The sequence below is a fragment of the Capra hircus genome, chromosome 12 (genome assembly GCF_001704415.2).
Source record: "Capra hircus breed San Clemente chromosome 12, ASM170441v1, whole genome shotgun sequence".
In the NCBI taxonomy this organism is placed as follows: Eukaryota; Metazoa; Chordata; class Mammalia; order Artiodactyla; family Bovidae; genus Capra; species Capra hircus.
This window is the reverse complement of record NC_030819.1, coordinates 65683087-65886717: the sequence shown is the minus strand read 5'-3', so window position 1 is coordinate 65886717 and position 203631 is coordinate 65683087. Positions and strand designations below refer to the sequence as shown.

Sequence of the window (203631 nt, the reverse complement as noted above, 5' to 3'; positions counted from 1 at the left end):
CTGTAAAATATGGATGATAATACCTACCCTGGAGGATCACTATGAGAATTAAGTTACATAATTTGTGTGGAGGGCTTCCCTGGTAGCTCAGCTGATAAAGAATCTGCCTGCAATGCAGGAGACCCCGGTTTGATTCCTGGGTGGGGAAGATCCCCTGGAGAAGGGAGAGGCTACCCACTCCAGTATTCTTGGGCTTCCTTGGTGGGTTGGATGGTAAAGAATCCACCTGCAATGCTGGAGACCTGGGTTTAATCCCTGGGTTGGGAAGATCCCCTGGAGGAGGAAATGGCAACCCACTCCAGTATTCTTGCCTAGAAAATCTCATGGACAGAAGAGCCTGGTGAGCTACAGTCCATGGGGTTGCAAACAGTCGGACACAACTGAGTGACTAAGCACAGCACAGTTTGTGAGGAAATCGCTGTACTGCCTGCAATACAATGGGCATTTCGTAAAGGAAGATGCTCTTTCCCTTCCCTCGGGCTTCACAGCGGCCCTGTGCTCTGCTCAGCTGACATCCGCCTCCTTCACAGACTGCCCCGTGCCAGGAGGACAGACAGGGTTTGGTTTCAACATACTCTTCACAATCCGCGATTCCACCATCACCTCTCCACCGTCTCTCTGGACAGATTCCACCAGATCGTCATCTTTCAGATCCCATCGGAAAGTCATCTTTCCATCGTCACACCCTCCATCCACCTCCCTGGCTTGCCTCTCTTCTGCATCTCAAGCCATTGCCAGCAAAACCAAACCCTGGTGCTTGTTACCACTCAGCAAGAAAGCTGTTCTTTCTCCTGGCTCCCCAGTTCTCAGCTGCCCTTCCCTAAACACCCTCTCTCCCCACAGCTCCCCACCCGATCCCCCAAGCCTACAAAACCTGTGCTCCCTTCTCTTGGCCAGTTCCCCGTCTCTACACGCCCCTCCTCCCTCGTGGGTCCCAGGCCCACCGACCCCACTCGGAGACCAGGGCTGACTGGCTCACTGTGGCCCCCGCGGCATCTGCACCTCCAGCCCCCACCCTCTTGCCTCACCTGCCGGGCCCCCAAGTCGAGCTGTCCCGCGCCTTTGCTGTTTCCACTCCGAAACTGCCAGACCACAGGCAGTCCACCCACCCACGGCTACTCGGCCAACTTTCACTGCACGCTTACAGGCCTCAATTGTTCCAACCTGTTCCAACCTCCTGAATGCTCTCTAAACCTGCCTACATGACTCCCAGACTAACCTTGGCCCAGAACCATCCATCACCCCCCCAGGCCCCCACCTGACCCCGTAAGACGAGAGTGATTCCAACGAGGTCAGCAGCAACAAGAGACTGATGCGTAGAAGAGACCTACAGCCTGCTCCTCTGCCCTGGGAAGTGGTCTGAAGACTGAAACGCAGCCGGGGGCAATGGAGGAAAAACGGGTGTGTGGAGCAAGGAGACTACTCGTCCTCTTGCCACACCAAGAGTCAGTCCCACTTCCTGCAAAACGAGCCTCCGGTGCCCAGTGCAAGTCAACCAGCCCAGGCCAGCGGCTCTGCCACTCTCCTTGGCCAGAAAGCTCGAGGCGGTCTGGGCCTGTGCTTACCCCAAGCTGGTTCTGCAGACCCACAGTGGCCTCTTGCTCCTTTGGTGGGTGTCAGAGCTCACAGCTGTGCCCAGGCTTCCAGAAGTGTCCCCAGGCATGGCTGTGCCCCACTGGGATGCCCTGAACTGCTGCTGCTGTGTAGGGGGGCACTTTCAGGTGTCTGTAACCCAACCACGTGTAACTGTGGCCCTCCCCAGGGACTCTGCCTGGTCACAGCTCCGTTCTGGGTCTAACCCAGCCTTTGCACTCAGATTAGGTAAGCACTAGACCCTACACACTCAGGCACACCCAGTCCTGTGCGTCAGGCCTGAGCTTTCAACTACCTGCTGTATAAGCCCCTCATGGGCGTGTCTGGTTTCTCCATGTTCCCAAATCAACAAGACCCATGTTAAACTACTGCCACACCTTCACACGCCTGAAAGGACCAGCTCCTTCTTCTCCAGGATTCCTCAGTTCTGTGTAATGGTTTCGTCTCTCTCCTCATCATTAATTCACATTCGAAAACCCAGAGCAAAGCGCCCAAACAGGTTAGTAGGAAGAAACGGGATTTTGGAGTCAACCTACCCAAATTTGAATGTCATCACTTACTGCCTGAGGACCCCAGGTGGCGCAAGTGGTAAAGAACTTACCTGCCAATGCAGGAGACAGAGGAGACACAGGTTCCAGCCCTGGGTCGGGGAGATCCCCTGGACGAGAGCCTGGCAACAACCCACTCCAGTATTCTTGCCTGAGAATCCCGTGGACAGAGGAGCTTGGCAGGCTACAGTCCATGGGGTCGCAAAGAGCAGAGATGACTGAAGCGACTTAGCACATTCGTTTACTGCCTGTGTGACCCAAATCAAAGGAACTTCACTTCTCGCCCTTGGTTTCCTCCTTTGCAAAGTGGCATGAATCAGAGCTGGTCCAGGGTAGGCAAGGGAGCCACTCACCTCAGAGGCAAAATTTAAGAGGGTGCCAAAAAACTCACCCAGCAAGACTAAGAATATTTTAATGAAAAATCCTTTGTCTAGGGTCATTCTGAGCAATCAGTGAAAAGAGGCAAAGCCTGGCACAACAAGAGGTCATTTTTCAAATCAGCCAAAGTTTTAAAATTAATACACAATTTGTGTTTATACATGGCTGTTAGCAGTAACTGGTACAATATTTTTAGAAAGAAGTATGGCAATGGATACGTCAGTAGCTGCAAAAATGCTCAAGAATTGTAATTTACTTTCCAGGACTCAATCTTAAGAAAATTATCTAAAACAGAGGTAAAAACATGCATCTGTTTATCATGTAGAATTTATAATAGTAAATCATTGGGGAACAACCTGAATGTGTATATGTGTACATATATATACACACACACACATATATAATACATAAATATAAGTACATATATAGATATATATACATATTTCTTGATCATGTAAAACAACGCAGAGAAAAACAGATTGTAAAGAAGCATGTCAAACATTTTTCCAAAGAGGAAATGCAGGTGGCCAGCAGGCACATGAAGTGGCTGATTCAAGTTGATGTATAGCAAAAACCATCACAATACTGTAAGGTAATTACCCTCCAATTAAAATTAATTAAAAAGAAAAGATGCTCAACATTGCTAATCATCAGAGAAATGCAAATCAAAACCACAAGAAGAAATCACCTCACACACATCAGAATAGCTACCACCACAAAGGCCACAAATAACAAATGTTGGCGAGGATGTAGAGAAAGGGCGTTGGCGGAAAAGTGGAAAATATACTGTTGGTGGAAAAGTAAATTGGTTCAGCCACTGTGGAAAACGGTATGGAGGTTTCTCAAAAACCTGAAACTAGAACTACCACATGACTCAGCAATTTCACTCCTGGGTCTCTGTTTGAGGAAAACAAAAATGCTAACTTGATGAGATATACGCACTCCAATGTTCATCGCAGCATTATTTACAACTGCCAAGGTACGGCCGCAACCTAAGTGCCCATCAACAGGTGGATGGATAAAGACGATGTGGTCCTTACATACCATGGAGTATTACTCATCCTTAAAAAGAGTGAAAGAATGCCGTGGCAGTGACGTGGATGGACCTGGCGAGTGTCATACTGAGTGAAGCAAGACAGAAGGAGAAAGAGCATGACCCCCGCATACGTGGAATCTAAAAAGAAATGACACGGATGAACTTATTTACAGAACAGAGACTCACAGACAGAAAATGAACTTATGTTTGCTGAAGGGGAAGGGATAGTTAGGGACTCTGGGAAGATCATATACAAGCTGCTATATTTAAAATGTATAACCAACAAAGACCTATTATATAGCACATGGAACTCCACTCAATGTTATGTGCCACCCTGGATGGGAGGAGGGTTGGGGAGAACATATACATGTACACGTATGGCTGAGGTCCTCTGCTGTTCACCTGAAATGACCACAACATTATTAATGGGCTATACCCCAATACACAGTTAAAAGTTTATTAAAGTTACAAAAAGAAAAAAGATGTGGTATACACACACAACAGAATACTGCTGCTGCTGCTAAGTCGCTTCAGTCGTGTCCGACTCTGTGCGACCCCATAGACAGCAGCCCACCAGGCTCCCCCGTCCCTGGGATTCTCCAGGCAAGAACACTGGAGTGGGTTGCCATTTCCTTCTCCAATGCATGAAAGTGAAAAGTGAAAGTGAAGTTGCTCAGTTGTGTCTGACTCTTCGCGACCCCATGGACTGCAGCCTACCAGGCTCCTCCATCCATGGAATTTTCCAGGCAAGAGTACTGGAGTGGGGTGCCATTGCCTTCTCCGAATGGAATACTACTCAACCATAAAAAAGAGAGTGAAATTTTGCCATTTGCAACAATGTGGATAGCCGTAGAGGGTATTATGCTGAGCAAGATAAGTTAGACAAAGAACGACAAATACTGTATGATATCACTCATGTGTGGGGTCTAAAAAATCCAATCCCAAAGAAAGGCAATGCCAAAGAATGCTCAAACTACCGCACAATTTCACTCATCTCACATGCTAGCAAAGTAATTCTCAAAATTCTCCAAGCCAGGCTTCAGCAATACGTGAACCGTGAACTCCCTGATGTTCAAGCTGGTTTTAGAAAAGGCAGAGGAACCAGAGATCAAGTTACCAACATCCACTGGATTATGGAAAAAGCAAGAGAGTTCCAGAAAAACATCTATTTCTGCTTTATTGACTATGCCAAAGCCTTTGACTGTGTGGATCACAATAAACTGTGGAAAATTCTGAAAGAGATGGGAATACCAGACCACCTGACCTGCCTCTTGAGAAACCTGTATGCAGGTCAGGAAGCAACAGTTAGAACTGGACATGGAACAACAGACTGGTTCCAAATAGGAAAAGGAGCACGTCAAGGCTGTATATTGTCACCCTGCTTATTTAACTTACATGTAGAGTACATCATGAGAAAAGCTGGACTGGAAGAAACACAAGCTGGAATCAAGATTGCCAGGAGAAATATCAATCACCTCAGATATGCAGATGACACCACCCTTATGGCAGAAAGTGAAGAGGAACTAAAAAGCCTCCCGATGAAAGTGAAAGAGGAGAGTGAAAAAGTTGGCTTAAAGCTCAACATTCAGAAAACTAAGATCATGGCATCTGGTCCCATCACTTCATGGTAAATAGATGGGGAAACAGGGGAAACAGTGTCAGACTTTATTTTTGGGGGCTCCAAAATCAGATGGTGATTGCAGCCATGAAATTTAAGACACTTACTCCTTGGAAGAAAAGTTATGACCTACCTAGATAGGATATTGAAAAGCAGAGACATTACTTTGCCGACTAAGGTCCGTCTAGTCAAGGCTATGGTTTTTCCAGTGGTCATGTATGGATGTGAGAGTTGGACTGTGAAGAAGGCTGAGCACCGAAGAATTGATGCTTTTGAACTGTGGTGTTGGAGAAAACTCTTGAGGGTCCCTTGGACTGCAAGGAAATCCAACCAGTCCATTCTGAAGGAGATCAACCCTGGGATTTCTTTGGAAGGAATGATGCTAAAGCTGAAACTCCAGTACTTTGGCCCCCTCATGTGAAGAGTTGACTCATTGGAAAAGACTCTGATGCTGGGAGGGATTGGGGGCAGGAGGAGAAGGGGACGACAGAGGATGAGATGGCTGGATGGCATCACTGACTCAATGGACGTGAGTCTGAGTGAACTCCGGGAGTTGGTGAGGGACAGGGAGGCCTGGCGTGCTGCGATTCATGGGGTCGCAAAGAGTCAGACATGACTGAGCAACTGAACTGAACTGAACTGAGTGAATATAACAAAAATAAAGTGTGCCAAAGCACAATAGCTTTTGTTTCTGAGTGGGAAAATCACGGGTGATTTCTTATTTCATTTTCCTTTTTGTACATGGTATGTTTTCTATGGTGTTTATTAATTTTATAATTAAAAAATAAAGATACTAAAACTATGAAAACACAGCCACCTTTGATTATTCTTAACCTGCACATCTAATCTGTCCCCTTCCAGCTCACTCATTCTGTCAGGTTTTATGTGCTTCTGCTCTTTCCTTTCCCTCCAGCCCTAACTACATAAGTACTGTAGACTAGTGATGGGGGAGACCAGTCCCGGCCCCTGCCTTACTAGCTGTGAAACTCTGAACAAGCTCCGTAACCTTCTGTGACTCAGGTTCCTCATCTGCAAAGCATGTGCGCGCAATCACTCAGTCATGTGCAACTCTTTGTGACCCCATGGACTGTAGCACACCAGGCTCCTGTGTCCATGGGATTCTCCAAGCAAGATACTGGAGGGGGTTGCCATGGCCTCCTGCAGGGGATCTTCCCAACACAGGGACCAAACCTGGGTCTCCTGCATCTCCTGCATTGCCAGGCAGAGTCTTTACCATTGTGCCACCTGGGAAGCCCCATCTGTAAAGTGAGCGCACACACTCTCAAGGGCTTCTGCACGGTCCCATCACCTCTTCCATCTTCGCCCTTACCATTCTTCACTCCAGACGAAGAGGCTCTTAACTCCCCACTAAACACACCTAGTTCCCACCCACGTGCCAACATCCATTTATTCCTCTGCAACTCCCCGCCCTTCAGAATCCCACCATCCACCAAAGCCCAGTGCAAACACCACCTCCGGAAGCCAGGGCGCCCTCCCCACTGCTGTCATGTGGGGGTCCTAGGTTGTTCCTGACTCGGGACAGATCACAGGATACTCAGCCCTGCAGTTGTTTAGATACAAGTTTTATCCACCCAGGCAAAGTATAAACTAGTCCTTAGTCCAAGCGGTACCGCAATAAATACGATTGGAAGGAGTGAACGTATGAGTGATGTATCTGTGTGTGGCTGACCTGGCCAGAGCTCCTCTCATGATAAATCCCCATCTTCACATTCTTGAGTCAAGGCCCCTGACCCTGATCAGGCTGCTTACTTCATAATTAATTCAATCCAAATGTCCTGGAAGGCTGAGAGGGGGAAATTGTGCACAATGAGGAAAATTCACGAGGCCACGGCTGAGCAAGGCTGTATTTACTGGAACCTCAGCCTTTACCGTATTTACCGAAACCTCAGCCACTTACTGCACTTTTCAGTTTTAATTCCATCTGCCTTCATGCTTCCAGACTGAAAAACCCTAACTTCTCTAGCCTACCTATATGGAGGTTTTTCTCCCTGTTTCCCCCCTGCACCTCTTTTTAAATTTTAATTCTTTATTCTGGGCCTTTAATTTCGCTCCCCCACCCCCATTACATATTTCTGAGTCACTCTATTCACTCCCACATTTGGATCCAGGGGCATTGTGGTTTGGACTAAGGGTAAAACACGATTGTTACTCTGATCTCCAAAATATTTGTCTTTGCAAACATTTAGGGCTAAACATTGAGGGCACTTGCTCACAGAACCTTTTTCCAACCTAAAATTTCCCCACATTTCCCCACAGACATCCTATGTGTACGTAGCTATTTTTAAACTTTACACCCACGAAACTCCTGGCAAAATCACAAACTGAATGGATTCCAAACCCAACTGGCTTTAATCCACATGTTTGGAAAAGAACGCTGAAGTGACGTGAGTGGACTTACTTGCTCTTTTTACTGTTTGTCAGGATAGAATTAGAGCCTTTGACGGTAAGGGCTGGGAGTTTAGGTACCTGACCAGCTTCTTTCCCTTGGAATGAAAATCATTTCCATCACCACTTTCCAAAATGTCCCTCGGGGTTGGCCTCCTGAACCTCCAAAGCCACACATACAACATAAAACAGCCACGCATGCCTTCAGACACGGATGGGCTCTGAAAATCCCTCAGAGTCGCGGCCGCTCCCTGGAGCTGCAATGCCCAAAGTCTGTCGCTTCCTTTGCATTTTTGCTACGTCTGTGTGTTGCCTGCAATTATTTACTCATTTTTAAAATCAAATGGAAAACCAGCAGACTCTCCAATGTCAGGTGGCAAATCAACGTGGTGCCATAACCCACAGGTCAGAGGTCAGAGGATGATGGGAGTGGGGGAAGGGCAGCTCACCCGTTTCGAGGATGCTGCTGCCACCAATCTGTGCTGAAAGCTCTGGTGTTTCTTCTCAACGCACCCGCGGCTTTGAGGCCATTCAAGAAAGCATGCAGTGAGCACGCTCCTTGCAACAAGGCAACTCTGCAGGACCCAGCAGTGCATTCACAGTCCAGCAGGGAAAAAAGGAAGAGGTGCAGGAGATGGAGCCTGTGCACTGGGCCATCCCTCTTAAAGCTCAAAGCGGCTTCCCTCTGCCTTTGGACTGAAAATCCAATCGCCGGTGCACCGGTCGAAAGCCCTACATGATCCAGCCCTCCATCTCTACCCAGCCTCATCTTCCCCACCCCCGCTCACTGTGTTTCGATCCCGCCACACTTCTCGGGGCTGCTCCATGATGGGGACCACTGTGACCAGAGGACCTGCACTCTGGTCCCGAGGGTGACAGGCACTGTGTCCCAGGCAGGCTCACCAAAGGCCTCGTAGCTGCCCACCCTGCCGCCCCCAAACCTTCCTGTTACAATCTCATGACATAAAAATGATCAAGAATAGATCAAACTTTCAGTGGTTCATAACCAACCAACAGAAACAAGCCTTTACACATACACTTGCCCTACAATTACGGTCACGATAGTGATACAAATAAGAACCATCCTGAGGGGTGGACTGGGGGCAGGAGGAGAAGGGGACGACAGAGGATGAGATGGCTGGATGGCATCACCGACTCAATGGACATGAGTCTGAGTGAACTCCGGGAGTTGGTGATGGACAGGGAGGCCTGGCGTGCTGCGATTCATGGGGTCGCAGAGTCAGACATGACTGAGCGACTGAACTAAACTGCATTACCCAGAGGCAGGGAGGTCTGGAGAGAAACAGTGCACTCTTCCTGGGGAGTCAGAAAAAGCACCGTGGAGGAGGTAAATGCTTCTGCAGGTCTAGGAAGATGAGCGATGCCAGAGAAAAGGGACATAGAATAGCTCTGGTGAAACTGGAGACGTTGGAGAACACAAAGGGAAGAAACACTAGATCTAGCTCTCACCTTGAAGAAAAGAATCTCTAGGACTTCCCTTGTGGTCCAGGGGTTAAGAATCTGCCTGTCAATGCAGGGGAGGCAGGTTTCGATCCCTGGTTCAGGAAGATTCCACATGCCGCAGAGCAACTAAACCCACACGCCACAACTACTGAGCCCTGGCTCTGGAGCTGCTGCTCTGCCCTGCATCGCAACTACCGAACCCACACGCTCTAGAGCCCAAGCTTCACAAGAGAAGCCGCTGGATGAGAAGCCCCCACGCCGCACCTAGAGAGTAGCCCCAGCTCACCGCAACCAGAGAAGGCCCACATAGCCATGAAGACACAGCACAGACAAAAATCAATATTGCTTTACAAAACAAAAAGGAAGAAAAAAGAATCTCTGGTGAAAACAACTGCCTCAACATCACCGTCAATAGATACTGGCCAGACCTACCAAAGCTGTTGACCTTTGGCCTCTGTAACTCTAGGAAAATAAATGCAGAGAGAAATAAGGCATGAATTTAACCTTCCTTGGGGAGTCCTTTTAAAAGAGCAGGCTACCCAAAGTACCACCTGCATTGGAGGGAGACCAGCACAATATGCATTCACTTGATAATGGACATAATTCCTTGGCTGTAGATCAAATTTATGATGAGGATTGTAGTTTTATGTGCTGAATGCACGCTTGAGAGTACATCGAGTCCTTCTGGAAACCTGCCCATTATTGCATATGGAGCTGAGCATCATTTTCCCAGTTGAAACCACTCTTCTTTATTGCTGTTACTTTGCTTTTATGAAATACCATCGCTCCTATTACCCCTTCATTTACCACTATGCCCTTGGTCAGCAAAGAAACCACCCTGCTTCAAAGGACCTACTGAAAACGACATCACATGTTAATAATGATGAAATAAAGATCTGACATTTATTGAGAATTCAGTGTGCCAGGTCTTACGTTAAGTATTTTATATACGTGATCTCATTTCATCTTAAATGTATGAGGTTGTCGTTATCACCATTATACACAGGAGGAAACAAAGAGATGATAAGAAATGGCCATGATCACACAACTAGCAAAGAGTAGACACTCATCATGCGTTTGTTCTTTCTTTAAATAAATATACTGAGTACTGATAAGTTGTGTCAGAACATGTAAAGTTGTATCTGCAGTAACATTTCCCTAAGGAGTTTCTGATGCAGCAGGCATGGTAAAACAGCACACAAATACCTAAAAGGAAGAGTGAGGTGTGTGACTAGTGTTGTGAGCACTCTTTTCTTACAGAGAAGTGAGGAATCAGCCCTGTGAAAGCAAGTGACAACTGTGCTGGGCTCTGAAGATGAGTAAAGTCTTAAGAATAAAATGTGAGAATGTCCTTCTAAGCAGAAACATTTAAGTTGAGCTCCCCCAAAACAGGAATAATTAAACCAGCAACATCCAGTACAATCCATTTCATTATTATTTTATCATTCATAGTTTTGTTAATGCTGATGTATTATATTTACTTATTTGCATATGTAATAGTCAGCACAATTCACAAGACTGTTGTTCTCAGACACAACACCTTAGTAAATCTGATAGTCAAAATCTGGTAGGCGTAGCACATAGCTGTTTGAGATTAAATCCAGAAGTTATCAGCAGATTCTATTAAAATTCTATCCCTATGACTTAATTATGGTCTTTATTAAGACCAGCGATAGTGAAAACTGTCTTCTTTTAAATAGGAAGGTCCCAGGACTTCCCTGGTGGTCCAGTGGCTAAGACTCCACACTCCTGATGCAAGGAGCCTAGATTCAATTCCTGGTCAGGGAGCTAGATTCCACATGCTGCCAATATTGACAGTTCACTTGCCACAACTAAAGATCCAAGATCCCACATGCTGCCACTAAGACCTGGTGCAGTCAAATAAACAAATATTATTTTTTAAAAAATAGGAGGGTCCTGCTTACATCAGATGGAAGCAGGAGGTTGCCTGGCTGAGAGTCTGACTCGGTCTTTGGAAGGCAGTTGGGAGTATCCATAGATGACATGGGAAAGACCTGGTTCTGTGAAAGTCAAACATACAAAACCACAGGCGCATCCACGGCCAGTCTGCACGCCGAGGGCCATGAGGCCCACTTGAAGTGTCCTTGTTGCACCTGTAATTTGACAGGGGGAGCAACTTCTTCCCTCTGCAACCAGAGGGAGCTGGGCAAGGGGATGAGCCTCTGCCTTCCCTCCACCTCCAATCAAGAGCCGGATTCTTCCCACCACTTTGATGTTTGGAGCAAAAGAAAAGAAACGAAAATATCTAGAGGCAAAAAGAGGAGCAAGAAAGATGGAAAAAATCATATGTGCTCCCCCCCAGGAGCTCCTGACTGCTGGGGTCCCCAGAGAGTTGGGGGAAAGCCTTGGTGGGGAAGCCAGTGCTCCTGGGAGACCCTGACTCAATCCTGCGGCTTCAGCACCATTAAAGCACTTGGCACCCTCTTTGGTTTAAGAAGAAGGATTTACTTGTCCACAGTTCCCCATGGAGGACATCAAGGAGTTTTAAAATTCTAATAAAAATAAGGACAACCAGGCACAGACAGGAATAATAAGGTATGAACATCAGACAGCTGACCAAAAAGTCCGATTTGTGACATTTTCAATGAGATCAAAGAATGTCATGAGATGTCCAAAGTTAATTTGCTCTCTTCAGGAAAAAATAATGTTACCTCTGGAAAAGAGGGAGTGGGATAGAGCCTGGGAGGATGTAGTTGAGCCCAGGGGTCATCAGAACAAATGAAGCAACAAGGATGAAGCGTCTGGAGCATGCAGGCAAATGGGTCCCTGGGCCCCACGCGTGGATTTCACACTCAGATGAGGGCCATTTGCATAGTCAGTGCTTGTCACAGGGGTCCCTCAAGTCATCAGAGTTTGTCCAGCTTTTCTTTCCAGCTAAGTACAATCAATCTGGGAATGTGTTTGATTTTTATACAGCAAATATGGGTTCTTAAGCAAGCACCCCGCCTGTCTGGATTTTTGTCTGTTCACTTAATTACACTGTCTGAGATTCCTTCCTGCGTCATATCAACTCTAGACAGCACAGAGATGGCACCATAGTTAAGACCATTCTGCTGAACTGCAAACATCTTCCACTGCGTTTGGCAGCTCACTCCCCCACAGATCGCCAGCAGAGCACCATAAATCAGCATGTTCTAAACAGTTGAACCAGAAATAACCGAAGAGGATATTTAGACCAAATGGAGTGGGAGGCCAGGGTGAAAGATTTAAACATAAGAAAAAAAGTATGATAAAAGAACAAAGAGAGATGAATTAGGCAGAGCCCATTTTTATATTGCGTGGGGAAAAGGTGATATCGCTGCAGAAAGCCTTGCTAAAATCACACTTGATATTAATTTTTTTATTCTTCCACCCCTGTCCCATCAAATTACTATCTTCAGGGTCACTGTAGCATTAACCCAATTAGAGGCAGTGACAGAGCCAGTGTCCAGTGACAACCAACAGAATGGGAAAAAATATTTGCAAATCGTTATCAACCCAGGTTTCCTGCCTTGCAGGTGGATGCTTTACTGTCTGAGCCACCAGGGAAGACCCAATATATCTGATAAGCAATTAATATACAAAATATCTAAAGAATTCATACAACTCAATTAAAATAAATAATTCAATTAAAAATGCCCCAAGGAGCTGAACAGACATTTTGCCAAAAAGGATATACAAATGGCTAACAGGTATACGAAAAGATATTCAATATCACTAATCATTAGGGAAACACACAACAAAACAATGGGATATCACAGCATGACTGTCAGAATGGCCATTAGCAAAAAGACAAGCACTAATAAATGCTGGTGAGGATATAGAGAAAAGGGAACCCTATGCACTATTGGTATGAGTGTAACTTGGTACAGCCACTATATAAAACAGTAGAGAGGTTCCTCAAAAAATTAAAAATAGAACTACCACATGATTCCACAATTCCACTTCTAGGTATATATCCAAAGTGAAGTGTTAGTTGCTCAGCCGCACTGGACTCTTTGCAGCCCCACAGACTGTAGCCCGCCAGGCTCCTCTGTCCGTGGGATTTCCTGGGCAAGAATACTGGAGCGGGTAGGCATTCCTTTCCCCAGGGGATCTTCCCAACCCAGGTCTCTTGCATTGCAGGCAGATTCTTTACCATCTGAGCCACCATGGAAGCCCCATATATCCAAAGGAAATGAAATCACTATATCACAGAGATACCTACCTGAACCCCCAAGTTCACAGCAGCATAGTTACAACAGCTAAGACATGGAAATAACCTAAATGTCCATCAACAGATGTATGGATTAGAAAAAAAAAAAATGATATGGAAAATTCCAGCAATTCAGTGGTTAGGGCTCCATTCCACCGCAGGGGGCATGGGTTTGATCCCTGGTTAGGGAACTAAGATCCTGCATGCTATGTACTGTGGCCAAACAAAAAGAAAGAAAATGTGGTGTCTGTATATATACAAAGGAAAACTATTCAGCCATTTATAACAATATGAATGGAATTTGAGCACATTGTGCTAAGTGAAGGAAGTCAAACAGAGAAAGACAAATACTGTATGATCTCACTCATATGTGAAACATTAAAAAAAATTTTAACCACTAAGGAAGAGATCAGATTTGTGGTTACTAGAAGTGTGAAGTGAAGGATGGGGAAATTGGATGAAGCTGGTCCAAAGGTACAAACTCCCAGTTATGAGACAAATCTCTACAGAGTGTATAATGTACAACATGATGCATATAGTTAACAATCTAAAACAGTACATTTAAAAGTTACCAAGAGTAATTCTTAAAGTTCTTACCACAAGGGGAAAAAAATTGATTTTTTTGGGTAACTATTTGAGAGATGGATGTTAACTAAACCTACCAATGTAATCATGTCACAATATATATGTGCCAAGTCATTATGCTGTAGACCTTGAACTCATACATATATCAATTATATCTCAACAAAACTGAGGGAAAAGTACCTCCAAAAAAATAAATAAATAATAGTCACTCCTGCGCAGCCTGGGGACTAAGTAGTCATGTGACCCCCTTTTGGCCAATGAGGTATAAGCAGAATCTACTGTGTGGAACTTCTATGGAAGCTATTATTTTGTTGATGAAAACGGATAGATTCAGTTGGCCCATCACTTTTTAAAATATTTTTTGAGAGAAAGAGAAATTTGAGGTTCACAGCAAAGTTGAGCAGAAAGTACAGAGTTGTCAGAAGCCTCCTGCCCCTAGACATGGACATCCTCCCACTTTGAACACTCCACCCTAGAGGGGTGCATTTGTTACAGCTGATGAATGCATACTGACGCATCCTTATCACCCGAAGTCTACAGCTTAGAGTTCATTCTTGCTATTGTACATCCTATGGGTTTTGACAAATATACAAGGACATGGATCCACCGTTAGAGATTCATACATAGTAGTTTCACAGCCATGGACGTCCCCTGTGTTCCATCTATCCTTCCCTCCCTTACCTCTGTCTCCTGCAACCACTGACATTTCTACTGTCTTCACAGCTTTGTCTTTTCCAGGATGTCTGATACTTGGAATCATACACCGTGTAGCCTTTTCAGATTGGCTTTGTTCACTTAGTAATAAGTTTCCTCCATGCCATTTCATGGCATGGTAGTTCATTTCCTTTTAGAGCCAAGCAGCATTCTGTTGACTGGATATATTTCAGTTTATTTACCCATTCACTTATGGAGGGACATCTTGGTTGCACCTGATTGGTGATTATGAATAAAGCTCCCATAAAATTCTGTGTGCAGGTTTTTGTGTGGATAAAAGTTTTCAACTCATCTGGGTAAAAAGCAAGGAGTGGAAACCCTATCTCATGGCCCATCACCTCTGCATTTTTGCCTAGTGCCCTCCCTCCTGCCTGCAACTGAGGGGTGATGCCGGGAGGAAGGGCAGCCATCCTGCCTGCCGGAGCAGAGGTGCTCCAGGCGAAGGAAGGATCTGGAAGCTGGAGGGGACCAGGGTCCACAGTAGCTCAATCGAGTAGCTACACCAGCCCTGGATAATCCACATGACTCTTTCGTTACATGAGAGAAAAATAAAATTTAAAAAAAGATCCTATTTTACTGAAACTACTGTTCAGCCAAACACAGTCTGAACTGGTACAGAAGGCTTCTCCATGTTCCTGAAACCACCTGGAATGGGAAGTTGATGGACAACAGGCTTGGTCCACAAAGTATTATCAGCCTGGAAATAACTGTACAGGTCCCTTTTTCCCCCTTGATTTAAATTCCACCTAAATTTCAAATCTAATCCCTTGAATCTATTTCTCACTTCCACTATTTAATCATAAGGGATTTGATTTAGGTCATACCTGAAGGACTGTTGCTGAAGCTGAAACTCCAATAATTTGGTCCCCTAATGTGAAGAACTGACTCATTTGAGAAGACCCTGATGCTGGGAAAGATTGAAGGCAGGAGGAGAAGGGGATGACAGAGGATGGGATGATTGGATGGCGTCACTGACTCAATGGACATAAGTTTGAGTAAACCCAGGGTTGAAGGACAGGGAAGCCTGGCATGCTGCGGTCCATGGGGTTGCAAAGAGTCAGACACGACTGAGCGTCTGAACTGAACTGAAACCTCAAATCTCTTACCTTTGTTTAAAATAGATTTCCCTCCACTCAGAGTGAATCTCAGTGAACAGAGGAAAGGGCATCATCAGTGTTGGGGGTGGGAAGAGGCGAGGGGAGTGGGCCCCTTTTCCTTCTTCATTAAACACACAGTTGGGAGCGGAACAACACCATCTGCAATTCAGTACCTGCTGGGCAGAGGGTGTGCATTTAGAGGAGAGAATCCTTTTGCTTTTATGCGAGAGGGTTTTTTCTTTGCCTGTGAAAGTCCTATTACAAAACAATTAGTCTCGTTAGAGGATTCTGTTTTGCAAAAGAACCCACTCTCTGCACAGCTGCTCATCCTTAGAAACGGCCTAGAGTTCTGGAGGGCGGGTAACTGACATTTCTGTAAAATCTGCTTCTGGAGCCAGAACCAGCCTGGCTGAGGCAGGGGTCCACTCCCGCAGGAGGCAAAACCAGACCTCCAACCCTATCAGCACTGCTCTGTGGCCCAGGGGTCCCAGGGGCGAAACCCAAGGGGACGAAAAGACTTGAGACCAGCTGGCTCATGTCGGGGAACAACTCTTAAAAACCCCAACACTTTCATTGTGTTCAGCAACTCTGGATTAATATGGGCCCCTTTCCAATATCTTCAGCTGTGTGAAGGTGGGCAGTTTGACTGGAGAGATTTCATTTATAAAATATAGACATGAGACAGATTATTTTTCTCCCATACCATCATGCTCTGCCAAATTTAACTCTTCTGCTGGGTCACAGGCCGCCTTAAAGGACGTTTTGGGACTTCCCTGGTGGGTCCACTGGTTAAGAATCGGCCTGCCAATGCAGGGAACGTGGGTACGATCCCTGGGCTGGGCAGATCCCACATACTGCAAGGCAGCTAAGTCCAAGCGCCACAGCTACTGACACCCACATGCCTAGAGCCTGAGCTCCTCAACAAGAGCAGCCACCGCGACGAGAAGCCTGCGCACCACAATGAGGAGTAGCCTCTGCTCGCCGCAGCTAGAGAAAAGCCCACAGAGCAACCAAGACCAGCACAGCCAAAAACACATCAATAAAATCTCAAAAATAAAAAAGATGCTTTAATCCCATTTAACAGCTCTTCAATCAGTTAATCACATCGTGGCCTGTAAGACTTGTCCAGTTTGAAATCTCAGTCTCACACTTGACTCACATCCTTCCCCAGCACCACGTGCTCAGCTCCCGGTTCCGGGGACCAGGAGTCAGGGGCGTGCTGAGAAAGGTGAGGCACCCTGACCCTTCTCAACTCGGAAAGGAGGGGGACACAGGGATTTGTAGAGTCTGCTGCCTCGTGCTGTCAATACTCCCACCAGGTGGACTTCAAGCGACTAAGGCGGTGTCAGTGAATGTCAGATGATTAGGCCCCCAGCAGCACTGCATGGAGTGGACGGAGGGGTGAGCCTGGCCCACTTTCCCATCCCCTCTCCTGGGCCTGCTCTTGTGGCATCAGAGCAAGAGAAACAAGAAAGCCAAGAGACCTCTCCAACTTCAGCAACTACACAGTGCGGGAGGCATTGTAGTTCTATCCCTGGGCTGGCAAGATGCCCTGGAGCGGGGCACAGCCACCCACTCCAGTATTCCTGCCTGGAGAATCTCCATGGACAGAGGAGCTTGGTGGGCTGCAGTTCATGGGGTCACAAAGAGTCGGACACAATTAAAGCCACTTAGCGCACACAACTACACAGAAGGTGCTCCCCCCTTTTATTGGTCACTATCACCAACCTAACCTGCGGTCCCCAAGCCCTGCTGGCACAGAACACGTCCCCAGGCAGCTTCCCCAACCACTGAGGGTGACCCTGTGGCCTCGCTGCCCCTAGCTGGTGACTTCATACCATCAGGCCTGTCCTTACAGACCCCAGAACTGTCTGGCCTTCTGGGCCTGAGCACCTGGATGGATTACACCTTCTGTTTGTCTTAAAGTGGGGACCTCAAAAGTGTCCTTCCAGGGTTCCTCCCTTTCACAGAGACCAGACCTGCTCAGCACACACTGTGAAAGGGCAGACATCCATCCAGGGGACAGGAGGACACCCTCTCCTACACACCCGCTCCAACCATCCCCGCCTTCTCCAGCCCCAGTCAACACTCCCCAGAAAAAGGGTCCCTTCTCACTCTCTCCCTTCAGTCTTCTTCCTTCATCCTGGGGGAACGTTCTCAGCAAGCCTAGCAGGACCTGCCTTGCCTGTTAGTGGACAGCTTTCAGGACTCATAACATGAAATCCTTAGAGCCCCTGTGGGCTGTCGTCACAATTTTGGAAAAACAAAACATATTATTAACATCACCTGTAACATTCTTCACATCACACAAAAGGCTTTCACGTACATTATGTCACTTGATCCTCACAACCAGGGTCTTTAAACTGGGGTACAGGTATCACTGCAGGTCTCCAAGAGGAAACTGTGCATGAAAGGGTTTAAGGGAATCAATTTTCAGCTCTCAGCTTTCCTCTCCCCTCTCCCTACATCTGATCTGCTGAATACACCCTTTGACATAGCTATTATGAGGGTCCCCTTTCCCATGTCTCCTCCTCCTCCTTTACCAGAGAAAGAAATGCCTCTTACTCATCCCAAACCTTATATTTAGTTTTTATTACAGATCACTATCTATGAAATTAAAAGATGCTTGCTCCTTGGAAGAAAAGCTTCAACAAACATAGCGTAATAATAAGCAGAGACATCACTTTGCCAACAAAGGTCTGTATAGTCAAAGCTATGGTTTTACCAGTAGTCATGTACCGATGTGAGAGTTGGACCATAAAAGAAGGCAGAACACTGGACTATTAAAGCTTTTTAACTGTGGCACTGGAGAAGACTCTTCAGAATCTCTTGGACTGCAAGGAGACCAAACCAGTCAATCCTAAAGAAAATCAATCTTGACTATTCATTGAAAGGACTGAAGCTGAGGCTCCAATACTTTGGCCACCTGATGTGAAGAACTGACTCATTTGAAAAGACCCTGATACTGGGAAAGATTGAAGGCAGGAGGAGAAGGGGACGACAGAGGATGAGATGGTTGGATGGCAGCACCAACTCAATGGACATGAATTTGAGTAAACTCCAGGAGTTGGTGATGGACAGGAAAGCCTGGTGTGCTGCAGTCCATGGGGTCACAAAGAGTTGGACATGACTGAGCGACTGAACTGAGTGACTGAACAATGATAGACCACAACGTGCGTTTCAGTATATAACTCACAGAGTCCAAAGACACGATTAATTTTGCAGTTTATAAAATGCCTTCCATTTCCATCAGCTTATTTTTGTGAGTAAGGTTACTCAACACCTCAATCCACACACATGAAATTAGAATGCAGTTGAAGCGAGACCCTACAGCATTCAGCAATAATATTCTTCCACTTTACACACGCTTTAGTAGCATTAAGAAATATATTTCCAGTAAAACCTGATTTGTTTCATTATTCACCAAAATGTGCACCTCATGTTGTTTTGGTCAGTTGTATTCTGACCAATAAATCATAACAATAACAACTCAAAAGAAATGTTTGCGATGGGCCTTATGGTTACAGGAAATACATTTTTTATATCTCAACTTACAGTCATAGTTTTTGCTTCAGGGAAGTACATGAGGCTCTTGGGGTACATGCTCAACTGCCTGCCCTACAGCCATGCCTGCTTCCCTGTGTATCATACGCAGAGTTTCCCTTCCACAAGAGACTCTCACTTTCCCAGCCAACTTGCAGCTAAGGCATAGGCATATGAATCAGTCTGGCCAAAGACAGATGAGGAAAAGTTTGCCAGGGGGTTCTGGAAAATAGCTTCCACCCTGATAAAGACAGGGCCTTTTCCCTTCCTGCATTTGAATACATAAGAAGACGTGAAGCCTGGAGCTGCTGCAGCCACCATATAACTGTGAGGTAAAATCTATAAGAACTGAAGCAAATTCAAGCAGAGACCTGATGTTACTGAGCTTCTAAACCAATTCTGGTAACACTTTCCTCCAGATTCTCTATTAAAAGACCAAAGCTTTGATGTTTACATTATTTTTGCTCAGGAATGTTTTTCAGCCCAAATTCTGTCATCTCTACTCTATGCTAAGGCTTTGGGGTTTTAGGTACCTTGGGAGCCAGCAGAAGATTTTAGGATTTTTAGGACTGTCTTTGACAGTCATTTGGAGAACGACCTAGAGAAAGGAGAGAACGAAAGCAGGGGGCCAGTCGCAATCTCTAGGCCCTACTACTCCTACCTTCACATAGAGAGCTTTCGCTGAAATGTATTCTCTAACTTAAGTGCTCGATTTTTAACATTTGTATTAAAGAACAGAAAGTCCCTCTGCCAAACACTTCAGTCTGCAGTTGAGTGGAGACGTGAAGAGAGGACACAGGACAACCCCATAGCCCATATGTGGTTTGCAAGGTTGCTGCATTTTCTGCCTTTTCCCAGGTGCAGAAAAGGGAGAAGCCAAAACAAGAATCATACAGTAGAAACCATGAAGTTGCATACATCACTCCCACTCATGTCCTATTGGGCAAACTCGGTCACGTGGCCATACACAGCTGCAAAGGAGGCTGGGAATTGTAGTTTAGAGCTGGAGGCCATGTGTCTGACTAAAACAGAGCTCTGTTACTAAAAGGAAGAAAGAAAAATGGGTATCAGGACATTTTGCTTCAAAATCATCCACAAAGATAAAGTGTTTGAGCATCAGACTTCCTCAAAATTAGTCATTTATTTTAAGAGTAGAACAGATGATGTAAGACTCTGAGAGAAATATACTTGAAATAATTCTCATTTCATTAAATAAATATTATCACAGATTCAGTAACATGCAGTTGAACTGGCCTCTGAATGTAGAGCAGATGTTAGAAAGAGAAAAAAAAAAAAACACCCCAATCAGCACCCCTAGAAAGCTACAGAAGGGGGCAAGGAATGTGAGTAGATTCACATATAAGGATATTCCTGATTTCTATCAAAGCTAGAAACACAAACAAGAAACGCCTGGAAAAGATGTTCCCAAAACATGACAATTTAAAACTGGTGCCCGTAGGTATGAAGTGAAGTGAAGTGAAGTCGCTCAATCGTGTCCGACTCTTTGCGACCCCATGGACTGTACCCTACCAGGCTCCTCCGTCTGTAGGAATAAGAGTGCCTAAAAGACAGGCATGTTCCTCCACCAGACTCTCTGACATCTGAAGTGGACAGTCATCTGCCTGTAGCTTAAAAATGGAAAAAAAAAAAAAAAAAATTAAGCAGGAAACCCAGGCACAGGAATGACAGCTTGCTCAAGAGCTTTTGCTCTACTTTCTGTTCTCCCAGCTGCAAGACAGCGTCAAGGGAAAGCTTTGCAAGAGCTAAGGAGTTGTCTTGTAATAGCAGAAAAATGCCGTCCTTCCTGGCACGAATCAGTGGTCCTCAGCGAAGCTGCAAGTCTGCTGGTGTCCAAGTTTTAAGTAAAGGATCTAATTTAACAGAGGAAGCAATCCTGGTGCTATTAAGCCCACTTTAATATTTATTTATACCCCAGGAAGCAGAGGCGTTCAGAAGTTTCCCCTCCCTGAGAGGATATACTTCTAAGTGTTTTGTAAATTATAAATCACCATGCAAATACTATAGCGATGTATGCATACAGCCTACATACATATTAATATGTATTAATACTCCCCAGGAGCATGGAGGAGTTTCCTCCACTTGAAGGGTCTCTGAGATATTATATATAACGATGTTCTGTAAATGCTGAAGCACAGCACACATGAAACAAGCTGGTAGTATTTGATGTTTTTTCAATCGAGGCAGGCAGCAAGACCTACACAGCACCACTGAACCCAGACCTGCCCATTAGAGGCATCAGCCGAGAAAGCGGCAGACACACCAACGAAGCAACGCCCACCCAGCAAGGACCCTAAAAGCCTAATGGAAGCAACAGTCTCTTGCCATTTGGATAAATAAGACTCTTAAAACCAGCCTGAGCAGCTATGATTTGCTCCTTTTTGTGCTCTAACAGGCTGAAGCAAAGGATAATAAGGCTCTCCTTGCTCCTCTGTTTAATGAGGTATTACATTTACCCCCAAATTTAAATGGACAATTAATAAAACATCAAGCGTCTTGCAGACTCCTGGAGATCAAAGGCAAATTGAACCATCCATGATAATCAAGTTTAGCAACATCCTGACTATTACCATTCATTTTCACATAGAGCCCAGAGGCCCCCCTCCCCTACCACCAAAGCTGTGAAATAAAAGAGAAGTCAGTCCAGAAGACAGGTAATAAAGCACTTAAAGCACTCTATCACCAGAAGTGACAGAGATATCGAGATGAAAAAAGGAGTGCAGGTTCGAAGCATTGCCATAAACAGTCTTTTCCACAAAAACAATTACAATAAAAATCTTCAAGTAGCAAAAGCAAAAAAAAAAAAAAAAAAAAAACAAGATCCACCCCAGCCAGCAGTCCATTCATCTCAGGCAATATTAAAGGCAATCAAATTCAGGTGCAACCAAGACTACAAAGCATTCATTGGAGCTGCCCCAACAGCACTTGACCCTGAACTCTGTCACGCTTTACTATTGCACACTCCATTCTCAAGGACTCCACAAAGGCAGCTGCCGTGGGAGGCTCACTGAAGCCAGCTGGCCCCTCACGTTGCCTGCCTACACGCAGCCAAACTGCCGGAGAGTCTGGCCTCCACGGCCTTCCATTTGCGATCATCAAGACCTGGCCAAGCCTTCAACATCTACATGTTTGATTTTCCTCCAATCCAAACTCTTACACTCTACCCTGGGGCTCCTAAACCCTTTCCAGGCCTGACTTGGCCTTCGAGTTATACTTGGAGCTTGTACCAGCAGTGCTAAGCCACAAGCGTTCAGTTCAGCCCAGAATGTCATCTCGGCTCATGAATAACCATGCAGTTATCTGACATGTTGTTGCATTCGCCCTTTCTCTTCTGCAAACTGCTGGTAAGTAGGAACTTAAATGTGGGTAATAGTGTCATAGGAATGAGCTTCACCAGCATCAATGTTGGGACTTTTCCTTTCCTTCAATTACGAAGGAAGGATCCATCCTTCTCTTTAAGGGCCCTGACAAGTGTCCTGGGCCACCAGAAAACAGGTGGCCACATATAGACCAATAGGATTGGCATCTCAGGGTCAGAGCCCTGTGCACCCCACCCCAAACACTGATAGAAAGAACTATTACTCCTCCCCCAGCAGAAGGCACAGGTGGGGACCCCTCAAAGTCAGGGTACGCTGCACGGGGAGGAACGGGGCATGTGCAAATTCTCTGCAATATCTGCTCAATTTTGCTGTGAAAGATGCTGTAAAGAAATGAAGTTGATTCATCTTTTAGAAGTCAGTGGAAGGTCTACAGACATCAGCTTGGATCCCCCATGGCTTCCTGGTGTCCCTAGAGCAGCAGGGCTGGGTCACCCCTCCACTGCTGGCCCCTTCCTCTCCTCTTGCCTGTTCCCTAGGTTTGCTCCCCTTTACTAAGATGCCACGGACCCTCCTAAATTTATGCCAGTTGTGGTAGGCAGGCAGTGACAACCCACTCCAGAATTCTTGCATGGAAAATCCCATGGGCAGAGGAACCTGGCAGGCTAGAGTCCATAGGGTCTCAAAGAATCAGACACGGCTGAGGGACTAACACTTTTGGTAGGCAGAAAAATGGTTCCCAAGATGTCCTCACCCCTGGACTCTGTGAAGACATCAGGTCACAATCACAGGGGAACTCGGGCTCCAAATCAACTGATCTTCACATTGGGGTGAGCCCAGTGTAATCATAAAAGTTCTTACTAGTGGAAGAAGAAGGCAGAAGAGAGTCAGAGAAAGAGATTTGACAATGAAAGCTGCATTAGAGAGACGCCACCTTGCTGGCTTTGAAGATGGAGGAAGTGGCTGTAAGTGAAAAAATAAAAAACAGGGACAGTATCCAGAAGCTGGAAAGAAAACAGATTCTCCCTGAGAGTCTTCAGAAAAGGATGTAGCCTGGCCTGCCAACATCTTAATTCCAGCCCAGTGAGAGCCATTTCAGGCTTCTGAATGACAGAACTGTAAGATAATAGATTTGCATTGTTTCAAGCCACTAAACTGGTGGTTATCTGTTACAGCAGCAACAGGAAACTGGGATATCATCTTCCAGCTATTTCATCCCCCTTTGCTCTCCAATGACAAGAATCCTTTCACCTGGGCATCCTCCTCACAGACTGGGTGGGGGAGGCAGGCGGGGCACAGTGAGTCACACTTCAGGGCATTTTCTTGGCTCTCTAGAGACACCAAGTACAAGCATCATCATCCATTGTACATGCTTGGAAGCTTTGGCATGCCACAACCAGCCAGTAAAGATTCATTTCAAACCAGGTGTCTCAGTGAAATGCTTGTACAATCAAATACCCAGCCAGGCTATGTATTTCATCAATGCTTATTACTGACATAAACTCTTAAAGAATAGATACCTACTTTTTTAAGATAATAAAATAGTTCGCTCTCTCTCAATCTAAAAGCTGACTTAAAGAGAACATGCTAGAAGCATTCTCATGAAGGTCAGAAACAAGATGACAAGGTCATCCATTATCACCTCAATTATTTATCTAACATTGTTCTGGGGGTACTAGCCAGGGCAATCAACCAGTAGGGGAAAAAAAATTGGAGGTATAAAAATTGGAATGGGAAAGACAAAATTATTATTATTTGCAGATTATAAGACTGTTCACAAGAAAAAAAAAGAGATAACTATTATAAACAAACAAAACGAATCCAAGGGTTTTGGTGAAAGATGGCAACACAGGAAACTCCCGACCTCTCTTCTGACAAACACACCAAATCTACACCTACACATTGACTAATTCTCTCTGAAAGAAATCCAGATACTAGCTGAGTGACTCCCACACACTGGGCAAATGAGAAAAAAACAAAACAAAACAAAAACCCACATCAAAGAGTAAGAAAGGCTGAGATACTCTGTCACCATAAGCCCCACCCTGACAGAGAAACATACACTTGGGAAGAAACTCAGAATCTCAGATTTTCCCTGGGGAGTGAAGGGTTTGAATCCAACATCCAGTGCCCCAACTTCTACCTGATTCTCACCTGAGTGGACGGGCCCCCAAAACATCTCACTCTGAAAGCCCATGAAGAATGTATCCATGACAACCGTGAGACATGCAGACGAAGATGCAGTTCTTAAAAGGCTCATTGGAATCACCATGGCTCTCCCCCCAGGGATCAGTCCAGACGCAGCAGACAGATTTGCCCGTCTTTAAGTCGTTCCCTGAAAGAGGTCTATTTGCAGACTTTAGAAGCTGCTGTCTAAGAGTCAGGTCTCTAATTTAGCACATGTCTAGGAAGAGACTGCAGTTCTTCCTGAAGATCAGAGAGGACAGCAGGTGATATCTCTGCACCTTCCCTCTGCCCTGCTCCAGGTCTTTGGTGCCTCCTTGAAAGGGACCTGTACGCGTCTGGAGCCCTGGCTTTCGGAGATCCTGCCCTGAGGACACAAATCTTTATAATCTGAGTCTTGTGATCAGAAGGGCTTGAGTTCCAGGTCCCACAGAATTATAACAAGCAATAACACTTACTGTTAACCTCAATACACAGCAGAGAGGAAGCAGAGAGAAAAGCTCAGCTTCAGGCTTTCCATGAGAGGGGCTCACCTGCAGACTTCAGAAGCTGCTGCCTGAGGGCCCAGCATCCAAGGAGCCTTTATCAAGGTGCTGACTAAGATCCTTCCCTCTGGGATACTGGCAGGTCTTGGCACACTCTCAACTACTGGGGCCACTAAGAACAAAGAGATGGCTTGAACAAACACAGAGATTTGAGAAACAACCAAGAGTTAGGGCCAGGCTAAACAATAAGGTTCAACTTCCCCACAAAACTCCATCAAGACTGGGAAAGGTGGCTGCTCATCAAAGGCACAGAAACCAACACTGAGAGTCAAAATCAAAGAAACAGGACTGCGTACAGATGGCACAGTGGTGAAAAAAAGTCTGCGTGCCAGTGCAAGAGACACAAGAGGCGTGGGTTTGACCCCTGCGTCGGGAAGACCCCCTGGAGGAGGAAATGGCAACCTACTCCAGTAGCCTTGTGTGGAAAATTCCACGGACAGAGGAGCCTGGTGGGCTACAGTCCATGGGGTCGCAAAGAGCTGGACACGACTGAGCACAGACACACACATGTAACAAACAAAAAAAACAGATAAAATCTCAGAAAAAGACCTTAATGAAATGAGGGTATGTGATTTATCTGATAAAGAGTTCCAAATAATGGTCATAAAGATATTCACCAAGGTCAAGAGAACAATCAATGAATGAAGTGAGAATTTCAACAGAGAGACGGAAAATATAAAAGTATTGAACAGAGATCACAGAACCAAAGGATATATCAATAATAGCTGAACTAAAAAATTCAACAATAGAGGGGCTCAGCATCAGAGTAGATCAAGAAAAGAACCAAGAAAACTTTAAGACAGGGCAATGAAATCCATTTAATCAGAGAAACAAACAGAAAAAAGAATGAAAAAGAGTACAGTTGCTTGAGACTTATGGGGCACCTTCAAATGGATCAATATTTGCATTATAGGGGTTCCAGAAGGAGAAGAGAAAGGGGGGCAGAAAGCTTATTCAGAGGAATAATGGCTCAAAACATTCATAACATGGACAAAGAAACAGACATCCAGATTCAGGAAAACCTACAGAGACTTCTAAATAAGATGAATCTAAACACTCAAAGGCACAGTGTAATTAAAGTATCAAGAGTTACAGACAAAGAGAGAATCTTAAAAGTACCAAGAGAAAACAACGTGTTATGTAAAAGGGAACCCCAGTAAGATTGTGAGATTTCTTCAGCAGAAACTTTATAGGCCAGGAGAGAATAGCAATATACTCAAAGTTATGAAAGAAAAAACTGAACCAAGAATACTCTATCCAATAAATCTGTCCTTGAGCAGTTGAAAGAGAAATCAAATTTTCTAAAAAAAAAAAAAAAAAAAAAAGAAAAGCTGAAGGAATTCATCACCACTAGACCAGCCTTACAAGAAATATTAAAGGGGCTTCTTCATGTTGAAACAAAGGATACTGATTAGTCATAGGAAAACATGTATGAGTATAATTTCAGCGGTAAAGAAAAATATATAAATTCAGAATACTCTAATGCTGTAATGATGGTAGGCAAATCGCTTTTAAATCTAGTATGAAGGTTAAAAGACAAAAGAAGCAAAACTAACTATAACTTCAGTAATTTGTTAAAGGATACCCAAAGTGTGAAGATGCAAACTGTTACACCAAGAACATAAATGTAAGTGTTGGGGCAAGAGTAAAAATATAGAGCTCAGTACACATTTGAACTTAATTTGTTACAACTTAAAATAGTCATAATAAGACATTTTATAAAAGCCTCATAGCAACCAGAAAGCAAGAACCTACAATAGTTACACAAAAGAGAAAAAGAAAGGAATCTAAGCGCACCACCACAGAAAACCAGCAAATCACAAGTAAGTGTTAGTCGCTCAATCATGTCTGCCTTTTTGCGACCCCATGGACTGTAGCCCGCCAGGCGCCTCTGTCCATGGCATTTTCCAGGCAAGAATACTGGAGTAGATTTCCATTCCCTTCTCCAGGGGATGTTCCTGACCCAGGGATTGAACCTGGGTCTCATGCATTGCAGGCGGCTTCTTTACCATCTGAGCCACCATCAAATCATAAAGGAAGAAATAAAGAAGGAAAGAACAAAGAAGTCACAAATTCCCAGAAAAAAAAATTTTTTTGATAGCAATAGTAAGTCCATTCCTACCAATTATTAAATGTAAATGAACGAAATACTCCCGTCAAAAGATACAGTGGCTAATGGATTTAAAAGAAAGCAAGATCCAACTACCTGCCATTGACCAAGTGATTCATCTCAGCTTTAACGACACACAGACTGAAAGTGAAGGAACGGAAAAGAAGATTCCAAGCAAATGGGAACTAAAAGGAAGCTGGGGATGTTATACATATGTCAGACAAAACAGACATTTAAGAAAGACTGTAAAAAGAGATAATAAAAGGTGATTCTGTAACGATAAACAGGTCAATCCAACAAGAGGCTACAACATTTATATTTATGTACCCAACATGCTGCTCCTGCTGCTGCTAAGTCGCTTCAGTCGTGTCCAACTCTGTGCGACTTCATAGACGGCAGCCCACCAGGCTCCCCCGTCCCTGGGATTCTCCAGGCAAGAACACTGGAGTGGGTTGCCATTTCCTTCTCCAATAGAAGTGCCTAAATACATACAGCAAACACTAACAGAACTAAGGGAAGAAACAGTTACACATAGTAGGAGGGGAATTCAATACCCCGCTTTCAAAAACAGATAGATCACCCAGGCAGACATTAAGCAAACACTGGTCTTAAACTACATGTGTCAGACCGGATGCATTTAACACATTTACGAGCATTTCATCCAAAGTAGCAGAATACACATTCTTCTTAAGCACACATGGAACACTCTCCGGGATAGATCACATGTTTCAGGATACCCAAAAAAAAAAAAAAATCAATATACAGTTGCATTCCTATACACTAATATCAGAAGAACTGAGAAAACAGTTCTGTTTACAATTGCATCAGAAAGAATAAAATACTTAAAAATAAATTTCACCAAGGAGATGAAGAGTTTGCACACTGAAAAACTGTAAGTCACTGCTAAAGGAAATTGAGGAATACACAAATCAATGGAAAGATACTCTGAACTCATGGACTGGAAGAATTAATTTGTTAAAGTGTCCATATTAACCAAAGCAATCTATATATTCAATACAATCTCTGTCAAAATTCTAATAGTGTTTTTCACAGAAATAGAAAAAACCATTCTAAAAATTTATATGGAACAACAAAGGCACCCAAACAGCTGAGAAATCTTTAGAAAAGATGACAAAGCCAACAGCTCTCACTTCCTGACTTGAAACTATATTACACAGCTATAGTGATCAAACTACCATGGTACTGGCATAAAAATAAAGGATCAAAGAAACAGTCCAAAGAAAACCCCACACGTATGTGATCAATTAATTTGCAACAAAGGAGATAAGAATATATGATGAAGAAAGGATAATCTCTTCAGTAAATGGTACACGGAGAACTGGACACCCACAGGCAAAAGAATGAAACTGGACCTCCTATCTTACACTATACACCAAAGTCAACTCAAAATGGATTTAGAGACATGAATATCAGACCTGAAATCATAAAACTCTGGGGTATGCGCCTTGACAGTCATGATTTCTTTTAGACTAAATACCATAACTACAAGCAACAAGAGCAAAAATAAGCAAATGGGACTACACCAAACTAAAAAGCTTCTGCATAGCTAAGGAAATCAACAAGATGAAAAAGCAGTCTACTGAATGGGAGAAAATATTTACAAATTATATATCTGATAAAAGGTTAATATCCAAAATAAAGAACTCAATAGCAAAAAAAAATCTGATTTTAAAATGAGCAGGGAAACAAGAGATATTTTTTTCAAAGAAGACATACAAATGGCCAACAAATGCATGAAAAGGTGCTTAACACCACTAATCACCTGGAAAATGCAAATCAAAACAATCAAAATGCAAATCACCTCACACCTGTTAGAATGGCTGTTATTAAAAAGACACGAACAAGTGCTGGTTACTATAGAGATCAAAGGGAACCTTGATACACTGTAAGAATGTACGTTATATAGCCACAGAGGAAAACAATATGCTGGTTCCTCAAAAAGGTAAAAATAGAGCTACCATATGATTCAGCAATTCCATCTCTGGGTATTTACCCAGAGGAAACAAAATTGCTCTCTCAAAAAGATATCTGCACCCCCATGTTCACTGCATCAGTTCAGCTCAGTCGGTCAGTCGTGTCCAACTCTTTGCGACCCCATGAACCGCAGCACGCCAGGTCTCCCTGTCCACCACCCACTCCTGGAGTTCACTCAGACTCACGTCCATCGAGTCAGTGATGCCATCCAGCCATCTCATCCTCTGTCGTCCCCTTCTCCTCCTGCCCCCAATCCCTCCCAGCATCACAGTCTTTTCAAATGAGTCAGCTCTTTGCATGAAGTGGCCAAAGTACTGGAGTTTCAGCTTCAGCATCAGTCCTTCCAATGAACACCCAGGACTGATCTCCTTTAGGGTGGACTGGTTGGTTCACTGCATCATTATATATAATAGCCAAGACATGAAACAGTCTAATTGTCCATGAGGAGATGAATGGGTATAGAAAATCTGGTATATACAAATATATGTGGATATGTTTGGAAATATATATGGAATATATACAATGGAATATTAATGCTGTTCAGCTATAAAATGAATAAATCTTGCCATGTGCAATAACATGGGTAGAACTTGAGGGCATTATGTTCAGTGAAATAAGTCAGAGAAAGACAAATACTGTCTGATGTCACTTCTTTGTGGAATCTAAAAAAAAAAAAAAAACAAACCAAAGCAAATGCAGAAACAGAACAGATTGGTGGTTGCCAGAGTGAGGAATGGGGGGGTAGGGGAAATGGGTAAAGGGGGTTAAGAGGTACAAACTTCCGGTTATAAGGTTAATAAATTCTGTAGTAGTAATATTTAGCATGGTGACTGAAATAAACAAAAACATATATTTGAAAGTTGCCAAGAAAATAGATCTTAAAATTTCATCACAGGGGAAAAAATTGTAACTGTGATATTGTGAATTATAAGAAATATGCATTTGGTCATTCAAATGACCAAAGTATATTTCTCATATACATTTGGTCTTTTTCCTTGGCTCACAGCTCCTAAAACCCTTAAAATTTCCTGAAATAAGAGCATTATTAATGGGGCATCTTTTATTACAGTGTTTGGTCTCTTTTCCTCAGTTCCTGAAATCACTTCAGACCCACAAGGGTGAAATGGGTGTCATGCTATTCATAACAATCCCCTTTCCACAATGGGGTTTATGGTAATGAGGTGACTTTTGGAAAGCACCTAAGGATGGGGCTTGTTGCCAGGGAAACCCACCTTTGAATACAGAGATAGAACTTTCAGTCCCCCCTCCTTGATTTTCAGGAATGCAAGAAAGACTAAAGATTGAATGAATCACCAAACATGAGCAGTGATTTTATCAATCATGTTGTGCTTAGTCGCCCAGTCATGTCCGACTCTTTCCTACCCCATGGACTGTAGCCCACCAGGCTCCTCTGTCCATGGGGATTCTATAGGCAAGAATACTGGAGTGGGTTGCCATGCCCTCCTCCAGGGGATCTTCCCAACCCAGGGATTGAACCCAGGTCCCCTGTATTGCAGGTGGATTCTTTACCATCTGAGACATCAGGGAAGTCTTTATCAATCATACCTATGTCATAATTCCTCCAGGAAAAAAAAAAAGGGGGGGGGGGGTTCCAAGAGCTTCCAGTACCGGCACCAAAACTTCATCAAGACAGAACCTCCTTTGTTCAGGACTTCACTCATACATATTTCTTCATTTGACTGTTGATCATTCCTTAACAGCCTTTGTAATAAATCAGTAATCTAGTGAGTAAACAGGTTTCCTGCGTTCTATAAGCTGCTCTAGCAAATTAATTGAACCCGGGGCAGTGGGGGCAATGGCAACCTCCAATCTGTAGCTGGTCGATCAGAAGCACAGGTGACAACCTAGTGTTGGAAGTGGCATCTGAAGAGGGGGGCAGTCCTGAGAGACTGGGCCCTCAACCTGTAGAATCTCATTCTATCTCCAGGTAGTGTCAGAATTGTGTTAAACTGGAGGACACCCAGCTGATGTCAGAGAACGGCTTGCTTGGTGGCGGTGTGGAAATACCTGCCCTGCTCAACACACACGTGTTGGAAATTAGGTGCAAAACCTTTCACTAACTATGTGAGGTAATAGATGTTAACTAAACTATGGTGATCATTTCACAATATATGTATATATCTAATCATTATGTTGTCCATCTTAAAGTATATAATGTTCTATGTCTGCTATATCTCAATAAAACTGGAAAAAAGAATTCAGTATGGTAGCTGGCTACAATATTAAAATATAGAAATCAATAGCCCTCATGTATACAAACCACCAATAATTAAAGAGAAAAAAAATGGAAGAAAACATCCTATTTCCCATGCCAACAATTTTTAAATCCCTAAGAATAAACTTAAGGGGCAAACTATAAGATACATATAAAGCAAACTTTAAATCACTGCTTAGGGACAGAAAAGACTTGGGCAAATAGAAATACTACTCTTGGATAGGAAGTCTCTATAACATAAAGATATCATCCGTTCTTCTCATATGTGTGTGTACATGTGTACACACATGTGTGTTTAGTCATGTCTGACTTTGTCACCCTGTGAACTGTAGCCTGCCAGGCTCCTCTGTCAATGGAATTTTCTAGGCAAGAATACTGGATTGGGTTGCCATTTCCTCCTTCAGGGAATCTTTCCAATCCAGGGATTGAATCTCATCTCTTGCGACTCCTATATTGGCAGGCAGGTTCTTCACCACTGGGAAGCCCTGTGTTAATGCATAAACTTAATGTGCTTTCATTTAAATAAAAATAGGATTTTTTAATGGGCCAGTTGGTTCTAAGTTTATATAGAAAAACAAAGGAAAAGAGAAACCAGGAAAATAATGAGAAGGAACCATTCCTATCAGATATTTAAATACAAACCAAGTAATGAAAATAAAAACAAAAATAAACAGATGGGACTTAATTAAATTTAAAAGCTTTTGCACAGCAAAGGAAACCATAAACAAAATGAAAAGGCAACACACAAAATAGGAGAAAATTTTTACAAATGGCGTGACCAACAAAGGATTAATCTCCAAAATATACAAACAGCTCATACAGCTCTGGGCTTCCCTTGTGGCTCAGCTGGTAAAGAATCCGCCTGCAATGGGGGAGACCTGGATTCGACCCCTGGGTTGGGAAGATCCCCTGGAGAAGAGAAAGGCTACCCGCTCCAGTATTCTGGCCTGGAGAATTCTATGGACTATATAGTCCATGGGGTCGCAAAGAGTCGGACAAGACTGAGCGACTTTCATTATCATCATACAGCTCTCTATCAAAAAAATAAACAATCCAATAAAAAAAAGTTGGCAGAATACCTAAATAGACCTTTCTCCAAAGAAGACATACAAATGGCCAACAAGCACATGAAAAGATGCTCAACATCACTAATTGTTAGAGAAATGCAAATCAAAACCACAATGTGGTATCGCCTCACACAGGTCAGAATGGCCATCATCAAAAAGTCTATAAACAGCAATGCTGGAGAGGGTGTGGAGAAAAGGGAATTTCTCCACAGTGTTGGTGGGAATGTAAATTGGTACAGCCACTATGAAGAATAGTGTATCTTCCTTAAAACACTAAAAATAAAAGTAACATATGATCCAGCAATCCCACTTCTGGGCATATATCCAGAGAAAGCCGTAATTTGAAAAGATACATGCACCCCAGTGTTCACTGCAGCACTCCTTACAATAGCCAAGACCTGGAAGGCGCCAAAGTGTCCACTGACAGATGAATGGATAAAGACAATGCGGTACATTTGTGCAATGGAACGGTACTCAGTCATAACAAAGAATGAAATCATGCCATTTGCATGGATAGACCTAGAGTAGAGAAAGACAAATATGATATCACTTAGAGTTGGAATCTAAAAAAAAAAAAATGATAGCAATTAAACTATTTACAAAACAAACACTCAGAGACTTTGAAAACAAACTTATGGTTACTAAAGGGGAAAGGTGATGGGGAGAGATAAATTAGGAGGTTGAGATTAACATATACACACTCCTACATACAAAATAGATAACCAGCAAGGACTTGTGTATAGCACAGAGAACTCTACTCAATATTCCATAGTAAGCCTATATGGAAAAAGAATCTGAAAAAGAATGGATATGTGTATAACTGAATCATGTAGCTATACATCTGAAACTAACACAACATCGTAAATCATAATATGAAATAAAAATTAAATTAAAAAATAAGAATAGGGAATTCCCTGGTGGTCCAGTGGCTAGGTCTCTGCACTTGCACTACAAGGCGCATAGGTTCTATCTCTGGTCAAGGAATTAAGATCCCACATGCCATGCTGTGCAATCAAAAAAGAAAAATAAACATAAACTTACTTAACAGTGTGCATCTAGTACATAAATAACCAGACAGATCAAAGACAGAGCTGATATGAACTTAGATACCAAGAGGAACTTGCTGTGTCATGTCCAACTCTTTTGCAATCCCATGGACTGTAGTCCATCAGCCCTCTCTGTCCATGGAATTTCTCAGGCAAGAATACTGGAGTGTGTTTCCATTTCTATATTTGTTTGAAATTATTTGATATAATTATGTTTTATATATACTTTATAAAAATTATATTTTATATAAATTACTTTATATAATTATATTTTATATATTTATATATAAGATAATGATATTATTATAAAAGTTATTTGAATTATTTTATATAAGAATTTCAAATCAGTGTGGGAAAGATAATAATAAATTAACCAGGTAACCACCCATATGTTTTACCTTACGCCAAAAAAAGATTCCAAGTGGTTAAAATATTGAAATGTAAAAAATAAAATTATAAAGCAGAAGAAATCACAAGAGAATCATTTTACAGGTGCAGAGCAAAGAAGGCCCAACTATAGCACCAAAAAGGAAAAGCAGACAAATTTTGTTACATAAAACCTAAGATTTTTCAAGATAAGAATCATCATAAGCGATGTCAAACTGTGGGGAGGGTTAGAAAACGTGTAATTTATGTCTCAAACAAAGAGCTGATTTTCCTCATACACAAAGAACTCCTGCATATCAATAAGAAAAATCAACAGAGCAAAAGAATGCAATGAGACATGTGAAAAGGTGCCAGTTGCATGGGTAATTAATGTTGCCCATCAACTGGCATTAGAATTGGAGTGGACCCAGTTCATTTAAGGGTCTTTAAATGGAGAAGGAGGTGGCAGAGAGGGTCAGAGAAAAAGATGTAGTAACACAAACAAGGCCGGAAAGGTGCATTGATAAGAAAAGAGATGCATTCATAAGAAAAGAAATCCATATTTAAAACCACACTTAGATCCTGTGTTTTTTTTTTTTTTAATCTATTATATGGGAAAAGATCAAAAAGCTTTAGGACAAACTATCAGTAAGAGTGTGAGGAGAGAGGCATTGTCACGCACAGCAGGTGAGAGGGCGCTAGCACAACCTCTATAGGATGCCAGTTTGGCAGTATCTAATAAAACTCACTTGTATTTGATGCTATCAAATAGCCATTCCAATCAAATAATTTATCCTATAGACACACTTGCACACATGAGAAATAATGTATGCACTGAAGCACTGTTTACAGTAATAGGAAAAAATCACAAATGAGCCAAATGTCCATTAACAGAGTCCTAGCTAAATGAGCTCTGACAATGGAATATTATGCAGCTGTAAAAAGGGAAGGTCTTTACTGGTATGGAACGATTTCTGAGATGTATCATTAAATGAGAAAATCAAGGAGCAGAATGTTGCCTATTGTAAGCTTTTTTTTTTTAAGAGAAAAGGATATACATATATAGTAAAAATTTCTAAATGCAAATATGAATATGATTTTATATCCATATACACACATGTATACTTGCACATATACATATAACTGTTGGCAGGAAGAGAAATGAAACAAGAGACCAGTACTACTGGCTGCCTCAGAAGAGCAGTCTTGTGAGTTAAGGACACAGACTGAGAGAATATTTTCAATATATGCTGTCTTGTGCCTCTTTAATTTTGCAACCTTCTAATTATAATACCTTTTCTAAAAAATAAAATATAAATGAAAGATTGTGCCTTAAAAGAGAAGGTATAACTTTGGGACTTCCCTGGAGGTCATAAGAAGCTGCCTGCCAATGCAGGGGATACAGGTTTGCTCCCTGGTCAGGAGATCCCACATATGCCGCAGGACAACTAAGTCTGTGCACCGCAGCTCCTGGCCCGCCGCCCTAGAGCCTCCACAACCAAGGAAGCCGTCACAGTCAGAAGCCCGTGCACAGCCGGGAGTGGTCCCGGCTCGCGGCCATCAAGGCCCAGCACAGTCACAAAGAAATAAATGAGTAAACAAAATTTAAAGGAGAATGTATAACTTGGGATTTTATTATTTTTGAGCCCTCTGACACTGGAATGCCTCCTCGACCGATAGGTCTCATGTAGTACTTTTACTGCCCAGTTCAGTCGCTCAGTCATGTCCAAGCCTTTGTGACCCCATGGACGGCAGCACACCAGGCCTCCCTGTCCATCACCAACTCCCGGAGTGTATTCAGACTCATCTCCACTGAGTCAGTGATGCCATCCAACCATCTCATCCTCTGTCATCCCCTTCAATCTTTCCCAGCATCAGGGTCTTTTCAAATGAGTCAGTTCTTCACATCAGGTGGCCAAAGTATTGGAGTTTCAGCTTCAGCATCAGTCCTTCCAATGAATACTCAGGATTGATTTCCTTTAGGCTGGACTGGTTGGATCTCCTTTCAGTCCAAGGGACTCTCAAGAGTCTTCTCCAAAAAAAAAAAAAAAAAGAGAGAGAGAGAGTCTTCTCCAATACCACAGTTCAAAAGCATCAATTCTTCAGCACTCAGCTTTCTTTACAGTCCAATAAAGAAATATAGTCTCACATCCATACATGACTACTGGAAAAACCATAGCCTTCAGTAGACGGACCTTTGTTGACAAAGTAATGTCTCTGCTTTTTAATTTGCTATCTAGGTTGGTCATAACTTTCCTGCCAAGGAGTAAGCGTCTTTTAATTTCACGCCTGCAGTCACCATCTGCAGTGATTTTGGAGCCCCAAAATATAAAGTCTTTCACTGTTTCCATTGTTTCCCCATCTATTTGCCATGAAGTGATGAGACCAGATGCCATGATCTTAGTTTTCTGAATGCTGAGTTTTAAGCCAACTTTTTCACTCTCCTCTTTCACTTTCATTGAGAGGCTCTTTAGTTCTTCTTCATTTATTGCTCAGTAGATATCAACTAAGTGGGAGTGAAGCTGAGGATACACTGCGTTTGAGTCTAGTGGGATATACTTATGTGTTGTTTTACAGTCTCTTGACTGTAAGCCCTGGTTGGTATTATAGGCTGAGCAGTTTCCAGAAAGGTCCCCATCAGCCCACAGGGCCAGGGGTCATACTGGCATCAGAACATGCCCTTTTGGGTACCTGACGTTACAAACACTTGTGTAGTCAGAGAAAAAAAGGATGGAAATGTCCTAGGCTCAAAGCTTGTCTCAGAAAATCCTTCCCATCCCCAGACATGTAAAAATGTGAGCAGAGAAGTCCGTTCTCACAGGTGCCTAGTCAAAACAGAAGTCCTCTTGTCAAGAATATGCTCAATAATACAATTACAAACATGCCACGCATTATTTATTTCCCTGGGAACTGCACGGAAGTTATTAGTATGGTTGCGTCCATAAAACACAAACCTATGGTAATTTAACACAAATATCTTATACTTCAGGAAACGAAGTCACATGTTTTATGTATTAACTCACTTAAACTTAAAATCAATTTAAAATATTTTGATTTCTTATGAAACTCTGAAAACCATTGTGATCAATCATGCTACAGAGAGTCTGAATTATCTTTCTAGTCTCTCTATACAAAGATAATATGATCTTGGTATAATATTACAAAAATCACTGTCCTAAGAAGGGGTGGACAAAAAAAGTATGGAAGCATAAAGGTGGGACAAGTATTTGAGTTCATTAACATATCAGACTATTTTTCTGGGTTTTGTGATTTGTGTGATACTTGTTGGGTATTTCCAATTTGTAATTTGTTGGGCTTTCTTTCTTCATTCTTCTAATTCTTCATTCACCTAACTTTGTTTCAAATATGTCCTTTTTCTAAAACAGGTCCCCACAAATTCTGTAAACTTCAGCCCCCAGACTCACACGTGGTATTCAGGATCAATTTAAAATCTGCATTTGCCAGTTTCCCACGAGAAGATTAGAACCGGCAGCATAGGGCAACTCCCATTTTATACTAAAGACTGACACCCAGATCAGCTAAGCAATGTGAACCAGTGAAAAAGGGAGAAACAAAGTCCCTGGGTCTCTAAACCGCCTGTTAACTCTCCTCTGAACCTTTGTCTCCTCGGGGCACAGAAAACAAGAAGATGTTTCCCCAAACCTGCTTCCACCCCAGTCTGCAAGCCCTCAAGTGCTACCTCTCCTGACTTGCGGAAGGCCTAGGGGCACGTCTCATTTTATACCTTACAAGTGGAGGATTAATCATAAGACGTGATTCTCTGTGATGGAACCTCCGTGGAATGACACACCGCAGGCTCATCTGTAGGACCTGATGTGAGCCCAGCTTGTGACAGGCTGCCAGACCGCTTTGAATTTTGTTACATGGGAGCCTCTTTCTGCCTATGAGCTATTCCACCACAATCTAAGCTTTCTTAGTGGGACTTTGCACTAGTTTGTTCTTCTCAGCTACTGAAGGTTTGTTGTTGTTTAGTCACTCAGTTGTGTCTGCCTCTTTGCAACCCCATGGACTGTAGCCCATCGAGCTCCTCTGTCCATGGGATTCTCTAGGCAAGAATACTGGAGTGGGTTTGCCATTTCCTTCTCCAGGGGATCTTCCCAACCCAGGGACTGAACCCACGTCTCCCTCATTGACAGGCTGATTTTCTACTGCTGAGCCACCAGGGAAGCCCTGTTGAAGGTTTAGTTACACTCTAACCTGAAATCTAAGAGAAACCCTCAATTGAGATTTTTTGGTTGTCGGGGTTTTTTCTGTGCATTTGTTGAGGGGATTCCCCGTTATACCTAGTAATTACAAGACTACGCCATTCAATTCTTTCCCCCAAAGAGAAGCTGCTGCAGGGGATATAGTGGGCTGTCAGGATCGTGCCTGGGCCCAGCGGGGACACCAGGGACAGGCCACTCCTCCCAAAGCACCATCCTCCAACAGGCAATCTTTGCTTGGACTCCCTGTTGTCTGGCCAAGAGCATCTCAAACCTGCACCAAACTCTCAAGCTCTTCCTCCCCAACCCTTTCTCCTCTCCCAGATGGCAGGCCAGCATCTCAGTCTGAAGGCTGTTTTCTCTCCTGTTCTCCCCTTCTAGTTTTCTAGTGAATCACCTGCACATCTAATTTCATCTGCTTCTCAAGGACTCAGATGGATTCACTACCCTAGAACATTTGAATGTCAGTAATAGGAGAGGAAAATGTCATTTTTGGTTTTGTAAGGGGAAAAGGAGGGAAGGAAAGGTTTACAAGGCATCTACTAAGCGTCAGGAATTGCTAGGCGTTTTACTTTGTCTTTTTTTAACTTTTTATTTTGTATTGCGGTAAATCCAATTAACAATGTTTGGATAGTTTCAGGTGAACAGCAAAGGGATTCAGCCATACATACAGATGTATCTCACGGAATTTTCAGGCAAAAATACTGGAGTGGGGTGCCATTCCCTCCTCCAGGGAATCTTCCCCACCCAGGGATCAAACCCATGTCTCTTGCGTCTCCTGCATTGGCAGACAAATTCTTTACCACTAGCACCACTCTGGAAGCCCACACATGAATCCATTCTCCCCCAAGCTCCCCTCCCCATCCAGGCTGCCACATAACACTGCACAGAGTTTCCTGTTCTACACAGTAGGTCCTTGTTGGTTATCCATTTGAATCTTGCTAGGTATTTTAAAATACATTGTTTCATTTAATTCATAAAGGTAAGCACTATTATTCCCAGATTAAAAAAAAAAAAATCTAAGGGGAATTCTGGTTGGCAAAGTGGTTGCCGATACCCTGAGTATTTACAGAGCTGCCAGCCCTTCTAAGCTTTCTTAGAGAAGCTATATTTGGAGTCAAGATGCAGTTTTCATGAGCCTCAGATAAGAGATAATGAATGTATTAGGTTGTAGGTTGAATGGAACGAAGACTATTATCTGCAGTAATCTCATATCCTTCCTTCACCCCAGGCCCTCTGAAATGAGCAATCTGCCAGTAGGCCTTTCCTCGCTGATACACCTGCCACTCTTGTTCTGAGAATCCTCCAGTTTTGGCCAAAGCCCAAACTGAGTCTGAGAACACACTGGGGAAGTTTCAGCCTTTAAACCTGTCAGCGAAAGTCATATCAAATGGTGACTGTACAACATCGTGCTTAGTCACTCAGTCATGTCCGACTCTTTGGGACCCCATGGATGTAAGGTTGCTCTGTGCAATTTCCTGGCAAGAATACTGGAGTGGGTTGCCATTTCCTTCTCCAGGAGATCTCTCTGACCCAGGGATCAAACCCATGTCTCCTGAAGTGGTAGGTGAATTCTTTACCACTGGGAAGCCCCACAGAATATCATGAACTGTTAAAAAAAAAAAAAAACAAAAACAAAACAAAAAAAAAACATTTGTATGGTAAAACTCCCTAGTCTTTTAAAAATTTTAAAAAGAATATACAATCAAATGGTCAAAAAATAGCTTAAAAGGTTGGACAGCTACATTAATTATAATAGCATTGCCTGCTGGAACACTGACTCCTCACTTCTGACACCCAATAGAAGCTTGTATCCTGTTTGCCCCACAGCAGTGGAGACACGGTGAGTGGTGGGGCCCCTTGGCCACATGCAGTTGTTATGCCCAAGTCGCAAAATCTCCCAATGACCACCAGGGAGCCGTATCCGATGCAAAAGCAAGAGAGTTTTTATGACCAAGCTCGAGCTGGGGCTCCCACCGTTACCCACGCAGCAGCTAAGGAGAGGAGCCTCGAACTCTGGGTTACATTGCTTATATAGGGTATTCTCCCGCGAAAAATTGAAAAAACGGGAGTTTCCAGGTTGGGAGACATCTAATTAGGTACCTTCTGTGGAAGGGTTAGGTGTTGGTTTCTGATTGGTTTTCATTTCCCGGGCTGGCCACGGGTTCTGATTGGTTCCCATTTCCCGGGCTCAATTCGAAAGTCCTGAACGTTAAGTCAGGAGATCCTGATCTGGGGTCTGATTGGCTCGCAGGTGGTGGGGTGAGGTCAGGGAATTTGCAGAGACTCTTTCCTCAGAACTCTAAAATGGAGTCCTTTTTTTTTTTTTTTTTTGGCAAACTGGAGTGGCTTAGGCTCTTCACAGTCAGCACTAACCCAGGTCCACCGTGGCTCCTCCATTTGCAGTGCATGGCATTCCCATGGCTGCTTAGGTGTCAACACCCAGGTGATATAAGAGAAGCCAGCAGAGAAGCACCTGCCTCTGAATCACTTTTGCTAGCATGACAGCCTTTGATGAGAACCAGTCATGTGGCCACACCTGGCCACAAAGGAGGCTGGGAAATGCATCCCTGGCTGGACAAAAATGTGACACCATAAAAGAAAAATATGAGTGTTTGGGGTAGAGCTGGCAATCTCTGCCCAGCAGGCATGGCCACCTGGGATGGCTACCATCTCCTTTTGCCCTGGACACTTGCGGTTTCAGCACTCAAAGTTCCACTGGAAACCCCTCAGTCCCAAGCACACTGGGACAGCTGCCACCCCATAACCGAAAGAGAATTAACAATTTAAAATAATAACTTTGAAAACGGACTCAACTGCTTTCACATGCATTCAGGGTGGCAGGAAAAAACCTGAGCTGATGATTACGAAGATTCTTTTTTTAACCATTTTTTTCCAGATGGTGAATTTGCTAACAGCCAAAGGCAAAATTTTAAGAATTCATGAACACATTGATTAGCAACTAAAGGAGTCACAAATGCCTGAAAGTAAATTGGGAATTAAAATACAAAAGCAGTAAAAATCCAAAACCATGAATACCATTTGATATGCTAGAAAATGAGCAGAAATGCTTACTCAGATATAAAGTGCTGCTGAACTGCCTCTCTGGCAAAACAAAATGATCAATATCTGAAAAAACTGGGGTGATACTCATATTTACCAGTTCACCATTTCAGCCAATGCATTATTTTAAACGACGAGTTTCAACCTGCATTTCCGTTCATTTGACTTTTATCACGTCCTGACTCTATGCTGAGAAGCCCTCTCAAATGCAGGTGATCCCTGCCTTATCTCATCCCCAGCTCCTTTTGTTTTAGTGTCTTCCTGCAGGTCTGTCTTGGAGAAGGCGATGGCACTCCACTCCAGTACTCTTGCCTGGAAAATCCCATGGGCGGAGGAGCCTGGTGGGCTGCAGTCCATGGGGTCGCGAAGAGTCAGACATGACTGAGCGACTTCCCTTTCACTTTTCACTTTCATGCGTTGGAAAAGGAAATGGCAACCCACTCCAGTGTTCTTGCCTGGAGAATCCCGGGACGGCGGAGCATGGTGGGCTGCCGTCTATGGGGTCACACAGAGCTGGACACGACTGAAGTGACTTAGCAGCAGCAGCAGCTCTGTCTCACTTGTGTTCTCCTTGCTTGTACTGCCATTCCTCTCAAATTCACAGGCCAAGTGTTTCCTTTCTGTGCACTCTTCCCTACCCACCTCCACAACCTCTTGGTCCAAAGAGTAATTCAAATCAATGGGGGAAAGAAAGCCTATTCTCTCCAGAAGGAAATGATGCTCCATTTTTCACCCACCCTACACATGCACACACACATCAGAAGTGTCACCCTCTCTCCACAAGCTCACATCATATTTATTAGATCCAGCCGTGTCTGTGAGCGCCTTTCATGGGCTGCTGAGAACATGCGACCTTTGCCACTCTGTGACTTCCCTAAGGAATTCCTGGAATTTCACATTGCACCTTACTCTCCTTCAAAAAATGCAAAGTGCTGAACTAAATTTTGATTCAAAAACATTAGATGAGGAAGAGATCCACAAACTTAGTCTCATGACAAAGGGAAAGTCCCTAGGGAGACTGGAACACTATCGCATTTGCATTTAAACCCTCCTGAACAGCAATTACTGTGAGAAACCTGAGCTCTAGAGGGCTACTCGGACAAATCAATAAATCCTGGCTTTTCACTAGAGTTTGGAGAACCATAAACTTTTCATTGTTCTCCGGTGCCTTTTGAGTTGTCCGTGAACTGACTCCAGCTAGATTTCCTGGGCCTTGGAGTTACTTTGTTTAGATAATTAAAGAAAGGGAGTCAGGCTGAACCGACTTGTCACAGCTGTGAGTCCCAGCTGTGTATCCCCAGGGTGCTGAGATAACAGTCCCCTGCACTAATCCAATCTGGGCTTTTCCTGGGGGCTGTCATTACTGCAAAATGAGGTGAACTTGGTGGATGAAAAGCAGCAAGGCTGGGGAGTTAGTAGTGATGCAGAATCGTGCCTAGGACATGAGGGGTTGTGATCAGAGAAGAAGGTAATCACAGAGATCCAGTGGCCAAACTACCTTAGCCACTGTACATGCTGCATTATATACTATATACTGCACATTCGATACATGTGTATACAATACATACACACATATTACATATATGTAAATACCATAGTCATTATGCACATTGCTATATATATCAATAGATCTACTATAAATAGGGGCTATATGTATATAATATATATACATACATATTATATAGTATATAGAATATATAGAAATACATTAAATATATGATATATATTATAATGTGTATATATTACCTAATATTTTGGCCATCTGATGCGAAGAGCTGCCTCATTGGAAAAGACCCTGATGCTGGAAAGATTGAAGGCAAAAGGAGAAGGGGATGACAGAGGATGAGATGGTTGGATGGTATCACTGACTCAATGGACATGAATTTGAATGAACTCCAGGAGATAGTGAAGGACTGGGGAGCCTGGTGTGCTGCAGTCATGACCCACGGGGTCACAAAGAGTTGGACACAACTTAGCAACTGAACAACAGCAAATATATGCAATATGTATATGTGTATGTGCATGTACACACACACAGTGACCACGACATTCACTACCATGTGGCTCCCTGCTCCGCGGCCCATCTGTCCAGCGCCCCTCCTCCCACCACACTGGCCTCGCAGCACCTTGAGAGTCGTGCCGTCGCCCACTGCACAGCCTGCATGCCTGCCCTCCCCACATCTGAATCTCTCTCTTCTTCCACAAATGCCCCTCACCTACTAACTCGTACTAATCTTAAGGTCCCAGCTCCAAGGTCACTTCCTTGGAGCAGGCTGTGCTCTCAAATGAAGTCAGCTTCCCCATCATAAGCTAATTTTTCCCACACAGCAGGTTTCACCATTTATCATGTAATTAGGCTATTGTTTTGAAATAATATCTGTCCTCCCCAATGGACTTATGAGCAAGGACCTTGTCTAACTAGCCCACTTTTGCATCTCCAGAGCCTAGAATAGTCCCAGCTGTTGTAGAGGTTTGGTTAATACCGGTTGCATGGGTGGATTTGGGTCTGATATGAACAGTCAAGACAGTATAGGTGGACGGGAGCAGACGCCCACAGGGCAGACTTCCTCCAGGTTCCATGGATGTACCCTAACGCAGCAGTTCTCAAATTTGAGTCTGCAGTAGAATCACCTGGAGGGCTTGTTAAACTGCAGATTACTAAACTTTATTCCCAGAGTCTTTGCTTCAGTGGGTCTGGACTGGGACAAGAAACTTGCATTTCCTACAGGTTTCCAGGTTATACTGAAGTTCCATTCCCTGGGACCCCATTTTAAGAAGCACTGTTCTAAGACATCAGGCAGTTTCCAAACGGCCTGCTAGAAGCAACCCGACCACTCCCAGGCTTTTCTATAAGATGAAAATCTGGTGTTTCCGAGACACCAGATTTGGTCTATCTCACACTTATATATATATAGCTCTCAGTGGGCCGCAGAATCACCTGCAAAGATCCCCAAGGCTCAAACCCCGGGCATTATGTTTCCATTAATCTGCACAGGAACCCAACATCTACAGTTAAAAACCCTCCTCAGGTGATTTTAAAGTACAACCAGGATGAAGAATGACTGAGATCACAGCTCATAAATTCAACCAAAATTTATCATTGTTGCAGATGTCTAACCTGGAATTACTGAGGTTTATCCCAGAACCCTGCTGTGCCCTTTATTGGACCAAAGTCTAGTACCACACAGCATCATTACAGGTAAAACAGAAGCCTGTCTCTTACCCCCAAATAACCACGTTAAAGGAAACTGTGCTTGGAGTCAGAACTAGAGAACAAAGGGTAGAAGACCACTCATTCCTTCAATTCTTCAGCGCCAGGTACAGTATTTAAGTGCAAGGGACGCAGTGATGGCTTGGACACAGTTTCTACACAGATGGAACCAGCAGTCTCAGGCTATGTTGCTGGAAAATTTCAGGTAAGGATCCAGAAGGCAGAGGACTGGGAGCATCAGAAGGACATGGAGATGAGGGGCAACGAGACCCCGCTTGGTCCAGAGACTCAGTCAGAACTGAGAGGACCTACCTGGCGTCCTCCAGGGGTTGGGGCATTCACTGTGGTCCCAGCAAAGCCAAGCTGCTGAATGCAGGAGCGAGGCATCCAAGACCTGCTTGCAAAGCCAGGAAAACAACTTGATTTCCAGCACCTGAGCAGGCTGGCTTTGGCAGTCTGAGATCCTGCATGTTGGAGGGGGAGCGGGGTTTGATATATTACCATTGGATTATATCTTGGCAGGGAACCAGTTATGCCCAGGGATCCCACCCTGCTTCACCCCTTCAACTGGGGGATTGGGGGATTCTGGCCATCAGAGAAAACGCATGCACACATGCAAACATCACACTAGCAAAATGGGAACCATAACCACTTATGTCTGAGTAAGTTCCATACCTTTGAAATGCACGGCCCTCCAGAAGTAGCTGGCTAGGGACTAAAACCAACCCGAAGGCTCCTGCTTCGCTGCCATATTATACTTTGGAGCAGATGTAGATCCCAGCCATATCCCCTGGAAGCCAGTGGAACCCAGCCAAGCAGGATCCTGCAGGTCAACCAGTGCCCCACCTGGCATCTTGAGGGCCCTGGGTATCCCCTGTGGTCCCAGCAAAGCTGAGATGCTGAATGCAGGAGCAGAGGGGATTGCGAGCTGCAGAAATTGACGGCCTCCCCTCTGCCCACTTCTCCAGCTCAGCCCATCTGAGAAGCACCAGAGGAGCTGTTTTTACCACTAGGGATGCCCAGGCCCCACCCAGACCAGTTAACCCAGAACCGGAAGCTGGAGCCAGACAGAGCTTGCTTGTTTTTTCCCTGAACCCACCGGCCTGTGAGGAGGGCTTACTGTGCAGAAAAAGCCTCCTGATAGGGCCACTGCCAGGGACAGGGCACGGGAGGGCTGGCCCTTCCTCCTCACCTGGGGGCAGTCAGCCTTGTGCATCCTGGGGTCCTAGAATCAGCCAACTCATGCTCACTCCAACAGGGTAGAGAAGGGAGTGTTTGACCCCCCAGCCCTGCCTCGGGACACACAAACTCCCCTCCCCTGCTTCCTCTCTGCTGAATCTACCCCTTCCCTATTTGTCCAGCAAACATTTGTAGACAAAGAGGCCCAGCATTTACTGAGCACTGACCTGGGCCAGGCAGGGCCTGGGGCTGAGGAGAGAGCAGGGAACAGCAGGGGCGCTTAGAGAAAACAGTCGAGAGCCCAGACACAGACCCCAACATGCAAGCAAAAAAGTGGACAACGTTTCAGACAAGGGCGGCGATTACCCAGCATGCTATTATCATGACTGGAGTCATTCGGAGGGAACGGTTTCTGTGGATCGCGTGGTCAGAAAAGGCGTCTGTTCTGAGAACATGGCATTTATGTAAAAACCTGAATCAAAAGCAGGAACTGGCTCCCTTGGGGCAGAGGGCCCCAGGCAGAGGGCACAGCAGCCATGCAAAGGCACCAAGGGGGGAAGAGCTTGCGACTAAGGAACGCAGAAGGCAAGGGCAGGGAGAGGAGGGCCAGAAGAAGCCACCCAGTCTGCAGTCCACGCCTCATGGGAGGACCGGAGGAGAGAGGTGACGTGACTGGCAGTTTTCAAAGATCGCTTTGGCTGCCACACAGAGAATGGGATGGAATACAAGGAGCAAGGGAGGAAACTAAGCGACAGGCTCCACTGTCCAGACCAGAGGCCACGCCCAGCATCCAGGACACGTGGTATCAAAGCCCAGGCTGCTGTGTGCGCCCAGCGAGGCCTCACTGGACAGTTCTGTGCGTCATTCCTGACTCCGCCACGCAGTCTTGCTCCTCGGCCCTCCCAGAGATGTGAGCCACCAACATCATTTATAAAAATTCTACTTCTGCTCAAAGCGGAGTCGGGCTCTGTTCCTTGCCACTAAGAACTTTAACACGGTTAAGCATATCTTGAAATCAAGAACAAAAAAAATCAAAGGTTCTTGTATGTTCAATGCAAGTGATACACTGACCTAGCTCAGTGTAGGACTGGAGAGCAGAAATGTATGGTAACATGATTTATTAATTAAAAGACTAATGACTCCCATTTGCCAGACCTTCCTAAGTCTTTATCTGCTGACCCCATACATATTAACAGCTCTCTCTTTCACACTTCAAAGCTTCCTGATTTGGAGGATATGAATCATCTCTCCTTATTAATTCCTGGAGCATAGCTTTGATTCTGGGTCCCTAAGTTAAAGCTTCCTGACACACATCTTTTGGCCCAGCCAGCCACAACAGGAAACAATTCCTTTTACAGTATCAAATGGCATAGCAACTGCAGGGGTGTGGGGCATCCATCTACCATAAGCCTTTTTGGTGATCTCATTGTTAGAGGGGCTAAACTGTATCCCCTCTCCAAATGAATGTGCTGAAGCCCTAACTCGCAGGACTTAGAACGTCACTGCCTTTAAAGATAGAATCTTTAAAGGGTTAATGAAGTTAGGGTGGCTTCCCTCATAGCTTAGATGGTAAAGAATCTGCCTGCAGTGCAGGAGACCCGGGTTCAATCCCTGGGTCGGGAAGACCCCATGGAGAAGGAAATGGCAACCCACTCCAGTATTCTTGCCTGGAAAATCCCATGGACAGAGGAGCCTGGTGGGCTGCAGTCCATGAGGTTGCAAAGAGTCAGGCACGACTGAGTGACTAACACTTGTGACTTGTGAAGTTAGGGTGGCCACTAGTCTAACCTGATTGGTATCCTTATAAGAAGTGGAGATTAGGGGACGTCCCTGGTGGTCCGGGGGTTAAGAAACCACCTTGCAATGCAAGAGATGAAGGTTTGGTGGAGGAAACTAAGATCCCACCTGCCATGGAGCAACTAAGCCCGGGCACTGTGACTCCTGAGCCTGAGCGCCTTGACTAGAGAGTGTGCGCCCTGCGACAAAAGCTCCCACGTGCCACACTAAGACTTGATGCAGCCAAAGAAAAAATGTTTTTAAAGAGTTAATAAGTGTTAGTCGTTCAGTCGTGTCCAACTCTTTGCAACCCCACAGACTGTAGCCCGCCAGGCTCCTCCATCCATGGGATTTTCCAGGCAAGAATACTGGAGTGGGTTGCCATTCCCTTCTCCCGGGGATCTTCCCAATCTAGGGATTGAAGCTGGGTCTCCTGCACTGCAGGCAGATTCTTCACCATCTGAGCCATCAGAAAAGCCTGCAATTAATGAATACTATTATTTTTAAATTATTTTAATTGGAGGATGATTACTTGACAATATTTCAGTGGGTTTTGTCATACATCAACATGAATCGGCCACAGGGACACATGTGTCCCTCCTACATCCAGAGAGGAGATTAGGACGCAGACACATACAGAGGAAACATCATTTGAAGACACAGGGAGAAGACACCCATCAACAGGCCAAGGACAGAGGCCACAGGAGAAACCAACCCTGCCAGTACCTTGATCTGACTTCCAGCCTCAAGAATTCAAAAAAAAAAAAAAATCTCTGTTGTTGAAACCACCCAGTCTGTAGGACTTGCCATGGCAGCTCTAGCAACCAATACACTCACATAACACAACGCAGACCAGCATTCTCGCAAACCCTCCACCTTGCAAGAACTTTCCATTGCCCCGACCTGCATACAATTCATGCCGCTCAGCTGAGGGACCTTCAGCTGCTGCTACGTGGGCAAACTAATGTGCCCAGGCTGATAATCCAGACCAGTTAATCTTCAGTACCTGGCGGCCCACTTCTGTGCAGTGACCAGCTATGGTTAGGGGTTTACTGGGGCTCCTTTAATCCATGCTGACTGCCTGTCTCTGTGTCACAGGCCACAGAAGGTTATAAAATATTAAGAACCTTAACCATGAACTTGACTCATGCCCACTGCTCCTGGCAAGGCAGGTTCTCCTGTCCTCAAACATAATACTTTGCTTTCACCCCTGCGTCCCGGAGCCAGCTCGTGGGTCTGAAGGTTCTCAAAGAGAAAGGTTTGTCATGAGACTGGTCAGCTGTCTGCTATCAAGGCCTTTTATGGGGATCAATCAACAAGTCTTTATCAGGTACTCCTGACCCTGTGGGAGTTTCAAAGAAACATGACACTCGGTTCCTGCCCTCAAAACCACGTGACTGTACTGTTGCAATGGATATGGTTCAAGAGCTTCAAAAGTTAAATACAAATAAAAGAGCTGAGTAACTAAGCAAAGACCAAGCCTGACTCCTTGTTCTGTGTCTGTCCAGCTGCGTGAGCAAAGCTAACTCTCCCACCGCTGAGTCTCAGGGGCCTCCTTTGCCAAATGAGGCTAAGAATACCTTCCTCACAAGGTCCTTGTGTGAGAAGGGAGCCTAAACATTACAGGGAGGGACTTCTCCAGCAGTCCAGTGGTTAAGACTTTACCTGCCAATGTAGGGGGTGCAGTTTCAATCCCTGTCTGGGGAGCTAAGATTCCACATGCCTTGCAGCCAAAAAACCAAAACAGAAAACAGAAATATTGTAACAAATTCAGTGGAAGTGTAACAGTGAAAGTGCTAGTCACTCAGTCGTGTCCAACTCTTGCAACCCCATGGACCGTAGCCCACCAGGCTCCTCCATCCATGAGATTCTCCAGGTAAGAATACTGGAGTGGGTAGCCATTCCCTTCTCCAGGGGATCTTCCCGACCCAGGGATCGAACCTGGGTCTCCTGCGCTACAGGCAGATACTTTACCACCTGAGCCACCAGGGAAGCCCAACAAGTTCAATAAAGACTTTAAAAAATGGTCCACATTGAAAAAAAAAAAAAACAGTATATGGAAAAAGTGTTCAGTAAGTATCTAGCACCCAGGAGGCGCTTCTTTTTAAAGAGAAGAAATTGACATGCGTAGGCCACGCTTGAAATTGCCATGAGTGAGGATAGGCTCAGGAAGCTGACACTGTAGGACCTAGTTTTCACCTTTGTCCAGTGTTTACTGAGCACCTACTATGTGCCAGAAACCCAGCTCTGTCGAGAATATAAGACTAGATCCTGATATGCTCCCAGTTGGCTGGAAGCAGACAGATGAACCAGACAGGTGTTGGGCAGGAAGCAGGGAGCGCTTTCAACTGAGGGCTGAGTCTGTGCAAGGCTGACTCAGCTGGCCCTTCCCTGAAGAGATCTATCTGAACAAGTGTCATTCTCTCTCTTTCTCTCTCGTACACACACACACAGACCCATGTTTTACTGAGGTTCTCACTTTCCTTTGTAATGCAATGTTTTGCCTATAACAGCATCAAGAGACCCACACAGATCTGCATCCGTTTTCAGGTTTCTGTAATGAGATGGGGTTTTGCTTTCTATTTCCTTTTCTACAGAGAACGAAAAGACAGACAAATGTCTGTGACAATTCGAAATACAAATCCTCACAAATGTTTATCACATGCCAAGGTCCCGAGGCAGGCAGTTGGGTCCCATGGTCTGCTGACGCCTCAGTAGCTGACCTGTGAGATGATGATAGTGGGACAGAACAAGGCTGGGCTGGAGGCTGAGCTGACCCCTCCTGCACTAACCAAGAGGGATGAACAACTGTGTTCCATCCGCTCCTGTCATTCTTTCAGGGGTTCCGGTCTGGGTGGAGGTGATACCTAAAGTCCAGTGGGCGGGGAGGGGGGTGACATCATAGTTCTCTGTGGTCTACCTGAATTCAGGGAGGGCCCCAAGCAGATGCAAGGTAAGGGGTCATCAGTCAGACCAAAAACGACCCTGGGAGGAGCAGTGGTGTCAGAGGGAGCCTGGGCCGGAAGCCATAGGCACAGGGGTGCAGAACAGGAGGAACTGGGGTGTTACAGGAACAGGAGCTCCTGTTGGTGCAGGTGGACTTAACCTGAATCAAGTGTTTCTGTGAAACGTCTCCCGCGACCTCGCAACAACCTTAGCAAGGAGTTCTTCGTGAGCTTCATTTTACGGAAGAGGGAGCAGGAGCCTGGAGAGGTTACAGAGCAGCCCAAGATGGGAGGGCCAGTGAGCAGCAACCCACCCAGCTCCGACTCCCAGGTTCTCTTCTTTAACCGCTACATCCCCCTGCCCCTAGGTAGAGCCTCTGTGCTTTCAGTAAACACGGGCTCACGCTCACAGCACCACCAGGCTCTCGGGAGCAAGATGAACTTCAGGCCTCGCCCACTCAGGGAGAGAGAGTCTGCCTACATTTACTGACCTGAATCAGGCACCCAGCCTCAGTTGCTGCAGCTGAGGAGGGCTGGGGGGAGGTGGGAGTTAAGAGCTCAGGCAAAAACAAGTAAGAAGTGAAACACTCAGGGCCTCCATTTCTTCTATCCCAGACACATAAAATAAACGTTTGGATGGCAAACTGAGCTTTCTACTTTCTATCTGGATGTTTTGACAAACAAACTAGAGATCATCGCATCTGCCTCATGTTCAGGAATTTTCTGAAATGATATTCTGATGTTTCATGGTCACTGTGGTCATTTGGAATGAGTCTGGTAGGCCCAGAGTAGAAATGGCTGGTGTTTCACCCAGCATGTCATCTGTATGTTAACAGTCTTCATGAAGAGTTTTACTTGGCAGAAGCACACCGGGGATGCGCCTCGCAGTACCAGTCACTAGGAATATTTATTTCATAGGAAGAACATTGCTATGTTCAGATCCAAGTTGAAATGGACTTCCAGCCAGGGGACAGCAGGTGACACCAACATGGTGGATGTGAGGATGTCCCTGAAGTCTTTGGGGGCCACAGAGAGAGCCCCAGGCATCTGAGGAGTCTATCCAACTTCCAGCATATGGGAAAGGATGGCTCAACCCCTGCTGGGGCTTCGGAAAAAGGGAAAGAAAGTGGGTATAGGGAGGACTGGCCAAAGGGTTACTGGCGTCAGCAGCCAGAGCAGGGATCCTGGAAAGAAGCAAAGCATCACCTCCTCAGGAGTGTTTTGTCTGATCAGCAGAGAGTAGACAGAACTGACTGAGCCCGAGCAGACATGATGGGGATGGGCCTTTGAAGCCTGTCCTTGTGGCCCTCAGATGCGGCCCTGGGCTGGAGGAGGGGGTCTATGAGAGATGCTGCCTGGTTCAGACACATTTAAACATGAACTGGAAGTCCCAGAAGGCAAGGGCTACCTCCACCTGTAGGATCACAAGCCCCTGCACTGGATGCCTGGGGCTGCTGTCACAAAGTACCACTGGTGGCTGAGAACAACAGAAATTTAGTATCTCACAATTCCGGAGGCCAAAAGATGATCAGGGTGTAGGCAGGGTTGGTTTCTCCTGAGGACTGTGAGGCAAAGTCTGTTTCATGCCTCCCACCCCACTTCTGCAGGTTTGCCAGCTACCCTCGGCATTCCAAGGCTTATAGAAACATCAGCATAGTTTCCACCTTCATCACCTCTTGGCTCTCACCCTGTGTGCTGTCCCTAAGTTTCCCATTTTTAAAAGGGCAGGATTAGGGTCCATCTGAACAGCCTCATCTTTACTTGACCACTTCTGCAAAAACCCTATCTCCAGATAAAGTCACATTCTAAGGAATTAGGGCACTAGAACTTCAGTGTACCTTTTTCAGTCAGTTCAGTTCACTTGCTCAGTCATGTCCGACTCTTTGCGACCCCATGAATCGCAGCACGCCAGGCCTTCCTGTCCATCACCAACTCCCGGAGTTCACTCAGACTCACATCCATCGAGTCAGTGATGCTATCCAACCATCGCATCCTCTGTCGTCCCCTTCTCCTCCTGCCCCCAATCCCTCCCAGCATCAGAGTCTTTTCCAATGAGTCAACTCTTTGCATGAGGTGGCCAAAGTACTGGAGTTTCAGCTTTAGCATCATTCCTTCCAAAGAAATTCCAGGGTTAATATCCTTCAGAATGGACTGGTTGGATCTCCTTGCAGTCCAAGGGACTCTCAAGAGTCTTCTCCAACACCACAGTTCAAAAGCATCAATTCTTCGGTGCTCAGCCTTCTTCACAGTCCAACTCTCACATCCATACATGACCACAGGAAAAACCATAGCCTTGACTAGACGGAACTTTGTTGGCAAAGTAATGTCTCTGCTTTTCAATATGCTATCTAGGTTGGCCATAACTTTTCTTCAAGGAGTAAGTGTCTTTTAATTTCATGGCTGCAATCACCATCTGCAGTGATTTTGGAGCCCAGAAAAATAAAGTCTGACACTGTTTCTACTGTTTCCCCATCTATTTCCCATGAAGTGATGGGACCAGATGCCATGATCTTAGTTTTCTGAATGTTGAGCTTTAAGCCAACTTTTTCACTTTCCACTTTCACTTTCATCAAGAAGCTTTTTAGTTCCTCTTCACTTTCTGCCATAAGGGTGATGTCATCTGCATATCTGAGGTTACTGATATTTCTCCCAGCAATCTTGATTCCAGCCTGTGCTTCTTCCAGCCCAGCATTTCTCATGATGTACTCTGCATATAAGTTAAATAAGCAAGGTGACAATATACAGCCTTGACGTACTCCTTTTCCTATTTGGAACCAGTCTGTTGTTCCATGTCCAGTTTTAACTGTTGCTTCCTGACCTGCATATAGGTTTCTCAAGAGGCAGGTCAGGTGGTCTGGTATTCCCATCTCTTTCAGAATTTTCATAGCAAACACCCTTTCCAACAACACAAGAGAAGACTCTACACATGGACATCACCAGATGGCCAACATCGAAATCAGATTGATTATATTCTTTGCAGCCAATGATGGAGAAGCTCTATACAGTCAACAAAAACAAGACCAGGAGCTGACTGTGGCTCAGATCATGAACTCCTTATTGCCAAATTCAGACTTAAATTGAAGAAAGTAGGGAAAACCACTAGACCATTCAGGTATGACCTAAATCAAATCCCTTATGATTATACAGTGGAAGTGAGAAATAGATTTAAGGGACTAGATCTGATAGATAGAGTGCCTGATGAACTAATGACGGAGGTTCGTGACATTGTACAGGAGACAGGGATCAAGACCATCCCCATGGAAAAGAAATGCAAAAAAGCAAAATGGCTGTCTAAGGAGGCCTTACAAATTGCTGTGAAAAGAAGAAAAGCAAAAAGCAAAGAAGAAAAGGAAAGATATACCCATCTGAATGCAGAGTTCCAAAGAATAGCAGGAAGAGATAAGAAAGCCTTCCTCAGTGATCAATGCAAAGAAACAGAGGCAAACAACAGAATGGGAAAGACTAGAGATCTCTTCAAGAAAATTAGAGATACCAAGGGAACATTTCATGCAAAGATGGGCTTGATAAAGGACAGAAATGGTATGGTCCTAACAGAAGCAGAAGATATTAAGAAGAGGTGGCAAGAATACACAGAAGAACTGTACAAAAAAGATCTTCACGACCAAGATAATCATGATGGTGTGATCACTCAACCTAGAGCCAGACATCCTGGAATGTGAAGTCAAGTGGGCCTTAGAAAGCTTCGCTAGGAACAAAGCTAGTGGAGGTGATGAAATTCCAGTTGAGCTATTTCAAATCCTGAAAGATGATGCTGTGAAAGTGCTGCACTCAATATGCCAGCAAATTTGGAAAACTCAGCAGTGGCCACAGGACTGGATAAGGTCAGTTTTCATTCCAATCCCAAAGAAAGGCAATGCCAAAGAATGCTCCAAGTACCGCACATCTCACACGCTAGTAAAGTAATGCTCAAAATTCTGCAACCCAGGCTTCAGCAATACGTGAACCGTGAACTTCCAGATGTTCAGGCTGGTTTTAGAAAAGGCAGAGGAACCAGAGACCAAATTGCCAACATCTGCTGGATCATTGAAAAAGCAAGAGTTCCAGAAAAACATCTATTTCTGCTTTATTGACTATGCCAAAGCCTTTGACTGTGTGGATCACAATAAACTGTGGAAAATTCTGAATGTACCTTTTTGGGGTGGTGCAATTTGGTGCTCATCACCCCATTCTTACCAGGCCCTCAGTCAGTGCTCGTCAAACCTGGCTGTCCATTAGGTATCAGAAATACCAGGTTGGGACTACCCTGGTGATCTAGTGGCTAAGACTGCACTTCCAATGCGAGGGGTCTGGGTTCAATCCCTGGTCAGGGTAATGCACAGCTCCCCCACACCCCCACCACGCCACGAATAAAGATCCTGAAGATCCCACATGCCACAGCTAAGACCCAGTGCAGCCAAGTAAGTAATAAATAGACAACAACAACAAAAAATACCAGGCTCTAGGGTTTGTGGGAGAATGGACGTATGTATGTGTATATGTATATGAATGGATACATGTATGAGTCCCTTCACTGTTCACCTAAAACTATCACAACATCATTAATCTGCTATACTCCAATACAAAATAAAAGATTAAGAAGAGAAATATACCAGGCTTTACCCAAATTCTGATTCACTTGGGCTGGATGGGGCCCAGGCACCTGGATTTTCTACAGTTTTCCCCCAAGCAATCCAAAAGTATGGCCATGTCTGAGCACTGCTGTCCTGGGAGTAAAATAAGGTGAAGAACCAGAGACACAGGGCCACCACCTCTGCCCAAGTGAGTCAGGTACCCACTGCTGTCACCCAGGCTGTGGCCGAGCAGCCAGGAAGAAGGCACTTGGATTGAAAACATCAGCCTTTTGGAACAGCATCAAATGATGGCCCCCAGTGTCTTAGGATGAGGGAACCTGCAGTTTCCATGCTTTTCAACACTAAATTAAAAAGGCACAACTAATCTTCCTCTCCATGAAGCTATATTTACTGAGGCCTACCCTAAGGACAGTCTTGATGGTTTCCAGAGCAGGGGACAGCGTGGCAGGTCAAGAGCCATGGATTTTTAAGTGACACTAAATATTTAGAGAGAAAACTGGGACTGACTCACCTTGCTGCAAGGTAAGACAGGAGATTACAGTCACATCTCCAGCCCAGGAAAAGAGAAAAGCAATGAAAATCTGGATGCCTGTGACAAACCCCTTAAATACCTACAGGCCTGATTATATGCTACTCAAAATGATTTTTGCTCTATTTTTAAACACTGTGGAAATCAAAACTAAATTAATACGGGCTCAACTTTGAAGGGGGGGTAGGCAATATCCATAATAAACTGACAAGCTAATTAATGTATTTGAACAGAGCAAGAAAAACCATAGAAACTGATTAGAAATCATGGGGATTTCATTCATATGAGAGAGAAAGCAATTGAAGTATTCTCAGGCAAATTAATTAAATCTACAACGCACCCAGAATGCATGTTGTTCCAGCTTCCTGCTGAGTTCTGTGGGAGAGGCTCACCTTGCCTTCTCACCAGTAAGAATTTCTCAAATGCACTGTGAAACTGTGCTTTCGAAGCAGGGCTGGAAAGACAAGCATGCAGTCGGATGTGTGTTTTGGGGGCCTGTGTAATGGTCACCCTGTGAGGATCGAGCCCACCTCTGGCCTCTTTCTTCTCTTTGTCCGAGACCCACCCCCCAACAGGTTCATCTAAACTCAGAATAACCGTGCACCACTGATGCTAAAGACAGGACGCCCAGCTGCTGCTACTTCAGCCCCTTGGCTAGCGCCAGTGAGGAGCAGCCTACAATCTAGTATTAAAATCATGCCGCTGTTCAGCTGGGAATTTTTCCTAAGGCCATCGTCACAGGTCCAGGAAAGTGTGACCTCTGCAAGTACCTGATGGCGACTTAGCTTGGGGTGGGGGGTGGAGCGTTGTTTACTCTCTTCCTTACCCTATCACAGGCAGGATCGAAGGCTCAGGAGTCAGGACTTGCCTGCTGGTCCAGCAGTTAAGAATCCACCTGTCAATGCAGGGGACACAGGTTTGATCCTTCGTCCGGGAAGACCCCTCATGCTGTGGAGCAAGTAAGCCCACGCACTGCAACTGCCGAGCCCATGCGCTGCAGATCCTGAGCCCACATATCTAGAGCCTGTGCTCCACGACAAGGGAAGCCCAAACACCGCAGCTGGAGGGTAGCCCCCGCTCCCCCAGTGGAGAAAGCCCGCACGGCCACAAAGACTCAGCACAGCCAGAAATAATTAGTGAAAGGCAGGAGATGGAGGCCTGATTCCCACCAGCTGTGTGAATCCAGTCACCCTTCGACACAGCCCCAGCTCATGCTCTCGCTGTGCCCGTTACTTTCCATACCATAATAATAATTATTTTGCTTTTCAATCTATTCATATTCTGACTATCTTCCCACGAGATTGTGAATCCCTATGTGGATAGGACTGTGTGTAATTCACTGCTCACTCCCGTACCCCACACAGTGCTATCTCCAAAGGTCACATTCATTTTCAGCCCTAATCCCAGGTGGTTAGTTGCACAGAGTAGGACCTCAGAATGCACTTGTTGAATCAGTGACCGCATTCCTTCACAATGAAGTGAAGGCCATGGATAAGACGGTGCACCCCTTTCTACCTGGAATGTTTCTGTCTCAAGACCTGACAGTCCAGCCACAGAAATGAACGCACCTGGGCATCTGAAAGAATTACAAAGCTAACTCCTCTACAGAGGATAAGGGCTGAGAATAATGAACTAAAAATGAAAGACTCTCCAGCATAAAGAGGTGGGTCTTAAGGGATGAATTATGTGCCCTAAAAGGATTCTGCTGCTGCTGCTGCTACTGCTAAGTCGCTTCAGTCGTGTCCGACTCTGTGCGACCCCATAGACAGCAGCCCACCAGGCTCCCCTGTCCCTGGGATTCTCCAGGCAAGAACACTGGAGTGGGTTGCCATTTCCTTCTCCAATGCATGAAAGTGAAAAGTGACAGGGAAGTCGCTCAGTCGTGTCCGACTCTTAGCGACCCCATGGACTGCAGCCTACCAGGCTCCTCTGTCCGTGGGATTTTCCAGGCAAGAGTACTGGAGTGGGGTGCCATCGCCTTCTCTGAAAAGGATGCTGAAGTCATGCTAATCAAAGGTGACTGTGAAGGCAACCTTTGGAAATAGGGTCCTGGAGACGTAATGAAGTTCAGATGAAGCCCCACTCAATTAGGGGAAGCCCTGAATCCAGCATGACCGGTCTGTTTATGAGAAACCCATGTGGTGACAGAGATCACAGTGACGTGTCCACAGGCCAAGGACTGTTGCCAGCTCCCAGAGGCTGGGAGAGCAGCAGGAAGCCAGGTTCTTCTGCAGAGCCCCTCAGAGGAGCCAAAGCCACTGACTGCTTGATCTCCAGCTTCTGGCCTCCAGGACTGGGAGACAATATTTCTGTTGTTATAAACCACCCAATTTGTGGTACTTTGTCACATGAACCCTAGGAAGCTAGCTCAGTGTGGGTGGTCACATGCACGTGGGAGAAGAGTAGACTGATGATTTGTCCATATCTCAAAACTATTACTATTATTATATGCTGTTATATAATAAGATATAATACATATTTAATATAAATATTAAGCATAATTTCTGCTAAACATGTTATACATTGTATATGTATTACATATATTCTATAAAATAGTAATGTATATTATATATAATTATATGCATATCATATATAATACATATATGAGCATGGGTGTGTGTGCTTAGTCGCTCAGTCGTGTCCGACTCTCTGCAATCCCATGCTCTGTAGCCCACCCAGCTCCTCTGTCCATGGAGATTCTTCAGGTAAGAATACTGGAGTGGGTTGCCATGCCCTCCTCCAGAGAATCTTCCCAAACTCAGGGATCAAACCCAGGTCTCCTGCATTGCAGGCAGATTCTTTACCACCTGAGCCACCAGGGAAGCCCAAGAATACTGGAGTGGGTGGTCTATCCCTTCTCCAGGGGATCTTCTTGACCCAGGAATTGAACTGGGGTCTCCTGCATTGCAGGTGGATTCTTTACCCTCTGAGCTACCAGGGAAGCCCATATACAGTATAAATATATATAATTATTGTGATCATATATAATTATTATAATATATACTAATTATTGATCTTATTACATATTATGCAGTGTACACATATAATTTTTATAATTACAATAATAACTATTACTATGACTAGCCCTTTTTGAGCACGTTCTCTGTGCTAAGCACTAGATACACATACATGGCTTCATGTAGTCCTCCGTTCCTTCTCCCCATCCATCTGAGAGGCAGGTAATGTAATCATTCCTGCTGTACAGATAGAGGAAACTAAGGCTTTGCAAGCTGAGTGATTTGTCCACAATTGGAATTCAGGGCTTGCCTATTCCAGCACCTGTATTTCACACCCCCTCTCCAAATTTTCCGAAGTATCTGTGCAGTTGACTGCCTTCTCCAGCAGCCAGCCCTGGAAGACATCTTGCAGGACTGCCTGTCCTTTTTAACTTATGGGCTGGGATAAAATGAGAGAAAGAACGACCAAGGCCACTGGCCCCATAGCCCAGGGCCCTGCACCTGCCCCAGGGGATTCACTCAGTTCTCAAACCCCTTGTGGACAAAAGTACCCAAACTCAGACAACCCCACAAACAGCACTCCCTGGGCAGACACAGCAGGCAAGTGAGCAAATGTATTTTATTTCCCCCCTCCAGCTGCACCACATGGCCTGAGGGACTTTCAGTTCAGTTCAGTTCATTCGCTCAGTCGTGTCTGACTCTTTGCGACCCCATGGACTGCAGCATGCCAGGCTTCCTTGTCCATCACCAACTCCTGGAGCTTGCTCAAACTCATGTGCCTCATGTCAGTGATGCCATCCAACCATCTCATCCTCTATCGTCCACTTCTCCCGCCTTCAATCTTTCCCAGGATCAGTGTCTTTTCGAATGAGTCGGTTCTTCCATCAGGTAGCCAAAGTATTGGAGTTTCAGCTCCAGTATCAGTCCTTCCAGTGAATATTCAGGACTGATCTCCTTTAGAATGGACTGGTTGGATCTCCTTGCAGTCCAAGGGACTCTCAACAGTCATCTCCAACACCACAGTTCAAAAGCTTCAATTCTTCGGTGCTCAGCTTTCTTTATAGTCCGACTCTTACACCCACATGACCACTGGAAAAACCAGCTTTGACTACTTTTGTTGGCAAAGTAATATCTCTGCTTTTTAATATGCTCTCTAGATTGGTCATAGCTTTCTTCCAAGGAGTGAGCGTCTTTTAATTTCATGGCTGCAATCACCATCTGCAGTAATTTTGGAGCCCAGAAAAATAGTCAGCCACTATTTCCATTGTTTCCCCATCTATTTGCCATGAATTGATGGGACCAGATGCCATGATCTTAGTTTTCTGAATGTTGAGCTTTAAGCCAACTTTTTCACTCTCCACTTTTACTTTCATCAAGAGGCTCTTTAGTTCTTCTTCACTTTCTGCCGCAAGGGTGGTATCATCTGCATATCTGAGGTTATTGATATTTCTCCTGGCAATCTTGATTCCAGCTTGTGCTTCCTCCAGCCCAGCGTTTCTCATGATATACTCTGCATATAAGTTAAATAAGCAGGGTGACAATATACAGCCTTAATGTACTCATTTTCCTGTTTGGAACCAGTCACAATTGCATCTAATTGGCTGCTGAGAGAATAGCAATCCACCAGCAGTGTTAAAGACAAGCTCTTTCCTTTTACCTGGGGACAAATCCCTTTAGGCTGGACCTCCCTCAAAAAGAGAGAGATTTCAGCAGACAAGTGGCAAAACAGGTCAACGGGCTCCACTCTTCTTGGAAGACCGAGGGGCTTCCAGGGCCTGGAGTTAGTCCACCCAGTGTCGCATCTGGGCCTGATGCTTCCTTGAAGTATTTTAGGGCAAATCACCTCTCTGTGCCTCCATCTCTGATCTATACAATAGGATCCATAGCTGACACCCAGGCGCCATGAGGATTAATGAGAACTGGATGAGACTCTTAGCTGAGTGCCTGGGCTCAAAACGGGAACCACTGTTTTCTCTTTTTATACCCCCAGCTGGCCTCTAGCCCCTGTGCCCCAACCCCAACTGCCCTGAGAGTCAGTGGCCAGAATGCAGACCTGGGCACTGCCCTGGCGCACGCACACCTTTCCCAAACCCTTCTCCCACACCTCACCGTCCCTGGCATCCCAAAGGATAGAAAGAAAACCGAAATAACCACACACTCTTCTACTTATCAGACTAGAAGAGTGGAATCACAGATATTTGGGGTTTTCTTTATATTTTTATCCTATTAAAATGACCATGAGGAACATTTACCCAACAGACAGGTTATGAAGAGTGAATGAGATCATGTTTATAAAAGGCTTAGCATGCCACTTAGCCAATAAAAGTCAGCTCTCATTTTTAAAAAAACAATCTAACTGAAAACAAGAATGTATTTTCTAGAGCTTCATGATTTGCAAACTATTTTCATATGATTTATTTCATTTATATACTCACAATCGTCAGATGAGTTTATTATTGCCACCTTACAGATCAGGAAACTAAGGCGTAAGGATGTTGAAGACTGGCCCTGGGTGACTTAGTGGGCAGCTTCATGGCAGAATCAAGAGGTCCACGGCCATGATCCTGTTTATAGACTCACCATGAAGGGCTACAGGGTACAACGTCCACCCACAGGGCCTCAGCTCCTGCCCCACCCCTGTGGCCCACAGGCAGCTCCCTGCGTCTGTCTGACAAAGAAGCCCAGTACTACTTGGTCCTTACTTCTGAGTCCAGGCTCCACTGACTCTCTATTAAGAGGCTTTTTTTTTTTTTTTAATGTGGACCATTTTTAAAGCCTTTATTGAATTATTTACAATATTGCTTCTGTTTTATGGTTTGGATTTTTTGGCCCTAAGACATGCTCCCCAAACCAGGGATCAAATCCGCAACCTCCTGCACTACAAGGTAAACTCTTAACCACTAGGCTTATATCAGCAAAGTCCCTCCCTGTTAACTCTTGAGTCTAGAAATCAGACATCCAACCGTGGTCATCACAAGCCCCTCCCCCTCGACAGAATCAGTTAAGCTACAGGCCAGGTGGGTGCACGAGGGAGGTTGACTTCCACTAAAGTGACAGGCAGGACGCAGAGACCCAGGGCTGGGACAGAAAGCTGTTTCTGGCAGGCAGGCAGCAGTTCACGGCTTCTCCACCTGCCACGTGGTCCAGTCCCCTGGTGCCCAGGATGAAAAGAGACCCCACTTTACTCAGGATCCACCTGGGAAACCAAGGGCAAAGCTGTTGAAGTATTTCTCTCTTCCTATTTATATAATGGCTCAAATACTACTCTTTCTCATCTCATCTGGAAGAAGTTCTGAGTGAAAAATAAGATCTGTATAGTGTTTTGAATTCTTTGGGTTTTTTTTGAGGGGGTAGGTGTTAAAAGAGTCATTTTCCCTTTCATTCATTCATTCACTCATCCAACAAGTGTGTATTAAGCACCTTTTTTATGCTAGACTCTAAGATTGAGAATACAGCTGTGAGCAAGAAAGAACATCTCCTAACCTCATGGAGCACAATGTCCAGAAAATCTACACCCAAAGCGCCAGTACCCAATACATCATCTCACCACTATTCTCCTAGGTATTTTGGGTAGCACTTTTTTTTTCAATGAACTGCTCCCAATGAACACAGCATTACCCTGCTTCCAGGATGAGAAACCAGGTGTACTAGAAAATGCAAACAAATCTAAACATATATTGAGGCAAACAATAGGTGGTAAAGATAACCCACTGTCCAGTCTGAGGTATGCAAAATGAATTTTTGTAAATGATGCCTCATCCTATATTTTAACCAGCATGAATGAACACCCGTATGCTGTGTTTAAAACTGATAAGCTTTTCCACCAAAACCATTCCTTTGCTTGTAAACATGTTTTCCTCAAAAATCACTTGGAATTATAAACGTGCTTACCCCATTACCAATAAATATATGCCTACCTCCTCTAAAGGAGATAAACACCTGCTGTATGCCAAAGTCACCAACATGTTTTGGACAGCACAGAAAAAGTAAGGAACACATTGGTAAGTTGTGGCAACTTGCAAAGAACGTATATGGACAATCATGTAATGTCTCACATGGAATCAATGTGGCGGATACACCTGTAAACCAATGGACTGTGAGGGGAGGCCAGGGTGCCCAGGCTCCCCAGCTGGCATCCAGTACCAACTGCCAGACCACATGAGTGCTGACAACATCTCCCCGATGTGGCCTCAGCAGGATACAGTCTGCCGTGTCTGACCATAAGGGGCTCCTGCCTTTGAGGAAGGTGGAGAATGAGGTCTCTGCCAGTGGATGCCACTGGGCTCACTGGCTGACACTGAGTGGCGGCCAAAGCAGTGAGGGAGAGCTGGTCCCAGACAGGTGGGCGTGCTTTCCACCCTTACCCCCATGCCAGCCCCAAGGGACCCTGAAGTTCAGTGAAGGAAATAAAGGCCTGAACCTCGTTTAGGGTGAGTGGTGTTTGTGCCTGATGGTTCCGACTCCTTGACATCCTGCACCCGAGTCTCTGTTTTGACTTGAGGTGTAATTCCTCAGGACAAATCACCATCACATCATTACACGCAGTGCCAAGCCCAACAAAGCAATTGCAAGGAACCACCACATGTGAGAGTCCCCATTTCTTCTTCAACAATCAGACTGGGATGCTACTGGCGTGAGGATGCTCCTGGGGATGAGGCAGGAGGCCTTTAAAGTACAGCACTGGACTTCCCTGATGGTCCAGTGGATAAGAATCCACCTGCCAAAGCAGGGGCCATGGGTTCGATCCCTGGTCTGGGAAGATACCACCTGCCATGGGGCAACGAAGCCCATATGTCATAACCACTGAAGCTGATGGCCCTAGAGCCCATGCTCTGCAACAGAGAGGCCACCGCCGTGAGAGGCCCACACACTGCAGCTAGAGAGGAGCCCCATGCTCACTGCAACTAGAGGAAGCCTGCGCCCAGCAATGAAGACCTAGTGCAGCCAAAAATAAACATGTTTAAAAAAACAGTAATTTTAAGGTGCAGCATTACTCTCAAGGGGCACAACCTTGTGATAGACCCTGATTTGTCCATGGAGACCTCCACCCCTCACAGCCTCGGCTAAAGAGCTGGCAGTACTGATGGGCCTTCATCACCCAAAATATCAGCCCACCTGGCTCCATCAGGGGCCTCCCTGGGCTCTGCCTTGTGTCTGTCACCCAGCACCCACACTCTCTTTTCCGCTTGGCTGGTTGGGCTCAGAGCATTGAGGGGCCGGATCTGTGCTTGTCACTGCTATTCCTACGGGACATTATGTCTCCAGCTTATGCATCCAGGAGCATTCCAGAACTGTCCCGCATCTGACGTTTCTTTGCTCGGCCTCCCTTTCCCAGCATCACAGACCCCACCGCCAATCAAACCACATCACTCTTCACTGTGTGCTGAAAATAGAAATAATGTTTTTAAATCTCGCTCCCACATCCCCCACCTCCTCATCTCCAGCACGGGCACTATAACTAATGGGTGCTGGGAAGGCTGCTTCAGCTGGTTTTTTCTTTTTGGCCGCTTTTCAGGGCATGCGGGATCTTAGTTCCCAGACCAGGGATTGAACCCGTGCTCTGCTACAATGGAAGTGTGGATTCTTAAGCACTGGTCCCTCAGGGAAGTTCCTGCCAAGGTTTTTAAGATCACTTCCTCACGCAGTCACTTCACTCACTGCAACGTCTCCGCAGCAGATCAGATGGTGGGGGCATAGCTTTCCGGGACCCACGGTCCAGGGCTGCTCTGACAGCTCGGGCCCCCAGGGGCAGCACATGAACCCCACGAGGCACTGTGCCAAGGAACACTTGCAAACGTAGAGCTGTCCCAAAATTTGGCCTTTAAAGGTTCACTTGCTGCTCTCTCCACCCCTGCCTCCAAAAAACAAGGAGATCATTTGCTTTAATGTGCAGTGTGAACACAGAAGAAGAATTGATCGTGTGGATGTATTCCTGCTTAGAATACATGTCTTCCTGCTGCCAGGCTCTTCCCTGGAGTCTTCAGGGTCTGCACAGGGACCACACGGCCCTTCCTTCCATCCCAACCCCTCCCTCAGGCAGAATGTGTTTAAAGCAACAACTTAACCACTCACTGGATTCCCCAGCCTTGCTGACTGTGCTCCCATTCATAACCCCCTGCACAGGTGCCTAGTGGCTCATGATTTTTTTCCCAGACTGTGGTTTCCGTGTGGCCAGCAGCAGACGTTTCTGAAGTGGCTGGCTCGGGCCACAAGGACAGTGTGTCGGAAATGAAGAGGACAGCCGTGCGGCCCCCACGGCGAGAGCGGGAGCCAGCCCAGCCCACGGGGAGCTCCCTCTCCTGGCCTCGGGTTTCAGGGTCTCCTAAGTGGGCTTGTGATCTGTCGGAGCCTCTTCCTTGTGTATTCGCTGTATTTCGGCAGCTTTGCCCACATGCCTATGCAGCCATGTTGTCCTGCAAAAGCGGGGTCCTGACTTGTTGGTTTCACAGGAGGTCACTGGAATTTTCAGAGCTGAGTCAAGCCAGAGGTGCCTTTTGAGGCAGTTCAGGGATGACAAATACATTTCTTTGCACAGTTGATGGGGGAGTGGATGTTTATCCCTCCCTGCCACAAATTCGTATTTTGAATTCCAAATCCTCACTGTGATGGTAAAAGGAGGTGGGGCCTTTGGGAGGTACAAGGGTGGGGCCCTCATGAATGGAATGGTGCCCTTATAAGAAGAGACATTAGACAGCTGACCTCTCTCTGTGTCTGCCTTGTGAGAACACAAGGAGAAGGCAGCTGGCTGTCTACCGATCAGGGAGCAGGCCTCCATCAGACACAGAATCTGCTTGATCTTGGACTTTCGAGCCTTCAGAATTGTGAAAATCTCTATTGTTTAAGCCACCCAGTCTGGATTATTCTGTCATACCAGGCTGAGTTAGCCAGGACATGAACCAACTATGATAAATCAGAAGTGGTTCCCTTGAGAATTCCCTGGTGGTCCGGTGGTTGGACTGTATTCTCACTCCCAAGGGTCTAGGTTCAATCCCTGGTTGGGAAACTTAAGATCCCACAAGCCACACAGCATGGTTCCTCTCCAAAAAAATGTGGCTCCCACAAACCCCACTCAGAGAAGCCTTGGAGGTCAAGGCCAGGCTCTCAGGAAATACTGTTGTAATAGATCACTGATGCCCACAGTTCTGTAGTGAGAGAGAAGAGACCCATGTCCTGGGCTGCAGCCCTTGGGTAGATTTTTCACACTGATTTTTCCTGCCAGTCCCTGACCCTGGCTTAGTGAGGATCAGCCTTTCCTGTCTAGTTACCCCCGACTGAAGGCTAGAGAGGATGACACGGCATGGTCTCAAGTCTTCTTGGTTTTTTTTTTTTATCACTTTTAAAATCCAACGGATAAAAACGGCCAAAATGCTAATCACACTGAAATGTATGAGAAAGTAACACCAAAAGCAAGCTCTTCAGAACCAGAATATCCAAACACAGTTCGATGCCTTTTTTCTATTTCCAACCTTAGTCCCTCTCTGCCTAATTTTCCCTGTTTCCAGGTTATCTGGAGCCCGCTCTGAGTTGCTCTTCACGGTGGTTCTGGACTGCTGAGCAGCGGGGCTGAGCACCAGAGCTCATCAGCGTGGCTAAGCCCACAATCCACCCTGCACCCAGCTTGACCTCTACCTGCAGGAACCTGGGCAAGTACCTTGAGCTCTTCACGCCTGTTTCATCAGCTCCAAAACAGGGAGAATAATACATTCCTCATACGACTGTTGGGAGGATTCACTGCAATAGTGAATGGAAAGGGTGTAGCACAGTACCTGGAACATAGTCAGTGCGTAAACCAATATGCCAGCCAGGTCAAAAAAGGCGTGGCAACCTCTGCTTAAATGGTTGGAGAACACAGAGGCTTATACCGGTTCACCCCTGAGCACACAAAAGAAAAACTGCTGCCCATCTTTCATTCATTCACACTTTGAAATATTTAACCTACACAGGAAATTTTTTTTTGTATGTTCAGCTCCCCAGTATTTTCTTTTAGTTTATTTTTAATTGGAGGATAACTGCTTTACAGTGCTGTGTTGGTTTCTGCTGTACAACTTTGAGAATCATATCGCCTCCCTCTTGAGGCTCCCTACCACCTGACTCCCAATCCTGTCCCTCTAGGTCATCACAGAGCACCAGGCTGGGCTCACTGTGTTATACAGCAAATTCCCACTAGCTACTTTACACATGGTAGTCTATACATAGGGCTTCCACTCAGTATTTTTTTCTAGAGAATATAAAAGCAATCTAAAATGAAACATTCTTAGAGTCAGGTAGGAGGAAATGCTTACAGAAGTCACACAGCCAACCTTCTCAAATTTGGGAAACCTTTTTGTAAGCATCTTCCCAGTTCTACCATGGGAAGAGAGTGAATGAGCTTCTGCTCAAGTAATTGCAACCCCGGGGAACTCAGCATTGGGAGACAGCCCTTGCAAGTTACCACGGTCCTCCTCATGGAAGGCTTTTTTTCTTAAACCCATCAGCATCAACATCAAAAGTCTGCACTCAGGGAACAAGACTCTAGGTCCCCTGAGAGCTAGCTGAGCCCAGGCAGCTGGTTCATTGCCAGATCTGGCACAGAGCCTCAGAACCAAGCAGGCAAGCAAGAGCTACTGCATGGATGGATAGGTGGATGCATGGATGGATGGATGGGTGGGTAGGTGGGTGGGTGGGTGAATGGATGGATGGATGAATGGGATGCCCACTCTGGATGCTATAGAATAAGTTATACATATTTATTCCCCCATCATACTATAATTTAGAGTTCAAGGCAAGCAAAAAATGCACAGTCTCTACATTGAAGATCTGGGGAAATTTCATGCAAAATAATTCTAGAGTTGGAACTCCCCTAAGAGCTATAAACTATCCCAGGCTTGAGTGTCAGCAATTGACTCCACTTGAAAAGTGAAACACCCGCTGATTACAGGGGTGTGAGTGGTGGTCAGATGAAAAACAGTCTCATTCTTTTTCAAATATTAACTCTAACAGATGCCTGAGAGAAAATTACTGAGAACTGCATTCATTTCCAAGTGTCTTCTTCTTTTCTTTAATCTCTAACGACATGTAACCTACCATGTATTTTGTACTTAACACAACACCTAAGAAACTCATAGAAATGTCTGCAACTCTGATTGGGTCACAAGGACAGACTTTGAACAGAATCTGCTTATTCTTCCCCAAAATATGCCTTCACTTAGCTGACAACACAGTCTCTTTCTCATATTGAGTCACCAGATTTATTAACTGCTGTATCTTGAGAATAAGATTGCTTAGAGTACTTATAATATTTATTGTATTACATATAAATAAAGAAATGCATTCACTTTTATTAATAATAAATAGGGCAAGGCACCTTGTTCCAAAATGATTGTGCTATATTTTGCTTTTTCTTCCCCCCTTTTTTGCAGAATGTCATTTGCTAAAAGTTTCAAGTCATGCCCAATGACTAATGTATTGTTCTCTTCCCAGGAGGAGGGGAGAAGCATGAGGTACCTGGTACCCAGCAAAAGCCCTAACGGCAGAGTTATCAGTGAAATTCCTCCAAGTGACAAAGGGCTACAAGAGGGGTTCCTTGCTGGTACAACCAGGTCACAAGCCTAAGCAGGCTTGACGGGTGTGGCTGGCTCCCTCCCCAGGGCCCGCTCTGTTTCCGATCTGGGCTTGGCTGGCCAGGCTAGGCTCCTGCCCCTGGCTCTCTGTGGGACCTCAGGCTCCAGGAATTTGGACCGAGTGGTAGAGACATCGCCGACAGAGACGGCAACTGCCAGCTTCCTCCCTATGCTGTCTTGTGATTCAAAGCAGATTCTGCTCCACTTTTTTAAAAGGGGGAGCACGTTAACACGGGAGACCCACAAGGACAGGAGTCAGCAAGGAAACTCGGACAGTCCCATCCAAGAGAAGGTGAGTGAACAGCTCGTCCACAGTGAATCACGGCAGGTACGTGGTCACGGGGAGCCTAAGGGCATGAAGGGTTGATTGCTGCCTCCCTGGGGGACATGATAGGAGCATCAAGAGCACTGGGAGTTGGTCATTTTGAAAAGACTGGGGTTTCCAAACACACAGAGAAAGACCCCCACACCTGTGCACACGCCCACCCCTATGATGCCTTTGTGCTTGGCCGCAGAAGGAAAGGGCTGAGGAAAAAGAGGATGCTTTTCCACGTGTTTATCTGAAATAAACACCTTTGAGCCCAGTGGCTTTACATGCAAACTTCTCATCCTCAGATGACTTCTTTGGGCTGGGACCCTCTCTCACCAATCCTGCCTGATATCATAGTCAGACAACTGAACAGAAATTGCCACAGGTTGTCCGTGTGGCATAGTCACTGAGAATACTTTGTGCCTCGCCTTTCTCTTCTTTGCATTAATTTCCAGCAAAGGCACTCTCTTCCTTGAAGGGGTACATCTCTGTAGCAGGAGTTCTATCCGCAGCATTCTGCTCTCTGTGAAAGTGTCCTTTTTATGAAAATAATTCACATCACAAGAATTCTGATATCCTAGGTACAATTAGCTCATGGATCAATATTTTAATGTGCATTTATGTGCTCAATCTTGCATGGACCACCCAGAGAGGAGACCAGGACTGGAGTCCCAGGCCTGTTTCCACCTCATGTTTTCTTAAATGACCCACTGAAGTCTCTAAACCTCATCATCTCTATATTTGCAATATAATAACAGCTACCATGTAAGATTGTTGTAATGATTAATTGTGAAAATACAAAGTCCTTTTTGACAGAGTATATTATTTGTTATTACTATTATTATTACTGATAGACATGGCCCAGCTCTGAGCTAACTAAGTACTGAGAAAAATGAGTAAGACATACTTTTCATGTTTCTGAGCCAACATAATGCTTCTGGTCTGACCAGAGCTTCACCCAAGGTCATGCATGTAGTAAGTGACAGTTGTTCAGTCACCCAGTCATGTCCGACTCTTTGCGACCCATGGACCGCAACACACCAGGCTTCCCTGTCCTTCACCATCTCCCGGACTTTGCTCAAACTCATGTCCATTGAGTCGGTGATGCCATCCAACCATCTCATCCTCTGTCATCCCCTTCTCCTCCTGCCTTCAATCTTTCCCAGCATCAGGGTCTTTTCCAAGGACAGAGCAGGCCTAAAATCCAGGCCTTCCAGCTCACAGTTTGATTTCCAGCGAGTGTTTCTAAGGCAGATGCAGAGACGCATTCTGCTGCAGGTAGAAGGGTGCCGGGTAACAGCCTGCTAAGTGACCCTCAGCCGCAGCCGGGCACCAGCCCCAGGCCCACTTCTCTGCAGGATGGAGCAGCTCCTGCCTCAGCTGCATCTCTTCCCTCCCCTGCAGGAGCCATGTGGTCTCTCCTACTGGCCCTCCTCCTCTTTCACGTCTGCCCCACCAGGGGAGCCAGCAACCTCCATGAGGACCTGACCCTGCTGAGGACGGACCTGGCGCTTCGCCTGTACCGGAGCGTGGCCGCGGCCGGAAACCAAACCAACCTGGTCCTCTCCCCCGCTGGCGCCTTCATCCCCCTGGAGCTCCTGCAGTTCGGAGCCCGGGGGAACACCGGCCGGCAGCTGGCCCAGGCCCTGGGCTACACCGTCCACGGTAAGCGGACCGCTGCTCCTCCCATTCTGCTGCTCACGCCCACTGCCCTGCTCACACTCACACCTGACCTCATGCTCAGGCTGCCTCGGGTGGCAGGCAGAGAAGGCTGCCCACTGGCAACAGAAGGCATGGACACTCTACATCACGGTGGTGGTTTAGTCACTCAGTCTTGTCCATGGACAGTAGCCCACCAGACTCCTCTGTCCATGGGATTCTCCAGGCTGGAATACTAGAGTGGGTTGCCATTTCCTTCTCCAGAGGATTTCTCCACCCAGGGATCGAACCCACATCCCCTACATTGCAAGGCGAGCTCCCAACCACTGAGCCACCAGGGAAGCCCATATCGTGGTTACTCTTGATAAAATTTCCAAGGTTCCCTTCTGCCCTTGGGTTTGGCGGCAATTTCTCAGTTGCATTTTACAAGCCCTTTCAGAATGCTTACTAGATGCCAGAAACCGCTAGAAGCACCTTACCAATACAATCTAATTCACTGCAGCAACAACCCTATCGAGGTAGGTAATTATCTCATCATTCCTATTCTAGAGATGAGCCAATTTAGGCAGAGTGGGTAAGCAAGTTGCCCAAGGTCACACAGCTAGCAAGTGGTCAAGCTGGGACTCAAGCCAGGCTGTCTGGTTCATCCTGCTTTAACAAATGTGTGACTTCTAGGCAGAGTCATATTTACCAACATAATTCAATATTTATGAGTTTAAGCTGGAACTCAAGCCCAGGCTGTCTGGTTCCAGAGACCATCCCGCTTTCATAAATGTGTGACTTCTAGGCAGTCATATTTACCAAGATAATTCAGAACACCTCTGCCAGTGGGGACAAGAGTCTTGTGATGCCAGGTCAGCCACACCCGGCCCCACTTGGGGCCTCCAGCCCTGGTCCCAACCTCCCAACTCCATCTGAACACAAACACTTTACACACAACCTTTTTTCTCTATCTAAGAATAAGATGCCAGTGAAAAAGGATGAGAATTAAAATGACATAAATTAATCCCTTTTTAGAGCACCCAGGAACTAATACCGAGACAGTCATAGCAAGAGCTCCCTTGGAGCTGGCATCTTGCGTTGGCAAGGTGAATGCTCCAGAAGCAGGCCTCAGGCACTACCTGTGCGTCCTGTGCCCACCCTACCCCATCCACACCCTGTCCTCTGCCAAAACAATTCTCGTGAGCCTGCTGGCCGACCTGCAAGTACGTTTTCTCTCTTAGGGTAAGTGAAGACAAACAGAAGTTATCACGTTGAATTTTGCTCGGCAAGTATATTATGGAAATGTATCCATGGAGTTGCTCTCCAGCCACGTTAGATTCAGCGGAAAGCCATCCATCAAGTATTTCTGAGCTCCTGCTGTGTGGGCTGGTGCTACGCCAGGAATTTAGCAGCCAGGTATATAAGGAACACTTTGAACATAAGACTCTCAGTCTCGTAGGAACAATGCACACAGAAACACATTTTTAATAAGGGGCAGTTAGTGTACTTATGTGAAATACGCTCGTACCGGGGAGGGAATGATTTATTTCACTAGCAGATCAGGAAGGCTCCCCAGATAACAAGACACCTGAGCTGGGTTTTGAAGAACAAATAGGAGTATGAAAGAGGGGCAGGCATTTCGGCCTTGAAACATTTTCTCACAGAAGTCAGGATTAGGGGGAAAGTGAGAAACGCAAGTAGAATTACCCTGCGGAGACAGGGAACTGATGACAGCCGGTGCTTCGCTGTCAGGTAACGTCAGGGTACCTGCTTAAGCAAGGTGTGGCGATTATTAACAGGGTTTCCATAGAGCCCATTCAAGAATTACCAAATGTCCAGAATGCTTAATAGTCAAACTCTGGGGAACATAATCCCACTTTTTTTTTTCTTACTTATAAATGGCTTCATTATCTCATGGATCCAGGGTTAATTATCACAAACAGGAAAGTGCTGCTTGCAGAGTTCTAGTTAATGGAATACCCCTGCATTTGTTTGCCCCCAAATGGCTCAGAGAATCACATGGGTGCTGATTAAGTCAACCTGCTACTGCCCACCACCTGCCCTGTCCCAATCTTTCTTTTACAAAGGAGCACAGATCAGGAACGTGAACCCACAGCCCAGGGGCTTGGGCCATTGTTCCCATCTGATCAACAGAGCTCTATCCATGTTTGCAATGAGACAATGGGCGCTTGTCTTCTCACTGACATCCAGCCAATAGGTGACCACCAGCAGTTGTTGGTTGTTTTTTTTTTTTTTAATATTTATTTGGCTGCACTGGATCTTAGTTCCGGCACATGGGATCTTTGATCTTTGTTTTGGCATGCAGGATCTTCTTTTTCAGCTAGGCATGTGAGATCTAGTTCCCTGACCAGGGATTGAACCCAGGCCCCCTGCACTGGGAGCAAGGAGTCTTAGCCACTGGACCACCAGGGAAGTGCCCGACCACCGGCAGCTTTGCCTGTATCCCCACCAGCTGGTCCTAAAGCTGGGCATGAGCTTCAGAGCAGGCACCAGTGATATCCCCAAAATATTTTTGTTTTCACTGCATGAAAATATGATTTCCCAGGGGTCCAAGTTTTAGGGATTTCCAATGCTTTTCCAAGTCAATTAATAAAGAACACATCTCAGCTTTCACACATCTCAGCTTTCTGTCACAAGAACGATGCTGGGAACAGAGGCCTCAGAGATGGGGGTGGGGAAGAATTCTGTTTGATGACGCACGTGGACTCACTTTTACAGTTGTTATGTCACTTGATCCTTATAGAAATCATATGCAGTCGCCAAGCCTCCTAAACTGCCTGTTTTACCAATGAGACAAGAGGTTAATGCGGAGAACGCAATGGCAACGCACTCTAGTACTCTTGCCTGGAAAATCCCATGGATGGAGGAGCCTGGTAGGCTGCAGTCCACGGGGTCGCTAAGAGTCAGACACGACTGAGCGACTTCACTTTCACTTTTGACTTTCATGCGTTGAAGAAGGAAATGGCAACCCACTCCAGCTTTCTTGCCTGGAGAATCCCAGGGACGGGGAAGCCTGGTGGGCTGCCGTCTATGGGGTCGCACAGAGTCGAACACGACTGAAGCGACTTAGCAACAGCAGCAGCAAGAGGTTAATGATTTGCTAAGACTCAGCTCACCCAACAGGCAAGTGATAGAGCTGGGATTCCAATTCCAGATTTTCTGACTCCAAATCCGGTGCTCTTTCCTCAACTCCTTAGCCTCCCTCTCAGCCACTGAGCAGGCATACAAATTTATCTAAGCCCCCTGCCTTCACTGTTTTCCACCAGACGTGGCTTCCCAGGTGGCACGACTGGCACAGAACCCACCTGCCAATGCAGGGGACAAAAGAGATGTGGGTTCAGTCCTTGGGTCAGGAAGATCCCCTGGAGGAGGGCATGGCAACCCATGCCAGTATTCTTGCCTGGAGAATCCCGTGGACGGAGGAGCCTGGCGGGCTACAGTCAATTGGGTTGCAAGAGTCGGACTTGACTGAAGTGACTTAGCACACACTCACGTATCCTCACTGCTCTCTCAGCCCAACCAAACCCTTTGCACATTGTCTTAAACTTAACTCTCTTTGATCAGCACCACAAAGATGGTTCTGGCTGGCTAAAAATTTTATATACATTAAAATCCAGAACCGCCCCCCTTTAGATTCAGTGTCACATTCAAGAAGTTCAGCTAATATACTGAGAAGGAAGGCTCTTTCCACACGGGTCTCTCAAATGAGTTAAAAGGCTGGTCTGCAGCAGGACTCAGAAAAGTACCATTTCTTCTGGCATTTTCCTGCCACTCCATGCCGTTCCAGGGACTCTCCCTTCAAACTCTCCACCCCTCCCCAGTGCACCCCTGCTCTACTGCAGTCCTCCCCTCCCCTGCTCTTACAGCCACCCAACCCCTCCAGCAGGAAAGACGGCTTTGCAGGAGAGGGAGCGGGAGGGGAGAGGAATCGAGGCAGTAGTTTCAAGGGCTGCAGGGGAGGCGCAGTTTGTCACCGTGCAAGTCAGTCCCTTTTGCCCCACTGAAGGACATGGCAACCCACTCCAGTATTCTTGTCTGGAGAATCCCCATGGACAGAGGAGCCTGGCGGGCTACAGTCCATGGGGTCGCAAAGAGTCGGACATGACTGGGCGACTAAGCACAGCAGAGACCAGACTAGGAAATACAGGCAACTCGGCAAAACAGGAGGCTCTGCGAGGTTCTCCCCAGCAGAGGGGCAGACTGTTCCCAGCCCACCTGTCCTTCACCTGGCAGGGAGCAGGGGGCAGGGGGTGGTCAGGTGACACTGAGCAACTTTATTAATCTGTCTGAACCCCCGCTCCCTCATCTATAAATGCGATCATAATTGCACTTAATTCGCAGGGTTGTTGAGAGGATTAAAAGTGATCCTGCTTGCAGAGGGTTTAGCAGAGTTTGTCAACCTTCAGCATTTTTTATTCTGACGATATATATTCATTCCAGCAGCATCTAGAAAACCACTTCCGATGTGCTCACGGTAGGGACAAACCAGGCTCCAGCGGAGATAAGATTTCTCAAGCCCACTGACTCTGCGCCTTGAGGGTATCTGTCTGGAAGGATGGCGGGTCCCCTGGGCCGAGAGGGTGAAAGGACAGAGAGGAGAGCTCTGTGACACCCCCTAAGGTCATGTGACACTAAGGACCACCGACATGTCTCCATTCACCCCTGCAGATAGTCTACATCCTACAGGGACGTGATTCGATGAGTATTTATGACCTTCCTCACGAAAGGACAATCTGATGAGTATTATTTTTTTCATTCAGTTTTTTCTCATTAAAACAAAATAAGCACTTGAGCTGGGCTGTAATTTTCTAGGCTATGTATTTATACATGCCTTGAGTCCAGTTTTTACAGCAGTAGATTTTAAGACGCGGCTTTTGTGGTGAAAGTTCTGTGGAGTAAACTTGCCCACAACCGCATCCTGCAGCCTGGTGACTGGGGCCCCCGGCCCGGGGTGTGTTCTGGGTGCCGCTGCCCCCCAGAAGGACTTTAGCCAGGCAAGTTAGGGGTGGTGGGGGGATGCGTCTGCTGCTGTCTCCTGGCCTGGCCTCTGTGAGGGGACACGGAATGGACAGGCACCCAAGCCAGGTAGGAGGCTCATTCCACCTGCTGCCCTGGGAGAGATGGTGGAGGCAGGGTGGGCAGAAAGAGGATGCAAAGAGCCTGGGAGTCGTGGCGGAGACTTGTGGGCAGCCAGGGGGCCGTCACTAAGACGAAGGGGAGGCGAAAAGGAGAAAGAAGGGCTGTGTTCCACAGGCAGCCTGCCTGCAAAGGGGTCCTGCTGGCTGGAAAAGCCCTGGGTGCACAGGTCAGGAGGATACGCCACTGGGTCGTGACTCAACAGTAGCTCCACATGCGCAGGGGAGAAGAGAAGCCACAGCTGTGAACAATAGTGTGAAAAAGGATTCCATCGTGAATATGCAGAGAAGGAAGCGGCCTCCTGCCTGAGCTGCAAATGACTAGAAGTCCACCATCAGGAAGGTAGAAGCTATGGACTCTTTCAAATGCCTGGTATTTCAACATTCTCACAGGTTCCTGCCGACATGAATAATGGGCTGTCTGCTGGGGCTCAGAGAGATGGGGGAATGGGAGGAGCCCTTACCTTGCCCCTAGATTTTCCAGGTTGAAAGCAGAGTTCCACAAAAGACTACATCCAAACGCTACTCAGATGTGTAGTCGTGGGGATGAACGTGAGGCCCTGCACCAGAGATATCAACAATTCAACACCCTGGTCACTGCCCAGCACTGCTACTCGTGATGTTCCCCATAAATCCACTGGCCTTGTACATACTTGAAGCCCTCTGCCCACCAGCCCAGGTCTCTCTGCTTTAGCACTGCTCCACATATTCTGGCTCAGAGAAGGAAATCCAGTGCTCTTGCCTGGAGAATTCCAGGGACAGAGGACCTGGTGGGCTGCCGTCTATGGGGTCACACAGAGTCCAACACGACCGAAGTGACTTAGCAGCAGCAGCATTCATCTGGCTCAAGACGTTTAGGAAGCACAGTCTTTGGGAGGTTGGTAATGTTTTTCTATCTGACTTAATCTCAGCTAGATTTGGGCTTCCCAGGTGGTTTAGTGATAAAGAATCCACCTGCCAATGCAGGAGATGAGGGTTTGATCCCTGGGTCGGGAAGATCCCCTGGAGAAGGAAATGGCAACCCACTCCAGTATTCTTGCCTGAAATCCCATGGATAGAGGAGCCTGGTGGGCTACAGTCCATGGTCGCAAAGAGGAGGACACAACTCAGCAACTGAATAATAACAGCCTGATTTCTTTCAAATCTTCGTGGTTTCTTCCCCCTTGACTTTTCATCTGTGGATCCAGGTTAACTCCTGAGCAACTGAGCTATGACTTTTCCAAACTGACTGTCTACGGCGGATGAACCTCAGGACCTAAGAGTGGAGAGGCAGGGGTCCCATTCCCCTGTATCCAGCAAGCAGAGCCGGGGGTAACTCCTGTCTTACACTCACCATTTTGACTGATCTTCTTTGCAGACCCCAAGGTCAGAGAATGGCTGCGGGCTGTCTATGCCGTGCTGCCCAGCACCAGCCCGGGTGCCAAGCTGGAGCTGGCCTGCATCCTCTACGTGCAGACAGGGACGCCGCTCACCCCCTGCTTCGTGGAGCAGGTCTCCCGGTGGGCAAACAGCAGCCTGGAGCTGGCCAACCTCAGGGAGCCCAACAGCACCGCCATGCTGGCCAACGGATGGGGCCCCAAGCAGACCACAGGTAAGGAAAAGCTATCCACCTTGATGAGGTTAATGGAGGAGGGCTGGGGAGACAGGTCGCAGCTGTTACCCATCAGAAGCCACGCAATGGGTACACACGCAGCCCTCAGCTGCAGCAGAGGCTTGTCCTCTTGGGAAACCTGACCCTGGAGGGAATAGGGCTCACTTTTGGTTCTATTCTCTCCCTAGCCCACCCCCACCCCACCCGCAGGGACAGACACACACACCCACACACAAAAGGGTGCTCTTCAGAATCCCAGCAGACTTTGTGCCATGCAACGTGCCCAGGTGTGTTTCCACTGAGCTCTGTTCTCATCAACCACTAACCCTCTTCAATGCAAAATGCAGTAGGAGCCCAAAACGTGGTTTCTTAGGAATTTCGCTTAAGGAAATAACTGTATGTAATAACAGTATATAATGTTCAGCCCAGGGTTATCTTAGTGTGCAGCGATTAGGGATGGTTTAATGAAAATCAGCACCTGCACTTTGGCAGGCTAGAGTCCGTAGTGTAGCAGGGAGTCAGACAGGGCTGAGCACGCCACACATATCGTGAAGTTATAATCACCATCGAAGATGACGAGCGTCACGAACACTTACTGAGTGCTCAGTTGATTTCTTCAGCCCTCTTCTAAGCACTCTGTGGTTATGAGCTCAGTCTCCCCTCTCCATCATCCTAAGAGCTAAGTGCCATCATTGTCCCCATTTTACAAACGGAGAAACAGAGGCACAGAGAATCGGGCCTCCAGCCCTCCCCTCCCCACAGAGCAGGGGATTCTAACCCAGGCAGCCTGGCTCCAGTGTCCTTGACGATTACAAAGGTTACAGAGAACTAGGGAGAGCACTGAAGACCCAATGTTTAAAAGGCAGAACAGGGAACATGCACTTCATGAATCAAGAGACAGCATGTGGGCAGGCGCGCAGGGGCAAACTGAACATTCAGATCTGTATTGATAAGGGGGTTTCCCCTCGCAGTTCACTCCAACATTTCACAACGTCTTTCAGTTTACTCCAAAATGTTTAACTCCCTGCTGCAGCTCGTGGCGCTGCTGGGAGGCCCGAGGCCCCGGTCAGCTGCTATCAACCCCAGGGGTGAACGGTCCTCTGAGAAAGAGATGGTACCCCTGAGAAGACCGGGGCCAGGCTGCTTCGGTTCAAGTCCAAGGTCTCCATCTTGGGCAAGTGGGCAGATAGCGGCTTTGTTGCTCACAAGTATGTGACCTTGGACAACCTTGGGGTCCCATCTTTAAAACTGGGAATAACAACAGAACTGGTAGGAGGAGTCGAGGAGGGTTTGCTGAAGCCTTGAAGACAGAGCCTAGCACAAAGTACATGCTTATTAAAGGGATAAAGAGCTGGAAGAACGCAGCCTCTTGACAGGTGGCCAGCCAGCTCCCCTCTTAGGTAAGGCAAGAGACTTAAAGTCTGTGCCCTGGAGGTCATCATGTAAACAAAGGCTCCGCCAGGGATGAGGCCCAAGAGCACTTGGGGCGAAGGGAGTGGGGGGTAGGGGGGACTGTGCAGCACCCAGTCTTACTTTTGGGTTCCTCCTCCCCCGCCCACCCCCCCACCACCCCCCACCCCCCACCCCCACCACCCCCACCCCCCACCCCCTGCCAGGGGTCTGCCTGAGCAGGGCAGGCCTTCTGCTTCTGGGAAACAATCCCAGCCAGAACTAGCCAGAACTAACTGGAACCAGCCCATAGCACCCCAAGCTATACATAAAAAAATAAAAATTAAAAATTAAAGCCTGGTCTCCAACCACAGCTCTTTACAAGCACCACAGTTCTACAGCTAAGAGTACGAACAAGCAAGCCACAACCCACCTCGGAGGATGCCTCATGCCCGCGGCAGCCTCTCAGGGGCCCCCGCTCTCTGCTCGCAGGGGACGGGCCGGTGGGCTCCGCGTCAGGGCGCGGTGGCGGCGCGGAGTCTGCGCAGCTGGTGCTGGTGAGCACCATGTCCTTCCAGAGCGCCTGGCGTCATCAGTTCTTCTTCTGGGACACCCAGCTCCTGCCTTTCACCTGCGCCCAGGGCCTGGCCCTCGAGGTTCCCATGATGTACCAAATGGCCGAGGTCAACCACGGTGAGCGGGAGGAGCCCGGGAAGGGAGGGCTGGGCTCTGCTCTAAAAGGATGTATCCGAGTGGCGCTGTGGGTCCTTCTACGGTGCCAGGCGCGCCTTGGAGCAAGGGAAGGCCAGGGAGGCGGAGACTCAGGACAGTGAGGGAGCCGATGGGGAAGAGAACCCCGATTCATGCCTGGCCTTTTCCTCTGCACGGAGTAAAGCAGGGAGTCAGGTGACTGTTTGGGCAAACCCCTTCTCCTGGCAGTCATCCCCTCAAGATGAACACCTGCCTCAGCGTTTGGTGCTGAGAAATGACGGGCGGTGGAGAGTCCAGTCTAGAAGTTTCCCTAGAGCATGCCCACCAGGAAGTGCTCATCACTTTGCCTGCCCATCCTGCTGGAAGTCACTCATCCCCCTCGCGGTGGGGTACACCTGCAGCTCCCCTTCCAAGCAGACTAGTGTGTGCTGTGCATGCTCCAGGGTGGGGGGCCCAGCACGACCAGGCAGGAAGGGCCCCACTGCCCTGCCTGCCTCACATCTCTGCTCCTGGTCACCCCTCCAAACCCTGGTTTGCATGCTCAGCCCCCTCCAGCATGTGGGACTAACTATGTTCTTATTCCGGAAGAAGTCAGTGAGACTTAAAACAGTGTTTTAGGAGCTTTGGTGTTGAGAACACTTGCTATCATCCTGCTTTGCATACAGGACCCTTGTGAGTTCCCAGTGCATTTATTCATTAGTTTATTCAACCAATAATTATTCATTGAGGTCAAGTAAGATGGGAATGGAAGAACGTCTGTTGAATAAGTATACATTTACAATGGCTTGTATTGAAATTGAAAGTGAAAGTCGCTCAGTTGTGTCCGACTCTTTGTGACCCCATGGGCTATACAGTCCATGGAATTCTCCAGGCCGGAATACTGGAGTGGGTAGCCTTTCCCATCTCCAGAGGATCTCTCCAACCCAGGAATCAAACCCAGGTCTCCTGCATTGCAGGTGGATTCTTTACTAAATGAGCCATTGAGTTGACCCAAAAGTTCATTCAGATTTTTCCATAAGCTATTATGGAAAAACTCAAACAAACTTTTTGACCAACCCAATAATTCTTGCTCCTAACATTTTCCTGTCGCTGCTGTGACCCATGCTGGTTGATCTGTCTGCTGGGTGATGCTGGCAGGCAGACTCTGAGATGTTCCTGTTCTCCCCAGCACACAGTGCAGGTTGGCTGGCACATAATGGAAGCTGAGCAAGTATTGACTGAGCAGATACAAAAAGGTGTATGAACCATGCCCCTGTCTTGCCCTAGTGATTGTAAGATTTTGCTGCAGTGGCCAGTTGGCGCTGCTGTCTGTCCACCCTGAGGCCCAGGCCCCACTGTCCTCCCAGGGAAGGGATCAAGCCTGGAGTTCTGCCTGAGACTGGGGCTGCCACAGGCTGCCAAGTCAACACAGCTCACCTAGATTGCTCCCTATTATTTGCCCGCCCTGTCCCATCACTGGGTCTGGCCACTACATCTGCATTCACCAGAAACCCTCTCTGGGTCTCCTGATCTCTGGCCATTTGTGCCTGCTGCCACCTGCCACCTGTCCCATCACACACTTCTGGAATTAGGCTGTGCCCAGTGGCCTGGACTTGTCCTTGGCCAATCATAGCCATCACACACAAGCTCCCAGCTGTCCATCCTGAAGCCCACTTGTTTATGTCACAGGGTACAAATTATCAGTTCGAATCCAGCCTGAACTCCTGTTTTCTTAGGTCTTTGCAATGCTTTGGGTTTCCCAGGTGGCTCAGCAGTAAAGAATTTGCCTGCTAATGCAGGAGACGTGGTCAGGAAGATGCCCTGGAGGAGGAAATGGCAACCCACTCCAGTATTCTTGCCTGGAAAATCCCATGGACAGAGGAGCCTGGTGAGCTGCAGTCCATGGGGTTGCAAAGAGTCAGAGGTGACTTAGCAACTGAGCATGCTCGCACACACGCGTGTGCAGTGCTTCAGACACTGGGAAATTTCATGTGACATCTAGGCTTAGAGCTTTGGCTGCATGAGTGTGTGCTGAATCGCTTCAGTCAGACTCTTTGCAACCCCATGGACTGTAGCCTGCCAGGCTCCTCCGTCCATGGGATTCTCCAGGCAAGAGTACTGGATTGGATTGACATTTCCTTCTTCAGGGGATTGTCCCAACCCAGGGATCAAACCCACATCCTCTGCGTTGTGTTGCAGGCAGATTCTTTACTGCTGACCCAGGCAGCGCTTCAATCCAGGAGACACGAGTTCGATCCCTTGGTCAGGGACAATCCCCTGGAGGAAGGCATGGCAACCCACTCCAGCATTCTTACCTGGAGAATTCCATGGACAGCGGAGCCTGGCAGGCTACAGTCCATGGGGTCGCAGAGTCAGACACAACTGAGCAACTTCACTAGTTCACTGGTTACCGCTAGCGCCACCTGGGAAGCTTTTGGTTAAAAGACAGGGAAATCTAGCACCAAGAGCCTGGGTCCTGGTATGGTAACAACAGGCCGGGATTGTAGTGGCTGTCCCTTTAAGAAGGGGTTTGGCACCCCCACCCTGCCCAGCCACTGCAGGCCCCAGGACTCAAACCACATGAGAATATCTTTCTTAGAGACATTCTAGGTCTTAGGATCAGCAAAGGTAGCCACAAGCTCCCAACAGTCTTGGTCCTCAAACAGCTCCCTGAAGGTGAGGTGGACACCCTGATTGTTAATAAAATGCATTGTTTCCAGTTCTGGGAGCTGGCCCCTCCCAGGGTCCAGCACTGTCTGTTTCCTTGGGCTCCCGGGACAGAACTGATCCCCCATCCACTGAACCCCCAGGCCAGTTTCAGGACCCTGCGGGCCATCAGGTGGGGGTGCTGGAGCTGCCCTACCTGGGAAACGCGGCCAGCCTACTCCTGGTGCTGCCTCGGGACAGAGACACACCGCTCAGCCACATTGAGCCCCACCTCACAGCCAGCCTCCTCCACACCTGGACTGCCAGCCTGAAGAGAGCCCGGATGGAGGTGTTCCTGCCCAGGTGAGCGGCTGCATTGAACTGTCGGCGGGCTCCTCGGCCTGCTCCAGTCGGCCAGACCTGGATTAAGAACCCAGGCGGCTGACTCTAGGGTCTGTGCAGTTACCTTGGAGAGTGCCTCTAAATCTTATCACATCCTGAGTATACAGCCATCATTTTTCAAAACCAAATAGGCAAGATCGCTTATGCAGTTGAGCAAATACAGATATAATTTCCATCAGAAGGCAAACTGAAGCATAAAACCTTTACATCCTTGCACTGAAGGTTTCATTCTTTCTAAAGAGAGGTGAGCCTTTCTTTGAGAAAACCGAATAGGTACAAATACAAAACCCCAAGAGGTCAAAAAGTTAAATGATGGTGCTGGATTTTGCTTCTCCAAAGCAAAACCTATTTGCAAAACTCATTACTTTACAAAGGGTTCCTCAAGGAGCATCTCTAAATGATAAGCTTCATTTGAAATCAGAGTAAATGCGTAATTAATTTGGAGACCAGCAGTTAAACAAAAAAAATTATCCGAGGGTTCATTTGCAGGGTGTGGATTCTTCATGCTCCTCCCCACTGGCCACCTCAGCCTCCTCCACTGACCAGGCTCTCTGCATTGCTGAGCCAGAGGCCTTGGCAGGGTTCCCTCGAGGAGTTAAAAATAAGTCCAGGCCCTGGAACAAAAAACAGAGAGAGAGAGAGAGACCCAGTGAGTGAAGGGCCAAGGTCTAAAGTGAGATCAGCCTAGCGAAGGCAGAAGGTGAATTGAACTCAGAGATAATGCCTATCTCTCCAAACCAAATATTTGAACCCCAAATCAAAGCCCAAAGACTGGCTATTTCAGCAGATCTCTCTATCATGAAGCAGAAGCAAGCCTGTTTCTGTTATGTTTAAGAGAAGCTCAGCAAATGAAGAAGAGCTTTCAAGGCTAACAGAGAGAAAATGCGGCTGGGAGTAGGACTTTGAGACAGTCTCTTTGAGTGTAGGAGACAAATGGCTGGCCTCGCCCTGGAGCAGCTGATGTAAGGAAGAGGCCCCAGGGAGACGCCCAGCGCCACTGAGAACTATTCACTGGTGTTAATTCTGCCTTTAGAACTTGCAATCCCTTGAGATCCTAAAACACTTTGGAGGATGGAGAAGGGACAAGAAGGCAGAGGTCATAGTAACCCAAGTATTCATTCACACTTGACCTTATCTGGATTAAAACAAAAAAAATTTTTTAATCTCTCTAAGACTATTCAGCTTGCTATCTGAGAAGAATAGAAGATTTTAGGGAAATAAAACTTCCATTACCTTTTAGGGGTGTTTCATAGGCAAAACTAACCAAGTTTATTAAAAAGACTGTTCTGTCTTCCATTGAATTTTCTTGACACTCTTGTCAAAATCAATTGGCCATAAATATAGGTTTATTTCTAGACTTCCTATTTTATTCTATAGGTACAAATAAATGTCCATACTTTTGCCAGTACCACACACTCTTGATTGCTTACTTTAGCTTTTTAATGCATTTAGAAATCAGCAGTATGAGTCCTTCAACTTTGTTTTTCTTTTTTAAGATTGTTTTAGCTATTCTGGGTTCCATGTCTTTCTATGTGAGTTTTAGGATCAGCTTATCAGTTTCTGCCAAATAAACAGCCAGGTTCTTGATACGGACTTTGCTGACTCTGTAGATTAACTTGTAGAGTATTGCTTTATAACAATATTAAGTATTCCAGTCCATGAACACAAGATGTCTTTGATTTTCTTCAGGTTTTCATTGTTTTTATCAATGGTGTTTTGTAGTCTCCAGTGCACAGGTTTTGTTCATTTTACTTCTAAGTATTCTAGTCCTTTTGATGCTACTGTAAATGGGATTTCATTTTCAGATTGTTCATTGCTAGTGTAAAGAAACAGTTAATTTTTGTATCTTGATCTTATATCCTGCCACCTTGATGAACTCACGTATTAGCTCTAATAGTTTTTTCTCTGTGTGTATGTGTGTGTATGTGTGTATTCTTTAGGATTTTCTATATACAAGACCAGGTCGTCTGTGACTAGAAAGAGATTTAGTTCCTTCTTTTGATTCTGGACACATTTGCTTTCTTTTTCTTGTGTAATTGCCCTGCACACCCTTCAGTAAAGTGTTAAGTAGAAGTGGTGATCATCTTTCTCTTGTTCCTGATCTAGGGGGAAAGCATTCAATCCTTTACCATTAAGGATGATGCTAGCTGTAGGGGGTTGTAAATGCCCATTTTGAGGTTGAAGAAATCTCCTTCTATCCCAAGTTTGTTAGGTGGTTTTTGTTTTTATAAAAGAAGGTCAAGTGCTTGGACAAGTACTTTTTCTGCATCTCTTGAAATGATCACGTCACCCTTGTCCTTTATTTCATTAATATGGTATTTTACATGGATTGATTTTCATATGTCAAACCCACCTTGCATTCCTGGGAGAAATCCCACTTGGTCATAGAGGGATTCCTATGTTGCTGGATTCAATTTTTTAATATTTTGTTGAGGATTTTTACATCTGTATTCATAAGGGACACTGGTCTGTCATTTTCCTGTGAAACCCTTGTCTGGTTTTGGTAAAGGGTGTTTTTTCTAACTCAAGATATTTTTGTAGCATCTCTTCTGGCCTGGCCTTTGTAGCCATACAAGAAACAAATCACTGTCCTCTTTCATAGTCATACCTCGTTTTTACTATTGTCTTTAGTTACTAAAAATGGTATTACCCAGGTTTATCTCCTACCATAACCACCATCAGTTCAGTTCAGCCGCTCAGTCGTGTCCGACTCTTTGCGACCCCATGAATTGTAGCACACCAGGCCTCCCTGTCCATCACCAACTCCTGGAGTTCACTCAGACTCACGTCCATCGAATCCGTGATGCCATCCAGCCATCTCATCCTCTGTCGTCCCCTTCTCCTCCTGCCCCTAATCCCTCCCAGCATCAGAGTCTTTTCCAATGAGTCAACTCTTTGCATGAGGTGGCCAAAGTACTGGAGCTTCAGCTTTAACATCATTCCTTCCAAAGAAATCCCAGGGCTAATCTCCTTCAGAATGGACTGGTTGGATCTCCTTGCAGTCCAAGGGACTCTCAAGAGTCTTCTCCAACACCACAGTTCAAAAGCATCAATTCTTCAGCGCTCAGCTTTCTTCACAGTCCAACTCTCACATCCATACATGACCACTGGAAAAACCATAGCCTTGATTAGATGGACCTTTGTTGGCAAAGTAATGTCTCTGCTTTTCAATATGCTATCTAAGTTGATCATAACTTTTCTTCCAAGGAGTAAGTGGCTTTTAATTTCATGGCTGCAGTCATCATCTGCAGTGATTTTGGAGCCCCAAAAAATAAAGTCTGACACTGTTTCCACTGTCTCCCCATCTATTTCCCATGAAGTGATGGGACCAGGTGCCATGATCTTCGTTTTCTGAATATTGAGCTTTAAGCCAACTTTTTCACTCTCCACTTTCACTTTCATCAAGAGGCTTTTTAGTTCCTCTTCACTTTCTGCCATAAGGGTGGTGTTATCTGCATATCTGAGGTTATTGATATTTCTCCCAGCAATCTTGATTCCAGCTTGTGTTTCTTCCAGCCCAGCATTTCTCATGATGTACTCCGCATAGAAGTTAAATAAGCAGGGTGACAGTATACAGCCTGGACGTACTCCTTTTCCTATTTGGAACCAGTCTGTTGTTCCATGTCCAGTTCTAACTATTGCTTCCTGACCTGCATATAGATTTCTCAAGAGGCAGGTCAGGTGGTCTGGTATTCCCATCTCTTTCAGAATTTTCCAGTTTATTGTGATCCACACAGTCAAAGGCTTTGGCATAGTCAATAAAGCAGAAATAGATGTTTTTCTGGAACTCTCTTGCTTTTTCAATGATCCAGTGGATGTTGGCAATTTGATCTCTGGTTCCTCTGCCTTTTCTAAAACCAGCTTGAACATCAGGAAGTTCACAGTTCACGTATTGCTGAAGCCTGGCTTGGAGAATTTTGAGCATTACTTTACTAGCGTGTGAGATGACTACTGTTGTGCGGTAGTTTGAGCATTCAAACCACCGTACTTGGCTTCAAACATACCTTAGCTCTTTCTCAATGTTAACGAGAAACGAAAACCACAGTGGTGACAATGAAGTGCGTGAGCTGTACTGGACATTATTCTGAGCACTTTACCAGGATTATTGCACTTACTATTCACAAAACTAAGAACTAGTGTTAGGCCCATTTCCTAAGTAAAGAAACCAAGGCAAAGTAATTTGCCCAGGTTCCCTCAGCTAGTAAGAGGCTGAGCCAGCATTCAAGCCTAGGCACTAGGTTCCCAAGTTCATGTTCTTAATCATTATGTTTCAGCACTGAGAGTTCTCAGAAAAGTGAGGTTTAAGGATTTAAGAAAATTTCAGAGAAGGTGGTCTAAAATTTTTTTTTTTTGAGGAACTTCTCTAGTGGTCCAGGGGTTAAGACTCTACACTGTCAGTGCAAGGGGTGTGGGTTCAACCCCTGGTCAGGGAACTAAGATTCCACATGCTGAGAGGTGTAGCCCCCCCATCCCCCCCAAAATTTTTTTTAATTTTTGTGAAATATCAGCATACTTAGAGAAAGGTGGTGCCTTTTTTGGAAACTATGGCCAAGATTCAGAACACACATTTATGAGAAAATCTGATACCTTTGTTTAAAATATTGGGCACATTGTCTTATATGGCAGTGAAGAACTTGAATATTTAACAGTCTGGTACAGTATTTTTATTCTCCGATAAGCTCTGCATGATTTATAGAAAAGACCATCTAAATTCCAATTTGGAAGTTTTTTGTTCTCAAAGGAAAATCACGTCATTCAACCTTTTAAAGCCTCCTCCAACGGTAAAGTTTTAAATGCCTTGCCCTTGGAGAAACATGATAAAGTTGGTGGGCTGGTTTTTCCTGCTCTCAGGACTTAACTGGGAAAACTAAAGACCCATGCTCACACAGCAAACATGAAAATATGTTGTATCAAATAGAAAAATGTTCAACGAGACACTATTAGTTGGCAGTTAGTCAGCAACTTGTTTTGCGCACCTACTGTGTGTGAGACGCCAGCCAGGAGGCAGATGGCAGGTGGCAGAGTGTAGACATCGAGAGCACAGGCTCTGCGCTCCGTCAGCCTTGTCCAGGCGCGCTCTGTCGCAGACTCAGGACGTCCTCTTGGGCAAGCTCGTTAAACTCTTCAAGCCTCAGTGTTCCATCTGTAAAACAAGAATAATAACGCGGTTACGTGATGAAGAGATGAGATCATCCACATAAAATACTCGTAGTGCCTGGCACATGGTGAGCACGCATGAGTGCTGAGTCGCGTCCGACTCTTTGAGACCCCATGGACTGCAGCCCACCAGGGTCCTCTGTCCATGGGATTCTTCAGGCAGGACTACTGGAGTGGGTTGCCATTTCCTACACATGGTAAGCACTCATTAAATATTAATTATTATGAAGACATAATGAGCCTCTTTTCTCAAATAGTTTCCAGTATCATAAATAACACTAATAGGAAACAGACCATTTTATACATCAAAACAGTGGAACAAAGTGCTTAATAGGGCTTATAAGAACTGAAGGTCACAGAACAGCTGGGGAAGAGGAGGAGTGATCGCTGAACTGAGCTTAGAGGAGAGGACAGTACAATTCAAATTCAAGGCAGACCTGGAAAGAACAGCAGAAGCAAAGGTCCAGAGGTGGGAGAAGGGGCTGTGGGGTCGATTAGCCAGGGGGGCAGGGTGTGGGCAGGAGCAGTGACAGATGAAGTTGGAAGTGAGCCTGGAGCCCCCTGACTTTGAAGGGAGGGGCTTGGGTTGGCATGTGATGAATATCGAAGTCCACTGAATGAGACTCTTGAGTGAAAGTGTATATCTTTTGTTGTTTTAGGTTCAGGATCCAAAATCATTTCGACTTGAAAAACATTTTATATTCCTGGGGAGTCATCGATCTTTTTGATCCACTCAGAGCTAACTTGAAAGGAATTTCAGGTAACAACATTTCTTTTTCCAAACATATTGGCATTGTGTGTGTGGTGGTGGGGGGCGGGTGCTATTTTTAATCAGTAATCATGCACTGATGAAGGGGTGCACACCTACGAAGCCCTTAGAGGTAAATAGCCAGAGTTGATGTGGCTTAAAAGAATAAAGAAAGTGCTTTACTGTATATAAGAACATGCTGCTTCAGATGACAGATTTGGGTTGGACTTGGTGGGGGTGGGGGTGTTTCTTGAGATGGCCTCTAAGCACCACACCTTCAGAGTGAAGTCAGTGATTAGAGGTCCCAATACAGCTCCCCTCCCTCTGCCCGTCATGATAGGCGATACCAGAGATAATGGTACAACAGAGCCCATCATTCTGACCTCCCAGCATCACTCTTCATTTCTATCTCTGCCCCCTCCCTCCCTCCTTGGACCTCTCTGTCTTCTTCTAATGAACTTACCCTCATCCATCCAACTTCCTTTCTTCAAATTACTTCCACAAATTATCCATAACCTGGCCTTAAAATGTTTTCCCTCCCAGAGTCTGTGTTAGATTTCGTGGCTTATAGTAGACAAGCTCCTGCTAATCTACGGGCTCTGTATTCACCTGTGGTCTGACAGAACTGACATCTAATGTTAAAAGAGAGGGGAAGGCCAGAACCTAATGTTTCAGAATCCTCCTGGGAGACCACTGGCGAAACTACTGCCAACTCTAAAGACTTGGGTTCGTTGCTGCTCGGGATAGTAATGAATTATCTGTACGAAGATGACCCTGGAGCAGGCATTGCCTTGGCCTTGATGCTTTCCTTGCCCGAGGAGCTGATGAAACCTCTGTTTGGAATGCTAGAACCTCATAGCTCAGATATGTTTTCTAAAGCCTTGCTCAGATTTCTTTCTTAAGCCATCGCAGAAAAAAAAATAAAAACGGAGTTTAGTCCACAACAGTCTCGGCTTGGGTATTAGATGTGACCAGTTAGACTCCATGGCAAAGTTACTTATCAGAAAACACACGAGGAAGGCTCTCTATTCTAGGTTATTTATAATCTACCAGCTCTGAACTCATTGCCTAAACATGCAAAGAGGTAGTAAGCAAAGCAATAGTCAAGTTTGGGCCCAGTGCCCCCCAACAATGCTTGGCACAGAGTGGGGAGCCAGTAAATACTGTTGACTTGGTAAATGACTTTACCAGAAGTTTTCCCTGGTGACACAAACGTAATCTGGCACTGCCAGGAAAAGAAGACTAGAGCTAAAGGCTTAGAGGCAAGGAAAGAGCAAGGGATGAAGGATTTGGGTACAGTCTATCTTTAATTACACAATCCCATCACAATCTTTTTTTGTGGCTCTGGAGCTCAGCTATGGCATTCCTGTTTTGACCAGCCTAATTCAAAATTTGGGAGCCATTCTGACCTTCTCTTCCACACTGCTACATTCCAGTAGTCACTGTGACTCACTGATTGTTCCTTCATCATTCTCAGAAATCCATCCTAAAAGGCAGTCAACCCTGTGTCCTCAAAAAGGATTGAGCTCAACTCATGATGCAGTTCTCCTATCGGTAAAGACCTCTGAGGCTCAGAGCTCCTTTGACAAGATCTAACAAACAGTTGAGTTTAAAAAGAACCTTTCAAAATACCCAACCTCTTGTTTTACAATGCAATTAAAGTCTACTTATTTTTGCTCCAATCAGCAGAAATATAGGCTTATGGATCTGGCTTGTTAAACAAGTATCAAGCAGTTACCACACAGCAAGTGGGAAGCTTGCATGCCTATTTCCTTCAGATAAAATATATCCACCTTACAATCTTCTCCCATAAATTTTTATTCCTCTAATACAAGGAACACCAAATGAGGGCCTACCACCAGTTTTTATAAATAAAGTTTTATTGAAACACAGCCACTCCCATTCATTTAAACTCACCCATGGCTGCTTTCCTGCTATAATGGCAGAACTGAGACTTTGCAACAGATGCCATATGCTCTATAATGGCTAAAATATTTAATATCTGGCTTTTTACAGATAGAGTTAGCCATCTAAAACATTGCTTTCCAATATCTTTCTTTAAATATGATCAACAGGCTAGTTACTTCTGTGCCTAAGTAGACTGCTGACTTAATTCTGGAGACACGGCCACTGAATCTAACAATAGTTGTGTCATGCCTAAAATGGGGTAGCCACCACCCACCTCACATCTTATTTGCAGAGATGAAATTATCATATAGCAAAGCATCAGCAGAGAGCTTGACAGAGAGTAAGTGATCAGAAAACGGTGGTCTCCCATCCTACAATTAACAAGGGGCCACAAATAGTTTCGTACTACTGATGGACACTCAACAACCGCTGGGAACATTTGTTTTTTTCTTTCTATTTGGTACCAAAGCCCAGAATCAAGTTCCCCTTCTCCATTTAAAAGTCACTCATTTCTTCTTTTGTGGCCTCAGATCCTATTTTTGCTGCATGAAGAATGCCCAGCTGGGCCTAGGCTGTTTTTCTCCCTAGACCACCCTGGCACTACATGTCATGAAGCTTTTAAGAATAATGCCAGTTTCACTTACACTAAAGACAGCAGCTAGAGAGCCACTTTCTGAACAGTCCCACTTCCTGTAGGATCAGCAGGCTTTGATACCAACCCAAGCTTGTAATCTAAGAAATAGTCCTTGTGCACAAACTTGAAACTTTGAAGAAACTGTCTTATTCTTAACTTTTGTGACTGGTTTCCAACCTCTGCTTGGGAAGACATACAAGCTCCCTGTTTCTATGATGTGAATGAACAAACCAGCCAGAGTTGTTTGGTTGTGAGCTGAAGTTAACTTATGCCATACCAGTGATTGGGCAGAGCTGCAGCAGGTCATCAGGATAGTAACATAGGTCATTCTGGACTTCAGTCTCTTTCCCAAGAAGACCAACTAGCAAGTCTCCATACATACGTCAACATTGTAGAAATGCCCTCACCTGGGGGTGAGGCTGAAGCACCCCTCTGAAACATAGAGACTGAGAAGGACCACATTAGCAAGTAAGAAGAAATGTCTTCCCTGGTGGCTCAGGGCTTCAGAACGCACCTGCCCGTGTAGGAGACGTGGATTCGATCCCTGGGCTAGGAGGATCCCACACGCCACAGAGTGGCTAAGCCCATGGGCGCCACAGCTACTGAGTCTGTGCTCTGGTGCCTGAGCGCCGCAACTGCCGAGTCCCCGCGCTGTGGCTGCTGAGGTCCGCGTGCCCCACAGCCCGTGATCCACACGAGACGCCCGCACACCGCAGCTAGAGAGTAGCCCCCACGTGCTGTGACTAGAAACAAGCCCGTGCAGCAATGAAGACCCAGTGCGGCCAAAAGTAAATAAAGTTATACTCTTTTAAAAAGGCATAAAAAGAAAGTAAGAGGAATGGCTCCTTTCTGACCACATCACCACCTGCTCCAGGCTGACGCAGCACTGCACCGAGAGTGCCCCCTGGTCCATGGTTTCTCCAGGGAGAGGACAGAGGCCCAAGGTGGACATCTGGCTCATACAGCTCAGAGTGTTTCAGGACACATCCTGGCAGACCCGCTCAGGTCCTGCCTCATGGGTCAGAGAGGTGGAGAAGGGGGGCAAAGCCTACAGCGTTCAGCACCTGCACCTAAAAAGAGCATACTGCAGCGCACCTGAGCAAAATCCCCAGCCAAGAGCAATGCCCATGGGCAGAGCCAAGCCAGTGGCCCCATGTGGCCAGAGGGCTCAGTTGGCACTTCTGGGATTTGGGTCTCTGGTGAAAGGGCCACCATACTCCCAACTCACTGAGGCAGGAAAGCAAGTTCACAGCCCAACCTAACCACCAAGCAGTCTCATGTCCCACTCATGCAGGAAGCCTGGCCAGGAAACCGAGACTGCCAAGAAGCCTGTCCTACAGCCCTGCTTGGGCAAAGAGCTAAGTCAGACACCCTGTCCAACTGTTGAGCACAGTCCCTGACACCACATAACCAGGAGGCCTGATCAGGGACTGTGGACGACCTTGGAGCTCAACCCATGGTCCCACCAAGCCGAAGCCCAGCCTGTGGTCCCACCTGACACAGAGCCCAGCCAATAGCTCCATCCAGTTGGGAAACATACTCTGAGTCCCCATCTGACCAGGAATGGTTGCAGAGCCCAGCCTACAACTGCCCAATCATGGTATCCAGTCAGTGGTACCATCCTGCCAGGGAACACAGCCTGCAGCCTCATTCAACCAGAGGTGATTATAGAACTAGCAGCTCAACCCAACCATGAAACATAGCCAGAAGCTCCACCTGAAGAGGAAGCCCACCCAGTGGCTCCACTTGAACGCACAGTCCAGCCAGCAGTCCCACCCAACCAAAGAACCGAGCCAGCAGCAACCCCTGCAACCTCTGAGCATATGCAGTAGCCTTGTTCAAACAGAGACCCTGATAGAAGGCCTCACCCGTCCATAGCTGCTAGGAGCTGACTGGTGAAGGTCTTTTTCCTGCAACAGCAAATCTATAAAGTCTGGGAGAGCAGACTGCTTACTTTAAATACATTAGCTGTTAATACAAGGAATGAAGCAGCATGAAGGATTAGAAAAACATGATAGAACCCAAAGAAACAAATAAAACCGCAGTAACTAACTCCAGAATGCTTGCCTGGAGAATCCCATGGACAGAGGAGCCTGGCAGGCTATATATAGTCCATGGGGTCACAAAGAGTCAGACATGAATGAGCAACTAATACCCACTCACTCAACTCTCATAGAGAAATGGAGATCTATGAACTGTCTAACAAAGGATTCTGAGTGATCCTCTTAAAGAAGTTCAGTAAACTGCAAGAATGCACAGACAGACAAAATTGAGAAACCAGTGCACAAATCAGTAAGTTCAAGAAAGAAACAGAAACTATCAAAGAACCAAAACAGAAATCCTAAAGCTTAATACAGTGACTGCACTGAAGATTAGAGCCTCAACAGCAGAATTGATCAAAGGAAAAAACAAAAACCCCAGTGAACTACATTTGAAATTATCTAATAAGAGGAGAAAAAGAACAAAGAGTGACGAAAGCCTATGGTAGTTGGCTTTCTTCAAAGCCAGCAATATATACACTGTGGGAAGGAACAATATATACACTATGGGAATCCCAGAAAGAGAAGAGAGAGGGATAGAAAGTCTACTTAAAGAAATACTGGCTGAAAACTTCCTAAAATTGGACAGAAAAATGGGCATCTAGATTTTTGAGGGCCATGACCCCAAATAGGTTGAACTTGAACAGGGCTACCCTGAAACATGTTATAATTAGTCTAAAGTCAAAAACAAAGAATTTGGAAAGCAGCAAGAGAGGAGGAGGACTTCCCTGATGGCTCAGACGGTAAAGAATTCACCTGTAATTCAGGAGACCCAGGTTCAGTCCCTGGCTTAGGAAGATGCCCTGGAGAAGGAAATGGCAACCCACTCCAGTACTCTTGCCTGGAGAATACCCATGGACAGAGGAGCCTGACAGGCTGCAGTCCATGGGGCTGCAAAGAGTTGGACACAACTGAGCGACTAAGCATGCACACAAGAGAGAAGAAATGAGTTACATGCAAGGAACCCCCATAAGACCACCAGTGGATTTCTCAAAAGAAACTCTGAAAATGGCTGTTATCAAAACGATAAGAAATAGCAAGAGTTCGGGATTCCCTGGTGGTTCAGTGGTGAGGCCTCCACTCTTACTGCTGAGGACGCAGGTTAGACTCCTGGTGAGGGAACTAAGATCCTGCAAGCCGTACGCCATAGCCAAAAAGAAAAAGAAAGAAAGAAACAGCAAGTGTTGGTAAGGATGTGGATAAAAAGGGATCCCTTGTGCACTGTTGATAGGAAGGTAAACTGGTATGGCCACTATGGAAAACGGAATCATGTTTCCTCAAAAAAGTAAAATAGAACTTCTGTATAATCCAGCAATTCCATATCTAGGTATATATCCAAAGGAATTTAAATCATTGTGTCACAGAGATATCTGCATCCTCATGTTCTATTGTTTATAACAGTCATGGAGAAAAGTTAAGTGTCAACATATACAGTGGAATATTATTTGGCCATAAAAAGAAGAAAATCCTGCCATTTGCAACATTATAGAAAAACCCTGAGTGCATTATGATAAGTGAATTAAGTCAGAGAAAGACAGCTACTGTATGATCTCACATATACTACATATAATCTAAAAGTAAGTAGAATCTAAAAAGAAGCTAAACTCATAGAATCAGAGTACACAATGGTGGTGGCCAGGGTGGGGAGAATGACTGAAGGTGGTCAAAGGGTACAGATATAAAGTATATGATCTTATTTGCAATATACACATACATAAAACCATCATATTATACACCTGAAACTTACATTGTACATGTCAATTACACCTTAACAAAGCTGGCTGGGAGAGTGGCAAGAAAGCAAGATGTGAGGAGTGGGCTAGAGGAGGATGGAGAGAGGAACTAACCACCTACTTGCGGAGCCCATTTCAGGTTCTTTCCAGCACTCTGTATATTCTGGCCTGGGTGCTATGTGAGATACACTCTCCATCTACAACTAAGTGCCAAGAAGAGGAGAAAGATAAATAGAAGCAGATTCTGGCAATAACTTTTTCAAAGTTAATATTGCCGATATTAGGTAATAATATCTGCGGAGACAAAAGACACAGCCCAACGATAATGTTCGTCCGACTTTTTGAGAAGCTGACGATGGAATGTCAGATTATTGGTTTACATTTTGCCAATCTTATGTTTATAGTGTCACAGTATGAAAACCCTTAACCTTCTGAGAGTATGGCCAACCACATACAAAGCACCATGGGCTCCACTAACAAAGGGGAAGGGGGCTCTGAGTCATTCGGATGACACTTGCCAAAGATTCCTGTGCTGCGCCCCTGAGTCCACAGACACCAACCATTTCCTTACGAGTGAAAATCAGATTAAAGGATACTAAGCAGCTGTTTTTATGGGGGAAATGAAACAAATGTAGTGTGCGGAGCAAGCCCCCAGTATTTCAGTCATTCGTCCAACATTTACTACACACCCATGTGTACCAAGCACTATTATGCTAGTTGAGCGAGGTAACAAATACTTAGAATGAGTAATACAGCTTCTGTTTTCTGAGAGCTCACAATCTAAAAATGAAGGTTCAGATGGAAACACAGAAGATGTTATGGAAGAAGAGTTTATTCATTTGCTTTGGATATTGAAATGTAATATAGGAGTGGAAGGGTTTATTGAGGGGAAGGCGGCTAGCTTCCCAAAGTAGGTTCTGTAGAATGCTAACCTGGTAAATTTGGGGACAGGAGATCGTGTGAGTCATTCCATGGTTAAACACTACATACAACCACGCTCCTGTAGAGCTATGAACATTAACAAATGAGCAACTGTAAGAAGTCTACTGTTAAAAACAAAAGCACAAGCCTATTCAATTTGCATTTCCCATGTTATTACTCATGGAACCCTTTATACAGAATAGCACCTGTAAACAACCTTGGGAACAAATTTTGGGGAAACAGGTTGAATGGCCCTCAATGGCATTAGACAGTTGCCAACACTGCAGGAGAGAATCAGCCCAAAGCCAGGAGGATCCTCTAGGCTGAGTTCATTAGTTACATAACATATCCAGAGCCACTTAACAGAAGTAAGCAAATTGGGATCTGCAATACAAGATCAAGCAAGAAGAAAAACATAACCCACAGATGACTCCTGAATCCTTGTTTTGATGACAAATGCTGGTCTTCTGAAATGTTAACTCTTACCAGAGATAAAATGTATAGGAGATGAGGATGCCGAGGCATGCCAGGCTATGGGTCTAAGCCTACGTCTGTGCAAACATGTAAATGTCACTTCTTGGGCCACTCCTGTAATAGGATGGAGAAAAAACCTCCTCAGTTGCAGTTTCAAGAAAGTGAAATAGCCAAGTCATCTGCTGAAAAACTCATTCATACCAACCAGTTGGCACCATTTCTCACATTGTGCCAGGGCACCCGGACTCTAACACAAATGTATTCAACTATATTCTAGCTGATAGAGAACCTCTGCTCATTTCATTAAGTATTTGGATACCATTCTAGACAGTAATGAAGTCACAGATTAGTAAAACCTTCTCATGACCATTAACCATTCCTTGTACACACAGTTCTAATTTGGGTCCTGCATTTCAGTTTGTTCAGAGTTAGCGAGACAGGCTATAGATCATAGATTTTCTAAAAAATGCTACTGAAAAAGACCAGCTGCTGAAACCAATCCGATTCTGCATTAGCGTTAGGATGAGTGATGCCAAGTGACTGTTCCACTGATTTTTCTCTCCCTCTGGCCCTTGTCTGGTCCCCTTCACTGGCACTGAGAAAGATCTGTTCCTTACAGCAGCCAACTCACAATTCCCTTATTTAAAAGACAGATGAAACGACACACATCCTGTACTCTGCTGGTCTTACTCTCTCACAACATTCATTCACCGTCCCCTCGTATTATGTATGAGAAATCAAAAATAATTTAGTCTAAGAGAAGCCCCCTCAGAATACAGCATGTCCCTCAAGACTCCTGACATCGCTGCCTTTCCAGGACACGCTAAAATGGACTAGAACACACTTTTGCAAGGTGGTGGCATCCGTGTGGAAGGGTGGAGTGGAAATGGGCACGGTACCTGCTGTCAGAACACCTGTATCTGCCCAACAGGACCTCTGGTCAAGCATGTGGATTTCTAGTTTCTTCTCCTTCTCAAAATTCTTACTTTCATTCTTTGTGTTATCAAGTACCAAGCAAACTGTTTAAACATGATAGATGGCTAAATTATAAAAACCTGTCCATTTCTCTAACATTACCACTCAAATTCGTTTGCTAAGCTTGTAATGCCTTTGAAATTGTTGACAACCGTGATAGTTCTCACCTCTCGTTTTCTTTGCAGATTCTAGCCCATGAGGCAAGGTAATTGCATAACTGATATGCTCAGTATACAGAATGCAGTCATGCGGCATGAGATATTTTTAATACATTGCCTTTTAAAGCCCATAGTACAAACCTCTGACTGTCATTTAAAAGTGGCTCTTAAAATGCAGCCCAAGAAGGCATTCAAGGGAAGTCATCTCAGAAGCTTGCTGAATGTGCAGATTCCTGGGCTCTGGAATTTGCATTTTAACACATACTCTGGCAATTCTTACACACCAAAATTTTAGAAATACTAAAGATTTCAACAGTTACTAGAAATTGGGCTTGAAAATTAACTTGAAAAAATGGGGACACAGCCCTGAATATTGAGTGGGATTATTTATTAGATGGGGCTCAGTCAATCAAGTATCTCTCTGCAATGTAGGAGACCCAGGTTCAGTCCCTGGGTTGGGGAGATCCCCTGGAGAAGGGAATGGCAACCCACTCCAGTATTCTTGCCTGGAGAATTCTATGGACAGAGAATCCTGGCGAGCTACAGTCCATGGGACCACAATTGAGTTGGACACGACTGAGCAACTAACACTTTATTACTTAACCAAATTTGAGGCTTTGAAAGTTGCATAAAATATTGCACCTTAAAATTTCCCAAATCTCTTCCTATTTCCACAGTAAGCAGCATGCAAGACTATAACTCTGTTCTTTAAAAATGTACTCACATCTTTTAACAAAATGCAAATAATCCCATTTCTGTTTCCTCTGCTTAGGCCAAGATGGCTTTTATGTTTCTGAAGCGATCCACAAAGCCAAGATCGAGGTTTCAGAGGAAGGCACTAAGGCATCTGCAGCCACAGGTGTGTGCCTAAGAGGACTGTGTCAGCAACGCTCAGGAATGCTGCTGGCCTGCATCTCCCCCTTTGTTAGACTCATCCAGTGCCTTCACACTTCTAAGCCTTCCCACTAAAACCCCATGTCCAGATGTGATAAGAGCATTAAAAAAAAAAAAGTTAACAGAATCAAGTTTTTGAAAATGATGGGAGAAAAAGAGCCATTTTGAAAAGGATCTGCACCATGAGCCCATAAATAAGGAATACTCATTCTGAAAATTACCTTCAGGAAGGAATTTATTCCATGAACTATTCTGAGAATAGGACACAGTGTTGGCTAAGCACTGTCTTTTCTCTTTAATTTTCCCATTTGCACCCCATCATAACACTAAAACGATGCTGTTTCATTAGGATGCTTTTATTCCTTCAAAAATCAAGTGACTTTATATCCAATTATAATAATGACTTTCCTCAAATGAAGAGAAAATACAATGGGATTCTACTCTTTATCTTTCCTGCAGCTCTGTTGTTACTGAAAAGGTCTCGGATTCCTATTTTTAAAGCGGATCGGCCGTTCATCTTTTTCCTGAGAGAACCGAACACAGGTATTAGTGTTTTTTGATAGGATTCATGTAAATATTTATCAGCACCTCTCTAGCAACAAAGGCTCATTTGTCCACCCCCACCTAAAACAAGCATTCCTTTTAGCTGGTTTCTGTAGTGCTTCCAAAGCTCCCCAGTTGCTATGTCATGTATCCTGAGAAAGGGGAGTATTTCATAACTACTGAGGAGACTAATACCCTCTTGTGGCTTTTCTGCCTTCTGTTACTTTCAGCTCATTTATGACTGATGTAGGTCTTTAAAAATTTAAGTTTCTACTTCTGGGGAGGACTTTAAAAAAAATCATGAAAGTAAAATAAATGATATATCTTTTTTCCCCATTGTTGCTGAACTTTCTTGGCCTTGTAGGATGAGAGAGTTCATTCAGGCCACAAGTGTCCAAATTGTCCCCTGGTACTCTCAGCACCCCTAGTATCCTAGGGAATGCACCTGCGTTTCTATAGCTTTTCTGTTGATCTTTCTCAAGCTTGTTGAAATTACACAGAAACCAAATATTTGCCCTAGGCCTTGTCCTACCATACAACCTCATCTTCATCCAAAGATGGTATGGTACAGGCAGAGCCTCAGCACATCAGAAGGACAAGCAGAAGTCCTTTTAAGTCTCAACAACAGTGAACAAAGTATTCAAATAATTCCTCTTACTGTTGCCCCACCCTCTCTGGCAATTACTTATCAGCCTGGGGAAAAAAGAGAGATTCTCAGTAAAGAGTTGTTGGCAAGTCTAAACAATGTGTTAAAAATAAATAGGATGGACCAGGACTAACAAAATCAAGCAAAAGTGGATCTACTTTAACTAAACATCAGGCATTATTTTTATTTATGGAGAGAAAAAAAGTCAAGTTAGAATAATGAAAATTATGCATAGGTTTTACACAAATCGTTAAGGAAATACTGTCAACATCATTTTATCTGAGAATCATTTGCATACTGCTGTAATTTGTGCTAGAAAGCAAAGACACTTGTGACAAAAAGGATGAAGATAATCATTCACTAGGGAATTATCTATTAAGGGATTATTGGGGGAGAGAAAGTCCATCAACAGAATATATCCTTGTAGTATTTCACCATGATCATCCCAACCTCAATTTGATTAGATGAAAATATCACTTATCACTCGGAACAGGTAACAGAGAGCCCTCTCTCAGGAAGGATACAGGTCAAAAACAGTTAAGATGAAGGACGACAGGTTCTACTCCCTCAGGAAACAAGAGACTGAACTAAACCTGAACAGAAGGGTCACTGTCGAAAGCTCATAGCCAATAAAGGTTGACGACAGTTAAGAGAGAAGAGTTTCTCTTCTGGAATTCAACTGCATAAAATGATATAAAATCTTTGAACTAACTAGTAAAGGATACATCACTGTTTCTGTGATAAAGAGTTTTCAGAACTGCCTTAGTAAACAGAATGAAAATATAATCCAACACCAGTTCCATGATCTGCAGTAGTCCCTATGAATTTCTCTGCCTCTCTCCCTGGGAGGTACCTGCTCACATCACACAAGGCCGAGTGGCTACTCTTCTGGTGACAGGGTAATGAAAGGACAGAAATGAGCCTCAGCCTTCAGTACACCAAACTGATGAAGCTTACCGATAAGGGCAAATCATGACTCAATCAGTTGTCAAATGGGACACATGTAAGAACATTACCAAAAATGATCTTCACCTCAAGATTAAACTGTTGGAGAACATCACTTGTCCGGCCTACAGTCAACCACCCAGTGATCTAAAGGACCTAAAAGACATGATATTCCCCTCCATGTACTCCCCCTTCCCCTTTGCTGTAGTAGCTCAGTAATTTAACTAACATGCCCAGTTTCTTAATCTGTAAAAACAAATAAATTTAAAAAGCCCTGTAAGAAATGGAATATTAAGCTTGAATTTTTATGGGTTTCAAAGCTTATGACTATATTTTGGGGTAAGAGTGTAGAGTATGGTGGCAGAGAGATTAAGGACAAGAGGAGACAAAACAAAACTGCTTCTTCCCAACTCCTCCTAGGGTTCATACCCTAAAATATACTAAAGATCAAGGGTCTAAAGGATCACCTCATGAGCAACCTGTGAAATCCAAGTAAGAACATTCTGATAAGGAAAAGTGAGCAAATATTGGAACAGACAGAATATTTAGCCGCTTTACTAAATATTCTCGTTAAATATTAACTTTTATCTGAATGACTTGTAAAGCTCTTCTGTTAATCTCAGAATCTAAACATATATAATTTAAAACCAGACAATATATTCTGGAATTTATGTATCTCATGTTGAATTTAGCCATGTGACAGCAGCTAACTGTTAATACCTTAACAATTCCATTTACTAAGTGATATCCTGCTTAGAGGTATTTTTTAAGAGGTTAAAAAAAATGTTTACAGAACTGATATGAAAATTCTATGTAACACTACATTGTGTTTTTTTCTTGGCAGCATTTGTCTTCAGTATTGGGAGAGTTTTGAATCCCCTACACTGAATTAACAGAGCTCAAGCATGTTCTCCACTTTTATCTATGCTTTTCTTCAAAAATTACAATTTCATTTTCCTATACCCCTGAAATTTAAAAAATGTTCTGCTGAAGTGTACAAAGATACAGGTATGTGTTTTGCAAATATTATGAACCTAAAAATACTTCCATTTTACCATAATTTTATAAATTTATTTTACCCTCTATTAATCTAAATGTATTTTAGCCTTCTTTTCTACTCGTTATCCCCGAAGCACTACAAGGCACAGCAGTGACCTATGAATGGTGAGTGAGTCAGGCCACAGGCTCACAGTCCTCAGTAAGGACACGTGAGGCCACGGTGGACTGAGGGTGGACAGTGAATAGCGTTGACTTTTCCTTATCCTGGACAACTCAGGGAGAATGCAGAATGGACAAAGTCATTTAAAATTTGTTTCCAGGAAATGGACAGTTTAAGTGTAACAGCAAAGGAGAACAAAGAGATCCGTGGAACCCTCAGTCTATTATGGGACTTCTGCAAGCATGGCATCAAGCTGCTAAATGCTACACATTTCAGAGTATGTGGTATCCCCCAAATTTACACCTCCCTGACAGCTTCACGACAGTCCTGGTGAGAAAGGAAAAGGGAGGGGTTGAAGGAAAGGAAGTAAGGAAACCAAGAGTTCAAAGGTGTCTGCTTTTGAAACAGCTTTAAAGAGTCTGCCTATCTGCAGATACGTTTCCATTGTCTAGGCAGAAATGGAGTGTGTCGGAGTGGCCAACCAAATCTAAGAACATAAAGTAAAAAGACAATGCAGATTATGTAACATGTCATTACAGTTAGGTTTAACAAATGTGAACTTTCAAGTGGTGTATTTTTCCAATGCTAAAAAGCAATGCCTTTTAAATTCCATTATCTTAAGATGGTTTTAAATGATTACTTTAAATGTGATTATTTCCTAAACCACACAAGAGTAAAATAGAGCATTTATTGATGGAATAACAAAAGTGCTTTTCTTAAATATTCTTCAAAATACATTTGTACAACTTACAATAATATATCCAAAATAACTGTATATACAAAACATTGCCTAGTTTTAATGTATGTGCTTTTTTTCCCCAAAAATTACAAAGTAACTTCTTTTTTATTTTTTTGGCAAAGTTCAACCTTAACAGAGGTGACAATTTTGAAGGTTGGTTTAAGAAAATAGAACCTGAGGGAAATTGACACGCAAGAGTCAATGACAAGCAAGAGATTGAGGAATATTTTTAGTTTGTTAAATAAAAATGTTTTTTTTTAGAGTGATACTTTTCACATTACAAAAATAAACCAAAATGACGAAAAGGTCACTGTAAAATGATGGAAAAAGGATCTGTAGACTTGCTCTTAGTATTTCAAAAAGCCAACAATGCATGTCAAAAAATGAATGCAAGATCACAACAGTCTTGTATTTACTTTGTATTTGGAGAAGGTAGTGAAATAAGTGGCCACATTCTCTTTTCTTTTAATTGCTATTAATATGGTTGATCTGATTGGCTCTTCGATGAATTTCATCCAAGAAGTTCTCCAGTTGTTCTATTAGCATTCTTTTTTTAAACCTGTATGAAAAAATAAGTATAATAGCACTCTCAATTTCTTTTTAACAAAGAGTTACATATCAGTATAATTTTTTTAAAGAGAAAAACTGCCTTGAGAAGATTTTTTAAAGTGAAATGAAAATGAAAAATCAACAGCTTTATGATATATAAAATCTCTTAGCAAATTATTTTTATCAGTACAGTATTATAGTTTGTTTCTAAAACAAACAATCCAGGCCTAGGTACAATGGATAAGAAGTTATTTCTTCCACAATAAAAAAGAAAAACGGGGCGGGGTGGGGGGGAACCTAATAAATACAAGGTAAAGTTATAAACATTTCAGCAATCTGGGTTCCCAAAGAAATGACTCCAGTAGGTTCTTATGCTCTATGAAAGTGCAATGTTGAAAGGAGTATGAATAAAATATTAACATAATCCCCCATAAAATGGAAGAAATGAAATTTGGGCATTCACATTTAAACTGTGATGTTCTACTACTACAATTTGAAAACCAGCAAAGAGTTAAGGACAATCAGACATCAGCACTATAGGATATAGCAAACAGTTAAAAGTTCAAGTGAAAATTTTAAAAATTTTTCAGTAATAAATATAGCAGACTAAAATTGCTTTTGTACAGAAGTATATAGTTCTCTATGTACAGAAGTATGCACATGCTTTTTAGACTCTCCAAAAATATGGCCCAATAGATGCCTACTTCCTCTCTACTTGTAAACTAATAACAACTAACCACCATAATATTATACAACTCTCTAAAAGGTAACAGAAGTAGAATTTAGGTACCAGGAATACAGCTAAATCTATGAAGTTTGAGTTGATAGCATGTTATATAAAGAGCAAAACAGGTTAAATATTCAAAATAAGTAATACGAAAAGTTATGGCCTTATCTTGAAACTTGAAAGTAGCCCATGCTTTAGCCACTCATGGAGAAAAAAAAAAGGATTAATGGCTTCATCTTAAAAAAATAAAAACCTTTACATGAAGCATGGCAGAAATCGGTGGGGAGTATAATTAAAGGGTGGGTATCTTGGAAGGTCAGATGAGATACACCTTAAGTTTTCTTACAATACTAGAATTCTAAAAAGTCTTAAAGGAGAAATTTAAAAAACACTTTTTTACTCACTAAACTCATACAACTATGCTTTCCAGTTAATTGCACTTTGTGGTCACCGTTTATAATCTTGATCCACATTCCTTGTACTAAAGTACATAATCTTGGGCTACTGAAGCAATCAGAATAAGGCTCATTTGTCCAGCTCTTGTCCCTTAATTACATGTTTTCCCACGTACAAATGAACTCCTGCATTCAAATATTGCCTTTCAACGTTACTTTTAATCACTAATATTAACTGTAGTTCAAATATACAGAGAAAAATGAAAGACTGTAAAATATAAAGACATCAAAAAGCCACAGAGTAGGATAAATGAGAATTATGCCAATACCTGTAATGTGTAGAGAGAAAGGGTTCACGATTTCTAAAGAATCTGTGTGTGGCTATTTTTTAAGTGACCTTAACTTTCAATAAACCAAAAACAAGAGAGAATTACTTATTTACACATTGGTGTGTCATATACACGCATAACAACACAAGTATAAAGTAGATACTGTTAAAATACCAACTATAGAAACTGGGGACTCATTTCATCATACCATAATGTAAACAGATTACTTACCTTGATGCTTCTTTAATGACATTTTGTAAAAATATTAGTCTTGTTTGTAAACTGCCTTGCACATGCTTCAGTAAAGTGAAGATTCTTTCATATTCTTAAAATAAGAGAAGCAAAAAGGAAAGTGGTGTTACTTTGCACACTTATTCAATATTTTTCTATTATAGTTTACTACACATCAAGATTAAGACAAAACCAAAAATAGTTTACCTAAAAATTTCACCATTCATTAGAGATTTTATAATACATACATTTTATCAGATATCAACAAAGATAAAATAACTTGTCAAACACTGCCTTTTCTTGGTAGAAGTTCTCATTAGGGAACTCACGTATGTATCAAAACATACAGCTTAGAAGAATGAGTAAACAGTGGTAGTGCCACTGAAAAATAAGAAGTGGCCTTTAAAAAAATCCAACCTTATAACAAACTCTAAGTTACAGCTAACATAGGAGGTGGATAAAATAGAGGAAAAAAAAAAAGAGTGCTGTCTCAATTTCAAGTTTTCACATAGAACTTAATAGTCCTCTGTCAAGGACTATAAGCTCCTAAAATGACCAGTACTGAGTCTTACCCACTTCTGGACCACCCATGGGCACCATCATAGCAGGTGATCTGTCCAAATCTTCTGAATGTATATCAATAAGAATATTGAAACTTTATCTCACAAAGTTCTTCTCTACTCATGTAACAGACAGCTTCATAATTTTCATTTTTTGGCCTAAACGCATCCCTGTCACTACTACAGTTTAAATCTCAAAAGTTAAGATGGTGGGTAGGTACTGTGCCAAGAACTTTACAGATATAAGTCATTTAATATTCACTGCATCTTTGGGGTTTTTTTCTGTTACCTTAAAATTCCAGTTGCTGGTTGGTAGAATGTTCAAGACTATCAGTTCCTGTCATGGGAGGAACCATGTTTAATTTTTATCTGTGTGTTCCCCTATTCTACTCTCATCCCTCCTTATTTACCACACCTAACACAGTACTTTGGATATAGCAGATACTCGCTAAGTGTTGGCTGAATAAAGAATGGGATCTTATATAGCTGATATGTTGTTCTTAAGAGTGTTCTAAAATCAGATCTATGCTTTAGTTAATTTGACTTTTTTCTTAAAGCATATACAAAAATCAAATCTGCTGTCCGTCTCTCACTATACATACTTCTTCCTGGCTTTCGGATCTCTTTCATTATTTGTGCTTTTAGTTCAGTGTTGACCTCTTCATGGCTTCTGCAATGCATCAATTTCTTTCCTTTGTTGAGTGAAGATGCTGGTATATTCTCTTCAGGACACTGTTCTTTATCTCTGGGCTCCTCGTGATTTTCTAAAAATCCACCAACAGTGAGGTCATTAGTTCCTAAGTGGTCGTGACCAAGAGCCTCTGTATGATTGGTTGGTCGTTCCAGTAAGTTGGCTGGAGAAGATCCTGAAAATTCAGCTTCCATAGCATTTGGTGTAGTATCTGATGACAGTTGGTCTGCAACATGGTTTTCAACAACATCATCCATTGTCGAATCATTAGTGGCTTCAGAAACTAAAAATAAGGAAAAAAGAAAGATGAGAGCCAATTTCAAAGCACACAGTAAAGAAAACGTTCAAAAAACAATATTGTAGCAAATCACAACTGATCTCCTTGACTCTCGGAAATTAACAATGTGATATGGTTCTTAAGCTTTGCCATATATACTGTGTATTTCAATGTGAAACATTCACAGTATTTACAAAATCTGTACAATTTTTGCCTGGGGGGAAAAAATAAAAGTCAGTTTAAAAAAACTTTTAGTTTTCTGCCTTTTTCTATGGCGATTTTATTGAATAAGTGGTTTTCACTGCTTTAGGGACACATATATGATCAAGATTATCATGGTTATCCTTTTATTGAGAGTACTAGTTCATTCCAACCTACCTCTGCCTTATACAGTTACTATTTACAGGCAAAAGTGAACACAGGAAGTTTAACCTAATCAGTATTCTGCAGCAACATGGCCCCAAACCTCCAGAGCGCCTTTCCTTATAACCATCCACTTGGTCTTCACTACTTGAGCAATGAAGAGTAGCTGGTTCCACTTCAGCTCACTAGACTAGACTTAAAAGGCTTGCAAGCTTGCCACTTAATATCAGATTATTGTATTTGCTCCCCAGAGAAAGCAGCTGAATTCTCAGTTCCCTGATTGCTCACCAAACCACCAGGAACCAGCTGAATTCATTGCCTTACTATTCAAAATTTAAACTCCCTCCCACAAAAATTCTCTGAACTTCTGACTCCCTTCCTCCATCCTAAATCTTACTCCATGATTTGCAAACTTCAATGAATAATCTCAACAGCAACTCCTGTTTTAACTGAAATCCAACTCTCCTGCAAAGAAAGCCTTTGCTCTCAAACTCTCTTCATGGACTTAAAATAAGGAGGTGGAGTCACTAGTCCCTTTTCTTTCCAATGCCACTTCAAGAGCATTTCTCCATGCACTCTTGTGAAAACTCTTCCTCTTTTCATCTGTAAAATCCTTCTGTACCTCTCTTTTTTCTATGTTTTCTTTTCCTGGAAAAATATATCCACACCAGATTCTCTGTCCTGTAATTTACCACAATCTGGATTTTGCTAATTATTTCCCTGTAGCTACGAGGCTCGATCAGATTGATGTTCATTCAGTATTTTGGGTGGCAGATACTTCAAATGTAGTACTGTGGAATCCCATCAGGAGAGATCATATTTGGCTTCTCTCCAGTTAAGATGTTCTTACCCATGAATGATCACCACCTATAATTAATTACTCCATTCTCATTCTTCCCCAATAATATTCCACATGACTTAGCGACTGAACCAACTTTTCACTTTCATGCATTGGAGAAGGAAATGACAACCCACTCCAGTGTTCTTGCCTGGAGAATCCCAGGGACGGGGGAGCCTGGTGGGCTGCCATCTCTGGGGTTGCACAGAGTTGGACACGACTGAAGCGACTTAACAGCAGTAGCAGCAGCAGTGGGGACAAGGCAGTTTACTGAGGAGGTTCTGTTTAAGCCAACACTTGATGGATGAAATAGAAATTAGTAAACTGAAGCTGTGCATTTACTATGTTACAGTAATAGTACTCTTACAGGGAGAGTATACTCAGAAACATACTGCGAGGAGCAGGGCGTTAAGGTAACTGAAGCATTCTGGTATAGTTGCGGGCTGCTGGGAATGAGGTAAGGTAAGAACCAAAAGATAAACATGCAGCGTCTAGATCACAGAGGGTCTTAGAAGCCACTGTAAAATATTCTAGACTTTATTCTAAGGACAGTGAAAATCCATTGAAAGAGGTAGTGATCTGATCTGATTGGCATTTCATGAAAACCAGGCTGACATTACTGTGTGGAGTATTTTTTACTGAGCGAAAGTGAAGTCGCTCAGTCATGTACGACTCCTAGCGACCTCACGGACTGCAGCCTACCAGGCTCCTCCGTCCTTGACCCCACAGACTAAGTTAAATCCTCTTGCCAAATACTTCCACAACAAGTATACTTGACTTCCCTTTTTGTAATATTCATCACACTTCTAAGGAAATGTGTGATGACTTTCTTTCCTCATTATAAATGAAGGCAGAGATCACTATTATCTGTTTATAGCTACATCTCAATGCCTAACCCTGTCTAAATTAAGCATCTCATTTAATAATTAGTTGCCGAATTAAACAAATTGAAAACCATCTTTCTGTGGGTATTGATAATGCCCCTTTAAAAACTGTCATTTCTAAACGCTAAAGATTTGCAAATGATATTTCAAATCATGATAGCTATTAAGCATAATGAATGAATATATGAAATGTTCATTAAAAAGACATAAAAATGATTACATGATAATTTGGAATAAACAAATATCTTCTCTAGACACTCTTGGAACTTTATCCACTTTTTCTATATCAGAAAACTCTCTCCCATGAAGAGCCAAACTAAAAGCAGCAAATACTGTTTAAAGAAAAACCCTTACTTTTATGAAGAGGAAGGGGTTTAATGAGGTCTGGCTGTGCTTGGGTCATAGGTGCCGGTGGTCCTTTCCCCCCGATGTGGTTGTTCACAACTGGGCTCTGCTGCCGGCCCCTCAGCAGTGGAGACATGCAGCGCCGTCTCTTAGGGATACCTTGCATACTTGGTTCTCCAGGTCGTTTATGCTTATTTTGAGGCCCAGCCACAAGTTCATCTGCCTCATCTATCATCATACCCTGTAACAACGAAGAATTTCCTGACTTTACATATGGTTTTCAGTTGTACGACAAACTCCAATTCCCATTAAAGTACATTTTAACGATGTTGACATTGTATTCTACCAAGAAAATAGTTTCGGCTTACTTTAGTTAAATTAAGAACTGTTAAATCTACTGTGCCTCCCACAAAAAAAAATTATATAATGAAACACTTCATATTTACCTTTTTATCCAGCTTAAAGGGGTTGCCAAATGTATGCAACCTCCGAGGCTGATCAGGATCAAGTTCTCTTAATGGAGAAGGTACTTGCTTAAGGTATTCCTGGTAATTCCCCATTTGTGCTATAGGAACACTGTGCACTTGATCTTTTCAAACAGAACAAAGCAATAATAAAAGTTAACTTCGCTAAAACTACCTTCCATTTAGTTAACAAATAATGTGTTCTTATGTATGAATGCAACCTGGTCTATTCTAGGCAACTTTTCCTTACCATATATTCTAAATCAGTTTGTTGCCATTATAAATATTGTGACAAAATCTTGAGTGCTTTTTAATAAAATTTTAAATAATCAATTTTATCTTCTAAACAAAGCAAAAATATTGCAGTTAGTTTCAGTATATAGAATAAACAGTATGTGTAACCCTTCTATGAAAATGTCTCTTCTATTCTACTCCAAAGCAGAATTTAGTTAAAGCATAATTTATAGAAAAGAGGTATCACAGAGATGATCCTTTTCATATAAAACTGTAGTTGAAATGTTTATATCAGAGTTGGCAAAGGGTTAAGTTCTCATCTGACTTGATTTGTAGGTGCCAAAGGTATAGTTAAGGAAATACTAGAATATGACATATATTGGCCATTCCAAGTTAAACTATCAGATACTAGTAGATCACAAGAAAATGATTTTGTGTGTGCCTGTGTATGTGAATGTATGAAGAAAGCCGTAAGGAAACTAAGCTATTACCAAAGGTTGTTTCCTCTGGAGAACAGAATTTGGGGCAACAGTGATGGTAGGAAGAAGTGTAGAGAATTAGAGATGACTCAACTTTCTATTTCATTCAATGAGAGTGTAATATTACAGTCAACTCTTTAAAAGTTACAATAACACTCTGTATTTTCAATATAAAGAAAAGTTTACTGAGTAAACACCAATATTAAAACCATGATCTAACCTTCATCCTGTCCTTTAAGAAATCTGCGGGTGCTCTTCAAAAGATTAGATCTCATTCTTGTTAAGTGATCCAAAAGATTCCGTCTTGGTATGTCATATGCATTTCTAAACGTCTGTGGCTTCAAATCCTGTTTTAAAAAGATTCAAAGACAAAATGTATTTTGAAACAGAATTAAGAGACTACAATCTCTAGCCTGCAGCACAGTTTTGAAAATAAGATATACAAGTCAACTAATTAGCTTAGAAAAATAGAATAAAGAGATATGATACCATCGTAATGTACTGTTGTAATAACCAAAAGATAGTGAAGTGAAGCTCAACCGAATTATCTCAAATTCACATCTGTCCAAGATTTCATTATGTATTCTGGCTAACAGAAGTAAATAAAAGCTTTGATGTGTAATTTACATACCATTTACAACCCATTTTACATAAACAGTTTGAGCGCTAGTAAATGTACAGTTGTGAAACCATCACTAGCATCAGTTTTAGAACATCCCCATCACTTCACAAGGGTCCATGTGCCCACTTGCAGTCACTCGCAATTCCTATCCCCGCAACCACTAATCTGCTTTCTGTCTCTCTACATCCCATTTCATAAATGGAATCCTGCAATATGTAATCTTTTCTATCTGGCGTCTTTCCACAAGCATGCTTTTGAGATTCATCCATGTTGTTCATGTATTGGTAGTTTATTCCTTTTTACTGTCTTTTCCTTTTTACATGGATATACTATATCTTTATTCATTCACCAGTTGATGAACACTTGGCCTGTTTTCAGTTTGGGGCAATTACTAATGCTGCTATGAATATTTGCATACAAGCCCTTTACACACACATATTTTCATTTATCTCAGTAGATACCTACAAGTAGAACTGTTGGTATATAGCAACATTTACCTTTCCTAAGAAACTGCAGATTAACTTGATAATTTTCATCAACAATGTGTAAGAGTTCCAGCTGTTCTATAACCTTACCAACATTTCATATTTTTCAGTCTTAAATTTTAGCCATTCTCAGTTCAGTAGTGGGCATAAAGTGGTATCTCACTGTGGTTTTAATTTGCATTTCCCCACTTGACTAATAATGTTGAACATCTTTTCGTGTGCTTGTTCAGGTCTGTATATCCTACCTGGTAAGGTGTCTACTCAAATATTTTGTGTTTTTTTTTTTTTGGATGCTTATCTTTTTATAACCGAGTCTTAGTGTTCTTGCCTGGAGAATCCCAGGGACGGGGGAGCCTGGTGGGCTGCCGTCTCTGGGGTCGGACAGACTCGAACAGGACTGAAGCGACTTAGCAGCAGCAGCAGGATTTCTTTATATATTTTCATACAAGTTCTTTATTCAACATATGCTTTTCTCCTAGGCTGTAGCTTGTCTGGGAGAAACTTCAAAGTTTCTTCTGAAGACAAAAATTATAATTTTACTAAAGTTCAGTTTATGAAGTTATGTGTATGTGCTTTTTGTGTTGTATTTTAGAAATCTTCATTGACCCAAGATCCAACATCTTATAGATATTTTTCCTGTAGAAGTTTATAGTTTCAGTTCTTACATTTATAACTATGATCACATTAACTAATATAAGGATCAAGTTCATTGTTTTGCAGATGGATAGCTAAGTGTTCCCACCCTATTTGTTGAAAAGACTGTCTTCTTACCCACTAAATTATTCTGGCCATCTTTGTTAAAAATTAACTCTATATATGAAGGTCTACTTCTGTCCCACCGACCAAATATTTTTCCAGCCAACACATATGTTATCACTGTAGCTTTATAGTAACTTTTAAAATTAGACAGTGCAAGTTTTTCAGCTTTATTCTTTCGCAAAATTGTTTCAGCTACTCTAGGACCTATATACCTCCATATAAATTTTAGAACCAGTCTGTCAGTTGTGACAAACAGGCAACTAGGATGAAGATCTTTTTAATAATGAGATTCATAAAGCATTTCAGGATTATACTGTGTAGCCAAGGTCAGTAGTATAAGTACCAAACTACAGTGAATTCTACTATTAGCTATGTAACTTCAGGCAATCTCTAAGTCTGTTTTCTATGTATAAAATGAACATGATGGTTTGCTCTTCATCAGTCCATCTGCTAATCCACTCAGCATGTATGGTGTTTTAAAATTCAATGATTCAATAATATTAATAGCATAATTGATCATTATTCTGCAGAGGTATAGAAGTTTGGACAAACTGAGTATCAGTTAATAGAAAATTTTACATATTCGACAATATAGACTATTACTAGAGCAGTACAAAATTCACATAACTATTACCTTATTGAGCAAAGCAACTTGGAACCCAGTGTATTCTTTCATATTAAGGTCCAGCAGTCTGTGAGGAACATCCTCTGAAATTCCCTGGAGCAGCTGTTGAAAATCTTTCCTATAAGCCATTGATAAACCATGTGATCTGCTTCGGACTTTAATTCCAGTTTCCTGTACTACTTTTTTGCCTACAGAACCGATGACTCGATCAGATTCTATTTTGGCCTAAAGCAAAAATAAATAAAAGCTGTCTTGACATGATCTGAACTGGTAAATTAAAGGCTAAAAATAGTTTCAATCTTTTATAAATTAAGTATTTATCACATTTTAAAAGAACATAAGAAATTAAAAACACTACTTAAGTTATGTAGTCTATGTCAAGTGCTTGGTAAACTGAACACAGTTTAAACAATAATGTCTTATGATTTTAAATCATCACAATTCTTACCTTTTGGAGAAAATCACACAAACACAACTGATTTATTAACACCCACTACACTGAAACCATGATATGTTAGTTAGTACACCCTAAATAAAAATTCCCAATTCAGAGGTGACATAGAATTAGAAAAAAATCTTACCAATATCTACTTAAAGACATTATTACTAGCACATAACTAAATGCTCACAGATAAAGCAAACAGCAATATTTTGACTCTTCTAACCTACAATTCAATTAGCAGTTGAAGTAGAGATGGCAAAAGTACTAGAAAAATTGTGCTTTTATACGATTTTAATAACTTGGCAGTCAAAGGGTATACTGCTTGACTAATCTGGTATCTACTAACATGATTTATGTCCAAAATGACAAAATTCAGTATTTTTATACATATTTCAAAAGAAACTCCCATTTTTATAGAAAATGCTATATAGGTTTTAAAACATAAAGCAAAAGAAATTGATTTTTTTTACTAAGAAAAACAAATTTCTAACTAATTTCCCAAAAGAAAACATGAGGAATGTTAACATACAAGAAGGCTAGGATCACATTAATAAAGCTAACTTTCACAAACTAGATTATTATTTGAAATTGTCATTTCAAACCATAGCATATCATGCACTTGAGAATTACGTTAATATATATGTGGTTTTAAAAAGTAATCTATTAATATAATCCTACTAGAACCATCAAGAACTAGTATCTGGCCTACTGACCACCTTAGTCAATACCATTCAAAGTACTTAATGGCTCTATTTCTTAACATTACCTGCTGACTCAGTTTTTTGAGGTATGAAATGACACTGTAACTAAGTCCATATTCCATACTGTCTGCTATTAGGTTAGGTGCGCCCATCATTCTAACGGCTTTCTTCAAAGGCTACAGGAAAAAAAGAAAATATCACACTCGATCCTAAGCTTGTCAAAAATTTATAGCCATGAAAAGTGAAAGTGAAAGTCGCTCAGTCATGTCTGACTCTTTGCGGCCCCATGGACTATACAGTCGGTGGAATTTCCAGGCCAGAATACTGGAGTGGGTAGCTCTTCACTTCTCCAGGGGATCTTCACAACCCAGGGATCAAACCCAGGTCTCCTGCATTGCAGGCGGATTCTTTACCAGTGGAGCCATATATGTATTGTCAATTTTGAAAAATTCACCCCCGTGACACCTCTCCTTTTCTTCAATAAGGGTCACATATCATATTTGTACTTCATTAAAATGTTTGTCAGTGGTATCAAAGGCAGTTTGACATACTAAACAAGGATTAGAGGCTATAATAACAACCCCCAGAGTAAGAAAGGGTAGAATCCTGGACTTCTTAGTATCATCTGGAAGAAGGAGGCAGAAGACACACTGCAGATGTAGATTTGATAGAACTTAGGTGGTAAGTGAAAAGAGGAGTCAAGGATAACAGAAGATTCTTACCTTGGGTAACGATAGGCTAGTTAAGAACTACTCTGTGCAATGAAAAATGTCACTGGCACAACAGTCTAGCATATGTGAATGGAACAAAGTCAGTAAAAGGATGACAGCCACCCACTGACATATTACAAAGTGTATAAAAGCACTGGTGTCAAACTGGAATCAAATCCCAGACCAGATATTTAATATCCATGTGACACTGGCTAAATCCCCCCAGATGCTATGAAACATGAGTCAAATATATGTAGCAGTTCATATTCCAGTGTTTCCTCCTTTCCCCTCTCACACAGCTGGTACTATCTGCTAGACACACACAGATTTTCTCTTACAACTATAATATATGATTTCAAAGCTTAAGAAATTAATGTTATTAGAGACCATTTAGAAAGACTACAGTTGAATACTATAATATTCCTGCAGTAAGAGCAGAAGTAATGTTTTAATAAAGTGTTCTAGAAGTTATTTTTCACAAAATCAATAAAGTAATTATTTGCCTGGAGAATCCCATGGACAGAGAAGCCTGGCAGGCTACCATCCATGGGGTCACAAAGAGTCAGACGAGAAGCCTGGCAGGCTACCATCCATGGGGTCACAAAGAGTCAGACATGACTTAGCAACTAAATAACAACAATGTATTTAATAATATATGTATTACTGGTCCTACTGTGATACACTAGGTTTCAGGGAATGTTTCTTGAGATTCAGAGAATAATGCAAACAAACCTTTTTTTGTACCCGTAAGAAGAAATAATTATAAAACTGCAATTTAAAAAGGTTAATTGTAAAAGCTTAAATTCTAAAGCCAGCTGCCTGGGATTGAATTCCTGACCCTGATATTAGCTGTGTAGCCTTAGATGAATTGTTTAATTTTTTAGTGTCTTAGTTTCCACATCTGTGAAATAAAAAGTTATTTCTGCCTCATACAGTTATCATTTAAAATAAATGAGGTTAACACATGTAAAGTGCTGAGGATAGTATCAGGCAGGCCTGGATAAGCATTATATATATTCTCACCATCATCATTATTCTGCAAATCACTGAAACATTTCTTTCTCATGTTTATATGGGTCATTTGTAAATTTTTTATGACATTTATTCTGTAACAGCAATAAATAAAAGCTTTAATACCTACAGTAAACTATAAGCATAATACAAAATTTTTTAACGTTCCATTTTTATGAATAATATTCTTACCCCAAGATAGTAGGGAGGCATTGTCTTCAAATAACTTTCAAATGACTGTCTCCATTTCAATGTTGGTTTTGCCTTATGGACTTTGAACAGATCATCTATAAACGAATGCATAATGAGAACAAACTATCATCATTCAGTGTTTTCACACATGAAAACCAAGTCAAGTAAGTTTCATTTTTAAAATTTGCTTTACTATTTACAAGAGAGAGAGGAAACATCAATTCTATATTTTTAACAAAATTAAAGGTGATAAATTTTTGGTTCTGACATTTTTTAGTAGTAGTAATACCACTTTAAAAATGAAAGAGTGCCAATTAAGGTCTCAAATTAAATGTAATGATAAAGGTAGAATGAGAAAATACACAAGGAAAATCTAGATATGAAACAGATTGGACATACCTACTAATATTTTGTCTATTAACCTTTAAATCTGATGCAATTCCATAAAGGAAAAGATGCCTTCTCCAATACCACCCCTCAAAAAATTACAGCCAAAGGGTCTCCAATCAACTTTAGGCTTATCAGTATTATTTAGACTATTATTTTAGAACAAATACTATTCATTCACTGAAAAATTTGCCAAAATAAAATTCTTAAAAAGAAAATATTCAGATCTAAGAACTATGCTTCTACAAAATATCTTAATTATTTACCATACACAAAGTCTGCATTACTAATTCTAACTGTGTAAGATATCTAATTTTCAAAAAACTTAGAATATTTAATTTAGAAACAAAATATAGTATCTTCAATAGTTTGTAGAATCAAAGGTGTTTGACACTGACTTTCAATATATCAGAAACATACAGAGGTTGCTATAAAACCCTTATCAGCTTCAATATTTTAGAATATTAATAAAAATCTTCATTAATTTCCAGAAAACAAGAACACTCAAAAAGGGAGGGATGTTCCCAAAGATTGCTTTTAGGAAAATTCATATGTATGCTAGGCCACAGAGAACATGCCAAGAATGACTTACCTAAAAGGGGAAGGAGCACTGGGTAATTGTAAGGCATCACGAATAAGTTGACACAGTTCAGTGCTGTACTGGCTTTCAAGTAACCAAAGGGATGGCCAAGTTCACTGTATTTTGCACTATTGCTCACATATACCTGTTAAAAGTAGTTAAAAGTTCACATTTAACAACCTTTGCAGAATGTTATACAAACCATGGATTCAATCTGACTTTTTAAAAAACACCAAATTTAAAAAAAGAAAAAACACCAAATTAAATTTTTAGAGGTTCTAATACTGAGTGAAGAGCTAACTCATTTGAAAAGACCCTGATGCTGGGAAAGATTGAGGGCAAGAGACAGGGATGACAGAGGATGAGATGGTTGGATGGCATCACCAACACAATGGACATGGGTTTGGGTAGACTCGGGAATTGGTGATGGACAGGGAGGCCTGGCGTACTGCAGTTCATGGGGTCGCAAAGAGCTGGACACGACTGAGCAACTGAACTGAACTGAATACTGAGTGAAATTAAGTCAGACTGAGAAAGACAAATACCATCATATGCTTATATGTGAAATCTAAACAAAAAGGCTACAAATGAACTTATCTATAAAACAGAAAGAGTTACAGATGTGAAAAATAAATTTATGGTTACTGGGGCATAAGGAGGCAGGGAGGGATAAACTGGGAGCCTGCAATTGACATATACACACTACTGTATATAAAACAGAGAGAACTAATAAGGACCTACTATCTAGCACAGGGAACATTACTCTGTAATGGTCTACCTATATGGAAAAAGAATCTGAAAAGAGAGGCTATATGTATGTGTAACAGATATCTTGCTGTACACCTGAAACTAATGCAACAATGTAAATCAATTACACCTCAATATAAATCAAATAAATAAATTTTTAAAATCACTATAGTCTTTCAGCTTACCTGCCAACATGTCTGAGGAGATTTTCTTTCCAGGATAAACTGAGTCAGCGGTGAAGGTTCCAACTCATATTTGTCAAAAGGCAATTTGTCAATAACCATGGGTTCACAGTCTGTACAGGAAAACTTCACTACAGGATGAGATGTACGAGGTGGCTAGAAGGCAAAGTCTTATTGTCACTCTTTCACAAAGTACCAGAAACAAACTTTTAGTATCACTCACTGTCGAAGTGTACTCAGTGTCTCAGTCTCACTAGTGAGCATTTAATTTACTACTAAAAGCACCACTAAGCTGAAAGATAATACTTAAAAATCTAATGCTTAAACAATCAGTATTCACAAGAAAAAAAATAAATAACACACTTCAAAATCTGTACAGGATTAAAATTTGTTAATCTTAAAATCAAATTCATCAGAAAACTTAAATGCAGTGTTTTAGAATTAAGTAAGTGTTCATTAATTTTTACATCTAACAAGTAGTTAATGTAATTAGAAACCTTCCTAAGGCCACAGTTGTAGCAGTTTAACTACCTGATTTCCAAACTGATGATGCACATTTATCAGTAAAAGGTTTTAAATATATATATACTTGTAAATTATTAATTTATAGGTATATAATATATACCAAAATAAATATTAAAAAATAGAAAAAAGAAAACAAACAGAAGTTCTACTGGTTTCCTTCCCTATTCCAGTAAACTATTGGTTACCCCTATGGTAAATATGCCCCACTCTGGAGACCCTATTCTAGAGCTGCAAAAACTGCAATACTTCTAAAGAAAAAAAAAAGCATGTTATTCTATTCCCCCTCCTTAACAGTCTCCTTCCTAAAAATCTCACCAAAAGAAGATTGGTGAAGAAAATATGAGCTATGAGGAAATAATGTGAAGTTTCATAAATATAAAGGACTCCTTTTAGCTTCAGTTACTATCTATCAATACATACACTGATGGCTCCCAAAACTACTGTCTTGGGATCATCTCTCATTTCTCTTCATGTATCCAACCACCTACTGGACATAACCTGAATTTTCTATAGGTCCCTCAAACATAGTACTACCCAAGTCATTATTTCACACCCAAACCACATAACCTGTTCTAAAAACCTAGATGTTATCCTTAATCATCTCCCCCTTACCCGCCATACTAAACTGTCACAAAGACCTAGATTCAGTGATACCACAAATTCTAAGCCACTTAGCAAACACATAAATATGGGGCAGATGCTCACTACTATAGATGCTGCCCTCTATGCTAAATTCTCATCTCTCTGAAAATTTATCTTCTATTTTTTACCACTCTAATTCATGCCTTCATCATTTCTTAGACTAGATTAGTACAACTGTATATTTTTAATTAGTATCCCTAATTAGTCAGCCCCCTCCAATCAATCCCATGGCCATGAAATATAAATATAATCATATAATTTTCCTGCCTCAAATTATTGAGTAAAAGTAGCATCCAATCACCTAAAAATAGGGCCAGACTCTATTTTGTTTTTTGTTGTTTTTTTTTTTAACGAAGAGCCTTGACTGTATGGTCCCTATCTGCCTTTTAACCACCACCCCATATACACCCTGTGCTCCAGCCTTAAAAACAACTTGCAGTGGCCCAAAGAGATCACTGTCTTTCATGCTCCTGTGTCTCATGTTATCCCTGGCTACTTTTCTGTTTTTTCCCTTGCATAATGCAAACAAAGTTTTGAAGTCTGAACTGGCAAGTACTAACCTCTAAGAGGCTTCTTTCCTGACACACTCTTACCGTGTACCCCAAACCCACACCAGGCAGTTAGGTACCACCTCATCTGGCCTCTGCTCCACCACTTTGACAGGTGGCACACTAGACTCTATTATGGTTATACAGCTGACTTCCTATGGAAGGTTCCAGATGGGAAGCACTATGTTTTACTCATCTTCTGCTCCTGTACCTGTCACATACCTGATAAACAGCTTATTGAATCAGTCTATGAAATTCATGGGGCTTTTTTGGATGAAAATACTAAGATGCATTTAACATACAAAATAATCCTATGAGATAGGAGTTATTATCTTTATTTAACAGATGGTAAATTGAGGCTTAAAGAAGATAATTAACCAAAGACACATGGCTAATAACTGGTAGAGCCATTCAGAACCAGTCTCTAATAAATCACATTTAATTTCTGTATCAGTACCTCTTATATGAAATCCTATTATTTATAGAAATTTCATTTCCCCTCTAATATCCTTCAGTTACTAAAATTTGCCAGTTCTTTCCAATATCTCTTTTTTAACATTCTCTCTTCCATCATCTTAATTCAAACTCTTACTAGCTCTATATTGGGCTTCCCTGGTGGCTCAGACAGTAAAGAATCTGCTTGCAATGCCAAAGACCTGGGTTCAATCCCTGAGTCGGGAAGATCCCCTGGAGAAGGAAATGGCAACCCACTCCAATACTCTTGCCTGGAGAATTCCACGGACAGAGGAGCCTGGCGGGCTACAGTCCATGGGGTCACAAAGAGTCGGACACAACTGAGCGACTAAGCACAACAGCTCTGTATTAAGTCAACTATAGCAACAGTCCTCTAGGTAAACAGCTTACCTGCCAATTCATCTCCTGATTCTGCTGCGTATAACCACCACCAGATTAATTTTCCTAAAGGAACACTGTTAAAAATGTCTTCAGTTCTATGAACACCACTGAGAAAAGCTCAAATTCCTTAACCTTGCATGTAAAGTCATGAGCAATCGTTTAATAGTATTCTCAATGTCCTACAGACATATTATGAGCCACCTATCCTCAGATACTTTCCATTCCTCTAAATTCACCTTGTTCTTTTCTACTTCCATACTTTCAACATTGTTTCCTGTTCCAACTAAAATCCTACCCACATTCCAAAATCCTCTATGGTTTGTAACAATTTGCAATAGACCACTAGAGTAATATTGATAGATAATGCTTGTGATACTGGTTTTGGATTTCTTCCTATGCGGACTCAACATGTACCATATGCACTACTGTAAGTGTTAAATATAACAATAAACAACAATATAATATTTCATACAAATACGATAGCTGTTCTTTAAGAATTCTGAAAGGCTCCAGAAGAGAAATTAAAATGACCAAAGAAATCGAGAGCTCTCTAAGGTTAGACTAAAAAACTATGATGGTTCAATCAAAAAAAGGAAGATAATCTCTCACTGAAATGTATAAAAACTTTATTTCATGAACTATTTCATTAAATCCCTAATGAACAAAGGAAATATCACAGCTCTTGCATAGATTAAAAGTAAAAAATTATCCTGAAGAGCTGATACAGATTTAAGTATAAAAGGTTTCAAAGAGTTTAACTTAATTCATAAATGACAGCCAATTCAAAAGTTATTAAAGACTACTTAAAGATTTTTGAAATAACAATTCTTATCTTCTAAGGGTAACATCAAAAAAGCCACTGTCAGGCTTTCCCACAAAATATTCCACAGAGTCCTCTGAGTTACTACAAAAAATACTAATCTGAAAAATGTGTATTAACAAGACTGAATAAATATTTGTCTAAATTTACCCTATTATTATAAGAACCATATAGTGAATACTGATAATTCACCATGACCAGTCAACAAGCCCCACTGTTACTAAAAATAATTCCTATAAATAAGACCAGAAAACCTTTTCTATCTTAAACCTCCAGACTGAGAACACTGAATATAACTAAAACTATGCAACTCAACATGAATTTCTAAGACTAAGTCCTAAAAGGCTGCAGGGAAACCATCAAAATTATTTTATAACCCTTCATTTAAATTCTGTATTATGTCCCCGAGAACAAATCCTTATGTTATTTATATATTTATTTTTTAATTTATATATTTAGAATATGTATCTATGATTCTGTAACCAGATGCCAATAATAAAAACATAAGCATAACTTCAGATTCTAAAGGAAACCGATGCCTCTTTTCTATTATTTTATAATGAACAACATAGTATACTAAAGCAAGTAACAGCTTATCATAGCACTTGAACATTTGTCTGGTTTCTATACAATAGCCACACCTTTAACAGACAGTAGTACTTAAAGCTAGTATGAGAAGCAGTTACTATTATGAAGTCACAATCTCTGGTACTTACTAGTGTTGGAGAATTCTGATCTGGCCAAAAAGATTCTGGAACAGGCCAATGACCTATAGGAACCCCAGTCTTAGGATTTGGTCTGACATAAATGAGTTTGTGACAACTATGCCAAGGCTGAGATCCAAAAGGTCTTGATATATCTGGCTGCCCATCTATAGCAAAGAAATTTTAAAAAGTAAACATCATTAAAGGAAAAAACATATGTTAAACTATGTCTAATATTACTTAGTAAAAATATCTTAATACTTGTTCAGTTCTGGATTTTCCTGTTTTTCTTAAACAGTAGAATACTATCACGACTAAGACTTTAAAATTTAGATTAGATCAGAATTAACGAGAGGGTAACATCAGCAAATTTCGACTCTTGAGTTCCACAATTGAAAGGAGGTCCCACAGCATCCTTTGCTTGGCCAATATACCTCACAGTAAATATTTGTTTAACAAATGGCATGTTTTCCCCCACCAGATGATAAGGGCAAATAATTTTTTCATCATCATGCTCAGCTTAGTAAATACTAAGTAACTATGGCTAAATACAGAGAAGGCAATGGCATCCCACTCTAGTACTCTTTGCCTGGAAAATCCCATGGGTGGAGGAGCCTGGTAGGCTGCGGTCCATGGGGTCACTAAGAGTCAGACACGACTGAGCGACTTCACTTTCACTTTTCACTTTCATGCATTGGAGAAGGAAATGGCAACCCACTCCAGTGTTCTTGCCTGGAGAATCCCAGGGACGGGGGAGCCTGGTGGGCTGCCGTCTGTGGGGTCGCACAGAGTTGGACACAACTGAAGTGACTTAGCAGCAGTAGCATGGCTAAATAAGTATTTTTTTTAAATCATTTTACCTAAAGCCTAAAAACTACAACAAAAGTCTAATATATAAATCCAGATTTGAGGCACCTACCTTTCATCTAAAACAATCCCAGAAAATGGTAACTCTCTTCAACAGTACAGTAAACATTTACTGAGTGCCTAATTCTAAGCAAAGTCCTAAAATAATTTAAAAATAAATATATTCCATGTCTAACAATTCAATTCTTTTAAGATTTTTTTTTAAATCGAACACAGCAATATAATTTATATAATCTTTCCATCTTCTGCTCTCATCTCTATGACCTTTCTCTTTTCCCAGTTACCCACTCTACTGCCTTACCTCTGCCAAAGTGTCACTAACGACTTTCTAATTCTGGTTTTAAGCTATGTCGTACAAGGCAGAGGGTCCAGATGTAAGCCGTCCGTTGGTTCTGGCAAAACTCCTTATACCCTCTAGCCAATGTAAATAGTTAATGATCACCGAATATTAGAATAAAGCCAGGCAGGGCTCAGCTAGAGTTAAAAGAATCAAGTTGAATAGCAATGGCTAGTTTCTCATTTTTGGAGCCACACCAACCATTTGGTTCTGATCAGTCTGATCTTTAGTAAAAATTGTAGCTAAGGAATTAAATAAACACCTAGGGCTGAACACTTATGAATCAAGGGACACGGAAGAGGCACATATGCTGGAGAGAGTCAATGTTACAATACTAAAAAAGGAAATACACTATTCTGTTAATGTTTAAAAAGGATTTTAGCTCTTATAAATTACCAGGCTATGAACAACCAATATAAAAAGGTGATATGACCAAACCACTATCGTACAATCTTGACTTTCCTATTTAATCATGCCACTTTACCAATAGCTCTTTTGCCATCTTAATAATTTGACCTTGTCAATGTTAAAGCCAAATCATAGTAATTTTTCAGTTCTAGCTGAATACTTGATAAAGCAAGTTTAAAATATCTGTAAGAAAATGACAATAATACCTTCTACAGGGGAAGGATCTGGTCCTGCTTTCTCAAAGTTTATTACTACCCCACTTTGTACTTTCTGCACCAAGGATTCTAGACACTGATTAAGCATTCTTGGAGAACATACAGAGTATGAGCGGCCTGAAACAACAAAAAAAATAAAGTGAACTAGTTAGTTGCAAAAATTGCTACTTTGGGCAAAAAAGAACCATAGTGGGGTTTTTGACAATACTGATTCACAAAAGTTCAATGGTAAAGTTTGGACTTTTCATTATCTAATGGAAAAGTAACTAAACAAAAAGTTATTTTCAATCAACAATTCCATTTTATGAGAGTGTGTAAGCTTTTTCTTCTAATTAAAGGTACACGGAAAATAAAAATATTGGCCTGAAGAAACCACAATGAAAAAAATTACATATATACAGTGTATCACATGAAATGAAAATTTTTTAAAAGTATATATAAATATAAAAAATTATTTTCCAACTGAGTTCCAATATAATTTATCTTTACTACACATATTGTGGTAAAGTATGGTAACTAACCCCCCAAAATCTTACACCTGCTAAAAAAAATGTATCACTAAAAATTAATGTGAAGGACATAGAAGATACTCAAGAATTATTTAAGTGATCTGCTGGCAGACACCACATATTTTAAGTATTTGCACTTTAAAATAATACACAGTAGCATGTGCTTTTCTGAATTTCATTTGACTTACATACTTAGAAATTACCTATCTTAAATGAATTTCCCTCTTGAATATTTTAACCTATAAAACTTTTAGTTCAGAAGCATTAAAATGATAGTAATTAAGAAAAAATACCAGTGGAAAGACTTCTTTAACAGGGATTTTTTTCAATAAATACAGCCAGATTTGTGCTGTCCCATACTGTAGCCACTGGGTGTATATGGCTATTAAGAACCTGAAACAGAGCTAGTCCAAATTGAGATGTACAGTAATTATATAAAACATACACTTCATTTTGTAGACCTAAGATGATGATAATATCTCAATAATTTTAAAACATCAATTTCACATTGAAATGTTTTATATATATTAATTTAAATAAATGATTCTATACAAATTAATTTTACCTGTTTTTAGTGTTTTTGTTGTTTTCCTTTCTTTTTTTTTTTGGTCACACCACATGGCTTGAGGGATCTTAGGTTTCCCCAACCAGGGATTGAACCCAGGCAGTGAAAATGCAGAGTCCTAAGAACTGGATCACCAGGGAGTTCCCTACCTGTTTCTTTTCAATGTGACTACTATAAAATTTATCATTATATATGAAACTTACATATTTGTATGTTCTGATCTAGACCAGTGCTTAAAAATCATGACAACTAAAAATCTTTAATCAAACATCCTACAGTGTTATTTGTAATAAGCTCAATATGGAAAAATCCTATTCCTTAACAAATTGAACCAATTACTACCAAACATGTTATATTATTATACTTGACATATCAAATTACTCCTATCAATTTAAACTGAACACGTGATTTGCTGAAGGCTATTCAGAAAAGAGTAGCATTAGGCAATAGTGTGATTCAACTCCTCAGAGTCAGCTTTACTTAGGAAAACAAGTATCATGTGACAAATGGTTTACCTGGATGCAACAACGAAAGCCGTAATTATAAAAATACCCACCAATTACTGAGCGTCTGTGCACCTGGCACTATCCTAATCACTCTTATTCTATTAATTTCTCTAATCCTAGCAACAATCATACAGGTTACTTTCTCCATTTTACAAATGAGAAAACTAAAGCAAAGAGGGATTAATTTATCCAAGTTAGTACAGTAGAGCAGCCGAGATTCAAACCCTTACAAGGCATCAGAAATTCATCTGAATATACCATCTTCTTCCCTGAAAACCATGATGCTAATTTGCAATCAATATTTAAAATAATAAAGTTTATATGGAACCACACTTATGTGAAAGAATTGGCAAATTAAAATTCTTCAAGTCAATTTAAACACATAAAAACGCTGATCCTCTTAATACATAAGGTATTTAGGAGATTATATAAAGGCTCATTATCTTATTTCATGATATTTAAACATATTCCAACGATGTCAATAAAATCAAAAGTCCCTAAATATAAAATTGTAGCAAACCTCTATCCTTCTCTAATGTGTGTCATCAAATATTAGTAAATAAGTTATGATTTTAATGACATTAAATTACTAACAAAGATTTTATGAAAATTAGAGAAAAAGTAAATAAACTTGAATCACTTATAAAAATAATAAAAATTCATTAACTCTTTTCAAAGTTAAAGCAAATTTAGACATCTTTACAAAGTGAGCCCACAACCTATGCCATGTTTCTCTTATTCTTTATGTCAAAACTTACCTCTTGGAATACTTGATACTTTGTACTAAAGGATAAAGTGTCTGAGAGCACTCACTATATTTGTGAGAAAAACACACACTTTGAAGCCAAGAAGCTGGTTCACTTGTGTTTATGTAGGGTCCACAAAAAAAGAAAAAATCTAAACACAGCAATAAAGTGAAAAAAAAAAAAAAACAACTTTCTTCCTTAGGATTAGGAAGGATTTAAGTATTAATAAAATGGATTAAGACACAAAAGTAGTAATACTAAGTTGGCCAACAGTCCTATTTACATAAATTAAGAAAGTTAAATTTATTTAATCTAGAAAAGTCTTACAATTTTTATAAAATGCTTTTTATCCTCAATACTTCCACCAGCATGTCTATTAGGTATTTTTTAAATTTGATACCATCCTTGTGCCTCCCCTCAACCTGCTTCTCCTGAATAACCATCTCAGTACATAGCACAGCCATTCACCTCCAATTGTTCAGACCAACTGAATTACCCAGGAATCATCCTTGATTCCTTCTTCCTTATTACCCTCAGTCTTTCCTTTCCATCAGACCACCTCTCACCATCTCCAAACATAAACACTTGAGATCAAAGTACTATCATCTCTCCTAGTCTCCCTGCTTTCATTCCCACCACTTTACAGTATATTCTCATCTAGCAGTTGGAGTAGTCTTTCAAAAACAGAAACCAGATGTCATCTCCTACAAAAAGCCCTCCAATGACTTCTCATCACACTGGGAAAATAAATAATATTTATTACAGCCTAAAAGGCTATTCACTATTTGGCCCTTGACCCATCTCGAAACTAACCTGTTATTCTCTACTTTTCCCTACATAAGCTTGTAGCCGTATCAGCCTTCCTGCTGCTCCCCAAAATACAGGGCATGATCCTTCTCTTACTATTTCCTCTACAGAGGTCTTCATATGGTTTACTCCGTTATTCAGAGTTCTGTTCAGATGCTAACTGGTCTTACTTTATTTCATAATTTAAACAAATATCAAATCATTATGTTGTACCCCGGAACTAAAATGTTGTATGTATCAATTATACCTCAATTTTAAAAAGGAGAGAGGGTTGATGAAGACGCTACAACTATCATTTTAAAGGGATTAATATCTTTTAAGACACAGCTAGAAAATCCCATGGACGGAGGAGCCTGGTAGGCTGCAGTCCACAGGGTCGCACAGAGTCGGACACGACTGAAGCGACTTAGCAGCAGCAGCAAGACTGATTTAATTCCCATTCAAACAAGTGACTTTAACATCAAGGTTAGAGATATGCAAATGTAATTTATAAAAGAATAATTGTTGCTTTATTTAATTCTTTAGACAAGGAGTATAATAATTTCCAAGGATATGCAACATTTTAAACTGACTCAAACTGGGGTACACACATCCTTTAGGTTTACGGTTAAACAACGTCACCTCTCAGAAGACGCTCCAGGAAGACTCATTCTCGGCCTCATGGCCTCTGCAGCCTCACCCTGTTTCTTTACTTGATAGTAAGCAGAACTCTCAGAAACATGATTTACTCATTTTACATCATTTTATCTGTCATACAGCCCCAAAATGTAAGCCTTCTGTCTGTTGCTCCTGCTGTATTCCCATGATCAAAAACAGCTAATTGGTATCGAGTGAGTATTCATTAATTAAAGATAATAAAAACGCTTACAATGACAATTATATAATTTTTAAGGTATACATTAAAAATAGAATAAAATATTAATCACTTTGGCAACACATGCAAATTTCATTCCAATTTTTCCTTAATGAACATAAATTACTCTATAAAGGAAAAAATAAATGCATACACTATTCTTATCATTTAAAAATGCACAGAATTGTTAACATGACTGCATATTTGAACAGTGCTCCACCAGTGGATGTTAGCTTTTCAGTTATTTCTACTTTTTTGGTGTTTTATCCTCAAAACACTTTTCAGTCAGCATTCATTGAAAATAAAGAAGAAAGCATACTATAAGACGACGAGTGGCATTTGAGCAGTTTCCCATTACTGCCAGCAGGAGCATGAAGAGAAGCAAAGCACTACATTAGAAGGGGTTCAGGATGCATGTTTGTGGAAAGCTCCCTAATTCTTTGACCAACTAAGGTTTCTGGGTCACTGAAAGATACCATCAATGGTGATTTCTGAATCTTTTAACTTATCTACTTCACATACCTATCTATGTAGGCTATTCTTTTTCATCTGTGAAATCTGCAGGCTTCCAAAATCCACAGAATATTAGAAGAAAGGCACCTAAAACATTAATTAGACCTTATTTTCCTTTGACTTACACAGCCGGCTATGATGGCATCTCAACAGTGCATCAGCAGTGCATGGAAGACTATGGCACAACCCAGGACACCAGTGAAAGAGTGGTGAGCCAGACCTGGACATTTACCATCACTTCCTTAAGAGAGAACGACAACGCACCGTGAAAGCAAGAATACCATGCTTGTCATATTTACTACAGAAGTCCTAAAGCATGGACAGTGCTTGGTACACAGTAGGCACTCGATGCATACTGACATGAATTTAACCCACCTGTTAACCAATTCCACCATATAGAAGTTCTGAGTCTATTACATCTTCTGTTTCAAGAGTTTTACTAACGTTCACTTAGTTAAGTTCACTGGTTAAGAGTTCGCTTCCTGTTTTCCTCTAACCTATCTCACTTCCTCTTTGCCTCTGGGTAAAACTGTACTTAACTAGGCATTAATCATTACATGGACAATGAGGTGATTCTTGAAACGTTTTGTCAGAGAAAATAATTCTATGGCATTTGTAAATCATTGGCAATCTTTATAGATAAGAAAATAAGTTTAACAACTTCAAATATTAGCATTTGCTATATGGTTAGAAAAAAATTATCATGCATTATCAGACCCAATAGTATTTACATCTTATTCAACAGATCAAAGACCTTCATCAATGTAGTTTTAACACGATGTATGTCTAGTAACTTCTAATAGTAACTTGTTAAACAAACACGGAGTTTTTGAAATGCACATTTTAAAACATTCAGATAAAATCTGCTTAAGTCACTGAATTATTGCCAGCAAAAAACTTACCGCCTGTCACTTCACACATTGGTGTGATTGCAGAGTCATCTAAAGGCACACCTGTCAACTGTTCTGATTCTACGGACATCGTCCCCGGCAACCGCAACACTAATGCAAAGAGTCTCTGATCCCAACGAAAAGGTTCCTTGGTCAATTCACTTCCAGGCAAAGGAGAATTAAGAGGTAAATGAAGCTGAAAGGGGAAAAAAAAAAAAAAAAGATGTCCACACACTATGCCTCCCAAAAAGGCTACAATTATTACACTTACATTGAAACTACATCATGAGTCTCCTATTATTCAAATAAGCTAAAAAACAAAAGCTTATATATATATATATATGTATAGATACATGAAATAGCACATAAGATATTACTACTTCAGTTTTCTTAAGCTTTACTCTGAAGACCTTAATTGAAAAAAATAAATCTATTTCTGTAATGCTTTTCAGATTTCAGTATAACTCACCACTAGGTGCTGGGACTGCTTCCAAATAAACTGTTTCATTTCATCATTAAAACAAGCCTATGATAAATATCTTAGGATTCCTACTTTCTAGATGTAAATTAAAAAACAGGTCTCAGAGAGAATAAATGATTTGGCCTCCTGGGTCCAAACCAGTGTTTTTTCTATCACACCACATCTCAAACGTTTCCACAGTTAAATGATTTAAATAGGCTTCATTTCATATGAAACACAGATCTTCCCAGAGCATCTGCTAAAAGTAAGCTGTGTCACTCCAGTTACACTGTAAATGTACCAAAGGTAATGATTCATAATCCATCTAAGTAACAGTAGAGGGTTTGGGGGTTTCTTCCATGTGGTCTTTAATATATGTCTCTGTCCATCCCTTCTAAGACCTGGTCAATCAGAATCTAAGATTCTTAAGAAATCCAAAGCGCTTTAACGTGATTCTACTCTGTACCTCTGTAGTAACAGAGTCACAAAGCACCAAGAGATCCAGACCTTAGTCTCATTCATAAGTAAAGGGGAGAACCAGACAGAATGTGCCTCATGACGGAAGGACACAACACTGAAAGGAAGGAAAACAGGAGGGAAAGCTGAATCTGAATTTAACCAAGCCTTCAGTTCCAACCGCCAATTTACTGGTCCCTCAGGGACTACTGAGGATACAGGATCAACTTATCCAGCACCACAGAGAACAGTCAGTCAAACCCAGAATGCGGGGCACTGGACAGGACACAGGACCTGGCTTCTTCAATGAAACCTGCCACTGGGCAGGAAAGAGCAAAGAGTAGGGGGTGGGGAGGGTGGCCAGAACCATTAGAGAATAAGAGACAAAATGAGAGCAAAGACTTTTGAGACAACTGGGAAAATTCAAGATATATATTACTGGGATTATTAATAACATTTAAGTGTGATAATGATACAGTGCTAAGGAAAACAAAAATCCTTATTACTTATAAAAAAATTTTTTTAATGATATAAAATCCCACATCAGCATACTCAGGGACTGATTTATTCAAATACTGGAGTTTTCTTTAAATACAGAGCACATTTTAAAATATCACTTCCAAATTAATTGCCAGAGTTTACACTATTTTTGTCAAAAGCAAGATGACTGTATCTCTTATAGCCTTTCTAATTCTGACCTCAAAGATTTCTGAACTTGATAAATTAGGGGTTGAAGTCAGTCTATACTGACTTAAGAACTCAAGTCTCTTCACTGATTTATATCAAACCATTTAAAAAAAATCAGATTCAGTGCTAAGAAAAGTGTTTCTAGTGAAGCTCTGCTAAAATGGCACCTCTCTCCACAAGACTCATGCCAAGAGAACCTCCTGCAAGATTCCTCTATCAAGCCAGCCAAGACTTCGAGCCCATGGCCAAGAGTCATGAGCTTTTCATCTGGCACTGATCCTACTTTTAAGACAGAGGTTAGAGACGCTCAAAGAAATCTGGGCCAGGATGTTCCCTGAGGAAGGTTTTCTAACCTTAAAGGTTCTGTGACACTTGCAAAACAGCCTGGGAACTCCAAGCCCTTGCTGCTATCACCCACCACACCCTGCCAGAAGATAAATATCAAAGCACCAGTGGCGCTGGAGGTTTCAACTGTTAGGGCAGTAGCTCTGCAAAGTAACGGTATCTGGCCCCGGCTCAAGAATCCAGTGGCTAACAGCACTGTAGAGACCTCATGTATAACAGTGGATAGGACAGTAGACCCCTACCATGTACACCCCCACCCCAATCAGATAATAATGAGCATTATCTGCTTAGTGGCTAGATCAAGAATGTATTTCAAGTAAAACAAAAAGCCAAGAAGGGTCATGAGTATATTTTACACATAGCTGTATTAATTTTATAAATGTGTCAGATTTTTATTCATTATTTCTTATTATTTCTGCCTTCTCCTATCACTACCACCCTCATCACCAAAGAGGAGGGAAAAAAATTCCCTGTAACTGAAATGCACTAGTAAAATAGTAAGGAGTGATGGCAAACAAACAGGTACAGGAAAAAGATAAAATGCTTTAGCTTAAAAAGTGTATACTCAAGAGAGCTGAATTACTCCAAACCAAAAGTCTACACTTGAAATTCTAGCAATGTCTCATAATCACAAAGGGAGGTCTTTCTGAATATATGGAAAATCAAGGCAAAGAGCACATAAATCAAGTAGAAAAATATAAAATCAACCATTAGAATAATGTGCAACAAATATGAATAAATAATTCCCAAAGTTAAAAAAGGGCTAAAAAAAAAACCCCAAAATATCCAAGGAAACCCATATGGCCTACAAATATATAAAAGAAACTCAAATACACTGATGATCAGATTGTGTTAATTAAAGGCAAGATGCAAAACGAGACACCAAGATGGCATTTATATGCACTACTAAACAATTACTTAGAGTAGTTTTACATGTGTATAACATACAAGTAGAGTAAAAGTAAGAAAACATGAAATGGAAGGCTACACACCAAATTCATGATAATTTCTACTTCTCGGATGGGGAACAGGGAGGGAAATAACAACTGAGTAGAGGAAGAAAAGAAACAGTACTCAGTTATCTGCAATGTTGTGTTTTATTCACTAAATTTTTAAAAATCCTCAACAACAAAAAAATCTAAACTAGCCAAATATGACAAGAAATGTTTATATCACATATTCTAATCAAGAATATTAGTATACATTAATATGCAAAACCAATAAATTATCCATTCAAGTAGTTATCTATACCTCTCTTATAACAGTACTATTTTACTACAAAATCAAACACCAGAAAAGTTCATATACATCTCTATTACATATAATCACTAGCCCCAAAGCTCAGTCATTCATAAGGACTCTACACAGAGTTCTACTTAACTGGCTTTTTTTTTTTTTTGCAGATTCAAACAACCACAGATCATGTAGTATTTATTTTAAAAAGAAGCATATAGGAGCACCCCTGCAGTTCAAACCTGCCGTTGTTCAAGGATCACTATAGACAGCACGCAAAGATTATCAGTTTTATTTTGGACAAAAAGTGTTGCTGGAATTTGGAGAAAATTGATAGTAGGTACCTTGACTATATAGCACAGAACTTAAGATTAGAGCCAAACAGAAATATAGGATTTTACCCAAGAGGATAGTTCAAGTCATGACAGAAGACAAGACGCCTCAAAAATAAGAGGAAGGAGAGCAGTACACCTTCATGGTCAAGAGAAGACAAGGGGCCCGAGAGGAAGAGAAGTCCCACAAGGAGTGAATTAAGAGCGGCAAATGCGACTGGAATGGAAAGATGAGGACTGGGAAAACAGCATTTCTAATAAGAGTAAGAGGTACCTTGAGTAGCAGAAGGAGCAGCCAAATTCAAAAGGGTTACGCAGTGAGTGATGGTAAGAAACTGAAATAAATTCAAATTTGTCCGCACCCCTCCCGTCTTTCCTCGTCCCAGAAACACCGGTTAGGTTTGTAGTCACAGGCCTCTTCTTTTTTTGGCGTTCTGTGGCCCTCCAGATAGTGATATGAGTAATTAAGTTCTTCTTAAATAAGTGTCCTTAGCAGTCTTGGGTTAAAATCTGTTGACTGGTCTCTTCTGTGCTGTCAGCGCCCGGTACTGGCGCGCTCGGCTTGTCCCCGCTCGCCGCCGCGCCCCTAGCCTGGATGTGGGAGGCGAAAGCAGTGAGCATTTCCTGGGCGGTCAGGTGAGCGCCACGCATTATCAAGCGATGCCCATCTCCGAACAGCACGTCCACACAAGGCTCGGAGCTGTCGTGCCTCACGTCCGCAATCACTGAGCAGAACAGCACGTCCACACAAGGCTCGGAGCCGTCGTGCCTCACTTCCGCAATCACTGAGCAGTTGAGGTTTGTGCAGCGAACCTTCTCGCTGCTCACCGCCTGGAGGAAGGTCCTCGTCGATTCCACATTGTTCTCGAAGGGGCAGAACTGAACCCAAACCTGCTTGACCGAGCGGTGTCGGAGCCGAGCCAAGGCCGCCGCCATGGTGACACCCCTTAACTGGCTATTAAAATATGCTATAAGACAGAATATTTCTTGAAACTTATATTTGTTCTCCTGTTTTTATGCCCCTACCAAATATTCGGCATGTGGGATCGGGGAACTTAAAGATGCATAAAAAACATGGTTCCTCTACTCCAAGATTTCTGAGGACAGGGATCATGCTCCTAAATGAATCAGTTTTAGAAATGTGTTTAAAGACAAGCTGACAAACAAAAAGAAGACAGAAAGTCACAGTACTGGCTACCAAAATATTTATTAGGACTTTTATTTCTGAATACTTTACAGGAAAACAGTTTTATAAAAGCTGTTTTCTGAGGCTTAACTGCAGGAAACTTTAGTAAGTACTCAAATTCAAATGCCTGATGATGCAAAAAGTTATTAACAACAATTATACTGTAGGTGTTGGAGAAGACTCTTGAGAGTCCCTTGGACTGCAAGGAGATCCAACCATTCTAAAGGAGATCAGTCCTGGGTGTTCTTTGGAAGGACTGATGCTGAAGAGGAAACTCCAATACTTTGGCCACCTCATGCGAAGAGTTGACTCATTGGAAAAGACGCTGATGCTGGGAGGGATTGCAGGCAGGAGAAGAAGGGGACAACAGAGGATGAGATGGCTGGATGGCATCACCGACTCGATGGATGTGAGTTTGGGTGAACTCCGGGAGTTGGTGATGGACAGGGAGGCCTGGCATGCTGCAGTCCATGGAGTCGCAGAGTCAGACACAACTGAGCGACTGAACTGAACTATTATATGGCAGACATTGTTCTAAACACACACACACACACACACACATACATACTCACTCATCCATTTCTGAATCAATCTAGTGATTTTGAACCACTAAATCCTAAATCTTATAAACATTTTAGAATGATTTCCTTTTATAAACCCCATGACTCTCTGATGGAAAGAGGCACTTTTTTCCCCTTTCGCTATTCACTTCCAGTTCTCAAGTACACAGGTAAGGCAATAAGAACAACATAAGTAAATAATAATAATAACGGCTTGCATAATGAGCACTCACTATGTATGTGTCAAGCACCATTCCAGGAGCTTTTCATATTTATAACATGTTTATAACAAACCAGTGGGGTAGGTTCTATTATTATCCCCAGTTTATAGACAAGCTACAATGTAAAATTGTGTGTCAGAAGATATCTGTTGGCAAAACACAGACTTAAATAAATCCAGCTATATAATCAAGTTTAGAGCATCAAAGAAGGACTGCAAATTTTAAAACCTGGATAAATCATGTGAAATTCAATTAACTTAACCATAACCATGACATTACTGGTTTTTATTAGGGTCTTCATAAAATTGTACTTTGCAAAGTTTCAGTCTAACGGACTAAATAATAAGCAAAGACAACTATTTATACTAACCAAGTTTTATTTTTACTTGAATACAATTGAGGTTTTCTGTATTACTATTTTAATTGATTAATTTTATTGAGCTCACCATTCCAGTTTTCTTACATTACCTTAGTAGCTGACAGAAAAAGAAATTAACTTCAATCTAAACTAAGGAAGACTGTCCTACTTTTCCTTCTTTCCTTTGGAGAACTATCTTACTGTCCTTTCACCTTTTAGTCTTTCCTGAATTTCTTAAAAATATATATATACAATTTATTTCTCCATAGGTATAAAAAACAAAGGGCAGATTAGGACGGTGTGAGTCTATCACTGAGCATATTCAAAACTTCAGGTACTTAAAAAAGTATAACTTTCTCTTCACTTGTTTTGTATTTGTTTATGGTTCAGTCCCTAATTATGATTTTGCTAAGGCTGGACTACGGAACAACTTAAATTTTATTTAGTTATTCACTGAGTGCCTAGCACAAGCAAGGCATTATTTAATAAGGACTATACCAAGCCAAATAAATAAGATTCAGAAAAAGTTTAAGCTAGCTGTCTTGATGATAGCCAATTAAAAAATTTTTAAACTTTAATATCAGGATTCATATGCTAATACATATTTTTTAAACTTGTAGAATGTAGAAAAACAAGTAAAAGGCAGCAAACAGTAAAAGAAGATAAATTTCTTTTAAAAACATTTTAAATTCAGGACCCAAAGAGAGTTTTTTTCCTGGTACACAACCTGACTGACTCCTGGATGATGATCACACCTGAGCCCATCGTGAGAGTCAGGTGACTGATGTCATCTGTACTAACTCTTAGCAGGTTTCCCCTTGCATTTGGATGTTTTGCCAGCTGGTTCTACTACTGAAGTAATTCAAATTATAAACCCTTTAATAATAATCATACTTCCCATCTAAGTTTTAATGACCTATTTCCCTGGCTGCTTATCCTTCTCCAGTTTAAGAGAATGCAAGGAGGATCTGATTCTTCTATGTCCCCCCCATAGCATGCATCAACTGAAAGAATAAATGAAGTCCCTCCCATTCCCCTGCCTGAGGCAAGAACTAGAGTGCGAGTGGAACAAGGGCTACAGAGGGCACAGCACCAGCCAGCGTCCTGCCAGCAAGATCTGTGACTCCCTACCCTCACACACACACAGATATGGACCCCAACACACACACAGGGGCTCCACTGCCACGTTTGTGGTGGGTCTCAGAACCAGCCGGTCCTGTCTCCAAGAGCTAAGGTATTCTTCTGCCCTGCGATATGAAACCAGCTGATTTCTATGTCCCTTGTACGTACCCACACATAGAGGATATGAAGACATGAGCTACAACATCTACCTGACACCTACAGCGGAGACAACCGCTATGTACGGCGAAGCCATTACAACTCCTCCATCAAGCTCAGTGTACCATACTCATAATGAGAATTTACACATGGACATACTTCTACCGAGGCCATACAATACAACCTCATAAATTCTAGCCTTAGAATTTAGAGATATAAACAGTGTGGCCAAATATTTTTTTCTCGTAAACATTTTTTACCTCACACACCAAACCATCACCCATCTTTTAGTTTAATGCACTGGCCTAATACCAATGAACTTGGCACAGTAACAAAGAAGTAATTAGGTCATTACTAATATAAAATTTTAAATTGTTACCATGCAGGGCATTTCCTTAAAAATTAAGAATGGAGATCACAAATCAAGCTGTGACTCAGGAATTATTTAATGAAAGGCAACACAGCAGACACTGTTATTTCCTACTTTCAAGAACAATAAATAAGTGTAGTATGTTATGATATGTGCAACAGTAAAAGTATGCATGAGGTACAGAGGAATAATTGATTATTGGTAACTGATTATTTGGGGGATGAACCAACAAAGGCTCTCTGAGAAAACAGCATTTGAGTTACTTTGAATAAAAATTTTAATGAAACTCTAGAACCTTTTGAAGATTACAGGGCATATGCAGAGTGAAGATTAAGATCAAAAACATAAAAGGCAAGAAATAACAAATACTGGGATAAAAAAACGAAATTAAAATTCAGAACTGCTGGAGAGCAACATTCAAAGAAAAACTGAAGACTGTAAGGATTTCCTATATAAAAAATAGGTAACTATTAAAGACCTACTGCATAGCTCAGGGAATTCATTTCAATGCTCAAACTACAAACTACATGGGAGAACAAAAAGGAGTGAATACATGTATATGTAAAACCGATTCACTTTGCTGCATAGCAGAAACACAACATTATAAATCAACTATACTCCTATTAAAATTGGGGAAAAAAGAATGGCAGGATTTTAATAAGGGAGAGAGAGAGGAATAATATTCAGAGGAAATAAGCATATGAGGAAAGAAACAGGAAGCATTCAGGAAATTAGTAGCCTATTTCAGGCCAAGTTTAGAGAAAATATTGGAGAAGGAAAGGGCAACCCACTCCAGTATTCTTGCCTAGAGAATTCCATGGACAGAGGAGCCTGGTGAGCTACAGTCCATGGGGTCACAAAGAATCGGACACAACTGAGTGACTAAGACACACTTTAGAGAAAATACAGGGGAATGATAAGGAATTTTTCTTCATCTGCTAATAATTTCCTAGTCTTTCCGTTCTACTAAAATAACTCCCACATTAAGTCATCGGTGATCATTTTTTGGCCATGATTGTAGATGACAGTATTCCAGGTCTAAGTCTTAACAGGCCTCAAAGCTTCACTGTCAAGGCATTGAGATCCAGCTACTGGGTAAAGAAGCATGAACTAGACCCTTGCGTGATAAGATACCTTATGGAGAGACAGACGTCACAGAGACAAGAAGCCAGTACCCAGGCAACAGTGAGCACCAAAGCCCAAGACATGTAAACAAGGCCATCTTGGATGTTCTAGCCCCAGCTAAGTTCCCAGCTCAATAAAGCCAACTCAAAAATTTTTGAGAAACAATAAACTGTTACTGTCACAAGGCACTGAGATTTAGCATGATTTGTTATGCTTCCCAGCAGCATTCAAAACTATTTACCACCCTTTAGAAAGACACTCTCCATTGGCTTTCACCTTGAAATATTCTCATGGTTTTCCCTGCTTCTTCTGCTGCTCCTCTGTCTTCCACTCCACCACCCTCCTCCACCTCTAACACCTAGCCACTCCATACTGCAGTCTCTCAAGGTTTATACTCAAAACACACAATCCACTTACTCACAGCTTCAAATACTACCTACACTCAGCATCTTAAAATTGTGCATGTCCAGCCTAGATCTTTCTTTTGAGTACCAAATATTCTTCTGTCTACTTACCATTCCCTTTCGAATGGCTCAAAGGTACTTCAAACCCAGCTTGCTCAAAACTGAACTCATGATTTTCCTCCAACCAAAATGGAACTACTCTCTCAAGATCTCTTAGCTCAGTGAAAGGCACCACAATCTATCCAGTTTTGCAAGAAGCCATCTCCCTCTTCCTTATACCCCCCAAAAGCACTATACATCAGCAAATTTGGTTGATTTAACTCTAAATATTTCTTGCAACTGTTGCTTTTTTCTGTTTTATTATCACCAACCTCCATGATCAAGCTACTGTCAGAACTAACAATGCCTAACTGGTCTTCCAACATCTGCTTGTCTTCCACTCCTCCACCCCCTCTCCCCAGATAAAACCCTTGGAAGACTTCCTATTGCAGTCATATTAATAACGGTACTTGGCATGGCCTCAAAACTCCTTGTGTGGTCAAGCCCAACCTTCTTTCCCATTTTGTACAATGATCCTTCTTCTTTTACGCTGCAAGTCGCATAAGCCTTCTTCTAGTCCCTCAGTCTCAAAACACTCCCCTCGGGAAAGAGCCTTTGTACAGTGCCTCTACCTGGTATGATCCTTCCCATTTTATGTGTAGTAAGTCCTCCTCAGCTCTTCAAATCTCAGCTTTCAGTGACCTTCTTGACTAGATTTAGTATGCCCTTAAGCTCTCAGAGTACATACTCCTCCCTTTTGTAGGATACATGATCACTGCAGTTTTACTGTTATCACATGATCCTTTTATTAATGTTTGTCTTCTCAACTAGACCCACGGGGGCAGAGCTCCTGCTTGTTTTACCACTTGATCCTTAGAGCCTAGCAGTGTCCAGTTCTCAGAAGGAACTCAATAAATATGGCTTCATGAATAAAATGGATGGATGGATAAAGAAGGTAACTGGCTTAACTGTGACAGGTACTGAGAAATCTAGTGGACAATAAAAAGCAATGAAATGTTTTGGACAAGTGGAATCATACACCTAAATTGTGTGCTTTAGAGTAATTATAGCCAGAGAAAAACAGACTGAAGGAAACCAAGACAAGTTAAGGAGTTGAATAACAGTTTAAGAATAACACCAAGGCAAAAGGAATAGGAATGAAAGCAAGAAACAAATTAAGAAAACAAAAAGCAAGCCACCAAGACCAAAGACAATGACAGAGGAAAAAATACAGATTATGATATGACCCCTAAGGCTCTGACAATTCTCCACCTCCACTAATACAGTAATGATTTAACATGCTCAAATGATAATAAGTTACTCTAACATACAAAGCATGACTTTTCAAAATATGAGAAACTAAAGCTCCAAAAGGACATACACACTCTGAAAATGAGCATTTTTTCTTAAAAGATGCACAATAATGTTACCAACTCTACCTTATAACTACATACAATTGTTATGTAGTATTCTAAATTCTTCGGAATCTAACATTTAAAATGAAATAAATTATAAAATATTAGATCAGAAGGCTAACTTAAAACACAAAAATACAGTAAAGGCCTGGCGAATCAGTTTGAGAATCATTATATCCTAGGTAACTGAAAGCATTTAATGCTTCAAGCATAAGCACTTATCAACCAAACTTTCTTGAGTATGCTATATACTTCCCTATCATCTGGAAATACATTGTGCCCCCTAAAAATAACAATAACAATCTTTCCTTGATAAATCAAAGATGGAGTGAGAGATAAAAAGTTAAAGACCTCTTGTTCATTCCAAATATCGCCCCAAATCACACATCAACTTAACAGGCTGACAATCTGTCATTTACTGAAGGGTGTGCCAGGGTTTTAATTTGATACTCTGCTTAAATCATCACATTTAATCCTCCAACATACTTGTCACCTATAACTTATAGAGTCTAAGGTATATCACCAGTTTAATGTATCTCCTTGCTTCTCCAAACTTTAACATGAAACATAAATGAAAACTTCTTCCATAAGCAGCACGTAATTATCCCTCAAGCTGCATAAATCCCCTTCTTCTTCCATACCACAGAGGTTCATACTATTTGAGTATCATGGAGTTTGCATCTAAGTCTTCTCCACACTGGATCTGAAGGTTCTTGTGAATCCCTTCTGGCCATCAGAAGTTAAGCAGAACACCAGAGCTTATAGTTCACAGCCTATGATTATGATCTCTTTATGGCACCTTTAGTTTGAAGAGTGTAATTTCAAATCTACATCAAAGACTACTAGAATTTCATTTGCAGTTCCTATTTGATTAACCTTAGAATATATTTATATTCTCTTCATTTCAATGATAAATTACTAAATGACGAAAACGCTTCTCCTTTTTAAAAGGCTGCTTTGAACAAATGTTGGATTCATCAGTAATAGTTATTCATAATTGGTAAGAGTCATAATACCATATCATAGTTTTGAAAGTTTTACCTCTGTTCTCAGAAATTTCAGTTTGAATTGCCTATATACTGCACTGCCTATTGTGCCATAGCTACATAGGTGTGTATCATATTTTTTGTTTGTTTCAATGCTAATTCACTGTAACGTAATAATTTCCTTGAATTTTTTTTTACAGAACAATTAGGGATACAAATTTATGTTCTTGGAACTTCTATGAGAGGGAATCCCTAGTCCAGTAGCTAAGACTCCACATTCCCAATGCAGGGGTCCAGGGTTCGATCCCTGGTCAGGGAACAAGATCCCACATGCTGCAACTAAAAGATCCTTCATGCTAGAATGAAGATCAAAGATCCCATGTGCTGCAACTAAGACCCAGTGCAACCAAATAAATAAATGTTTAAAAAAAAAAAAAAACTATGAGACTTCTGGATAAAAATACCTAATAACCAGATATCATGGGAAGCAAGTTTGGACTGTGATTCAAACAAAACAACTGTCAACATCTGTGAGACAAGTAGCGAAACTGGGATATAAATTAGATATTGTGTTATTTATTAACCCCCTTAAATTTTTTGCTAAGCTATAAAGAGAAATTAAATTTAAACTAATTAAATTAAGAGTAAGTATACTATAAATTAAACTTAAATTTAATGAAATCTATTAAAATAACTTTTTGCTGAGCCACAGAGCACTGCAGGTAAGTGTATGTCTGTGCGTGCATGCACGTGCACTTACATGTTAAAGATGCATACAGAAGTACTCAGGGTAAAATGAAATGTTTAAAGTTTGCTTTAAAATAATCCCCCTAAAAAATGCATACTGTGTATTTAACTGTATACATGTGTATGGGGCAGGGGCAGAACAGATGAAACAAGGCCAGCAAAATGTGGCTAATGATTGAAACTAGGGAAGGGTTCTTGAGGCTAACCATTTCACTTTCTCTACTTCTGTATATGTTCAAAAGTTCCAAAATAATTTTTTTTTAATTTGGGCATATGTGAATAATAAACACAACAATTAAAAATGCAAGCAATTAAAAAGCCTCTGTGGAAAGGGAATGAGAAGTCTTGCTTTTATTAGTAGCCCTTGTATAAACGTCATTATTATTTAAATATTCATGTTACTTAAACCAAAAAATTTTAACTCTTTTAAACAGAATATAAAAATTTACCCCGACATGAAATGCTAAGAAAGCAAATAGTTCAGCCCAAGCGAGAGCAAAATGATCCACACATGAGTGTCAATATGCACAGACACAGGCAGATACAAGTCCATAGAGTCCAGCTGAAAGCTAACAAACATCTCCTGGTTTCAGAAATGCAGAGAAGGTAGGGAAAGGCTGTGTAACATTTCTTAAAACAAAACAAATACAGAATTATCCTTTAGGGGTAGGAGGGTAAGGAAACCTTGACACAAAAAGATTGAGAAACTTGACTAAGTAACTGCAGGTTCTGGAAAAAGCAAGATTTACACCCACATTCTCCCATTTTGCTACATCCTTGTTACATATTGGTATTTTTACCTGATGTTTACACTGTGTTTAATAGTGTGTTACACTACTAAAAATTTGTTTTCCTCTTTGACTTAATTTCAGATTGCTGCGTTTTTAGTTCCTATGTCTGTTTATATATATTTATAAACAAGGCTAATAGCGTTAGTCTCTCAGTCATGTTCAACTCTTTGCGATCCCATGGACTGTAGCCTGCCAGGGTTCTCTGTCCATGGGATTTTCCAGGCAAGAATACTGGAGCGGGTTGCCATTCCCTCTTCCAGAGGATCTCACTGATTCAGGATCGAATCCTTGTCTCCTGCATTGCAGGCAGATTCTTTACGTGTGAACTACAGGGAAGTCCTTATAAACAAGGTTGGTTTAACATTAAAAACTAATCAATGTGGACTTCCCTGGTGGTGAAGTGGTTAAGACTCTGTGCTTCCAATGCAAGGGATGCAGGTTCAATCCCTGGTCAGGGAACTAAGATCCCACATGCCACGCAGCAAGGCTCCCCCCCCAAAAAAAAACACTAATCAATGTACTTCACTATATTAAAAAGAAAAATCATATAATCTCAACGAGCATAAAAACTAACAAAACTGCATACTCATAATTTAAAAAAAATAGCAAACTGGGAACAAAGGAGAACTTCCACAATATGATAAAAGGAATTAAAAAAAAAAAAAACAAACTACAGTTAAAATCACACTTACATGGTGAAAGGTTTCACTCCCACCCCATTCCCCAAGACTGGAAACAAGGCAAATATGTCTACTCTCACCACCTTTACCAGTACATTTAGTCAAGAAAAAGAAACAAAAAAGGACAAACACTGGAAAGAAGTAAAACAGTCTATGTTCACAGTTCACATAAAAAAAATTTCAAGAAATGTGGATAAAACTAGATCCACATTTGGATGTAGATAATAAGTGATTTCAGGAAGGTCACAGAATTCAAGGTCAAATATAAAAGTAAAATATTTCTATGTAATAGCAACAAATAATCAAAATTTGAAGGTAAAACTAGGAATTTACAAAAGTATCAAAATTTATGTGCAAAACTTACGCAAGGAAAACCCACAAACATTCGTGAGAAAAATCAGACTTAAAAAATCTGAGCAAGGGACTTCCCTGATGGTCCAGTGGCTAAGACTCCACACTCACAATGCAGGGGCCTAGGTTCCATCTCTGGTCAGGGAATTACATCTCACATGCTGCAACTAAAGACCTTGAGTGCCACAACTAGGAACCAGCACAGCCAAATAAAAAAATATTTTAAAAAATAATAATAATAAATTTTTAAATCTGAGATATATACCTTGCTCATGTATTAGAATAATAATGCAAAATGTGCATTTTCCCCAAATTAACTTAGAGATTCAATGTAATTACAATCAAAATTGCAGTAGTATTTCCTGTAAAACAAGCTGATTCTAAATTTACATGGAAATTCAAAGACCTAGAACAGACAAAACAAGTTTGAAGGAAAAAAAAGCTGGAGACAAACTGACTTCAAGGTTTACAAAGCTATAGTAGCAGACAGTGTTGTACCGGCAAGACAGAAACAGAGATCAACAAAACAGAATACAAAATCCAAAAACAGACACTAAAATAAGTGGCCACTTGACAAAGACGCCACAGCAATTCAATAGGTAAATTCAATAATCTTTTTAAAAAGTGACACTGATACAATTAACTAACAGGGTCAAAAAGTGAACCTCAACACTTTCTTCCTACTATACAATACAATTTCTAAATGAATCATGACCCTAAAAGTAAAAGCTTATACTATGAAACTCCTTAAAGAAAACACAGCAGAAAGTTAGTAACATTGAGTTTGGCAAAGATTTCTGAAATAGTTCACAGAAAGCACAAACCATAAAAGAAAAAAACAAAAATATCTGCTCTTTAAACAGACAAGACTGGGAGAAAATATTTGAGACATTTATCCAATAAAAGACTTGCATCCAGAATATGTGAAAGATTCTTATAGCTCAATAACAAGACAATCCAGTTTTTTTAAAACGGGCAAGAGAATCAGAACACTCACTTCACTAAAGATATACAGGTGACATATAAGAACATGGAAAGATGTTCAACATCGTCAGTCATTAAGGGATGCACACCAACCCAAATGAGACGCCATTACACACCCACCATATTGCCTGAAATTTAAGACTGAAGAAAACCAAGTTTACAAGGATGTTGAGCACTCAGAACTCTCATACACTTCCTGGCAGGAATGCAAAAACAATACAGCCACTTTAGCTGTTTGGCAGTTTCTTATGAAGGTAGATATACATTATGGTAATACTACCTACCAATTGCACTCCTAAGTATATACCCAAGAGAAATGAAAATATACACCCACAGAACGATTTTCATGCCAATGTACACAATGACTTTATTATAATAATACTGGTGGAAAAAACTGAAAAAATCCAACTATTCTACGTTGGTGAGTGGCTAACAAATTATAATACAGCAATACAGTGAAACACGACTCAAGAAGGCGTGAACTACTGATAGATCCAACAACATGAATGAGGACTTCTCTGGCAGTCCAGTGGTTAAGACTCCATGCTTCCACTACAGTGGGCATGGGTTCCATCCCTGGCTGGGGACCAAATGCCAAGCTATGCAGCAAAAAAACAAACAAGTAAACAACAACAAATGATGTGGATGAGCCTCAAAAGCATTATGCTACCTGAAAGCCAGACACAGACTACATACTGATTCCATTTACATGAAATTCTAGAAAAGGCAAAACTACATACACACACACACAAAGTGAAACAAAGCATATCAGTGTTTCCCAGGGGACAGTGATAGAAATTAACTGCAAAGCCATAAGACAACTTTTTCAGAATGATAGCTATAGTATTTTATAGCATTACTGTGCTATTAATAAGTGTTTATATTTGTCAAAACTCATCAAATCTTACACATGAAATTGCTGTATTTTATTACATATAGATTGCAGTTAGACACAAAGGGAACAATAACAACAAAAGAAATATAAGCAAATACAAATTCTGAGTACCATATATTTAGTGGCAAAAAAAGGGAAAGAAAGAAAATTCCCTGGAATACATATACCATTTAATTTGGAGTCTGGTGCCTTTCACTATTACTTCCTCTCTAAATATCCAGGGCAGAATATTCATTCTCAATCTTTTCCATGGGACACAGAAGATGTGCTTGCACACGCGTACACATGCACACGTGTACATACACACACTCTATCTTCCCCCTCCATGGGAATAGTAGACCCAATTCTTAGGAGGCTAACTTAACTATATATACCTTGCTCTCTCCCATTTAAGGCAACATAACAAAATGAAAGCAACCCAGTGGCTTCATTGTAAGGGATAGCTGAAGTACTCTATAAACTCTTTAACAATAAATTACTTGGCACACATTCCACAACATGCTGAGATTCAGATGGGCGTCACCAACAATTTTATTCATTAATTCACTCTGAATAAAAATCTACAAAGAACTAATGCTGTCAGATAATGGCTAAACAAATGGCAAAAATCTGCAGTGTATTAACATATTATACATCATTGAACTTAAAGAAATTAGGTCAATAGCTATAGCTGTGCTAGGGACAAGGCAGCATTAATGAAATAACTACAGAATGATAATACAGGAAAATAAATGTTAAATTTTGTGGTAGTTATAAATGCTGGAAAAGTTCATTTAGGGTCTGAATATCAACTAAGAGACTACACTGTGCGGTGACTACTGGTAAATAAAAGGAAGATAGGAGAGTCCTTGCCCTTGTGGGGCATGGAGGCAGGCTGACATTAATCAAATAAGCACACAGATCACTATGTAATTACACATTACACTAAATGCTTAAGGGAAAAATTTTTTTACTTTCTCTTTCTAAACATCAAAACAGAATCCTATGCTCCAGTCTTAACTAATGCAGATCACTCTCCTCTGGCAAGTCTCTTGCCCTGTTATTTTTCTAAAAATCTCTACACCATCAACACCAGCTCCTTCCTGATTGTACCAGTGTTACCTTCATGGGCAAGCCTTCTCTAACCCCTAAAAAAATTAGGAGTCTCTCCTTTTTGTAGTTTGACAGAGAACAGTAAAACTAGAATTTCTTGAGCACTTATTTTCTCATTTAATCATTACAATAACCATGACATACAGTTATTATTATCCCCATTTTAAAGATGAGGAAACTGAAGCTTAAAAAAGAGAGAGCCAAGATTACATTTCTAATTAGCTGCAAAGCAAGGACTCAAACCTGGATCTTTATAACACAAACATATTATTTAATAGTATTCTTTAGATTAAACCTACCTTAAATTTGAAGTGGAAAGATTGGTATGAACTGATGATATATTTTCTTTCAGTGAAAAAAAAAGTATCTATTTCCTAACTCTGTCTACTGCAAAGGCATGAGGACAATCACCAACTCAACAGTAAATGTCACCTGTGAAAGTGAAAGCCACTCAGTTGCATCCAACTCTTTGCGACACCATAGACTATAGTCCATGGAATTCTCTAGGCCAGAATACTGGAGTGGGTAGCCTTTCCCTTCTCCAGGGGATCTTCCCAACCCAGGGATCAAACCCAGGTCTACCACATTGCAGGCAGAATCTTTTTGAGCTGAGTCACAAGGGAAGCCCAACATCACCTCTAACACCCCCTTTTATGGAGTCAGAGGGTTTGTTTTTTTTTTTTTTGCTAGTTAGTAAGGAGGAGGAGAAACTGAAAGACAACTGGAATGCCTATATTTCTAAAGAATTAGGTGAGGGTGGAGGAAGGAAATTAAGACATCTTTTATAAGAGATCCTGAAGTTGTACACAGTAAATAAATGTATAAGTAAAGGTGGGTATGGCTCAGCGGTAAAGAATCCACCTGCCAATGCAGGTGACACAGAGGCGTGGGTGCAGTCCCAAGGAAGATTTCCTGGAGAAGGAAGTGACAGCCCACTCAGTATTTCTGCCTGAAGATTCCATGGACGGAGGAACCTGGTGGGCTACAGTCCATGGGGTCGAAATGAGCTGGACATGACTTAGCAATTAAACAAACACCCAGGTTTATGGTTTCTATATATCATTTCCAAGTACACAGAATCTGGTTATGATTCCAGGTCTGGGGCAAAACGTACAAGATAAACTTAAAACAAGCTGTCAAACTACAAGATAAGGATGTTCCCAAAGCTTTTAAAGCATAATTATTTACCACTCCTTTTATTTCAGAAACTAAAAACTGGCCCTCGAAAGGCTAATCTTTCTTTCTTCTTATCAAAACCCCTCAACTTCTGCTGGACACATGCCCACCCAAGTAAAGATCCCGTTTTCTACTCTGCCAGCTTTTGGTTGATGGACTCTGACTAGAATTGCCATATACAAGGTTTAGGTCATCTCCATACTAGGAAGCTGCTTGCCCTCCATATCCTTCACTCCTTCCCACAGGCTGAAAGTCAGCTGAAGTATTGAACTAGGATGTGTTAAAACCAGTATCAACCATTCAGATAAAAGCAACAGAGGAGATGGAACCCAGGGCCTAGACAATTGGCTGGAGCAGAACCACAGTACCTCCCAGGCCACTAACCAGTTTTGTCTTTGACGTGAGAGAAAAAGAAACGTCCTATTTTAACCCAATAGTACTTTTGTCCCAATTACAGCAGCTGAACCAATATCCTAAAAAATCAGCATCTTTCCAGAAGCTTTCCGAATCCTTGAAAGTTGAACTGGGTGCTTGTCAATTCTTTTGCTCTGTGGCAGAAAATATGCATTCAAAGAGACACTGTACATTAAAGGCAGGGAAGCACCCATTCTAATCAAACTAACGCTGAATGTCTCTTTGTGACGTAATAAACAGGAAGCTGGCTCCTCCAGGATCAAGTTCCATTCTAGTCCCATTACTCAGATCTGCTTGGATAACGTAGATGGGGAAAAACAGCTTCAAATAAAATGAGTACTTCTTAAATCTACTTCCTCAAATATAATACAGCCGTCAGTTCAGTCGCTCAGTCGTGTCCAACTTTTTGCGACCCCATGAATCACAGCACGCCAGGCCTCCCTGTCCATCACCAACTCCCGGAGTTCACTCAGACTCACGTCCATCGAGTCAGTGATGCCATCCAGCCATCTCATCCTCTGTCGTCCCCTTCACCTCCTGCCCCCAATCCCTCCCAGCATCAGAGTCTTTTCCAATGAGTCAACTCTTCCCATGAGGGATCCAAAGTATTGGAGTTTCAGCTTTAGCATCATTCCTTCCAAAGAAATCCCAGGGCCGATCTCCTTTAGAATGGACTGGTTGGATCTCCTTGCAGTCCAAAGGACCCTCAAGAGTCTTCTCCAACACCACACTTCAAAAGCATCAATTCTTCGGCACTCAGCCTTCTTCACAGTCCAACTCTCACATCCATACATGACCACTGGAAAAACCATAGCCTTGACTAGACGGACCTTAGTCAGCAAAGTAATGTCTCTGCTTTTCAATATCCTATGTAGGTAGGTCATGACTTTTCTTCCAAGAAGTAAGTGTCTTTTAATTTCATGACCCCATTGATTTCTGCATTTCATCTGCAGTGATTTTGGAGCCCCCCAAAATAAAGTCTGACACTGTTTCCACTGTTTCCCCATCTATTTCCCATGAAGTGATGGGACCGGATGCCATGATCTTCCTTTTCTGAATGTTGAGCTTTAAGCCAACTTTTTCACTCTCCACTTTCACTTTCATCAAGAGGCTTTTTAGTTCCTCTTCACTTTCTGCCATAAGGGTGGTATCATCTGCATATCTGAGGTTATTGATATTTCTCCCGGCAATCTTGATTCCAGCTTGTGCTTCTTCCAGCCCAGCATTTCTCGTGATGTACTCTGCATAGAAGTTAAATAAGCAAGGTGACAATATACAGCTTGGATGTACTCCTTTTCCTATTTGGATCCAGTCTGTTGTTCCATGTCCAGTTCTAACTTTTGCTTCCTGACCTGCATACAGGTTTCTCAAGAGGCAGGTGGTCTGGGATTCCCATCTCTTTCAGAATTTTCCAGTTTACTGTGATCCACACAGTCAAAGGCTTTGGCATAGTCAATAAAGCAGAAATAGATATTTTTCTGGAACTCTCTTGCTTTTTCGATGATCCAGTGGATATTGGCAATTTGATCTGTGGAAAACCAGCTTAAACATCTGGAAGTTCATGGTTCACGTACTGCTCAAGCCTGGCTTGGAGAATTTTGAGCATTACTTTACTAGCGTGTGAGATGAGTGCAATTGTGCAGTAATTTGAGCATTCTTTGGCATTGCCTTTCTTTGGGATTGGAATGAAAACTGACCTTTTCCAGTCCTGTGGCCACTGCTGAGTTTTCCAAATTTGCTGGCATATAGCCTTAGCTCTTACTCAATGAACAACAACAAAAATCCATATGAATTGTTATCAGGCCCTTATTGATTCATCTACATTTCTTCCTTCCCAATACATGTAGAAGATTTAGTCCTTCAACATTCTTTCTTTCCCTAAGATTTTACGCTTCAACAACCATAATCCTCAGTTATTTTTCTGTTTATATGCAAGGACAGTTTAAAATCCAAGGATACTCAAGATGAAATTATCTGATGGAGAAAGAGTATGTGAAAGAAATCTGCCTATCCTAGAACCTGCTGCTTAGGATTAAAAAGAAAAACACACTGTTAAAGCACCTTTATATGTCTGCCTAGTATGAGAACATTATTAAAAACAATGTACTAAATGTCCCTGAATTTTTCACTTGAAATGATTTTATGTTATACGTATTTCACTCCAACAAAAAAAGATATAAAACTTAGCAAAAAGCCAACCCCTTTATCAACCTTGTTGAAATGAATAAAGACAAAGATGAAAGTGGGAGAGAAAAAAATAAATGATGATGATGACTGTAACAAATTAATTCAAAAAGTCTGACATCCAAAAAGAAAGAACAGAGACACAGGAAGGAAAAGATCACCAAAGAAATAAGAACATTTCTGAGACTTAAAAGATAAGAGTTCCTAAATTAAAGGGGCCTGCCAGGAGCTAAACACAGAGATAAGTAACCAAGTGAAATGATGACCATAAACTGGGAGAACAGTGACAAGAAAGCCCTGCCAGTGCAGAGAAGATGCACAACTAAAGGCCTAAACGCACCACAGGGGCGAGCACTCGACCCATGCCTCAGCAAACACTGAGTAGGTTTTGGAAAAAGAAAGGTGGAAAGAAATAGGAAACATTCCAAAATTATGGAACAGGGTCTGACAAATAAGAGAGTTGGGTACTCAAGGAACAATGGGGTCAATTCAGTGTTGTGAAGCACTTAAAGGTAGTAAAAACCAAATAAATCATGGGAAAAGTTAGAATAAATTTATAAAGGACTTTCATGCCCAATTAGGGAATACAGATATTCCAAGGTAGGAAATAAAGGCAGAAGGAAGAACACCTAAGTGGCACCAAAACTCAATCAGAAAAATAAAGGCAAGTGAAAGCAGCTCAGTTGTGTCTGACTCTTGGTGACCCCATACAGTCCATGAAATTCTCTAGGCCAGAATATTGGACTGGGTAGCCATCCCCTTCTCCAAGGGATCTTTTCAGCTCAGGGATTGAACCCAGGTCTCCCACACTGCAGGCGGATTCTTCACCAGCTGAGCCACAAGGTAAGTCCAAGAATACTGGAGTGGGTAGCCTATCCCTTCTCCAGAGGATCTTCTCAACACAGGAATTGAACCGGGGTCTCCTGCATTGCAGGCAGATTCTTGAGCAACTGAGCTATGAGAGAAGCCCCTTATTTTAAAGTGAAAGTCGCTCAGTTGTATACAGTCCATAGAGTTCTCCAGGCCAGAATACCAGAGTCGGTAGCCTTTCCCTTCTCCAGGGGATCTTTCCAACCCAGGGATCAAATCCAGGTCTCCCACATTACAAATGGATTCTTCACCAGCTGAGCCACAAGGGAAGCAGGTGGCGCTGGGCAAATGGGTGAAGCTGATCAGAAAGTACAAACTTCCAGTTATAAAAGAGATAAGTCACGGGGATGTTATACAGCATAGTGACTACAGTTAACAATACTGTACTGTATATCTGAAAGTTGTTAAGGGAATAGATCTTAAAAGTTCCTATCACCAAAACAATTTTTTTCTATGTATAGTGGTCAATGTTCACTAAAGTTATTTTAGTGATCACTGTGTTATACAATCCAAAGCTAATACAATGTTATGTCAATTATCTCAATTTTTCAAAAAATATATGTGTGTGAGTATATATATATTTCAGAACACATTCATCACCCAAAAAAGAAACCCCATACCCATTAGCATCTCCTCTTATCCCTAAATCCTAGCAACCATTATTTGTTTGTATGGTATTGCTTATTCAGACATTTCATTTAAATGGAATCTTTTATGTCTGACTTCTTTCACTTAGCATATTTTCAAGGTTCATCCACATTGCAGTGTATGTTAGAATTTCACTCCTTCTTAAGGCTGAATAATATCCATTGTATGGATATACCACACTTGTTTATCCATTCATCAGTTGATGAACATTGTACTGTTTCTACTTTTTGGCTATTATAAATAATACTGATAAGACATTTTATGTGGAAATTTTCTCATTTCTCTTGGGTACATACCAAGGAGCAGCGTTCTGGGGTCACAGGGTACTGTGTCGAACTTCGTGAGAACTGTCAAACTACTTTTCACAGTAGCTCTATCACTTTACATTCCTACCAGCAATGAGGGTTCCAGTTTCTCTACATTTTCATCAACATTTCCTTCATCCATTTTTTAAAGTTTTAGCCACTACAGTAGGTATAAAGTAGTATCTCATTATGGTTTTGGTTTGCATTTCCTTAACAGCTAATAATGATGGTGAACATCTTTTCACGTGCTTATTGGCCACTTGTGTGTCTTCTTTGGAAAAATGTTTCAAATCTGTGGTCCATTTTTTTTAAACTGAGTATCTTTTTTATTTCTGTATCTTAAGAGTTCCATTTATATTCTGGATTCAGTTCAGTCGCTCAGTTGTGTCCAACTCTTTGAGACTCCATGAACCGCAGTACACGAGGCCTCCCTGTCCATCACCAACTCCCAGTGTCCACCCAAACCCATATCCATTGAGTCAGTGATGCCATCCAACCATCTTATCCTCTGTCGTCCCCTTCTCCTCCTGCCCTCAATCTTTCCCAGCATCAGGGTCTTTTCAAATGGGTAAGTTCTTTGCATCAGGTGGCCAAAGTGTTGGGAGTTTCAGCTTCAACATCAGTCCTATCAATGAACACCCAAGACTGATCTCCTTTAGGATGGACTGGTTGGATCTCCTTGTAGTCCAAGGGACTCTCAAGAGTCTTCTCCAATACCACAGTTCAAAAGCATCAATTCTTTGGTGCTCAGCTTTCTTTATAGTCCAACTCTCACATCCATATATGACCACTGGAAAAACCATAGCCTTGACTAGACAGACCTTGGTTGGCAAAGTAATGTCTCTGCTTTTTAATGTGCTATCTAGGTTGGTCATAACTTTCCTTCCAAGGAGTAAGTGTCTTTTAATTTCATGGCTGCAATCACCATCTGAAGTGATTTTGGAGCCCAGAAAAATAAAGTCAGCCACTGTTTCCCCATCTATTTGCCATCAAGTGATGGGACCGGATGCCATGATCTTAGTTTTCTGAATGTTGAGCTTTAAGCCAACTTTTTCACTCTCCTCTTTCACTTTTGTCAAGAAGCTCTTTAGTTCTTCTTCACTTTCTGCCATAAGGGTGGTATCACTGCATATCTGAAGTTATAGATATTTCTCCCGGCAATCTTGATTCCAGCTTGTGCTTCCTCCAGCCCAGCGTTTCTCATGTCACCCTGCTTATTTTACCTTGTATTCTGGATACTAGGTCCTTATCCAATATATGATTTGTAAATATTTTCTCCTATTCTGTTACTGTCTTTTCCTCACAGTATCCTTTGAAGTACAAATGCTTTTAATTTTGATGAAGTCAAATTTATCTAATTTTCTTTTGGTTGTGTTCCTGGCGTTATGTCTAAGAAACCACTGTCTAATCCAAGGTCATGAAAATTTATGCCTAGGTTTTTTTCTTTCAAGGGTTTTGGCTCTCACATTTATGCTGCCCATTTTTGTAATATGGCGTCAGGTAAGAGTCCAACTTCACTCTCTTGCATGGAGATATTCAGTTGTCCACTACCACTGCTTGAAAAGACTACTCTTTGCCCATTAAAATATCTTATCTCCGTTTCCAAAAATCCATTGACCAAAAATGTATGGGTTTGTTTATTAATCTATATGCCTATCTTTAAATACTACTGCACTATTGTTGGTGGGTTTGTTTTTTTTTTTAATCCCACAATAGAGTATAAAGAGTAATGAACTTCAAGTAAAAATAAGAACCAATAATCAATTCCCACCTCTGCCTCTTACTTGGGAATCGGCTATAATTAGACTCATTTTCCTCACTCTTACAGAATTAGTAAGATGTGAAATTATCTTGTAAACAATAAAGGGTAATATAATTAATTTTCTACATGTTTTCTTAATTACTACAATGAACCTCATAAAGTTTGGCAGCCAGGAATAAGAGCACATAAAGAGAAACTTTCACAATTTATTTCTTAAGAAACAGTACCTAGCACACAGTAGGGCCTCAATAAATATTTATTGAGTGAAATTAACTATTTTCCAATTGCTCTGTATTCTATTCATTTCCTATGTTAAGACTGAAGAAAAAACTTAAAATTTTAAATCATCAGGTTATTTCTTTAGCAATTCTTTCCTTGGGAAAAAAAGAGAAGTAAATTTCCTTTAGGCTACTTCTAGCTTTTGAGAATTATCCAATACTGTATTTAAGATGGTTCTCCTCATATGATATTTAATAAGGAAAGGAAAAATTTAAACATAAAAGTCAAAGTGTATTCAGTAAGATTTAGTAACAACCTGATTTATTTAGTTGCTAGTTCCTACAGCTAAACTCTATAGTTGCAGTGTATACTCTTAAAGAGGAAAAAACACCTTTTTATTTTTTTGTTCCAGCAGTGTAAGATCAATAATTTATTCAGAGGAAAGAGCAATTACTTAAGAATCAACAATATGTTTTACTCCAACAAATTTCAAAAGTGAGGTCTAATTTTTTAGTATTATTGCTATAATTACCTACCATAAAACGCAACCAGTTTTAAAAGTGTCCAATCCAAACTATATCCAATCTCTTGCAATAAATCATAATGAAGAAGAGTATTTTTAAAATAATGTATATACATATAAAACGGAGTCACTTTGCTGTACAGCAGAGATTGGCACAACACTGTGAATCAACTACAAGTTAAAGAAAGGAAAAGTGGTGTTCAATCCAATTATTTTTAGTAAATTTACAAAGTGGTGTAAACTTTTAGATCATTTTTAGATCATCCAGTTTTAGACCATTTCCAACACCATGAAAAGATTCCTCATTTCCATCTGCAGTCAGTCCCCAGTCCATTCCCAGGCAGCCACTAATCTATTTTATGGACATTCCTTAAAAAAACAGAATCATACAACATGTAGCCTTTCACACCTAGGATAACATCTTGGAGGTTCATCCACCCTGTAGCATGTTAACAGTTCATTTATTTTCGTTGTTAAACAGTATTCCAAGTTTACCTTCTGCCTGATTATAAAACAACCCACAAACAATCTGTGATCTCTTTTACAAGGAGGTTTAAAAAAAAAAAAGGCTACCCAGAATAGTTACTCCTTGTATACTCCACACCACTGCCACTGTCTTTCTAAAATCCAAATCCAATCATTTCTTCCTCTACTAAAATCTCTTCAACTATTACCATCAACCTATAAGGCAAAGTCCACACTCCTCTGCAGAGCACACTATGGGCCATGCCGACCTGTCCAGTCTCATTCCCTACTGCTTCTTTCTTGAACACTCTGCCAACAATCAGTTACTGAGGTATATATGGTTCTCCAATACTCTCTTCTATCACCTTTTATTTCCTCGTACTCATCTACTTTACAAACTTTCATTAAGTTTTCAAAGTCCAACTTAATATACCATTTCCCAGCGCCAGCCTCACTTTCTCAGCAGTATGTGCTATAATCAAATTATTTCTGACACCATGCCTTAACTGTTTACCTCTCTCTCTTACCAAACTCATCCCAGCACCTAACCTTGTGTCTGAACATCACTGGTTTTCAATAAGTATCTGTTCAATTAAACAATATGTTCTAATTGCTAACATTCTTCTGCTCACTTCAATAAGGAAGATCCACTGTACTCTTAAGACTGAAGGCAGAAGGACCTAGCAGACATAGTGTAACACAACTGCAAGGTCTAGGGCAGTGGTCTACGAAACAGGGGATACTCCAGGGGTCAGCAAACTAGGGTCCTCCAGCCAAATCCAGCCCACAGCCTGTTTCAATAATAAGATTTTAATTGAAAACAGCCACACTCATTTATCTCAGTATTGTCTGTGGCTGCTTTTACCCTACAACAGCAAGAGCTGAGTAGTTCCAACAGAGACCATATGGGCTGAAAAGCCTAAAATATTTACTATCTGGCCTTTAAAAAGAATTTGCCAACCGGAATTACATCACGATGCACGTTGAAGGGAAAGAAAATATCACAACTGCCTATATGTAAGTTTTTTCATCTCATCTTTCAAAACTTCTATTTTTGTGTATGCTTTCTAATATTAATACATCAGTGATACAAAATTACTAAATATAAAAATGTACATACATTAGGGATGGTGCATGTCCACAGTATTATTATTATTATTAACTAACAGATGACTCAATTAAAAAAATTTTTTTAAACAAAAAACCTAGTAAATCTTATTAGGACAGACAAGTTTTAGAGTTTACTTGAAAATTTAGTAATCAAAATTATTATATGAACAACCGGGTTCTGTAAGTGCTTCAAAGCACAGAGAAAGAGTCCTAGAATGAAACATTTTTCAAACCCAAATGCTCAAAACATCTCTAAGGAATCTTCTATGAGGTTAAAAATGTAATTCAAACGATGCAGATAGTACTGATTCTTCAAGTTGAATGCAATAAAATATGTGTTACATATATCTGAACTGCTTCAAAAGTGCCTATGGTTTTTAAAAAATCAGTGTAACAGATAAATCAAATTCCAATTTGCCCTAAGTCCTGAAGCCCAATTGCCTGATATATAATTGATACATGATTAAACATATGGGGAAACAGTGGAAACAATGTCAGACTTTATTTTTTGGGCTCGAAAATCACCGCAGATGGTGATTGCACCCATGAAATTAAAAGACGCTTACTCCTTGGAAGAAAAGTTATGACCAACCTATATAACATATTAAAAACCAGAGACATTACTTTGCCAACAAAGGTCCATCTAGTCAAGGCTATGGTTTTTCCAGTGGTCATGTATGGATGTGAGAGTTGGACTGTGAAGAAAGCTGAGTACCGAAGAATTGATGTTTTTGAACTGTGGTATTGGAGAAGACTCTTGAGAGTCCCTTGGACTACAAGGAGATCCAACCAATCCATTCTAAAGGAGATCAGTCCTGGGTGTTCATTTGAAGGACTAATGCTAAAGCTGAAACTCAATACTTTGGCCCCCTCATGCAAAGAGTTGACTCATTGGAAAAGACCCTGATGCTGGGAAGGATTGGGGGCAGGTGGAGGAGGGGACGACAGAGGATGAGATGGCTGGATGGCATCACCGACTCAATGGACATGAGTTTGAGTGAACTCCAGGAGATGGTGATGGGCAGGGAGGCCTAGCATGCTGCAATTCATGGGGTCACAAAGAGTCGGACACAACTGAGCGACTGAACTGAACTGACTGAAACATATAAGCTAATAGAATACTTCACTACATTTTTTTTTAAAATCCACGGGTACTTAACATAAAGTGCTTTTGTAACAAAAGTGTTCCTTAGCTGTGATTATAGGCTGTTTCCATTTAAGACAACAGATACTAACCTAAGATCCTGAAGGACCCAGGAAATACCACATTCCTCCTTTTATAGGTCCTTAAGGTTACAAGGTGGTTTCTAATAACTCAAAAGTTGAGGTCTGATTGCCACGCTCAACAAATTTATAAATTGAATTTACCAACTGAACCTGGATTTTTCAGGTTAGGATTGTCATTCTGTGTTGAATCATGTTCTCCGACAAATAGTCACAGCCCCCAGAGAGAACTACACTCTACTCTGCTCACCTTTAAGGCTCTTTCTGAGGCCTTCCGAGATGACTAGCATCAGACTTTTGAGGAAGGCTAGCCATTAGACAAGGCTTTTCCCCACGATCTGACTGCTTGAAGTGACATCCAGGACCAGGTCGATCCTGTATCCAGGAATCACGACCCTCCCTGAGGCACCAGTCATCGTGAGACAGTCAGTGCACTTTGGCACTTCTTGAAAACCACTGGACTGCTCCTTTAGCTGAAAGGAAAAAAAACATCAAAACCACAACAAACAAAAGAAAGGGGGAAAAAATCAGTAATTCAACCTGAAAAGACAGAACGTGGGGAAAAATATACCAAAACAGCCTTGTCTAGGTCAAAATGTAGCCTTGCCTTAAAGTAGATCAGTTTCAGTATCGTTCCAATCACTGCACGTTTATTCCTAATATGCAAGTCTAAAAAACTGTAAATCTGTTGTATTACACCTGAAAAGAAAGCTTCAAAGTGGAAGTTATGTATAATAATTATTTATGGAACACACCTAAATAACATAATGAAGGTATTTACAAAAAAACTAACAGCCTCAGGCTTAGGCAAATGTGTCCCAACAGAAGTCCAAGTTTTCAGCTTTTTCATGCTCTCAAATTGTAATCTGACTTAGAAAGGCATGAAATACACCTAACAGGTAGACCTGAACTGAGTTTAACTGGCAGAAAACTGTCAGTGGAGTTAAAGCCAATCTGCTAGTATTCTTAAATTACATACTGTTGAACAGAAAAGGAATTAAGTTTCCATCCTCTTTATAGATGACTTGACACTACTACAAGGAATACCCCTCACACACATACAGTGCTCTTGTCCTAGCATTATGAATATCAATCTTCACACTTGTTTAAAATAAGCACTTAAAAGATGCTTACGTTATAGCTTTAAACAAAACAACTCAAAGATCTGATAAATAATAAAATGACTGCAAGGAGATCCAACCAGTCCATTCTGAAGGAGATCAGCCCTGGGATTTCTTTGGAGGGACTGATGCTAAAGCTGAAACTCCAGTACTTTGGCCAACTCATGCGAAGAGTTGACTCACTGGAAAAGACTCTGATGCTGGGAGGGATTGAGGGCAGGAGGAGAAGATGGCTGAGGATGAGACATAGGATGAGATGGCTGGATGGCATCACTGACTCGATGGACCTGAGTTTGAGTGAACTCCGGGAGATGGCGATGGACAGGGAGGCCTGGTGTGCTGCAATTTATGGGGTCACAAAGAGTCGGACACAACTGAGCAAATGAACTGAACTGAACTGAATCTGCTTCAAACCAAAAATTCTATCAGAATCCAAAGATAAAATTCTGCTTATTTCTGGTTTTAAATACAAATTACTTTTTCTAAGACATAACGTTAAAAGGCAAGAAGAAGTCTTTATGTTTATTGTCTTAGAAGTTGCTCCTAACTCCTTTAATACATCTGTACCCTAAAAATGATACTTTATCAAACAATTATTTTAGATTCTTTTCTACTGCTTATCCCATATTCCCATTTTCAGTTACTACTACCAAACCCACAGATTTCCATGTTGGAAACCTCAAAATATTATTAAACTATGATATTCTGTTTTCACTTGTCTGAAAATATGGTTAAAGCTTGACCTGTGTCCCCCACAAAAATATGCATACACATCTAGATAATATCTGGATAAAGATTTCAGGTAATTCACAGAACCCTCTGAAATCCAAGCACAGACCCTATTCAGAACCCTGTCAAATGCTTTGTTCTAGGTCCTGCCTAGCATACCTGACTCAGGTTTGTCTTCCTACACAGGCACTGGCTTCATTTCAGCACATTCCATGTTTTTCCTGGGTTATTGCATGTATTGATAGTCTGCTGACTCTTCCCAGTTTACCATCCTTCAACTCTTATCTTCTTTCACGTTCCAGCAAAGTACACTTACTACAATGTGACTCATCTGCTTAACATCTTCAGTACCTCCTAGGCACATGTTAACAAAATCACCTCCTGAGGGTGGTTACCTGGCCTCTACGTGCATTTTAAGCACACACTCCTCCTCCCTACAATGACCACACTCCCATTATATAATTTACCACCTTCCAATACACTGTTTCCATACCTTTGTACACACTGTTCCCTCTTCCTGCAGTGTCATGGCTCAATTCCTTACTCCTCAAAACTTAGCTGCTCGCTTTATTTCTGTCATGAGACTTATCTCAGAGTATTAAAAATGCTTATTTACTTTCCTATCTTCAAAGATAATGTTGTCTAGGGGCAAAAGCCTTGCTAATTCCATCTCTGTGTCCTCAGTACTCAGACTACAGCAATACTAAATATAAATGTATGGTATGCCACTATTCTTACACACAAACCAAAGTCACTATGCAGTGCAAGAAAAATTATTGCTGAATTAATCTAAAGTAGACTTTAAGCATTCAAAACTGGAACAATTCATTATAGAAGGGTATTTTGGCAGCAACTCTCTAGTAAGTAAAAATTAAGGTTAACTATCACCAGCTCTATATACATATCACTTTTTAAAATAATGCTAATTACAAACATCCAAATCAGGAATTAAGGAATAACAAAGACAGAAAACTATATAGTCCTTTAGATAAAAACGCCTAAGCCAAATAACCAATAGTATGAAACATGAACTAATACTCCCCTCTTTTCCCCTGTCCTCCCCATCTCAGTCTCAGGGTCTGGGCGTCCTCTTCAACAGAGCACACGGTATGTAGCAACTAGACTACACTCAGTACAGAGGTTACATCACAGCTATCCAATAACAGATTCTAAGTTATACCAAACACAATAAAGAATGTATTCATAGAAGACCTATTCCATACCCTTCAGACACCCAATTCCCAAGTTTAACAATTCTAAAGGTCAAGAGTCAATTTTTAAACAAAACATTGCTAGTGAAAGTCGCTCAGTCGTGTCCAACTCTTTGCAACCCCCATGGACTATAGAATCCATGGAATTCTCTAGGCCAGAATACTGGAGTGGGTAGCCTTTCCCTTCTCCAGGGGATCTTCCCAACCCAAGGACTGAACCCAGGTCTCCCGCATTGCAGGCAGAGTCTTTACCAGCTGAGCCACATGGGAAGCCACATGTATTGTTAGACATGTGCATGAAAAACAGTTTTATCTTGCTTTGTTAAAGTGGTTTATTTTCACATGTGGTTTTTTTTTTTTTTGTAGTTTAAAAACGTATCTATTTGTAGTCTTAGTTACTATGTTCTGAAACTATGGCTTCCAAACCAGACTGTGCATGAGAATCAACGTGGACACACTGAAAAAAGTACAGATTCCCAGGTCACTACCCAGATCAATGGAATCAAAATTTCCAAAACTAGAGCTGAGGTATGTACGTTATAAAACACTCAGGTGGTTTTGATGCAGCCATTTGAAAACTAAGTATCAGTCATTTATATATGGAAGAGCTAGAATCAGAAGAATAGAAACGTCTGCAAATGAAATTTTCCTTACATGTGTGGGACTGTTTTTGCTTATTGGTTCTGACAGGCTAATAAATGCAGGGTAAAGCTGCCTCACACTCTGAATAAAAACTATTTTGGTATAGCTTAATACAGAATTCTAGATAATACATTAGTAGTTGTAGCCATACAACTTCACTAAAGAGTGATCAGCCAGCATTTCTTTTTAATTATTCTATCATAGTGTTGTCTAGAGGCAATCCTTAGAGTTTTTCTTTGCTGATTTCAAATTCAAATCTGTAAGAGTCTGACTTTGAAAAAGATATATTTTAAGAGTATTGCAAATGTGAATTATTGAAAATTCATTACAGTATTAAAATATATCATCAACCTTTTTAACTGTGCATTTTTATAATAAATATTTTCAAGTATTAATAATTGTCGATATATATATATACATTTCTATAGCATACCAGAAGTTAAGGGGTTGAGAGAACAGGGACAAAAATATGTGTACAAAAGAAAATGTGAATGATCTACATCCAACAAATTCTTATTAAATGTTCCTGGAAAGTTGAATTAATAGAGACTAACAATTGCACTCATCTCACACGCTAGTAAAGTAATGCTCAAAATTCTCCAAGCCAGGCTTCAGCAATATGTGAACCATGAACTTCCAGATGTTCAAGCTGGTTTTAGAATAGGCAGAGGAATCACAGATCAAATTGCCAACATCCGCTTGATCATCGAAAAAACAAGAGAGTTCCAGAAAAATATCTATTTCTGCTTTATTGACTATGCCAAAGCCTTTGACTGTGTGGGATCACAATAAACTGTGGAAAATTCTGAAAGAGATGGGAATACCAGACCACCTGACCTGCCTCTTGAAAAACCTATATGCAAGTCAGGAAGCAAAAGTTAGAACTGGACATGGAACAACAGACTGGTTCCAAATAGGAAAAGGAGTACATCAAGGCTGTATATTGTTACCTTGCTTATTTAACTTCTGTGCAGAGTACATCACGAGAAATGCTGGGCTGGAAGAAACACAAGCTGGAATCAAGATTGCCGGGAGAAATATCAATAAGCTCAGATATGCAGATGACACCACCCTTATGGCATAAAGTGAAGAGGAACTAAAAAGCCTCTTGATGAAAGTGAAAGTGGAAAGTGAAAATGTTGGCTTAAAGCTCAACATTCAGAAAACGAAGATCATGGCATCTGGTCCCATCAGTTCATGGGAAATAGATGGGGGGAAACAGTGGAAACAGTGTCAGACTTTATTTCGGGGGGCTCCAAAATCACTGCAGATGGTGACTGCAGCCATGAAATTAAAAGATGCTTACTCCTTGGAAGAAAAGTTATGATCAACCTAGATAGCATATTGAAAAGCAGAGACATTACTTTGCCAACAAAGGTCCGTCTAGTCAAGGATATGGTTTCTCCAGTGGTCATGTATGGATGTGAGAGTTGGACTGTGAAGAAAGCTGAGCGCCAAAGAATTGATGCTTTTGAACTGTGGTGTTGCAGAAGACTCTTGAGAGTCCCTTGGACTGCAAGAAGATCCAACCAGTCCACTCTAAAGGAGATCAGCCCTGGGATTTCTTTGGAAGGAATGATGCTAAAGCTGAAACTCCAATACTTTGGCCCCCTCATGTGAAGACTTGACTCATTGGAAAAGACTCTGATGCTGGGAGGGATTGGGGGCAGGAGGAGAAGGGGACGACAGAGGATGAGATGGCTCGATGGCCTCACTGACTCGATGGACATGAGTCTGAGTGAACTCCGGGAGTTGGTGATGGACAGGAAGGCCTGGCGTGCTGCGATTCGTGGGGTCGCAAAGAGTCGGACATGACTGAGACACTGAAATGAACTGAACATATTTGGTCATGTTATACATATGTTCAGAACATCTGAATCAGTAAGACAGGAGCTAGTCTTGATAATGAAAACTCAGAAACGCATTTATACACAGATCTGTTTAATACATTCTACCATACTACAATAACATCCCTTCAAGATTCCTTAGAAGTCTTTTTGAAAAAGAAAAAAATAAAAATAAAAGTGTCGCAAACTCTAAGTGTACTGAAAAACAACTATTTAAAATATGTGTCTAAAAATCTTTGCATGATTAAAATAGTTTCAACAGCTTCTGGCACATATTTGGTAACTTTAGTGAAACAAAAGTACTTTATGGGGGCATGGGGGATGGAGATGTGGTTTCTGATTTCAGACAGTAGAAACATTTTAAAATTCTGGATTGTCTTTTAAACATTACACAACATGAAGAGTTAAATGCAAACTGCAATTATAGATCCTAATTATAGATTATCCCTATAAAAGGTAAATTCATTCTGTATTACCCAGAATGATCCAGAAAAATCACTAATACCAGTCCACATCTCAAAGACTGATGGGACTTCTGCAGCAACTTTTGAGAACTGAAAAAATGAAAGATAAGATCACAAAGGACAGCCACTTTAATACACAGTTGAGCTTACTCAGACATTTCTCTTTCTACAAACAAGTACTCTTTCAAGAAGTTATAAAAGTAGCTGTCCTAGTTTGTCTTTAAAAGATGGAAAACTCACAAGAAGGCAAAACTTTTTATGTCAAAAGCCAATAGGTTGTTTTGACTGCAAATATCTTCTCTAGAACGTTAGCCTCTAGGGCAATCACAACATTGATAAAGAGATGCAAAGAGTCTTCAGCAAATCTCAATATCTGAAAGGTAACACTACTATTAGCACTTTCAAGGAAGAGAAAAATAACTGCTACATGATCCTGGAATGTCATTCATCACCAAGAAGGGACTGGCAGGATTTCTTCTGGCTACTTTATTGAGCAATATAGTTAACCACGTGTTCCTGGAATCATAGCACAGAAGACTTTTCCATTGCAAGAGTATTAAAGATGTTCTCAAGCAATAAAAGCCAGAAAATTTTTTTCAGTAACTCTAATTATAATTTGGTGAATCTACCAAAACATCTGATACATTAGTAACATAACATGATGAATGATACTAGAAGTATTTGACCACAAGTATGCTTATCAACACCAAAGATGACTATGGCAATAAGAAATACACAGATTTCTCATGTATCAGAATTCAAGGTCCCATCTAACTCCCACCTCATAAATGAAAACACTGCAAAAAAAAATTATCAAATAACTACATTTAAAAAGAAAAAAAGTCAAGATACACACATATTCTTCTACCATGAGCCATCATCAAAATTTCTACAGTTATCCAAAAACACTACACTAGAAACACACTCATGAACAACTCAAGACAATGGCCTGGATTTTCATTAAATAAGGCCCAAAAAGATAATTAAAATCATAGAGTAAAATGATGTTACACAGCTCAGAAGTTTCGTCCATAACACATGCTGTTTCTCTTCTAACTCCTAACACACTGCTCAATGATGACCTGTCATAGAGGAAATAGTATCCCTCTTATTATTTTGACAAACAAGTTATAAGTAATTACATCATTCTGGCCTGTACAAATTTAGCCAGGTCAGGAGGCAATATGGCACCAAGTTTTTCCATGAACTGTTTTCTAGGCTCAAAACAACTTTGTACCAAGTTCCTCTATAACTTTCACAGACATAATCTATGAGCCACATCCTATAGGGAATCACAAGATCCTTGAATTTAATCAAAATTAAAATGACTATAAAAATTTACATTGTACAGGATTTGATACATGCACAGGATAGGTAATATTAACCCTCCTCTCGTCCTTTAGTGCTTCCATACACCTAGTATGTATCTCTATTCTATCATTCATAAAACCATTTAACAGACAATCCTCCCCCTTAAGACTGTGAACTTAAGAACCAGAAACCCACCCTATTCATCTTTGTTTTCTTCACTACCTAGAAATGCCCTGGTCATAATGGTCATTCAAGGGACACTTAGAGAACAGGAACATAATACCCAGGTCACAAATGTACACAGAGGGGAAGCAGACAACAGTAAATCAGGTAAGTAGAATGCAAATTTCAAGAACATACAGTAACAGATTTAAACAGAAAGACAGCAGATAGCATCAGGGGAAAAGCACTGGGTCTGGAGGGGGTTGGGATGTCTTTGGAATTTAGATCAATTCTAATCCAGAGTTTGGCAATAATAAATGTTATAACCTTGAGCAAATAACTTTGCCTCCCCAGATCTCAATTTCCTCATTTGTAAAATAAAAAGTAAAACGCCATAAGGATGATTTCAAAGCAGCAGGAACACTTATTACTGGAAAACAGCACTAGCAGAACAGACCAAATACAGTATGTGAGATAACAGAACTTTGAGCAAAGGGCATTGTATGAGTGGGATGCACAACTCCATAAACAGTAACAGGTCACATCAACAGCAGTCACAGCTACTCAAGAATTGTACACACATATCTAATGTGGAAATTATCAATACTCACTCATTCAATAAATCTTTAAAAAGAATCAAGTTTTGCCAAAGGTAAAGGTTAAGAGGACTGAAGAAAAAGAGGCAAAGGCAATATTCTGCTTGTTATTTCCTAGTAAAAATTACAATACAGATCATATAAACACACACACACACTCACAAAAAAATGAACAAACTGAAAAGCATCTTTATACCTTTTATAAATTGATAATTGTCCTCAAAATGAATCATATTATTTAATTATTTGGACTAGAAGAGACAAGTATTTCGCATCTCAGCAAAAAATTCCTTCCACAAAAAACACATACAGGATATATTCTCTGGCCCTCAAAGTGAGTCTTGTTGGAATATTAAGAACCCAACATGCAGATGACCAAAGAAACTCCTAAACTTGAAACCCAAAACAACTCAGAGACCTATGCTCCAACAGCATATCCAAAATAAATCTTTGCCTCATAACAAATGAATTGTCTATCTCAGATAAGAAGTTGTGATCAATTTTGATTTTGAGTATCAGACTCAACATAGCAGTATCTATATCTTTTCAATACTTTTTAAATGTAAGCCTTGTTCTCAGTACTATGCTAACTATGGTAGAAGATACAACAGCACTAAAAGGTAAGATCCTGGCCCACAGGAAAATCTTCCCAACCTTACTAGGAATGAGTTTTAGGTTACTATAAACACAGAGTTCTACTTCTCCAGTATCTCTCCCAAGGACCTAGGACAAAAGGTGAGCAATTCCAATTTCCATATCCATATTTCAAGATATTTTGTAAGGCTAAAACAAATTATCACAAACAAAGCAGATCCAGATATACGGGAACAAAATATACTGTACTCCAAAGGCAATTTCTACAAAGGTGGTAAGACAGAGTACCCTGAATAGATAATCTCACATGGAGGAATACTTCATATAAATGTAAAATATAAATAAAAAAGAAAAATACCTTTGTAGCAATCATAACTACAAAACAAAATCATAGTATTTCTGATCTGATTACTCATTCAAATTTTTCAAAAGGAAGGCAAAGTGGGAAAAATTTGAAATTTTCAAATTGAAGTTAAACAACCTGTTCACTCTTAACATACACAATCAATGTCTGTTTCTGAAAAATGGCAGAATATAACTGGCTATACAGACAAACTAAGTTTAAGAAAGCCCCAAAATCCATTAATGTCAGCTATGGAGCATTTCATAGCTATGTCTATAAATTATTTAATTACAAATCTTAATCTACCTAATCTTTCAACTGTTTTTCTGTGAATTATATCCTAAATTCCCCTTCAACATCAACTGTTCAAACAAAATAAATCTGGCTCTCCTCCCCCCAAGTCAAGATCAGGAAATAACGATTCTATACTAGTTCTAAAGCTTCATGGTAGAATTACACAGTGTTCTTTTCATTAGAGCCTACCAAGTACTTTCATTCACATCATTTCATTTCAGTCTTTCGACAACCATATGAAGTAAGGCAAGAATTTATTTATGGACAAGTACAGAGATTTGGTACAAACTTCATTGCTAGAAAGTAGTTGAACAAAGACTAGATACCCACGTGTCTGGACTGTATATCCAATCTGCACTCCACAATGTCACACAAATCAAAGTATTTCTAAAAATTACTGAACTTAAAAACTACACTTTTCCTACTTACACCCTTTGTAAATACAGTGAGAATTAAAATTAAGATTCTAAATCAACTGTAAGCAGTAAAGAGAATAGCCTAAACCACCTCCTTTCTATACCAACCCATTTTAATAACAAATACAATATTCAAGAGCAGTTCAAATATTACAGTAAAAACATCTTAAAAGTCAAGATGAATGCTTTGCACTGAACTTATCACACTACACACACCCAACTCTGCACAATGCATGCTATCAAAGAATACGTGAGACTAGCTCTCACTTATTTATACAGTATTTGACTAAGAATTAAAATGTCCAAAAACCTTCACTTTTCCTAGCCTTAGCCATCTCTTGGCTTTGCTGCACTCTAGTCTAGGAATCTCCACAGTGGAGTGCACACGACAATCCACTGAAGTAAAAAGCGATTAAAATGCTGCATCCATTTTTTGAGACTCAAAGTAAGAACTCATTTTACTGTAACTGACACTGTGACCCTCACATAAACTCAAAAATACACATACAGTTGAGATGGGTGGTAGCTCCAAAATTTTTCACCGAAGGGATTCCTATTCAAGAAAAGTTAGAGGCCAGTGCTACAAACAACAGAGAAGGTAAATGAGTTCTGGGAGCCAGATGAGTCCAGACTGCATCGAGTAGAGACCCTAGCTAAAGTTTCAATGCCCTACAATGCGCACACAACTAACATGTTCCAAACGCCTTTGCATAACCCAGGCTGATACAAACATAACTTACCTCATCCTGGACTCCACTGGTAGTAGTCAACTTGCTCCCATCAGTAATTGTAATAATTATTGCTGGCTCCAAAAAAAAGGGGTTTCTTCCCTGAAGTCAAAAAAACATATTATTCATATTAAGATCTAAAAATGAGCTTAATTTTTCTGAGTAAAAAGTCAATTTTCAGAACAGTATATAAATCCTCTTTTCTTGTTTTTAAATCTTATTTACAACTATACCTTTTGTACATTTTCAAAAAGGTTCAGAAGGAAACATAAACTAAACAGGGGTTAACTTGAAGGGTTGAAATTAGAGGAAAAAATGGATTTTTAACTTTTCTACATTTTTGTACTGTATTAATTTTTACAGTGAGCATCTATACTTAAGTAACTAAAAGTAGATAATTTCTTAAAAGGAACCCAACGGTTCAATTCTAATGATTTGACATATTTAGATATTATAAATTAAAACAATTTTTAACTTTCTCAACATTTACCAAGTAATCTATGCCTATAATCAAAGTATCTAGCCAAGTGATCCAGTACAGAGATGGAAGGGCTCCACGAGCTAGATCCAAAGAAACACTAGGCTTGCCCTGAGCTTAGCAAAACAGTCCAATATGAAACGTCAAAATTAAGAAGGATGGCAATGTAAAGAAATTGCTTGGCCAGAGGAGTGAAAAAAACAGCAGCAGCATAGACAATGAAACAATGGCACAGAGCTCTTAAATGCTCTACAGTTAAGGCGAATCAATTTCACTAACTTCCACTCAAATCTCTGGCCAAGTCACTAACACTATGATCAATTCTAGGTGACAGATTCTGTTAGGGACTCAGGTAAACATTAGCTTATCTTTTACACATACATGGCTCTCATTTGCAATACTGAAGCACATTCTGTGTAACTTTTTAAGACAAAACCATGACCAAACGTAGAAGGTAGAGAGGGAAAACACTATATTTAAATCAAAGGTATCGAATTCTCTGCTACTAACAGCGTTGAAGAAAGGACAGAAAGAAGTGTTGGATACAACACAAAACAGCATGTGTCACATGCACATTTTAACATGCATATGGATCACTTGGAGATCTTAACAAAACGCAAGCTCTGGTTCAGCAGATCTGGGACAAAGACTAAGGTTTCACATTTCTAACAAGATAGCAGGCTAGGAGAGAGGAAACACTAATGTCCACCGACCACACACAGAACAGCAAGGATGTAGCCTGTAATATTTTATAGTTCTGTAACATTTCCCTTACATTTATGTAACTCTCAGTTATTAGCAGATTACAGCACATACTCATTTGCAGACTGAGTTTACAAACACTTTCCACATATAGTCATTGTGATTATAACCTAATCATAAAGGGGGAGCAAGCGGTATTCAGTATATTAAACTTCTTGATCAAGTCAAGAAAGTGTAAATGTATGTAAGTGACATAAACATTTTTCAAACTAGTGTCCAAGAAACAATGGTTCCAAGTACAGAAAACATCTTCTGGTCAGATCAAATTAAAATATTTTGGAATCACCTCTAAAGGCTTTCAAATGCAGTTCCATTCAAATGTTCCTAGAACCTTGCAGGAGACGGATGTGATTTCCCTCCCTCCCTCTACAACAATCATGGGAGATGGAACACATTTTGGAAAACATTACATTACTATGCTGCCTCTCACACCATTCACCCCCAACATACACAATAAATTCTCATAACACAGATCTCCTCTTCGATCTATTAACAGATAGTGTTCATTCCCAACCTCTGAGCTTTGATTGGTTCCCTCATGAAGAATGCTTTTCCTTTTCCCTGCCCACAACCCATCTAATTCCTCATCATTTTTTAAGGCCCAGTTTAAGCCTTCCTCTCCTGCCTTAAAACTTTCCCTGATTACTCTGGCCTTGACTAATTCACTCTTTCCCTCTCCAAATTTTAATAGTGATAGTTTTCAAACTTAAATAAAAATATAAATATAAACATTTCCCCAAATAAAACTAGACCTGGAGTGCTTTCATGGAGTATATTTTGAATATACTTCCCTACAATATGCACGTGTTCCTGATGTTCACTTTAAATATATTACATCTCACACAATAACATGAATATACTTAACACCATTGAACTCTACCCTTGAAAATGGTTAAGATGGTAAATTTTGTTAACACAGTTTTACTATACTTTTAAAAAACACACCATCTTGTTTTGTTTGCTATTGTTTCCTGTGTTTGAATCACGGAAGGGAAGGATCATGTCATCATTCTTTCTCAGCACTGAGCACACAATATTTAAGCACTGGACACTTAAATCACTGATTATAGCCTAACATAGACCTGTCCAAGTTCACAGAGCCAATCAGAATTACTCAAACGTCAACAAGCTTCAAAAAATACAGAAGTCACCTTTACCACAATATAAATGAATGCTTCCCAAACTTATTACACTGGGCAGTAAGAATATTCCACCTCCTTCCTACTTATGTCCATCCAGTCATCCACTGTCCATTCATTCATGTTTGCCATTCAAACACTGACTACTCTACATCAAGAACTGTTAGATGCATGATACATAATCTCTAGTCTCATACATAATAAAAGTATGTTCCAATGGACATACAATAACTCTCCTCTCCTCTCCTCTACAAGCATCATATTTGGCTACAAATATAATTTGGCAAAAGGAGATAAAATCAAGACATCCTCGTCTATATCTCACTTTCATCCTTAAGTTAAAACTACTTTGACTTGCTTCCTTTAAGAAACAAATCACCAAATCTATTAATGCCACTAGGGCATGGGCTAAATACTTGCACAGGTATCTCTGCGTCACCTTTATATTTTAAGCTAAATCAAAGTCATATTTTCTGTTCAAAAGTTTGAAAACCTTCTACTCTTATTTCTGTGTAAGCACACTCATAATTATCCTTCAAAAGCCAAAGGATTTGTCATATTTATAATTAAACAACTATGTACAGTTATTAAAAACCTCATGGATGATGTTGTCCACCCAAAAACTCAAACACATATTTATTTAAGAACCATAATGTCTAAAAATCAAGTTCAAATGTATTAAAACTTAGCAAGAAGTCTTTAAATTATGAAAATTTAAGCCAAATTTAAGCATTAAAATCAAAGTTACCTTGACAACAAAGCTCTTAATTGGTATTTTACTGGAGCCTTGTACACATAATACTCTTCAGATTCTATGCCTAAAATTACCAGGCACTTGATAATAGCAATAAGCACTTATATTTATCTCATCTGATCCTAAAAACTTGGTGAAGTAAACATGTTTAATCATTGAGATTAAATGATATAACCCTAAGTCATACAACTGATTTTGGCAAAGCCAGAAAGTGGTTCCAACTCTAAATTGCATGGTCTTTCTGAAGCATCTGAATGTCCAAATAGCAGCAGCTAAATTCTCCTGAATACAATTCTACACCAACCTGGATTGTGCCATTTTCATGCAACAAAGAATGGTGTTACAATTGCAGTTGTTGTTTAGTCACTAAGTCCTGTCCGATTCTTTTGCGACCCCATAGACTCCACGAGGCTCCTCTATTCATAAGCTTTCCCAGGCAAGAACACTGGAGCAGACTGTCATTTCCTTCTCCAGATCTTTCCAACCCAGGGATAGAACCTGCGTCTCCTGCATTGACAGGCGAGTTCTTTTCCAGGGAAGGCCCCAGTACTACAGGATTACAATCAGTTTGGTTTTATTTAATATACTCTACCTGCAGTAAAATTAACTATGTATGGTAGGACTATTCCATTATTTGGTTTCCTGTTGCTCTGTGATGTCTTATTTCCTGCAGTTCTGTGATGCCATATCAATTTTTCTATATATTAAATCAATATACCACTCCCCCAAGAAAAACACAGTAAAACAAAATGTTGTGGATATTACTTACTTTTGAAAACTCTATAACTTCAATCAACTATCAGACACAATATATACAAATTAAAAAATGAAATAATATTAAAAGCTTTTAATGACTTTTAAATTTTTGAAAATACAAGTAAAAATCAAAGGCAGAAAAATGTAAAGAAAAACATGGCCATCCTCATTCACCTCTTTATTCATTTAACTCTACTGTGCCTAAGACCCCTTCCTTTCTCAGGTGAGACAGTTTAGTCAAGCATCACACTAAGAAAAGGAACAGTATTAATTATGATAAAAACCAGAATAATGATTTAATGAATGTAATTTACACACAAAGAGAGGTTTCTTTATTTCCCCAGGGAAGAATTATCCCAACCTCCATATAAAATGATTGTATTAATATTTATTTAAGCATAAATGTCTAAATATCCTGCAGAAAATGACCAGACCACGTTGTGCCAATAAAGTTTTCTTACATATAGTTTGAGGCTGTTCCTCCTCTGCCTTTTCTAGTATGTTTACTCTTGGCAAAAGCATGTAAACAACTGGAATCTTTCTCTGATATTATCTTTTACCCAGCAAACTAGAACACATTTTTGGTTGTCTGCCAGTATCACAAGATTATTTTTTTCATGTTTTACAAAAATCTGCAAAGTTTAATCAGAGAAGGCAATGGCAACCTACTCCAGTACTCTTGCCTTGAAAATCCCACAGACGGAGGAGCCTGGTAGGCTGCAGTCCATGGGGTCGCGAAGATCGGACACGACTGAGCAACTTCACTTTCACTTTTCACTTTCATGCACTGGAGAAGGAAATGGCAACCCACTCCAGTGTTCTTGCCTGGAGAATCCCAGTGACGGGGGAGCCTGGTGGGCTGCTGTTTATGGGGTCGCACAGTCGGACACGACTGAAGCGACTTAGCAGTAGCAGCAGCAAAGTTTAATAATTCTCAAAACTTGAGTCACTATTTTACATTTTTATTCTTAATAAGGGTATCTATGAAGTCACTCAATTTGGAGACAGTTCATATTAGAATTTACCTCAAAATTCACCTCAGTCATAAAACTAGTCTTTATCTTAAAGTTGAAAAGAAAAAAAAAAAAATTTAAGGTCTGCTAAGACCAAGGCAGCCAGTAGAGGGACTAAAAGTTTACTTATGCCATTAGCAGAATTAAACTCATGTTCTCCTCTCAGAACCCTGGTTCTTGGCATAAAGAATCTAGACATGTAACCAAAATAAATAAATAAATAAAGTACAAAGTATAAATCTACCTCTAGAGATATTTATTGATAGAAATCTTGTCATTTAGAAAATTTAAATTTAATATCGGCCAAAAGTCTCAGGTAAGAGTTCTGCTAAAGATAAACACAAAAACTTTCATTTCACATATATTCTCTCAATAATTTAACATTATTGTGATGTTAAAGTAAGGCATAAAAATCTTAATATGAAAACCTTAAAAATAAAAATAAAATAGATTTATCCAACTAAAACCTATTGCAATTTTGCAAAAAAATTGCTTTGGAAATGTTAAAACAAGTTATTAGCATTCAGCAGAAATAGTTTTTTAAATGTAAAAATAAGCCTAATTTTCCTTCAAATAAAAACTAACCTGGTTCTCAGATTCAAAATTTTTAGTTTTACCCAAGAAATTTAAAATGTGTATGTGGGGGGGAGGGGCCACAGGAGTCTTACTGTACCCTTAAGCTTGTCTTAGCTATTATCTTCTGAAGTGATAGTGAAAGGAAGGCAGCTCTAACATTCAGTAGACCTTTTAGTAGCTGCCTCTGCTGTAGGACCGAGGGCTCAAGTTCTCCTTCCATGCCACCATGCTCCACCATGGTATCAGTGCTTTAAACAAATCCCAGAAGGACAGCCAAGTGCTTGTCTATGTTACACTTTTCCCAGGACAGGGAAAATGGACACCAGAGATCTGCTCTCTGACTCTCTCCTGTGACAGTATCTTCAGCTTACCAACATCTATCACCAGTGAGCTATATTTTGCTATATGTCAAGGAAGCTATAGCCAGTGGAAATCAACAAAAAAGATGTTTAGATGTAAAACGTTATGTGTCTAGGTTAAAAGTATATTACCTAGCAGAAAATCAAAAACTTTCAGAAATAGCCTGTGCTTTTTTCCTATTTAAAACTTCCTTTTCAAGCAAATTAAACTGACAAGTAGAAATGTAGAGAAATGGAAAGGGCAGCTTTAAGAAATAACTAGTACATCACTAAAGGTTCTCATGCATATACTGGAAAAGTACCTAGCAGGATGGTGGCTAAAAATTTTGTAAGTTAAGTTCAAGACTAGAAGCTTTAAGTTCCCTTTATTTACATCTCTGTGGAATCTGCATAAATAGTAAAAATATGAAATGAAGCCTGTATTCATTATCTACCCTATTTTCCTCTAATACCATAGATAATAAAGAAGTAACAATATATGGTCTCCTAAAATGATAAACCAACCACACCTCATATTCATTTAGAAACTGACACTTCCCTTTATATTGTCAAAAATCAATTCTGTAAAAAATATAGAAACAATACTAAAAATATTCTACTTTAAACTTATTTCTAAAAGAAAAGCATCTAAGAATGCAATTCACATCCAAAGTCTTATTAATCATAATACTAATAAACACTTTTACAACTATACAGAATTGAGAAAAGGTTTTAATACATACTGTGTGAAACAAGTCAACCAGAATCAGTAACATTCTTTAGTTCAATATTGCTAAAACTTCAAACATTTGAAAATCACAACCAGAATTTTTTCAATATCTATTTACAATACTTACATACTTAATATTTTTAACTCAGTATCATTTTTTTAGCTTCAAACTCTAGCAATAAGACCTATGAAATCATAGTTTTGATGTGCAAATTATATTTTCTATTCAATACTCACTGTCAGTAATACTGTTTAGCTTTTGTTTACTAAAGGATGAGAAGGTTCATTATATTACAGGGATGAATACACAACTGCTTAATTACACATTCCAAAGAAAATATAATAATTATTTAAGCCACTAACAGCCCAACAGGCTTACATTAAAATCAATACTCCGAGGCCAGAAATACAAGTTTTATGTTTGTTTTTGAATTCAGCCAGATTATTACTTTTACAGTCAAGATCCCAAGTGGTATGGCATAAATAAATCTTTGATGTAAAAATTCAGATATTCATCTTAAAAAATTAGTGCAAATTAGTGCTTTTAAGTTAATACTTTTGATTATGTAGAAGAGGTTTCTGAAGGGTACACACTATAAATTGATTTACCATGGTAGCCTCTGAAGAACTGAGTTGAGCAACTATATAAGTTTCTCTAATGCTTAAACTTTTTAACCATGCACATTTATTACATATTCAAAACAAGTACTCTTCAAAATTAAAATATGCTTAATATTCAAAAATAAAACTTTTTAAAAATCTGCTAATGCATAAAAATCTAGTACTTAGAATACGCTAAAGCATAAACTAAAAATTTTAGCATAATGACTGAGGGGCAATATCCTAGGATTTGATTGAAATAATAAACTAAATACAGGTGACCCTTGAATGCAAGGTTTAGGGGCGCTGACCCCTGCAGAGTCAAAAATCTACATATAACTTTACAGTCAGCCCTTTATATCTGCAATTTCACCACCTCAGATTCAACCAACCCCCAGATAGTTGTAGCATGTAAGAAATTCCACATGATAAGTGAACCTGCACAGTTCAAACTTGTGTCATTTACAACCATACTAGTAATGTAAAAAATATTCACTATCAGAACTGAAAAATTACAAGCTTGACTTTGTGGAAAAAATTGTTAGAAACTCAATAAATGATAAGACTAAGTATTAGTGTATCAAAGGAAAGTAATATAAATTCAATATATCTGAAATAGTAAATGGATTACATAGAATTAATTTCAGCAAAATATGTAATAACAACAGGTTAGGGAATTCCCTGGTGGTCCTGTGGGTAGGGTCCACACCCTCACTACCGATGGCCTAGTTTGGTCTGGGAACTAAGATGCCACAAGCCACTGTGGTGCAGCCAAAATACAAATAAAATTTAAAATTTAAAAATGTTAGAAACATAACAGAAAAAGTTAAAATATAAACACCAAGATGAAATGAAAACACATTTTCAAAGACGGGGAAAGTTATACAGCAATAATGCTGGAAATCTGACCTCCAAAAAAAAATACACATCTGCCTATTCTATCAAAAAAAATCATCTCCTTGGGTGTTGATTACCACCAAACCTACAGATATCACATTTGTAAAAGTCTGATTAAATCACATATTTAACCATTATCATTACTTCCTTCTAAATATCCACATTATGAATATACTCTCAAAAGAATCAAATGTAACAGCTGTCCTACAAAAAAGATGGACTTCAACCTCAGCATTCTATTATACAAGTATCTTCAAGACCACAACTGAAAATGAAGAACCACCTAATAAACAGTACATCGCAGTAAAAGTTAGCAAAGTATCAAAGTTAATAAAGCAAAATAATTCATGATAAACACTTGGAAAAACTAACAGTATGTTGTTTTTCATATGCTATGGCTTAAGGTCAACCTCAAAATAATTTAACTGGATAAACCAAAATGCGAGATTAGTTTTAAGAGGCCCTGCTGCTAAGCTGCTAAGTCACTTCAGTCGTGTCCGACTCTGTGCGACCCCACAGACGGCAGCCCACCAGGCTCTCCTGTCCCTGGGATTCTCCAGGCAAGAATACTGGAGTGGGTTGCCATTTCCTTCTGGGGGGAAAAAAAAGTATGGAATTTTTGTTTTCTGGGAAAGAGTTTGTGGCAACCCAATTTCAGTAAGATATTTTTATGAGAAAATATTTAAATTTCTCCAAATTCATCACTTAAGTATATGAACTTGAGTAAAAGGATTTCTAGAAATGCACTCTGACTAGATTCGGATCCAAACATTTACAGATGCTTGTACTAAACTAACCTTCCCAAGTGTTTATAGATTTAAATTTTTCAAAGTAGATGACATACTTGGGAAACAAAAAACTAACCACATAATATATGGATCTACTGTTAAAAACAAATTTTTACAAGACTTCCTAACTATACATATGAATCCACCAAGGTTTTACAATAGAAATGAACCTCATGAAAAGCAGATGTCACATATGGATGGATTGGTGCCTACACAGACTGCTACATGTTTTTGCTTGATACTATAGCAGACTGAAATGGAAGATCTAAAAACATAAGATAACTTTTCTATATAAGGATTTACATTCAATATAATCTTGTTTGGGATTAGACATTATCCATTCCGGATTAACAAAATTTAGATGAAAAGATCCTTTTCTCTTTCTACTACCTGACTTAGGCCCAATGTTCTGGTTGTAATTACTTGGGTTTTCCTTCTAACTTACTGGTTTGAAAAATAAGATTGACAAAAATGTACAATAAAAATTCAAAATTTTACATTAATGTCTTCCAAAGTACATAAATGATCAGAAACCATCAAAACTCAAGCAATACATCAGGAGTCATAAAAACATCACTTTGCCTATTTCTAATAATCCAAAAGTACTAAAATCTGTCATTATCTTATGGACCCAGCCTTTGTAACAATCACCACTGTGGTTCATAGTCTAACCTTCCACAAAGGTTATTTATCATCTTCAATTTCTGATTAAAAATAATCAATTGGTTTTAATCCTCTCAGAAGAGCTGTTTGGATGCTTCTAATGTTTATAAACTCCAGAATAACCAGAATACTTTGTTGATGTTTCCTCATTCCTAACTAGCTTCACCAGCTTTAAGACAAAGGGAGAGTTTTCCTTCAACACTGATGCCAGCACAACACCTGTCAATGACGAGTCCAACTACACTACCTAATAGCTAAGGCTACATTACTTTTTCTCACATACACAGAACTGTTTTCCTTTCTAGAACAAAGTTTTTAAGAAGACATAATCCTTCCAAGGACCTTCACATGTTCTTCAGCTTATCTGAGCAAAACTAATAGATGAGAAATGTTAAAATGTCATTTCCTTTTAAGATTAAAAAAAAAAAGTACATAGGACCTAGAATAAGTTTTGATAAGTCACCACTAGGCTGGGAAAGGCTACCCACTCCAGTATTCTGTCCTAGAGAATTGACAGTCCATGGTGTCGCAAAAAGTCGGACATGACTGAGCAACTTTCACTCACTCAAGCTAATGTAAATTCGTCCTCTGATTACAACTAATTCTATTATAAAATTTTTAAGTTAAAATACTTTTTAGGTTGATACAGAGCCCCTGTTTGAGTTTCCTGACACACACAGCAACTAGAGGGATGGGATGGGGAGAGATGGGAGGGAGGTTCAAAAGGGAGGGAATATATGTATACCTATGGCTGATTCATGTTGAGGTTTGACAGAAAACAAAATTCTGTAAAGCAATTATCCTTCAATTAAAAAAAAATAAATACTTTTTAGGTGCAATTATCTCTCAATACATCAAATTTCAAATCATATAGGCCCTAACAGAAACATCATCACATAAAGTAATCCTTACCAGGCTCATCCCAAATAACCTAATTACCAACAATAAAAGGGATCATACATTTTCCATTTGACTTTTCTTCTGCACAAGAACATCTTTCACCTCATCATAACCTCATTTCTAAAATACAATGCTACAAAGCCCTAAAAATGGTCTAAGGTCAAAAGTTTCTCAAAGCTTAAACCTTTCTTGCTTTGAAAATCAAAAACATATTGGGTTTGAAGTACTCATTGTTATCAAAATATTTCTGAACAAGTTAGAGGTCTGGGGGGCCGGGGAAGACTTTCGTAACACTCAGGGAAAAGTATTTTGGAGAAATCTAGAAAGCTTCAATTCAACACCAAAACCCACTATGTCCCCAGTGGCAAGGAATTTCACTTGAGCTGCAACTGTTGGACAGCTAATTTGAGCTTCTTGTGATGTACGCATGTTGGGTTATACAAAAACGTTTACTGTTTTTTCTCAAAGGCTGCAGATTAGAAAAGTTCTTCTAAGCAGGCACTTTGCTAGATGATTAACAAATGTTCTTTTCAATCCTTAAAAACATTTTCAATTGGTATTATCACCATTTTGCGGGTGACAAAAGTGAAGCAAAGTTAAGGGACTTGTCAGTCAATACAACATCAGCTAGTAGCAGCAGAGCCTGGCACAGCCAGTCCTAATGAAGCAGTTCGTTCTTTCCCTATCACATTTCTTGTTCTTAAAAATCTGGATGAAATACTCCATGTACCTACAATTCCTGGTTTTTTTAATTCAAATAAAAGGAAATTCACAGAAATGGTAATAGGTGTTATTACACTAACAAATTACAGTGCTTATCAATCTTCACCACAATCCTACAAGATTCTTCCATTCTTATTTTCCTAATGGGGAAACTGAGGTTCAGAGATTACACGACTTGGGTGAAGAGCCAAACAGATTTTTCTCAATTTTACAAACAATGCCTAGAGATTTTCAGAAGGATCTTATATCAAGGAAACTAACTGGTAGTTAACAAATTACAAACTGTCCAGGTAAAAACTTATAATTACAATAGTTAATCCTGGCTGGCATATGACACTGGAGAAATCAACTGACTGACTAGGGTAATAGCACTGTATTAACTACATCAGAAACTTAGTAAACCAGGAGTATAAAATCAAAAAGTACCATCAAATATACACACATATACATACACACACACACACACACACACACACACACTTCTGTCAACTATCCCCCACATTCACAGTATTTTTCAGGGAGTGGGGAGGGACAAGGAACTCGGAAGGAAATCCAACTGAATATAACAAACAGTATTTTAACAGGGTATTACAAGAAAAGCTAAATGCAACACAATGACAAAACGAAATGCCTGCTTTTCAGAGGAATTGAAAGAAGGCATATTTCACTAGAGAGCTCCAGATAGAACCCCCACCACACAAAGGGATTCACATCTACAGGTTATACCTTTAAATAAAATTTGCTTTTAAATAAAATACAAATTACTAATAAAATCTGCATGACTGTTTCATAACCAACTGCTCTCTTTTTCATAATGTGAAATCTTTCATAATGTGACAAAATTAAGCATTTAACTTTACTGGGTCTTACCTTCTACACTTATTAAATAAGGAAAATGAAGTGTAACATTACTTTCAATTCTAAAGCCCCAAAAAACAATTACTATAGTAATACTTACAGGAAGTCTAATGAAAAGTTCTGTCAATAGATGCAACAAGTTCAATTTGTTTTTCCAAGAGTGTGTATAAAAATTCACTAAGCTTCACACATACTATATATATTTAAGGCATATCTCAACAAAAAAAGATGGAAGAAATAAGAGGGATCAGGGAATAAAGACAAAATTCAAAAAACTCAGTATTCCATGGTCTGGGACTGTGCTTAAATTAAGCAGATTAATAATAAGGCTAAACAAAAATGAAGTTTGTGTAAAGAAATTACTTCTTTAAAATAAAAAATAAAAAAAAAAAAAAAAACAGGGAATTCCATGCCAGTCCAGTGGTTAAAACCTGATGCTTTAACAGCTGTGGGCTAGGGTTCAATTACTGGCCAGGGAACTAAGATGCTGCAAGCCACATGGCTAAAAAGAGAAAAGTAAAAAATAAAATGGAAAAAAAAAACAGTGCTGATAATACGTTAGTGTTGATCCACCAAAGGAAAATTATCCACCAAAACAATTTATAAAAGTATAAATTTGAGTGGAGTATGACAACTAAAAATAACTTTAAATATTTAAGAAAATTAACATACTATAGTCTCCTTGCAGAAATCTGTAACACGAACATAGCTAAACAATACTTTTAGTTAATTCTAACCATAAATGACCTTAAAGCAACTGAAAATAATTGAGTGATATTCTTTCATTCAAATATTTGTTCCTGGTCTTTTAGTTCAAACATAATTTAATGTATATAATTTTTCATACATAGCTTAATACTAAATTATTGACATTCTTTTGCATAAAGGGAAAATATTCTCTTTGAAGAAATGGAACATATTACTTTCACCTTTTGTACTTTTCAATAATTTCTAATCAAGACTGCAATGTCTTTAGGATATTCTTTTTCATTTTCTTTTAAAACCATCATTACCAAGGTGGTTTTTTTATCTTTTAGAAAATAGATTTAGCATGTAAAATGATGAAGACAAACTATAGCAAGTGTTTTCAAAGAAAATAAAACCTGGGTCTTGAAATCTGTCATAAATTACCACCTTCAAAATTACTGCTCAACAGGAAACAAATCATAGCCATGTTACACTACTTTGAGCTCAGTCAAACCTTATTAAAATATCCCTTGATTAACCTAATAGATGCACTCCTCAAAAGTTCCTTGCAAATCAAAAGTGTGTAAGTATCATCTTAAACGCACTAGGGGGAGCTCCCTATTTGAAAGAATCCTAAAATATGTGCTTTTGTCTTCTGAGGGTTCCTTTTCTAATTTACATTCCTATAAAAGAATGACTTTCTGACTTATCTACTGAACTATATTCATCCTGTTTTCATTTAACACTTATAAAAAATCCTATCCTTTATCCCACGCTTATCAACTATCATTAAGACAACTTTGATCACATTGTATTCACTTTTCACATTGCTTCCCTTAGGAAGCAATACAAAGCTCACTCCCCCAAAAAATAAATATATTTAATATGTTACAGATTTCAAAGCATGTAATAAATATCAGCTTTAAATATCACTAGATTTTTATCACTGTACTTTCCAATTCAACAGGGAAGAATCATAGAAAACTAGAGGTAAATAATTTATTCAGGAGAGAAAAGTATGTCTTGTATCTACTGAGCACTTCATAACTTTTGAAGTACATTTTACCATATCATCCCATTTCAACCTCTCATTGACTCTATAAGGGTATAAATGGCTTCATTACTGGCAATTTGGGAAACAAAGAAGCAGAGGCACAGGGTAGTAAAGTGACTGTCCAGCGTGACAGAGTAATTCAATGTCAAGGTCAGATTTTAAATTCCATTTTCACATTCCTAGCCACTGCTCTTCCTTAACACAATTACAGATGGAGAAAAGAACATTTAAACCAGTTTCACTGCAGAGGGCCCTGTTGCTGCTGCTGCTAAGTCGCGTCAGTCGTGTTCGACTCTGTGCGACCCCACAGACAGCAGCCCACCAGGCTCCCCCGTCCCTGGGATTCTCCAGGCAACAACACTGGAGTGGGTTGCCATTTCCTTCTCCAGTGCAGGAAAGTGAAAAGTGAAAGCGAAGTCGCTCGGTCGTGTCTGACTCTTAGCGACCCCATGGACTGTAGCCTACCAGGCTCCTCCGTCCATGGGATTTTCCAGGCAAGAGTACTGGAGTGGGGTGCCATTGCCCCTATCCATCAGTAATTATTGAAAATAATTTCAGTGACTTTCCAAGACCCCTCAAAGGGGAGGACAGTCTCTCCAACAAATGGTGTTGGAAATACTGGATGTCCAAATGCAAATGAATGAAGCTGGACCCTTACTCCCTATATCATACACCAAAATTAATTCCAAATGAATTAAAGACACAAATGTTAAGATGTAAAAGTAAACCTCCAAAAAGAAAATACAGGGGAAAGCGTGAATACATTGGATTTGGCAATGATTTCTTGGATATGACACCAAAAGCAAAGGCAGTAAAAGATAAATAGGAATACATCAAAAATAAACATCTGTAAAAAGGACAATCAACAGAGTGAAAAGGCAACTCATGGAAAGGGAGAAAATATCTGCAAACTGCACATCTGATAAGAGGATAATATCCAGAATATTTAAAGAACTCCCACAAATCAACAACAGAAAAAAGTAACAATTAAAAAATAAGCAAAGGACTTGAACAGACATTTCTCCAAAACCAATATACAAATGTCCACCCAGCATATGAAGAGATGTACAATATTAAATAATTAGGTAAATGCAAATAAACCAATGTGATAACTCAAATCCATTAAAAGGGCTAATATTAGAAAAAAGGAAAATAGTGTTGTCAAGGATGTGGAGAAACTGAAATCCTTGTGCAATACTGGGTGGAGTAGTAAACAGTGTAACCTTTATGTAGAACAATATGGCCTTTTCCTAAATTTTTAAAAAACAGAATAATCAAACAATCTAGCAATTCTACTTCAGGATGTAAAGAGCTGAAAGCAGATCTCCAGAGACACTTGCACACCACGTTCACAGCAGTGTTACTCACAATGGCCAAAAGGTGGAAGCAGCCGAAGTGCCATCACTAACACACAGGCAAAACATGGGATGCACAGAGGAAACTTTTTAAATGTGGTATATACACACAATGGAATATTATTCAGTCATAAAAAGAAATGATACCCTGATACATGCTACAACATGGAATACTCTATGATTCCATTTACAGGAGCTATCTCTAGAGCAGTCAAATTTATAGAAACAGAAAGTAGAATGGTGCTTTTCTTTGCCAGTGGCTGGGGTTAGGGGGAAATGAAGAGTTATTGTTTTGAAAGGACTTTCAGTTTTGAAAGATGAAAATGTTCTGGAGACTGGCTGCACAATAACCTGAACACTACTGAACTGTTCATTTAAAAATAGTTAGGATGGTATATTTGCTATTACATGTTTAAATTTAAAAAGTAGGAAAAAAAGGTTCAGGGACTTCAACACAGAATGTTCAAGGATAATAATCTACTTTCTTTTGAAAAGATATCTATAGGTCAATAAATACCAAACTACTGTTTATACATTTCTTGGTAGACTAAAGGAAACCAAAAACCCAAATGGGAATCAAGTTTTCATTACTTCACCTACCAGTGTTAAAAGAGAAACCTTTATACATACTACCCGAGAACTAAATGGCTACCGCTTTGGTGAAGAGAAAAAAGCAGTATTACTAGAAATCTACCTGAATTATCTGCTTCATTCACAAATAGCTCTTTATGCTGAAGAATGAAATTGGCTGGCATTATTCTCCCTGAGATTCACTCAATTTGATCTTGTCTAAAAGCCATTTTTCAATGAGGTAAACACTTGGAATAGAAATCCCTCAAAAAATCAAACACATATTTTATCTCCTTTTATGTTATTATTCAAAGCTTGTCTTCACCAAAGGTATAGAGAAGGTACCATTCTAAGTCCTGGAACAGCTGAATCAGTACTAGTGTATTGAGTAGCAGGAATGTGGAATCAGTCCAGTGACAAAAATGATGAACTGCAGGTCAGAGTAATATTTAGAAGCTAAACCTAACTGGAACCTAACTTTAACAATGTTGGAAATAATAGAACAACTTGCTAAAGTATGAAAAATAAACCAATCTACATATGAAATTTTAATCAGATATACATGTCCAACAGATATTAAGGCAGGATCAAATTTTCAGTGCCTCTTTAAAATTCAGCATTATTTGAAACCCTGGTGAACACATGTTTTCAAAAAAAATTTACCAGATTTAGCTGCAATGATAAGCAATTGACTAAGTTGTTACTAAAATTTATAAGGAAGATTGACTACACATCATCCCATGAGTGTAAGAAATATCAGCAAATGGTACTAATTGTCAAAATTATTTATAAGGACTTCAACATGCAAGGAATTTATTAGTAAGATATCCAACGTGCTTGAGAAAACATTCATGAATACTCATTTTTTTCTCAGCCACTTTAACCTTGCTGATGCCCTGCAAGTTCTTACTATACTAGCTAATAGCTCAAACATGTTTTATTTTTAAGTATGTTAATGAAACTTATGCAATAGACATTAAAAACTCTTGGAATTGATTCTGGAAACCCGTATGTGCATGTATGTGGGTGGCACGGACGTGTGGAGGTATCTGTATAAATATGCAGATATATATAAACCCCATTTAAGTGTTTTGGGAAAACTTTTTCAGAAGCTTATATAAAGGTTTTTAGATGCTTTATAAACTCAATATGCCCTTTCATCTAGCTCACCTTTTCTCATTTCCTTCAACTACTGAGATTGTACAGAAGTATTTAGTACTATGGGCTCCACAGATCTAGGACAGAGTATGAGAGGGGAAGTACTCAATGTAGAAACACTGAGGTTACAGAAAACAGGTACTCCACAAAAAACAGGCAGACAATCTCACAAAGAAAACATATGAACTATTCACTATTAAATATATGACACTCAAAATTCTCGATCATTTGTCTTAACAAGAAAATATGTATTTAAATCAGCAAGAGAAAAGCCTCATGATGAAAAACAGCTTCTGAAAAGACATTTTCTTCTAATTAAAAGGCTACTCAATCGTCATTTTCATTTGGAAAATTATGGCTTCCTAAGTTAGTTTAATGCTAGTATCATTTTTATGTGCCAACTCAGGATATTACTCCTTGCCTCTTCACTTATTCATCAAAATAACTAAAAGGCATAATCTCTACCCCTTGTTGAATCAATAAATCCTGACATTCAAAAACATCCCTATCTCCAGGCTCTTCTCCTGGTGCAAGTGGTAAGAGCACAGCAGGACCACATTCAACCTCAAACTTTCGTGAACTTTATAGACAAGAACTTAAGTGTTCCCGGGTGGAAGACAATTGTGAAAAAGAAAGTATAGGTTTTAAGTTACAAACGTCCTCAGCCTCTCCATGACAGTTTTTTCCAAGGAAACACCTAAGAAATATTTTTAATAGGAGGTAGGAAGTAAATATGTCTAAGAGTCTTTCCCACTTATGAAATGTGATGCAGAAAAACAGAAAATTAATACTTCTGCTATACACTAACAACCTAACAACCAAATAACAAGTATATCTAATAATGAGGAAATAAGGATAACTGAGTAAGGGCAAGTTTCTTATCTGACTTTGAACTCAAAGTTTAGATAAAGACCTTAAGCACTAAGACTGCATAGTACTACAGATAACAAAGGAATCTGAAAGGGAAATAAAACCATTATTTTAAAGAAACAAACTGAAAAGTTCATGGCAAATCTCCCTAAATTACTAACAGCTGAAACATAAAGCAGCATAGAAAGGGAAACAAAAAAATTACTGTATAAGAAAATACACATTTACTAATTAAACAGTGGAAGTACAATTCCACAAAAACAGAAAGAAACTGACTCCAAGTTGAAATGTATACTTTAAATGCAACAGGACTACATTCAACCATTTCCAAAGATGTTTAGGCAATGAATAGTCACCCCTAAGAACTAAAGCATAAACATTTCTAAAACAAAAGAACAATTCTGCTTCTATATAGAAAAAAACCCAAAAGCTGTAGTTGTGGGAAGATTTCCCTGAAACTTGTGCAACTAATGAAAAGTGTGGCTCATGGAATTTGTGAAAAGAATAAAATGTATACCAAAACGTGTCACTGTGGTAATGGTGCTCTGCACAACATAGAAACTGTCATCTTTTACTTCCTGGGCCAGTTATCTCAAAAAGTGTCATAATGGACCACCTTGCATTATCCCATAGTGAACCATCATGTGATTTAAGTATCTTGTCTCATCTTCAAACAGCTAAGAGCAAGAGTATTCGAGGAACTGGGGGAATTCAGGGAGAAAGGAAGGGTTCTTTCAGATTTTCCAACAGCCTCTCTTTCAAGGGCTGGGAGTTTAAAAACAAAATTCTGAACCTACCATTTAATTCAAGAATGGTTTCAGAATTCTTCCTGCAGTGGCTTACTGGACACACTTCAAAAGCTGAGAAATCTTAATGTACTTAGCCAGTACACTGAAAATCTTTTTACCTTTATACAATGAAAATCTCTTCACCTTTCAGAATTGTTATACAACACAGTTAAACTAAGCCCTTTTGCAACAAATAGAATAATTTCCTCTAATATTTTAAGATCATTTTAATTAACTAGTGTCTGTCAGTCATTGCAAGGGTTGCAGTTGCCAGTGGGTAGGCCATCAGAGAAACAGTGTGGTGAAACAGGATGTTTTCCTTTTATTTCCTGAGTGAGCTTTAAGGGACTAAAACTAAATTTATGTCAACTTTATAGCATTCAGATTCAAATTCGGAACCCAAATACATTTTAAAAAACAAACAAACAAAAAAAACCTGAGAGCTATAAAACCATATACATTGTGGTCAGAATTCCACTTTTGTATTATGTGCTTACTGTATTTTAATCTGCAATGTTTCATATTTGTATTTCACAGTATATAGCTTTTGGACTGGGCTGCTTGTCCACAGAAAGAAAAATCAACTGTGTTTCCACCTTAATATTCAACCTACCTGCCCATAGTTGTCTATGCCAGTTACTAATCTATTTAAATTTAATAAATCAAAAGCTGTCCTTAGGGATTGGCCAAGAGTCGTAAGTCCTTCAGCTTGAAGGTTTTTCAGTTCATTCATAAACGTTGCATGGTTTTCTTTCCATCCGGCCTGAAAAGAAAAATGTGAGAATTTCTTTTTTTCATCTTTTAAAGCCAGGTACACACGGACGGTCGTTAACAATCTGCCGTTCACCAAGCAGCTGCTCGACTTTACAGTACGTTTTGGGGTAAAGTGTCAATGCCGTCTCTCTGCTAAAGAAACTCTCTTCCAGAGGTGGCCGAGAATAAACCTGCTGGCTCTACAGCTTTCCGTGGCTACCAGCCTTAATACTTCATAACTTCCCGGGGAGATGCACTCCCCAACCTCGTGCCCAAAAATCCGGGGATGCAGAGGTATTGGTGGAAAGCAGAAGTGAGCAGCACTTCCGAAGTTCACCCGGAGCTGCCCCACCGGCCCCGCGGCCCTCTCGGGGAGAATCCGGAGACCCGGCCCCGCTGCACCCCACCCCACCCCACATCGCAAGCCCCCCGCCCGTCAGCACGCCCCGGCCTCGAGCCGATTCCCCTTTAATGCAAACCCGGGCTCTGCGCGGCCGGGCCCGGCTGTCACTCGGGCTAACTTGAATAAATATCCCCCACAGTTCATTGCTGCCGCTCACGCCGCGGAGGGGAAATGTCGGCCATGTTGATCGCCGCGCCGCCGCCGCCGCCGCCGCCGCCGCCGGGCCGGGCTGGGGAGGGGACGGCGGTGGCCCGGCGACTCCGCGCCGCGCCGGGACGCTCCGGAGCGGGGGGAGGGGGTGGGAGCCCGCAGGGGAAAAGACCTCAGCGCCTAGAGCACAGCGGGTGGGGGAGGGGAGCATAAGGAAGGGTGAATGGGGGGGCGGGGAGGGCGAGAGAGGAAGGGACGGGGAAGGGGAGGGGGAGGGCGAGGGTTGTTACCTTGATAGCATAGGGTGGCTCTTCGAAAGTGACCAGCATATACCTGTCTCCTCGGCTGGCAGGGTCCCGGGCACGGAGCTGCGGGAGAACGGGTGGAAAACGGGAGCAGGAACAGGGCGGGCGAGAGGAAAGCACACAGGCGAGGTTAGCAGGCGGATAAGGGGCGCCCAGCGGCCCCGCCGCACCCCCCCCCCCACAGTTACCGCACACGCCGCGGCCGCCCACCCCCCCCAACACACAGACACACACACACACTTCGGCCCCTCACACACACACCGCCCGGGGCCGGAGCCCGGGCCCTGGCCGAGCCCGGCTCGCAGCGCCCGGCCGCCCGGCCGCCCGCGCGGTGGGGGAGGGGGTCCCCGAGCCCGGCAGCTCCCGCAGTCAGGTCCCCGACACCTCCGCCTCGCCGCCCCTGGCCGCCCTCCCCCCCAACCCCTGCCGCCCGCGGGCCGCCGGGCCGGGGTCGCCCCCCGGGCTCGGTCGGTCGGTACCTTCATGAAGGTCTCTACCGCGCCTTTGGCCGTGTCCAGGTAGGTGGTGCCCAGATGGCTGCGCTGGTTCATAGAGGCAGACGTGTCTATCAGGAACAGTAAGATGGGCATAGTGCTGGCCGGGGACACCGGGGCCCGAGGTGGTGGAGAAAGAGGAGATGGTAGAGGTGGAGGCGCCGGTGGCGGCGGCGGCGGCGGCAACCGCCGCTAACGCGGGGCGGGGGAGCGCGGCCCCCGGGAGGAAAACACCGTCTGGGTCTTTCCTCCGGCTGCGGGGAGTTTCTCCCCCGATAGTTGAGAGGAAACTCCCCGGACCCAGTCCTCCCCGTCGTACCCCCGCCTCCTCCGCCTCCTCCTGCCTGCCTGCCCGCTGGGGCGGGCGCCCGGCCGTCTGTCTGTCGGTCCGTTCCCCCCCCGCCTCGGGGGTCCCGTCCCCGCTCCCGGCCCCTGTGTGTGTCCCAGCGGGAGACGGGCCTGGCTCCCTACCCCACCCCCGGCGCAGGGAGTGGGGACCTGGGAGCTGGCGAAGAGGGGAGTGGGCTGAGGGGAGATTGGCCCTGGGGCTGTTGGGAGAAGTTTCAGGGACTCCCTCCGCACCCCGGCGGTGTCACCACTTTCTCAGCCCCTCTCGCTACTGAAGCGCTTTTCTCCCTCACACTCCGGTTTTAACTCGGGCAGGGGCCGCAGAGGCTCCGCCCTCTGACACGTCCTCTGGGCACGTGACGCACCGCCCCGCTAGTCTATTGGCTGGCCCCTGGCTTCTTATTAGCATATTCAAACAGCTCTGGGGCGGGGAAAGCTTGGAGGCCGGCTCCGGGAACAGTTATGGAGCACGCGCAGAGGCGGGGCGTCGGGTGCGCGCGAGAGCGAGCGCGAGGGGAGAGCAGGCGGGCCGGCCGACGCGGAGGCGGGCTCCGGGAAGGGGCGGAGACTGGCCACGGAAGGGCCGTGGGGCGGGGGCTGCGTCGGCGCGCCCAGGGCCGGCGCGGCTGTGAGTCTGCGCGTCAGGCACGGCGGCCTCTCCTTGGCTGTCGGAGGTGGTAGGGGTCGGGGGAAGGGAAATGGAGGTTGTCCTCAGCTCCTCTTCCGAGGTCTTGGTAGCGAACCCCTTCCCTGTGGGCCAGTGAGGAGGGATGAGTATAGCGTGATCAAAAGCCCGGGTAGGAGTCAGCGGCAGGCCCCCGGTTGCCCCCCAGAGGAGGGCTCTGGGCCGGCGGTCGTCGGAGGAGGTTCCTTGGCCCTCGGAGGGCCGGCCCCGGCGCGGGCGGGGCGGGGGAGGGGAAGTGAGAGGTTGTTTATGACCAGGGACTAATCTCCGCTAGTCACACCGCTCCCGCTGGGGAGTGGGGACCACGGGCAACCCTCGCCCGCAGCCGTGCTTGGCCCTGGGCAGCGACCGAGGGCGAGGGCTGGACCTGGCCAGTACCCCTCTCGTTGCAGGACCCACCGAAAAGGATATAAGCCATTCGCCCCCCACCAACTCAGCCCTAAAAGGACAGTCGGGAAAGATGCAAATATCGATAAACTCTTTCTAGCCGTTTTTATACTGGGAGGGAAATAACCCGTCTTACCCAAAGAAGTAACCTCTGTCAAGCCATATTTACTTAGAGCCATCGAATGTTAGTTTTCAGAGCTAAAAGGGACGCTGGCAAATCATAATCCATTACTCTTTATTTAAACAAACTGACTTGGCTGCCCAGGTGACACGTAAGATTGGTTCTGCATAACCCTTCCAGTGCTCTTTCACATAACTGTATCAGGCTCCATCCAGATACTGCATGATGGAAGACATTCTCGGTTAAAAACCAGCGCCTGTCATCAAGCCAGATGACATAATCAATCTTAAATGTCCGAGGAAAAGTTTTCTCAAATATACTAGTCGACAGTTTGACTTAGGGACATACAACCCATATAAGACAAGTCTTCCCTACTAGCCTTACATTTCTACCGTTTATTCTGAAATTCTTAATTATTTGCCTACTGGTCATTGAAAGAAATTGTTCCTATTACTGTTAACGTAAAACATGTTCTGTGGCATTTTTTTAAATTTTGAATTTTTTAACTTAGACTTTACTAACATTTAAGATACTGTCTGAACTTTTGTTATAGTAGGGCTAGTTCAATAATACACTTCTGTGAGTAGGTTCCATAGAAGAGTAAAGTATTTTTAAGAGATTTAGACTACAAGATAAGGTGGAGTAGAGAGATTACATCCAGTATTTGCTAAGTGGAGTTAAAAATGATTAAAATATTATCCCTGCCTTCAAAGAACTTATGGTTTTTCTAGAAAAATATTGCCCATATATTATTAGCTACTACAGAACAGAAAGTGATTAGATACTAAATAATTCAGAAAAGAGAAAATGTTATTTCCCTGGGGAAATAACATTTTCTAGGGTCAGTAAGTTTAAGTGGTCCCTTAAAGCAATGTTTCTCAAAATGGAATCCTAGACCTGGAGATAAGGAATTAAGAGTTCCTTGATACTTTAAAATTTTTTGTTTTTATTTTAATTACAATATTCAAATTTTTTATAAGTCACAAAGACAAAATGTTTTTTTCAAAGTGATAATTTGCAACTGAAAGAACTCTTCATAAAATTTGTCCCCAGTTTTCTCTGTCAGTGCTTTTCGAACTGTGGTCTATGGACTCCTGCCTGTCAGAAAATGTACTCTCTAGAATAAGAATCATTTTTTACATTTCTCAGATTTGAGAAACACTGCTTTAAAGGATTGATAGGATTTGAATATGTGGGTAAAGGAAAAGAAGCTTCTGATGAAAATCCCTTCTAGACATTGAAAATGTAGTAAATAAAGGAAGCTAGCACAGCACTGACAGTGGCTTCTTGGGGAACGATCCAGTTCAGCGTAGGCTGGAGTACCAGATACAGGAAGGACAGTATAAGATCCAGAAAGGTGGGTCAAGTCCAGAGGGTCTTTATGCCAGGCTAAGAATTTTTTTTCCATATAAATTGGAGTTTTTAGTTTGTACAAAGTAGTGTTTGAAAGGAATCAAACTAGAGTGAAGTAAATGAGCATGATTTAATACTGACCTTAGCTATTACTGTCATTTGAAATCATTTCCAATGGAGCCAGCATGGTCTTTCTTCCCCCAACTCCATGGAGTTGGTAGATGGTTGCACTAGGTTCATAGTGGAGGTATATGATAGACCTGGGATTAGACACAAAGATCAGGAGAGCCGAGTCCAAGGAGGCAACCTGGGACATATAACCAGAAACTACCCTTATAGTGACACCTGAGATCAAAGACCAGGATTCCAGTTGAGAAGCCCAGAAGTATTGGACAGCAAAGCCCCAAGGCAAAACAGGAAAGAAATCAGGACATACATAGACAGCAAATCAAAAGGCCGTCTGAAACCAGGAAGCATCGACGAGTAGTCCCTAGACACAACTGTGAAGTAGGCCAAGTTTATTCTTAGTGACTCTGGTTGACAATTAAGCTGTTAGTTGATGACGGCTTAAACCTGTGGTTCTGGGCCAGAAGATGTGCATCAGCATTATCAACAGAGCTTAAAAATAATAATGAATTTACCAAACCCCTAAGCCCAGAGGACAGTGATACAGGAAAACTGGGATGAGCCTTCGACACCTCGTTTTTTAAAAAGCTGTTCAGATGAATCTTAAATAATGCTGATTATGAACTATATGCCTAAAAGTATAAGGATAATGTATGTGTCTAGCCTCTAGTAGTACTCAGTAAGTAACTAAAAATTCACATAACCTTGGAGTTATTACATTATCTAAAACTCCTAAAATAAATCTGCAAACTAAAGGGGGAAAAAAAAAACTATAAATGTGGCACCAATATAGACAACAGTGAATTTCATCATATGCTTATTTAATTGTTTGAATTCAACTGTGTTTGACAAAAATGTAAAATGAGAAAGCAAAATAATGCCGGAGACTCTCACTGTTCCACTCTGTGAGCTTAGGCCTTGCAGGAAGCACAAGATGGGAAACATGAATCTCTTCTTCACCCAATCTCTGTGCTTCTACAATGTGATTCCAGAAGGATTCTGGTTATATGTAGGCTTATATCTCTAAAACAACCCATCAAATGCAAGCCAACTATTTCATCAGATTCAACTGAAGAAACAGTGAGCTCTTGCAATGCTAGAGGGGAAACTAGTTGGAGTAGTATGTGCTAAACCCTGTCCTGGGGCAAGCTGGGGGATTAGGAAAATTTTTTCTGGGAGGACATTGGTTGGAAGAAGTATGTGGGAGAAAACATGCTTTTTGCTGCTGTTTTTAAAGGAATGCTGCCCAAATGCTATGGCTCCTGATTTAAAAGGGAATGAATAAATTATACAAAACCCTCAAAGATTAGTGACTCTGGCTTAAACAATAGCCTAAATTGTTGAAATGGAGCTATTATAACAGAATTAAGAACTGACGAATTATATTCATTTGTAGGAGCCAACCAGAGCCTTTTAAATTATTTTAAAACTAATTGAGCAGGGTAACACAGTTTAAAAATAATGATGTGCCAGTGACTTGGCTTATGGTATCTGGATGTGCCATCTGAGCAGACTAATCAGATGAACTTAGTGTTCCTCATATGTAACCTAGCAAAGTTTCTTTTGGCTGCCTTACCATTCATTTCCTCAGTTCTCTGCTTTACTCTTTGAGACCACAACGGTCAGTGATGTTGACAGTTTGAGAACATCAGACAAACGTGAAGTAATAAACAAAAAACATCAGACATGAAATTATGCAGCAGAAAGTATTTGAATAATACATATATAAGGAAATTTAATTTTGGTCATCCTAATTTATGATGTTATGTAATACCAATTATATAATTAGATCAATCCTCGGGGGTGGGGCGGGGGTGGTGGTGATTGGAATGCTACTAGAGACCACTGTTAACAAGAGGGACTTCCCTGGTGGTCCACTGGCTAAGAATGCGCACTCCCAGTGCAGGGGGCCCAGGTTCCATCTAAGACCTGGCACCACAAAATAAATAATAAATTAATTTTTTTTTAAACAGAAGTTAGACCTTTCCAACGAGCAGTATTTCACAGTAATAGTTGAAGTCTTAGGCAACTCAAGATGAGTATTGAAAATGAGCATATCCAGATTGAGAATCAGAATCACAGTGGAACAGTGTCTCTATCAAAGGAGCCTAAAACATAGCAGTAATTATGGAAAGACAGCTAGATAGTGAAAATATACTCATAAGTCAGCAGACCCCAGATAGGATACAGCAAGACCTGTCTTCTTAGGGGATTGTTTTAGAAATGCAAGATAACATCCCATATTTTATCAATTCTGAGACACCATGAGAGAACTGAGTAGATGAAGGCAGAATCATGATACTGTGAGATTAACTCCACCTTGCATCATGTAAAGTGAATATCAAACAAATGGTAAATATAAATTCTAACAAGAACCAACGGTGTTTATTCAGTCATTGGTTCAACCAATATTAACTGAATATGTGCAGGAGCCAGAAATTTAGCAGTGGATAAAACAGAACGGAAAATGCTGGCCCTTATGAAGTTTACATTCTAGTGGGAGAGGGAGGCAGTCAACAAGGTGAGTCTATGGTACCTTCACTCTAACTGCAAAGGAGAAAGAATAGAGCGGGAAGCCTAACAGTGTAACAGAACGGAGGGCTGCAGCGTTAGATACGGAGAACAGGGAAGACGCACTGAGAAATGACACTGGAGTAGAGACCTGAAAAGCGAGAGGCAGGGCTGCCGCAGGTATCTAGGGGAAGACAGATTTTAACGATTTACCTTACTGAAAACATTTATGGTTTAAAACATTTAGGGTCTCATCTGTTGCTAAGTATGCTTTGCTGATACTTAATAAGTATTCTTATAACAAGTAGTAGTAATAATAACTATTCTTGGCTGATACTTAATACATATTCTTACTAAGAGTAGTACTGCTCTAATTAATTATAATAAAAATTCTTTGCTCATATAGGTTCTCCTTGACAGGCAGAATATCAATTATTCATTACATATTATTGAGAGATTTATCTTAAAGTTGACAGGTACTGTTTCAGATTCTAGGGATTCTGTGTTAAATGAGATAGACCTACTCCCAACCCACACAGAGTTACCAGATAAAATACAGGACCCAAGGTTAAATTGTAATTTCAGATAACACGTCATTTTCTAGTATAAGTATGTACCTAATACTATGTGGAGTATACTTATGCTAAAAAAAAGTATGTTTTCTCATCTGAAATTCACATTTAAGTAGGCATCCTGTATTTTCATTTGCTGAATCTGACCTCACTGAACCTACAATATGACCTTCTGGAAGCAGAGATCAGTAGATAAAATTAGTATACAGTGCACAAGCTGTATAACCTGGGAAGCCATACAATGGAAGACACTGGGACTCCAAGGGTGTGGAGGAAACCTGCCAGCCAACCAAGAACATTCATCCCTAAAAGCAAGAAATAAACTTCTCTGAACTTGAGCCACGTGTTTTGGATCCATTTGTCCCATGGTCATTTTGTAACACTGCCTACCCTAATTACCTTAGTGGTCATTCCTGAAATTGACTATCGTGGTCAGATTGACTCCAGAATCAGAAGTTGTCATGTAATGTACCAACAATTAATTAAAAATGTAAGTAAACATTTACATTTTGTAAATAAACAGGTAAAAATACTTGTACTGTAGTCATCATTCTCTCAGGTGCTGGTTTTAAAAACTGGGGTGCCTGATGTGGGGTACAAACCCTTCAGTTCAGTCACTCAGTCGTGTCCGACTCTTTGCAACCCCATGAATCGCAGCACACCAGGCCTCCCTGTCCATCACCAACTCCCAGAGTTTACTCAAACTGAGGTCCATCAAGTCGGTGATGCTATCCAGCCATCTCATCCTCTGTCGTCCCCTTCTCTTCCTGCCCCCAATCCCTCCCAGCATCAGAGTCTTTTCCAGTGAGTCAACTCTTCACATGAGGTGGCCAAAGTATTGGAGTTTCAGCTTTAGCATCAGGCCTTCCAATGAACACCCAGGGCTGATCTCCTTTAGAGTGGACTGGTTGAACCCCCTTGCAGTCCAAGGAACTCTCAAGAGTCTTCTGCAACACCACAGTTCAAAAGCATCAATTCTTTGCCGCTCAGCTTTCTTCACAGTCCAACTCTCACATCCATACATGACCACTGGAAAAACCATAGCCTTGACTAGATGGACCTTTGTTGGCAAAGTAATGTCTCTGGTTTTTAATATACCATCTAGGTTGGTCATAACTTTCCTTCCAAGGAGTAAACGTCTTTTAATTTCACGGCTGCAGTCACCATCTGCAGTGATTTTGGAGTCCCCAAAAAATAGTCTGACCCTTCACTCCTCAGGAATAAGCACACTCATTCCTCTTTTTCCCTCCTCAGTGCAACATTCCCTCCTGATTAGAGGTCGCTGTGCCAAGGGTGGGGTTTACAGTGAGATTGTATCTCAGCCTTTTCTACCTGCTTCACTGTGGTTTCTCTCTGGTTTGCCTCATGTGAAGGGTTTGCTTTGCCAGTTTTTAGGTTTTTTCAGAGGAAATTATTCTAAAAACAGCTGTAGATAGGTTGTGTCCATGGGAGGCAGTGAAATCAAGATCTTCCTATGTCACCATCTTGAACCAGCAAATAAAAATACAGGATGCCCACAGTCATCATCCTAACATGGCTCTAAATCTGAGTATTTTCAAGGCAGTCATGAGGGACATAAGAAAATTACATTATTTGATGGTTTCCCTAAGCAACTAACACTGTACATTGTTTCCAGCTACTAAAATATTATACAATCTTTTTCTTTCAAACAGTTATAGAATGTAAAGGCTCTGAAAATTACAAAAAAATACGACATGATTTCTGATTTCAGAAAGTGTAGGGCCTAGCAGAAATAAAGACAGATAATACTAAGCAGAATATAATCAGTGCCAAAAGTGCAAATAGTATCTTTAGTTGAAGTGAGAAATTCATTCAGACTACAGAAGAGGAAGCGTTTTTTTCAAAGCTTTATGGTTTTCTATCTTTAATTTTTTTGTGGTTGTTGAAAGGAATTTGTCGAAAATTTACAAAATGCAAAAATAACAAAGAAAACCAAAAGTCACTTTTAATTTCGCTACACAGATATAGCCACTGATAACATTTTAGTATATATCCCCTCCTTTGTATGTTAAATAAAAGTAGGATTCTTTACATGTATTTTTCTAGCCTCCTTTTTCTCCACCTAATATAATGTGGGCATTTCCCACTAATGTTTTAAAATATGACTTTCAGTAAATGCACAGTATTCCATCTCATGGATGTATCATGATTTATTTTCTTCTTATTACTAGATATTTTATTTCCAGATGTTTTAGTTTTATAGATAATTATGCACTGAACAGCCCTAATCTTTGTAATAATTCAACAGCTATTATTTGAACACTAGTTGCTGCTCTGGATGTTGGAGATATGTTAGTGAAAAAACAGTTCCAAATTCCTTCCTGCCATGGGGAAAAGGATGAGAGACAATAAACATGTAAACTCTGTACCTTGTGAGATGCTGATAAGTACTCTGGAGAAAGATCAAGCAGGGAAGAGGAATAAGTAGTGGGGCTAGGTGCTTGCCTTTTAAACCTGTGCAATAGAAATAACTAAAACATGGAGTAGAATTTGATAAATGCCAAAACAGATACAAAATGCAATGAAGGACATCACCTAGTTGGACAGGACAGGAAAGAGAAACCCCTCAAATCAGCAGAGAACAAGGTAGACACCCAAAGCTAAAGCAAAGAGAATTTCTTTTTACAAAAGTTAATGACATATTAAAGTGAAGACTGAACAAAAGCTGTTAGATTTGAGGAAGCCACTGTTGACTTTTGTAAGGAATATAAAGACGGAAGAAATAAGATGAATTAGATCACCAGGGATTTTAGTGAATGACTGAAGGCAGACAATATAAACTTCTCTTTCTGAACTAAAAAAAGAGGATGGGATGTTAAGCTCAAAGGACCGAAGAGATCCTTTATTTTAAAGTGAAGGGAAAGCCTGAACATGTTTTTAGGTAGAGAAAAAGCAGGGGTAAACTGAAAGTGTGAGAGAGGCCTGAGGGTGGGGTAGGTGTGAGCATCAGGAAAGGACAGGCTCGGGAGCACAGGTAGGAATAACAGGACGTGAAAGAAGGTGCACTGACTTCTCTGAGACCAGAAATAATGACAAGACTGTGAACCATGCCCAGCCCAGTGCTCGGTGTGATGTTAACTGACAACAGGCTGCCCAGACATTTGGTCAAATATTCCCAGTGTATGTGAGGGTGTTTCGGGATGAGAATATTTGAATGGGTAGCCTGAGTTAAGTCGATTGCCCTCCCCCGAGTGGGTGGACCTCATCCAATCAAAGACCTGAATGGAACCAAAAGGGACACTCTCCCCTGAGGAGGAAGGACCTTCGCCAGACTGCCTTGAGCTAGACTTCAGACTTTTCAGTCTGCAGGCTCAAGCCGAAACATGCTCTTTTTGGGTCTCAAGCCTGCCAGTTTTTGGACTGGAACTGCACCATCGGCTCTCCTAGGACTGCACTTTGCTGACTGTGGATGTCGGGACTTCTCAGGCTCCATGACCCTCTGAGCCAATTCTTTAAAATCAATCAATCTCATTCTCTGTCTCTCTCTCTGTCTCTCTCTGTGTATGTGTGTGTGTGTGTGTGTGTGTGTGTGTGTGTGTGTATGTATGTATGTATTTTGTATTCTGTTTCCATTGGTTATTCCTCTGCAGAACCCTAATGTGCCAGTTCAGCCTTCAGCTCTGGGCAATAGTGAAGGACAAGGAAGCCTGGCATGCTGCAGTTTGTGGGGTCACAAAAGTGGTTCAGGACTTAACAACTGAACAACAGCGTGCCAGTATATGGCAAATGTTTCATCTGTGTTGAATGATAAAATCAATTATAGAGAAATTCAAAAGTGGAAAGAATAAATGCTAAGGGAGCCATGGGAAATGGATGGTTGCCCAAGCCAACCAGTGATACTGACGGCCAAGTAAACACTCCAGGGAAAATCCCTTCATTGGCGGCTGCTGCCACTTAGTCGCTTCAGTCATGTCCCATTCTGTGCAACCCCATGGACTGCAGCCTGCCAGGCTCCTCTGTCCATGGGATTCTCCAGGCAAGAATCCTGGAGAAGGTTGCCATGCTCTCCTCCAGGAGATCTTTTGACCCAGGGATCGAACCTGGGTCTCCTGCATTGCAGGCAGATTCTTTACCAATGAGCTACCAAGGAAGCCCTTTCATTGGATAATATGGACAAGCAAGCAGATCTTCTGAGCTCTTCATGGGCAAGGATTCTAGAGGGCAGGTGGTCAGCCTCTAGGACATTCAACAAGCATTCCTGTAGGTAGTCAGAGCTCTGAGTCAGGAATATGAAATCAAAGGAATGCGGAAGAAAACAAGCATTTCATCACCTGCTTGTGCAGGCCCTCTGCTAGCACTTCCCATGCCTGCAAGATGAGTGTTCTTTCTTTTTCAGAAAAGGAAACAAAGACCAAGTAATATTAATTAAGATAATCCACGGTCACAAAACAATAGACTCAGAACCTGGATCTGATTCCGGAGGCATTATCCAGGGCAAGCCTGACAGTTGTCATTGACCCATCTATGAGAGCTGGGGCTTACGGACCAGCTTCCAATCCCTGTGCAAACTGTAGGAACTGGGATTTTTGTTTATCTAAGTCATGTCTGACTCTTTGTGACCCCATAGACTGTAGCCCGCCAGACTCCTCTGTCCATGGGATTTCCCAGGCAAGAATACTGGCTGCTGCTGCTGCTAAGTCACTTCAGTCATGTCCGACTCTGTGCGACCCCATAGATGGCAGCCCACCAGGCTCCTCTGTCCCTGGGATTCTCCAGGCAAGAATACTGGAGTAGGTTGCTATTTCCTTCTCCAGGGGATCTTCCCAACCCAGGGATGCCACCCACATCTCCTATACTGCAAGTGTTTTCTTTACCACTGAGCCACCTGTGAAGCCCAGGAACTGAGATACCTGCATCAAAAACAAGTCAGAGACTTGGACACAGAGGAAAACATAAGGGAGCCAATCAACAAAATATAGTATAAGGAAGGAATCTGCTGCTCATCAGAACATAACTGGAAGGATAATGGGGTGAGAGCTTCTGAGATATCTGTAACACTTTAATGTTCAATTCGCTAGTCTCCAAAGACTGGTGCTCTAAACCAGTGAGCAAGATAGCTTTACGTCTTATTAAGCAATATCTGTCACAGATGATGGGCACATAGGAGCTCTCATGACATCTATTTAATTTGCCAGATTAACTGGTGCTCCTCATTCCTTCATTAAAATATGCCCACGGCACAAAATATATATACATATATACATACACACACATATGTATATACACATAAATGCCCATGTGCTCAAGTGTGTCCAGCCCTTTGCTACCCCATGGACTATAGCCCGCCAGGCCTTCTGTCCATGGGATTTTCCGGGCAAGAATACTGGAGTGAGTTGCCATTTCCTACTCCAGGGGATCTTCCTGATCCAAAGATCGAACCCACATCTCTTAAGTCTCCCATGGACTCCTCTGTCCATGCCTGAACCACTTGGGAGTCCCTCCACAGCACAGTATATGCCCCAAACTTGTAGAATTTCCTTTACTATCACTGTGAACTTCACCCACTACAAGTTCCATGCTTGTGTAGTCAGATGCCTTTCTGCCCAAGCCTCTTTATACCCACTGAACTTGTTATTGTAATTATGCTAATTATTATATAAACCCATGCAATGTGAAACAAAATCACTAAATGAACTGCTGTCAAATTAGGTGTAAGTAAGACAACTATAAAAACCTGGAAAAAGTAAAAATCCACAATTATTTTGCATTTCAAAAGATTGACAAATGAAATACAGTCAACTCTTGCACAACAGAGGGTTAGTGGTCCCACCACACAGTGGAAAATTTGAGTATAATTTATAATTGGTCCTCTGTTTATGCAGCTCCTGGGTATGCACTGTCCACATCAAATCCACAAATTCAATCAACCAACAATCAAATAGTACAGTAGTACTTACTGTTGAAAACACTAGCATATAAGTGGACCTGCACAGTTCAAACCCCGTGTGATGGTCAACTGTACATTTGCAGTTCAAGTTATTTTAACGTTAAGGTATGCAGCAACATTTAAAAATCTCTTTGCTTTAATTTACTTTTTCAATCCACCAATCACCAGTGTTGGCTAAGAGGGCTTTTACTATGCTCTGCACTGTACCTGTATAGCACTTTTGTTTGCTTTTTTCTAAAAAAACACAGTTCAGTTCAGTTCAGTCGCTCAGTCGTGTCCGACTCTTTGTGACCCCATGAATCACAGCACGCCAGGCCTCCCTGTCCATCACCAACTCCCGGAGTTCACTCAGACTCACGTCCATCAAGTCCGTGATGCCATCCAGCCATCTCATCCTCTATTGTCCCCTTCTCCCGCCCCTAATCCCTCGCAGCATCAGAGTCTTCTCCTATGAGTCAACTCTTCGCATGAGGAAGCTCAATCTGTCTAGAAAAGTAAAATTAAAAGTTGAGTCCACGTTCTCTAAGTGATTCTAGTCAGAACTTTTCTGTTAAATCTCAATACAGAACATACTACTACTACATGTCTGTTTGGACTATTCCAAGTCTCAGGTATAATGTGATTCCTATGTATTAAATTCTATATTGCAAACAAATTTATGGCTCACTAGTATTCATAAGATTGCCAGGAATTATGCATTTGGGGGCCGTGTTGTTGTTTCACTATAGGCCAACATGCAGAGCATTCTAAAAGTTCTCAGTGCAGGGAATCCTAGAGATAATCTAGTGTGATTCTTTTGTATCGAAGATAAGTAAACTGAGGTCCAGGGTTAAAGATACCTAGGACTGAGCGACTTCACTTTCACTTTTCACTTCCATGCATTGGAGAAGGAAATGGCAACCCACTCCAGTGTTCTTGCCTGGAGAATCCCAGGGACGGGGGAGCCTCATGGGCTGCCGTCTATGGGGTCGCACAGAGTCGGACACGGACACGACTGAATCGATTTAGCAGCAGCAGCAGCAGCCCAAGTAAAAATATATTGTAATAAGATTCAGGGACATGTTTCAAAAACCCCAAACAATTGGACCCTCCCATAAATACATTGTTTATTTAAAATCCAGGATTCTCAAAGCACTTTTAAATCAAATCATTAAAAATTCTGATACCTATGTATCAACTTATTGTCCTATTTTCGATCAGCTGGGTTGCCTCCTCTCAAACACTGACTGAAAGGTCAACATTTTCTTTGCAGGTGAATCAGTTGAGAGTTGCATTCATCCGTGAATAAGAAACCTGGAAAACAAGGGTTATTTTTATCACCCGTGTCAGGGGTAGGCTGTCCAGGCAGGCCTCATTTGTCCACTCTTAAGTTTTATAATGTCATCAAGAACATAAGGCTTTCTCGGGTTTTTGTTCGGCCAACCTTAATGTGTGCTTGTCAACTGGTAATGAGCTATTTCACCTCATGCATTGTAGGTTTGCTTTGGCAGAAGTGATGGGAAGAAGAAAAGAAAGCATGTCAGCTGAACTGGCTTTCCCTTAGAAAAGAGATTTTCTGGAACCACCCTAATAATTTCCTCTCAGAGCTGACTGGCCAACTGTGTTACACGGCCACTGTCACCTGCTCCGTGGCTGTACTGAGAGCTGGGAGGGCACCCCACAGCCTCTGTAGGACCGCTGCCAGGGTCAGGAAGAGCATGTGTGTGGCATCTGCATCACGTCCTTGGTTCACAGTAGATACTGAAAACCCGGCAGCTCTTACTTTGTTAGAAAAAAATGAAATGAGTGGTGACATTGCCAAATTTCTTCCACAGTAACTATGAAGAAATGTAGAAATGTTTTCATACATGTATAGAATCCAATGTGGTAATAACATAATTTTCAGTAGTAAAACTCATTTATACTGAACTTCCATTTGGCACTGAAATATTGATATGGCAACTTTTAAAAACTCATTTGATTAACCAGATTATCATTCTGAACACTAGTCAATAGTTTGTGAATATGCACTGTAGTCTCAAAAGTTTTACATACAAATGACCTTTTTCTCTCTTATGTTTCATGAGTTGGGAAGTATCTGTTTATTGAACTTTATTGCTAAAAATGTATTTTGGGACTTCCTTGGTGATCTAGTGGTTAAGACTCCGGGCTTCCAATGCAGAGGGCATCAGTTTGATCCCTGGTCATTTAACTAAGATCCAGCATGCTGTCTGGTATGGCCAAAAAAAAAAGGGTATTTTATCATAAGTAAAGCATGTTCAAATTGGTGATATGTTGAGAGAATAACATCTGTTGGACCATTAAAATTTTACCACATTTATTTGTATTATTCATACATTGCTAAATAGAGATCATCACTTTAATGTCTCTGTAGAGATCACTGGAATTCTGGTTTCAGTTGCAAGAATTTCTAGTTTGCTATAGGCATTGCCAGTAGAATGGCAATACCAGAAGTTTTATATAAGGTATTTGATTTTTGTGAAGCAAGAAGAAAAAAGAGAAATACGTACTTCATAAGAAAATTAATCATTTTCACATACAGAAACTAAAAATATTAGCAGAATTTCAAAGATAAAAAAACACCTAGAGCCAACATCTGCCTCATACATATGGTTTCCATGTACCAGTCAATCCCATGATAAAAGCTGAAGTACAATCCAATATTGCATTATATTGAACTTTGATGATATAAGTTGCTTTGAAATAGTAGGCAAAAAAAAAAAAAAAAAAACTTCACATAAAACCTTTGTCTAAATATTTTCTCTGAAATGAGTTAAATACAGGGACTTCCTTGGTGGTCCAGTGGTTAAGATTCAGTTCTTCCACTGCAGGGGGCATGGTAAGGTCGAAAACAAAACAAGAATTAAGTATGAAAGGGGTATGTGTGCGTGAGAGAAAAAGAAGGGGATGTAGCCATTTAAAAGTCTATCTAGGAATCATTATGCTTCATGTTTTACAAATACTTTTATCTCTCAATCTTTACAACAACCCTGAGTAGTTATTTCCCCAGTAAGGGGATCACCTGGAGGTATCAGAGCATCCTGAACAGGGTCTGAGAGGTGGGCTTCAAACACTGAGCAGACTCTGCAGCCTACATTGACTCCTCTAGCCCATACCCTAAACACGAGACTGTCTCATGAATGTGACTTCGCCTCTCAGTTTCTTCGTACCAATTTTGTTACTTGTGGGCTTCCTTCATAGTTCAGTTGGTAAAGAATCTGCCTGCAATGCAGGAGACCCAGGTTCAATCCCTGGGTCAGGAAGACCCACTGGAGAAGAGAAAGGCTACCCACTCCAGTATTCTTGGGCTTCCCTTGTGGCTCAGCTGGTAAAGAATCCGCCTGCAGGATGGGAAACCTGGGTTCAGTCCCTGGGTTTGGAGATCACCTGAAGAAGAGAAAGGCTTCTCCCACTCCAGTACTCTGGCCTGGAGAATTCACAGAGTCAGGCAAGACTGAGCGACTTTCACTTTCACTTTGGAACCTTTGATGTTTATAGATGTATTGTGGTTTTAATTTTCAGATCTGTGAAATGTAATTTTGGTTCTAGTTTGCTTTTCAAAATACAACCCAAGACAATACAAGCAAAGTAATACGAAGAAATGAGTAATTAGATGGTGAATTTAACCAATTTATAAAGTTTGAGCCCACGCTTACCCTGGCTTCCAAGATTTTTTTTCTCTATAATTACCAAAATACTTGATTCAGTTATCCAATTAATTTTATATATGTATGCATATCTTCAAATTGCTTTTTTTTAATTGCCATATTCCAAAAGGAAGCATGTACATGCTTTTTCCTTTTGAAATTTTTCTTGCTATTTTTCCCTTTGCTTAGATTTACCCCATCATCTATAGTTAGGCCTGTTTTATAGGAGGTCTTTGTGCTTCTTTAAATCATTTCTTTAATCTGATTCCACCTCTTCCCAACTTCCCAACTATAGGTAAGCGCAGGATCAGCATATATCCTGCGCTTACCTATAGTACCTGTGTCAACAGTATTATTTCATTGGCAACAGTCACCACTTGAAGTCAGTCTCAGTGGTGAAAGAGAATTTGTTTAGGCATAACAACAGCAATGTTGAAAAGATATTTTCAATGTCTTTTGTAAAGAACTAAAATAAAACGCAAGTCTCCCTTTAAGCCACTTGATCTTTTTGCAGACATTAAAAAATTTAAGTAAAGTGTACTTCATTTTTCTCGCTAATGCATCCAAGAAGATCCTTTTATACTTTAAAGAGTATCATTTTCACTTTCATGAAGAATTCTGAAACCTATTAGCTACTCAGATCCAATAGTTTTTTCTTTCCCACAGATTGGGCTGAGCAAACTGCCCTGGCAGGAGGCCACCAGAAATTCCAGTTGCAGAAGACTGTAATCTTCCGTCACAAAAAGGGGCCTGGCAAGTGCTAGCAATGCCCTATTCCTCTTAACCATCTCTAACCCTTACTCAAGAAAAGGGCAGAGGTTAAGTAAAAATGTTTGGCATGTCAATTTCTTAAAAATAATAAAAATGCATGCTCACACTATGGATAAACTTTTTAAAATATGTTCTGCCTTATAAGAATATTTTAAGGCAATTTCAGTGAATCAGATTTCAAGAAACTACTAGAACATCTTTTGTGAGTTGCTTTCATTTTGTCTGAATTATGATATGTATTTCAACACTTTGCTTTACCAGAGTATGTAGGTTTGTCTGTCACTTCACAGCTGTCAAAGGGAAATTCTTATTTTAAATCTCTATATCATCATTGAATAGTTCTAATAATAAAAGGCCTAAATTTTAGGTCCTCAGGGATATCAAGGTATCTCATCTACTGTGTTGTTCAAGCTCTGGCAGCATGTTGTAAAACAGATATGTAATAGGCAATAGTGGGTAAGAACAAAACCTAACATTGTTATCTGGTGTTGATAGCACCTGAGACGTTGAATAAGATTATACAATATTTTGTTTA

General features: G+C 41.3%; 2 protein-coding genes and 1 non-coding gene across 8 annotated transcripts; 1 reads left to right on the top strand and 2 right to left on the bottom strand.

Moving 5' to 3' along the window:
* On the bottom strand, positions 49434-49505 carry TRNAY-GUA. Its single transcript has one exon. It is a non-coding gene; the product is annotated as a tRNA-Tyr (tRNA).
* Positions 68189-100824, top strand: SERPINE3 (serpin family E member 3). Its single transcript, XM_005687469.3, has 9 exons — positions 68189-68427; positions 69850-70110; positions 76600-76833; positions 78715-78915; positions 81723-81921; positions 87777-87877; positions 97480-97566; positions 98061-98144; positions 100580-100824. The coding sequence occupies exons 2-9, from the start codon at positions 69855-69857 to the stop codon at positions 100621-100623; spliced, it is 1206 nt and encodes a 401-aa protein (XP_005687526.2). The 5' UTR covers positions 68189-68427; positions 69850-69854; the 3' UTR covers positions 100624-100824.
* Positions 82105-187276, bottom strand: INTS6 (integrator complex subunit 6). Of its 6 annotated transcripts, XR_001918950.1 has the most exons (21): positions 186653-187276; positions 186159-186236; positions 185176-185325; positions 166118-166207; positions 127765-127948; positions 122355-122480; positions 120549-120703; positions 116446-116598; positions 115526-115658; positions 114547-114641; positions 112699-112809; positions 111500-111715; positions 109220-109346; positions 108269-108411; positions 107832-108063; positions 105027-105398; positions 103865-103958; positions 102050-102192; positions 95587-95688; positions 86937-87103; positions 82105-82574 (listed from the first exon to the last, which is right to left on the bottom strand). XR_001918950.1 is itself a non-coding variant. In XM_018056706.1 (18 exons), the coding sequence occupies exons 1-18, from the start codon at positions 186761-186763 to the stop codon at positions 102099-102101; spliced, it is 2664 nt and encodes an 887-aa protein (XP_017912195.1). In that variant the 5' UTR covers positions 186764-187276; the 3' UTR covers positions 101569-102098. The 6 variants fall into 6 exon arrangements, 4 of the variants coding, with proteins under 4 accessions (XP_017912195.1, XP_017912196.1, XP_017912198.1 ...); XR_001918951.1 differs by lacking the exon at positions 95587-95688; XM_018056706.1 differs by lacking the exons at positions 82105-82574; positions 86937-87103; positions 95587-95688 and having other exon boundaries at positions 101569-102192.

Coding starts and splice junctions, on each gene's coding strand:
- SERPINE3 (XM_005687469.3), top strand. CDS start 69,855: ATGTGGTCTCTCCTACTGGCCCTCCTCCTCTTTCACGTCTGCCCCACC. Junction 70,111..76,599: donor CCTGGGCTACACCGTCCACG/GTAAGCGGACCG, acceptor TCTTCTTTGCAG/ACCCCAAGGTCAGAGAATGG. Junction 87,878..97,479: donor TAACTTGAAAGGAATTTCAG/GTAACAACATTT, acceptor TCCTCTGCTTAG/GCCAAGATGGCTTTTATGTT.
- INTS6 (XM_018056706.1), bottom strand. CDS start 186,763: ATGCCCATCTTACTGTTCCTGATAGACACGTCTGCCTCTATGAACCAG. Junction 186,237..186,652: donor CGGTAGAGACCTTCATGAAG/GTACCGACCGAC, acceptor GTTCTCCCGCAG/CTCCGTGCCCGGGACCCTGC. Junction 112,810..114,546: donor TGCCTCCCTACTATCTTGGG/GTAAGAATATTA, acceptor TTTTTCCTGTAG/CCTTTGAAGAAAGCCGTTAG.